Source organism: Stenella coeruleoalba (genome assembly GCF_951394435.1).
Source record: "Stenella coeruleoalba genome assembly, chromosome: 18".
In the NCBI taxonomy this organism is placed as follows: Eukaryota; Metazoa; Chordata; class Mammalia; order Artiodactyla; family Delphinidae; genus Stenella; species Stenella coeruleoalba.
In genome coordinates this window covers 53,202,075-53,490,432 of record NC_137164.1, presented here as the reverse complement: position 1 = coordinate 53,490,432, position 288,358 = coordinate 53,202,075, and the positions used below count along the sequence as shown (strand labels likewise).

General features: G+C 34.7%; 1 long non-coding RNA gene across 1 annotated transcript; it reads left to right on the top strand.

Annotated features, from left to right (window-relative positions):
• The first annotated feature begins 46,676 nt into the window (after window positions 1-46,676).
• On the top strand, window positions 46,677-276,427 carry LOC307176828. Its single transcript, XR_013824917.1, has 3 exons — window positions 46,677-47,418; window positions 114,255-114,298; window positions 275,427-276,427. It is a non-coding gene; the product is annotated as an uncharacterized lncRNA (long non-coding RNA).
• The last annotated feature ends 11,931 nt before the right edge of the window (window positions 276,428-288,358 follow it).

The following is a 288,358-nucleotide window of genomic DNA, read 5'->3' as shown; positions in this document are numbered from 1 at the left end:
GAACTTTACTTCACAAAAGATAATCAGTGCCCCAGGGAATTAGCAGCATTCAATTTGCCTATTAATTCTCCTAATATCTTTGTGCTCTGATTGTTTTAGTAGCTTTCATTTGGTCTCATTTTTAAATGTCTTTTTTGTATAACCTTATTTTATGAGAAAGAAAAGCAGTAGCCAGTTAGTTTTTTTTAAACCCATCTGTAATTAGTTTGATCTGTGATAGTTAAAAGCTGCTAAAATACCCCCCAATATTCAAATCTTTTATAAATTAATCTACCACGGTCATCACAGATTCATAAATTATATTATTTTTCTTCTTTAATTTTTAAAATTAATTTGTAAAGATTTTTGAAATGTTACAAAAATGATATAATTCATTATATTTTTACCTACCTTATTCTTGCTCTAGAAAGTATGAAAATGATTTAACTCATTATTAATATCACATTAAATGAATTAGCTCTTAAAATTGTATTATATTTTAGCAAGATGTTTGCAGTCTGTTATATGATTTAAGCAAACACTCTTCTCTGTAAGCTTTTCATGCTTTCTCATCCAAAATTCATGGGATTTTACTGGACTCTAGGAATATTACTATTGTTCTATATAAAGAGATTGGAACCTAACTGGTAAACAACAGTATTACACGTGACTCTTTCAAGTTCACACTAAATGGCAGATTTTTCTGAATGACTAAAATGCCTCATGTTTTAAAAAGGGCAACACTGGATACTGTATTTATGTTTTTAGGATTCATGGGCAGTAACCCATGCTCATGGATTCCAAAAGGGCATAAATTATACCTTATGACTACTCAGGCTGCTCAAAATTTTATTCATCCTTTACAAAAGATACTTATAGTTTTCTTGATGTGTTCAAGCTCTGTATATATTTTAAGAGGATTTTCTTAAAATATATATACATAGTTGTTTTTAATTCTAAGAAATGATAATACAGATGCTAAAGTCACATAAGTATACATGACATACACTTTTGGAAATGAGGCTTTTTCATTTTACATTTTATATTATCAAAAAAATGAAAAACCATTTTCTCATTATCTGTTACATGAATCAGAAACAAAAGGAGTTATCAAAGTATAACAGAGTGTACTAATTAGCTGGGCCTAGAAATGTCTATTGTAAATAAGTCTATGTTTTCTATATAACATACAATAGTCCAACTTGTAGAGTAAGCCAGAAATAAAAGCCTGAGTGATATATATTGACAAACAAAAGCAGAGAAGGCTATCTCAAGTCCTAGCAATGTTTCTAGTAGCATTTTGCATGTTTTTCATGTACAATTGTGGATGATTCGTGAACTCAACTCAGAATCTTTGCACTTGTCTTCTTGGAGCATCCTTCCTCCAGTTATCTGAATGGCTCTATCACTCCCTTCACTCATTTGGGTTCTGGTCAAATGACACCAGACATATTTATTGATTCTCTTTCTAAAATAATATTCTCTTCCATATTACAGTCTATTGTAATCATCCTGCTTTATCTTTTTTTTTAATAAATATTTTATTTTGAATTAATTTTAGACCTACAGAAAAGTTGCAAAGGTAGTACAGCAAGTTCCTGTATAAACATCACCCAGTTTCAGCTTCCACTGATGTTATTGCCTTGTATTACAATGGTACATTTGTCAAACTAAAACAAAAACAAAACAAAACGAAACCCTGACGTTAGTATGTTACTATTATCAAAATGTAAAACTGTTCAAATTTCACCAGTTTTTCCATGAGTATTCTTCTTGTCCTCTAGGAACCAGTCCAGGGCACCACACTGCATTTAGTTGTCACGTCTCCATTGCTTCCTCTGGTCTGTGAAAAGATTTCAGTCTTTCCTTATTTTTCATGACCTTAACAGTTTTGAGGATTGCTAGTCAGGTACTTAGTCCCTCAGTTTGGGTTTTTGTAGTTTTCTCATGATTAGACTGGAGTTATTATTACTATTATTTTGAAAAAAAACAAACTTTTAAAATTTCTGAAAAGGCTATCATAATATATACTTATTTTATATCTATATATCATGGAATTTCTTCTTCTAGGAAGAAACTTCTAATTTCTCTCTCTCTCTCTCTCTCTCTCTCCTTTCTCTCTCTCTCAATCTTTCTCGATTTCTACCTCTTTCTCCTTATATCCCTTTGCCCCTCTTTCCTTCTTCATCTGTTTTTCTTTCATTTATTTCCATATATTTTAATTGCTTATATGTACATAATCTGCTTTCCCACTCATGTTATTATAAATGCATTATAATTATATTTTTAAGCACCTTATTTGGAAGGCTGTTTGTATCCTGCTATACATACAACAGTGAATAAATAGTATATCTGGCTACATGAGGGTTAAATCCATGAAAGAGGACATAAATATCAAATAATTAGGTAAACAGAGAATGTTGGATGGTAAGGGTGTTAGAGAAAACATAAAAACAAGGGTGGGTGAAATGCTAATTTAAATAGGATGGTCAGTGAAGATTTATAAAATGATTTTGGGGGGGAGGGAACAGAATGAATAGAGGGAATATTGCATGCGAATCCATGAGGAAGTCCAAGTAGAAGGAAGAGTACTTTAGCTGCCCTTGAATGGAGAAATGCTTTGTGTGTTTAAAGACCATCGAAGAGGATAATGTGGCTAGACAGGAACGACTGGGTGAGTAATCAAAGTTGAGATCAGAGAGGTGATTCAAGTGCAAATCGTGTAAGTTCTTGTAGGCTAGTTTATGGACTTTTACTGTGAGTGAGATGGGATGCTGTTAGAAGATTTTGTTATTATGTGACTTAGATTTTTTTAATTGCCACTTGGAAAATCCTAGACTTTGCTTGAGTGAACAGCAAGAGAAAATCAAAAAGAGAAGCTAAGAGTTATTACAATAACCCAGCTGAGAAACACTTGTGGATTGTACAAGTGTATTAGTAATAGAAATTATTAGTGGTCAGATTCCGGATAAATTGTTAAGTTAGATCCAACAGCATGTATGATGGAATGGTGCTAGAGATGAATCAAAGATGCTCTCAAAACTTTGGGCCTAAAGTAATATAATAATTACCTTACCATTTATTGAGAAGGAAAAGAGTTCAGAAGAGGAGGAGTGCTTTAGAAGAGTGAAGATAAGCATCAAGATTTTGATTTGGGACATTTTCAATTTGTGGTACTTACTAGACATTAACTGAAAAAATCATTTAGGAAGCTGGTTATGAGTCTAGAGTTCAGATAAGATGTTCTTTCTGAGTGTATAAATTTGAGATTTATCAGAATATAAATAAAATTTAAAGAGTGCACTCTCAATAGGGGCGATATCTCCGTCAAGGAAGTGAAAATTGATTCTTAGAGGGTGGAAAAATCTTTGACGTTACAGTGTTCTGTGGCGCTCCATAGTTCAAACCTATATGACAAATTCATATTCTTAATATTTGATTTCTCTCATTAGAGATAATGTAAATTCAATTTAATTTTTCTCCTTAGGGAGATACTAATGGAAACAAATGTTTTAGAAACACTGATTTAAATTTATAAAATTTGATCTGCTTATCTAAAACATGAGTTCAGATAAAGAATAGAAAATTCTAAAGAATGATCCCTGGGGCACCATAAATTATAGAAGTTCAAGAAATAATAAAGAACCAGTAAATGAAATGAAGAAGGATTGGTCAGGGAAGTAGCAAGAAAACAAAGTTCTGTCCTATATATCAGGTGAAAATGTTTTTCAAGAAAGAAGGAATAATAGAGAAAATATGTTGAGGAAAACCTTATCAACAGTTCTTTTGAGTATTTTACTGGGAAGGAAAAGAAGAAAAGGCACATTAACTGGAGGCACATTAATTTGTTTGTTTTTTGGTAAATAATGAGATATTACTGTGTACTTGTATGCTTATGATAATAATGCAGTAGAGAGAATAAACTGATATGAACAAAAGAGAAGCCAATATCTGGATTAATATATTGGAGTAATTAAGTGAGCATTGATTCTCGTGAGTATGAAGGTTTGGCATTAGCTATAGGCACAATTACAATATCCTTAATTACAGGTGAGATAAAAACAGTGCAGCCACGGAGGAAGATATATTGATATGTGGCAGTGATAGCCTTTGGAACACTTTTCTCATTGCTTTTATATTCTCTACAAAATGAAAACAAAGTCATTAAGTGATAGTGAAGCGGACAGGGTGTGCTGGAGTTTTGAAGAGAGACAGAAAGGCATGCAATAAACTTCAAGGAGAATGGAAAACTTAACTAGGAAAATATAATATGATTTCAGGTAGTTTTGGTGTCCTATTTGAGATTGAGGATCATTAACTAAAGTGAGCTAACTTACTATGGTTTTATGTTTTCCTCTAGCCACAGTTATCTGCTTAAGCAGAGGCTGAGAATATGTATTTGTTTTTATTTTCAGAGGAAGAAGAAAGTGGGGTGAGGGTTATGCAAGGAAGTGATTGTAATGATGAACAATGGAATCTAGAATGCAAAAAGAAGAAATGAAAACATGAAGGAACAGGGCTGGAAAAAATTGGGAAGATCAATGGATGGCATTGATAACCACAGAAACTGAGACATTATTTGAAGTCAATTGTGGTGTTGACATGGAAAAATATAAGGTAATAGTTAGAAATTAGGATATTTGAAATTTAAATTTTGAGGAAGTATTAGGTATTGGTAATGTCAAATTCTAGAACATTATCATTTGTATCAGGGGCCCAGGTGAGGTGGAAGACATATTAATAGTAAGGGGAAGTTCAGGGTTCTAAGAACAATCGATATCAAAAGACTATGTGCTTAGTTATTAAAACACCAAGAACCATGACAGAGTAGTGTTGTTAATAGTAAAACCTTAAAAAAATGAGAGTAATAGTGTAAAAGTCTGTAAACTGCAGAAAGGAGTGGTAGTGTGTAACATCATATGATGTGATAACATGAATCTTAACATTGGGACTTTTAAGGAGAAGGGTTTATAATGGCCTATAGACAGTAATGTGTTTCATATCATTCTCTGCTAAATTTCTTGCGTCTAGCATAGTTACTGAAATTTAGTAAGATCTCATCAAACATTTGTTAAATTAATGAAACTGTTAATGCATCTGTAAAATGAAAGGAATTGATAGTAATTCTTAAAAGTAATTCCCAATTCTAAAATTTTAACATTTACACATATGTTATTCAATATGTGCTGTACTTAGGGATAGTTATAATGAAAACGATACTTAACAATTTGTACCACATCTAGCTTTACCTCACCCAGTCCAATTATTCCTTTAATTAAGTCCTATGCCATTATCTCTATTTCAGTAAGTACTGGGCTCAGCAGTAAGTCATTTTTAGTGCTGTTTTTGGATTGCTCTAAAGCTACAATGTATAGATTTTTAAGTCTTTGAACACCAATCTTGAAGGTAGGGTTCCTAATATCTCTTACAGATCTTACATGCTTTCTTATTCTAATTTTCACCAAATTCAAATTCTACTAATAGCCTACCACATGTTTCCCCAATGGACACTCAGAATCTCAGAGTTAGCTTCAAAAAGTTTAAAATGTATGTCCCTATATTCTGCTTATTTTTGATTTCAACTAATTTTGATCTACATCTGTTGAATTCTTTTTTTTGTTTTTGTAATCATATCTCTTCTTGCTGATCTCCTGATTCAAAAGCTTAGCTTGCATTTATAATTCTATGTGAAACCCTGACTTTATCTACATTCCAACCTGACTTCCTTATTCCTCTGTGTACTCTGACTGCTTAGACCCTGATCATGAAAAATGTAAAGATTTGTTCAGAGAAATTTTTTTTTGTGGGACACAGAAAGAAAATGTGTTTTGTGTTTCAGCAAATGACCAAGTAAATGTACAGTCTTTTAACACTCCAGATACCAACAGTATGTGGTGGCATGTATAAATGACACAAAGAAGTCATCTAGGTTTCAGAATTGACAAAAGTATTCCATGAGGAAAAACATAAATCTAGCTCTGTTTAACAATATATAGGTATCAGAGGAAGACCTCCATGACACCAAAGTTTCAAGCTGCAAAAAAAAAAGTTAGTATGTAGTTTAGTCATCTGGTTTACCCGGCAAGGAAACTGAAGCTCGAGGTAGCATGTATTAGAGGTAAAAGACTCATCCCCCACTCCTGAGTGTAGGAGGGATGTACATTAGCTTTGAAGTCCTGTTCTCTTTTCATATTCTCACTAATTTTTCTCCTGGATGAATCAAAAATCAGCTGGGCATGATCATTTCAATCTCTTCCTCTCTTTTCCCTTAGAATCTGACTCTCCACTGGAAACATATTTTCTGGTCTGTGTGTATGTGGGAGTTTTACAGTGTATTTAATTGCTAAACCCAAAAGTCCCTTCTAGTACATTTTTAAATGATTTTCTGGCATACTCATAACTTTCTTCTAGCTGCTTTCTTAAATTTGGTTTCTCCTCTTCTTCTTTTCTCTTTAGCATCATTTACATAATTTGGGTCTATATTCACCCTGTTTCCCCTGAAATGTCCATGTTCCCTAAAAAGTCATTATATGTAGTGGTTAGAAATATAATCTCTGTATTTATGAGCTGTGAGAAATTGAGCCAGTGACTTATTTTTGTTGTTGTTGTATTTCCACATGTGTAAAATGAGCCTAGAAAATGCAAACGTACTTCAGTGACATTTATTGGTCATCATTCTGCCTCAGGGAGAGCATAGTTCCTCCACAGCTTCTAAAACACTGGCAAATGGACAATCTCAGGACCTTTCTAATATTTTCTTTATCCTACCCCAAGGATGTAGATATACTATTTACACTATCCTAGGAAACTGAACCATATGAATAACCTTATTTTTGCAATGGAGTACCTATTCCACAAAAGGTTCTAATGTTATGACCAAAGGAGAAAATGAATCTGCTTTTCCACACTTCATGGAAAACACACTGGTTTTGTTTTGTTTTGTTTTGTTTTTTGCGGTACGCGGGCCTCTCACTGTTGTGGCCTCTCCTGTTGTGGGCTCCAGACGCGCAGGCTCAGCGGCCATAGCTCACGGGCCCAGCCGCTCCACAACATATGGGATCTTTCCCAGACCAGGGCACGAACCCGTGTCCCCTGCATCGGCAGGCGGACTCCCAACCACTGCGCCACACACTGGTATAGTTTTTAAAATTACTGTGCAGAAATATTTTTAGTGTTAATGAGGTACAAAAATTGCAAATTAAAAAATTGCTTTGTTCGCTGATAAGAGGAATTATTCATGTGTATGTCACAATGGCAAAATTTTTTTCTAATTTGTTCACTTACTTTGTCACATACAGTACATCTGAGGAAGCATTAAACTCTAGGAAATGATGTGACTCCATGGTACATATGAGGCTTTTAGAATGAGAAAACAAGAGCTTTGACATGGACATAGTGTATGTTTGTAGAACACCTATTCCCTCACCTTTCCATATGGAAATAGTAATATTTAAGCATTGAGTTTCCCCAGAGAGTATCTCTTTCTGGGACCAAGAGGAAAAATAAAGATTACCCTTTCTTTGTTAAGAATAATGTTGATATGAGAGAACTCCATGAGTGGAAAATAGGCATTTTTACATAAAAACGGCAGAATTATTTGTTGTTTGTTTTAAACTATAGTCTTTTTTATTCTTTAACTAGAGTTATGATTTTCTCATTTTGAAACCAGTCCAATCAATTTTACTGTTCTTTTTATTAATAAAATTAAATGTCAGTTTTGAGAGGAACATTATTTTCTTTCTTTAGAGATAAACTTCAGGATACTTTTTGGAAATTTATTTATGTAAAACATGAATTTTTGGCACTTACTTTAAATACTTGCTAATCACACTAGTATGAACATAATATTAGTGGCTTAAAATACAATTTAGAGATAACTCCTTTCTAGCATTTGCTTTTTGAACATAAAAATCTCAATACCTACCCAAAATAATTAGAGCCATCTAATGGTGTCTGGAAGTAATACATCAAACTAATGAGCGGCTAAGAGACATGAAAATAACTCTTTAGATCTAGACTTTCAATGGCTGTCTGAAATACTTCAAAGACTAGGAGCATTAATTTTTTGAATAAGTCCTTGAAATAAGTGTCTTGAATATTTTTTTCTTTACGGCTGAAAATCAAATCAAAGCAATTTCAATTGAAATATTTATTGTAAAAACAAATCATCATGAATGATTTCACAAAGTGAGCACCATTGTACTCCCTTTCCTTGGTGACTTGCTGGATGAATATACTGTAGGTGGAACAGAGACTTGGCGACTTCCCTAACCTTGATTTTTGGCACAATTTATACTTAAATGTAAATGAATGAGAAAAATAGTTCATAATATTTATAACTTTCAAACATATTTTAATGTTTCAAATTTCTATGCACAAGCACTTGTCTAATATGCATGGTGTTCCATAAATCTAATTGGTAACATTTGCTCTTCTTTTCCATTTTTTCCTTAGGAATAATGTTATATTCAGGACTTAGGTTGATAGTTTGTACCAGAGAAGCCCTTGGCTTCAATGGCTGTCTGAAATACTTCAGTGGAGTTCCCATTATGGAGAATAATGGGAATTATTGTCATTCTTATTTAACATATATCAATACAATAACTATAGAAGAAAAATAAAAAGAAAACAATTATGGCTAACAGTTTTAAAGGAATTGCTATCTTCCAGGAAGTATTTTACATGCATTCAAACAAAACAATCCTATTACATAGCTTCTGTTAGTATTTCCAATTTTCAGTGAGAAAACTGAGATATAGTATGATAAAGTAACTTGGCAAACACATTCAGTCAGTAAATAGTGAAAGTCTGGTTTGTTCCTAAGTAATCTAGATCTGTGCTGACACTTTACGTAATTATGCAGTGCTATCTTGTATTTGGTGTGCTTTAAGAGAAATTTAGAGTTCTCATTTGGGAAACCTAAAGACAATATTTCTTGTCATTCCTAGAATCTACTTCTGTTATTTCCACTTTAAAAATCATGGGGTATAGATCTACATTGTCCCGTAGAACATTCTGCAATGATGCAAATGTTCTACCATCTGTACTCTCCAGTATGGTGGTTACTAGCCACATGTGGCTGTTGATCAGTGAAAATGTAACTAGTGCATCTGAGAAACTAAATTTAAAATTTTGTTGAACTTTAAGCTTAATTTTAAATAGCCACATGTTGCCAGAGGCTATCGAGTTGGAGAGTGGCTTTGTGGCATAGACAGATTTATCCAAGAGGTTACTCATAGCATAAACAGTGTCTAGGCTAATTTGCCTTGGTATTCATGCTCCTGGTCCTACTGACAAATTGGTTCTTGTTCCAGGAATTCTAACTCGATTACAGTTCTGATCTTTCCTTAATTCCTTTATTCACAATCCCAAGAATGATGACATTAATGTATTGAATAAGGTGAAAATCAAGGACAGTAATTATGGACTAAAGACAGGGGTGGGTCAAAAAAGGGACAGTAAGATGGCCTCTTCTAAAATTTGAGGATTGGGGAATATAAGTGCTAGGTTCTTCTGCCAATGTAACTGCACAGATGGTTCTTTTCTTCCATCTCCCCAATGAAGCTTTTAACCACTTTCCTTTTCAGTGCTTGTGGATACTGCTTTAAATCAGGTTCTCTATAGAACAGAATTAGTCTCATTAACTTGAACCAATTCTTCCTTTGGTTGGAGTTGACATATCTTTCTGAAGTGTCTTAATGCAGTTGCTATTAAGGAAAGGGAAACTAATTGAAGGAAAAAGAATGCTTTCTTGTATATCACCTTGTACTGTTTTTATTTTCACATAGGAAGTACCACCTTTGTTTATGTATACTAATTACTACTTTTTGGATACACACAATCTGAGGAAATCTGTATTTCATGGGAAAACCAACTTCAAGTTATAGCAGAGGCTAAAGCAGAGGGCATGTGAGGATGATTAGAAATATATATATATAACACACTTGAAAAGGATGCCAGTGATAATAGCAGTGAATGAAAGGAAAGAAAAGAGGTAAAATAAGTATTATCCTGACCTTAACTACTCTGCTCCTCATAGTTTAAGGTGAGAAGCAGGCATCTACTTTGCAGGAAGGGACCAGATTTTAAGGCAACAGATATTTATTAGAAGAGAAGTAAATAGGAGAATATGATGCAATGAATTAGAGGTGTTTCAGCAATTACCTGCCATCTTGAGATGGCTCTCACTCAGAGATTTTTAACCATAGTATTTATATCAGAAAGTTCGTTTAGTAACATCTGAAATCTTTGGCTCCTAAATGAAGGTCAGCAGAGTAAGGATTTCCAAACGTTCTTTAGTGTGCATGGCATAGCACACTTACTACAAGTGAATACTGAAACATGTATATAGAGGGAGAGTATTAAAGCTTTGACAGAACATAAACTACATTATTAAACATGTCTAGGGCTCAGAATTACAAATATAGAAATACCCTGAATTTGAAAGGACGAAAGACAGGCTTGGGTTCTAAATCTGGGTTTGTGATGTTTCTCTTTTGCTACCTGCTTTCAACTGCTTAAGCTTAGAAATTTACTCTGATTTCACTCCTGTACCAGACGCAGCACTCCCATGAGAGAAATTGTGTTGTAGGCTCTTATGAATAAGGACCTCCCTATCAATAAGACTTGGGCACCTTGGGGTGAAATTTCATAGCCTTGGGCTTGAACTTGTACATTCTGTCTGAATACAAGGACATTTTCAGCTGATAAATTGCGCTGCATTTGCGTAAACAGTGAACATACCTTTGAAGGCGGGAAGGGTTCTACTTACTGTTCAGTGCTGAGTAAACAAAGATTTAATGTTACGTTCTCAGTTACAGTTGCTTTCCTAAACTTAGTATCACAGTGTTTTCAAAGTGAAGAAGGAAATACAAAATTAAAGAAATGAGAATTTAAAATAGGAATTGGATGTACAATAAGATAAAAAATAAACATTAGGGAGAGAAATAAGGAACACCAGCATTTTGGGAACTTAAAATTCCTTGTTTCTGTATCTTCAATATTCTCTTTTTTTCTTGATTTCTCAGTTTTTTCTCACAATATTTTTTCTTTCTTTAGAAATAGAGATTAAATCCACAACTGGAAATCCCTGTGGTGATTATTAAAATTATCAACTGAAAGACAATACAAATTTTCCATACAAAAATAAATTGAACTGTTTAATAACCAAGGCTCACACACTTGTGTAAATTATGTTTTTGCTGGACTTCCTGTTGTATTCTGTAAGTGGAATAGAAGAAGTTCTTGGAAACTTGATGATATGTGTAAATTCCAGTAGCATCCCTGTACATTGTTCCTATTTAAAAGAATAATGAAGTAATCAAATGGGAAAATACAACTACTTTACATAAAAAGTAAATAGGATGGTTGTCTCAACATAGTAGAAAATTTTGAGTGGTTGCTGGTTGTACTGAAAAATGTCTAATTTATAGGAAGTATGCCATGACATAAGTAAAACAAGGATCTGATTATTGATAATGGGAAAATGCAATTTAAAAAATAAAACTAAGAGAAAAAATATCTTGAACTATATTCAAAATAAATACATAATAAAACAGATTTAATATACTTACTGTAACTCACAAAGTGATATTTATTTTTGTTGTTATTGAATTTTGATTTATTAGTGGTTTGTGATAACATCCTCTCAGTGTATTTTTCATTTCCAAATATTTGATTTTATACTTTGTATATCTTCAAACATGTTTATGTTTTCATCCACCTTTCTTGCATGCTAATTCTATAATCTATGTTATTTTGGAGACTGTTTATGTTGATTCATTTTTTCTTGGTTATGCACATTATTTTTATTGCTTTGTTGCATGCCTAGTAATTTTTTTATTGGATGCTAGACATTGACCCTTTATGTTACTGATGGGGAAATTTTGTTTCCTTCCTTTAAATAGAGTTGGGATTTCCTCTAGGTTACTGGTAAGTTATTTGGACTCGGGCTTGCTTTTAAACTTTTTAGGGTATTTCAGAGCAGTTTTTAACCTAGGGAAATTTGTTCCCACCATGGAGGCAAAACTCTTCTGAGGAATCTGTTAGCAATACTTTCTATTCTGGCTTGTCAGAGCACAAATGATTTTTGGCCTGATGTCTCTTGGAGATTTTTCTCCCAACTTGTTTCTAGATGTTCTTTCTTGGTCTTGGGTAGTTTGTCCCTAATCATGTACAAGATAGTACTCAATAAAATACTCAAAGAACCTCTTTGAAGATTTCTGTGATGGTTTTCCTCTCTCTCCCACTGTAGCTTTCTTCTATAAAGTGTTTTGCTATGCAAATTCCAGCTGCTTTGGCCACCCCAAACTCTTAAATCTGTTTCTTCTGCTCAGTGAGGCCCTGCAGTGAAACACTGTTACTGAACCAAACTTGGGTCTGCTGGCCCAGATGCATTAAAGTTAATCACTGACACTATGTTGTGGTGAAAGAAAGTGCAGCATTTATTTTAAGGCACCATACAAGGAGTTGGGGGTCTTTTAGTGCTCCAAAAGCCCAAACTCCCCAGTAGGTTTCAAAAAAGCATTTCTAAAGGCAAGGCAAGAGAGAGGAGTCCCAGGGTATGTGATTGGCTTGTGTACAGTTCTCTGATTGGTTGATTGTGAGGTAAAATAAAAAAGTGATAAGTTTTTGCAAATATTTCCTGGTTCTGGCCATACTCCAGAGGGGATGTGTTAATTTCTTCCATTTGGTGGGGGTTTTAGCATCTGCAAAACAACTCTGGAAATGTGCATCAGATACTGTTATTTAAGTACTTCAGAACGGAGCTAAAGCAGAGGATATGGGGAAAGGGTCTGTCCTGGGAAGGCCCCATAGGTTTCTGCTCAGTTACAACCTGCATATTCTTTCCAGGCAAGAAACTGATACAATCATAAAATTCACATGTTTTGCTTTATTCAGTAGTCCCTAACCCATGGTATTTTGTTTCCCCTTTTCTCAAACCATTGTTTCATCTATTTTTTTCTGGTTTTCTAGTTGTTTTGGGCAAAAGGTTAAATACAGTACCATTTCCTGCATCATATCTAAATGTGAAAATCTTAAATTAATAATTTAACAAATTTAATCTAAATAGTAGTTCAATATAAGCAAACTGATTCTTGCAGGTACCAATTACACATTTATTTATTGCAACCAAAAATGGAAGTAATATAAAGGTTAATTTTTAAAGTATAGAATAAGAAATTATTATATAATACATCTCATAGGGAATCAGATAAGCCCTCAGGTATTTGTGTATTACCTGTATACCTCCAAATATAGAATTTTCACTATGTTTAAATTATCTTTTTAATATCTGTATACTCCAACTAATATTCATCATGTCTATGATTGTATCCCTATCCCTTAGTATTGGGCTTTACAGTAGTATGCAACAAGTGAATAAATAAATAAGGAGCAATTAATAGGGTAATTATAGTTACACTACATTGTAAATAATAAATTAATGGCAAAAGACACACCCATAAGCAAAGGGAAAAGAAAATTGATAAATGGTGAAAATATATATCCAGCTTATCTCACAAACTAAAGTTAATATTTAATTTATAAGAAGTTTTTAAAGATTTAGAAAATAAAGACCAAAAAGCATAGTGAATGGGTAATATATGAACATACTAGTCAGAGAAAAATAAATACAAATTGCTCTATAAAATATAAAAAGACACATACTGCATATAATGAGAAAGTCAAAATAAATCCCTATTAAAATTGCCAATGGCACTTTTCACAGAACTAGAACAAAAATAATCTTAAAATTTGTATGGACACAAAAGACCCTGAATAGCCAAAGCAATCTTGAGGAAGAAAAATGGAGCTGGAGGAGTCAGGCTCCCTGACTTCAGACTATACTACAAAGCTATAGTCATCAAAACAGTATGGTAGGGCTTCCCTGGTGACGCAGTGGTTGAGAGTCTGCCTGCCGTTGCAGGGGACACGGGTTCGTGCCCCAGTCCAGGAAGATCCCACATGCCACAGAGCGGCTGGACCCGTGAGCCATGGCTGCTAAGCCTGTGCGTCCGGAGCCTGTGCTCCACAACGAGAGAGGCCATGACAGTGAGAGGCCCACGTACCGCAAAAAAAAACAAAACAAAAAAACCAGTATGGTACTGGCACAAAAATAGAAATATAGATCAATAGAACAGGATAGAAATCCCAGAAATAAACCCACACACCTATGGTCAATTAATCTACTACAAAGGAGGCAAGTCTATACAGTGGAGGAAAGACAGTCCCTTCAATAAATAGTGCTGGGAAAACAGGGCAGCTACATGTAAAAAAATGAAATTAGAACATTCGTTAACACCATACACAAAAATAAACTCAAAATGAATTAAAGACCTAAATGTGAGACCAGACACTATGGGCAGAACACTCTCTGACATAAATCACAGCAATATCTTTTTCCATCCATCTCCTAGAGTAATGGAAATAAAAGCAGAAATAAACAAATGGGACCTATTTAAACTCAAAAGCTTTTGCACAGCAAAGGAGACCATAAGCAAAATGGAAAGACAACCCACAGAATGGAAGAAAATATTTGCAAATGATGTGACCAACAAGGGATTAGTCTCCAAATTTTACAAACAGCTCATGCAGCTCAATATCAAAAAAACAAATGACCTAATCAAAAATGGGCAGAAGACTTAAATAGATGTTTCTCCAAAGACATACAGATGGCCAAGAGGCACAGGAATAGATGTTCAACATCATTTATTATTAAAGAAAAGCAAATCAAAACTACAGTGAGATATCACCTCTCACTAGTCAGAATGGCTATCATCAGAAAATCAACAAAAAATAAATGCTGGAGAGGGTGTGGAGAAAACTGAACCTTCCTAGACTGTTGGTGGGAATGTAAATTGGTACAGCCACTGTGGAGAACAGTAAGGGGTTTCCTTAAAAATCTAAAAATAGAGCTACCATATGATCCTGCAATCCCACTCCTGGGCATATATCCAGAGAAAAACATGGTCGGAAAGGATACATGCACCCCAGTGTTCATTGCAACAATGTCTACAATAGCCAAGGCATAGAAGCAACCTAAATGTCCATTGACAGAGGAATGGATAAAGAAGATGTGGTACATATATACAATGGAATATTACTCAGCCATTGAAAAGAATGAAATAATGCCATTTGCAGCAACATGGATAGACCTAGAGATTGACATACTGAGTGAAGAAAGTCAGACAGAGAAAGACAAATAGTGTATGATATCGTTTATATGAGGAATCTTTAAAAAAAAGATACAAATGAACTTATTTACAAAACAGAAACAGACTCGCAGACTTAGAGAACAAACTTATGGTTGCCAGAGGGAAAGGAGGGGAGGGATATTTAGGGAGTTTGGTATTGACATGTACACACTGCTGTCAAGCTCATTTCCTGGTACAACAATGAATTTGGCTACAGCAACAGTGTAGTGGACCTAATGGTCCACATAGCCTCCAAGGCGTAAGAGTCCCTGTACCACCAGCCCCAGCAAGAGCAGGAAAGGAAGAGAGAGGTCCTCAGCTTCTGGGGAGTCCTTGCCCCAACTCCATCCTCCAACACACTGAGAATCTCCCGACCTCCACAGGGTTTCCATCCCAGACAATAGAAGAAGGGGAGGGGCTTATGGAGCCCTACCTTGTCATGTACCATCAATAAAGTGCACTGTACCCCCCTCAAAAAAAATAAAATAAAATGGATAACCAACAAGGACCTACTGTATAGCACAGGGAACTCTGCTCAATATTACGTAACAACCTAAATGGGAAAATAATTTGAAAAAGAATAGATACATGTATATGTATAACTGAGATACATGTATATGTATAACTGAATCACTTTGCTGTACAACTGAAACTAACACAACATTGTTAACTATACTCCAATATAGAATAAAAAGTTTTAAAATGTTAATCATTATTAGTACTAATATCTTGATACAACCATGTGAGAGAGTTATAATTATTCTCATATTACATATGAGCAAATAGAGAATCAGAAAATTAAAATTTTTGTGGTGAAGAAAAATACAAAATAAAAAAATAAAAGTATGATCTCTCCTGTATCAGAGTGGCAAAATATCTCATTTGACAATGTGTCTAATACATCACTAATGAAAATGCAAAATGCCACAATTCTTATGGAGAGGAACTTGATGATATATAGGGAAATTACATATGCATTTCTATTTTACTACAGCAATCCCACTTCTAAAAATCTATCCTAAAGATACACTTGCAAAATGGCTTCTGAACACAGTTGTTTGCTCTAGTATTATTTGTAATAGCAATGTTAGAAACAATCAAAATGGTCATCCATAAAGGACTGTGTGAAAAAATGAAAAAATAATTATACAGTCACAAAATAGAGTACTAGGCTCTTGTAAAACCATATGAGCAACCTCTACACACTGGTATGGAGTGATCTCCACAATACGTTGTTAAATGAAAAAGCAAGACACAGAATATATGTTATGCAGACTTCTGAATAAGAAAGTGGAACAAATGAACACACACACTATGTTTATATTTGCAAAAAAACTAATGAACACCAAACAGAAACTACTAAAAATAGTTATTGCTTATAAGGAGAGGGAGGAACAAAATGGAAGGAACAGGGATGAAAGGAATTCATGTGAATGTACCTATAATATAATTTTGATATGTGAATCATGTATATGTTTCCTATGATCAAAAAGCAAAATGAAGTCATAAAGAAAAATCTCTTAATTAAAATTAATTGAAACAAAGCTAATTATATACAATTTTGGTGATATAACCTTAAAGAGGGGGATAAAACTCAGTCCAAGTGTTTATACGTTCTCAAAGGAATATAAGGACAGAAATAAGTGCAAAGGAATCTCAAACTTTATTCTATTGTGTTATTGTTATCTTGTGCAACTTCATGTATAATTTTTGATATTATGAGATAAATAAATTAAATAATTATTGTAATATTGTGTAGAAAAATAACCTTTCAGCATAAAAGATAAAATGGTATAAAGTTTCTATTTGAATTGAATAAAACAATACACATTGTTTTTATATTTTTATTTTTGAATGCATGTTCTAATACTGTCCACTGAGAATATTTAAGGGCAAGAGAAACCCAGTGACAATAAACCACCTCTAGCAGCCAGATTTTGTTCATTAAATGACTCTCAACAATAGAAGTAATGAGGATGCTCAGTAAAAAGTTATTTTAGGTGCTGGGCAATGTACAAAAGTTTGGGGCATAATGTTAAATATAAAGAATGGAAGGTACAAAAGGATTATGTAATCTGTACAGAAGACACAGAAGCCATCTTAAAAGAACTCTCACTGCTTTAGGTTAGAATCATTTGTGATTTGAAAAGAATGATTACTAAAATATATTGAAAACATCAAGTATATAAAAAATCCCAGAATAGATAGATAGATAGATAGATAGGCAGATAGATATAGACGTATATGTAATCAGAGAGAAATAAAACAATACTCCCTAGAGAACACTGGAGTTTGCCAGGGTACTAACTCATTATGATGAACATTGATAGTTAAATGAGAAAAATTAAGAATTTTTTTTTGTACCTTCTGGATAGACTACATTTCAGTGTTGTTAAAATACTGCTAGATGTGGGGGGAAGGGAGGTTTAAAACACAGGATAATTGCAACAAATAAATGCAGAATGACTGAAAGAACTAGAAAGTCACAATTTTGCAATTCCTAATAGGATAACTGATTTAGGCAATGGGTTATTTATATTACTATTGCTCCAAATGAGGAAGCACCAAGGTCAAGAAACTTAGGCAAGTTTACAAACTAGGGGCAAGCAGTAATTTACAATGAGGGAATCTCACTGTATAGGAGTAAGATAAAATAGTAAAGATAGAAAGCAAAAAGAGTTAATTGCATTCTGTTAAGAGGGTCTTAATAATTTCAAATCTAAAATTAAATTCCTTTGCTTGTGAAAAGTTCTGTGCTCAGCTAGGAGGCTGCTATGAAACATTAAACACTGTCGATTCTTACTGGAATGCTGCATTAATACTGCATAACATCAATTTTTTATATTAAGAATGTTAATTATTCCTGAGATTCTGAAATGCCTAACGGTGCTAAAGTACTAGTGCACTAATTTTATTTTTAATTTATTTTCTTTTTTGTATTGGCTGTTCTCCCTAGATCTGATTCTTCTCCCTGCAGTGAGAAATGAGTTAAATCAGCTCTCACTGTCAACCGGAACAGCCTTGAACCTGAGTTAATTCATCACCTACTGACAAAAGGTTAAAAATATTGAATATCAATATCCAGAATGTTTTCCAGCTCAGCAATTGTTTGTCAGCGCTGATGTCTGAGCTCTGGGAATAAAGTGCAAGGTTTTGGTATTTTCTGTGTCCCTGGAGTTACCTTCTTAATGTGCTTTATATATGAATATAAATATAAGTTTTCCCTTCACTTTTCTTTTAATATAGTTGATACTAGATATATAAAAATTTGAAACAAAAGCTAATACAATAATAAAATGTGTATATCTACTTTCACGATAAAAGCAAACTTTCACAACTGATTTGCAGAATTATCAGCTGGATCTGTACTGTACAGACTCATGCTTATTCATGCTTATCTGATTATACATTCAGACTCTAGTCACCTACAAAGACTGAACAATAGGATCATTATTTTTTGAATGAATTTAACTCAATTAATATGTGCGAAGAACTCTGTTAGACATTAGGAAAACTATTGCAAACAATTCTGCCCATGAACACATGGACCCAGTATTCTAGCAGTTCAAGATAAGATATATTTGTGTATGCGTGTGTGTCTGTGTGCACACAAGTGCATTATAGAGAATGTATATTAGAGAAATACAGTAGCTTAGAAAAAACAATTTTAACCATTGACTATGGTTACAGGTTTGAATTGGTGTCATCGACGTAAAAAAACCAATAAAAAGACTAAAGATTATTTTTACTTGTTTAAAATTGAAATCTCATCTTAAACAAAGTAGGAATACATTTTAATATATTCATTTTATAGATTTTTTCCCAAGACTTCATCAAAATTTGGATAGAAAATATTTTTATTGGCTTTATTTTTTTTCTTGTTGTTTACAAACATCAACCATTTTGTTTTATTATGTGGTTGGATAAACTTTTGATTTTGTGACCAGAAGGTTTCTGATACCAGAGGTTCTTATAACATATGAGAACTTCTAGACATCTTCAGTTATCAGATCCTTAAGACAACCACAAAAGTGAATTTGGTATTTTTTCATTTACATATTATCCTGCAAATTACTTTTGGCATTATATAGGATGTGTAATAATATCTGTATAGGGCTTTAAGACTGTATAGGGCTTTAATCTGTGTAAAGCCAAAATAAATATATGTATCTTTTCTGGTGAGATGGAAGATTTATGTTGTTTCAAATTTTTTGCTATTACAATATACTTTGTGGTATAATGCTTCTTTGTACACACATGCCAGAGTTTCTAGGTCATATTCTGTGGGTATAATTCATACGTTATGGATATCATCAACTTTATTTTAAAATGTTAAGTTGCTCCTGATGTTGTAAGACAGGGATATGATATATTCTTGCTTCATATTGTTCCATACTTTTCCAATTGACTTTTTTCTATCATGCATTCGAAGAATGCATGGCAGTAGTGACTACTGACTACTGCAGGTCTGTATATTAAATATATCTTAAATACTGTTATTCAGCAGTACAAAAATTAAAATGCAATACTTCTGTTTGTTCATTTACTTTTTTTTTTTACATCTTTATTGGAGTATAATTGCTTTACAATGGTGTGTTAGTTTCCACTTTATAACAAAGTGAATCAGCTATATATATACATATATCCCCATATCTCTTGTGTCTCCCTCCCTCCCACCCTCCCTATCCCACCCCTCCAGGTGGTCACAAAGCACCGATCTGATATCCCTGTGCTATGCAGCTGCTTCCCACTAGCTATCTACCTTACGTTTGGTAGTGTATATATGTCCATGCCTCTCTCTCGCTTTGTCACAGCTTACCCTTCCCCCTCCCCATATCCTCAAGTCCATTCTTTAGTAGGTCTGTGTCTTTATTCCTGTCTTACCCCTAGGTTCTTCATGACATTTTTTTTCTTAAATTCCATATATATGTGTTAGCGTACGGTATTTGTCTTTCTCTTTCTGACTTACTTCACTCTGTATGACAGACTCTAGGTCTATCCACCTCATTAAAAATAGCTCAATTTCATTTCTTTCTATGGCTGAGTAATATTCCTTTTTTATCTCAAAGCTGTGCATTATCTCAACAACTCTCTCTTTTTTTCTAATGAAGAAAGAAAAATTGTGACAAATGAAGAAAAGTAATTTAGAAAACGAGACATTTGATAGCAATGTTACTTTGGGGCAAAACAAATGTCAGAACTGTCAATATTTAGGACTCAATAATGTTCTATCCACCAAGGTCTGGAAATAAAAGAAAAGATTGCCTCTGAGATTAAGATACAAACACAACACCTAATTCATCATCACAGAGACACACAAAATGATCTTAGTCAGACTTCTAAGCTGGTAATATTTGACCGACTGTATCTTTAGTAAATGGCATGTAACAAGTCAAAAGAAATAATTCCTCAATAAAGGACAGTATTATTACCACTAAAGCATGGGATATCTAAATTCTTTCATGTTATATAGAAGCCCTGTCAAGGAAAGAAAGTCTTAGAATTCTTTTTCCAAAACAGTAGCAACTAACCATACATGGCAAATAAATTTTAATTTTAACTTTTTTAAAATTAAATTAAATTAAAACTCAGTTAAAACGTCACATTCCAAGCACACAACAGCCACAAATGACTAGTGGTTACAATGGTGGACAGCATACAGAACAGTTCCATGGTCACAGAGAATTCTACTGGACAATGCTGGTTTAGACAATAGATTTCAAATATTTAGATATCATTGTGGAAATGACATACTAGCTGTAGTTCAACAACTTTCAATATTCTAATTATATTTCTAGAATGATTCTCACTGTGAGATAAATTCATAAAGCTAACCTAGCATGACACTATTACCTGCTGAGCCACTTAACTGCTCTTGCTGTAAACGATGTCACTAAAGAATCCTTACATTGTCGTTTGTCTTCCCATGTTCAAGTTTTGTCTATTAGTATAGAATGGGCCATCCATGAATACTCAATTATGCTAACTTTTATTAATATATTTCTTATTTAAAATGAATAAATTGAGTATCTGATTTGATTTGACATTGCAAGTCACTTTATAGAGAAATGATCTGTTGATAATGCCAATACATGTATCCCACCCCAAGCATCAGTTCTGTTGTTTCTTGCAAGCTAATTCATTGCCCTTCTGGCTTTACACATCATTCACATGTGCTTGGTTATTGCTAAATGCTCCCAAGATACTGTGACAAATCTTAACATTTATACTATCTGTTCATTAAAAATTAGATGGCTACAGCAGGTGATTAGGTGCTGGATTATATATAATTATAGAATTATATAAGGTCAACAAGACATACACATGTACACACACATAGCCAGGTCCCCAGAAAGTGGCCCAGATCTGTAGTTCCTACTTAGTTACCTTCCATAAATAACTAACCACTTTCAAGATTAAGAATACTAACTGAATTAGTTATTCAAATTATTGAACTACAAATACCACAGTGCAGCACAATGGTAAAAACAGAAAACGAAAACATAAACTTAAGTGTCCATGAAACAATTTTGTTCTTTCATTTATTCCTTGATGACTCATAACAAGTTTCTGAATCTCTTTCTATAGTTCTGTATTTTTTAATTCATAAAATGGAAATAATTATATTCTACCTCATAGCTTCAGAATTATTCGAAGTAACACTTTTAAAAGATCCACAAAATATTACCAGGATCACAGTAAACATTCAATCAATACTGGTTGTTATTAGAGTATATTAAAACATTCATCATAAGCTGTCATTTTTAAAATGTTATTTTAGGAGACTAGACAGATGAATGTTGAAGTTTGAAAAAAAAATTTTAATTAATTAACAGTCAGTAAACAGGAAGAATTCACCACAGTACTGGATTAATCATCAGAAAAAAAATAATTCTCAACAGCTGCCAAATTGTGAAGTATATAAAATACTTGAATGACAAAGATATTTAAATAATTTCCTTGTAAAAATCTATCAACAACATTTATTTCAGATCATAATGAGGGAGTCATGTAAATTAAAAAGTAATACTCTCCTAAGATTTTTTCTAGGAGATAGTTAAATTAGTCCAGTGAAACATTAGACTGCATATTTTTAAAAGATCCAAATGTAGCAAAAATCTCAAAAGGAGTGGTTGAAATAATTCTTCTCAGAAGAGATATTCAGATTTTCATTATCTCACTTCTGCTGATTTTGCCTGCCTCGCTTCTGGGATTTCCTCATTTTTCCCCAACCTCTAGCCACTCTAATGGTGCTGTGGTTGTTCAGTCATTTCAACTCAATGACTTGAATGTGCTGCTTTCTTCTCCTAAGTTATTCTTCTGTTCTACTCATATTCACCCTTTGGAGACTGATTAAGCATAACTCCCTCAGGAGCCACCCTTGATAATCTTCTCTTCCCCACTTTGGGTAAGTTTTCTCTACTTTTTGCATTCCCTGGTACATTTCCTTCACAACATTTACTTGCATTTGTTCAGTTTTGAACAATATTTTGTTGAACAATATTTTGAACAATATTTATTTGAACAAATAAAACCTAATTTAAAGTTTCCATTGTTTACCTATTTTTCATTATTATAGTAGATATGCATACTTAACTATATTGTCACCTCACTGAGGTCAGTGCTTTTACCTCAAGAATTACCCACCTCTGACTTAACACTTGGCAGTTTCATAATAAGTACTTGTTAAATGCATTAAGAAGGCAGAAAAGAACTAAAATCTCTGAGGAGTAGTGACACTATTTGTAAACTATGAAGTAACAAAACTTCTTAGATAATTTGAAGTTTTCTATTACTTTATTTTAGATAACTGAAATGCTTTCTTGGATTTTATACCCTGAAGTTATGTTGCTTTAAAATTGAGAGATCTCTCTATGTACTGTTGAGCTTGATAGCTATAATATTTTCTTTTCAGTTTTGACCACATTAATTCTAATTCTGTTTTCGTTAAATGGCTATGCAGTCATGTGCCTGCTTTCCAATAAAGAAAGATGTTTTTATATCAATTGTAAATTTGTCAATTGAGAGGTGTATTCCAAATCCTTGTAAGATGGTTCAACATCTCACAAACTTTGAGAGTCAACATTAGTCAGACCTAGAGGATTAAAATATTTCCTACTGCTGAGGAAAACACTATTTAGTTTCTGTCCTTAAGACCAAAGCTGGATGACAGACTGCAGTTAAAAGGCATGACAAGTCCCTGCATACAATCCATGATACCTGGCACTACAGAAAACACTTTAGTTTTCTATTACAGGAACTAAATGTACTAATACAGGCAAAAGATCATCATTTGGTTGTTTTTTAATTAAACTGTGTGTGACAACAAAAAAAAATTTTATTGAGTATAACTGACATACAAAAAGCTGTACATATTTAATATATAAACTTGATGAGTTTGGAGATAAGTATATATCTGTGAAACGGCACAATCAATGCCATAAACATATCCATCACCTCTAAAATTTTCCCCATCCTCTTTATTTTTGTGATAAGAGCACTTAACGTTAATTCTACTCTATTAGAAAATTTTAAAATAGATAATACAATATTGCTAACTATAGGTACTATGCTGTACATTAGATCGCTAGGACTTATTCATTTTACATAACTGAAACTTTATACCCTTTAACGAACACCTCCTTGCTTTACCCTCCCCTTAGCCCTTGGTGACCACCATTCTATTATCTGCTTCTGTGAGTTTGGCTATTTTAGATTCCTCATATAACTGAGATCACATAATATTTGTTCTCTGTGTCTAGCTTATTTCACTTAGCATAATGTCCTCCAGGCTAATCCATGTTGTCACAAATGGCAGGATTTCTTTCTTTATTAAGGCTGAATAATATTACATTCCGTGTAAACTGGTACAGCCACTGTGGAAAAGGGTATGGAAGTTACTTCAAAAATTTAAAATATAACTATCATATGATTTAGCAATCTCACTTCTGGGTATATATCTAAAGGAATTGAAATCAGGATTTTGAAGAGAAATCTGCATTACCGTATTTATTTCAAATTAGTATTCAGAATCATCATTTAGTTTATATGGCAAACTTTTCAAATTGAAAGTGGAACGAAATTTTAAGCATGGAAATACAGTAAAATGTCAGCCTTTATAGAAAAAGCCCTGCTTTTGTATCATCTTTAATACATTTTCTAAGGAATATCATTTATTTCTCTTTGTGTTAATTATAAAGCATTTCTTAAATAAAAGTAGAAATCCTAAATGACATTTTTCAAATACATACCTTTGACCTAATTTTTATTACTATAGAATCTCTTCCAAGGTCATAATTATTCTTATTCCTTATTTTACAGTATTATTTTACAGTATTGTAAATACTGTTAGTTTACAGTATTGTAAGATAACAATGTGACTGCAGTGAGTGTTAAACAGGAAGAATCTTACATTAAACAAAGGGTCTCTTACAAAATGTATGGTACTTAGAAAGTTTTGTGAATGTGTATATGTGTATGTGATTGGTCAAGTCTCAGTGGCATATATGGCATATTTGACACAAGAGTAGATCATTTTTTAATATCCATTCTTGTACATGACAAAATTATTTTGAGTAATAATTATGTAATGAAACAAATAATACGTATGGCCAAAAAACTGAGGAAGAGAGAATATTCATGTATTGACCACTGTATATGTATAATGAAGGCAGTAAATAAATAAACAAATAAATAAATAAAATTTAGTAGTACAGTTAAAAATGGCTTCATTAATATATGTTAATTACCTCAATGTATTTTTTAAAAGAAAGGGACAAATCTTAGACATATATTATTAATAAATAATAATTTCTTCCACATAGAAGAAATGGCAGTATTAAGGAATGCCAAAGACTCCTGTGAGCTTTATGGGGAACAACTACCTGGTCCAGCCAGAGGAACTAAAGGTAATGATTCTTCATGGTATCTTCTGAAATGCAAATTTTTAATGTTGATTTCTTTCCCCTGTGAAGATTGCCATTGCTTCTGGTTTTTCCTTTGCTGTTTCTTTGTTTAGTAACTTACCCAGGTTAGATCTATGAAATCAGTTTCCCCTGGAATGTTTGGCATTTGATGCTGCTCCTTAATTTTTTATTTGTGTGCTTTGTTGATATTATATTGAAGCCTGTTCTTCCAGGGTTTACCCCTGTGTTTGTGCAAGAGGTCAGCCAGTGATGAAACAGAGATGTTCTCAAATGCCTTGATCCAGTAAGGCACTCATTTTCTGATGGGCCTCTGGGTGGGTAGGGAAGGGAATTCAGTGCTTTTAGGTTGCTCTAGCTTATACTTTTCACAGGGTCCAAGCACAACTTCAGGGTTGGCTGTGAGTGTTGGGTTAGCTTAAGCCCTCTCTGAGCCTCCCCTATGCAGGCGTAGTATCTCAGCCAGGTGTATGTTTGTCCCAATCAAGACAGAAACCTCAGGTAGAGGGGCTGGCCTTCCCGACTGATCCACCTCTGAAATTATCACTTCCACAGACAACACTGCTGCATTGTCCAATACTCGAAAATGAGTGATATTCCTTAGACCATGGCAGAGAGAAGCCAGTCCTCAGATTGACTCCTTACCCTGTAGAAACTTCCTGCCTACTAATGGGGAGGTAGGGTGGGAAGGCAGAGGGGAAGGGGCTGATGGGAGCAAGCCTAGGGATAAAAGGCCACATATTCTGTGTTCTCACCCCAGGTTTGGCATTTTTATCAAGAATAAAGGCTTCTGTGATTATTATACACTCTTGAGCCATTTCCAGAGCACTGAAATGTTTGTTTCTGTCAGTTTTATTGAGCTTTATAGTTACTTTTTGCAGAGAAGATTTTCTGATTGCCTCACTTGACTATAGCCACAATAATTCTTGTTATTCCTGAAATAGATTGAGCCGCTCTTTCCTGGGTCTTAGCAGGTACTCCTCACTCTGCCTGGATGCTCATTAGACATACAGCTACTTGACCTACTCCTTCAATTAATTCAGGCTTCCCCTTCAGTACCATCCTTTTGGGAAAGCCATCCTTCCCTGTACAATTCGATTCCACGTTATATCAGTTTCCCCTTGTTTTATTTTGTTTTATCCCACTTACCACCTCTTACAGCTCTTCCTTGACTTAAAATGGGTTTACGTCCTGATAAAACCATCATAAGTTGAAAATATCGTAAGTTGAAAATGCATTTAATACACCTAACCTACTGAACCTCATAGCTTAGCCTAGCCTACCTTAAAAGTGCTCAGGGGCTTCCCTGGTGGCGCAGTGGTTGGGGTACGCCTGCCGATGCAGGGGACGCGGGTTCGTGCCCCGGTCCGGGAAGATCCCACATGCCGCGGAGCGGCTTGGCCCGTGAGCCATGGCCGCTGAGCCTGCGCGTCCAGAGCCTGTGCTCTGCAGCGGATGGGGTCGTAGCAGTGAGGGGCCCGCGTGCCGCCAAAAAAAAAAAAAAAAAAAAAAAAAGTGCTCAGAACACTGCATTAGCCTACAGTTTGGCAAAATCATCTAACACAAAGCCTATTTTATAATAAGGTATTGAACATGTCATGCAATTTATTGAATACTCTACTAAAATTGAAAAACAGAATGGTTGTCTAGATACAGAATGGCTGTAAATGCACTGGTTGTTTACCTTGTAATCATGGGCCTGACTAGGAGCTGTGGCTTGCTGCTTCCCAGTATCACAAGGGAATAGAGAGAGGGTTGGGTTTTAACATATTGGTAGTCTGGGAAAAAAATAAAAATTCAAAATTGGAAGCATGGTTTCCACTGAATGCATATTGCTTTCACACCATTGTAAAGTTGGAAAATTCTAAGTCAAACCATCATAAGTCAGAGACCACCTGTACTAGATACTTATTATATGCCCCCTCTCCAGACATGATAGCCAAACACCTTTTTTTAATCCCTTGCTATATTCTCAAAACATACAAATAATTTCTGGACAGAGGAGGTGCTCAATAGGTGTTGAATGAATGAATGAGTTAGTGATTGAATAAACAAAGTAAAAAGATAAATAATAAAGTACCCTTTGTCAGAGGATTTTTTTCCTCTTTTGAATTACCACTAAAGGTCACTAAAAGGAAGAAATAACGGTCTTTAAGATTGAGTCGCCATTGTATTTTCCATTCAGTTTCCTAGGATTGTTTTAATACCGTATAAATAGTCTTAGAAAAAGCCTCTCTTCCTTTCTATGACTTAATATGGCATGAAGACAGTTCTTCAAGGAATTTCTATTTCTTGGATGTGGCTGAGGATCCCAAAGTCAGAGTCACTTCATTGAGCTAGCATTAAAAAATCATTATCTTTCACGCTTAAAGAACTATACAGTGCGTACTTGCTCTACTAGTCTGAAGGTACTATGGGAAATAGTTTCTGTAACATAATCACAAGGCAAAGTTGCTATCTGCATTAACTGCTGAAAACCAAGTGATGCTGTTGCATAAATAATAAGTTTCTGGGACTTCCCTGGTGGCGCAGTGGTTAAGAATATGCTTGCCAATGCAGGGGACACAGGTTCGAGCCCTGGTCAGGGAAGATCCCACATGCCTCAGAGCAACTAAGCCTGTGCACCACAGCTACTGAGCCCGCGTGCTGCGACTACTGAAGCCCACGCACCTAGAGCCCGTGCTATGCAACAAGAGAAGCCAGCGCAATGAGAAGCCCACGCATGGCAACAAAGTGTAGCCCATGCTGACTACAACTAGAGAGGAAGCCTGCATGCAGCAACAAACACCCAACGCAGCCAAAAATAATAATAATAAGTTTCCAAGGGTCTTATTAAATAGGGAAATATCAGGGATACAAGAGTAACTAATGGTTTCTGGCAGAAAACAGAAGAAGACCAAACAAGTGAAAAATTGTATGAAACAAATTGTGGACATGCTATATCAGATGTCAGGGATTGGAAGGGAAGATGAGGCAAAACTAGTCTGGACTTTGGAAAGCTTCAAAAAGAGTGCCTTCTCTTTTCTGTGTCTTTACATAGCATAAAGTAAATTCTTATCAGTACACTAAACTGAATATTTAGTAATAAAATGACCAACAGATATCCAATGGACAAGTCAGTGGAACAAATGAGTAGGGATGAGATTGTTATTTTTTTTTCAGTAAAAATATGTTAATTCTAATGAGTATGTAATAGCGTACATCACACATTTAGTTTTAAAATTAATTCTTTGTATTAAAAAATAGATTTTGTGTATTCTGAAGCAGCATGTTTCTATAACGTGTACACAACTAAGCCGTTGACTCATTTTATTTAAGTGGCCCTGTTGGGATTTTTAGTGCTGCTTTGGAGCCGTCATTTTTTCTTCCTGCAGGATGTTCCTGAATTTACCGAATCAGTTTGAAGCCCTAGAATCTTTTTTCTAGATGACAGAAAAGAATGTTTCAAATGCATGAAAGGTACTTTAAAACAAGCCCCAGTGCATCAAATTTTGCAATTGGTTGCTGCACTCGAAAGCAGTCATTTAGAGAAATATGTAACAATTCCATCCAATTACCTCAGATGTGATGTATGCCATTTTAGAAAAAGAAAATGGCCCAAAATGTGCTCTTTAAATCGATCCAAACGCGAAGAGAAAAATATAGTTGGTTGTTTGATGCTGCATGTTAATAATACGGAAAATCCATTTATTTAGAAATATTTGTTTCATTGAATAAGATAGATTAAAACTCTACAAATAAGAAAATTTTAAGCTATATAGAAATATTTTGCATATTTATTTTAAATCCTATGTTACAGTAGATATTTGTTTACCATACTAATGGTTTTTCACCATCAAATATACACTTAAAAATGATTTAGAAGGCCTACTTTCACTCTGAGTAGAAAGTAAAGCAAGGATAAGAGGTGTCCCTTGCCAAGAAATACGGCTCTTTGGAAAGGTAAGGTATTTATAAAGCACTATACCAAGCAGTACAACCTTACATATTTCGCAGGCTAGTCATTCAAACCACAATCCAGGTGAAAGATATAACTCTGTGTCTCCCAGTGTACTATTTTTGTACATTTCATCTTCCTAATTTTATCACTTTAAACATGCTAAACTCAAAGCAAAATATTTTTGTATATTTTCTCTTTTCCCTTGATACAAAATAACGCCATTTGTAGTTTATTGGGATCCACTGTAGTTTATTATGCTACAGTCTCATTTAACCAATATAACATTTCAGAATTCCGTCCTCAATTCCCCTAACCATTTATCATAAAACAATACATTCAGATCCTATTTTTTCTATGAGAGAGCATTTTGCCTAGAAACAAATTTCCATTTTACTCAGGCATTCTATTTAGTTTAACAATGTGTGTGTGTGTGTGTGTGTGTGTGTGTGTGTGTGTGTATGTATGTCATGGGATTACTTTGATCTGGATTTTGAATTGATTTAAAAATAAATTTTGTTGTTGTCAAACTAAAGTGTAAAACATAAAAATTAATGTTACTTTTAGTATACCAGGTTGGAAGGGACTTTCTGTTTCTTCCAACCAAGTTTCTTTTGATATTTTTTGCTTTTATTAAATAAGACTAAAACTAAGCAGGAATTAATTGCTATCATCAGCAGGTTGTCAGGTTTATGCAAATGAAGAATTAGAATCCTGTAATGCCATTTAAAAAGTTTTTCAATCCATCCTTCTCTTTGTGAACAGGGAGATTTGAAGTCTGAAAAAATCTCTCAATATTTGTTTCCTTTGCTTCCATGTAGGATCAGACAGCTGAATGGAACAGTATCAGTGTAACTGTGGAAACCTCTGTTTTGTTTCTCCTAGTATCTCCCAGGGGAAGAGCCTATGATCCCATGAAGACAAGTGGGGGCCATCCCCATTTATGTAGAAGGCTGCTGTGAAATTGACAGATTAAACAAACAAACTTCAGTCAGTTTCCTGCAGTTACACTTCTTCATGTCCCTAGCTATATGGAACTCCATAGTCTGGTTATTCACACTGACACTGTTTGAGCTATACTTCAAACCAAGGCATTGTTTTGCCCAACACATTGAATACTGCCAACTAATATGTGATTCTGATTAAAGGAGCTTTCAACAATCACATTTTAACATTCTTATTGACCATCAGGACACCCCCCCCACACCTGCCCCACTTGATAATATACACATAAGAATTTTGGCTTGTCATATAATTGACCACAATGTTGCAATATCTTGAGATAAGAGCTCAGATACTATTTCAAATGATAATGGAAAACCTAGAGTTTGCAATTATGTGAGATATCCACACGTTATTTTATGGTCTAGTATTATGGAAGCCTTAGCAAAATGACTTATGCATCACTAAAATGCCACAGAAAATGGTATTGGTGGGACTATCTTGGAGGCCAGTGGTTCTCACCAAAGTATGTACAATCAGTAAAATAATTCTACTTTATATGTCTTTTCATATAGTTCTGAATTATACAATATTGGTATTGTAAGGTTTTATAATTCTTCTCTTTATCATTTTGAAACATTCTTAAAGCATTCATTTGTGGGCATTATTTATCTGAATGTTAGGAAAAGAGTTTGGGGGTATAAAAGCCAGGTAGAATATAAATTTAGATATTGAAAAAGTGGTTTCTCATTTCTCTTATGAAAATGTTCTGCATTCAACCACAGACCTAAACAAACATTACAACAAGAAAACAGAAAAACAGGTCATGTGATAAAATATGAAACAGAGTAAGAAAAAGATACCATTTTCCAGTCATTATTGAATGAGCTGTTTTAAAGATAACCATTTTAATCTCATTAGATTTTTGCGGACATCCACTATCCTCTTCACTGGGGCTAACAATTTCTGAGTATTTATTCTGAGTAAGGCACAATACAGAGACCTTCACATGCAACATTTCATTTAATCACCTAACAACTCAAGTTAGATACCAAGAGTATCATAATTTTATGGATTAGAAAACTGGGGCTTAGAAAAATTATATAAATTGTGCAAAGTCACACAGATGATAAATAGTTAAATCAGTTTTCAACTACAAATGTGTTTGGTACCAGAGCCTAGATCTTCTCCTCCCTCATGTAATGTCCCTGAGAATTATACATACATCACAATTAACATATATATACTTACTGTTTTAGATTCTTATTATTACCACTCCAACAATTAAAAAACATAACATATAATAGCTATTAACTGCCTATGTATTTGTTTGAAAAAATTGTCATATAGCCATTCAAGATAAAAACTCTCAGCAAACTAGGAATAGAGGTAAACTTCCTCAGCTTGGTCAAGAATATCTCAAAAAAAACATGCAGATAACATCATACTTAATGGTGAGAAACTCAAACCCTTCCCATTAAGATCAGGTACAAGCAAGAATGTCCACTCTTACCACTCCCTTTGAACATCCTACTAAAGTACTAGCCAGTGCAATAATACAAGAAAAGAAAAGAAAAGATATACAGACTGGGGGAAAAGTTAAGCTCTTTATTTGATCATCTATGTAGAAAATTCTAAAGAATCTGAAACAACAACAACAACAGCAACAAAATCCTGGAACTAATAAGTGACTAAAACAAGGTCACAGGATTAATGTAAAAATTCAATTGCTTTTCTATACTAGCAATGGATAAATAGAGTTTGAAATTAAAACTACATACCATTTATATTAGCTCCACCCAAAATGAAATACATAGGTATAAATCTAACAAAATATGTTCAAGATTTATTTGAAGATAACCACAAAACTCTGATGAATGAAATCATAGAGTAACTAAATAAAGGAGAGATATTCCATGTTCATTGGTAGAAACACTCAATATTGTCAAGATGTCAGTTCTTCCCAACTTTATCTTTGGATACAATGCAATCCCAATCAAAATCCCAGCAAGTTATTTTGCAGATATTGACAGACTATTAATAAAGTTTATATGGAGAGGCAAACGATTCAGAATAGCCAACACAGTATGAAGGAGAATGAAATTGGAGGACAGACACCACCCTACTTTATGACTCACTGTAAATCTACTCTAATCAAGACAGTGTGGTACTGGTGAAAAAATAGACAAATAGAACAATGGAACAGAATAGAGAGCCCAGAAATAGACCCACATAGATATAGTCAACTCATAGTTGAAAAAGGAGCAAAAGCAATACAATGATGCAAAGGAAAGTCTTTTTCAACAAATGGTGCTGGGACAACTTGGACATCCACATACAAAAAAAAAAAAAAAAAAAAGCAAGAGCCTTAAGAAGTCCAGGGATCTATAGAAACTAATAAAACCAATTTTAATGAGAATCTGTGAGTAGGCCTCTGTCCTTCCAATCTGTCAACAGCTGAGAGCAATAGAGGGTATTTTGAAGTCATTCATCTTTGCTTCTCTCTTCTATTTCTTTTTAGTACTGACAAAACAGAAGTGGTTAAGACCATGGGCTCTGGATCAGACATATAAATAGAAATTTCTGCTCTGCTATTTACAAGCAACATGGCCTGGAGCAAGTTATGAACACCAGTAACCTACAGTGTTGTAAGCTCATATATGGTCATATACCCACCTGGTTACATTGTTGTGTAGGTCATATTAGGTTATGGAGATAAAATAATTTAACACAGCATCTTACTTAATAAGCACTCTACAAATGCTAGCTATTTATTATTTTTCTAATCACCCCCACATTAGGGGAAATGCCATATTCAGTGTGTGTGTGTGTGTGTGTGTGTGTGTGTGTACATATTCAATACATAAATTCATGTTGGTAAATATTTACTGTGTACGTCCTACACCAACAGTGAAAGTAAGCTGTATATAGCAGATATACCTAATATTGTTGACAGTTGCATTTGCATTTTATTTCTATGAAACCTTGAGATGACTGAAATATCTGAGCAAGGGACAGAAGGAGAAAATATAGTGCTTTGCTCTAATAGTGAAATGGATCCTGGTAAATAGAGAGCTTGCTTTCTTGCTGAATATCTTGGTAGTAGCAAGATACTTGGTTGTTCAACAGTTTTGTTACAGGATATTGTTATATTCTGGTTTGAGACCAGAAGAATCTAATTTATCCTAAAAGTATATTTTATTAGGCAGGATTAGTTTAAAGTCGACTTTGGCTTTCAAGCAGAAATTTTATGTAATTCTTAGGTTTAATACATGTTTTTAAATTTTCATTTTTCAGTTAGGGTTGTTGTTCCTTTTAGATGTAAAACTGGAAGATGAAATCCTCTGCACTTGTCGTAAAAATCATTTTATCTTTTTCAAGGGCTTCTTGATTCCTTTGAAAGGAAACTAAACTCCTATTTTTTTTCCTTCAATTGATGTAAGTAGAAATTTGAAACTAGATTCACTTTCCAAAATGTTCACCTACAGTCATACTCCCCACAGCTAAACATGTAACTGAGTGTAATATAAATTATTCATTCAGATGAAACATTTTGACCTAGCAAGCTTTATTGCTGTTAAGAGAGTTGCAGTTGAAAACCTGCTTTGAATACAAATTGTAATAGCTGTAAATCAACGTATCCTACTAAGGCTGAGAGTAAGTCTACCCTATGGTAAAATTCCCTGCAACTAAAAGCACAAATTTGAGAGATCATCTAATGCAGCCTCTGACATGAGTGCTGAACTACAACGTATTCATTCTAAATGCATGGATATAGTGGTCCTCACAGCTCCTTTATTTTCTTCTCACAGTTCATGATCTCCTCACTGCCCTCTCCAAGATTTTCTGTCACCTTATTCTTTTACTCTACCCTCCAACACCTTGCCATGTTCTATATTTTCATCTCCTGCCTTCCTTCATAGTCATTTACACCCTTCTCTAAAACAAAACAAAATAAAGGCATAACAAATCTAAATGAAAAAGAATCTTCTAGAAATCTTTTCAAATTAACCTATAGTAATACCTTTTCAAGATAAAATATTCAGTAACACTTCTGCATTGACTCAACTGTGACGTATCAGGCATATTTATGTGAAGGATGTGTTCTTATATAGAGTAAGGATGCTGTCCATTACTTAAAGGTCAATTTCTTCATGGCAGAATATTTTAAAACTATTTCCTTTTCAAGTCATCATATTAACAAAATTTCCTCTACAGGATAATTTTCCAAATTGAGCATTTTCTGGACATCAAGGAGTTTCTTAACATTTTCTATTTCCACTGTCCATTGTATCAGTAAAAATAACTTTACACAAGGGTTTTAAAGGAAATAGTGTTCAAAAAATAATTTTAACTGTGGCCATGAAGCCTTACAGAGGGCTTATGGGTGAAATATATAAACACTGGACACGGTAGTTGAATGTACACTTCTCTTACTAGCTAGGGCTTTACTCCTGAATATTTTATGTAGCTGCCCCTAGTTATGTCTGTAGTTTTATATATACAGATAATGAGAACTGCTGTGAAGGAAACAAAAGCAGTAATATAACAGCCAGTGAAAGTGAAGGGATAAGAGCGTGAATGGGGAGGTGAGGTTATTTTATATTGAGTTGCTGTGGAACTGAAGAGGTAACTTTTAACTGAAGACCTAAAAGAAGCATGACATCATCAAGATGCAAGGACTTGGAGGCAGGTGAGTTGCACACTCAGAGTTCTAAGACAAGTGCTTGGTGGATTAATGGAAATGATATGATGCAAGTATAGCTAAATAATAAATGAGAGGTATGATGTGAAGGCAAAGAGGTTGTATATTAAAGGTAAAGAGATTAGGTGTGATCTTTAGTGTAATAGACAGTCATTATGTGTTTTAGACAGAGGAATGACCCTATCCAAATTTGAAAATATTACTCTTGATACTGTGTGGAAAGTAATTTGTAGATGAGTAAAAGTAGATGCTTGGGGGTCAGACAGAGGTTAATGCAGTTATTGGATTAAAGAATGAATGTGGCCTGGCTTAGATGGATGACAGGGATGATAGAGAAATGTGGATGGGTATTAGATATATTTTGGAGGCAGAAACAAATAGACTTAATGATGCATTGACTCTGAGAGATGAGAGAATTTGCTTTAGGTTCATTTTCTAATATAGTGAAGAGCGTCGGAAGAGCAAGTTTGGGTGGAACAATAAAAGGTTCTGTTTTATGTTTATTAGGATTGAGGTGAGGGATATTAGAATAAGAGACCTTTGGTTTGTGTTTGGAATTCCTCACACCGTTCTCATTCAAAAGTCTATGCTTTTGCACATGTTTCCATCAACCCTCCCAATTCTACTCCTTCCCTCCCTTGGTGCACTCCAAATGATCCCGCAAATCTTAACTCAGATGCCATCATCTTTGGAAAGCCTTCTTGGTTTTAGCCTAGATGTCTGGTTGATGCTCTCCATTCTTTCATGTTTATTACTTGCCTTTCTTTTCACAATAAAGCAGATTTAACAAGGGGAGATCCTGCCTCTTTCATCTTTTTTTTTTTTTATCCCCCAGATACTAGACCAGATATCCAATAAACCTTTGTTTTTTTCCAAAGACTTTCCTATTTTTTATTCTTAACGGAGGACTGTGGAGGGAGTGCTCCAGCGAGTTCTGGAACCCACTCACTGAGTAAAACAGGTCAATCCACCAATAAACAATACACAGGGATTGTGATCTTTTACACAAACAAAACCATGGATTGTGGTGGTACATGCAGCTGTGTTGATGTCTGTGTATTTTTTTGTTGTTGTTGTTGTTGTTTTTTGCGGTACGCGGGCCTCTCACAGTTGTGGCCTCTCCCGTTGCGGAGCACAGGCTCCAGACACGCAGGCTCAGCAGCCGTGGCTCATGGGCCCAGACGCTCCGCGGCACGTGGGATCCTCCCGGACCGGGGCACGAACCTGCGTCCCCTGCATTGGCAGGAGGACTCTCAACCACTGCGCCACCAGGGAAGCCCTGTCTGTGTATTTTTATATCTCTCAAGGCAGGAGGAATAAATAAGTATTTTGGTTATATAAACATGTCTGGAAACCATGACAGACAATGCATTTTTGGAAAAACTTTAATACAATACAGGTAAATCTTTTGACTTCAATACACCAGGAGTAAGTAATGGAATTCTAAGAAATTCAAAGTGCCAGGATATGATGACGATCGCTGGCTCACTGAGAAGTGTCTATGGGACACTTCTATCTCCACACCTAGGTAGCTGGACACAAATGTTTCAGAATGGGTCTTTTTCTTTCAAAGGAAATTTTCACTTTGTATTTACATTGCAAAGGACTTACTGAGGGACTACTAAGAATAGGATGATGTTGTAAGTGGAAAAAGCAAATAATTTACTCCATCAGAATGCTAATGACTAGGAAAACACGTTCCATATTTAACCTGTGAAATCAGATTTTCATTTTGTTTTAAATGTATCGTTCCATTCAAAATGCAAGTAATTTATTATGAAGGGAATTTTTAAAAACTAAAGTCAAAAGCAGTGGTTTACTGTTTGCCTATGCCATCACATTAATTAGATTAGATAAGGATGGCTTTTTAATTGACCAGTTTAATTCATGTGAGAAAGAAGCAATCCCAGGAGTCGAATACATCTGCCAATACAAGATAAGATAAACTGTGATGGATTCACTTTTGGAGAGTTTCTGTGATTAGAATGTGCAACCTAAAAATAAACGTAATCCTAAATATGAGGTATTCCCACCAGTTTATTGCATCTGTTTTTTCTTTTAAAAATTTCAAAGTTGAATGATTGCCTTCTGGAACTCCTAGGTTTTGTTCTTATTCTTTTCTCTTCTCCCCCTGTAGTTCTCATAACTTGGGTTTGTCTTTTCTAGTGTCTACAAAAATTCTACAAATTTAAAGGAAGAATTTCCTTTTGATTTTAATTTTTCCTCTTGAAAAATAATATAGCACTCTAAGTTTGCTGTGTTTACAAAACAATGTGTCAGTGGCAGATGAAATTAGGATTCTTGAATCCTAGCAGCTTGACCTAAGGCTTTAATAAAGTACGAAAAAAATGGTAAAAATATCATGTTTGCTAACCTTGGGAAATCACTTGGTACAGTACTTTAAATATATATGTATATATATTTATAAATATACCTTAATATATGTGTTTGAGATGCAGATGAATCATCTAATAAGTATTTATCAAATAGAAAATGTCATACATAATTAATAAGATTATCATTTTCTGAAAACTATTTCCATCCATTTGCATTTACTTTCTAATCATGGAACGTTTTCAAAGATGAATTTGTTACAGTTTATCTTCATGAATCTCAGCAGCAGTATTTCACTTCTTGCATTTTTTGTTTTTGTTTCTTGTTTTTTGGGTTTTTTTGCGGTACGCGAGCCTGTCACTGTTGTGGCCCCTCCGGTTGCGGAGCACAGGCTCCGGACGCACAGGCTCAGCGGCCATGGCTCACAGGCCCAGCCGCTCCGTGGCATGTGGGGTCTTCCCGGACCAGGACACAAACCCGTGTCCCCTGCATCGGCAGGCAGACTCTCAACCACTGCGCCACCAGGGAAGCCCCACTTCTTGCATTTTTTAATTGTAACATCCATATATATTTTCTTCATGCAGACGTTTAATTACAATGGATCTTGCTCTGTGTATTGTGTGTGTATGTATGTGTATGTATTTAACTGATACCTTAAAAATAAATATAATGAACTCTATTATTAAAACATTGAAAATGTGGCTTTTTGATTGAAAGACAATTCTGTTTATAAAGTAAACCTATATATTAATTACATTTTTAAATAGTAAGATTAAACATAAACTTAAATTCACCATATAAAAACATACCAGATATAACTTATCATCTTTTTGAATGTGTGTGTATAGTTATATTAGTTATATTATGGTTATGTATAACCATTATTATAACTTGTTTCCCCCAGTAATAAAGCAAAATCCTGTTTATCTAATTCTTTTCCTCCTTTTTCTTTTATTTTTGGCAAGCTCCTCAGACAAGTTATCTTAATTTGTTTTGCATTTTCATTGTTTTAAAATTCCTCTTCACACCCTAACTTGAATTCCACACAAATACAATTAACAGCTTTCATGAATTTTCTTGACACTTCTGTTCTTGTCAACATAGTTGTTCCTTTTTCTATTAATTTTATGTTCTCTCTACTCTTGAATTCCATAACCACACTCAACTGATTCTCAATTTTTTCATGGATTTGTCTTCTAAACACCCTGAAATGTTATTTTTATACTACATTCTGCTGCATTCTGTTTTTATAACTCTTATCATTTTATACACTCCCTCAGATTTTATCCCAGCTTAAGACTTGCACTATACACTGATGAGTCATAGATTTATGTAACTCCACCAAGGTCTGTATCCAGAATTCCACATTCATTTTTTTTTTTCGTGTTACTGTGTATCTTCACTTGGAATGTCCACAGGCACCTGAAAATCAGTATGTTCAAAATGAAACTATCCACAACCCCAGTATTTCAATCCTGATATCTATCCTCTGTGTACCTTGAATAAAAGCAACCCATTGATCCAGGCTCCAGTGTCAGAAATGCATAGGCATCTCAATCCTTCTTCATTTCCTGTAAAAAGATGAACTCTAACTCATCCCCCTCTTCTACTTGCTCTTTGTCTCTTATAATTCAGCTTTCATTATTAATCTACTCTATTATAACTGTTCAGAGATCTCTCTGCCTCCAGGTTTGAAAACTTCCAATCCACTATACACTATACTATACTGTTACAGGATCTTTGTAAATTAAAAATCTGATCATGTTCCTTTAGCACTCAAACTCTTTCACTGACTCTCCTTTGAGTTCTGGGAAAACAAATCCAAAATCTGAGTCATGGTTAACAAGGTCCATAGTGATCTTGCCTCTGCATTTAATACATTCTCAGCTACATTTTCTCTGCTCTTTATAAAAAAAAAAAAAAAAAAAAAAAAAAAAAAACTTGTGCTCTAACCCAACCACAGTGCTTGAATGTTATTCCCTACATACATTAACTTTCTCCCTTTGTTATGCCTTTGTAGATGTTTGTTCATTTGACTGAAATCTTCCTCCATGTAGCCCCATCTCATGCCTCTCTTCTACCAGTACAACACCTTTAAGATTTTGTTTTCAGACTCAGCTCTTATTAAGCAGTTGTCCATGTGTTTATTTATTGTGCTAATTCTGAGCCCCTACTAGGTGCCTGGATTTGTGTAGGATCCTGCAGTTCAGCAGTAAATCACAGATATTGCCTCTGCTCTTAGCCTTTCTCCAAATCTGTAACAAAACAAACATCCCCTCTGCTGCAATAATATTTATTCCACCCCTCAGTTATATATTATAGCCATTTTAACTTGCAATGCAATCCTTGGTTTGATTTTTTCATGGTCCCCATTGCACTGAGTCCCTTGATGGCAGGGATTTTTCTTCCTTTTTTTAAAATAGTCAATCCCGGTTTTATCACAATGGCTGACATAGAATAGGCACTTGCCAATGCTTATGAAACAACTGAATAGCAATTAGTAATTTCCAATTGATTTAATATTATGCAAACTAGCTTCTAGTTGATATTGTTTTGATTTCCAAACAGATAATGGAAAACTATCTACATAATCAGTTAAGGTGCAGGGAGTAAAATTCTATAATTCTAACCACCCTATCTGGGCTGTTCTTCCAGATTGCTTGATCTAAGTGATGCTCTTTTAATGTCTACTTCAAAATAGTCATATTTCAGGAAGCCCATGCCTGATGCAGTAGTTATTGCTAGTTTCTCTTTCTTCTGAACTCAGAGGAAGGTTTGCAGATACCACTCATTTAGCAGTTAATCTCTGATGCTTTCTGATACTTAAAATTATTGCTATCAATTAGTAATTCTGGCTCCAGAAACAGACAGCTGTCAACTCTTAAGATCTGCTCATTTCGTTCTTTAAGTTAACATTTTTCTGCCAAATTAAGAGCAAGTTCTTTTTTTTTTTCTTTTATGTGAAGTGTTCTCTCATGGAAGGATGTGTTCACAGCCTCTATCTCCAGTTGCTCTGTATTGTTATCTCTCCCACCTCACTGGGGCCAGAGGTATATGGCTCTTAACACAGAGTTCAGCATCCAGTGAACTGTCTGTAATACCAAGCAATCTAGCACACAGTGAGGGTATCTCTTTGAATTATTCTTTCAGTTTCAGTTAAGCTTTGTCCCTTTGAGGAGCCATCAGAACACTGAATATGTCTTTGGGATAGTTCTGGTATTTGTCCACTAGAAAATTATTCAACAAACCACATGGAGAAAAAAAAAAAAAAACTTTAGACATTAGTACATAAATTTTATCTTCTTTTTATTTTTATACTTACATTGCACCTTTTCCTCTCTGTCTTTTATTTTTGTCCTTCTCTTCCTCTTTAGAACTGCCTATTTATATGTCATTCAAATATAAGCCAACATAGAAATTCACACTTCTGAATTTTTATCACTATTTCTTTCCTAAAATTTTATTTTCCCTTCTAATCTTCAGGGGTTTCTTGTTAGGTTGTTTCTTTGCTTTCTTTTTTTTCCCCCAACAGTATTAACTATAGTCATTATCCTGTACACTACATCCCCAGCACCTATTTGTCTTAAAACTGGGAATTTTTACCTTTTGACCACCTTTGTCCAATTCCCCCATCCAGCAACCTCTGCCTCTGGTAATCACAAATCTGATCTCTTTATCTATGAGGTTTTCGTTCGTTTTTAGATTTCACGTATAAGTGATACAATAGAGTATTTGTCTTTCTTGGTCTGGCTTATTTCACTTAGCCTAAGGACCTCAAGGTCCAGCCATGTTGTCACAAATGGTGAGATTTCATTTTCTTTTTGGCTGATAATGTTCCATTTTATGTAAGTATAAATACCACTGTTTCTTTATCCATTCTTCCATCAGTGGACACTTAGGTTGTTTCCAGGCCTTGGCTATTATAGATGTGCTGCTATGAACATGAGGGTGCAGATATTTCTTTGACATAGTGTTTTTACTTTCTTTGGCTATATTCCCAGAAGTGGAATTGCTATATCATATGGTTATCCTATTTTTAATTTTCTGAGGAACATCCATACGGTTTTCCATAGTGTCTGCATCAATTCACATTCCCACTAACAGTGCACAAGTGTTCTCTTTCCTCCACACCCTCTCCAACATTTTCTATCTCTTGTTTTTTTGATGATGGCCATTCTAACATGCATGAGGTGATATCTCATTGTGGTTTTAACATACATTTCCCTAATTATTGGTAGTGTTGAGCACTTTTTCGTGTACCTGTTGGCTATTCATGTATCTTTGGAAAAAAGTCTATTTAGATCCTTTGCCCATTTTAAAGTTGGATTATTTGTGTTTTTTGCTATGGAGTTGTATGAGTTCTTTATATATTTGGATATTAACTCCTTATCAGATATATGGTTTGCAAATATTTTTCCCGTTCTCTAGGTTGTTTTTCATTTTGTTGATCATTTCTTTTTCTGTGCAGAATCTTTTTAGTTTGATATAGTACAATGTTTATTATTTTTTTATTTTGTTTCTTATGCTTTAGGTGTTATATCCAAAAAAATCATTTGCCAAGACCCATCTAGGAGCTTTTTCCTATGTTTTCTTCTAGGAAATTTATGGTTTTCAGTCTTACATTTAAGTCTCTAATCCATTTTGAGTTAATTTTTGTGAGTGCTTTAAGATGCGGGTCTAGTTTCATTCTTTTACATGTGAATTTCCAGTTTTTCTAGCAACACTTATTGAAGGAACTGTCTTTTCCCCATTTAGTATTCTTGGCTCCTTCTTAAATATTAGCTGATTTTATTTGCATGGGTTTGTTTCTGGACTCTGGATTCGGTTCAGTTTTGTCTGTTTTTACATAGTTATTTCTTTTCTTTCTGGTAGCCATGACTGGACACAAAAATACAAAAGTAATGAAAAATCTAGATTCTAATTAACTCTGTTTCAAAATGTGTGTTTACTGTGGTTTTCATGGAAATGATTGAGAACTTCAAGAAAAAACTAATAAATATTATGAAGTATTTAAAGACCATACATTATACAAGTGCACAAATATTTAGTTTGATGTTGTCTTTCTGCTTTAAAAAGAAATGTATAGGGAAGACAAGGAGAAATAAAAGCAAAGATACAGCGTGAGCTTTTGTTTGTGGCATATTAAAACTGACTGCAAATTCATTAGTTCTCCTCCCATTGAGAAGTGGGATCTCTGTCCCTTCCCTTTGAAGTCTGCTGTCCTTTGACTCTCATTATTAAAGTACCATGAAAATGAAACAAAGCCAATTACTGGCCTAGCCTTTAAGAGAATTGGCATCTTCTGCTTCCTTCCTTTTGGAGCTCTGAGACTTGATGTAAGGAGGCTGACTATCTTCCTGAAGAGAGCACTTGGAGAAGCCTTGAGGTAACTTGAAGAGGGAGAGAGACTCAGCTAAGCACAGTCTTGCAGATTCCCCTTTCAAAAAAGCAAGTATACAAGAGGAACCTTCTTGAACACTCCACACCAGCTTCATTACAACTGAATACAACCAAAATATTCCCTTTGCCAACACTAGTGGAGCAGAACTGCCCACTCAAAACCTGCCTAACTTCCTGACCTACACATTTGTGAAAATAATAAAATGATTGTTGTTTTAAGCCACTGTGTTTTGGAGTAATCCAGTATGCAGCAGCAGGTAAAGGAAATGATGGCCATTGAGTTTTACATGATATTACATCAATATATATTGTAGTTGTTGCATATTTTTACTCATTTAACTTTTTGTTAGTGTGGAATTGTTCTCTTTAATGCAGTTCTGTGAGATTATATAATGTGTCTTTCTCAAAAATATTATGGGTATTAAAATATTGTTCAGTAAAATTTAAGACTTCAGGCCTCTTCTTTAGGATGTGATTAATATATTTATTGCCATTGTTAAACTAAAGTTTAGAATGATAGTCAACATTCAAATATGTTATTAGCATGTTATATAGTTTTTACTCTGAAAGACCAATTAATCTGCTCTTTTCCAAACAATTTAATCATAGGACCCCTTCTTCTTCCCAGTTTTCAGTATTTTGTATTCAAACTGAATTTAGATATTTTCTTGAGTCAATATAGTTAAAACAGAGAGGATAAACAGGTAAGTAGGAAATTGTAGTGTGGGTACTAGGTTGAAATCATTACACGAAACTAGTTATCAGACAATAGAAAAAAATGGTTCCAGTAGCCTGTGTTTTAAAAAGGGAACAGATGCACGAACAATTCTATGCAAAAGAAAAATAGAGTAACAAAGGAAAATGTGCCAAATGCAAAAAATACATTAATTAAAATATAAAATATTTAGTTTTATGAAGCAGTTTTGTAAAATTACATATTTTAGCCCTTACATTTTGGTAAAATATGTTTCTGTCTCGGTTGCAGCAGAGCAAAACCAGCTTAATATCCTTAATCTGCCTCTTCATTTAGTTACAAAAGCTGAAAACAGACGTATTTACAAATACTCATTAAGGCTTGGCTACTTCACTAGATTTTCATTTTTCTGAGCTCCTTTCTGTGTGTGAAATAATGAAATGGGGATTTTTTTTTTTTTTTTTACCTTATTTAAAATGACAGGCACATTTTCCCCTGTAGGGAAAAAAAAATGGCCAATGTCACTTGTGGGGTAAAGAAAGATTAAAAAAAGAATGAAAGAAAATGAAAGGAATGCATTTCCACATTTTTAAAGAATACCTGTTGTTTAAATATTGCATATGCTTCATGCCAAAGGCGTAAACATCCACAAAAGCAAGTCATATCAGCAATAGATGTCAGATACTTATTTTCCCCAATGAGAGATTTTCTGAGTTTTTTATTTATGATAATTGATGATTAATGTTTAGACAATTTCTTGTTATTATTATTATGACTTATTTGATTATAACACGACAAAGCAGTCAATGCTTATAGCAAGTTTGTTTAGGTTCTTTAGGACACCATATCAAAGCAGAATACATTAGTAAGATGACTACATGCATGCTGTTTCTTAGGCATGTCACTTTTCTGGCAGAAGTAATGAAAGTGTATTTTGCTGGCAGTCTTTCTAATTTACCATCATTTTCTCCTTTATTAATCAGAATATTTTGATATAATTTTACATTTTGTTGATAAGCCTTGATCATCCAGAGAAGTTACATGAGCGCTGCTTTCTGTGGAGTCTCAAAATACTGTAACTGTCAGAACTGATGAATCATCTGTTATTATGTAATTATTTTTGGTCAACCTTCATGTTTTAATGTGTTGATTCACGTCACCATTTTAAATCAGCAATGATCATTTTTGAATAAAATCAGAAAGAATGCATTTGAATAATGTTATTTTACAAAGTGTTTTATGGAACACTAAATATTTCCAGAGAAAAATAGAAGTTCTGGTAAGATCTTTAGTCTCTCTGATATAAGTAACTCAAGATACATTTACAGTACAGGGAGCAAATATTGGGAAGAGACACCTGAAAACTCATGAGAAATACCTCTGCATTTAGTAATTCACAGTGACACATACGATTTCACTAGAGAAGGTACAAGCCTGGACAAGAACAATGAGCTGAATATCAAATCATTGAATAAGTCAGCATGAAAGAACAAATGGCTATTCATTCCTCAGCTGCTCCAAATATTTATTTACTTCCAATATTATGCAAATGCCACAGTATGATTTTCCATGCCTTGTAGCCCTGGGAGTTTTATGAAATTAGAATAAGGCATTATCGTTAGCCTCAAGGAACTCATTGTTCTCTCAAACAAGTAACATTAAATGCAATAAAGACCGGTGGGATGTAAAATACCCAACGTGGGCAAAGGAAGGGGTTTTGGAACCTCGTTGGGATAGTTTTTGAAAAACTTCAGAAAGGAATATTTTAATCTGTGTTATGCAGTTTGGGTAGAAGTTAATCATGGTAACAAACTGAAGAACAAGAAACAGAGGTTGAGGTTGCTCTGACCCATAAACTCAACTCTAATCTACCAGGCAGCTAAGTCCCAGTAACAGAAAAGGAAGTATTCAGTTGTAATTAGCTAATGATACTGGCTAACAAAATCATCATAATAACTTCTACTGGATTGCAGGCTTACTAACAACCATCTTATTAAACATTCCCTTTACTTGTAAAAGAAGCAAATGTGCTCATTCCTTAATAAGCATTCCCAGCCGTCTTTACATTCTGAATGATCTTTTAAAAAAGAAGACAGATTGTGTAACTCTTCTGCTGAAAACACCATCATCATGCCCCCTAGCATTCAGAGTAAAAGCCAAAGTTCTTACAATGGCCCACAAGTTCCTCTACCATCTCTTTTCTCTTTGCATTTCCTCCCTAGCCACTTGCTTACCACTCATTGTCTTTTCTGTTCTCGTTACACTGGCCTCTGACATATGCCTGCTTTAGGCATTTCTCCAGGCTGTTCCCTCTTCCGGAAAAACTCCTCCATCTTTACTTTCATCCTGGTGTGACTATAGATTTTGTTATAATATTTCACCACTTTGTGCTATTTTAATATCTGGCTCTATCATTGTTTTAATTACTAAGAGAGCATTTAGGATGGGTATTGGGTAAGGGTGCCTCCCATCACTGCTGGCTGTTTTGCTAAGCCCCTTTTGTTTATTATCAGCCTGGCTGTGCCCTGTGGGCTGCTACAGAATATATGTGTGCCTGAACAAGGCCAGAGAAAGACTTGCTATGTGGTTAGGGCCGGGTAAGTGAGGCTGAAAGAGTGTGTTAGACTCAAGGTTACAGTAAACAGAAATTAATCCAAGAATTTATGTGAATATGACAATTAGGGAAGCAACTTGGGCTGAAGGATTCTCTTGGATCACAGCAATACAGAGGGATCTGTGGTACTGGTTGTAGGGCCAGTATCATTGGCATCACTTGGAAACTTGAGGCAAATGGAAATCATCAGGCCCCACTTGAAACCTACTCAATCAGAAGCTCTGGGAGCACAGCTCAGCAACCTCTGTTTAACAAGCCCACACGTGCTAATATTTCAGAACAACTTAGGAGGTTAAAGATATAACTGCACAGTGGTCCGTTTAATATAGGATAACTCTCAATTTCTGGAGGATATTAGTACCATTAACCAACGTAGAAAATTGCAAATGGGGGATCAGTTTTCAAAGTAAGAAAATTTGGCTCATACTGGTTTCAAGTTTCCTATGAGAATCTCAGATGGAGCTGTTATAAGAACCAGTTTGGTGGATTTCTTTCTAACCTATCACCATTCATACACACACACACACACACACACACACACACACACACACACACACATATGACATGAAAGGTGATAGGTTAGAAATAAATCACATATATATATATACACGACCAAACATATGGTTTTAAAACATGACTATGAAAACGTGGGTAATCATTAGCTAAATCCGCCTCACCCATAACCTGCCTTTACTAATCAAGGTTGTTTTAATTGTTGCCACAAAAGACTCGCCAGTCCACCAAGCAGCACGTAGCCTAAACAATGAGGTGTTTTCCGAGGACTTAGAGTCAGCTGTGCCTAGTTGCATCTGAGCAGGTTAATTGGATGCACCCACTGACCCTTCAACAGCGCATGCGTTGGCGTCCGCTCTTGACCTTGTGAACCCGCAGAGGCTTGTAGCTTAGTTACTACGCCTGCGCAGAACGGCCATTAGCCCGCGTTTTTCCAGTCGCTTTTTTCAACGCTCCGCAAGCTTAAGAGTATCCTGCTTCTTTGTTCTTTTTCCCGCTGATGCTGTGAACCGCTTACCGTGCAGAGTGAGGGCGATATATTTGAGGTTTGTTCTCCTGTTTCATGGCTTGGCTGCCTTGCGAATAAACCGTCTCTTTGCTGCAAACCTCGGCATCTCATTTTGGCTTGCTGCGGATCCGGCAAGAGGAACCTTGTTCGGTAACAACTACCTTAACAAATTACTGTTCAAGTTAAACATGGATAAATGACTTAAACTATGGGGTGGTAGGCAGCTTCATATATTCATCTGGAGCCAGGCAGGTGAAGAATGAAAGCAAAAGTGAAAAGATATTTTAGATATAATTAATGTTCCAACTCAGATGATTTGAATTTAATCAGAAAAAGGAGATGACTCTGCATGAGCCTGACTTAATATTAGGTAAAAGCCTTTAAAGAAAGGCCTGAGCTCCAGCTGACCACAGACCACAGAGGACCTGCTTGCTGGCTCATTCAGTGACTGACACCACCATGTTGGAAAGGCCCACTGGGCTTGGAACCCTGGGTCGGCTCTAGAAACTGAGACTGGCCTCTAGGATATGAGGGCAGCATTTTGCCAACATCTAGCAAAAAGCCGAGGCCTTCAGTCAAGAATGAAGTTTGTCAACCACCTAAATAAGCTCGAGCGAGGATTCTTCCAGTCTCCCGATGAGAATGCAGTCCAGCTGACATCGGCAGAGGAACCAGGTAGGTTGTGTCCAGACCTGACCCGTAGACGATGTGAGATAATAAATATTATTTTAAGCTGTACTTACATGGCAGTTTATTATGCAGCAGTATAGAAGTAATACATGAGCCCCTCACTTCATGTAAGCATACACATATATTTTTAAGTGCAATCTATATGTATGTATTTGGAAGTAGGAAAAAAATGTTGATATTGTCTATAGTTTTCTTTTTATTCTCCCTCCCTCCTTCCCTTCCTTCCTTCCTTCCCCTTTGTCCCTATGGGGGCAGGGAAACCTGACAAAATAACTCTGGCGTTATTTTAAAGTTTGTTATGATACTATTTGGCTGAAGGAACCAATAAAAAAAACCAAACAAAAACACAAACTCACATTTGCAGGAAAACCTGTTTTCTTAAGCCTTCATAACACCTAGAAAACCCTTAGGCCAAAACAAATACTTTTTGTTGCCACATAGAGACCGTTATGAAAGGTGAATACAAAACTATGAGGCTGGAATTCACACCTAATCAGTTCTGTATTAGAAGAATAAAAATCTCACACCAAAGAAAAATGGGTGTGCAAGCAGATTGTGGAAAAAAAACATATTCATTTTATACTTTGTGATCCTTATTTCATCCAAGAGTCTAAAGGAGCAAAAACAGAGAAACTACCTTTGCAAATATTAAAAAAATTTTTTTTTTATCCTCTCAGATTTTTCTCACCTCAAAAAATGTCTTTGGAGAAGAAAAACTCCTTAAATATGCCTCCGTTCCCTTTCTAATAGAGCAGTAAGTCTGCCTGCAGTTATTTAAGAGTTTTACTAATAATTATGAAAGAAAATTGACAGTCCATGAAAAAAATTACATGTGAAAAAGTAAAAAAATTTCCACAATCTTAAAAATGCCTTATACATCCCTGTCACTGATCTATAGTTTACTCTATGTGTTCTTTTAAAGATTGATATCTGAGTCTGCTTACCTTCTGCGCATAAACCTCGGTCTGTGCCATCTATTATTCTTTTTCCCTTATGCTGATTTTGTTTGTTTCTCTTTATCACCTGAACTCTGTCACTCTGCCAGAATCCCATGGTGTAGATATGTCCATACTCCACATTTGGAGACAGTTGAAGTTGAACCAGCATCCCTTCTCTAGCTCCTGAGCACATAAATCGGGGTAATTGTTTGTCCTTAAATATTCTGTGATAAAGAGCCTTTGTCTGGTTTGGAGACTCAAAGCGGTATCAGTTTTTGGTCTAGTCAGAATATCCTGTAACTTACATGTTGGTTACTCTTAAAATTACATTTTTCTTCCAGAGCTTCAAACAATTCAGTTTTACAGGTGCCAAGATTTATATGTTTCCATTTATATACTCAGTATCAACAAAGCATTCAAGATCTCTAAAACTGAACTCATCATTCTAATCTATTTGTACCAACAATCCAGTTACCCAACCCAGAAGCCTGTTGCTCATTCTGGGAGTCCTGTACATCCCAGGCTCCTCGGTCTTCCTTAATTTCATATTCAATCCATCACTGGCCCCGTCCCTTTGCCAATTAAAAAGCTCGCACCTTTGCCCTTCTGTCTCTCCCTTACTCCCTGCTCTTACTGGGTTCAACTTTGGGAAAGGCATATTTGGCACCTCTCTGTAAGAGAACCCACAATAACAGACTGGCAAAGGGGCAGAATCAAGTCACAACTATATGTACGATTTTTGTCAAGTGACATTTATAATGTTAATGTCAAGTATTTTATCTTAGAAATATTGTAAGTCTGGAGCCAGTTTTTCAATGGGCACATCATTAAAACAAAAATGATGTGTTAGTAATAATTTAGAATTCAAATTGTCAGTAAAAATGTACAAGCTAAAATTCACTGAGCAATTACTATATGCAATTTAGATGCATTTTTTATTTAATTCTCCCAGTAATCACACCACATCTTATGATAAGGCAGTATGGCTGTGGTTTAGAGCCTGGATTTTGAAGTCAAACTGGCTGAGGTTGAGTTGCAGCTTTGCTATTTAAAACTTGTGTGATCTTAGACAAATTTTTAAATTCTTTGGTGTCTCAGCTTTCTCATGTATAAAATGGGGAAGATGATAATTGTACGTACTTCAAAGGGTCTTTCCTGGGACGTAGTATACACTCAAGAATATTAGATATTTTTATTACCTTTATCATATAATTCTTGGAGATTCAGATTTTAAGTAACATATCCAAACTTATACAGTTAGTAAAGTGGTATAAACTAGATTAAAATATAAGTGTTTACTCAGAATACATAATTTTAATCTCACTGCTTTACTGCCTTTCTACTAGTATAAAGGCTTGACAGCACAATTATCAAACTATATTTTTTCCATTGTCAGTAAAATATATTTTTTTCATGTTGGCTTTTTGTCAGATTATTTTTGTCATAAAATTTATGACAGATTCTTAAGCATTACATTAACATTTTAGAAAATGAAAATGTTGACTGACATTTCCCTTTATTGCTGCCACCTGGAAGAAACATGTGAAAGTAGTATTTAGCCCTTATCCTGTCCATTAATTGAGTCCAAAGTTAATCATCCGCGGGGAAACTATTTACAGTGCTTTTTAGACATTTACATTTTATAGAGAAATGGTGACGTCAGAGTATTAAGAATATAATACGTAGTCTTCTTTCAATTAAGTATTGTGCTCCTATGACTAAAGGATGAATTTAAGCTTTAATAGATTATTTTCTAGCATTTACATTACAAATAAACAAATGATATCTTGAATTTCCATCTTCGTTGATTATTTTACTTTGTGTCTTTATCAATTCCTGCCATTTGAAGTCATAATGCAAAAGAAGACTTGTTTCCTGTAATGTTGGTAATCCTCATGTTGGTATGAAATAACCTGTGAGCTGGGTCAGGAGGCTGGGGTAACATTGCTAATGACACATGGTGCAGGTGTAAGGATGGTTTATTGGGGAAACCTAGAGGCAGGGGGTAGAGGAATGCATGTAGCTCCTTAAACCTTCATCATCTCACAGTGCTGTGCACTTAAATCAGGTGCACGGGTAGCTCTGGGTGTGGGGGGAGGGATACCCTCTGCTTCCCTGCCGCTCTGCCTTTTGTATATTTATAAGGAATTCGTAGGGGACGAGGGAGTGGCCAAGCCATTCTGTAATAGGGGAAGGATGTTCATTCCTGGAGAGTGGCTGGTTTCAGAAATTAACATCTATATATATATATAGATAGATAGGTAGGTTTTTTTTCTTGTCTAGAAAAATTTCTCATGTAGTTTAAGAAAAAAATAAATGAAAGGTCTGTTTAATGGATCCCTTTTCTTCGTTGAAAACAGCAACATTCATAACAGTTAAAGCAGACTTATAACCACTTATTCAAGGCAGATGCAAAAAGTCACACAGCCAGAACCATTACCAGATCATCCTGCAGGGTATGATCCATCAAAAAAACTCTAGGAAAGCCAGGTTGGGGAGAGAATCTTTGGCGGAGGGATACTCAGTGCCTTAAGTCAAAAAGTGGCTCACTTTATATATGCTCCCATTCCATTGACAAGCGCTTATCCTCACATGACCTCAAGAAAGGCTGGGAAATAGATTTAAGCAGGGAAGTGGTGTGCAGTTACTATGGGGAAAAGAGAGTAGGTTTGGTGGATAGATAGTATTCTCCACTATAATCTTTAAGTTCCTTAAACTGCTTTTCCCCTTGGTAATTAACTTTATATTTTTAAATAGTACATTTACATTTATATGCTTGATTGTCTGGTTTACATAGTATATAGTGCATTCCTCTAATAATGAAAATATTATAAACATCCAAAATCCTCTTTATGATCTTTCTCCAATACTGTTATATCATTATATTTAATTTTATAAATAGGTGTTTACATCATTTTGACTGTGTAAACACTGTAATACAGGGCCAATAAATTTTTTATTGTAGAGCTGTTTTGAATTTTCCAGTTTTCATTTCATCATTATTATTGGCTATATACATAACTGTTTCTATCCAGAAACTTCTTACCATTAACTATCATATTTTTCCACTATATCAGGTCTACCATATACCCAGATGGTTCCAATCTATTTGTTGAGATAAATACACTCAGAACATGGCACATTTAATTTTGCTCAGTTACTTGGGTTTCATGGATCCTATTCCAAGTCTAAGAATGGAATGCTGATTGAATATTGATTAGCAGTCATAGAAATTCCATTCTCTTTGCCAGTGATTGTTTTAGATTTGTCCATGGTAAGCACTCTTGGCTAATACGGAGACAGAGATGGACATGGTGTTAGGGAAAAATTTCCCAAGTAGGTATAAAATGGCAACTCATCCCCTTTTGGCTTTGGATAATGTTCTTTGAGGATAAGATACTTGGATCTCCTGTAACTCCTTTGCTAATATAACACATAGATAACTGTAGAGAAGCTTTTCTGGATTCCTGAATTTGTGATCAGCTGAAATAATATTCCTGAGGCTATTCTGCCTGCAGGCTCTGGTTATGAAACATAAGAAAGAGCCTCATATCTATTCCTATTTTGTGTGTGTGTGTGTGTGTGTGTGTGTGTGTGTGTGTGTGTGTGTGTGTGTGTGTGTGTGTGTGTAGTTTTAATGGTATCTGTATCTTTTCCTTGAAAGGTGAAGGGATTTGCTTGACCTCATCAGCCTCTCATTTTCGTAATTTCTTGCCATTTTGCTGTTACTTTGTATATATATTTTATATTGCATTTTGTTCTTGACAGTTTATTAGGGCAGCTATGAAATTTACTGTTATTTACCTAAACATGAGTCATGCTTAGTTTTTGTGAATTCATTCCTCATATTGATGAATACTTCTCTGAAAGTGTTTCCTGAGTTCTTCTCTGATATACTACCTGTGGTTGCCTGAGAATATGTTTATTTTCTTGGCATTTAAATGAAATTTTAGCAGCTATTAAAATTATATGCTCTAGGTTGTTTTTATTCAACACCATTACACTATTACTCCATTATCTTTGAACATCTTGGTTTGCTCCTCAGAAACGTGATACTTATATTGTTCTCATTTCTTTCCAAGTGCTTGCAGTTTTTTCAGTTTTTGAAAGACTTGAATTTTAAGTCTGTTATCACCATTGGTATTCTTAAATTGCAGTTGATTGGTATAGGGGATTTTTCTATGGAGGATTTTTGTGTTTGTGTGTGGTTATTGTGATTGTTGCTCCATGAAATGTTTTAAAATAGAGTATTTTCTATTGGAAAAATTATCAACCATTAATTCAAATATAACTCTAACTTACGTTTTTCTTTTGATAAACCTCTAAAGATGATCTGACTTCCAGTTTCTGGTCTGGTCCAACATAGAAGAAGCTTGAAGTCCTTACACCCTATCTACACAACAAGAAAAAAAAGCTAAACAAGCTGAAAATCAACAGTGGTTCTTAGATTCCTCAGAGAATTGAGGTCATGGGAAAAACTGCTGCCTGAAAAATTGGAGCGATAGACAGCTGGGTAGGAAAAAAAGTAGTAATTGACATACTGCTGGTGGCTTAGTGCAGACAAGCTTGAGAGTTAAAAATTCTAGAGGTGGGGCAGGTCTTAGAGGGCCTCCTGCACTTTCATGAGTTTTACATCTAGGAGAGCTACCAGGTTACAAGAGTGAAGATTGGGGAAAATCCCCTACTCCTTCTGGCAGGGAGAGGGAAAAAGTAGTCGTTTAAAGTGCATACATAGCATTCTGTTCTTTTTCAAAGACCATCCTCAAGGGAACTGTTTTACCAGACCCTAACCTGTCGGAGATTGAGTCGTCTAACTGATCTGGGAGCAGGGAAACAGCTAACTCTAGTCCCCTTTAGCTTTCTACATGTGTAGGAGAAAATACTCCCCCTTATCCCCTACTTGCTTTCCTACTATACCTAAGGGAGGAAAAACCAAACAAACTGGGAAACATTCATGAAGGTCACAGTCCAGGGCTTAGGCTCACTAAAAAGACTAATTATAGGACTATAAAAATTATCAGTAGGGGTCCTATATAATAACAGAGGAATACAATAGAAAGAACTACCTGTCTCAAACCGTAAGGAGAAATTTCTAGGGTAACCCGAAGACAACAGGACAGCCAAAACAAGGATATCAGAGGACAATTTAGTCTCTGACATCTACAATTATAGCAAACAGTAAATACAGCCTAACTCCTAACCAGATAAACACAAAACCGTACAGTAAAGGCCCATTTACCTAAGTTTTGTTCACCCAGGACATGTCCAGCCTTCAGCAAAAATTACAAGGCATACTAAGACGAAAAGCACAGTTTGAAGACATAGGGCATGCATCAGAACTAGACTCAGATATAGCAGAAATTTGAGTTATCAGACTGAGAATCTATAATCTGAGGTTAAAAACTATAATCAGCTCGCTAAGGGCTCTAGTGGAAGAAGTGTACAAGATGCAAGAACAGATGTGCAATGTAAGCAGAGAGATGGACACTCTAAGAATCAAAAGGTAATGCTAGAAATAAAAAATGCAGTAGCAGTGTTAAACTAGCCTTGCATACTTGAAATAAATTCCACATAGTCATGGTGTATAATGTTTCTACTATTTCAATGAGGATTTTTTCATCTGTGTTCATGAGAGCTGTTGGTCTGTAATTTTCTTGTAATATATTTGTCTGTCTTGTTTTGGTATTAGCATAATGCTGACCTCATAGAATAAATTAGGCTAGCAGTCGAACTGTGTTTACTGTTATCTCTAGATGTAGGTATCAGAGGCTGAGGTCTCTATAGAGTTCTCATTTTTGTATACCCTGTTGTCTTGTGTTTCTTTAGAGACTACTTCTTAAATAGTGTCTGAGCCCTTCAGTTCTTTCACCTGTAATCCCTGCGATTATATAGAACCATGATTGATGTGGTGGCAAGGGGGGGGAGGGGAGAGGAAGTGTCTATATAAGTCCATGATTAGGTTTTAGTATATGAGTGAATCTGTGCCCCTGGGCTCTCACCTCCATGAGTGCTTCTCTGCTTCCCCCTGCCACACACTTCTGTGTGAGAGAGGAAGGCAGTAAAAGGTGGAGTTGGAGTTAGATATTTCCCTCCCCCTAGGTGGGTCATGCTCTGGTAAAATCCAAGCTGGTTAGGTGCTAGTAAAACAGTTTCCTCTGGGAACACGATTTTGTTAAGGAGAGAACAGCCTGCTGTATGACTGTTTTAAAATGATTACTCTTCTTCTCCCTGTGCCAGAAGCAGGAGGGGGTTTTTCTCAAATATTTACCCTGAGAACCTGGTGGGATTCCTGGAAGTAAAACTCAAAGGTTTGGTGGGGGTGGGCTCCCTAAGACTGGACCCCAAGGAGGTTTTAATCTCTCTGTCTCAGCCCTCATCAGTTAGTTAATTATCCATTAATGATTTCTATCTGTTGCTGGCTCCAGGGGCAGTAGCTTTGGTTCCCAGATACCTTTGATTCTCTGTGTTTACCTACCTTCTGTATTTTTGATGTGGTAGCTTGACCCGTGACCTCAGTTCTTGGATAGATATAAAAATTTGTCAGTTTTCAGTTCAGCTTTTTTCTTGTTGTGAGGGTGAAGATGACAACTTCCAGCTCTTTAAGTGTTGTACTGGAAACCAGAAGTCTGTTATTGCTTTTAATTATGGTTAAATTTCTCATGTCTCCTGTTCCCTCATGGCTGCAGTATTCCCCTGGGGTTATTAAGTAGCATGGATGGTGAATTCTATTTAGGAGAGACACTTAGATTTCACTATGCATGACATCTGATGTGTTTAGGTGGTGGTGAAGAGAGCTTTCTGAGAACAAAGAATTTGATATTAAAATCTTATAGTTGATGAGGAATATTTGATCCAGAACATGCTGTTTAAGAACTCTCTATTTCAACTGTAATAATCTAGTTCTCTGGATAAAGAGTAGCAATAGGGAAAAGGACAAACGGACTAATCAATATCCCTTATATGGTCAACTTTTCCCCTTCCTTGCGAGACGCTGGAGACATCTTAATGTAACTCAGCTAAATTCGATACCAAATTTTTGTTGTTATTTCTAAATAATGATGTAGAGGGTCATTATCCAATAAAAGAGGACGCCTAAGGATATCTTCTCCACCCTAATTCCTACTCCTGTAACCAAAACATAGACTGGCTAACAATTTTCTTCTGCTCTAGGTCTTTTCTTTGGGATTTGGACTTGCAAGTCAGATATGTTAATTTACTGCTTGGTTTTCTGACATCACATGGATTAGGATTTGGAAGGGGAATTAGAAATGCATGATAATTTGCTGCTCTTCAAGTTTTAGAAGTGTCATCATGAGATTTTTTTTTCCCTTATTGAGTTAGAGATATTTTTATTTTAAGGTCTATTTCCTTATGTTCCGGAGAATATCTTGCAGAAATTTCCTTAGAAATTTTGAAAGAGAGACATGTTTTCTGAATCATTTTAAGTTTGGAAGTGTATTTTTTGTCCTCCACCTTATTTTTTTATGAGTTTTATCACAGAATTTTGAAGTCATAGAAACATTTATTCTCTGATATCCAGTGATACTTTTGAAAAACACGTAAAAATGGAGGCTAGTGACCAAGTAAACTATGTTTGTTTAAATGTTTTTTTCTACCTGTACACTTTAAATATTGTACCTTTATTTCTACTCTTCTGGAATTTGATGAACATATTTTGTGGGTCTTTTTATGTTTACTATAGTTAGCATTATGTAAGCACTTTTAATCTGGAGACAAAGTGTTCAGTTCTAGGAACTTCTCTTGCATTTTTTTTTGTTCATCATCTTTTTTTTTTTTTTTTTTTTTTTTTGCGGTACGCGGGCCTCTCACTGCTGTGGCCTCTCCCGCTGCTGAGCACAGGCTCCAGATGCGCAGGATCAGCGGCCATGGCTCACGGGCCCAGCCGCTCCGCGGCATGTAGGATCTTCCCGGACCGGGGCACGAACCCGTGTCCCCTGCATCTGCAGGCAGACTCTCAACCACTGTGCCACCAGGGAAGCCCTGTTCATCTCTTTAAACATTTTTAGAGCTTCCTCCTCAGTGGACACTTAAGGTCTTTTATTTTTAATTTGCTCTATTTATGCCATTTTTTAAGTTCAGTTTACTTTCATAAAGATTTTTCTTTACTTTAAATAATATCTATTAAATTATTTTTATTAACTCCAAATATCTATGTCCTTTTATTAATCTTGCCCTTATGCAGTGGTTGTAATGTGTCTCATATCTCAGTCTATTAACTTTAAAACTTGTAATTCTCTTTTGTATGGACATTTATAAGAATGATTATAGGAACAACTGATAGTCCCTCTTCACCATCTGCTCTCAAAGTCACAACTGATTTTCATGTTCTTTCTGTCATACGTTCTAGACTCTTCTGATGGAATAGGTAGCTTACTTGGTGGGGTGGCCCAGATCGTCATCCCTGAGTGATCTTAACTCTGTATACCATGCCCCATTTGAGCCCTGATACTGTGCTTGTCATTTTACCATCAGAATTAGAATGGAGAGTTAAAGACACACCAAGTGACCTCCTGGGTGCTATTCCCTGATCCCACTGTCACAGCAAGCATGCCTCATTCCAGTGATCGGAATTAATTCTCCCTGAATGGTTAATGACTTCCCTCCTGACTGCTGCTATCTTGAAACAAGAAGATTGAAATGAATGGACAGGGAATAGTTTTAATTTGAGGATTAATGGAACCCCTGCTAAAGCCCCTGGTAAAAGAATGTCTCTTCTAGGAACTAGAATCTCTAAGCCTATAGAGCCCAGAAATAGGGTCTTTTAAAGTATAAATTAGCCAGGTAGATTACTGAGTATTGTTATGAATGCAAAGCACGGGTTGAGTTTCACAGAAATTAGCCTGAGAGTTGTTGAGATTTGCATGCGTGAACTTTATTGGAAAGTGTTCTTGTTGTCAGACTGTGGGAAACTTAAAAGAAATAGAATTCACCTGAGGGATGATGAGGTCATGATACAGTCACAGCAGATTTTAATTAATCCCATGAGACTTCTAAAATGGTTGAAATAAAGTTGGAGGGCAGTAGACTATGTCATGTGTTGTCCAGATTTGTCCTGCAGAACTCAGGCTTTAGTTTCCCAGCTAACGGGGGTGTTAGCAGCCAGCAGTCTCAGCTAAGTCCGTCTCTTTTCTCCGATAAAGTCACATCTCAAAAATCACCTACCTCTTCCTGGGACAGCCCCCAACTAAATACTGGTTAATGGTGAGGTATGAAGATCTGTGATCCAGAATCAGTAGAGAATGAGCTCAGGCCTTTGTAGGTGAACTGCAGTTCACCATTTCCCTCTGCTCAATTCTGCTTTCTTCCTGTCCCTCAGGGATGGATCCTGAGAGCACCCACTCCCCATTAAACTTCATTCATGTCTAGGTGCATGTCAGGTTCATCTTTACGGGGAATCTCTTGTGTCACTAAGATTTCCTTGACACAAATCTCCACACTTACTTCATGAAGCAAGTGGATCAGAATGTGAAATCAACCTTTGACAATGATTTTTTTGGATGGCTTTCAGTTTTTTCATGGATGAAATTACAAGGCCCCCTAAATTTCTGGTAGTAAAGTAGCTTTCTTTTCAGTCTACACATGAGATGGGAAAACAAGATCAGTACTCTATCATGTGTAGGTTTTTTGCTTCATTCTCTTATTTTTGACTTTACTTCTTATTCTGCCCTCTCATTTCCAGATTCCATTGTCTCCTGAAGAGAAAACGTTTACAGAGAGTAAATCTCTGATCTCCTAGTAGATGTTCTGCTTTCTAGCATCTTCTACTTTAAAATAGGGAAAGGTACCACCTGTTCCTATAGATAGATTTCAAAGCACTTTTACCCACATCTTACTTTGTATATAGCGCTCCCAACTTCTTAATCTCTTTGTAATGATAGTTCAACAAGCTAAATGGTCCTCTTCTTGTTTTCTCTCTAAAGCTTAAAATACTCCACTATTCAGATAAAATTGTAATATAAATTCTAAACAAAAATAAATTCTTTAAATGCTATAAATTCTAATCTAAAAATAATTCTTATCAATTTTTCTCTCCAGAAAATAATCCTGATAATATATGTATATGAGAATTTGAATACAGGAAGTAGATCTCAACAAGGCTTTTGGAAATAGTAAGGAATGGGTAGGAGCTGAAAGCAGCAAAAAATGCTTTACAGACAAGTGTTGTTATAATTATTTACTAAACATCAAAACAAAGAAAAGCATGTAATAATTAAAATTGAGGAAATTAAATTCTAAACAATTTGATGCCTTGGAGCCTTTGCTGTTACTTATGTCAGCTGTCTCGATGGTTTAAAAATATAACTTTCAAAATCTACACCGACTCTTTTCAGGTATTTTAAAATTCATTTTAGAGAAGCTCACGTAGAGTTTCTCCGAACAGTAACTACAGGAATTTTCTTTTTTGCCAAATTTTAAATGTTTAATGGGTTGTTTGTATCTGGCCTTAGAAACTTAGTTTCAATTTTACAAAGGCAGTTTCTCATGTGAAGTTTAAAGGCAACACTAAGGATGGTACTACTTTTGGTACTCTGGTCTTGATTCCTGCTTAGAAGATATGCTTATATTTATAATCCCAAATTTATGTACCTTTATAATCCCAAATTTTAATTTGGTACTAACAATTTTTCTAGCATAGGTTTCTTGTATCCAGAAAGCATTTACTTTTAAAGCTTTTAAAGCATTTACTTTTGTGTGTCTACTTATTTCAGACCTTCATGATTGTAACTCTTTCTGAGAGCTTATTTCTTAATTCTGTGTGTTTGTGAGTTCAGGGTGAGGGTGGGGAGTAGACTATTTAGAATAACGTTTGAATGTGAGAAAATACGACAAATAGTCATAAAATCTGATTTTCCTTAGAGATTCAAAATGATGTACAGAGTACAGGTATGACACCATTTAATAGGCAGAAAAATGAGCAAATTGATTATTTTTAGGTTCTGTGTTGGCTGGTCATTTGCAAATTACATTAATTATCAAGAGAAAACAAAGTACATTAATTATCAAGAGAAAAAACAGTAAGATTTTTCTTAGAAACCGATACTACCTTTGAATACATAGTGTAGAGGATATACTGAATGCTGTGAGTTTCAGTAGATACAAAATTTTATTTCTTATTTTGTTATTTGAATTCCTTTCTTTATCATAAATTCTGCCTATACAATATTTGAAGAGAATAAAGAGAAACTATCACACTTCCCTAAAGTCTTTGAACTTTTAAAGTTGAGTAATATGCCTTTTCGTTGAAGTAAAATTTCAAATGTTCCAAAGATTTAAAGTTATAAAGCAAGAAAACTATGCTAAAGGTGTTTCTTTAAAATGTTTCATTCTTTAGCCATATCTGAATGTCGTAGATTTTGAGTTTTTTTCTCTAGCATTTGTTTTGAAGTACTACTTCCTAACAATTTATCTCGAATGTCCTATTCCACTGAAGTCAAAGAAGACTTTAGTCTACATTTTACAGTTTCATCAGTTGCATGAGTGACTTTTCAAAAGTAAGGTTTTGTTTACTCTCAGCTTGATCCTTCTTCAATAATAAAATATTGCATTCTGATTCTTCATTCTGTCTTTAAGGAAAATCAGTCCCACATAATTTACTTTCTAGGAAATAACTAATGCTGGAAGTCCTTTGGAAACCTAGAAACTTTTGTTTGTTATTTACAATTTATATAATATCAAAATTTGCAAATGTCTATTTAATATATTTTATTTATCTATTATAACAACAGAGTGGCAAAAGTAAAGTGGAGAAATCAGACCCATGATGTAGATTTTACAAGACACTTCTTTCCTTGCCCAATATTGAAAGGTCTGTGTGTCTCTGTTCAGATATTAAAATTGATAATTACTCAGGAAATACGCAAAACACATATGTGAAAAGATCTTCCACACTTAGATAATATCACATTATTCACAGAACAGAGTTAGCACCATATCCCACGTACCCCATCAACATCCTGGAGCAAGGAACCACCCTGGAAAATTCTTTACCCAGATAAATTAGGATAATTGAAAAAAAACTTAAGAATTACTGAAAAAATGGACAAGTGTTTTTAAGTGAGAAAATTTATTACAAATTAAGCAGCTACAGCATTATCAAGAGGCCAATTCGTTTTTATTTCAGCTGTCTAGTCTGAAACTCAGTTGGTATCTTGTCTTCCTTCATTTCTGTCAGCTGAGGACAGAACGTGAAAACCCAGAATTAATCTGCACATTAAAATGATTAACTGTAAGGCTGTGTAATTTAGAAGGAAGCAATGGGGATGAAAGGTCTGAGTAGGAAAAAGACAATGAGACAAGACATGGAGGTGGAAGAGAAGAATAGGGATAGAGACTCTCCACAAATGAAGGTGGAGTTGATTAAAACAAAACAAAACAAAAAAAAACTATAGGATTGTTTTCTTTGCTTTCTTATCAAAGCTTTTTAGTTCGATATAGTCCCATTTGCCTATTTTTGCTTTTGTTGCCGGTGCTTTTGGTATCAGGTCCATGAAACCACTGCCAAGACCAGTGTCATGAAGCTTTTCCCCTGTTTTTTAAGAATTTTTACAGTTTTGTGTCTTATGTTTGAGTCTTTAATTTGTTTTGAGTTTATTTTTGTATACAGTGTAAGATATGCATCCTATTTCATCCTTTTGCATTGGAAAATCCAGTTTTCCCAGTACCATTTCTTGAAGAGATTATTCTTTCCCCATTGTGTATTCTTGGCTCCCTGATCAAAGATCAATTGCCTGTATAGCTATGAGTTTATTTCTGGGCTTTCTATTCTGTTTTCTTTGGTTTATATATATATGTCTTTGTGTTTAGATTACTATAGCTTTGTAATATATTTTGAAATCAGAAGTGTAAATATTCAGCTTTGTTCTTCACTCAAGATTATTTGGCTATGCTTAGTCTTTTGTTGTTCCATTTGAATTTTTAGGATTTTCTTTTTAGTGATATAAATTTTTTCCTTGAAATTTTGATGGGAATAAGATGGAATCTGTAGATCACTTTGGTAGTATGGTTATTTTAACAATATTAAGTCTTCTAATCCATGAACATCAGTTGTCATTCCACTTATTTGTGTCCTTAATTTCTTTCATCAATGTTTTTAGTCTACAAATCTTTAATCTCCATGGTTAACTTTATTCCTAAATATTGTAATCATGTTGATGTTATTGTAAATGGGATTGTTTTCATTTCCTTTTTAGACAGTTTGTTTTTAGTGCATAGAAATAGAACTGATTTTTGTATGTTGATTTTTTTTTTTTTAGTTGTAGTATAGTTGATATACAATGTTGTGTTAGTTCAAGATGTACAGCAAAGTGATTCAATTAGACTCACATACACACATATTTGTAGCGTGTTAACTTTTTTTGTATCCTGCAATATATTAGTTCTAAGAGATGGCTTTTTTTGTTTGTTTGTTTTTACTTTTGGAGTCTCTTGGGTCTTCTATATAGAAGATCATGTCATCTGCAAACAGAGACTTTAATTTTTTTCTGATTTGGATGCCTTTCATTTCTTGCCTACTTGCTTTAGCTAGAACTTCTAGTACTATGTTGAATAGTGATAGTGAGAGTGGGCATCCTTGTCTTGCTTCTGATATTAAAGGAAAAGCTTCCAACTTTTTGCCATTAAATATGATGTTAGCTGTGGGCCTGTCATATATGGCCTATATTGAACTATCCTTGCATCCTAGGGGTAAATCTCACGTGATCATGATGTATGTTCCTTCTAACATGCTGTTGAATTTGGTGTTCTAGAATTTTTGTTGAATTTTTTGTTCTATGTTTATCAAAAATATTAGCCTGTAATTTTCTTATCTTGGGGTGTCCTTATCTTTGATGATCAGGGAAATGCTGACCTCCTAAAATGAGTCTGGGAATGATCTTCTCCAATTTTTTGGAAGAGTTTGAGAAAGATTGACATGAATTCTACTATTTAAGTAAGAGTTAACCAGTGAAGCCATCTGATCCGAGCTTTCTTTTGGCATATTTTTGATTACTGATTCAGTCTCCTTACTTGTTATTGGTCTGTTCATATTTCCTGTTTCTTTAAGATTCAGTCTTAATAGGTGGCTGTAGGTTTATAGAAATTTATCTAATTCTTCTGGGTTGTCTAATTTGTCATATAATTATTCATGGTAGTCTCTAAGATGCTTTTATTTCTTTTTTATCAATTAAATCAATTGCAATAACTTATTTATAATTTCAGTCCTCTTTTTCTCTTGGTTAGTCTAGCTAAAGGCTTGACAATTTTATCTTTTCAAAGAACCAACTCTTAGTTTTATTGATCTTTTCTGTTCTTCTAGTCTCTACTTCATTTATTTCTACTGTAGTATTTATAATTTCCTTTCTTCTGTTAACTTTGGGCTCATTTTGTTCTTTTTCTAGGTCCTTGAGGTATAAGTTCGGTTATCTGAGATCTTAATTCTTTCTCAATGTAGGCATTTATCACTGTAAACTTCCCTCTTAGAACCGTTTTTACTGTATCCCATAAGTTTTGGTACAGTATGTTGTGTTTTCATTTCATTTGTCTCTATTTTTTGACTTCCCCTTTGATTTCTTATTTCTTCCCTGGCCGATTGATCAGAAATGTGAATTTAATTTCACAACAGAGGAAACAGTAGAATGCAAAGACAATGCAGGAATGAAAGAAAATCTTCGTAAAACATATATTGGGTAAGAAACTCCTATAAGTCAATATATAAAGAACTCCTACAACTCAGCAGCACCAAAACAAAAACAAATAACCCCAATAAATGCAAAGGATTTGAACATTTAACCAAAGAATATATATATATATATATATATATAAAATGGCCAACAGATATATGAAGAGGTGCTTAACATCACTAATCATCAGAAAAGTGCAAGTAAAAATCACAGTGAGATATCACCTTGTAACAGAATGGCTATTAAAAAATGACAAGTGCTGGTGAGGTTGTTAAGAAATTTGCACCCTTGTATATGGTTTAAGAGAATGTAAAATGGCACAGCCTCTATGGAAAATAGTACAGAGTTTCTTCAAAAAATCATACAACTGCCATGTAATCCAGAAGTCCCTGTGGGTATATATCCAGAAGAATTTAAATCAGAACTTTGGAGGGACATCTGCACTCTCATGTTTATTGCAGCATTATTCACAAGAGCTAAGATAAAAAAACAAGCCATATGTCCATCAACAGATGAATGGCTAAAGAAAATGTGGTATATGCATATAATGGAATATTACCCAGTTTTTAAAAAGAAAGAAATCCTACCATTTAGGACAGCATAGACAGACCTGAAAGAATTATGCTAAATGAATTAAGTCTGTCATAGAATGACAGATACTGAATGATTCTATTTATTTGAATTATCTAAATAGTCAAACTTATAGAAGCAGAATAAAATGGTGATTGCTGGGGGATAAAGGGAGGGGTTATGGAGAGTTGTTTCTCAATAGTTATAAATTGGTGGTTATAAAGATGAATAAGTTCTGGAGATCTGTACAACATAGAGTTTAAACTTAATATGGTATTGTGCTCTTAAAAACATCTCAGGAGTATAGATCTCATGCCAAGTGTCCTTAATACGCGCACACACACACACACACGCACACACACACACACACACAAATACAGGAAACACTTTGAAGGTGATGGATACCTTTATTACCCTGTTGGTGGTGATGGTATCATGGATGTATGCAATGGCCAAACTTATCAAAATGTATATATTAAATATGTGCAACTTTTTGTATATTAAGTATACCTCAAAGTTTAAAACAAAGACTTTATGGGAAAAGGAAAGGATCAGTTTACACTATTTCCTGGGTTTTTAAATGTATGGTGAATATCTAAAAATAAGATGCTGTATATAGTAATGAGTGATCCTTTACTAATCTTACAAAGATTCCAAGTATAGCTACATTAGACACATAAATATTTAATATGTCCTTTCTCTAATTTGAACACTTCAATAATATATTTTCCAATAATTTTCTAATGGAATTTTAAAAGTTACTGAGAAAGTACAAAAATCTTACTTTTAAAGTGCTGTATCTAAACTTTCCATAGGTTGTTCTAAAGTCTAAATGATTTAGCTAATGGCTGAAAGTCAGATGTAGGATTTCTATTGCTGTGTCATTTGGGGGCTGTGCTGGACTGATGCTCTTCCTCTACGGCTAAATTGTGTTCCAAGTAGATGACTTCTTCAATTGTTACCTTTGCTCTGATGGAGTGGGCATGTAAATCAAGTCTGTCTGTTTCCCTTTCACATTGTGCTTTTGATTCACTGTGATAGATTTTGTCATTCAAGTCATGCCAGATCTACTGGGATTGATGTGCTTTTCGTCTGTCACTCTCTTTACACTGTTTGGTTAAATTGCTTCTACTGCTTTCAGACAGACAGGCCAAAAAGCCTAAGTGGCCATTTCTAACTCAGTTGTGTAATTCAGCTTTTTTACTATCCAAATTCTAGTCATTAGCCTGAGTTTTCATACAAAGGAATTACTGTAATTTGTAAATTTGTCCTCTAACATCCTTTGAATACAAGAATTCAAAATAAAATACCCTAGTTCATATTCACAGTAGTTTTACAGAGATTATAAAATGCATTTTGAGAATAGATTCTGAATTTCATTATCTACTTTTTGAACAAGACTAGATACCATATTAAAAATGAAATATAAACATGCTTTAACAAGAGAAGTTGTCATTATATTAAATTTTTTTCCTGATATGTAACTGAAAAGCATATTGACTTGATAGAGTATTATATTAATGTCATAAGTTTTATAAGTTAAGCTTAAAAAAATGCTCTAAGAGCCAGAGTTTCTGGTTCTGCTAATTAGAGCTAAGGCCAAACTTCCTTTTTGTGCTTTACTTTTTAATCTATAAGGTGAAAGCTGAATTTAAAAACCTCCAAGGTTATTTTTAGCTCTTCAAAAATCTATGTTCAGGTTATCATGTGTCCCTGTGTGTGAATATGTGTGTCTTCATAACCTCCTGTCTGGATAGGAAATTTGATGGAGATGGAGTTGAGTTACTTTCATAAAATATTCTACTTCAAAGATTTACACTGTGGTTTCCTTTTTAAATGTTTACATGTGTGTTAAATTTTAAGCTCTAATCCTTACTTAGGTATCTTGAAATTTTGACAAAACTGTTTCCCAATTCTTCCTTACTATGTAATCTTGAAACATTGTGTGTGTGTCTGTGTGTGTGTGTTTGTGTATTTGTTTAAACATATTCCTGTATATCTACATATGGAAATAATTATTCTTACAGAGTTGGTGTAAGGTGCTTAGTGTAGTATGTGGGACACAGTAAATGTCCAGTAGATTGTAGTTACATTAAAAATCATAAAGTTTGATATGTAATCTATAAATGACTTTTTATAACTAGTTTTCTAGAAGTAATACCATGCTATTCTTTCTTTATATACAACACCTGGTTCATGTAGTTTAATTTTTCCTTAATGATAAAACAATATATCACTAGTTAATGACACTGGGGAGATTGTGACAGAAAATACTATAATACCTCATTATTGTTTAGGTTGAATTACTTGGAATATATGTAATACGTTTTATAATGGTCTCAAGTTTAGTGAGAAGGACTTCTCTATGGATTATTTGGTATATTTAATATGTGATTCATTTTCTATTGGGGAGAGGAAAGGCTAGTTTCTGATTTCTACCTTTAAAATTTAAGCTAAAGAGACATGCAGTTTAACCTTTCAAATGACAATAATAAAGGTGAAGTTGCTGAAGTGTTAGTATCCACCTGCATTCCCAGAATTTTCTGGTGCAAAGGACCCATGTATATTTCCAGTCAACTACATAATTGATCACATTCACAGAAACCTGGTATTTGTTACGTCCTTAAGTCCATAGGGCCGAGTAGTGAGAAACTGGATTCTTAGGGTTTTGGAAGGAATAAGTCATCAGGAAGAACATGTATAGACATATATGTCCTGTGATGTGCTAGTAAGGTTTAACCACCGCTTCTCTGGAAAAAAGTTAGCATGTATATATGCACATAGACTTATTATAAATTCTACTTATCAATGGGATATGGAGTACCAATTTGACAAATAATATACAATATTGCTTATTATAAATTCCATGTAGTCCATTGATTCTCATAAAATGCTTTTATGGATTTTTGCCTAACTTGCATCTGTAGCCTAAAGATGGTTGTAATTGATAAAATAATGTAGCTCCAATGTAAATGTTGGTTGATATTTTCATTTACATTAATAAGATGAAAGTGAAACAATGAATATTTCAGAACTTTATTTTTTCCACATGGCATATTTTCTACATCTTAGAATATTTTATGAATACTAGAAAAAATTTTCTCAATTTTTGAGCTATTCAGAAAGTAATATCTGTAATATCTATACATGACACACCTTAGTTTTATGTGCATTAATATTTTATTCATTACTGTATTAAATCTAGATAATTAAAAAATAAAGCCCTGATTGATAGTGTTTTCTCATCTCTGTGGTATAAATACTCCCACCCTTTAGAACTTAAGCTACCAAATTGACATCATTGAATGCTGCCTCTTGAAGAGGTGTGCTATAGCACACCACTATGTAATGTTTTCATCAAACAGGGACAAGAGCCATGAATAACTTCAAGAGCATGTAAAATAGTAAAATATAATAAAATAAGTAGGAAGTATTGCATACTTGATATGTTTATTTTTAAAATAATTTTAATATTTCCATATTTTAATTTTTTAAAAAATTATTGAAGTATAGTTGATTTACAGTGTTGTGTTAATTTCTGCTGTACAGCAAAGTGACTCAGTTGTACATATATATATATTCTTTTTCATATTCTTTTCCATTATGGCTTATCATTATGGCTTTTCATTATGGCTATTGAATATATATCCTTGTGCTATACAGTAGGACTTTGTTTATCCATCCTATATGTAATAGTTTGCACCAGCTAATCCCAAACCATCCCTCCCCCACTCCTCCATCCCCTTTGGCAACCATAAGTCTGCTCTCTGTGTCCTTGAGTATGCTTCTGTTTCATTGATATGTTCATTTGTGTCATATTTTAGATACCACATATAAGTGATACCATATAGTACTTGTCTTTCTCTTTCTGACTTACTTAGTATGATAATCTCTAGATCCATCCAGTTGCTGCAAATGGCATTATTTTAGTCTTTTTAATGGTTAATATTCTATTGTATATATATACCACATCTTCTTTATCCATTCATCTGTTGATGGACATTTAGGTTGTTTCCATGTTTTGGCTATTGTAAATAGTGCTGCTATGAAGATAAGGGTGCATGCATCTTTTCAAATTAGAGTTTTGTGTGGGTGTATGCCCAGGAGTAGGATTGTTGGATCATATGGCAACTCTATTCTTAGTTTTTTGAGGAGACTCCATACTGTTTTCCACAATGGCTGCACCAATTTACTTTCCCACCAGCAGTGTAAGAGGGTTCCCTTTTCTCCACACCCTCTCCAGCATTTATTATTTGTAGACTTTTTAATGACAATTCTGACCGGTGGAGGGTGGTACCTCATTGTAGGTTTGATTTGCATTTCTCTAATAATTAGTGATGTTGAGCAGCTTTTCATGTGCCTCTTGGCCATCTGTATGTCTTCTTTGGAGAAATGTCTATTTAGGTCTTCTGCCCATTTTTCACTTGGGTTGTTTTTCTGTTATTGAATTGTATGAGCTGTTTGTATATTTTGGAAATGAAGCCTTTATCGGTTGCATCATTTGCATATATTTTCTCCCAATCTGTAGGTTGTGTTTTCATTTTGTTTATTATTTCCTTTGCTGTGCAAAAGCTTATAAGCTTGATTAGGTCCCATTTGTTTATATTAGCTTTTATTTCTATTGCCCTGGGAGACTGACCTAAGAAAACATTTGTACGACTTACGTCAGAGAATGTTTTGCCTATGTTCTTTTCTAGGAGTTTTATGGTGTCCTGTCTTATAAGCCATTTTGAGTTTATTTTTGTGTATTGTGTGAGGGTGTGTTTTAACTTAATTGATTTACATGTAGTTGTCCAACTTTCCCAACACCATTTGCTGAAGAGACTGTTTTCTTCATTGTATGTTCTTGCCTCCTTTGTCAAAAATTAATTGCTAATTAGAGCTAAGGCCAAACTCTTATTTTGGGGGGCTTTACTTATTAATCTGTAAGATGAGAGAGCTGCATTAGGTGTGTGGGTTTATTTTTGGGCCCTGTATTCTGTTCCATTGATCTGTTTGTCTGTTTCTGTGCTGATACCACACTGTTTTGATTACTGTAGCTTTTTAGGATTGTCCAAAATCTGGGATGGTTATGCCTCCTGCTTTGTTCTTTTTCCTCAGGTTTGCTTTGGCAATTATGGGTCTTTTATTGTTGCATATGAATTTTAGATTATTGGTTCTAGTTCTGTGTATTAAAAAAAAGTCATTAGTAATTTGATAGGGATTGCATTAAATCTGTAGATTGCTTTGGGTAGTATGGCAATTTTAACAATATTAACTCACCAGTCCAAGAGCTTGGGATATCTTTCCATTTCTTTGAATCATCTTCAGTTTCCTTTATTAATGTTTTGCAGTTCTCAGCATGTAAGTCTTTCATCTCCTTGGTAAGACTTATTCCTAAGTATTTTAATTTATTATTTTGATGTACTTTTAGAAGGGATTGTTTACATTTTTTTCCTGATATTTCATTGTAGGTGTAAAGAAATGCAACCAATTTCTGTATGTTAATCTTGTGTCCTGTTATCTTGTGGAATTTGTTTATCAGTTCTAGTAGTTTTTGTGTGGAGTCTGTAAGGTTTTGTATATATAGCATCATAACATATGCATGTAATGACAGTTTTACCTCTTCCCTACCAATTTGAATACCTTTTATTTCTTTTTCTTGTCTGATTGCTGTGGCTAGGACTTCCAATACTATGTTGAAGACACGTGCTGACAGTGGGCATCCTTGTCTTGTTCCAGATTTTAGCGGAAAGGCTTTCAGCTTTTCACCCTTGAGTATTATATTGGCTGTGCGTTTGTCATAGATAGCTTTTATTATGTTGAGAGATGTTCCCTCTGTACCCACTTTCATAAGGGTTTTTATCATGAATGGATGTTGAATTTTCTCAAATGGTCCTTCTGCGTCTATTGAGATGATCGTGTGTTTTTTGTCTTTTGTTGATGTGTATCACACTGATTGATTTGTGTATGTTGAACCATCCTTGTGGCCCTGGGATGAATGCAACTTGGTCGTAGTGTATGACCTTTTTAATGTGTTATTGGATTCTGTTTGCTAATATTTTGTTGAGAATTTTTGCATCTATATTTGTCAAAGACATTGGCCTTCAGGGAAGAGATATGGGAACATATGTATATGTATAACTGATTCACTTTGTTATAAAGCAGAAACTAACACACCATTGTAAAGCAATTATACTCCAATAAAGATGTAAAAAAAAAAAGATATTGGCCCTTAATTTTCTTTGTCTGGTTTTGGTATCAGGATGATGGTGGCTTCATAGAATGTCTTCATAGAATGTGTTCCTTCCTTGTCAATATTTTGGAAGAGTTTGAGAAGGATCAATATAAGTTCTTCTTTGTATGTTTGGTGGAATTTGCCTGTGAAGCCATCTGGTCCTGGAATTTTGTTTAGGGAGTTTTTTTTTTTTTTTTTTTTACAGATTCTATTTCACTTCTAGTGATTGGTCTGTTCAAATTATCTATTTCTTCTTGATTCAGTTTTGGTGGCTGTGTGTTTCTAGAAAGTTGTCCATTTCTTCTAGGTTGTCAAATTTGTTGGCATATAATTGTTCAAAGTATTCTTTTTTGTGTGTGTTTCTGTGGTATCAGTTGTGATTTCTCCTCTTTCATTTCTTATTTTGTTTATTTGTGTCTTCTCTCTTTTCTACTTGGTGAGCCTGGCCAGAGGTTTGTCAATTTTGTATACCCTTTCAAAGAATGAGCTCTTGGTTTTATTGCTATTTTTGTATTTTTTTAAGCCCTATTTTATTTTCTCTATGATCTTTATTATCTCCTTCTATTTTTTAGTTTTTAATAATGGCATTGTTTAGTAAACTGCTCACAAAATTCACAAAAATCTAACAGCTGTCCCTCATGGGCTGGCAAATGCTAGCCCCTGAACACCACTGGCTACAGTTGACCATTTTAAGGTAACTATAAGTGAGAACATTCTAATGATGTGTATGCATGAGAAGAGATCTACATAGCTACTAAAATCCAGGCAAAAAAAGAAATCAGCTTTAAACACAATCAGATCCTGAAAGCAGACATGTCTCAACAAAACCAGGCAAGTAAGAGCTCTCTGACCCCCTTAACTCTTTTCCCCCTCCAACCATTCATACCTTCTGAGCAACCCCAGACCAGAAGGAGGAAGAGTAGAAACTCACTGGGCTGTGGAAGGACAGAGGAGCCCATCACAGTACTTTTCACTTAATACAGCTCCCACTAACACTCCCTGTGGCTGGGCTAAGGAAGAGTATTACCATTAAATCAAGTTCAACATTTTGATTATTAACATGGGACAGGCATACAAATTTCTGTTGTTAGAAAGTATTTGCCCACTTAAAGTGAGGTTAGTAATTAATATTTTGTAAGAGATCTGAGGAGAGATGGTCTTATTACCCTTGAATTTTAAAAGGGTAGGCTTAAAACAGAGAAGGAAATCAGTAAATATGTTGTGATTAGATCCCACGAGACATAAGTAATCTATAAAGTTATATACTTTTTTATTGCCCTAGATGTTTTATTTAAGTCAACAAATATATTTTAAAAATTGGATATCAAGCGTATTTCACGTTAAAAGAGATTTCTGTGGTAATTACATACAGAATAACTTATAAGAAAGTAACCTAATTTGTTTGTTTCAAGTGGAAAATGTTTGAAATGTTTTGAAAATTTTTCTAAACTGTTATGATTAATTGATTTAAAATAATAAATTCAGGTGACTCATTATTTATATTTATGCCCATCAAGAAATAAGGCATAAAGTAGAAAAAGATAAGATAGATCATCTGGATTCAAATACGAATCAAGAAGCAGTTGTCACAAGGAAAAATAACCCCTTTACTATGTAAAGTTATTAGCTCTATTTAATTTAAATGTGTGTTTATTCTTAGTTTTCCTCCGAACATTCTAATTGAGTTTAAAGGTTTATACTCACTGGGTAGATGATCATTAAAGTCTCTGTATGTCTTAGAAAAAAAATTTAAAGAAAATAAAGCTAAATGAATGAAAATAATAATCCACTTACAGCCACCACCCAACTACGTGAATGTATAACTTCCACGTGTAGCTCACCAACTCAAGGAAAAGTACTTCTCTAACATTCTGGTATTTAGCACAACCTGACCATCAGTCAGAATTTGTTAATTGTGGTTACATATCTTAACAAAAGAACTTTAGGACCAATTATTCTGCCTAGGGAACTCTCAATAAAAAAAAAAATCACAAAGAGTTACTAATATGCATATTTAGAAATTAAATCTTAATGCATGAGGATCAATTTGAGAAATATTGTTACTATTTTACTGATAATTTTCTTGATTTTTGTTTAAGATCTTCTTCAAGCCTCAAAGTACATTTTTTGATCCATCTGGTAAAAAAAAAAAGGATATTTAAAAATGAATTTTTGTATGAATAAGTATATATTGTGTATATTGTGTGAGAAATTGTGATTATGGTGGGTCTATGTATATAAAACTATGAATTATAATAAACATGATTTAGATAAAACTATTTGTACTGATTTATAGTTATATGTAGCAATGATAGTGTTTTAGATGTATTTTTTGTCATGTTAAAATATTTTGTATCTCAAATATAAATTTTCTTTATCACTATGTGTTGAAGTTATGTCAGTTAAAAAAAAAGAACATTTTAGTATAACGAACTGGTATTATAACTTTGGGGCATTGTAAACATTTGTTACATAATTAGTATAGTGTGGAAAACAATAAGAAACAGGAATTATCAGTTATATAAACAATATTTAATAGTTTGTGAGCTTCTAAAACCTTGAAATTGATGTGAAGACTAAGGTCTATAGCTTGAAATAAGGGGTCTGGAATAAAAATTTTAAACTGATTAGAATTTAACATTTACCAGTTGATATAAATGCATTGCTGTAGGTTTTTTTTTTTTTTTTGCTGAGGTTTTTGAAATATTAATATAAGAGATTATGAGTGGAATTCCATAAAAAAGGGCATGCAAACAAACCATAATGTCAACATTATGGTTTCCTACAGTTTATTAATATTCTTCTTATTAATAATAAAACTCATTGTCAACTCTAATTATTTAGAGATTATATTACATATAAAGTGAGAAGCTTTGAGGCATTGGGCAAGGCAATGGCATAGGCCAGGTGGTCCTCATCTGTGTTATTATTTATATAGGTTAATGGAGAGACTAAGTAAATTCTTATATACAAAGTTGTTTTCAGAGTGTATACCAATCAGAGCTCCATGAATACAAGTCATTATAATGTTGTTATAATTATTTTAAGGATTAAAATTAATCATGCATTTAAATAATCTATCATATCTGCCTCATGACTCTCCTTAAATGTACTTTCTTTTTCTCTTCATCCGCCTCTTGGATTGCAGATACATTCACATAGATAAAATCGTAAAATAAGAAATAATATGTTCATATCTTTCGTCTTAAAATAATTTGATAATACTAAAATAATTATAAAGCTAGGCCAATTAGCTAGAGCTAAAATCTTGGTTCCTCCACCTCTCAAGTGTGTGGCATTGAATAATTCCTTTAAAGATTTTGTATCTTAATTTTTTCATCTTTAAAATTAGTATAAAAGTTCCTTCCTCAGTTACTACATGTAAATTATTTACAACATTAACTGGTAAATTCTAGGCTCTCAGTAAGTAAATGTTTGCTGTTGTTATCAGGTAGGCTACTTTTGCAGAGATGGGAAAATAATTTCACATTCTATATTGTAGACAGGATTTCCTTGAGGGAGATAAATGAGAATCTTTTGCCTTAAGCCTTCAAGGACATTCTTGAATTACCTATATAAATAAAATAGGTAATATGGCTTGAAGATTTTCCTTGGGTATATATCTTTGAAGAAAAGCTTGTCTCTATAGAGAGGGAGGAGTTCTGTATCAAAACAAGTTCTTGACTGTAGTACAAAACATGAAGGAAATAATCCAATTTTAAAGTGTCAGCATATACCATGCACCTATACTTGTCTATTCTATTCTCCCTAAACATGGATGCAAGTGATATGGTCTTAGATTAGACTAAAGGGCATATAGTGATAACTTAGTGAACCATTAAGTATTTCATGAAGGGTAGAATGAGTTTTTTATTGTTTGTGATTTTAGATTGCTTGGTTAAAAAATAAGCATGATTGAGAATAGATTAAAAATACGGAAGACATTTGAAAGAGGAACACTTTGTGGGAAATTTTTTTGTAGAAAGAAAAATCCAAGATACTGAAAAAGGCTAGAGAAGTGTCAATGGGAAATGTTACAGTAGATAGTATCCTATAAAATGGCAAATTTAAGGACCAAGTCTGAATAGTAAATCCCCTAGAATTAAGTATAGAGTCCACTAGATACTAGGTAGTTACTTCCCTGATTAAAATAAATATAGATTTACATGTTGCCATGTGGTAAGAATATTAATGGAAGGCACAAAGAGTATTATACAAAATATGGAAGATCGCTTCATGCTGTATGTTCTTTGTATTTATTCATTGTTAGTTTCAAGGATCTTTAATACATGTAATCAAATGTTATATTTAATTCAGTGGCACATACATGGAAATTTAATGTTCTGTCAGAAAGCTCTGTCTTCTCCATTTTGTGACCTTATGTTAAAATGGATAATAGTGTGTGGTTCTGGCACAGGGATAAACATAGATCAATAGAATAGAATATCGAGTCCAGAAATAAACTGCACGTATATTGTCAAGTGATTTTTCTACAAAGGTGCCAAAACCACTCAATGTGGCAAGAATAGTCTTTTCAACAAATGGTGCTGGGACAACTGGGATAGCCACATGCAAAGAATGGAGGTGGAACCTTGCCTACTGCCATATACAAAATTTAATTCCGAATGCTTCAAAGACCTAAATGTAAGAGTTAAAATTATAAAGCTCTTAGAAGAAAACAGAGGTCAGTCTTCATGAATTTGGCAAAGGATTATCAGCTATGACACCAAAAGTATGAGCAACAACAACAAAAAATGGACTTCACCAGTACAACTTCTGTGCTTCAAAGGGCACTGTAAAGAAAGTGTAGCCCAGAGAATGGGAAAGTATATTTTTAAATCATATATCCAATAAAGGACTTATATCTGGAATATATAAGGAACTCTTACAGCTCAACAATAAAAAGCTTAAAAAAATGAGCAAAGAATGTGAATAGACATTTTTCCAAGAAAGATATACACCTGGCCAATAAAAACATGAAAGTGTGTTCAACATCATTAACCATCAGGGCAGTGTAACTAAACACAATGAGATATCACCTCACACCCTTAGGATGTTAGAAGTGAAATTGAATTGATAAGTCAAATAATAAGTGTTAGCAAGGATGCAGAAAAATGAGAACTGTCATACCTTAAAATCATAATGAAAGAAGCCATTCAAGTAAAGTCCGTGTATTATGATTCCATTTACATGAAAGTCCAGAGTAGGAAGATCTATAGAGACAAAACAGATTGATGGTTGCTTAGGGCTGGAAGTGAGGAAGATGAGAAAATAAGAGGCTGATCGCTTAATTGTACAGTGTTTCTTTTTTTTTTTTAATTAATTAATTTACTTTTGGCTGTGTTGGGTCTTTGTTTCTGTCGAGGGCTTTCTCTAGTTGCGGTGAGTGGGGGCCACTCTTCATCGCGGTGCATGGACCTCTCACTGTCGCGGTCTCTCTTGTTGCGGAGCACAGGCTCCAGACGCGCAGGCTCAGTAATTGTGGTGCACGGGCTTAGTTGCTCCACGGCATGTGGCATTTTCCCAGACCAGGGCTCGAACCCGTGTCACCTGCATTGGCAGGCAGATTCTCAACCACTGTGCCACCAGGGAAGCCCCCAGAGTTTCTTTTTGAGGTGATGAAATGTTGCAAAATTTATTGCGATGTATCTGTGTCATACCAAAAAATCATTGAAATGAGTGACTGAAATGAGTACACTTGAAATGAGTGACTTCTGTGGTATGTGAATTTTATTTCAATAGAAATTATTGAATTTCTATTTCAATAAAGAAAAGAAAGGTATAGTATGGATATAAAGAATGTAAATATGTTTGTTTATGCCACATAGCATACTTCTAGGTCTTAAATCTTCTTGCATTGTATTGCAGGTTGATTTCTAGGAACATAGTATATTTTTGGAGTGTCATCTTTAGAAATCTCTATGATGTGTGAGAGTACTCTCCAGTGGTATATTTTGATCAAAAAAACTATAATGTGAATTTTTAATCCAATATAAATGGTTTAAAAATATGAAATTTTGAGAACTACAAAAGGCAGGATAGTGAGGATGTTAGAAGTATTAATTCTGGAGCCAGACTTCAGCCAGTTGTTATCTGTGTGACTTTGAGCAAGCTTTTAAACCTAGAGAGGGCGTGAGTTTCCACATACTTAAGTTGGATAATACTTCCAACTCATATATTAGGTAGGAAACTAATACTACATGTAAAACACTTAGAATAGGGTCTGGCAAATAGCAAAGATTCAGTAAGTAGGAAAATCAAAGTTATCTTTGGTCTTACATGTACACATAAATGCCACTTTCTTATGGAAAGAAATGAAAGACTCAGTTATTTTCCTAGACGTTGTCTTCCCATTGAATGCAAAGAAAGAAAAAAACATAACCTAATTCTGTGACCTTTTCTCATTTCTCAGAAATTGGTTCCTAGTTTTGTTATTACTTTTATTGTGGTAAAAGAAGCATAACAAGATCTACTCTCTTAACAGTACTTAAGTATTAAATCTAGCAAAACATGTACAAGATCTACATGAGGATAACTGTAAAGCTCTGATGAATGAAATCAAAGAATAAAAGAATGCAGAGAGATTCCATGTTCATAGATGGGAAGACTCAATATTGTCAAGACACCAGTTCTTCCCAACTTGATGTACAGTTTCAGTGTGGTTCCACTCAAAATATCAGCAAATTATTTTGTGGATATTGACAAAGTGATTCTAAAACTTAAGTGGAGAAATAAAAGACAGAATAGACAGTATAGACAACCAATATTAAAGGAGAAAGACTAAATTGGAGAACTAGCGCTACCCAACTTCAAGACACACTATAAAGAAATGAACTATCAGGCCATGAAAAGACGTGGAGGAACCTTAAATGCATATGACTAAGTGAATGAAGCTAATCTGAAAAGGTTCTGTACTGTATGATTGCAAACACATGACATTCTGGATAAGGCCAAAACTATGGAAGCCAAAAGTTCAGTGGTTCCTAGGGGTTGGGGATTCGGAGAGGGATAAATAGGTGGAAGACAGAGGATTTTTAAGGCAATGAAAATATTCTGAATGATAATATTATGATGGTTACATGTTATACATTTGTCAAAGCACATAGAATGTATAACACCAAAAGTGAGTTATTGTGTAAACTATGGACTTTGGGTGAATGAGATGACAGTGTAGGTTCATCAGTTGTAGCAAATGTACCATTCTGGTGGGGAGTATTGACAATGGGGGAAAGTATGCTTGTGTGGGAGCTGAGTGAGTATGCAGCATCTCTGTACTTTCCTGCCTATTTTGCTATGATCTTAAAACTGCTCTAAAAACAGAAAATCATCTCTCTCTAGAAGTTTGAAGCCCTATTTGGGAATTTTGAAAGTTGACATTACTAAATACAAGTCAAATTTAATGTGTAAAAAATAAATAAATAAAAGGAAATTTCCAGGTGGGTCCAATTAAGAGTGTATAATTAGTGAGTGAGATGGTTGTTTCCTGAAAGCATCATGAAAAATGTAGCATTTAGGCTGACTCTTGAGTGGTGGGTAATATTCCAACAGCTGTGGAAGAGCTGAATGTTTTAGTTCAGTTGATAAGAACAGTCCACAGCCAAGGACTCTTCTATTAACAAACGCCTACCTCCCAGACTAAAGAACTTGTCAGAAAACGTATCCCAGCTAGGGAAAGGGAGCTCCTTCCCACTTGAGTCCCCTCCTGCCTTTCTGTTTCACTGAAGGGGGTGTAGGTACAGTCAACAGGGCAATGAGATTCAAAGAAATAGACTATAGCCAGGGACTGAAATTCATTCAGAAGATTATAGAACATTCTTCCTCTACATCTATTTCCACACCAAGAAAGCTGCAACATAGTAACAGTGGATGCAGGTGAAAAACAAGACACAGGATTTCTCTAAAGAGCAGCGCATAGGCAACCTCAGACAGAAAATAAAAATAAGTACAATAGAGGAATTGGAAGCTTCTGGCACCCATACCTACAGCAAACATTAAAACAGCCCAACTTCTATCCAACTTGACATAAATTCTCACACTAAAGTCCTGTATATATCAATTTCTATTATGTAATAAATGTCTAGCAGTCAGCAAAAAATTTAAAGCCATGCCATAGGGCAAGAAAAAAGTCTACTCTTCTTGAATATTTATTTAAAATATTCTATAATTGCATTCTGCTGGCTCTAATTCCTCAAATTCTAGCCTGAATTTCCTGTTTGTTGTGTGCTGTCACCAACTTTTGGTGTATATTTACATGACACTGCTGTGTCATCATCAGGAAATCATTGCAGTCATCAGAGGATAAACTGGTGAGCAGTATAGGCATCATCTGGCCTTGTCATGGGACCTAAAGACTAGTGAGACTGATATTAATGAAGTAGTTTCAAGGATTAGGAAGGATATGAGAAAGAAATTATAAGGTTCTTTGAGAGAACATCAGATTAAAGAGGTCTTCTTTAAGAAATGGTACATTATAATTTGTTCCATTATGTCACTGTAATATGTAAGTATTCAGTACATTTATTTGAATCATTGTTATAATGTATTTTGGCGTATTCTGGATTACTAGTTCAGTTGATCACCTTACTGGTCTAAGAAGCATGGACACATGGAGCTGGATGGTTCAAATTAAAAAAAAAAAAAAGACTCCTGTCTCTGTCTCTCTGTCTGTCTCCTTCCCTCCCTCCCTCTCTTCCAGATATAGATATGGATAGATAAGAATAAATATACTTGCCAAGCCACCATTGTAATCAATAACCTATTTTATTCACCAATTTTTCTGGAAAAAGTGATTTTAAAATATTTTATTAATTTAAATATATGCTTTTTTAAAAATATCAAAAACCTTTATTTGGGTCTTTAAATGTACTTTGCACTTTGTTACAGTCTACAAAGATGAATTAGGCATGATACCTTTCATGAAGAAACTTTACCATCTTATTTTTAGTACATTGTTATGTATAAAAATATTTTACATTTTAAACACATCATATAATGGGTCTTCATTTGCAGTAATATGATTTGCTGCTATATCTGTTTTACTCACATTATTGCATCCAAAATTTGAGTCACAAAATTTGCACATAAAGCTTAACAGATGGAGTCCTTAAATTTTATCCAGCAAACAATAATCTACCACACGTGCTTAAGAGTTCTATTCTAACAAATTGAACAGATGTAATTCCAGTTCAGTACATCTATTCCTAAATGAAAGAGCCCTTTTGAATTAGATGTTTTGTTCATTTTTGAAATTAAGAATATGATAGTTTGAAAATGGTTGTCAGTCCTTTTAAAGTAAAAAAAAAAGAAAATTAAACTTTTGTGTTATGCTTTTCCAAATTTTATAGGATACATATTTACTGTTATATATAGAAATTTTAAATGATAAAGAAGTTACTTAAAAGCCTGCTGCAAAATTTTAGAACAAATGGTTTAGTGCTTTACATTAGTGCTTTTCCAAATGAAAAATAATTTAGCCTGACTTGGCAAAATTAATCATCTTTGTGTTAAATGTTTATGTCTAAAACTAAAAAGTATAATTTGCATTACCATTCAGTGCCTCTGGATATTATAATTGTATTTGTATACCTACTTCAAATTTTATGAATATATTTTCTGCCTAATAACATCATTATACCAGCTGGCTTATTTTAATGTAACATAATTATTGGAAAAAAAAAAAAAAGAACCTAATACTGCCAGTAGTCATTTTGAATCACTACAACTGTGGGTAAATTAATATATTGTTTCCTTACACATACAACGTATTGAGTAAACCTGGGATTTTAATTCATTAATGTTCAATAAACCATATGTGGCCTACACAGACCTGGTTTTCTCATAATCAATTTTTAGTCTTCTAGGACAGATTATCCTTAGGTATGGAAAATAAAATGCATATGTCTTTCAATCTTTATTCAGAACAGGAATTTGACTCATTAGGTAAGAATAAAAGAGTATAGTGGAACTAGAAAGTACAAATTAGGTTAAAATTACATATTTAATGTTAGAATAAAATAGTACTAATTGATATACAATTATTTACTATAAAAATAATTATAAAAATATTATTTTTTATTACTTAAAAATAATTTTATTATTGTGTAAATAATAAAATTCAGACCAGGGCAGAAAAATTCCTTTGAAGGTTGAGAATGAATTATTCTGATTATTCTTCTTTATCAGTGATTCCTTAGTCGGTCCTAGTTATTTTCCTATGTAACACCTCTCTTGCTTTCCCGTTTCTTGCCAAATGCAAGCAGAGTGACAGAATGATGAAAATAGCCACTAAACATGTTTTTTTTGCCCAGCTTGTTTGACAGCGGTTACCAAAATTCATCATTGGTCAATTTTAAGATAAACAGCCTATCTCTGTAGCTTAAAGGAAGGGAGAAAGAGTCAGCAATATGAAATGAGTAGGAGAAAAGGCAGCTTGTGTACAAGAGCAAGAAAAGAAGGAATGAGTACATATTTTCTCCTGTCACTTTTTTTCACTGTTAAATGCTAATTTTTGTTCGTGTACTCCTAGAGAAGAAAAAATATAACATTGTACTTTGGTAGGGAAAAAAAACCCTGTATATTTAGTTTCGAAGACAAATTGTGTGTGTGTGTGTGTGATGTATATATACAAAGTATGTGTGTGTATACTTGTTAATTCTTAAGCTGCTCCATCATCGTTTTTCCTGCCTTTTGCTATGAATGGATTGATATTTTAAAGGTTACAAGGAATCCACAATTACTGGCATGTTTGCTGATTCAAAGCAGAAAAAAAAAAACCAACTAAGATTGATAATTCTGTGGTGGCTGAAGACATTTATTTTATTGACTCCTCTCTAATAGGCTTGTAGGAAAGAATATGTTATTGGGTCTGCTTGAAACGAACTCCTCTTATTTATTTGATAACTAGCTTCCAAATGATCAGTGAAACGTGACATACCGATTATTTTGTGTTTTCTTTAATATAGTGAAATGTTATAGGTAAATACAAAAAGCAATCTTTGGATGTATAAAATATACCAGCAATAATTGTCTATGGCAATGGATATTTGTGCAGGTGCTATGTTAAAAAATTCATTGCAACTCTTCGTTTTCCTTAATCTAAATTTTTCTTTATCTACCTGCATTCCTAGGGAATGCAGGGATTCTGTGATCCGGCACCTAATTTGGATTACAGAAAATATGAAGATAAGTACAGATCTCCTCCCTCCCAAAATATGCATGGGCATATACACTGATAAAAGGTGCATGTAATTTCAAAAGACTTTACAAAACCTCTGAAAATCATATATGGATCCAGGAGGTCCTCCAGCTAGAAATAGAGGCTGTTTTTAAAAACTACCATCAGATCTAGCCCTGAAACAGATCTGTTCTTTTCTATCCTTTATAAGTCAGTTTATCTACAGACTTACCAGAAGTGTGGCCTTTTGAATGGCATTTGTATAACTTTGTTTAAAGTTGTATTTCAGTTCCTATTTATTGTCTCCATTGGGAAATGTAAATATCTTCCTACTGACATGTAGTTCAGTTTTACCTTTGGAACAAATTGTTAGTGGAATTGGAATGATTTAGACACATTTAGGAACAAAGGAAAGAGACACAACCTTTACCATTGAATTTTAACTTCTGTGGTGACTTGGAAACAGTTGAACAGTGTTCTCCCAATCAGGCTTAAATGCAATTTGCTTTATGATGTAATAAGTTACATATACTCCATAATATCTCCTTAATTTTTTTCGCCTCACATTTGTGTTAGCTAGCTTCATCCACCCTATAACAGCTCCGTTTATAATATGTCCTATCCTGTGTTAAGAAGGAACAAACATAAAACAGTCAAATGTATACAACATTACAAAAACAGCAAGAAAAACAGAGGTTTTGGATTTTAAAAGAGGCATGAGTTCAGAGTATGTTGACGTGATTGGCAGATATCAAAATGCTCCTTCCTACATACGATTGAAAAGTAATAAAAGAAATAATTCAGCTGTCTGTGGGTTTGTCTCACAACTGTAATCACAATGTTGCTGTACAAAGCTCAAAATGACAGCTTCCTAATTTTTATTGCTTATTTAATTTATTAAAGTTGCCAAACCCCCAAGGGCTAAATTTCACTGATTTATTCATTGTTAGAGAAGCTGAAATAGAATAATGAGGCGTTGGGTGAGAAATAACATTAAAAAGTAAGGAAATGAACAATAGTAAAAATGCATGGGTGCATTTCATATAACATTATTTGAATTAAAATACAACAATGACAAAATTTCCAGTTACTTTTGTGTAACTTTGAACTCACAAACCTTGAAACTTTATTATTCAATCTTGCATTTAATTATATGCTTTACTGAGCACTTGGCTTTATGTTAGGCAGTGATTCTATATAAATCACAGTAAAGCCTAGATAGATATTTTTATTTCTACTATTGCCATTTATATATTGTTAACAATTAATATATTTAAAATGTGAACATCTATGACTTTATCTTAGCCCAATTCCATGCATTAGTTTGAGAGAGAATATAATGCTTTTCAGTTTTTTAATGTTCACAAGAATTTTTATATGCATCACCAAATATACACTCCCTTAGCTTTTCTTTCTTTCTCTGATCAGACATCCCACAGTATTATTCATTGACTTATACTTTTTAAAGGTTTTTTGGGTAATTGCCATTTTTTTCTTTCATTACTTTAATATTTCACTTTGTTTCACTCTACTTTTAATTTACTTTTGCTCACTTTTTGAAATGAAGATTTAATTCATTTTTCAGTATTGTGTTTTTTAATATATACTTTAAGGTTATACATAGCCCCCTAAATTAATACTTAGTTTGCATCTCAGGGGGGTTAAAATTTGTTATTGTCAATAGGTACAAATATTTTATAAATTCCTTTAACTCATCAGTTACTTGAAAGGCATGATTTTTTCCATACATTCTTTTAAATGTACAATTTAATACTGCTGTGAAGCAGGAGAAATGAATAAACTATAAGTACATGCATAGAAATGGATGAATCACACAATGTAATATAGAGTCAAAAGGCAAATAATAGAAGAGTCCATTAAAGTACCACTAATATCAGTTAGCTAATTATTAGTTATCCTCCTGTTAAAAAAAAAAAAAGACTCAAAATTACCATGGCTTAAACTAAATGTATGTAAATTTATTTCTCGCTCACTATTAGTGCAGAAAGAAAAGTTTCACCTTAAGGTATACTTCTAGATTATTATGCAACCATAACCTATACTCTCTTGTCTTTCTTCATTCAGAAAAAAGCAAAAGAGGGTGAATAGAGAACAAGCCATTTTCTCTTAAGCAGTGTTGTAAGTCACACACAACAATTCAGTCACACTTCACTGGTTAGAAACTAGTTTCCCTGGTCACTAGTAGCTGGCAGGGAGAGTCACAAATGTGGTGTCTCTGATCTAGATCTGTTTGTACTCAGTAAGGTGTAGTGTGTGTGCCTGTGGTGGTAGGGGGTTATTTCTTAAAGAAAGAAGAAATAGAAGTTTCTGTCACATCACTTAAAGAACATTAAAATTCAGAACAGATTAATATATTATTTAAGGTTTCATATGTATATGATAAAACCACGATGAGTAGCAATAGAATAACAAAAAAATTAGACCTGTTAGAGTTTTTTAGTTATGATTTATAGCTGATATCTATCTACATGGTTTGAATAGAAAAAATATAAATGGTATACTTAAAATCTCTACCTCCTAAATCTTTCCCATCTACCCAGTCATCTTACAGAGATAAGTTAGCTTTTATATGCAGATATGTACGTGGATATGTAGTCTGTCTTAAGCCACTTTCTTATTTTACTTGATATATTTTAGATATTATTTATAAAAGAATATGAAGTTTCTTCTTGTTTATTTTCACAGCTCTTTGATATTTATTGTTTAGATTGATACAACTTTGTATGTTTTTTTTTCTCTAAGCATCAGTTATGGCATATGTTTAATGGGGGAAAAATACTATCCACTTAATAAATCTATACAGGTATGCTAGTTTCTTACAGTGAAATCATTGTCTAGTTGTTAGTAAAATATGCCATATGTATTAGTTACATGTATTAGTTATTAGTAGTAGTAGTATTGCTATATCAAGGTTGTTAGCATTTTTTAGCAATAAAGTATTTTTAAATGAAGTTATATACATTGTTTTTTAAGATATAATTCTGTTGCACACTAATAGACTGTGGTATAGTATGAACATAACTTTATATGCACAGAGAAACCAAAAAATTTGTGGATTGCTTTATTGTGACACTGGCTTTATTGAGGTGATCTGGAACCAAACCCTTAATATCTCTGAGGTATGCCTGTATTATGTTGTTGCAAATGGCAAGATTTCCTTATTTTTATGCCTAAATAATATTTGTGTGCATATGTGTATACATGTATATACACACATACATATATACATACACATACATAATAATTTCTTTATCCCTTCATCCATTGATAGACATTTAGGTTTTTTCCATATCTTGGCTATGATGAGTAATGCTGTGATGAACATGGGGGTGCATATATTTCTTTGAGTTAATGTTTTTGTTTTCTTTGGACAAATACCCAAAAGTGGAATTGCTGGATCTTGTAGTAGTTCTATTTTTAATTTTTGAGGGAAGTCCATATTGTTTTCCATAGTGGCTGCACCAATAGACATCTCAACCAATAGTGCACAACAGTTCCCTTTTCTCTATGTCCTCATCAGCAGTTGTTATTTCCTGTCTTTGGTGGTAACCGTTCTAACAGCTGTGAGGTGATATCTTGTGTTTTTACTTTGTATTTCCCTGGTAATTAGTTATGTTGAGCACCTTTGCATGGATGTTAGCCATCTGTATATCTTCTTTGGAAAAATATTTATTCAGATCCTCTGCCCTTTTTTTAATCAGACTGTGTATATTTTTGCTATTGAGTTGTATGATTTCTTTATATATTTTGAATATTAACTCTTTATCAGATATATAATTTCCCTTTCAGTAAGTCGCCATTCCATTTTATTGGTGATTTTTTTTCTTTTTTTTTTTCCTGTGAAGAAGCTTTTTAGTTTGATGGAGCTCTATTTGTTTACTTTTACATTTGTTGCCTTTGCTTTTAATTTCAAATCCAAAAAATCATCACCAAGAACAATGTCAAAGAGCTTACCATTTATGGGGTTTTTTCTAGGAGTTTTATAGTTTAAGTTCTTTCAAGTCTTTGGTTCACCTTGAGTTAGTTTTTGTGTATGGTGTTCGATAGTGATCCAGTTTCATTCTTTTGTGTGTGCCTGTCCAGTTTCTTAAAAACCATTTATTGGAGAGACTCTCCTTTTCTTACTCTGCATTCTTGGCTTTGTTGTCATAAATTAACTAACCGTATATGCATGAGTTTATTTCTAGGCTCTTTATTTTGTTACATTGATTGATATGTCTGTTTTTAGTCCAATACGATACTGCATTGATCATTATAGCTTTGTAATATAGTTTGAAATTATGGTGAGTGATGCCTCTGGCTCTATTCTTTTTTTCTCAGGATTGCCTTGCTTATTTGAAACCTTTTGTGATTCCATACAAATTTAAGCTCATTTGTGCTATTTCTTGGAAAAGTGCCAAAGGAATTTTGATAGGGATTACATTTGAATTTGTAGATTTCTTGGGGCAGTATAGACTTTTTAGCAATATTAATTCTTCCAATCCATGAAGAGAGAGTAACTTTGCATTTATTTTATGTCCTCTTCCAATTCTTAATATCTTCTGGTTTTGAGGATACAGGTCTTTTGCCTCCTTGTTTAAATTTATTCCTAGATATTTTATTGTTTTTCATATATTTGTAAATTATATTATTTTCTTAATTTTTGACAGTTTGTTATTAGTGTATAGAAATGACCAGGTTTTTGATCATTGAGTTTGTATCCTGAAACTTTACAGAACTCGTTAATTCAAATAGTGTTTTGGTGGAGTCTTTATGGTTTCTATATATAATATCCTGTCATCTATAGTGATAGTTTCACTTCTTCCTTTCCAGTTTGAATGCCTTTTCTTTTTCTTGCCTAATTGCTCTGGCCAGGGCTTCCAATACTATGTTGAATAAGAGTGGTGAGAGTGGGCATCCTTGTCTTTGTTCCTGACTGGAGAAGAAAAATTTTCAGCTTTTCAATGTTGAGTATGATGTTAGCCGTGGGCTTGTTATAATGGCCTTTATTATGTTGAGGCACATTCCCCCATACCCACTTCTTTGAGAATTTTTATGAGGAGTGGATGTTGAATTTTGTCAAATGATTTTTCTGCATCTATTGAAATGATCATATGGTTTTTAGTCTTCATTTTGTTAACGTGCTCTATCACACTGATTGATTTGCAGATGTTGAACAATTCTTGTATCCCAGGAATAAATCCCACTTGATCATGATGTATGATCCTTTTAAAGTATTGTCGAATTCAGATTGCTAGCATTTTGTTGAGAATTTTTGCATCTATTTTTATCAGGGATATTGGCATGTAATTTTCTTTTCTGGTTTTGGTGTCAAGGTAGTGCTGGCCTCGTAAAATGAATTTGGAAGTATTACATTGTCTTCTGTTTTTTGAAACAGTTTAACAAGGATTGGTTTTCTTTGAATGTTTGGTAGAATTCACCAGTAAAGGCATCTGGTCTTGTAGTTTTGTTTGTTTTTGATTACTGATTCAATCTCTAGTAATGATTCAATTAGTAATTCTAGTACTGATTCATTACTAGTAATCAGTCTGTTCATATTTTCCATTTCTTCATGACTCAGTCTTGGCAGATTGTATGCTTCTAGGGATGTATTCATTTCTTTTAGGTTGTCCAATTTGTTGCCAAGTAATTGTTCATTGTACTCTCTTATGATTCATTGCATTTATTTGATATCAGTGGTAATATCTCCTCTTTTGTTTTTTACTTTATTTATTGGAGTCTCTGTCTTTGTTTCTTGGTGAGTCTAGCTAAAAATTTGTCAGTTTTGTTTATCTCTTCAAAGAAAAAAGCTCTTAGTTTCATTTATCTTTTCTCTTTTTAGTCTGTATTTTATTTATCTCCGTTCTGTTTATTTCCTTCTTTCTACTAACTTTGGTCTTTGTTTTTTCTTCTGTTTTTAGTTACTTGAGATGTAAACTTAGGTTGTTTACTTGAGATCTTTCTTGTTTCTTAATGTAGGCATTTATTGCTATATAAACTCCCTTCATAGAACTGCTTTCTCTACATCCCATAAAATCTAGTATGTTATATTTACATTTTTTTATCTTAAGGTATTTTTTAACTTCTCTTTTCATCTATCTGTACCTCCTGGTTATTCAGAAACATGTTGTTTAATCTTCATAGATTTGTGAATTTTCCAGTTTTTTTTGTTGTAATTGATTCTAGTTTCATATTATTGTGGTCAGAAAAGATGCTTGACATGATTCCAATCTTCTTAGATTTAAGACTTGTTTTGTGGCCTAACACATCAGTTCTAGAGAATGTTCCATATGCCCTTGAGAAGAAAGTGCATTCTGTTGCTTTTGGATGGAATGTTCTGTATGTCTTTTAAGTCCATCTTGTCCAATGTGTCATTTAAAGCCAGTGTTTCCTTATTGATTTTCTGTCTGGATGATCTATCCATTCATGAAAGTGCAGTATTAAAGTCCCCTACTATTATTGTATTACTGTCTATTTTTCCCCTTTAGGTCTGTTAATTTTTTTTTTTTGTGGTACGTGGGCCTCTCACTGTTGTGGCCTCTCCCATTGCAGAGCACAGGCTCCGGACGCGCAGGCTTAGCGGCCACGGCTCATGGGCCTAGCCGCTCCGCGGCATGTGGGATCTTCCCAGACCGGGGCATGAACCCATGTCCCCTGCATCGGCAGGTGGACTGTCAACCACTGTGCCACCAGGGAAGCCCCGGTCTGTTAATATTTGATTTATATATTTAAATTCTCCTATCTTAGATACATAAATAAATATCCTCTTTTGGAGTAAAAATATTTCTTATCTTTTTCTAATTGCTGTAAATAATTTAATGGCTTGACAATATGCTCATGTTAGGTAAAAATATATGTCATTTATCAAAATCATATTTAGAAGGTTTACTTAATGTATCATTGTAATGTAGCAGATAGGGAAGTTAAAGAATCCAGTTTATGAGTTCAACTGAGAGTTTGAGTCTCTTAAGTGTAACCCTCACACGTGAAGAAAGTCTAAGCACATTGGTGTTTAACGCTACAAAGTTTTGTATTTTCATGTGACTGTGAGCTCCATATATTTGGAATATAACTGACCAAACATGTGGTCAGTTGTGGTGGTTGTTTTGGGAGCTGTTCTTATTTTTCTTTTCTTTTGAAATGGTAATAAAGAATAATATTTGAGAGCTCAGTTATTTGCATTACATAATTGAGCTTTATCACTTACTGTAACACCAGTTGAGGATATACATTTCTCCATTATTTGCTGTTTGGTCCAAGTATTAAAAATCAAATGATGACAGGATATAGGATGTCTACTTTCCAAGTATATTCATAGAAAGTTTTGATACTTTTCTCTTTAAATTTTTTTCCCCTAAGTTATAAGAGTGTGCTCTCAGCAACATTTCTCAGGAGCCTGAGGAGCTTAAAAAAGTTGGAGGGACTCTGCTCTGGTCCCTACTGTCAAGAAAGTGCATGGTGAGATTTGTTTTGGTGGTATTGTTTGCTGTCCTTCTGATCTTTGTCAGTACCTCTGTGTGTCAGTGGCTCCAAATTGTGAAAGACAGCCAGGATATAAGGAAGCCACTGACTCTGTTCTCTTCAGTGCCTTCTTTAGATATCTGATTTCTTTTTGCAAAAGTTTTTCTGGTTCTGTGATGGCTTATCCCATGAGAACAGATCCTTAGAGTCTACACTTCATCAGCCTCCTGCACTTCATAATCTGATTTTCCTAAAATTTCCAAAATACCTGGGAAATTTAGCATTATGCTTTCAAAATAATTCTGAAAATGTACCTGTAAATTTTCTTTCTTTCTTTTTTTTTCTCTTCTTTCCTTTTTTCCTTCCTTCACTGCTAATTTATAGGACTTTGGGTCCTTATTTCTGTATCTTATTAGTTATATCTTATTTTCCTTTTTTCACTCTGCCATCTCTCTGCCTTCTTTTGATGGCAAAAGAAGAAATGTTATTTGTTTCCATGAGAGAAGAATTTTTTAAAAAATAATATATATTTAGAAAAGTTAACTATTTGCAGTAGAATTCTTAAATTAGTGGTTTCCCTACTTAGAAGGAGTAATACTATTACTATACTATACTAATACTAATAACACTATTACTCAGTGTTTATAAGATTCTCATATTGATATGACGTTATTCAGGGAATATATATATATATATATATATGCAAAAATCATAGTATTATTTATAATGATTACACCTATATTCTGGATTGACAATCATAAAGAGTTTACTGTGTAGATAATATTACAGTAGGTTTAAATTAAAAGAAATGCATGTAAATTTAGTTTGGTATAATTTTCTGTTTGGGATATGAGGGGTAACTAGTCATGTTAACACTATATTCTTAATTGATTGTGTGGATATCTAGAAGAATACAACTTCTATGCTGACCTGTCCTAAAATATTAGAGTGGTATGTGATGGTACAGCTTGCAGCATTTTTGTCTTCCTATTTTCCCCTTTAAATAGTATATTAATCTAATAGTATATTAGTTTAAAAGCTATATATTTAATCCTCATATTAAAAGTAAAGAATTTTCAAGTTTTTAGTGAATTGAAATAATTTTTAAAAGGAGAGGACTGTTTCTCGTACCACCACCACCACCACCACCACCACCACCACCACCACCACCCCCCCCCGCAATAGTGGAATGGAACAGGCCAACATGAACATTTCTCTAATCAATAATGGAGCAAAGAGTGAGGAAGAATAATATCTTTTTGGCTTAAATACAAGGAGACAAGAAATTATTTGCTATTTTTAGAAGTATAATTAGTTAATAGTATATTCACACATAAAAACTTTAAAAATTTCTTGTAACTCAAATATAATCTTAAATCTCTATTTAATCTAGAACAGCAACTTATTATATCACTAAATTGGAATTTATACCAATGAAGAGATTTTCTTAGGCTGAATTAAAAAGTTAGAATATTAATCTAGTGCTTTGCCACTTATGAATAAATATCATTTTTTCAGGATTTTCCTCATCATTTTTATCTCATTTTATTCTGTGGTCTGCTGACATCTTGTTGAGCTGTTCTATCCATCCTATTCCTTGGCATTGAGGTCTATCTTTATTGCCATGGGATGGTTGGAGTCATCCATTTGGACAATATACTCACGTTCTAATAGCCTACGACTATAGTTACCTTTTTCTTATACTTCCCCTCAAAGATTTTCTTAACTCAGAATTCCAGTTTTCACAGAATTAGGAGCCTAACAACACTGAGGCCCCTAGAATTTTGTATAGTTTTTTCTTCTTAATCTTGATTGGAGATTCATGAGCCTCAGGCTATATGCTGGCCAGTTAATCCAAGCACTTGATTAACATTGCTTCCATACTACTCACTTGCCACATGTAGTCACACTGGTTAGTGCATGAAGAGTCCCAAATAGGAAGATGCATGTACCCACCATTCCCCTATATTTGGACTCCCTGCGAGTAAACCATGTTTTCTAGTGTCTCATGACTCTACCCAAGCCTTAGTCAAAAGAACTGAGGCAGTGTATCCTCCATACGCTTCCCCTTTGACACCTCTTTATGATATTTCCCACTTAAAAGATTTATATAGTCATTTTTTACTTAATGTGGTATGCAGTGTGATAATATTTTGATAACATATCAACTTAGAAACTTTTTATTTAAAAAAAGACAATATAAGCACAAATTGTGGATCAAATCACTCTTAAGACAAAATTTTATAAATAGATATTTTGAAGTCTATTGTGTTGTACAGGTATGCCCTTTTAGGTTCTGAATGAATTGCTAGATCCTGACTTTAAACCGTAACTCTGTTTTTGGTCATGCCAAAACCCTTTCACGTATTTTCAAATAGAATTTGCAATAAAAAGAAAATTATTAAAAATACATGAATGTGGTAAGAAGAAACTTGGGATAAGTACACTAGTGTCTGTTCAGTTCCTTAGGAAAGAAGACGAAAGATAACAAACATATCAAGATTTATCAAACATATCAAGATTTATCATGTTTACTCTAAAAATATGGAGATAGCTTTTCATGTGAAATATATTCCATTTAATTAATTTTAGGTGGTCTTGAGAAACAAAATGATTCAACATAATTGCTATATGAATTTTCATGAATAAGAGTCTAACTGGAGTTTATTATCATACCTTTGTTAAATGATTAGTTCCACAAGATAAAATCAAAATGATTGCTCATGAAGTACAGTCCTACTTTGCACAGAAAATGACTAAATCAAGAAGATGTAAATCAAGAAGGTGATTCAAGAATGGAAAGTGTATGGACAAGTATATATGTATGTTATTTTACTTAAACATTAAAATGCTTCTAAACTTAATTTTCTGATTTTATTATTCATGAAATTTTCTAAAAGTTCATGTATTTGAAATTTAAATAATGTAATATTATCAAGAGGAGCTGAAGTATATGAAACATTTAAAAGCAGGATAAGAATTAAATTTGTGTTCATTAAAATCAATTGCTTTTTGAGGCATCTAAATAAAATTTAAATGTTGCACTTAAGGAGCATTAATTGCGAGATTATTATTCACTATGGTAGTTTAAAAAAAATTTTATTGGAGTATAGTTGCTTTACAATGTTGTGTTAGTTTCTGCTGTACAGCAAAATGAATCAGATATATATATATATATATATATATATATTTCCCCTCTTTTTTGGATTTCCTTCCCATTCAGGTCACCACAGAGCATTGAGTAGTTCCCTGTGCTATACAGTAGGTCCTCATTAGTTATTTTATACATAGTGGTGTGTATATGTCAATCCCAATCTCCCAGTTCATCCCACCTCCCCTTGCCCCTTGGAATCCATATGTTTATTCTCTACGTCTGTGTCTCTATTTCTGCTTTGCAGATAAGTTCATCTGTATCATTTTTCTAGATTCCACATATAAGCAGTCTTATACAATATTTGTTTTCCTCTTTCTGAGTTAGTTCACCCTGTATGACAGTTGCTAGGTCCATCCACATCTCTGTAAATGGTACAATTTCATTCCTTTTTATGGCTGAGTAATATTCCATTGTATATATGTACCACATCTTATTTAAATTTCTTCTATAGTAATTTTAAAGAAATCAAAATAAGAAAAATCATTTAAGAATATCAGTTTGAGAATCCTTCCCTATTCATTTGTGTTCCATGCTTATATGGCATTCCCAAAATCTATTAATTGTACATGTCTTATTAGCCTTTGACTTGCTGTTAACTGTAGACTTAATATATTTGTAATTTACTATATACATTATAAAATGCTAAAATACTGTCCCTATGATAAGTTAAATTTGAGCGTCAAATAATTATAATAACACAAATCAAAAGTCATTTTTAGAATTTTAGAGTAGAATAAATTGGCAATGTTAAAAAGCATTAATAACAGATTTTCTAATAACAGAGTTTAGGTACAGTGTAATAGAGCAGAATTAACAGAAGTTTCTTGTTTTCCCTGTTAGAGTAGGGAAAGGGTTGGGCTAGGTATTAATACATGTAAATATGATAGTCTTTGAGCTACCATACCACTGATAATGGGAACCTCATTTTTCAATTGACTTTTGCCTTAACATTCTTAGGTTGGACGATCAAGCCATAATTTATTCTTTCTAGTACAAAAGGTCAAGAAATACTAAATATAAAGGCTGTTATGTGACAGATATATTAAAACACTGGGTGAGGTATTTTGTCCTTTTTTTCTTGGTAGCAAATAACATGGAAAGCATCTTCCATTGTTTAAAAAACCCAAGTATACCTAATGCAAACAAAGAACAGGAGATAAAACAGCAGTTCTGCAGGAAATACAAGAAATTTAAAATATTAGGGTGCATAGAACTTGCTGAGTTCAATTAGAACCAGTTTGTAAAGGGTACTGGCTGGGCTGTTACTGACTTCGGATATTTACTATGGTGAGTAAAATTCAAAAGTAGAGTTCTAGGCAGAGGATTAACATGGATAGATTTGATGTTTTTCTAAAAATTACAGAGGATGGATAGAAGTGGAGAATAGACTGCTGGAAGAGAAACAACTTAGAAGCCTGGTGTAATGAGTTAATGAGGGTCTGAGTAAAAAGACAAATGCAGTTGGGAAAACAACCAGATTCTGGAGACAGTTCTGCTTAAGATTAAAATCTTACCCAAGTAGGGTAAAGATTTTGTTTACAGTATCTTTTGAAAGCCTCAGACATTGAATAATTCTCTGCATTTGGCTATTTCTAAGTCTGCAGTAAAATATGCTTGAGCTAAAATGATTTCATTGGTCAGTGTCACAGTGGTATCTAGTATGGTACCCTGTTCGTTTACACAGGGAGAATTCCTCCTATAACAGGAAAAAGGAAAAAAGAAAAAACAAGAATGGATAGAAAATAAAATTTTCTGATTTCTGTTTTACAAACCAGTGTAACCAGTTTGCATATAAATTTTTAAAAGAATAACCCCACTGCCTTTTTTTACCTCCTTTTAAATGAGTAATAAATAGTGTTGAGTAATAGTATTGTTCCCTGTAAGTATGGAAACCACTAATTTAAGAATTCTACTGCAAATAGTTAACTTGAGTTTTCTAAATATATTAATCTAGTTCTATAATATTTCCATCACCTGAAAAAGACCCCACTCCCATCCCTTCCCTAGGCAAACACTAATCTTCTGTCTCTAAAATTTGCCTTTTCTGGAAGCTTCATATAATAGAATTATACAATATGTGATTTTTGTGTTTGACTTTTTTACTTAGCATAATGTTTTTGCAATCATCCACTTTGTAGCATGTATCAGTACTTTATTATTTTAAATTGTTGAACAGTATTTTATTGCATGGATATAACACATTTTATTTATCTATACACTAATAGATGGACATTTGGGTTGTTCATGTTTTTTGAATTGATGACTAGTTCTCCCGCACACTGCATATCTGTGCCTTTCTGTGGATGTATGCTTCCATTTCTCTTGGCTAGATACCTACGAGAGAAATTGGTGTGTTATGTTTTAAGTTTATGTTTAACATTTTAAGAAACCGTTTGACTGTTTTTCAAAGAGGCTTCATCGTTTCCACAAGCAAAGTATGAGGGCTTCAGTTTTTCCATACCCTCATAAACACATTTTATGATCTCTTTTTGATTATAGACATCCTAGTGATTATCTAGTGGCATCTTGATTTTTATTTAGAGCTGGCGATGGTGTGGTTGTTTTGTTATTCATGAGTTTGTGTTGAATTTTGTATAATGCTTTTTCTACATCTGTTGTATGTTTTTCTCTTCTGATCTGTGAATGTTCTGAAATGTATTTCCTAATGTTAATATATCGTACATTTCTGGGCTAAACAATGTTGCCAGAAATGTCTGAGCACTGTAGAATTTGGTTGATATATATTTTTCTTAGTAATTTTCCATTACTATTTTTTATAATTTTGGGCTATAATTTTCTTTTGTATACTAACAATCATTTTTAATCAAGGTTATACCACAGTATAAACAGTAATGAGTCAGTTTACTTTCCTGTGTCGTCTTGAAACAATTTCAGATAAAGGTTTTTTTAATTAGGATGTTGTCCAAATTATCAGCATTCTCAAATGCATTTATATAAATTGTTTTTAATAGTCTATTATCATTATTACTAAGTCTTGTTGCTGCTCTCATTCTAATCCCTTATAGTAACAACGTTCTTAGAAAAATGTGTTTCCTAATATCCCCTCATATTACATATGTTAATATTGTCCAGTGTTTTAATTCCAACTTGTTTTATTTTCCACCAAAATTGTCCATTACTTTTACTTTTGTTTATGCTGTCAGTCAGTGATAAAGTTTTGATTACCCATTTCTTTGTTCAAGTTTCTTTCTTGAAGCCCTGATCTTGGGTTCGTTTTCTTTCTTTCTAAAGAATTTTCTTTAGACTTTTTTTGTTGTTGGGAGCTTACCATCTGTCAGTGGAAAATTTTATGGGTTTATTATTTGTTTATTGGCATATAATTTCATTGTGAATTGTCGGTTATTTGCTTCTTTTCTTCTTGGTTATATGACTAGTCAAGTTCCCTGGAGCATAATATGACACCAAGATTTTTAGTGCAAGCGATTTTTAGGGAACGCGGGGGAAGGGAAGGAAGCTGCATCAGGCAAAGGTGTATGTTAGGATGAGCTACAGTTTCAAATAGGGCCACCATTGAACCCATGGACCTCTGAAGCTAGGATGACCCTTCAGAGTTATTCTGAGTCGAGTGAGAAAGCTGAGCCTTCCTTCTCTTAAAGGATCAGTCTTTGGACCCCAGCTGCCCTAAGGAAGGGGTGCTGATTTGGGTGGAGGCAGCTCTCCTCTGTAGGGGCGATTCCTGAGGAAGGCTGATAACTGCAAGTTGTCAAGTGACAGCATTTACAGCGAGTGGAGTAAAAGACCATTCATTCTTAAAGTGGGATCTGGATAGAATATCACAGTGTTTCCCTATAGGTTCAAAAAATTGAGAATATTGGGAAATCCTTGGAAGTCCAGTGGTTAGGACTCCGCACTTCCACTGCAGGGGACGTGGGTTTGATCCCTGGTGGGGGAATTAAGATCCTGCATGCCGCGGGGCCGAAAAAGCAACCAAAAAATGGGAGTATTTTCTCATTGTCTTCTGGGCTTTCAATATTTTTCTGGTGTGAACCATTTACCTGTCGTAATTTAAAGTGGCCTTTCTTTTCTGTTAATTTTTTTTTTTTTGCTTGTTTTCCAGTTATATATGGTTCCTTCCTTTTCTCCGCATCTTTATAATTCTATTTGCTATTAGTTTTACTTCCTGAATCAGAGTAGAAATGCTTTTAGTTATCTTTAAAAAAGATTCTTAAACATTACCTCTTATTCCGGCATTTACTGTCATCTTCTGGTAACTCTATTAGATACATGTTGAGATAAAATTTACTGATTTTATCCCTGGACATCTGAAACTGCCTTTGACACTTTCCTTGTTTTTTCTCCATGTACTGATTGTTGATTAATTCATACATCTTCCAGTTATCTAGCATTTCCTTCAGCAAAATTTAAATTCTCATTTAATCCATGCAACTAAACTTTTGTTCCAATCTTTATATATTTATTATTTCCCAAAATTCAGGGTTTTTTTAATTTTAATTTTTTTTTTTTTGTGGTATGCGGGCCTCTCCTGTTGCGGAGCACAGGCTCCGGACGCGCAGGCTCAGCGGCCATGGCTCATGGGCCCAGCCGCTCCGCGGCATGTGGGATCTTCCCGGACCGGGGCACGAACCCATGTCCCCTGCATTGGCAGAGGGACTCTCAACCACTGCGCCACCAGGGAAGCCCCCAAAATTCAGTTTTTATATAAATCTTTCCAGTATTTTTAGTAGAAATTTTAGTTTAAAATTTATTTAATCATGTTATGGTTATATCTTAATGTACTTTATCTGGATTTCGGGGGTCCTAATCCACAGATTATTTTCCTGGTGCTTCTCACTCAGGTTGGTGTATTTCTTTATATAATTTATAAATTTGGTGAGGTCAGTATCATGTTATCTGTGGAAATGCAGTTTGTCTTGGGCGTAAGGTGGTTCACGCCAAGGAATTTTGTTTCTTGTTTGAGCCACTTCGGAGCTACTAATACCCAGAAAATAATGTTAATTTCCATGGCTTGTGTTTTTCTGGGTCATTCAGGAATCATAAACTCAAGTTCTTTTGACAATGGGCTGATGCTTGTAAATTTCAATGTAGAATCTTATACTTCTAGAGCTCAAGCCAAACCACAGAAACATCCTTATTCCTTCCTCTGTCAGTGGGGGAGATTTGTTTCTGGTCCACTCAGCCCCTGAGTTGTGGCACTGTATGTTCTGGTTTGATGTATGCAATGGGGATGGAAGTGGCATCTGGGCCTCAATTCTCCATGTGAAGACCTGCGCAAGGTCTTGTTTCCTATCCTACTGACCCAATAAAATAGAAGTTCCTTGGTTCTGAGGACAGGTAAGATCCCTTCAAGACAGCTTCAGTGGTCACTGCCTTCTTGATGTTCTGGTTTTCAGCTTCTCTTTAGTGTGATTTCCTGAGGATATTTTCATAAGTTCAGGTACATATTTTAGTCAGTTATTTTAGTTGTTTTGTTGCAGGAGGTTTTTTTTTTTTGATATCTAGTTTGTTATTTATAGTTCTAGAAATAGAAGTCCAGATATTTCATAAATGACAATACTTAATGCTCCTGAGGTCATGGGATGACAGGCACTTTCATTTTCCAATAAGGAATCATTTAATATTTTTCCTGGAAATCCATTTCCAGCAAGAATCTTAATGTTTCATTAATTTTTCCAAATAACTTTTCAGAAAATATATCCTGAGCAATTAATCAAAAGGTAATATATTTAACCACTAAGAATAATACTTTTGCAGTTTTATTAAAGGAATGGTTGCATGCTACCAATAATTTAAGTTAAAAAATGCATACTATTTTAATTAGTTGAGTATATGAATTTTATTTTCTTATTGTTATTTTGTTAGCTTTCTGGAATGGCCACGTTCTAAAATTGGTGATTCCAGACCATGGCTATCACAGTAAGGCACTACATCACCATAACCACTGGTGTAGGAGCTCTAGGTTTCCTTACTCTCTGGAGATAATCTTGGAAGCTACGGTTGTGAAGGGGGGGGGGAGTGTGTGTGTGTGTGTGTGTGTGTGTGTGTGTGTGTGTGTGTGTTTCATGAGCCTGGAAAGAAGCTTTGAGACATTTTGTATCCTAAGAAACATAGAAACTGTTTAAATTGATACCAGGAGGAGAAAAAGAGAAAAGGTAAATGAAAAGAGGATTGGAATAATTTGTGTACTGTCAAAGAGAAATTGTACTGGATAGGTTAAATAGGCAAAGAAGATTTTTATCAAGATTATTGCAATAGAAGGAGATAGATTGAATCGACTTTGTTGAAACATAGGGCAGGAAGGCTTTTAAGCACTAGATGGGCTAGTGAAAGAGTACTGGAGGACATTAGGGAGGAGGTTAGTGGTTGGGATTAAGCCATCTGTTTGCTAATTGTTGCTTATTGAAGTTAGTGCCCCTCCCAGTCTCTGAAGAAGAGTGGGAGTCTACCTTTTTCTTTTTTTTTTTTATTGTAGTACAGTTGATTTACAATGTTGTGTTAGTTTCAGGTGTACAACAACGTGAATCAGTTTATATATATTTATATATATATATATATACACACACACACACACACACGCACATTCTTTTTCAGATTTTTTCCCATATAGGTTATTACAGAAAATTGAGTAAGGTTCCCTGTGCTATACAGTAGGTCCTTATTAGTTATCTATCTTATATATAGTAGTGTGTATATGTTAATCCCAATCTCCTAATTTGTCACTTCCCCCCAGAGTTCCCCGTTTGGTAACCATAAGTTTGATTTCAAGATCTGTGAGTCTGTTTCTGTTTTAGAAATAAGTTCATTTGTATCATTTTTTTATTAGATTCCACTTGATAATTACATTTCCAAAGGACAGCTCAAGTCCTTGAGAAAGACAGCTCTGGGCTGAAAAGCTGGCAAGAGGCTGGGAAAAAAACTTCCATTTCAAAGGGAAAAGGAAAGAATTTACAATTTTAAGTTTCCTAAAGTAAGTGCTCTAAGAAAAGGCAGGACAGGGGCCCAGAGTCAGGAAGATAAAGTTTAGTTGAGGGGAACATTAAGGCCTATTTGGTCAGTTGCTGATGCCTTGTTGGATGCTGTGCACAGTCCTAGAAGTGAGGAGTAAGAGGGTTGTCCTGGGCATCCAATTCCCACTGCCGCACTGAGAATTGAGTGTGGCTGCTCAACTTCTTGCTGAAAGTCTGCATTCTACTCGGGAAAGCACACCCTAGCACGTGCCAGGCCAGTCGACTTTGTGGGACCACTCCTTCGCAGCAGTAATAGGAGCAGCAGCAAGAGACCCCTGGATTGTGTCATTTGTACTCACTCACTGCTTAACAACACTTTAAGTACCCAACAACTTTGAATCGTTGAAGGAGAAAATACAGAATTCCGAGAGAAATATTTGGCTCCTTCTTTGTCAGGAAGTGATTAAAAACTGTTTACTTTGGGAGGGAAAAAGAAATGAGATGTGATAATATTTATACCTAATCACAGTGCCCATGATTTTGCTGTTTGTGTTGGTATTCATTTTGCCAAATTATTCCCACAAACTGTCAGTGTTTAAGTTCTTTATGTGTCTGGATAAGGCTGACTTAATTTGACATATCTTAATATTGAAAGGGATATAGTTATTTTTATGTTACATGTATGAAATTTATTGTCCATTTTTAAAGGAAAAACCTTACTTTTATTAATAATTCACAGTAGATGATATGGAAAGTGTTTTAGTTCCATAGGTTGATTAAGAAAGTGAGACTGATGTCACATCATGAGAAAAAATATTGTTCTGTAATAGACTTAAGCTTTGGAGAATGCACCATTGATTATTCATTTCTATATTATGCCAAGAGTCACTCTAGGATGGAAGGTTTCGTAGAATTTGAAAGTATATGAGTTATCGTACCTCACAGTAGTGTAAACTGTAAAACTCAAGAGTCAGTGTCCCAGGTATACATTTATTCTTTTTACTTATATTTTTTATTGTTTAAAAACGTGTTTTTCATGACTTTATTTTTAGAGTAATAATACATTAGTCATGCTATAACAATAATGAATTATGATTAAAATTCAGTATTATATGGAAAACTGACAGGGATAAAAATACAGTTTTAAAACAAATTTATCAAATTGAGTAGAAATAAAGTATAACATTTGCAAATAATTTATGCATAATTTTTTGTGGTTCTACATGAACTAGACCTGAAGAAACTAGCAATGTCAATTAAATATAGTCTTGAATTACTATCAGAAGTTTTTTTTAGAACCAGTTAACTGGATAAATATTTTTAAAATTCACTCAAGTACATAAAAATGTTAAAATCACAACTGGCAGAAACATTTTCAGCTTTACTAGTTGCAACTATGGAAAAAAACATACACTTCCTCAAAAGACTAAATCGAAATATCTGCAAAAATAATTCTCAGAAGGATGTGAGGAAGAAAGAATAAAGTAAACTTGTATTATAGTTAATTTGCTTGATATAACAAATATCATGAATTATAAGAAATTATACCATAAAACACACCAACACTGAGAGAGGTGATTACTTCCTTCCTCATGGCTTCTGGGATAACTTGCCCTGCTTCACCTCTTCCCTCAGTGGGCACTCCTTTTCAGTTTATTTTGCTGATAGTTTTAAATTCAGGGCCTCAGAGTTTGATTAGCTATCAGGACTTCTCTGTTCAGTGTGTTCTCTTGGGGTTCCATGTTCTAAACACTCTCAATTTACTAATGGCTCTCACATTTACACTTCGAGCCCCTAGGTCTCGCCAGATCTTCTATTGATCCACTGTTCATACAAAATCAACTATCTAATAGGAGAAACATCAAAATCAAACTCTTGATCATCCTTCACAAACCCTCTCCTCCCCTGTCATTGCTGATCTCAGTAAGAAATCTAATCGACAGTTCATTCCAAAGCTCCAAAATGCTTAGAGTAATACTTAACTGATCTCTCCTTCCTCTCTCTCTTCACTCACTCACACACATTCATCATTTGTTGACAAAACTAAAAAAATAATCTCTGATGCTCCTATAGGACTGGCCTCTAGCTGCCTATCTCTTGTCATTTTTCTACCCTATTTTCTTCACTCATTCTCTTTCAGTCTAATCAACATCTTTATTGTTCTTCTAAGTTACCAGAAAACACCCAGTTTAGAGATGTTCTACTTGCTGTTTTCTAAGGCTGGAATATAATTCTTTCACATATTTTATGATACAGCTTTTCACGTTATTCAAGTGTCTGATCTGTAAGGCAACTCCTTAGAGATGCCTTCTCTGCCTGTTCTATCCAAAATAACCCGCCTGTTGTGAGTTTTATTTTATTTAATGTTTCCAGTGTAAGTGCTATGAAATACTGATAACTCTCTGGCATTTTATTGTATTTGGGGGTTTTTTTTGTCTGTTGGTTTTGTTTCTACTTCTCCTTTTAGAATGTAAGCTCTGAGAGCAGGAACTTTTTGTTTACTGCAGTTGTTCTCAATTGCCAGACCAGTGTCTAGTGCACTTAGGTGTGCCATTAATGTTTGTTGAATGAATAAATGAGTGAATAGTAGCAGAGGGAATGGTATAATATGAAAAAGGAATTTACTTATGAATACATAAAACTTAATACTGTGTCTACTGTAATTGGTTGTAGGTGAAGATATATCATCATAAAAAAGGAATTTTTATTTATTCTCTATAAATAAATTGGAACTCTTTCCAGTTTGCATTTAATCAGACCTATAGCCGATTATTCATTGTTCTCCTACATCTCTCTTTTGCATGCTGATTTGTAAAACTTCTTTATATATGAAGGAAATAGCTTTTCACTAGTCACATATATTATAAATACATTTATCATTGTCTTTTGCATTTTTATTTTTATATGAATTTTCTTTTATATGTAAAAATGTAATATAGTCAGAATGCATTATTTTTTCCTTTAATGGCTTATGCTTTTTATGACTAGCTTAGAAAACCTCTCACAACCCAAAGATTATTGTTTTTTTAACCTCCATATTTTTTCTTCTTGTAAGTTTTTGGTTACTTATATTAAAGCTTTGATACATTTTATTTTATTTTTAATATAAGGAAGTAGGGCTCCTTATTTTTCTGTCTGCCCTCTTTACCCCATACAGTTTCTCCCTAATTCTTTATCTTAATTTATTTTTTGTTTCTGGATTCTGGACCCTGGAACCACTTCTATTAATATCTGCCTGTTGTACTAGAAATAAGAATAGTAACATTAAATTAAATTGAAGCTTTTAAAAAAGGTAGAGGGCTTCCCAGGTGGCACAGTGGTTAAGAATCCTCCTGCCAATGCAGGGGACATGGGTTCGAGCCCTGGCTCAGGAAGATCCAACATGCTGCCTGTGTACCACAACTACTGAGCCTGTTCTCTAGAGCCCACGAGCCACAACTACTGAGCCCTCATGCTACAACTACTGAAACCTGCGTTGCCTAGAGCCCGTGCTCCACAACAAGAGAAGCCACCACAATGAGAAACCCACGCACCACAACGAAGAGTAGCCCCCACTCGCCGCAACTTAAGAAAGCGCGCACAGCAACTAAGACCCAATGCAGCTAGAAAGAAAGACAGAAACAAAGAATAACAAAAGGTAGAATTTGAAGTGGGTTACCAGAATTCATTTTAGAATGTAAAGAAAAATGGGGAAAACTGTAAAATATTGTACTTATAGCCTTCACCCTAAAAAATGAATCTAGCATTCAATATTTGCAGGTAGAATGGTAGAAGACATATTGTAATACCTTTACCAGCAGAATTTATTGCTTTGTGTTGTCTTCTGAACTGTCCAAGCATGGAGTAAAAGTATTTACATATTACTATACAAAAAAATTTCATTTATGGTTCCATGTGGATTCCAAATCTACAACCAAATTGGTGAATAATTGATTTCCTTATTTCCTAAATTTCGCCCTTCCTTGTCTTTCCATAGGTACTCACTGACGATTGTTTAGTTGATTTGAGCCTTATGTCAGTTGTAAAAGTATGAGGAATGCTATTAAAACAGTGATCCCCAGCCTTGTTGGCACCGGGGACCGGTTTCTTGGAAGACAGTTTTTCCACGGACAGGGCAGGGGGTGGGGGGATGGTTCAGGCGGTAATGCGAGCGATGAGGGACGATGGGCAGCGGCAGATGAAGCTTCGCCGGCTCTCCCACCGCTCACCTCCTGCTGTGCGGCACGGTTCCTAACAGGCTGAGGACCACTACCGGTCCGCAGCTCGGGGGTTGGGGACCCCTGTATTAAAGGATAGGAGAGAATCCACTCAGCTCTGCAAACTGGATTGCAAATAAGATCACTGAAAACATCCCTAGTGACTTTATTTTGGGTGATTTGCCTTGTTTTATATTAGAATGTACTTGAAAGAAAAGGAAGCCAGAATCTCAGTAGATAATTGAATGAAGAACTGTGAAAGGAGTTGCTTATTATGGAAAAAGAATGTGATGTTCTGTCAGGGCTATAGAAGAAGATGGTAGAACGTTGATTGGAGAAACTCAACCAGGATTATATTGATACATTTTATACTGAAATGTATTCCTTTCTTTTTGATAGGAATAGAAATTTCTTCAGGTCTTCTTCATAAAATATAAAAAGATACATTAAAACATTACATTTCGTCAACCTCAGTGTGTAATTTGTATTTAGAAAGGTGTATTTGCTCATGCATTATTTCATTGTGGAGCAGTGCCTTCATGTGCCTTTGGGATGTTGCCTTGAAAATATCCTTATCCTTACTAGTTTATTTTATTAAAAAATGATAAATCAATTGTTAATGCTTAGACATTTCCCCATGTCTGTTTCCTTGCCGATGCCTTAATTTCACCCACAGTGTTAGTTTCATTAATTTTGCTTTTATTATTCTCCCTCCCCTCCCCCCCTTTTTTGTTTGATGTGGGTCAACGATGTCTATGCGAGGTTTCTATTTTTAAGAGGGTTTTCAATGTGGCTGTATCCAGTCTCTACTACAACTATCAGATCCAGTCAGAAAGACAAGTTGGGTTTGAAATATTAGAAAATGCAAATACTGCTTGCTTTAGGAATAACGTCAGAGCCAGGGGGGACCTCAAAGACCAGGGAGCCAAGCCTTCTCCATTTGCAAATAAGGAAACTGAGGCCCAGAGGACCTCAGTCACAGAGCTAGTTCATATCAGAACCCAGACAAGAACCCAGGTCCCCTGACTCCAGCCCAGGGTCCTTACCCCTGATGATATGCTTAAAAGGAAAGGACATCCAAGTTCTCTTCTAGCCCAAATACTCTGGTCTGTAACACAACTTCTCCTTTCCTTCTCCTGCTAGAACAGACCTCAATCAATCATAGAACTCACCAGTGACTTCCTGCCCCTTGGCCAAACATGTGAGGTCTCCCTTCTGGATGGGTCACCTGCACCTACACAGCTGCTAACCTTTTCTTTAGCAGTATGAGCCCCTCCTCGGTATTTCCCTCACTGCTCATTCTGTCTCCCTTATAAAAGAAAAAAAAAAGAAAAACGTTTATATGTTATATATGTATTTGTAATAAATTATGTGCACATAGATGGCTGAAATTGTTTAAAACTTTATAATTACTTAGGAATTATTAATCATAAACACTGATAGTATTTCGAGATGCAGGGAAGCAGAGAAAGGGCGATTGCAAGTAATGTAATAAGAGAAACTACACAAAATACTACACCTGGTTTTACATCTTGGTTTCAATAATCCTTTTCCAATATTTTCACAGGAACTACCATTTTTAAAATGTCAACAAGAAAAGTAAATGTCCATCTGCTTGCTTAGTGTCACAAAACTCACCATTAATCTAATAAACAGCAGTTCTCTAGGCTGGAAAACGTATTTAAAATCTTTCGGAGGCAAATATCTTTTCATGATCATAAATCACTTTCTTTTGAACTCTATCTGAACTCAAATTAGCATAAAAGTATTGAGATGAGCACTGTTTTATAACTCCCATGCGTGAAGCACCTTATCTAGATATTTTAATTTGTCATTTTATAAATAAAACACTTGTTAATAGCATTTAACATAATTTTAATCAACAGTAAAAATAGGAGTGCTTCTCTCACCTGATTTTTGGGTTGTGATTGGCTTGTCGTGTTACTTTTCCTGAAAGACGCGTAAGAAGATTGAACTTTCTTTAGATCTTCAGACTTTTGTTCTCAATATTATGATAGTTCTTAAGTTTCTCAACGTTACTTTTTGTAAAATAGAATAACTGTTTGCTTAATTGTTACTATTTTGATTCAACACTTTATAATAGATTATCACATACACAGAAAATAATTAAAATTGCAACGTTTGGGTTTCTGATACATTACCATAAATTAGATAGAAGCTGAAATTAGGAAAATATGTTTATTTCCACTTTATAAAGCACCAATTTATATAAAATACTAACACTGTAAAAATGTTATTCTTTGGGTTTTCAAAATTATATTAATTTATAATATATTGAGATAAATGGATTCACACCATACTGCACACATGTGCACACATGCACACATACACACAGCCACATATATATGTAACGACTGAACCGAAGTGACTATGTTCAGTGTTGTAACAATGTATTTCCTATAAAAGCAGCTTATTTGTCAACATATATACATATATATATAATTTAAAATGTATGTGCATGGGTATGTATTAATGCACGATGTGCATAGTATGTAGTATATAAAAATAGATCATCATTTTGAACCACAGCTGCATTTAATGCAGTTCTTTTGTGACTTTCAGGTGAATAAAACATATTCACAAAAGTGGTATCAGGACTGGCTTAGTTGCAGAAACTTGTATTACATCACATTTTCTCTGAAACTGGAGTGAACACTAATGACAGTCATGGTGCTTCATTCCTGAGGTTCATCTATAATTTTCTCCAGTATTAACATGTAAAGACACCTGGCTCAGCTGTTAACCTTTATCTGTTTAAGTGGGCATTACATCATCAATTTTCAAATCAAAAAAAGTCAAGCATAGCTGTTGGTGAAAATCCATGTATGTCTTTTCAGTCTCAGCTGTCAGAGTTAGACATTTTGCATGAAATTTTAAACGAATCCATGTACAAAAAACTTGTGTGGTTACCTCAGTACAAATGAGTTTGTTTTTTAAAGTAATGGTGACTATGGCTTATAGATACTTCATTAAGGAAAGCAGCTGATGTAGTCACAGTCTTTGTATTATGTTATATATGTTGACAAACTATAAGATTTATAGAATTTCTTTTGATATTTAGTACTAATACTGACAGTTGTATAATATATTATGGCCATTAGAACACAAATCTAACAGTCTAAGGGCAAATGTACAGTGTTTTTTTTTTAATGCATTGGTGACATTTTTAAATTTTTTTAGATTTTGTGTTTCTCTGTGTTTGATTTTTTTTAACATATTTATTGGAGTATAATTGCTTTACAATGGTGTGTTAGTTTCTGATTTATAAAAAAGTGAATCAGCTATACATATACATATATCCCCCTATCTGCTCCCTCTTGCGTCTCCCTCCCACCCTCCCTATCCCACCCCTCTAGGTGGTCACAAAGCAACAAGCTGATCTCCCTGTGCTATGCAGCTGCTTCCCACTAGCTAGCTATTTTACATTTGGTAGTGTATATATGTCCATGCCACTCTCTCACTTCGCCCCAGCTTACCCTTCCCCCTCCCCGTATCCTGAAGTCCATTCTCTAGTAGGTCTGTGTCTTTATTACTGTCCTGCACCTAGGTTGTTCAGAATTTTTTTTTTTTAGATTCCATATATATGTGTTAGCATACGGTATTTGTTTTTCTCCTTTTTTTTTTTTTTTTTTGCGGTACGCAGGCCTCTCACTGTTGTGGCCTCTCCCGTTGCAGCGCACAGGCTCTGGACGCGCAGGCTCAGTGGCCATGGCTCACGGGCCCAGCCGCTCCGCGGCATGTGGGATCTTCCCGGACCGGGGCACAAACCCGTGTCCCCTGCATCGGCAGGCGGACTCTCAACCACTGCGCCACCAGGGAAGCCCTGTTTTTCTCCTTCTGACTTAACTTCACTCTGTATGACACTCTCTAGGTCCATCCACCTGACTACAAATAATTCAATTTCATTTCTTTTTATGGCTGAGTAATATTCCATTGTATATATGTGCCATATCTTCTTTATCCATTCATCTGTTGATGGACACTTAGGTTGCTTCCATGTCCTGGCTATTGTAAATAGAGCTGCAATGAACACTGTGATACATGACTCTTTTCGAATTATGGTTTTCTCAGGGTATATGCCCAGTAGTGGGATTGCTGGGTTATATGGTAGTTCTATTTTTAGTTTTTTAAGGAACCTCCATATTATTCTCCATAGTGGTTGTATCAATTTACATGACCACCAATAGTTCAAGAGGGTTCCCTTTTCTCCACACCCTCTCCAGCATTTACTGTTTGTAGCTTTCTTGATGATGGCCATTCTGACTGGTGTGAGGTGATACTTCATTGTAATTTTGATTTGCATTTCTCTAATGATTAGTGATGGTGAGCATCTTTTCATGTGTTTGTTGGCAATCTGTATGTCTTATTTGGAGAAATGTCTGTTTAGGTTGTCTGCTCGTTTTTGGATTGGGTTGTTTGTTTTTTTTGTTATTGAGCTGAATGAGCTGCTTGTAAAATTTGGAGATTAATCCTTTCTCAGTTGCTTCATTTGCAAATATTTTCTCCCATTCTGAGAGTTGTCTTTGCATCTTGTTTATGTTTTCCTTTGCTGTGCAAAAGCTTTTAAGTTTCATTAGGTCCCATTTGTTTTTGTTTTTGTTTCCATTTCTCTTATCAGGTGGATCAAAAAGGATCTTGCTGTGATTTATGTCATAGAATGTGCTGCCTGTGTTTTCCTCTAAGAGGTTTATAGTGTCTGGCCTTACATTTAGGTCTTAAATCCATTTTGAGTTTATTTTTGTGTATGGTGTTAGGGAGTGTTCTAATTTCATTCTTTCACATGTAGCTGTCCAGTTTTCCCAGCACCATTTATTGAAGAGACTCTCTTTTCTTCATTGTATATTCTTGCCTCCTTTATCAAAAATAAGGTGACCATATGTGTGTGAGTTTACCTCTGGTCTTTTTATCGTGTTCCATTGATCTATATTTCTGTTTTTGTGCCAGTACCATACTGTCTTGATTACTGTAGCTGTGTAGTAGAGTCTGAAGTCTAGGAGCCTGATTCCTTCAGCTACGTTTTTCTTTCTCAAGATTGCTTAGGCTGTTCAGGGTCTTTTGTGTTTCCATACAAATTGTGAAACTTTTTGTTCTAGTTCCGTGAAAAATGCTATTGGTAGTTTGATAGGGATTGCATTGAATCTGTAGATTGCTTTGGGTAGTATGGTCATTTTCACAATGTTGATTCTTCCAATCCAAGAACATGGTATCTCTCTCCATCTGTTTGTATCATCTTTAATTTCTATTATCAGTGTCTTATAGTTTTGTGCATACAAGTCTTTTGTCTCCTTAGGTAGGTTTATTCCTAGGTATTTTATTCTTTTTGTTGCAGTGGCAAATGGAAGTGTTTCCTTAATTTCTCTTTCAGATTTTCCATCATTAGTGTATAGGAATGCAGGAGATTTCTGTGCATTAACTTTGTTTCCTGCTACATTACCAAATTCATTGATTAGCTCTAGTAGTTTTTGGGTAGCATGTTTAGGATTCTCTATGTATAGTATCATGTCATCTGTAAACAGTGACAGCTTTACTTCTTCTTTTCTGATTTGGATTCCTTTTATTTCTTTTTCTTCTCTGATTGCTGTGGGTAAAACTTCCAAAACTATGTTGAATAATAGTGGTGAGAGTGGACACCTTGTCTGGTTCCTGATCGTAGAGGAAATGTTTTCAGTTTTTCCCCATTGAGAACGATGTTGACTGTGGGTTTGTCATATATGGCCTTTATTATGTTGAGGTAAGTTCCCTGTATGCCTACTTTCTGGAGGGTTTTTATCATAAATGGGTGTTGAAATTTGTCAAAAGCTTTTTCTGCATCTATTGAGATTATCATGTGGTTTTTCTCCTTCAGTTTCTTAATATGGTATATCACATTGATTGATTTGCTTATGTGAAGAATCCTTGCATTCCTGGAATAAACCCCACTTGATCATGGTGTATGATCCTTTTAATCTGCTGCTGGATTCTGTTTGCTAGTATTTTGTTGAGGATTTTTGCATCTGTGTTCATTAGTGATATTGGCATGTAGTTTTCTTTCTTTGTGACGTCTTTGTCTGGTTTTGGTATCAGGGTGATGGTGGCCTCGTACAATGATTTTGGGAGTGTTCCTCCCTCTGCTATATTTTGGAGGAGTTTGAGAAGGATAGGTGTTAGCTTTTCTCTAAATGTTTGATAGAATTTGCCTGTGAAGCCATCTGGTCCTGGGGTTTTGTTTGTTGGAAGATTTTTTTTTTTTTTTTTTTTTTGCGGTACGCGGGCTTCTCATTGTTGTGGGCTCTCCCATTGCGGAGCGCAGGCTCCGGACGCGCAGGCTCAGCGGCCATGGCTCATGGGCCCAGCCACTCTGTGGCATGTGGGATCTTCCCGGACCGGGGCACGAACCCGCGTCCCCTGCATCGGCAGGCGGACGCTCAACCACTGCACACCAGGGAAGCCCTGTTGGAAGATTTTTAATCACAGTCTCAATTTCAGTGCTTGTGATTGGTCTGTATATTTTCTGTTTTTTCCTTGTTCAGTCTTGGAAGGTTGTGCTTTTCTAAGAATTTGTCCATTTCTTCCAGGTTGTCCATTTTATTGTCATAGAGTTGCTGGTAATAGTCTCTCATGATCCTTTGTATTTCTACAGTGTCAGTTGTTATTTCTCCTCTTTCATTTCTAGTTCTGTTGATTTGAGTCTTAACCCCTTTTTTTCTTGATTAGTCTGGCTAGTGGTTTATCAATTTTGTTTATCTTCTCAAAGAACCAGCTGTTACTTTTATTGATCTTTGCTGTTGTTTCCTTCATTTCTTTTTCATTAATTTCTGATCTGATCTTTATGATTTCTTTCCTTCTGGTAACTTTGGGGTGTTTTTTGTTCTTCTTTCTCTAATTGCTTTAGGTGTAAGGTTAGGTTGTTTATTTGAGATGTTTCTTGTTTTTTGAGGTAAGATTATATTCCTGTAAACTTCCTGCTTAGAACTGCTTTTACTGCATCCCATAATTTTTGGCTCGTCGTGTTTTCATTGTCATTTATTTCTAGGTATTTTTTTTATATCCTCTTTGATTTCTTCAGTGATCTCTTTGTTATTTACTAGTGTACTATTCAGCCTCCATGGGTTTGTATATTTTACAGATTTTTTCCTGTAATTGATATCTAATCTCATAGCGTTGTGGTCGGAAAAGATACTTGGTATGATTTCAATTTTCTTAAATTTACCAAGGCTTGATTTGTGACCCAAGATATGATCTGTTCTGGTGAATGTTCCATGAGTGCTTGAGAAGAAAGTGTATTCTGTTGTTTTTTGATGGAATGTGCTAAAAATATCAATTTAGTCCATTTTGTTTAATGTATCATTTAAAGCTTGTGTTTTCATATTTATTTTCATTTTGGATGATTTGTCCATTGGTGAAAGTGGGGTGTTGAAGTGCCCTACTATGATTTTGTTACTGCCGATTTCCCCTTTTATGGCTGTTAGCGTTTGCCTTGTGTATTGAGTGCATAAATATTTACAATTGCTATATATTCTTCTTGGGTTGATCCCTTGATCATTATGTAATGTCCTGTTTTGTCTCTTGTAATAGTCTTTATTTTAAAGTCTATTTTTTTTGATATGACAGTTGCTGCTCCAGCTTTCTTTTGATCTCCATTTGCATGGAATATCTTTTTCCATCCCCTCACTTTCAGTCTGTATGTGTCCCTAGGTCTGAAGTGGGTCTCTTGTAGACAGCGTATATATAGGTGTTGTTTTTGTATCCATTCAGCCAGTCTGTGTCTTTTGGTTGGGGCATTTAATTCATTTACATTTAAGATAGTTATCAATATGTATATTCCTGTTACCATTTTCTTAATTGATTTGGGCTTGTTATTTTAGATGTTTTTCTTCTGGTGTTTCCTGCCTAGAGAAGTTCCTTTAGCATTTGTTGTAAAGCTGGTTTGGTGGTGCTGAATTCTCTTAGCTTTTGCTTGTCTGTAAAGGTTTTAATTTCTCCATCAAATCTGAATGAGATCCTTGCTGGGTAGAGCAATCTTGGTTGTAGCCTTTTCCCTTTCATCACTTTCAATATGTCCTGGTACTCCCTTCTGGTTTCAGAGTTTCTGCTGAAAGATTAGTTGTTAATCTTATTGGGATTCCCTTATATGTTATTTGTTGTTTTTCCCTTGCTGGTTTTAATATTTTTTCTTTGTATTTAATTTTTGATTGTTTGATTAATATGCATCTTGGTGTGTTTCTCCTTGGGTATATTCTTTATGGGACTCTCTGCACTTCCTGGACTTGATTGTTTCCTTTCACGTATTAGGGAAATTTTCAACTATAATCTCTTCAAATATTTTCTCAGTCCCTTTCTTTTTCTCTTCGTCTTCTGGGACCTCTATAATTCGAATGTTGGTGCATTTAATGTTGTCCCAGAGGTCTCTGAGACTGTCCTCAATTCCTTTCATTCATTTCTCTTTATTCTGCTCTGTGGTAGTTATTTCCACTATTTTATCTTCTAGGTCACTTAACTGTTCTTCTGCCTCATTTATTCTGCTATTGATTCCTTCTGGAGAATTTTTAATTTCATTTATTGTGTTGTTCATCATTGTTTGTTTGCTCTTTAGTTCTTCTAGGTCCTTGTTAAACATTTCTTTTTTTTTTTTTTTTTCTCCATTCTATTTCCAAGATTTTGGATCATCTTTACTGTCATTACTCTGAATTCTTTTTCAGGTAGACTGCCTATTTGCTCTTCATTTGTTTGGTCTGGTGGGTTTTTGCCTTGCTCCTTAATCTGCTATGTGTGTCTCTGTCTTCTCATTTTGCTTAATTTACTGTGTTTGGGGTCTCCTTTTCTCAGGATGCAGGTTCGTAGTTCCTATTTTTTTTGTGTGTGTGTGTGGTACGCGGGCCTCTCACTGTCGTGGCCTCCCCCGTTGTGGAGCACAGGCTCCGGATGTGCAGGATCAGCGGCCATGGCTCACGGGCCCAGCCGCTCCACGGCACGTGGGATCCTCCCGGACCAGGGCACGAACCCGTGTCCGCTGCATCGGCAGGTGGACTCCCAACCACTTTGTCACCAGGGAAGCCCGTTCCTATTGTTTTTGGTGTCTGCCCCCAGTGGCTAAGGTTTGTTCAGTGGGTTGTGTAGGTTTCCTGGTGGAGGGGACTGGTGCCTGTGTTCTGGTGGAAGAGGCTGGATCTTGTCTTTCTGGTGGGCAGGACCACATCCAGTTGTGTGTTTTGGGGTGTCTGTGACCTTATTATGATTTTAAGCAGCCTCTCTGTTAATGGATGAGGTTGTGTTCCTGTCTTGCTAGTTGTTTGGCCTAGGGTGTCCCGCACTGTAGCTTGCTGGCTGTTGAGTGGAGCTGGGTCTTAGCGTTGAGACGGAGATCTCTGGGGGAGCTTTCACCATTTGATAGTACATGGAGCTGGGCGGTCTCTTGTGGACCAGTATTCTGAACTCAGCTCTCTCACCTCAGAGTCACAGACCTGACACCCTGCCGGAGCACCAAAACCCTGTCAGCCCCACAGCTTTCCACTTTCCAGGTACACATCTGAGCAAGGCTGAATAGCTTCATTTTAAGTTACAGTCCAGAAGTTAAAGGAGGGTAGCCAGGCGGAGGAGGGGAGCCATGCTAACTGAACCTGTCAAGTGCGGGAGCCGCAACAGCAGTGGCCAGTTCCGCGAGTGGCTGCACCACGGCAGCTTCTCTGGCTACACCTGGACCTCATAGCTGCACCCATAATTTTTATTACTGATATATTTACAAGATTTATACCTTACTATATCTTCTTTTCTCTGGTATACACACACACACACACACACACACACACACACACACACACACACACACATACACATGCATACACACACACACAAACATAGCCATAACACATTAACACACACATTTTATTTTTCAAAGTATGGTGGTCTCTTTTTTGCAAAATAGAATCATGCTGTAGGCGTTAATCTGAAATTCATTTGCTTTGCCTGACAATATATACTTGATATACTTGAAATTCAGTCTAATTCTATTGATTAAAAAGTAAATATATTAAGAAATTTATTAAACACTTGTATGTCTAAATACACACATTCTATGTATATTGTGTGTTTGTGTCTATATATATGTGTATAAATGATTTTAGGTAAAAAAGATTATACTATGTAAAGACATATGGGATTTTCTTGTAGCAAATATTTTCCTCTTTACATTAACCCTTCTCCCATTTCTTCCTATTTTCTTGACTCCTCCCTTAATCACCATTCCCCCTACCCCAATCCAGATGATTATCTTTCTGTGCTATTTCTATGCACTTACAATTGCTGATTCTAGGGGAGAAGCTAAGATCTGCATTTATCATATGGATTCTGGATAAGAGACTACCAGTGAGAGGCTCTTGCATGCTATTTGGAAGATTGAAGAGTAACAGAGGCCATTATTCTTTAGCTACAGGTGTAGAAAGACTTGTAGAAAGATATAAAATGTACAGCTGCTTTCTCCTGAGTGTTTGTGGACTGCTGGCTAGGGGATTCAGGCTCATAAAGTTACTAGCAGCTTCTCTGATTGTGTAAGCCCTTTACTGCGTTTATTGTAACACTTTGTACGTGGAATCCATAGAGTGTCTTACGTTTTCAACATGCACACATACATACAGGAATTTCACCATTGTTAGTTTTCAAAAAATATTACCAACAAGGGTTAGATTATAGATACTTCTCTTTATCTTATTTTTCTTATTCAGCCATTCCTCATAAAAATCCTTCAAGTTACTTGTTTGAGTTTTAATATAAGAACTACAGTGTACAGTATGGTTGTAACATAGTTACTCATGCCTGTATTGTATTAATGGGCATTTATTTTCATTTACTTCGTTAAATGATTATTTGAAATCGCATGGTAATGATCATTTTACATATATTCTTGCATCTTTGTCTTTTGACTTCTATGAATATATCCCCAATAATGGATACATGGTATGTAGGTGTATGTGTGAGGGTTTTTTTGTATTTTAATATATGTTGCAAGATACTTTTTGTAAAATATAACCTTTTAAGTGTCCACCAGCAATAAATAAAAGTGCCCATGTTACTTTATTCCCACACTCACTAATAATATTTTTCTGTTTTAACTTTTCCCAGTGTAATGGATGTGATTGATATTTCACCCTCATTTTATTTCTATGACTAATTGTGACTTTGAATACATTTTAATGTTAGTTAGCAACTTGAATTGGCTATTCAGTGAATTTTCTCTATTTTATCTTATTTTTCCTTTGGCATCTTTTCTTTTTGGTGAATATTTAAGCATTTTTGGTATAGTTTTAGATCTAGTCATTCATCTGCAGCTAGCATTGCAGTTTTTAAACTGAAGTATTTGTTTTTGATTTTTGTCATGTTCTGCTCTAGAAAGCCATATATTATATATAAACATATAAATATATATGTGTATATATATGAATATATATATGTGTGTCTGTATATGTATATATATACACACACACACACGTATATAACTGTTTTTTTCTCTTCCAGCTTCGTGATTCTCATGTTGAAGATCTTCACTACCCTAGGGTTGGGTAAGTAGTCCCTTAAAGCTTTTTAGTGTTTAATTTTATGTTGACTTGCAGCTTGTAAATAGGTCTTTTGGAAAGTAGAAATATGATATTAGCACAGCAATAAAGTTGAAATAAGGTATGGTCTAAGGACAAGATACGCTGTTCCTGGAGTGACTTTATAGAAACCCACAGGTCTCAGCTATTCATATACAGAATTATGTTGTACATGGCTGCTTGTTATTGTGAAAATATAAAAATTGCTAGTGACTGCAGAGGAACACACAATTCTCCTGGATGAAACATATACCAAAATAACCTAGTACAAATGGAGTATGTGAGAGTTTCATGGGTAAAGTCAGTGAAGAGGAGAGAAATGGATACATTTCTGATTGGGGAGATTAGGGTAAGTTTTATTTCAGATTTTATTTGAAATGATATTATTTGTGTGTGTGTTACACACCCAGAGGAACAACAGTGTGGGTTTAGATGATAACTCAATTGCAGTTGTTGACTACAAAAATAAGTTCAACTTCAGATGGAGGTTTCCTAATAGAATATCTGTTATGCAAAATAAATTTCTCTTGCCTCCTTCTTTTCCCTGAAAACAGTATTTCACACTAAAACTACTTGTTTTTCTAGGTTTAAAATTGATGTCACCAATTACTCTGAATTAAAGATGATTTAGAAAATATTTGCTTTTAGGTATAATTCTAAACATAATCGTTTTTAAAATATTACTTAAATTTTGAAGAGTATTAGTTATTGATACAACAAACGTAGATAGCTCTTTATATTTGTTTTAAAAATATATTATCATTTCAAATACAACGTAAAAATAAATTTTATTAATATATGCATTGTAAATTTGAGTGAGAAAACTATTTCATTGCATATTGGCAGCTTAGGAAATAATACAGTACTTTTTAAAATATAACCATGTAATCATTATTTTAAATAGATTATACATTTTAAATGTGATTTGGTTTTATTAATGTTAAAGACAAATATGCACAGATTTACCATGCACATATTTACATGCAGAATTAAGTTTATGATATTACTTTTGTTATTTAATCCATTTTTCAATAAGATTGAATGTTAGCTTAGAATTTAGGCTCATGTTTGGAGAAAAGTTACTGGTGAAAATAGTCCTCTTCTTAGCTGTGTCTACTTCAGTATTTTTTTTAAGGTAAAGGAAGAAGTGAAGTATTTTGATGATCTGTCACTGAAATCGAAAGTGAAAAGGAAAGTTCTGTGAATGAGTTCTAACTTAAGATTTCAAGAACTTAATTAAATGATTCCAAAGATTTCAAAGAAGAGATCAGATTCTAGGAATTCTGTTAAATTTGTGCACACTGAAAATGTGCACAGAATAATTAAAACACTATGTTTTGTTTTTATAGAAGATAATAGAGTGAAATATGCACATTAATTTGGAAGGTTGATTAGTCAGGTATATTTCATTATTAATTATTTGAACACTAAGTAGAAAAACAGACCCTGGACACAAAACTAAGGTTAACCTGAGTTTTCTGTTAATTATAACAGGTTAAAAACTTAAAAAGAAAATAGCTTTTTGTCAGTGCTATGAGAAAAGATATAAATTTCATATATTTATAATAAAACATTTCACTTGACTATGTCACCTTACGGGTTTGCTGCTACTTTTCCATCTTAACATACAGAAAATTATGTATTACTCTTTATTTTTATGTATTTACCATTGGTTTCTAAATTTATATAACTACATTAATGATAGGATTAGAATTTGACTAATTAATGTACTTTAAAATATTTTATTTAACAGAAATTTGTATAGTTAATGAAGACCTACTGAAGAAAATGAGATTTTTCCTCTAGTGATAATTCCTTTCAGTTATAGCCCTATTTTTTACTTATTATGTAAAAAAAAGAAACAAAAAACTATAAAAATCTTTACCAGTGTAACAAAGTTCATACTTAACAGCAACAGAAATTATTGTAGCCTAGTTAAGCAGAAGATAAATGTATTAAAGGATATGAGATAAAGTGGGGAACCCTTTGGAAGTGCAGGAAATTAGGTTTATAGAATGCATAGCCAGAAACTGTGTGCAAATAATTCCATGGCTGCCTTCTGTTAAGATCATACAGAACCAGCTTCATCATGGCTGTGCATGGGGCATGTCTCCCTCTTCTTCCTCTGCAAGTGAATGTCTCTAACTCCCCCTCCCTCAGTTGATGCTATAGATAACAGCTCTTTCTTCATGCCACTCCCCTTCAGACTGAAATCTCTAGTGTAGGCTTCTGATTGGCTGACACAGGTCACATGCCTGTGCCATAAGTGCACAGCATTCTGCGAAAGCAAGTGTGTAGCTTCTGTCTTAAAGTGAGACTCACAAGTTGGAAAATGTAAATACGTAAAGGATGTTCAGATGGTGAAAGAATGAAAAACATCCACTAACAATGCAAAAGTAAAATCCCAGCCTTAAGAAGGTAACCTGTAATATTTTATTCTATGTATTATATGTGAACTAGCAGACTAGACATTTAGCCAGGTTCTTTATTTTTCTGGAAATATTACTTGAGCTTATAAAGTCATGAAAATAGAATACTCATGGCAAATGCAGACTGACACAACCATTCAAAACATAGTAAAAACATACTGAACTCCTTTTTGTCGTTCATGTTATTTAGTATAAAAATATTGTTATAAAAAGGCACTAAAATATTTTTCTTATTTATTTGGCATAATTGTAGTTTACCATAATACGTATGTGGGTGAAACCTGGATTAAATTGGCCTGTACTCCCAATCTGGTTGTGCCATTTACTAGCCCTGTGACTTTGGACAAGTTAGTAAACTAATCTGAGGCTCAGTTCTTGAGGTGAGAATTGAAGGAGGAGATGGGGGCAGCAGTGTTAACAGGAGGAAGAGACTTTCAGGAAGCCATGAGCATAAGGGCAAACGTGCTGAGTTAGGAAAGAACCTATTGTGTTTGAACAGCATAAGAAGGATGGCAGGGCACACTGATTAAGAAAGACGAAATTTTGGAAAAGTAACTTGTAGTTGAGACTTCATTCCAGGTGCAAAGAGAAGATGCTGGGGGATTAACACACAGGAGTGACATGACTGGACTTATATTTTTTAAAATATCCTCAGGGGCTTCCCTGGTGGCACAGTGGTTGAGAGTCTACCTGCCGATGCAGGGGACACAGGTTCGTGTCCCGGTGCGGGAGGATCCCACGTCCGCAGAGCGGCTGGGCCCGTGAGCCATGGCCTCTGAGCCTGTGCGTCCGGAGCCTGTGCTCCGCAGCGGGAGAGGCCACAGCAGTGAGAGGCCCGCGTACTGCAAAAAGAAAAATATATATATATCCTCAGGCTACAGTACAGAGATGGGTTATAGGATATGCAGAAATGAATGAAGACCGTTCAGAGAGGCACTGTTACCGTCTTATATGAAGGACGGCTTGGATTAGCATGGTAGGGAATATGGATTTGAGATAAATCTACTTTTGAAATCTTATAAGAGTTTGTTGAACATCTAGTCTGTGTCAGTCTTGTGACTAAAACAATGGTTGCTTTTGGAGATTGTGACGGACATAGTGATGGGCCCCACAGACTCTGTCCGCCTTCCTTAAAGAAAGACGTGTTGCACCAGCTGTGGAGGATGCTGTCAGCAGATGGCCTTCAGCTTTATCCTCTTCATGGGTTGTTTCAAGTGCAAAGAGCCACCTCCTCCAAGGTCACACTCTTAGGGATGGTCCATATTCAGTGACGGATCAAGTCAGAGTTATAAAGTCTTGTATTCCCGTGGTTTGGGTTGAGAATGTCAGGCCTGCATTATAGCTGCACTTCTCTCTTTGCTCAGTCCTCCACAGATGACGGATGATCTCAGTGGCACCCCCTGATAAACATCCTGGATGCTAAATCCTGTCTCACAGTCTGTTCTAGAAAACCCAAACTGTGACAAATAGTATGGAAGTCAGAGATAATGAAAGAAAGAAGGAATGGTGGGGGATGATTTATAGGTGTTTTACTTACTCTATTTTATAGGTTCCTATGACATTTCTGAAATGAGGAATATTGGGGGGAAATAGAGGTTAGATTTTAACTCAAATACTGTTTTACAGATGTTGAACTTGAGTTTGCCTGTGTGACACATTAGTATGAAAACTATTTGGTAGCAGACTCTATGAGTTTACATCTCAGGAGATATATTACAATGGGTTATGCATGTGGGAAGGTCCAGAATTTGGATAGTATTTATAATGATGGAATAGATGGGATAACCCAGGAAGTGTGTGCAGGTAAAGATGAGAAGGACAAAGAATAAACCTTATATCAAACTGAAGTTTAAATGTTGAGAAGTACTTCTGGTATCAGCTTAGATATGAAAAGAGCTTTAGAAATTGTTATTTCTATCCCTACATCAAGAAAAGACTGGACAAACAGGAAAAAGCAACTTTTAGGGGGTTTATAAGAGAACTTAGGTTGCAGGGAACACCTTCACTCTAAAATCCAGGAGAAAAGTACATTTAGAGAGAGACATACAGCAACTGCTTACATGAATGAATTGCTGGAGGCTGACTGTGGATTAGAGTGGTAGTGAGAAACTCCTAGGGGCCCTCACATATTCTCATGGACTTTTCCTCCAGGGACCCACCAGATTCTTGTGGTGTTTACCCCCAAGAAAGATCCCCTCATTACTCTGGACCTGGGAGGGAAAGACTAACTATTGTGAAACATACCTAGAAATTTCTCTGTAGCAAGGTGCTGCTCTACAGAGAGAAAAGATTTTGCCAGAGCACAATTCTGAAGTTTTATATCAGCCAGGAGTACAGGAATTCCATCCCACTCAAACCCCCTGCAGCCTTCCTCTCTAACCTAAAAGAAAAAGAAGAAGAAAAAAAAAACCTAGTCAAAAGGGGGCATGGACTTAAGGAAATGGACTGGGAAAGAGGTAGACAGGAAAGGAAGTGTGAGGCAGAAGGAAGTAAAACCTGTGTAAGCAAGGGAAGGGTCAGACCCTTGTTAAGGCCACAGGTCAAGACATAGAACCAGCAAGGTCTGGGCAAGTCTGGAGGATTCTAATTGGAAGAGTATAGACCCCCACCCTACCCACCACATTATATAACCATGTCAAGGTAGCTCCAGTATAACTGCATTTCAGCTAAAAAACCTGCAAGGCACAACTCCCCCTGACCATCAGTTTATAGGGAAGTCCATCAACTTACAAAAAAAAAAAAAGCAGTGTGAAGAGACACAGCTATCATGAGAACAAGACTTAGATATGATAATGGTGTTGGAATTATCAGTCAAGAATACCATGATTAATATGTTGTGAGCTCTAATGTAAAAAGAAGACGACATTCAAGAACTGACAGATAATGTAAGCAGAGTTAGAAAACTCTAAGAAATAAGCAAAAAAAGGGTTAGAAATTAAACAAAATGTAACAGAAATGAAGATTGGCTTCAGTGGACTAAGTGGTAAACTCAACACAGCCAAGAAAAATATCACCAAACTAGAATACAAATCAGTAAAAAGTCACAGACTAGAATGGAAAGAGAATGAATAATGAAAAAAACAAAATCAAACAGAAGATGAAAGGCTGTGGGACAATATCAAAAAGTGTAACATATGTGTAACTGAAGTACCACAAGGATAAGGAAAAGAGAATGAAGAAGAAATATTTAAAGAAGTAGTATCAGATGACTTTGCAAAATTACTACAAGACACCAAACTAAGTATACAGCAAGCTTTGGGAGCACCAAATATAAATAAATCAATACCAGTAAATCTGTACCTAGGCCTATCATATTCAAGCTGTAGAAAACTGCAAAGAGAAACTCTTGAAGGAAGCTAGAGAATTTAAAAATGCCTTATAGAGGAACCGAGGATGAAGACGACAGCAGACTTCTCATCAGAGACATGCAAGTAAAAAGAGAAGAATGAAGTAGTTAAGATGGTGGCAGGAGTTGGGGGGAGACACCAATCTAGAATTCTGTATCAAGAGATAGTATCCTTTAAAACAAAACTGAGAGAATTTATTACCAGAAAATTTATCATTAAAGAAATGTTAAGTTATTCAGGCAGGATGCAATTGAAGCAGGTCAGAATCTTGGATCTATATAATGAAAGGAAGAGCATCAGAATACTGGAAGGAATATTGAAGGTCAAATAACATCTTTTATGTTTTGTATTCTTAACTGATCTAATAAAATAACTGTTTTTAAGCAATAGTGTGACAACGTATTACATGATTTAAGAAACAAATGAGAGCAGTGTCTCAAGGAATGGAGGGGAGAAATTGGGAGGACTCTGGAGGTACCTGGACTACACATGAAACGAAATAGTGTTAATTTGAGGATGAATTTAGATTAAAGTGTGCATTGTAAACTCGTGGGAAACCACAAACTTTTTTTAAAAGAAGTGTAATTGACTTTCTAAGAGAAACGATACACTGGAATAACATAAAATGCTCAATTAAAACAGGAGAAGGCAGAAGAAGAAATAAAAGAAAGTAATCAATACAAAAGAGTTATAAAGATGATAGATAATTATCCAAATATATCAATAATCACTTTACTAAATATGAAAAGTTTAAAAACACTAATTTGAAAATTTTATCCTGTGGTTATCATTTCTGGGGAAGTAGAAATAATATAAGAATAAATTGTGATGTATTCTAGGCTAGGGAACTTACACATATTTCCTGTGTCATAAAAGGGATAACAAATATCAAAGGCAATGCTCATGTCCAAGGAATAAATCGTCAACCACTAAACTATAGAGCTTATATCTCGAACTAGGTTTCTTGGAAGAGCCTAAACTTTAAAAGTTGGAAGTTTGTTAATATGTTGAGGTCTGGACACCAGAGCTTCCTATCTACCCATGCTTTTGACTTAACCAGAGGTAGAACTTCTTTCTTCCTAATTATATCTTATTATTATCTTGATTATATCTTTCTTAGTAAAAAAGTATACTCATGCAATTTTAAACCATGACCCATTAAATTTTCCTTTATTAAATATACTTGGATTTAATATATGCTCACACATAGAGAATCTACAGTGTTGGTGAGGCTGAGTACTGATTATCACTAATGAATATCAAATTTCATGAGTGACTGGCAAACCATGCTTAGTATATATACTGTGGCTGGAAACTTTTAAGTGAAGATTAAGTAGAGACAGTGTTCACAATGACCTCAAATGAAATAGCAAAACATGATTAAACATGTTTAGTAAGAAGAGGCAAAAATCTTAACATGGGTTAAAATTACCAAAATATGTTAATAATTGAGATCCATGCTATATTCGTATTATTCACACACATATGTATCTAAGACTTATGCAGGCATTTCTATGGCTTAATGCTAAATACTTCTGTGAAAATTTAAGAATACTCAGCATACAAAGTGGAAGTCATAATTAATATTTTATAAAGCTTAAACAGTCTCTTAATCTCTACAGTTATAAAAATTAAAATTAACATTCCTACCTAGACTAAGTTAGAAAATAGCTCTTTAGTCGATGGTCAAATTACTTTTTTTTTATTAACAGAGCATAATCTTTTCTTCTCTGAAATGTATCATTAAGATTCATTTAAAATGAAATATTCATTCAGATATAATTTGCTTCAAGAGACAGACAAGGAGCCTCATTAGTTTTTCATACATAATGTCAATTTGAACTAAGCCACTGTCTTTCAAGAGTCATAATAGGGGAAGGTGTTTAAGACTGGGGAGTGTTTCTTATAACAATTCTGAGACTAACCACTTCCTTTATACTAGACGCTGTTATCTGTGTTTTTTAATTCCTTTAATTTTCACAAAAACTTTATGACATAATTATTCATTTGTAGACTTAGGCACCTAGTGTAATGGTGGAACTTGGATTTCACCTTTGGCTGAGTGCAGAGTCTGTGCTGTTTTAACCAACCTTCAGTCCAGTAATGCCCCCCTCCCTCCCAGTTCTTATTTATTTATACTACCTCTAACTGTATGTAACTAAAATTCACTTAGGATTTTAATATTATTATTTAACATATATATTAGGGAAGACTTATTTTCCAAGAATAAGGAATCCATATTTCTTCTTCTGAATAACAAAAATAGTATGTGGACTTTAAAATTTGTGTTAATGCATTTTCAATCAGCATGTTTGCTTACTATTTCATTTGGTATACATTTCATACCATTTTAAAATTATAGAATGTGTCATATTTGGTAGAATACCTTGATTCAGTATCATGAAAGGTCATATTCATAAATTTCTTAATGTTAGTAAAAGCTAAAGTTCAAAAAATGATCTTAGCCAAACCTCTATAGAGGAAATTTGAAATGAATTTCCAGTTAATACTTGTAAGGTCGGAAACTCAGATGACTTTTTGCTGTCAGGTTAAACGTGACAGAAAAATAAAAGGAAAGAATCTTTGAAAATAGCTTAAATATATTATTTCAATTAAAGTACTTTATTTCTCATAACAGACTAAAGTTGTGTCCTGAAAATGTTAATAAATTTTATTTTAAGAACCTGCATTTTTACTTGTTATCAAGTGAAATAAATAGATGGAAAGGTGGTGTTTTTAAAACAAATCAGTAAAGAGTCACAAACTAGTTTCCTATGTGATTCTGTTGCACAGGAAATCTTAGGAAGTAATGAATATGCTAGTCAGGTAAATTTGGGATTTGGGATGGCAGAGAATTAATGTGACTGATACAAATCATCAGGGCACACTGGAGATATCTTCTAATCATGAGGCTAATTACTCTCCTGGCTGTTTCTAATCCCCTGATTTGTTTGATGAGAGGCACTGGTTGTGTAGCAGTGTTTGGGGACAGAGACTTGACTGCTGTAAAAGGCAGTTGATTGGAGCAGGAAAGGTCCCTAGGAGATGCTCAACCAAAATGGTTGGGAAAAATGTTGAGTATCTATCACATGTAAATGTATGGATATGAATTGAATGAGAAAAAGGAAACTCTGGATTCTGAAATGGGTTTATCTAAACTATAAAGACTAATGCTTATTTAAAATGGATCAGGGTTTATCCAGGAAATTTCAAGGAAAAATAAGGAAGATCTGTAAGAACAAATAAGGAATGGAGGTTAGGTGGCTACTTACAGAAAGTAGGCAAACGTGAAAAATCAGTGAATTTCCAAGTCAAAGTAAAGCAGTCACGTGGTTGAAAAATAAGTGAATGAAAACATGGCAAGGTCAAGGCCTTCCTAGGCATTTTTAAGACCAAGAGCTGAGTTCATTGAGAGATTTATAAATTGCATTGCCTTAACAGTGAAATGCCTCAAGATTTTACCAATAGCTGTTATGTATAAATCCCTCCTAGGTGTAAAGAAGCAATGACTTTAAGAAAAATACCACTTGGAGTAATGTGAGGTATCAAAGGGAAGACCAGAAATACAGCTTATTTCATACAAAGGCAAACCATGTTTATTTTTAGTTTTTGTACCAATATCTGTCTGTGAAAGAAAAGGATTACATATTTCTATTGTTACCATTATGCTTTCTTAAAATTTTTTATTTTTAGAAATTTAATACGTTAAGTATTAATCAATGGATTAAATAATACATTAAGTAATACTTAATAGATAATACATTAAATGACTCTTGATATGGTAGGAAATACATTTTTCATTGATTTCTTACAAGCAGCCAAAAAGGAAAGATTTTCATAAGTTGGTGGATTCAGCAAATAGTAGAAAATTTGTTATCCTTTCCTCAGTCTCCTCCTGAAGTGAATTCAAGGACTTAGAGCCAATATCTATATATGTAGAATCAAGCATTTTCTTGTGTGTGATAAATAGGCACGTTTTGAATTTCTACGGATTATCTACATTTTCTTAAAATGCAGAGAGTTTACAATAATAATTTATATACACAGTGGAAAACATAATTTTTTTAACAAATTTCTGATGGACTAAGCATAACAGGGATGTTAGTACTTTTAAAGACCTGACACCTCTTTATCTTTTTTTCCATTGCTGATATAAGGGCAAGATGTATCTTGCTTTCTGATGCAGTTCCCATACCCGCCACGTGTCATGGTAATTGGCCAGGAAGACTCACCTTTGTATTTCTGCAGTGTCAGTTGTTACTTCTCCTTTTTCATTTCTAATTCTATTGATTTGAGTCTTCTCCCTTTTTTTCTTGATGAGTCTGGCTAATGGTTTATCTATTCTGTTTATCTTCTCAAAGAACCAGCTTTTAGTTTTATTGATCTTTGCTATTGTTTCCTTCATTTCTTTTTCATTTATTTCTGATCTGATTTTTATGATTTCTTTCCTTCTGCTAGCTTTGGGTTTTTTTTTATTCTTCTTTCTCTAATTGCTTGAGGTGCAAGGTTAGGTTGTTTATTCGAGATGTTTCCTGCTTCTTAAGGTGGGCTTGTATTGCTATAAACTTCCCCCTTAGAAGTGCTTTTGCTGCATCCCATAGGTTTTGGGTTGTTGTGTCTCCATTGTCATTTGTTGCTAGGTATTTTTTTATTTCCTCTTTGATGTCTTCAGTGATCACTTCGTTATTAAGAAGTGTATTGTTTAGCTTCCGTGTGTTTGTATTTTTTACAGATCTTTTCCTGTAATTGATATCTAGTCTCATAGCGTTGTGGTCAGAAAAGATACTTGATAGAATTTCAGTTTTCTTAAATTTACCAAGGCTTGATATGTGACCCAAGATATGATCTATCCTGGAGAATGTTCCATGAGCACTTGAGAAGAATGTGTATTCTGTTGTTTTTGGATGGAGTGTCCTATAAATATCAATTAAGTCCATCTTGTTTAATGTATCATTTAAACCTCATTTTCTTGATTACAGTAGCACAATGATAAGTCTTTAAGTTAGTATAAGGTACTTAACTTTGATCATCTTCAAAATTATTTTTTCTATTTAAGGCTGCTTACAGTTCCATATAAATTTGTGAATAAGGTGCTGAAATTTTGACTAGAATTGTTTTGAATATATATATATCCTTTTGGGGGAAATTGATGTCTTAACCAAAGTTTAGTCTTTCACTTATAGTTTGTTATTTTCAATGTAGAGGTCTTGTATATATTTTGTTAAGTTTATTCCGAAGTGTTTCATATTTTTTATGCTATTGTGAATGGTATTTCTAAATTTCAATTTCCAATTGTTTTTTGTATACAGAGATACAATAGACTTTTGTATATTGGGTTTGTATCTGTCAACTATTCTAAACTTCTCTGTTCTAGTAATGTTTCTGTGGACTCCTTGTGGATATTCTACAGAGAAGATCATGCTATCCGAGGCAAAAACAAACATAGTTTTGCTTATTTCTTTTCATTCTCTATGTAGTTTGTTTCTTTCTCTTGTCACATTGCAGTGGCTGTGACCTCTAGAACAATGTTGAAATACAGTGGATACCAATGGACATCTTTGACTTGTTTCTGATCTTAGAAGGAAAGCATTCAGTCTTTATGATGCAAGTGCTAAGATTTTCACAGATGCTCTTTATAAGGATGCAAACATTTTCTCTGTTCCTAGGGTTGTTTTTAATAGTATTTTTATTATGAACAAGTAGTGGATTTTATTAAATGCTTTTTCTGTGGTTGTATATAATTTTATTTTTTAATTTGTTTATATGATAAATTTTATTGATGAATTTTTAAATATTTGGCCAATCATGCAACCCTGTATCACCCTACTTTTCACAGGATCATATCCTTCATTCATTACCTTTAAGTGGATTTTTTTGCTTATTATTTATTAACTTTTACACTTCATTTTTTAAAGATGTTCTTATTGGTGTAGTCTGATACAAGGTACTCTGCTGTAGTCGGAAGCAGTAGTCCTCCAATTTGCAGTACTTCCAGTTTGAGAAAGCTCTGGTTCCCCCACCATCCAAGTAACTCTTCCAATGATGTGTTCAGGATACTTCTAACCCACTAATTAGCCACAGCTTTATACTTTACTCTTTGTTCTTATTGCCAGAATGACTGCATTATTAAACATTCTGATTTATGTCTTTTTGCCTCTTTAAAAGATTTTGGATTTCTGGAAAAATCTACTATTTGTATTAGTGTCATTTAATACCTTCTGGAGATTTTTAGAATCCCAGTGAATCTTTCACCTGTCTGTGTACTATTATCAACCTCCCTTACAGAATGACCTAGCATAATTTTGAATTCTTACTTTAAAATTATAAATCGGTTTCAGGGGCTGCCACATACAATACTGGGTATCTAGAGCTAGCCTTAACTTTCTTAAGAATTTTACTTTCAAAAAAACCTGTCTTGGACTTCCCTGGTGGCACAGTGGTTGAGAATCCGCCTGCTGATGCAGGGGACACGGGTTCGTGCCCCGGTCCGGGAAGATCCCACATGCCGTGGAGTGGCCGGGCCCGTGAGCCATGGCCGCTGAGCCTGCGCGTCCAGAGCCTGTGCTCCGCAATGTGAGAGACCACAGCAGTGAGAGGCCGGCATACCGCAAACAAAAACAAAAACAAAAACAAAAACCCTATCTTGAGTACTTGCGGTCCTTTGGATTTATTTCGGGAGTCGAAGAATTGCTTCATGATAATGCTTTCTAGTACCTTATCTGATAGCCCTCAATTTTACTCTTTAGGGCTACTCTTTGTCCCAAAGTTTTCTAGGATTTCTAACCATATTTCTACTATTTTAAGGTGTCTATCACCATTGTATCTATTTTTCCTATACTACAGGTACTAGACTGTATATCTATATCATAGTGTACTATGCTCTACTGTTCTATGCTGTACTACAGATCTCCTTGGTGCCGTAGGAGTTAATTTCCCATGCTACTGTAGTTCCAAGGGGGTTAGAGGCTTCTAGGAATATCCATTTAATTTTAGCTTATTTATTTAAAATGTCTTTGTTTATATTTTTTCTCTTTTTCTATTGCTGAAGCTGTGGTAATAGGTAGGAGCAAACACTTCGCCTGTGCTACAGAGTCTACCTCAAGGGGGACAAAGAGAGGAGGCAAGGCTTTCCTTCTGTAGTGAAGTCAGTGCCTCATTTTAGTGCATTTCAATTATTCTAGAAAAAACCTTTAATATTTTCCTTATTTTTTAAAATGAATAATTCTGCCCGTTAAATATAAACCCTGAGAATGGAAGCCAAATCTTGTTTCCTTTCTTTTGCACAGATTATTTCTTTTAGTTTTAAATTCTAGCCTGTGAGCCTTTTCTTCCTCACTTTTAAGTTGTATTTCGTATTTTGAATTTTTGTTCTTGAGAATTTTCAGTTTTCTCGGGGGCCAGCTCTATGTAGTAGAATAAATACTGGCTGGCAGCTCCCCGGCAGTGGATCAGCCCTCACGCTATTAAAGAAGCATCATCCTTGAGCATCTTATGGTACAGACTTTTAAAAATGGTTAGATTATTTATTTATTGTATTTTTTAAAAAATATTTATTTATTTGGTTGTACCGGGTCTTAGTTGCAGCAGGCAGGCTCCTTAGTTGCGGTTCACCAGCTCCTTATTGCAGCACTCAGCCTTCCCAGTTGTGGCATGCAAACTCCCAGCCTCGGCATGCATGTGGGATCTAGTTCCCTGACCAGGGATCGAACCCGGGCCCCCTGCACTGGGAGCCCGGAGTCCTATTCACTGAGCCACCAGGGAAGTCCCTATTTATTGTATTTTTAACTGCCCTATATATTTGAAAAGAATGTAGGATTAATCCTGGCCATACTCTTTTGATTATAATGTTTAATATTTTTTAATCCAAACTAATAAAATGTCAACAAATCAGTCCCCCTTCCTTATTCAGTCAGCTTTTACTTCCCTAATGTTTTAACTTTGCTTCCAGAGAGTACCTTGGATCTTTTTAAAAGCATCCTTAGGTTCTCCGTCACTCCTCCTTTCCCCCCCTTTACAAAGCAGTTTAAACAGGGACATGGTAACATGCTTCTAGCAGATCATCACAGGACAGAATAAAGATTTGTTCTCTGCTTTAGATTTATTATAATTTAAGTAATTAAATTATTTGATATAATTTATGTAAATATTATCATGAAAATTGTTGTAAGATATTTCAAAGTGTTCTAATGCAATTTACTTAGTCAACAATTGGAAGGTTGTTTTTTTTTCTTCCCCTGGGAACTATATATTTTCTTTGTCACAGCAGTTGGTTCAGCCACATTCAAAGCCATTGAGTTATTAGATGTTTGCTGGGAATGTTAGAAGAGAGGAAGGACTTGAAACTGAGAGGGTTTAATGTACACAAGCAGGGAAGAGCACAGATCATTGAGTCCACCACTAAGTGGTGGTGCATTAGAATACAGCAAACACTTTGGAGGGTAGGGCCAGAAAATCTCAATCCTTGTGATCAATTTTATCTTTGATATCCAGGAGTTACTTATTTTATATCTGTATTTTCTCAGATTTGGGAGCCAACACATTTATTTCCTCTTAGCTTTCTGGACCATCTTTTTTTTTTTTTTTTTTTTTTGTTACTTGCCACAGACATAGTCTTCATTGGTCCAAATGAGATCCTTATAACTTAGCATCTATACTTCCCATTTCCTGAAGTATGCAAAATAATCACAAGACATTTAATCCATTTATAGATATGACTTCTTACATTCGTTCAGCTGCTGTTTCATTCCAGTGTTCTACTTGGCTCTTTCTAAATAAACCACATCCAAACATCATTTAAATAAAAAATAAAAACAATCAAAAACAGATAAAACTTTTACAGCTTCCCGTCTTTTAAACTTTTGCTACACTCTTACGAACCTTCCTTTGTCTAATATTGTATACAATTGTTAAAGTTCCTGATTTTTCATGAAATATGCCAGTGAATAAAAATACTGTTCTCTTTACTGCAAAGTAAATATTTTCACCTAGAGACCAATCCTTAACCAGCAGACAACTTGTGCATCAGTTGTTACTTATGATGCAGACAAATTCACATATCTTGAATCAGACATTTGGCTTGTAGATTTTTAAAGATAAATACGTATGTTAACACTTATTTGTTTTGATATAGCCTTATCAGTGAAGATTGTATCTCTTATAAGTAAAGATCAAAAGAATTACCGATAAGCAATAACTGAATCAAAAGGCTGAAAATCAACAGAGGTAAAATTTTCCTTTGTTTAATTTACATAAGATTGAATTGCATAAGTATAGACGAAAAAAAGTCTAGCTTACATGCAAAACAAACACATTGAATTTCAAGTTCGATTTTTGTCAAACGATAGTGGTTTTTTTTTTTGCTTGTTTTAATATTGCAAGGCTAGCATTTAAAAAGGTTATGCTTCACAAGGGAAAATAAAACTTTGATTCATATACAAAGGTTATTGAAAACCAGATGTTTTGTCTCAATATATATGGGAATTTCTAAAGATTCTTGCAGAACTGCAAGTATCTAATGTAGAATGTGGTTGGATATTAGCCAGAGGAGACATAACAATTATTTTTTCCATTTGGTAGAAAATTCACCTAGTTTAAGGTCCCTTTCATCTTTCAGTTTATATTATACCCCAAGGTGTGAGTTGAGTTCTGATTGCAATTAATTTATGTAATCACCAGGAGCAGCACACTGAAATTCCATACTGATAGGTTACGATGGGATTCCCTAGAATTAATAGACTTGATTCTGTGGACTTGCCCATGCACAATTTTAAATTGTCATTCTGTTAGTAATAATTTAAATAAATATATTAGTCATATAGATTTAGTAAATATAGTGGTATTAAAGTTAATGAAGCAATAACTAATTTCCTGAGAAATTGTTACTATTATAATTGAAAATATTGAAAATGGAATTGGAGTTTCAACATGTGAGTATGAATAGATATGTTTGCAAACATAAATTGTCAGAATTGAATACTGACAGTGAAAACTTAACCAAAACAGAATTATAATGTTAAGAAGACAGGGAATATCAAAATACCCTGAGATAAAGACTCTTAATTGAAATAATGTGTAGGGGGGGTCAATATCTGACGTGTCAGGTAAAAATGAAGCATGTTGGACCACAAATTTTTTATAGAAGCAGATTTTAACAAAGTCTGTTATCAACTAGTGAGGTGCTTGACTCTGGTTGGGGAACAATAAATTTTTTTTTTACCGTATGAATGAGCTCATGTTTCCCTTCTGAATTCCACTTAAAATATATAAAAGTGCATTTTTGAACAATTATCCATCAAACTAGAATTGAGCTTAATACAAGTCAATTACATTAAGTAAACTATTTACATTAACCCATAGAACCAGATGTGAGTGCGGATGCACACGTGGAGTTCTAGATTAATGCATATGTATTTCTGACCCTCAATGTCGATTCATATTTTAAACTTTTTTGATTATAACTTCTTATTAATAAAGTACCTCTTATTCCTTTTGTGCTACTTTAGTTTTATGTTCCTTGATTTGCACAGTATATGTTGAGTTCTCCCAACAGAGATGCATGTATACTCTCATATAATAATGCTGTTACTTTGTGGGATTGTTTTCAAAAAGCCCATTTCTTTGTACTTGAGAAAAATTTGACAATGCTCAGGACATTATATTTTCCTTCCTTATAGCACAAGATATTATTGCCGCTCTGAGAAGAGTCATTAAAGGTGTCACCAAATTGTGGTGTCCTTTCCTATAAAATGTCAGTATTAGTTTTTATTATGTATTTATACCAACCATCAAAAAAAGCCTTAGAAGGGATAATTTTCAGCTGTTATAAAAATAACAAAACAATTATCTTGGATATAATCTTATTAAACTTTTTCTTTCTGGTAAAGAACAGCATGATATTGTTTATATGTGGAATCAAAAAAATGATAAAAATGAACTTATTTGCCAAACAGACTCACAGACTTAGAGAATGAACTTACGGTTACGAGGGGAAAGGGTGGGGGGGAAGGGATAGATTGGGAGTTCGGGATTGACATGTACACACTGCTATATTTAAAATAGGTAACCAACAAGGTCCTCCTGTATAGCACAGGGAACTCTGCTCAATACTCTGTAATGGCCTATATGAGACAATAACCTAAAAAAGAGTGGATATATGTATCACTGACTCACTTTTCTGTATACCTGAAACTGACACAACATTGTTAATCAACTATACTCCAATATAAAAAAAATTAAAAAACAGAAAAGAACAACATACCTTCTGCGGGTTGAACTATAGCAGTTTCGGAGCTGCATTAATGAACTTGAGTTTCAGAAAGTGCCGTAGAATGTATTTCAGTAATTAATCCCAAATAAGGAAAATTTCAGTGGCAGACAATCTTTTAAGAGATGAAAATATCTCAAGTATCAAAGAATTTTACGAAAGGACCTTCACACAGTCTTACGAGGATGCTCTGGTGTTCATTCAAAATGGTGTCTGTCACCTGAGGAATTCATGGCCGTATCTCTGTCACCTAGATGAGAAATTTCCAATAGTTTAAAGATCCCCCTTTAATTTATAAATTAGAGAAATAAAGTAAAGCAAATATCCTTGTCCCTAGATAGAATATTCATTTAAATATGGAACTGAATTAAATCTGACAATTGAGAGGAAAAAAATGATCTTGAAACTGAAACAGAAAAACATTCAGTTTTATTTATGCAGCAGTAATAAGACATGAGGACACAGAACTAGAGGATCTTAAGCTTTCCCACTGTTAATTCTTTTCTTTGTCAAAAATATTTAAAATTGTTGTAGAAAAACTGGAAGCATAAATTATGAGGATATTCTAGTCTTCATGTCTAAAGTGACTTCATCAGAAATCTGAACGTGTTAAAAACAAATAGGGTGAGTAGAGCCATGAAAGAAATATTATTTTATGTTATTTCGTATTATATGTATGAATTATTATCTGTGATTAAAATTATTTACTAAAATCTTACCAGATAATATTGTCACCAAATTGACTAGACAGGTTTTATTAACTCCAGCGTAATACATAAATGATATTATATATTTAATTTCACTTTGCTTATTATTATTTTAAAAACTGGAAGAAAAAGAGGAAAGGAAAGTTAAGAGAATCAACAGCATCTCAGAATTAGACCATGTGTTTATTTCTAGTCACTGCTCCCAAAGATAACTGCCATTTTGAATTCTATTATCATATATTTGTTTTGTATTTAAACAAAGTGATATAATACAGTATATACTATTTTACACCTAGTTTATGTTACTTGACATTATATTTGTGAGATTCTTCCATATTTTTGCTTGTAGTGGTGGTTTTGTTCCTTGTCATTGTTGACTAGTATTCCATTGTGTGAATATACCATAATTTATTTATCTGTTCTATTGTGGATAAATGGATTAATTTTTAGTTTTTGGCTATTACAAATAACATTGGTATACACATGTGTGCATTTCTTTTAGGGAATACAAGTTTGCCTTTCTGGTAGGAATATATTTAGAAGTGGAATTACTGGGCTAATGGATATTAATATATCCACCACCAGTTGATATAACAAAAAAAGGTGTTCACCAGTCATAAGTCCCAGCAGCAGTAATGAGAATTCTACTTGCTACCCATCCTCACTAACATTTGATATTATTTGTCGTTTAGGCCTATCCTAAATTGTGAAAATGGTCTGTGTTTTCTTTTAAAAGACTTTTTTAACCTTATTGGAACAATTTTTGCCACATCTTGAACACTTTGTAAATTTTTTTTACAAAGTGTATTTGTATTTTTTATGAATAATATTTTAGTAAAAAAATAGGAAAAATTAGTTCTAACAACATAGAATTAATGGTGCTTTGGGGGTTTATCTCCTACGTAGGTAAGTAAAGAGATTATAAGCAGAGAATCAAATTTGTAATTGTCTTAAGAAATACAGGAGTCCTGGTGACATGCTGGCCGCAAACCCCACGGAAGCTGGGGCCTGACACTTGCGCTGGGTGAGGTAACAAGACCTTGGAACCAGATTTGCTGGGTTTGTACCCCATCCCCAACATTTAAGCACTCTATGGCTTTGGGCAGCCCAGCTAGCATGAATCTCATCAGCACAGAGAGAAAGCTTCACTGAAAACTCATTGCAGAGTGGCAGGGGAAGCCTGATTCCACAACGGCAGCAGCAGGGTTTGTGGCAAGAATCACGGCTTGGAGGCTGCCCTGGGTGGTCTTGTCTTCCTGCAGCTTGTGGACCCTCAGGCTTAGGAGCTGTTTCAAGCATACAGCCTTGAGAGAGTAAGGTGTTCAGAGACCATCTGTACCGAATCCGTGACTGAACCCAGTGAAGACCTCTATATAAACGTTTAAGGTTCTGGCAGCACATGTGGAGACCTACTCTTTTAGCCACTGGCTGCGGGAGACAGCCTCCTAGACAAAGTGCTCCCAAGTCAGCCTGTTCTAGCTGAACAGCTGTTGCAGACCCTCACAAACTGACTTCATAATGGAGACCACCACATTCACTGCTGTGCGGCTGACAGGATCTTGGTGCTCTGGCTGGGTGTCAGGCTTGTGACTCTGATGTGGGAGAGCCAAGATCAGGACATTGGACCACCACTGGCCCCACATATCAATCAGCGATAGCTCTCCCAAAGATCTCCATCTCAACGCTAAGACCTAGCTCCACTCAATGACCAGCAAGCTTCAGTGCTGGACCCCCATGCCAAACAAATAGCAAGACAGGAACACAACCCCACCCATTAGCAGAAAGGCTGCCTAAAATCATACTAAGTTCACAGACACCCCAAAACACACCACTGGATGCAGTCCTGCCCACCAGAAAGACAAGATCCAGCCTCATCCACCAGAACACAGGCACCAGTCCCCTCCACCAGGAAGCCTACACAACCCACTGAACCAACCTTAGCCACTGGGGGCAGACACCAAAAACAATGGGAATTACGAACTTGCAGCCTGAGAAAAGGAGACCCCAAACACAGTAACTTAAGCAAAATGAGACAACAGAGAAACACACAGCAGATGAAAGAGCAAGGCAAAAACCCACCAGACCTAAAAAATGAAGAGCAAATAGGCAGTCTACCTGAAAAAGAATTGAGAGTAATTATAGTAAAGATGATCCAAAATCTTGGAAATAGAATGGAGGAAAAAAAAGAAATGTTTAACAAGGACCTAGAAGAACTAAAGAGCAAACAAACAATGATGAACAACACAATAAATGAACTTAAAAATTCTCTAGAAGGAATCAATAGCAGAATAACTGAGGCAGAAGAACCGATAAGTCACCTGGAAGATAAAATAGTGGAAATAACTACTGCAGAGCAGACTAAAGAAAAAAGAATGAAAGGAATTGGGGACAGTTTCAGAGACCTCTGGGACAACGTTAAGTGCACCAATATTTGAATGATATGGGTTCCAGAAGAAAAAGAGAAAAAGAAAGGGACTGAGAAAATATTTGAAGAGATTATCGTTGAAAACTTCCCTAGTATGGGAAAGGAAATAGTCAATTCCAGGAAGCACAGAGAGTCCCATACATGATAAATCCAAGGAGAAACACACCAAGACACATATTAATCAAACTATCAAAAATACAAAGAAAAAATATTAAAAGCAGCAAGGGAAAAGCAACAGTAACATACAAGGGAATTCCCGTAAGGTTAACAGCTGATATTTCAGCAGAAACTCTGCAAGCCAGAAGGGAGTGGCAGGACATATTTAAAGTGCTGAAAGGGAAAAACCTACAACCAAGATTACTCTACCCAGCAAGGATCTCATTCAGATTTGACAGAGAAATTAAAAAATTTACAGAGAAGCAAAAGCTAAGAGAATTCAGCACCACCAAACCAGCTTTACAACAAATGCTAAAGGAACTTCTCTAGGCAGGAAACACAAGAGAAGGAAAAGACCTACAATAACAAACCCAAAACAATTAAGAAATGGTAATAGGAACATACATATCAATAATTACCTTAAATGTAAATGGATTAAATGCTCCAACCAAAAGACATAGACTGGGTGAATGGATACAAAAACAAGACCTGTATATATGCTGTCTACAAGAGACCTACTTCAGACCTAGGGACACATATAGACAGAGTGATGGGATGGAAAAAGATATTCCATGCAAATGGAAATCAAAAAAAACTGAAGTAGCAATTCTCATTTCAGACAAAATAGGCTTTAAAATAAAGACTATTACCAGAGACAAAGAAGGACACTACATAATGATCAAGGGATTGATCGAAGAAGAAGATATAACAATTGTAAATATTTACGCACCGAACGTAGGAGACCTCAGTACATAAGGCAAGTGCTAACAGCCATAAAAGAGGATATCGGCAGTAACACAATCATAGTAGGGGACTTTAACATCCCGCTTTCACCAATGGACAGATCATCCAAAATGAAAATAAATAAGGAAACACTGCTTTAAATGATACATTAAACAAGATGGACTAAATTGATATTTATAGGATATTCCATCCAAAAACAACAGAATACACTTTCTTCTCAAGTTCTCATCGAACATTCTCCAGGATAGATCATATCTTGGGTCACAAATCAAGCCTTGGTAAATTAAAGAAAATTGAAATCATACAAAGTATTTTTTCCGACTACAACACTATGAGACTAGATATCAATTACAGGAAAAAAATCTGTAAAAAATGCAAACACATGGAGGCCAAACAATACACTACTAAATAACCAAGAGATCACTGAAGAAATCAAAGAGGAAATCAAAAAATACTTAGAAACACATGTCAATGAAAACACGACGACCCAAAACCTATGGGATGCAGCAAAAGCAGTTCTAAGAGGGACATTTAGAACAATACAATCCTACATCAGGAAACAAGAAACATCTCAAATAAACAACCTAACCTTACACCTAAAGCAATTAGAGAAAGAAGAACAAAAACAACCCCAGTTAGCAGAAGGAAAGAAATCTTAAAGATCAGATCAGAAATAAATGAAAAAGAAATGCAGGAAGCAATAGCAAAGATCAGTAAAATTAAAAGCTGATACTTTGAGAAGGTAAACAAAATTGACAAGCCATAGCCAGACTCATCAAGAAGAAAATGGAGAAGACTCAGATCAGCAGAATTAGAAATGAAAAAGGAGAAGTAACAACTGATACTGCAGAAATACAAAGGATCATGAGGGATTACTAGAAGCAACTGTATGCCAATAAAATGGACAAACTGGGGGAAATGGACAAATTCTTAGAGAAGCACAACCTTCTGAGACTGAATCAGGAAGAAATAGAAAATATAAACAGACCAATCAAAAGCACTGAAATTGAAACTGTGTTTAAAAATCTTCCAGCAAACAAAAGCCCAGGACCAGATGGCTTCACAGCCAAATTCTATCAAACATTTAGAGAAGAGCTAACACCTATCCTTCTCAAACTCTTCCAAAATATAGCAGAGGGAGGAACACTCCCAAACTCATTCTATGAGGCCACCATCACCCTGATACCAAAACCAGACAAAGATGTTACAAAAAAAGAAAACTACAGGCCAATATCACTGGTGAACATAGAGGCAAAAATCCTCAACAAAATACTAGCAAACAGAATCCAACAGCACAGTAAAAGGGTCATAGGGCTTCCCTAGTGGTGCAGTGGTTGAGAGTCCACCTGCCGATGCAGGGGACACAGGTTCGTGCCCCGGTCCAGGAAGATCCCACATGCCGTGGAGCGGCTGCGCCCGTGAACCATGGCTGCTGAGCCTGCGTGTCCGGAGCCTGTGCTCCGCAACTGGAGAGGCCACAACAGTGAGAGGCCCATGTACCGCAAATAATAAAAAAAATAAAATGGTCATATACCATGATCAAGTGGGGTTTATCCCAGGAATGCAAGGATTCTTTAGTATACCCAAATCAGTCAATGTGATACACCTTATTAACAGACTGAAGGATAAAAACCATATGAAAATCTCAGTAGGTGCAGAAAAAGGTTTTGACAAAATTCAACACCCATTTATGATAAAAAAAAACCCTCCAGAAAGTAGGCATAGAGAGAACTTAACATAATAAAGGCCATATATGACAGACCCACAGCCAACATCATTCTCAAGGGTGAAAAACTGAAACCATCTCCACTAAGATCAGGAACAAGACAAGGTTGCCCACTCTCACCACTGTTATTCAACATGGTTCTGGAAGTTTTACCCACAGCAATCAAAGATGAAAAAGAAATAAAAGGAATCCAAATCAGAAAAGAAGAAGTAAAACTGTCACTGTTTGCAGATGACATGATACTATACATAGAGAATCCTAAAGATGCTCTCAGAAAACTAGTAGAGCTAATCAATGAATTTGGTAAAGTAGCAGGACACAAAATTAATGCACAGAAATCTCTTGCATTCCAATACACTAATGATGAAAAATGTGAAAGAGAAATTAAGGAAACACTCCCATTTACCGTTGCAACAAAAAGAATAAAATACCTAGGAATAAACCTACCTAATGAGTCAGAAGACTCGTATGCACAAAACTATATGCTAATGAAAGAAATTAAAGAGGACACAAACAGATGGATAGGTATACCATGTTCTTGGATTGGAAAAATCAATATTGTGAAAATGACTGTACTACCCAAAGCAATCTACAGATTCGATGCAATCCCTATCAAACTAGCAATGGAAATTTTTACAGAACTAGAAGAAAAAGTTGCGCAATTTGTATGGAAACATAAAAGACCCCGAAAGGCCAAAGCAATCTTGAGAAAGAAAAATGGAGCTGGAGGAATCAGGGTCTCTGACTTCAGACTATGCTACAAAGCTAATCAGGATAGTATGGTACTGGCAGAAAAACAGAAATACAGACCAATGGAACAGGATAGAAAGCCCAGAGATAAACCCATATATATATGGTTATCTTATCTTTGATAAAGGAGGCAAGAATATACAGCAGAGAAAAGACAGCTTCTTTAATAAGTGGTGCCAGAAAAACTGGACAGCTACATGTAAAAGAATGAAATTAGATCACTCCCTAACACTATACACAAAAATAAACTCAAAATGGATTTAAGACCTAAATGTAAGGCCAGATACTCTAAAACTCTTAGAGGAAAACGTAGGCATAACACTCTTTGACATAAATCACAGCAAGATTGTTTTTGACGCACCTGCTAGAGAAATGGAAATAAAAACAAAAATAAACAAATGGGACCTAATGAAAATTAAAAGCTTTTGCATGGCAAAGGAGACCATAAACAAGACGAAAAGACAACCGTCAGAATGGGAGAATATATTTGCAAATGAAGAAACTGACAGAGGATTAATTTCCAAAATATACAAGTTGCTTATGCAGCTCAATATCTAAAAAACAAACAACCCAATCCCAAAATGGGCAGAAGACTTAAATAGACATTTCTCTGAAGAAGATGTAAAGATTGCCAACAAACATATGAAAGGATGCTCAACATCACTAATCATTAGAGAAATGAAAATCAAAACTACAATTAGGTATCACCTCACACCAGTCAGAATGGCCATCATGAAAAAAATCTGCAAAGAATAAATGCTGGGGAGGGTGTGGAGAAAAGGGAACCCTCTTGCACTGTTGGTGGGAATGTAAATTGATATAGCCACTATGGAGAACAGTATGGAGGTTCCTTAAAAAACTAAAAATAGAACTATATGACCCAGCAATCCCACTGCTGGCCATGTACCTTGAGAAAACCATTATTCAAGAGGAGTCATATACCACATTGTTCATTGCAGTACTATTTACAGTAGCCAGGACATGGAAGCTACCTAAGTGTCCTTTTTTTCTCTTTTTTTTTTGTTCCCATATCTCTTCCCTCTTGTGTCTCCCTCCCTCCCATCCTCCGTATTCCACCCCTCTAGGTGGTCACAAACCACCTAGCTGATCTCCCTGTGCCATGTGGCTGCTTCCCATTAGCTATCTATTTTACGTTTGGTAGTGTATATATGTCCATGCCACTCTCTCACTTTGTCATAGCTTACCCTTCCCCCTCCCCATATCCTCAAGTCCATGCTCTAGTAGGTCTGTGTCTTTATTCCTGTCTTACCCCTAGGTAAGATGAATGGATAAAGAAGATGCGGCACATATATACAATGGAATATTACTCAACCATAAAAAGAAATGAAATTGAGTTATTTGTAGTGAGGTGGATGGAGCTAGAGACTGTCATACAGAGTGAAGTAAGTCAGAAAGAGAAAAACAAATACTGTATGCTAACACATATATGTGGAATTTTAAAAAAAAGTGATTCTGAAGAACCTAGGGGCAGTACAGGAGTACAGACGTAGATGTAGGGAACGGTCTTGAGGACACCGAGGGGGTGATGGGTAAGCTGGGACAAAGTGAGGGTGTGGCATTGACATATACACTGCCAAATGTCAAGTAGATAGCTGGTGGGAAGCAGTGGCATAGCACAGGGAGATCAGCTCAGTGGTTTGTGACCATCTAGAGGGGTGGGATAGGGAGGGTGGGAGGGAGACGCAAGAGGGAGGAGATATGGGGATGTATGTATACGTATAGCTGATTCACTTTGTTACACAGCAGCAACTAACACAACTCTGCAAAGCAATTATACTCCAATAAAGACGTTAAAAAAATTAAAATAAGAATTTTAAAAAATATATAGGAGGTCTGGTTTAAAAATGTTCGTAATTTCTATTTGAGAGTATTGTCAAGGAAGATACCTTGTCGTGTTCCCACCTCTTACTGACTTTAGGATTTTGATGTTTTTTATGTGCGTTGCAGATAAATTAAGAATATTTTCAAAACCTTTATAGTTATTTTATATTCTTTAATCATGATATTATTCATTCCATATTTATTTTGTAAGAATAGTTACATTTTAAAATGCCATATTCATTTTCAAAAAATAAATTTATTTGTTTTTGTCTGCATTGGGTCTTTGTCGCTGCGTGAAGGCTTTCTCTAGTTGAGGCAAGCGGGGGCTACTCTTCGTTGCGGTGTGCAGGCTTCTCATTGCGGTGGCTTGTCCTTGTTGCAGAGCAGAGGCTCTAGGTTTGTGGGCTTCAGTAGTTGTGTCACAAGGGTTCGGTAGCTGTGGCTCGTGGGCTCTAGAGCGCAGGCTCAGTAGTTATGGCTCATGGGCTCATGTGGCTCCACAGCATGTAGGATCTTCCAGGAGCCAGGCTCGAACCCATGTCCCCTGCATCGGCAGGCGGACTCTCAACCACTGCACCACCAGGGAAGCCCTAGCGATTATATTTTTAACCCAGTGCTCTGCATTTTCAATAATTGGTGTATGTTTTATAAGCGAATGCATGATACTTCAGTAGGAAAAAAAAAGAAAGGATAAAAATCATGCATCAAAAACTTCTTTATGTTCCAGGAAGTTGAGAGACTAAAAATATTGCAGTTGTTTGGCTTACCAGAAATGCTGGTCAATATTGAGATTGAATTCCCTGGGAAAATAGTTGCAATCAATTTTCATTTGAAACATTCAGCTACTCAGTGAGATTAAATGTTAGGATTTATAGTCTGGCTTGTGCAAATTATAGATTTCTTGCAGGGGTGAGGACATGGAAGGAGTAAGCAGTATATTTCTCATACTTGGTGTTCAGCTTTTGACTGAATACATAAACTAGTAGTGATCTGATAAGGAAAATAGGATAACATTTCAATTTGAAAGGAAGTTGTAATGATCTGAAATATTGTTCTTGTAGTTCACTTGGATTCTGCTCAAGCTATAGAAGTGAAAAATCTAAAAAAAGGAAACACTTTAGAGGCAGTGAACTCCTCCATTGGAAACTGAAGCCCATTTCTATTATATGACTACAGGGACCCTGCATGTGTCTTGTTTATGAGAGTACTGGTGGTGTGGCTTAGAACAACTTTGACATTTCTTTAAAATGGTAACTGGTAAAGGAAAGAGGTAAAAATGATCATTAATTACATATATGTGTGTGTGTTAAAAAGGGAAATAAAATATTAATTTAAAATAAAAACATTAAAAGGTTGAGTATAAAATTTAATTCTAGCACTTCTTTCTATTAGTCTCCATTACTAAAATTAAACTCTGGAAATTCTAAACCCAAACCACTGCTTATCTGTAATATTCTACATGATTAACAGTCATTCAGTATAATCTTGATGTCAGAATAATAGGTCAAAAATAAATTGTTGTTTCTGCTCATATTAAAATAGAATCCCTGTCTGTCTTCTAACCTCCATCCTTTCCCATATATTATGAGTATTATAAATCCAGTTTCCAAAATAATTTAATTTTTTAACTGTTAAGGTCACAGTTGATTCAATTGAACCTACAAAATTATATATGTTTACTCAAAGCTCCAACTAAAGGTCAATGGGAAAATTAAGCAAGACTTTTTAGTAATATAAATATTAATATTGTATTATAATTTTAAAAAGCTGTGATATTCCCTGAATTTCTCATTCTGCCTTTTAGCATTTATTTAAGACTATTCACTAAGTTGAGAAGCCTTGACAGAGAAAAAGAAAAAAATGCCCATTTTTCAGTCAAAAATATGCTTAATTTTCATGCCAATATTATATAATATTATTATAATTGTTATTTTTTCATGAGCAGCAGCATCTAATTACATGGTATTATCTGTTTCAAACTCTTCTAAAGCCCTCAAACTGCATTAACTAGTTTAAGCCTTCCAATGACAGTTTGAGATCAATACTATTATTTTCCCCACATTTTAGAAAAGTAAGTAAAACTGAGATTTAGGTACTTACCAAATGTTCCACAAAGGTGATGAGCCATGTTCTGAGAAAAGCACTAGATGAGAATTCAGGAATCCTGTGTGCTTTTTTTTTTCCTGCTCTTTTCTAAAATCAGATAGGATGGTATGTGATTTGGGTATTCTGTTTCCAATGAGTCAAGAAAGATTGAGTTCTTACTGTTCAGGCATTGTTTTGCAGTGGATACTCACTTTAATAATTCAACTTTGCATTGTTAGTATTTTACCTTTTTATAGATAAGCGAACTGAGGTTTGAGGGGTTGAACAGTTTCCCCCAAGATATATACATTAATTGTGGATATAGGAATTACATCTAGTCCTTTTCAGACCTAAAAGGTTAAGCCTATTTCATTATCCTAATTCTTATCCCCACAATTTTATATCATAACATGATTATATTGCTGTACGTACTTAAAATGGCTCTCCAGCGTCAACATTTCTCCACAGACACTGAGTAGCTTTAATGGTTCTATTAAATGACTTCTGTTCCAAATAAACAAATCTAATGCAGTTTGTGGTTTATTGCCCTACTTCTCATGAGTAGTTGATGCTATAGGTCAGCCTTCTCCTAGAAATGCTCTGCTTTCCTACTTCCAGTAAAGCACGCTGCTGGTTTGTTTTCAACTTCCTGGCTTCCTCAAGTGTCTTCATTAACTCTTTAAAGAGTGGTTTTAGCCACAGCTTCAGTCATTAGAGATGATTAAATTTGCCACGTAAGCAGAGACATGGAATCTATTTTTATGAAAAATTTCAAAGTGTTTATGAATGTCTATTTATGTTAATATTTTCATTAAGAATGAAATCACTCTATTATTTATTAAAAACCTCCTCAAGTGCCTGGCTCACATATCAGGCTTTTATGTTCATCTTCAAATGAGATGGGCATAATATTTTGATATGCAGACATACTACTTATATTGAAAGATAATGTAAGACTCAGGGAATTGAGAAATATTCAGTTGTGTGTTATTCTTTATGGAAATGTCACTTATGAGGGACTGTGATACATAGGACTCCAGTAATGATAATGAAGTATTCTAGAGAGTAAATCTAGGATCACATGCCTGTGAGTATTGTGCATAAACTGAAAGCAATTTGAGGTTGGTAAAAATACTTAAACTGCTAATGTATTTCTTGTTTAGGAACTTGGTGGTTCTTTATGTTTCAGCATCCTATGGATAGATTCTGAGTCTAGTGAACAAAAATGCTCACATTAAACTGAATTGCATTGTATATTTACAAAAATACTACTAGAGGAAGACATTTGGGAAGATTTTTCCTTTAAGTCAGCTAATTTTCTATCAGTAATACACACAAAAGAGAATGTAGATATGATCATAGGAGAAGAAATCAGAAACAACAGTTATAAGTTTGAACTATGGGGACTTTCCTGGTGGTCCAGTGCTTAAGACTCCACACTTTCATGGGTTGGATCCCTGGTCTGGGAACTAAGATCCCACATGCTGCGCAGTGTGGCCAAAAAAATAAATAAATAAAAATATGGGGGCATAATTCTTGCGTTAGTATCTAGGATTCACCATTTAACAGAAGTATGACCTTGGACAGGTTACTTAATGTTTCCATATCATATTTGTTCATCTACAAACTGGAAATAATAATATCTATTTTATAGACTTAGTGTTAAGATTAAATTTTATAAAAACGTTAATTTCTTGGGACAGTGTTTGCCGCATCTTGAGTACTTTGCAAATGTTAGCTATTATCATAATTAAAAAGGCAGGATTTGGTATGAAAACAGGTCTGAACTAGAGGCTAAAGACCTAAGCTTAAATTCTGTAGCCTCAAAAATAGTGGGCAAGTAGTGTTGTTGACTGTAACCTGTAAAGATCTGTGCATACCCTACCTATATTAAAAAGTTGTTCTCTCAGTTTGAATATCTTATATAAGGCTGTATTGTAAATTAAATTGTTAATGAATGCTCTTAATTTGCCTTCAGCCCTGTTTCTAGAGTGATATAGCTACAGTAATCCTTATTAGACTGTCTGGTACAGGATGAAATATGTGTCTTCACGTATGGGAAAACACATTTTGGGGTTTTCTCTTCAAATGTAGCCTCTGTTTACCTGACTGGTATCATCTCCCATTGTGTCCCTTATACACAACACTTAAGTTATATACAATTATTTACTACTTCCTGAAATAGATATTCAGACTCAGATAATGTTCTTTCTGGAATACATACCTTTACAAAGAATCTTCTCTCTACCAGAAGTGCACACTGCCTCCCCTGATTCACGAACACTTTAAGAGTGTACAGGTCATCTTTGAAAGCATTTATCATCCAAATGTGCCTCAATTCTTTCATCACTTGTGTTTCATTGTCTGCTAGTCAATAAATAGATCAGTATCAGTCAAGAGAAAGGCAAACATCATATAATTAAAAGTTAGATTAACTGAAGTGGAGTGAATGGCTCCAAACATTCCGGCCCGAGAAACACCCATAAAGAGTAAGGAGCTTAGCGCTGGGGTAAATAAGCATGGGGGAAGGATTTGTTAAACAAACACATATAACAGTGCTTTCCTGGGACAGGCACCAGACTGTAAACTGACCAAACTATCATTGTATCTTCTCTCTGTACACAGCCCTGAAGAACCTTACAAAATATCAGCTCTTCCCCAAGGGATAGACCCTCAAGGATACAATGACCCACGGCAACCAAGAATGGGGGGTTGCTATAGTTGGTGTCTTCTGGCTACCCTAGAACCCCATACTTAATTTTTCCTGGGCAATTTCATTTGGGGCATTCAGTTGCCCATAAGTGATTCATGGAAACATCACATTCATTGTTTCTCTCTTAGAGACAAAAAGGCTTATAGGGGTCCTTCATAAAGGGCAGGCCTGTCTATGTAAACAAAATATAAGAGAAAAAAATGGAAGTGCCAAATAAATCTTTAGTAAATGATATTTGACTTATCGATTATGAATAATAAGACATTTTAATTTAGCTCACACAGTTTAGAAAAGAAATGACTGTAGCATCAGGTATCTGCCACTTACTCTTCTTTTCATCGTCTTCTAACTTAATTTTATACGTTGACAAAAAAAGCGGAGCATAGGGTAATGAAAAAGCTAAATTAGAAAATTTTAAATTAAGCACATTAATCTAACAGTGAATTAATATGAATTAACTATACATGAATGCAAATGTTTATATCTGGTATTTTCAAATGTATATGCACTTGAGAGATAAGTAAAACTTACTGCATAGATACTGTGCTAAACTAGTAGTATGAACAAAGGTGAGTTTCCCATAGCAAATTTCCACTTACAGGATTTTTCTAACTCTATGTAACTGACCATAAGCATGTTTATCTGCATCTTCCACTATAATTATCTTGTCAAGTTTCAAAATCCATAGCTGATACATTTGTAAGAAACAATTTCCAGGTATGTCATGCTTTAGCTAACACCATTGAGAGTCAAGTCAGTCAAATCAGAAAAGGAAGTGACATTTCTAAGTTGTTGATGTATTGATATGTTTGGTCTTCTTTCCCGGTTCTCAACATGCAATGCTTAGTGAAATGTGGGGATTAGAAGCATAGAGTGTTATAGAGTGGAGGTGGCACTTGTATAAGGGAAACCTTGACTCTTAGGTTTTGAGATGAGTAGGATATGTACATAGATTGAGATTCAAGAGTGTCTTGATAGAATTTCATGGGTTGGTATGGGACATTGGCTGAAAGAGAGCAGTATAAGGACTCATGTGAGTATACACTCTCGTGTGTGTGGCAAGGGGCAAGGGTTAAGGATTGTTAGGAGAGAGCATGGGGTGTTTTCTGGGAATAGGTGCATGCACTATTCAGTAAACTTGAAGATAATGAGATGCCTGATTTTTCTAAATTAGAGGCTAGAAGCATTTGGTCTAGACCTCTAAGAGACTAGAATATAGAAAGAGTACTATGGGAAAAGATCTGAGATAGGGCTAGAAAACAGGGTTTATTCTACAAGTGTGGAACTGAGGGCTCTATGAGGTGTTACAGTAGGCCATAGGCCCTTATGAAAACATAGTAATATTATATATTAATATTACAGAACAAATAGAGGATGATCTTCATTTTTTATACACAGGGTTGGAGTCAGGACATGCATAAATGATAATTAGAAACCCAATAGTAAAAAATTCTTTTCAAGTATCAAAAAAAATAACAAAAATATAAAGTACTGTTAATGACCTAACTACCAACTAGAATAAAATATTGTAATACTGTGGAATTAAAGCTTAAGAAAAGAATATATATATTTACATATAAATATATTTATAAATATACATGTATATAAAATATATTTATATATAAATATATTTATATATAAATATATATATAATATACTTATATATAAGATATATTTGTATAATATATATTTTATTATACTTTTATTTTATATATTTTATTATATCCAATATAATGATTCTGATATTTGTACTATGTTAAATTCTGATATAATGGTAATGACATTGCAAATAAATTTGTTTCCTTTATAAAACCATTTAATCTGTCATAACTCAGTCAGGGACAAATAATCAGATTTTAACTTTAGAAACGTATACAAATTCATCTTAATACAAAAACAAAGTTTTCGTGATTATTAACATCTTCTGACAAAGATATTCCAGATATTACTGCCTGCAATATATGAGCCAAAAACAACCCTCATTCATAAACATATATAAACTGAAGAGTCACTGTTCGTTCAGTTCAGGATTTACTGTTAAAAGTTGATTTGGCTCACAATTATGTTGCTTCGTTTAAAATACATGGGCAACGTCACTGAATTTTGTTGCAGCTTAGATTGCCATATGTGGCATACTTCAGTGTTGCCCAAGCATCAGGGGAAGTTTAGAAATTTGAACTAGGTATTTTGAGGCGGAATTGTTCTGTGTTTGTACAAGTATGAGGTGTGATCCCGCAATCATATGCTGAATGTAGAATAAGGGGGGGAAGAAACTATCCAGACATTCTCTTTAGGATCATTCCTATTTTTTTTCCTGAAGCTTCTGTTGTAGGGCCTCAAAACACTGTTGCTGTCAGGTATGGGAAATGCTGTATCTTTTTGTTTGCTTTGTATTTTTCTGTCTTATCCCCATCTCCATCCCATGCTCTTAATCAGAGATGCTTATTTTTAGAAAGAGTGTATGACTTCTTTTCTCTCTATGTATTTCTTACTCCAAAATCTAAACGTGAAATTCATTGTACTCCATTTTCTAACTGTAAGCTGAAGCTTATGCTTACACGGTTAGAAAATATGCTCTACTTTGCCTCATTGCTGTATGATTTAGTCTCCCATCCACAGAATGGGGATAATAATGGTGATTATGATGATAAGTTAGTATTTTCATAGTGCTTCCCATATGCTGCCCCTCATTCAAGGCATTTTTCACATGCTAATTTACTTCTTCCTCATAATAACTTACTGGGAGACAAAGAGGAGGAAACTGAGACGTGAATGTTTCGGTAACTTACGCAAGTTTGTGCAGCCAGTAAATGTCAAATCTAAGTAGTTTGTCTTAACTCTTTCCTTGGTCTTAACCAAAATAACACCCACCTCATAAAATTTTTATAAGCATTAAATGAATAAATATATACATTTGTTTAGAATGGCTCCTGGCACATGGTACAACCTCAAAAACTGCTAGCTACTATAATCATCATTATTCAGGTATTTCTTATATAAAGGAAATGTATGAGGCCTACTTTTGCTTGTTTCCTGAAGCAAAGTTTACAAGAAAAATTCCTGATTCTTCACATCCATTGCACTTATTTTTTCCTCATTGTTTATCTATGTTACTCTGTATAAAGTTTTGTTTGTTTGTTTTTGGTATTCATTTCAGGAAGCTGTTCTTATATCTTTCATTGATATTTTTACTTTATTCACTTCTCTAGTTGCTGTAATACATATATAATTTGCATCCTCAATTAATCTTAAATTTCTGTAATATTTTTTCAGGGTTATACAGCTTTGCATTTTTCTTCTCAATTCTGTAGTATTCTTGACTTTTTTTCCAATTTAACTGCTTCAGATTTTCGATATTTAACTTACTTGTTCCATGGTTCTAGAATTTCAGTGATTATGTTTTGAAACAGTAAAAAGTTCTGATCTCAGATTTTTTCCTGTTATTGATTTCTGCATTTCTTGTTGTAAATACAGTTTTCGTATCTCTCTCTCTGGGAATATTGAGTTAAGTGATTATGTAATGCTTTTTTTTCTCTCCCCCCTCCCACTCCCAGTAACTAAATACCTGAGTTTCACCCTCTTCTTTTGAATAAAACGTTGTGATCTATGTGTGTCCTGAATTTGAGATGAAAGGAGTTCTGACATAGATTGCATGGGGTTCTTGTCAACATGTTTTAGGCCTGTATAAAGAATGAAGGGTAGAGGCAAGAATTATTTTATTTTTGAGCTGTCAAATTTATGGGACATAGAATGGGAAGCAAAGGGCAATTCTGGCGGAAAGACTGTTGAAGTTTGCTGCAGAATCTCTCCTCCTTATATGGTGCACATGCCTCCATGAGAAACCAGCCTTTTAATATGACTTTGTGGGCAAATGGAAAACAGATATTTCATAGTATTGTAAATATGCATTTCCTGGGGGAGAAGAATGGTTATGAAGATTGATACTTGGGTACATAAATTGACTCACAGTCAAACCTTATAATACCCTGTCACTGCAAACAGTGGAATGTTTAGCAGTATTTTTTTTTCCCCCTGGGGAATCTTTGTATCCCTCTGAAAGCTATAAACTTCTGGTTAGTCTGGACTCTTTTTAAGCTGGTCACATAAAAGCAAACTATCTTACGTCAGTTAAGTCTCTAATGTAGATATTCGTGTATAGTTTCAACGTTTATGTATGAATATATATACATGTGTGTTGTATTCATGTATATGTACACAGGGTCATATGTATATATATAAAACTTTTCTTCATTGTAATGGAAATTTAGAAATCTAGTAGAAGTAGGTTTCATTGAACTGTTTATGTTAGAAGCTCAAAAGGAAATTGAACATTTTGGGAAAGCAAACAATATAATTTTAAAATATAAATAAGCATGCCTATTAAATGTTCTTTTGAAACAAAATATTTGGGAAATTTATCATTAAACATTATTCAATTGAATGCTAAAGCATCAGTAAGTTCACAATAGGGAAAGACAATTTTAGGACTTACTATAGAGGGTTCAAATCAGTCATAGTTGGTGCAAATCAGTCATAACAAAGAACTTCTTAATAAGGTCTCCTATTTTTTAAGGGTATAGTGAAGATCTTTTTTTAAATGAATAATTTGGAGATGTATATGACTTCCCTATCACTCTTCACTATCTACATTTATTTAAGATTTGCCTGAATTTTTTATGGATGCCTGGAAATTGTGTAAAAGTTAATTGTGTTCAGGAGTTACTGATTTAAATAATAAACATGAACTTTTTTAATGATTTTCTTCAACAGTCACACTTGCAAATATAATTTTATTTTAAAGTACATATACAAAATACTTTCTCACTTTTTTCTTCTATTTAGAACATATTTTGTAGAAAAGCAGCACTTCAATTTAATATTAGGTATACATGATGCAACATCAATTACTGTTTGCAAACTGTGACATTTACAGGGAATACTAATGATGCATAATAACTCAAATCAGAAAACATTAGAAAGCAGAAACATGTTTATGAAATGAGTGATTTCTACATGCATTTGTGATAAATATTATATAGTTATTATATAGTTAATCTGATATAGCTAGCCAACTAAATTAAGAATTTTACCACAGTTATAAGAGCAGAAGTAAGAAACATTTCTGTGAAAACTTGTGTTTGTTTTGTGAACAGCTATATTTCAATAATGTACAGTTTTTTTCATTTTAATTGTTGATAATGACATTTAAATTTGGTATTTATTTTAGTGTGAATTTACTAGAAAGATGAACAAATTTATGAAACTGAAATTTACCTAAAGTAATATCTGTCATCACTTCAATCAGTTGGGTTTTTTTAAACTTGATTTTTTTTTTACTTTAATACTAATATTTTTATTTTGATGAGTAGCATCCATTAAGTCTAGCACATCAAAGTCATCACCTCATGACTATTACAGTTTAACATAATGCTTAGTGAAACACAAGTTGAGTTTAATAATACTTAGCAAATACAGGCCATGTGTGAGAATGACTGAAGATGAGGAAATACCTCAGATACTATTCCTGTTTTCAATAGTGGGCATTTTCAGTAGTGTTCCTGGCGTGCAGGTAAAGCCCAGCAGTAGGCTGAGGAAATTAACGAAGGGTAACAAAACACTCTTATGGATCATTTAATTTACTAGTGAAGAAAGCATACTATTTTGCGTATTCTTAAGCTCATTTTTCTGAGCTCATCTTCCATACAGACACAGGTTTAATATACATGTGATCCTTGAAAAAGCTGGGGTTAGGGGCATAGACCCCACACAAAATCCCCCTATAACTACAGTCCACCCTCCTTATGCATGGTTCCTCTGCACTTTTTCGGTTTAGCAGCTGCTGATTCAGCCAACTGCAGATCATGTCACACTGAAGTAGCATTTTTTGGGAAAAAATGTGTGTAGAGGTGGAGCCATGGCCATTCAAACCCCTGTTGTTCAAGGGTCGACCATAATTGTATCTTTTGTTACGGGTTAAATGTCTAGATTTGGAATGAATTAGTACTTCAGCTAAGTTATCCTGAGATCAAGTCTGCGGTCTTTCTATTGAGCTAAGTGCACATAATTTTAAGACTCTTGGTATAAAGTTTTAGAAACAGAAGGAAACTTAGAAATGTTTGTGCTATAAATTCGTTACATAAGATCATGTTTATAAAGGTGAATGATGAATGCCTCATGGTAGTGGTGGCATCATTGCTTCTACAAGCCAATTATTCTAATTGTACTAGACGTTTAAAAAAATACTTATAATTCTCATTCCTGCCTTTAAATATGTATCAGAACATTTTATGAGTAAATATCAGAGTCTAAATGTCAGTGACTATGGTTGTTGACTAAATTCCCAAGGATTAAATAAGTATTTGTAATTGTATATCCCTAGGGTACACTTGTATTAGAAAAAAAGTTTTGTTCTTTAATGTGAAGGTATATTAACAAGAAATGTAAAAAAAGGGACAAAATTAATGGCTAAACTGCCTTTCACATTTTTTCTTCTATTTGATTCCTCTCTTCCTGTTTCATCTCATTGTAAAATTGTAGTGTCTGCCTAATTTAAATTGGAGTAACTTTAGAAATATAAGTACACAATACGTGAATCCTTTCCTAGCTGATAACTAGCATAATAGCACTTTTTTAGTTCTTTTGCAAAAGAAGGAAAGAAGGGAAAATTAATTAACTTATTAAGGTGTTATATGTATCAGTCACTTTGATTTTATTTTTTTAATTACTATATTTATGTAAAATTTCCCCCAGTTTTAACACATAAAATTTTGAATTCTCCTACTAGCCAATGTCACATATTTGGAAAACTGTAGATCCAAATGTCCTAAGAAGATAGAGTGGATGTTTCTGTTACGTACTTAAAAAGATTAAAAAAATTCACTTAACAACAGTTATGGCAACAAATAATATTTGGTCTTTACTGAGCATGTATAGTAAGAGTAAACATATAGGAATACTAGAAATCAATAATTCATTCAGTCAAAATGTAAATATTTATTGAGCACATAATTTTTAAAATAATAAAGTCCAAAGATGTTTTATTCTGATTTAAAAATAAGACTATTGTTATATCACCATGGAAACTAAATAAGTGAAAATATTTTATGTTGTGGGCTTTTTCTTTCTTCCCCAGAATGAGAAATTTAAAAATCTTCAGATGAGTCCCAAACAGAGACTTGGGGGTAAGAAAAAGAATCAGCTACTAGATAACATGGACCCTGGTCTTTAAGATTTGTATACTCAGCATCAAGAAGCTTTGGAGCTTGAGACTGGGGTGATTTATCATTCTGGAGCAAATACATCTTTTAATCATGTGGCTACATATTTTAGCAGAAGCACGTGTTTAAATTTTTTTTTTTTTTTTTTTGCGGTACGCGGGCCTCTTACTGCTGTGGCCTCTCCCCTTGCGGAGCCCAGGCTTCGGGCGCGCAGGCTCAGCGGCCATGGCTCACGGGCCCAGCCGCTCCGCGGCATGTGGGATCGTCCCGCACTGGGGCACGAACCCGTGTCCCCTGCACCGGCAGGCAGACCCCCAACCACTGCGCCACCAGGGAAGCCCATGAGTTTAAATTTTGAATCCTAACTCTGTTCTACTAATTTAGAAAACTATCCTAAAAATGATAATCATTACTTTTTATAACTGTAGGGATATTGATATTGATTCCATAAAGTTGTTTTTAGGTTAAATAAGAAAATAAATATAACAAAAACATAGTCCTGACTCAGTAAAGATTTATTTACTTTAACCATTAATAAATTTTATTGTGTGGAAATCAAAAAAGTTTTAGATTTAGTGTTGGTTTTCCTGAAGTTTATCATACACATTTTTTGAGAAATATGACTTTTTAAATCTATTGACTAAAGGTATAATATTGTTTGTGATATACTCAAAGTTAGTGATAAGGTTAGTGAATGTTGTAGGCATATTTATGTAGCTGAGCTACTCAAACAAGGCTTAATAGATGGTGTTCTTTCTGCACTTACAGTAGTATAAGGGAAGTTAATGCATAAATCTTAGAACTTAAAAGATACTTTTTTTTTTGTCTGTGCCATGTGGCTTGCAGGATCTTAGTTTCTTGACCAGGGATTGAACCCCGCGGCCCTCGGCAGTGAAAGTGCAGAGTCCTAACCGCTGGACCGCCAGGGAATTCCCAGAAGATACTTTCAAAAAGAGTTCATAAAAAGTTTTCAGCAGGTGCATAGGGATCATGACAGGGAGAGGTGAAGTAAACATAGTTAGGTAATGCTAGAATGTAGTGTGTTTTGAAATGCTGTGTTCAGTAATTGAACTTTTCATTTTGGCTACTTTCTCAGCTTTTGTGTATGCCTGCTTTACATACTACACTAAAACAGGAATTCTATTATGGTTGAAACAAAAAAGCTTTTTATCGTCTAAGAACAGTTATGTTTTCAAGCAGTCTATAATTCTGTTTACATTTAGATTCATTTTAAAGGCATACAGTATGCATTATTAATGTCAGGAGTACATTTTATTGCTTTGGCATTCTAATGCATTGAAGTGAAAATAATTCCTTTTGTAGATAAAAATAATAACTGTATATTTTACTGCAAAAATAGCTATAAAGGCAAAGATAACGTATACAATTTTTTAAAGATAAATTGTTTACATTAACACGCAACAAAGATAATTTTGGTTAGTAGAAATAACCTGTTGTTTTCCACTGTATAGAACACAAAGGTAAAATATTCAATTTAATAATAGTGAGATGACACGTCACACCTTTTAATGAACCATGTGATTGACAGAAAGCAAAATCTTGTTTTTCATGTCTATCCAAATTACCCTTTTGTTTTGCTACCAGAATATGTTGAACCCATTGAGATACACTGCAATGACTATATAACATGTTTATTCATATTTTCATTAATTCATTCATTTGGACTAGTGAAATTTATTCAAGAATAAGAGTGACATACGGAAGTGGTTATTTAGAAAGATTATTTTCATGTAAAATGTTGTGACATGATTGAATGCCAAAAAATCAATGAGGAGACTATTGCCAGAGTGAGTTAGAGGAAGATACAAAAGAAGAAGTGATGCAGATGTATTAAAAAGAAGTAGTAATGTACTTGGGTAATCCAACTGAATATAGGGCATATGGGAACGTGAGGAGAAAATTGTTTATAGTTTCAAATATGTTCGTATAAAAATGTTTATAGTTTCAAATATGTTCGTATAAAAATACCAAATCATCGCTCAGTTATTTGTAATCATCCCCTGTCCTACCTAAACTTGTTTTACTTCCCTGGTTTTCCTCAATTCCTCTTCTTTTCATCCTCTTCTGATTTGCAGTTTGAGCTAGTCAGTCTGTAGAAGAGAAAACCCACTTTAACAGTTTTAAGTAGAAAAAAAATTATAGAAAGGAAACTCAGAGACTTGGACATCACACTTCAAAGAACAATGCTGAAAATACACACTGAAAGCCCCTGGAAGCTCCCCTCTGCCTCAACCACCTGACATAGGTGCAGCTGTTAGCTGTCTCCAAACGTTTTCCACTACTGCTCTTAAAAATCAGAGCTACCATTGCCATATACCCAGATCCATAGCTGTTTCCATGCCTTCACGTTTGATATAAATGATTACTATCTGGGATTATGAGTTTCTGACTTCTGTTTTAGGAAGGTGGACCCAGTGTGGGAAATACCTTTCTTTAATAGCGGGTGCTCAAAATTCTGCCGGCAGACAGAAAGTGTAGAAATAATCCATTTTTATACTTAACTTTGTTCATTTTTCAACAATCACTACTTAGCCTGGCATTTTCAAAATGTTTTCTATATTCTTACCCCAAACTGTGAAACACTGATATTGACAGTCAACTAAGAAAACCAATTGATGTGAATAGATATGATGATAAAAATATATGAATTAACCTGTACTTATTACTATGACAGTTTCATGTACATTCAAAATTAAATTACTGGGTATGAATACAGATGAAATTTTGAAATTGACTCTGTACTTATTGAACATGAACTATGTGTATTAATTTTCAACTTTTGACAAGGTTGGTCTTCTGTTGGTGTGTGTGTCTTTGGGAAGAAGTAGATGGCTGATCTTAAATATTGAAGCTAGGGAAGTTGGTTTCTATTTATTTTACATTTTCCCATAGTACTTGTATAAGTTTACTAGAGTTGCCGTAACACATTACCACAAAGTTGGTGGCTTAAATCAACAGCAGTTTATTTTCCCACAGTTCTCATTGCCAGAGTTTAACATCAAGATGTCAGCAAGGCAGCACTCTGCATGGAGGCTCCAGTGGAGAATCCTTCCTTTCCTTTACCAGTTTCAGGTGGCTGTCAGCATTTATTGATTTCCCTGGCTTGTGGCCACATCATTCCAACTTTTGCCTCACCTTAACATCACCTTTTTCCCTGGGTGTTTCATCTCCTCCTCTGTCTCTTGTTAGAGCATTTGTCATTGAATTTAAAGCCTATCGGGTCTCTAGGGTAGTCTCATTTCAAGATCTTTAATTATATCCGCAAATATCCATTTTCCAAATAAAGGTTTGCAGGTTCACGGATGCCAGGGATTTGGACATGGATGTATCTTGTTGGTGTCCACCATTTAAGCCATTAGAGTTCTGTATGGGATAATTTAAATAACAAATTTTACTTTCATTCACTTGTTTATTACTGATTCCATCAGTCTCTTAGGAAGCATGACAGAGCATCCACCATGTGTGTTTTAACCTTCAGAGAAGGCACTGGTGAAACAAAAATGAACAAGTGAACATCCCCGTCTCTAAAAAACTCAATATGCTCGTCTAAAAAATATGTATATATATTTTAAAAACAGAGTATTTATCTAATAGAAATGTATAAAGGTGCATCAATGGATATGGGAAGTAGCATCAATTTTAGATCTTAAAAATTGGAGGGAGGTTATAGGAAAAAATGTGGGAGAAAATGACACTGATTTGAGATTGAAAAGTGATTGGGAAGCTATCTGGGATACAAACAGAAAAGCAGCTACTCAGCTAAAGTTCATATGTGAATGTTTATAAACAGTTTTGTCTGTTTTCATCATATTGAAATCTAGTACATTCGCACATAGCAATAATTATGCTAAGTGTAATAAATAACTTGTAGATTGATTGTTTACTACCAATATATCCAATTTATTTTTAATTAAGCAGAAGCCACTAAATCCATGAGTGCAGAAATATATCAGAACGATTTGCAAAAGAGTAATTGGAAAAATTGGCCCGACTATATTTAAATGTCAGTATTAATTTAAAACTTTATGATAGTATTAGAAAGATATGTATCTTAGACCACATGATATTGGCACTATCACTTAACAGATATTATATTGGAAATAATTCTTATGAGGTAGCCAAGATATTCAATTAGTTTAGGCCATACTCTCAAAATTGTATGTAGCATTATTTCTCTGAGAAGATTTTCTAGATCTCTAGTATATTATCTTTTCCTTAATGACACTATGTCCTCCTAAATGTTCAGAATTAAAATGCAAGTGGGAAAAATGACTCTGTAACAGTTAACTTATAGAAAAATCATTCTTTTACTAATGTGTGTGTATATATATACATTTATCACATAATGTGTGCTGTTTTTGGCATTAGACTGTTGCCATTGCTGGGAGGGGACCACAACTTAAGAAATTTGTGCAGCCTCCAGAATGTAGGAAAGGCAAAGAAGAAATTCTTTCCTAGAAGGAAAGGAATGCAGCTCTGCAGACACCTTGATCTTAGCTCTGTTACACCAATTTTGGACTTCTGATCTCCAGTACTGTACAATAATAAATTCGTATGGTTTTGAGGAATAAAATTTGTGGTAATTTGTTAATACAACAATAGGAAACTAATACAGATTTTGGTTATGATATGCTAGGTCCTCTTCTCAAAGATTGTTTTCCTATGACAGTAGAAGACTGAGTTAATTATTAGCAACTATCACATAATTATTATACATTCAGTGTTTAGTTTAGGGGTAGACAACCCTTATATTGCTAATGGAAAAACACTTGGGGGATCACCAACAATGGATCAGTGATTTTTTTATCCAAATATTTATAACCATATATTATTCCTCTTTACTGAGTTCTTCTCCATGATAAACAAGTACACGTTTGAGTAGAGCTCTACAGTGAATTGTTTTGCTAAAGCTAGTCACCAACATCAATTTTAAAATGTTTGCTCCTCTTTTTTTCCATCTTAGCATGGCATGACAGAAGTAATTCAGTTATGCTATTTTCAAATTTAAAATGATGAAAACTAAAGATTATATTATTCTCTTGAGAGCATATTCATATTTTTGACTTGCAGTTCCTACTCTTGTCAGCAAAAGCGTAACAATGACTATTTTGAGAAAATGGCCTGTGTGCTTTTTGCCCATTATGTATTAGTTCAGAGTGTACTTGTCTGTTTCAAGTGGTCACAATGTCATAATAATTAAATGTTAATTTAATAGTAGAATTCTTAATTGGAATGAGTAGAACATGGCAAGCCATGAAAAGCATTTGGACTAGAGCAATAGTGAATGTTTTAAAATGTTCTCCCTTATCCCCGTTGAAATAATCATTTAGTTTTACACTCTTGTCGCTAGGGGCTTGATGCTGTAAGAGCTCTGCCTAATATAAATTGCAATGGAAAAATATGATGAGAATCGTACTGTTCTGCATTTTTCGAAAATAAATTGAACCCTAGCCATTTAATCAAAGAACATAGCCAACAATCCCTTGCTGTCACTCTTATCACATGTATTCTAGCTGATGCTGTTGTTGGAAAATTACCACTTGCGATAACATTTTAAAATTTTTATTTGACCTTGATGAGAGAAAGATGTTTTCTGTTGAAAGTAACATGCTGCTCACAGCTGCACCTTTTATCTTGCATTAAAAAGTACTTGACAACACATGGTTGTACTTTGAACAAACCCATGTTTTTAAATAGCCTGTGTCCTGTGTGTTGATCTTGGGCAATGATTAAGTGGAGACTGAACACCCATTTGTTAGGACAATTTTCCATTCAAGAGTTTCTTGTAAAAAATAATTTGTTCCTTATGTGTTCTTTCTCTCCAAATTTTTATTTTCAAGGGTTCATTTTTCACCCTAATTTACTCAATTCTTCCTCTTCTTTAAAAGGAAGTGGAACTGCTGCTGCTACATAAATTTTCTTTGCTGGGCCCAACATCTAATTAATTCCAGAAGAAAACCTCTTTCCATTAAGTAATGGCCTGTACGTGGCCAGCATATTTCTAGGCCTCCTTGCAGGAAGAAGGAAATGGTAGGAAGAAGTTCCAAAGAGTCACATCACTGAATTCACAGCCCTCCTAGGAAGCACCTGAGGTGAAAGACAGACAATGTCCCTTCTGTGGCTCCCACCTCAGATCAATATTTGTAGAGAATCTTCAGTGTAGGAGAACACATCTCATTCTAATTTATTAAGAAATGTGGAATCAAGGTATTATTTAGTGAGTCGCACAGTAAAAATGTTTTTCTAAGGTAATGCCATGAGGCGTTAATAATAATAATAATAATAGGCCTGAGGACCCAGATAATGCCTGTGTTCAACAGGAATTCTGAAAGCGAGAAACAATAAATGGAACATGAAAAATAGAAAGGTATAAATGGTATATTTAATGTCTTCTATCTTTAATTCTGTTCACTCTTACCCTCTGTACACATTGAGATTATTTTCCACATTTACTCAATTTCCGTAACTTAAAGTAAAAACAATATTTTTAGGTAACAGTTTTCAAAGCACTTTCACACATTTTGTTTTGTGACTACCTTTGGAGTATGATAGAAGAAATAAGGAATAAGGAAACTTTTAGTAGATAAAAATGAATGCTTAAAAGTTAATTTATTATTTATAGATATAGTAGATTATAATTTGTGGGATTTTTTGAAAATAGACTTTTTTTGAGCAGTTTAGGTTCATACCAAGATCAAGTAGAAAGTACAGAGGAAGGGAACTATATTTAATATCTTATAATAACCTATGATGGAAAAGAATCTGAAAAAGAATATATATATATGAATCATTTTGTTGTACACCTGAAACTAACACAATATTGTAATAAACGATACTTCAATAAAAAAATGAATACACACACACACACAAAAACAAGTAAAGGGGGTTCCCATATCTCTCCTGTCCCCCATTCCACAGCTTCCCCTACTATGGACATCCCTGGCTGAAGCGGTCCATTTGCTACAATTGATGAACTTAAATTGACACATCATTATAACCCAAAGTCCATAGTATACACCAGGGTTCACTCTTTTTTTTTTTTTTTTTTTTTGTGGTACGCGGGCCTCTCACTGTTGTGGCCTCTCCCGTTGCGGAGCACAGGCTCCGGACGCGCAGGCTCAGCGACCATGGCTCACGGGCCCAGCCGCTCCACAGCATGTGGGATCTTCCCGGACCGGGGCACGAACCCACGTCCCCTGCATCGACAGGCGGACTCTCAACCACTGCGCCACCAGGGAAGCCCCAGGGTTCACTCTTGACGTACATTCTGTGGATTTTGACAAATGTATAATGACATTCTTCCCAATAATTCACTTTTTGCTAAGTAACAAGGGTTCCCTTTTCTTTCCTTGCATTCAAAGAACCTAAATAGAGCTAATCAAATAATGAGAGTATTAGAGAAATGACTAGAATTCAGATCTTTTGACACTCCTTCCTCTTTGCTGAGACAACTTATGCACATGCTTAGCACAAATCCTGGAATTTGTTGGATGCTCAATAAACTGTAATTCTTTAATACACATACACACATCAGTATTGCAAAACAGTAAGATAAAATGGAATCTAGATTTTTTAAATTCGGCTTTCTTCTTTTAGAATATCTACAAACTCCTGGAGAAAGCGATTAGACATCTCAAAGGAGGTTGTGAATGATACTGGTATGAAAAGCAGTCTATCAGACAGTATATGTGTATGCCATATGGCCCTGAACAGCCCCAGGGTTTCGTCCCTGTTTCATGTGATTTGGGGCGTGCTATGTAATACACTTAAGCCTCAATCAACTTCTTTTACAATGAAATTAATGGTTATACATATTTTGTATGGCTGGTTTAGTAGTAAGTATCTGACCTAAAGTCTAACCCTGTGTTATCCTATTCAATGCTCACAACATTCTACGAACATCATAGGCCCACAGGATAAGTGATGTAATGATTGTAAAGTACTTGCATAATCCTGGAAATTAGGAGTTGTCCAAAAAATATTACTACCAATATTATGGAGGTCGTCATGTTCTTGAGGAAAATATCCATCAAGTTATAGACAAAAGTAAATTATATAATGACCTGTAAAATGAATGGATAATCCCAGCAGGCATATTGTAGGCACACTCGCTGATTTAATAAAAAGTGATATTTACATTTATGTTTTCATTTCAGTGTTTTATCCTTAAGCAAATTTCATTTAAGAAAGAAAACCATTTTAGCTTGTATAAATATCAACTTACCTCTTCAGATTTTTATCTTAATGGCAATAGAACATGGAAACATTTGAAAATGTGCCCAAAGAAACGGTCAGTAGCAGACAATACAGTTCATTACTGATGATTTCACTGGCAGTTCAGGCAGTAATTTGTGGATAGGAAAATAATTCACATAAGTGAGCATGTGTTTCAAAGCAAGGCCCCTAAAGATAGCTCTCCTGGTTTCAAAATTCCAGCTCCATCGTAGGTACTCAGTTCATTAACTCTGTCAGCTTGAGAAAATTGCTTATCCTTTCTTGACCCTCATTACTACAGCACCGTTTTTTTTTTCCTGATATAAATTCTCCAAGTTACCACCTACATCTCTTGCCATTTATTCTCAGTATTCTCTCCTTACTAATTGTTTCCTTCTGAACATGAAATAGAGGAAATCCACATACCTGGCTTTAGGTCTTTTTCGATCAGTATTTTTCCTTAATTAACCAAATCCATAAACATGTACTCAGTTGTCATAATATGTTCATAAATCTCAAATGTATATTTCCTGCCCAGAACTTACCTCTAAAGTTCACACTCCACTATCTAATTAAAAAAATAGACATACTCATTTTTTTGTTGAACTGGCAATTCAAATCAACATGTCCAAGAGTTTATTTATTATTTTCCCAAATAAGAATTTTCCTAAACATTTATTTATTCTCTGCGTCTCTGCCAGTGTAAATTTTTAAAATTTAAATCTGACTTATTATCTCCCTGAGAAAATAATTCCACATCTTCCATTGGTGGACGATTGACCATATATAACTGAAGTGTAATCTACTGGTGTGCCCTGGAAAAAGAATAAGTGAGTAATCAATGTCTGCCACGTTATTACTAGCATACATTGTTAGCCATCAGCCTGGTACTTGTTGTATGCCTGCTAAATACTAGACACTTTGCTATGAGATTTGCCAAGTACAGATTTTTTGTTTTGTTTTTGGTGGGAGAATCATCTGAATAGATACCTTGGTGGTTTTAGGAACTCCAGTGATAGTGAACTTTAGGAATGGTGATGTTTAAAATTTCATGATGATAGCTAAAGAGCTCATTTATCCAGTAAGATGAAAGCAATCAGAAATTTTCTGTTGAAACATTTTTAGAGAATATGTTTCTCAGCCTTTGGGATATGGAAGCCATAGAGGCAGGAGGTGAGTGGGTTGAGTACATGAGGGAACAAACACAGCTGATTGAGAGAACAGCACGAATGACTATTTTGCAGTTATCAAGTTTGTACCATATGACCTCATTAATCATTCAGATTTTGATAGTTAAAATAGTGTTTCCTTCTAGGAGAAAATTACCCAGTTTTTCCTAAATTTATTCTGACTTCATAGTTCTTCTGCAGACAGATCTGAATAACAGAACATTATGAATCCGTTAAAATACATTTCTATATAAGAACTTTGATGACAAAGGGAAAGCCCTTCAAATATCTGGATATCCCAAAGCTGTAAAAGTTATCTAGTGAATTAGAAGGTAAAATGTGAATTCAAGTCCAAAGTTCATTTAGTTATTCGCTCTGTATTTATTCAGCGCAATAAGAAGAGTTTTAAGCCCAGTAATAAACATTTCCTCTTGTAAGCTACTTCTGCCTCAACTGTATTTATAGTATGGGGAGAGACAATTTTACAAAAGCTAAATGTAAAGCCAATGAGGAAATTTGATTACAGCTAATTAATAAAAGTTTAATATTTCAAGGGAAATGATAATCTGTTTTTTAATTCTAAGTTTATATCATTTGGGTTTATTCACTTTATTATTTAAAACCTATCTGTAATGGACACACGCTGTTAGTTTTCTAACTCAGGACCTACTTTCCTTACTCTAAGAGTAAATAATTCAACTGTGCTTGGTTAACCAACTTTCTTACTTGCATCCTATTACACATGAAAGCTTGTACCAACACCAGCTCCAGGAGTGGTTCTGATTCCTCATTATGTGCAAGATAAAAGATGGGATCAAAGGCCCTTCATAAATTGAACCTACATCTCCCATCTCAAATCTGGTTGGCTCATAACACACTGTGCTACAGTTACATTGGATTAATTACCGTGCTCATAATGTTTAAGACAATTCACATATAATTCTCACCTAGAATTCTGCCTTTCCTCTCATCATCTGCTTGTCAAGGGTCTATTAATCCTGTAAGATCGAGGGTAGGCCATCAACTTCACTTGAGACATTTCCTAAATTCTTGAGTCTGCAACATTCTGCATAACTCCATCAAAGCACTAAATACCTTGGGCTGTAATTATTGTCTGTGAACCTATCTTCCTTACTAGACTATAGAATTTATAAGCTACTTAGAGGTAAGCACTATGCTTTATTTCTTTTTCTATGTTTAGTACCTGAAATAGGCAATTAGATTCTCAAAAATTATTTTCAAATGAGTGAATGAATAAATAAAATTACTGAGCTAATAATAATAAACTTTCTTAGCCACTACAATTATCTTTTACATTAGGTAAAAAATATAACTATTTAAATTAACCAATATGAAGTGGAGAAATCTCTTAGGCCATCTCTGGCAAAGGCCTTACAAATAATGAAAAAGAAAAGGTAGATCCACTAACAAGAAAAGCCGTAAAAAGTAAAATCCTGATGTGACAATGATTTTAACAATTGACCTGCTGTTAAGCCCTCTCACCAACTTGATTAGTCTTTCTAAATATGTTCCAGTTTTTGCCTATCATCTTTAAAGAATGATGGTGGGCAGAGGACTATTCCATTTTAAAGTAGTAGATGCCACAGGTAAAGCTCTATTTTGTCAGGGTTTGGAGAACCTGGGGAAGTCTGGAAGTCACTGTGTCTGGAAAATTGATCCCCAATGAGGAGATAAGGCGCTAAGGAACAAGTATTTTCTGCTTAGTTGTTTTCCACAGCTTTATAGATCATCATCTAATTTAAACTAGCTCATAAATACTGCTCAGACATCACTTACTCATCTATTCACTCCAGATCATGAGGCTGCTACATGGATGTAGAAATAGGCCTTGTAAGAAAATACTTAGACCCCATAAGACTTCAAATCTCAGATAATATTCTCGGATTTTAATGTGGTTTAAACATATTATTACAAATAAAGCAATAGCATATTCTGATCACTAAAGTGAATTTTAGAATTTTAGTAAATAAGCAGATCTCCAAAGATTAAGTAAAGATGCTAAAACTTGGAAGATGAATAATGATAGTGAGGATTCTGTATTATACTTGAATTTCACAAGATACCGTAATGCCTGTCATTTTGTGTTTTTCGGCATTCATACTTATTGTTTTAGACTTCTGTGCTCTCTATTCAAAATCCCATTTCTTTACAATATATTTTCTGTTGTTGCCACTGAAAAATGATGCAGACTTCTTGCTTTCTTGTTTAAAGAAATAATAACTATTTGAGACTGAAGACCGTTGTTTCAAATTTCAGCTACCAGGATCTAAATCCTTCAAAAATAATGTTTGTAATGGAAATTCTTGTGGAACTTTACGTGGCACTGAAGGTTTAAAAAAAATATTTTATAAAAGCCTCTTTTTCCTTCTTCTATTACTAGCCTTTAAAAGCAAAACTTGAAAAAAAATAAATAAAAAAATAAAAGCAAAACTTGTTTGAAAACTCAGGATTTATTTTACTTCAGAGTCTTCAGACAATCAGGATTCGTCGACAGAGATTCTGACTGAGGCATTAAACCCACTTCAAATGCAAATTATGACAAAGAATCCTCCATCTAATACACAGGACTTTAAAGTAGCCCTGGTAATTGGAAAAGGGTATGGTCCAATGATACTTCTACTTGTTGTTTTTCTCTATTATAAAGAATTCCAATGTTGTCAGAATATTCCTATTTCTAAGCTACGTTACCTGACAGCTAACCTAATTTTAGGCTACATTTAATCCTGTACTAATCTGGAACTTTGAAGACAGGTGACACCCAAGCAATTATTGAATTATAGGGTGAAATAGAGTAAGCATAGGATAAAGTAGATGCTTAATGAGTGTGCTGTAATTGCATGCTACATCAATGAAATGCATTTCTAATTAATTATTCAGCATGAGAAACTTAGTACAATTAATTTCAAACTAAAATCATAGCAATAATGTAAATTTACTCATGAGCAAAAGTAAATTTTCTGAGTCAAGGAATTAGGTTAATTGTGGCAAAATTAATGTACTTTATAAATAAGGTGTGTATATGTATGATTTAAGATGTTGAAAAGGAAGAAATCTGTAAGAAAATATAAACTGTAGTCGAAAGCTAAAATACAAATGAGAGGACGTTTGATTTTAGACATAAAAATGTTTAAACATTATATATATAATATATATATATAAACATGCATACACAGGCATAACAATAGAAATTATAGGAAGTATAAATGCTACAGTCACTTCAAGTTTTATGGCAGTGAACTAGTCCAGTTTCTTTATCCATGTAGTATATTTGAGTAAGAAAAGTACTTGAGATTATGAGACCATATGCAAAGCAGTTTAAGTCCAGAAGCAGAAAATGTCATTACATAAGTTTTGTTGATGTTACTTGATCATTAATAATAATAATACAAATTTAAAATTATTGAAATCCAGTGAGGTAAATTATGTATTAGTCCAGTTCTTCTGAGCATGTATGGTGAGAAGTACCTCTGAAAAGGAGACACTGCTAATATGTTCCCCAGCGGTGCACCCTGCTATTCATTTATTCATTCACATATTCATCCATTTACTCACTTATTTGCTTATTCTAACTAGGCCATTCTATGTACAGCAGACACAAATTAAAATATCGCTTAGTTCAGGGATTATTCTTGGGCAAAATTTTAAATGATTATAATGGAGTCCTAAACTTTTTGGTCAGTGAAGTAAAATTTAATATATTACAACACTCTAACAAACCACACGGATATGCTTATTTTTCTAAACAAAGAATGTCTCCCCTGAGTTCTACGTAGCTTAGTCAGGAACGCAAATGAATACACACAGGTATAATCACTAGGTGTAGTATATCCAAAGCTACATTTATTTACATGGCATCATAAACTATAACTTTCTTTTACCCCTCCCACACCACTGAATTAGGCATTGGGATAAACAAAATTATATCTGATAATAACATCTGATAATAACAATAGAATGAATTTTTTCACAACACTGTTTCTACTCAATAGTAAAAATTTCAGAAAATTGATAATAAAATTAATTTTTAGTAGAAGTAATCGATAACTTTAAATTTTAAATTCATTTTCTCTATATATAATAAAATTCTAGACTTCTCTACATTTTAAAATACTCGTTAGGGCTTCCCTGGTGGTGCAGTGGTTAAGAATCTGCCTGCCAGTGCTGGGGACACGGGTTCGAGCCCTGGTCCGGGAAGATCCCACATGCCACGGAGCAACTAAGCCCATGAGCCACAGCTACTGAGCCTGCGCTCTAGAGCCCGCGAGCCACAACTACTGAGCCCACGTGCCACAACTACTGAAGCTCACGCACCTAGAGCCTGTGCTCCGCAACAAGAGAAGCCACCACAATGAGAAGCCTGCACATCGCAATGAAGAGTAGACCCCACTCACCACAACTAGAGAAAACCTGCATGCAGCAACGAAGACCCAATGCAGCCAAAAATATAAGTAAAATAAATAAATTTTTAAAAATAAATAAAATAAAATATTCGTTAAAATACCATTAAATGCAGCGATGTGTCATTCAAGTTTTATGAACATTTCTTATATCTTTTTCCTCTATCATTGTGTGTGTATGTATTCTGCTAGCTCCTGTCAAAATGTCTTGTGAAGAATTGGTTCTGCATAACTTTGTTGAAGACAGTATTTTACCTTTAATTCCTTAAACATTATTCACAAAATTTTTGAATCTTATTTAATTTTGACAAATATTGGGAAATAGTTATGGCAAAATAGCTTATTCGAGAAAAACTATATGTTTTATAACATCCTTTTTTTTTAAAAAAAGAGGTAAAGTAAATAATTCATGATTTATGTATGTGTTTGAAAACAATAGTGACATAAGGGAAAATGGAAATGATTCGTTTTGTATTGGCGCTTAGGCTTATGTGACAGCATATGGATCCTATATATCTGTAGCAACAAAATGCTCTCAATTTCTGAAAGTTGAAATATTCAGGAAATGAGCTGAATTATGCTAAGAATTGTTTGATTGCCTCTTATGATAGTGAATTATTTTGCGCAGTTCTTTCCCATTGGTCTTTATTCTATAGTCTGAGCTGCGGCATGACTAGTCACTGAATCAGCTTAGAAAACATAATGAACACTGCAGGAGCACTGCTTTACCAAGGAAACTGACATCATGGAAGAACTGCTCTTAATCTTATGCACAATTTAGCACAGCAGCCAACCACTAAGTACCGTGGGATAGGACCTTCATGGCTCACAATTTATTTAAAGTCCAGGAAACTAGTCTTGGTAATCAGTTGTCTTAAAATATATAGGCATATATTTATATATATTGCTGCTTTAGTCATGGATAATAAAACACACCTTTAAATATATTAAATTGGTGCTTGATTAAGTTAGGTTGATATTTTTAAACTGTATTTACTTTTGAGAAACATCTGAAGGACACATTCCTATCAAATGCTGTGCTTAGTTGGGGATGAAATTCAGATGGGAAACATAAGATCATAGGCTTTTCCATGAAAGTGGTATATGTAATTTTACCATTAAATTGCCTGTAGAAATAATATACTAGATAACAAAACAGAAAATGGAAAAAAACACCTAAGTTTTGCTGTCAAGTTTCAGAAAAAATAATAGTGTTGGGAAGAAAATTTTAGCATAGTTAAAACAACAACAACATTAAATTATTTAATGTTCCTGATGTCTTTTACATCTGTGCTCATCTTGAAAACTGATGTAAAAATATATGTTAGTGACTGTATTCAGAAAGCCGGCAGACTGAGAAGATGGTGGACCAGTGTCCCAAAGAACCATCTTGCCTGGGTTTGGATGCTAGTTTCTTTTATAGAACAAAGAGGGGGAGGTGAAGACATAAAGTGAAAAAGGTGATAAATTGTTGCAAATATTTCCTGGTTCAGGCCAGACTCTGGAGGGGATGTATTAATTTCTTCTTTCCTCTAGCCATTCTCAAGTGGGCCTGGCCAGGATATTTCCTGTGAGCTAAACAAAGGTATTTTAACTTAACACACAGGCATGGAAGGCAGGGTTTCTAGAGATAGGCCACTATGTATACTTTAAACTATAGGCAGAATCCCTTTAGTGATTAACTTGTAGCAAAAGCAATAGAATACAAAGGTTAAAGTCAAAGAAATGGATCTACTAAGGAGTCAGATTTGTTCTTCCCTATTACAAATACATCACTGAAATTAATACTTCATTTATTGGACCTTGTACCGTATTGCCTTAAGTTTTATAAACCTGTGGTTGAGCTCAGAGTCTCTTCACTGTGACCCTCAAATAACTCTACGAAGTACATCATTGACATTAAACTCAATCTCTAAACTTAAAAAATTATCAGTCTTGTTTATAGTTTCCTTTGCTGTGCAAAAGCTTTTATGTTTCATTAGGTCCCATTTGTTTATTTTTGTTTTTATGTCCATTTCTCTAGGAGGTCGGTCAAAAAGGATTTTGCTGTGATTTATGTCATAGAATGCTCTGCCTATGTTTTCCTATAAGAGTTTTATAGTGTCTGGCCTTACATTTAGGTCTTTAATCCATTTTGAGTTTATTTTTACTTATGGTGTTAGGGAGTGTTCTAATTTCATTCTTTTACATGTAGCTGTCCAGATTTCCCAGCACCACTTATTGAAGAGGCTGTCTTTTCTACATTGTATATTCTTGCCTCAAAAAGAGTCATGTACCACAATGTTCACTGCAGCTCTGTTTACAGTAGCCAGGACATGGAAGCAACCTAAGTTTCCATCAACACATGAATGGATATATGTAGCACATATACACAATGGAATAATCCTCAGCCATAAAAAGAAACGAAATTGAGTTATTTGTAGTGAGATGGATGGATCTAGAGTCTGTCACACAGAGTGAAGTAAGTCAGAAAGAGAAAAACAAGTACCGTATGCTGACTCATATATATGGAATCTAAAAAAGAAAAAAATGGTCATGAAGAACCTAGGGGCAGGACAGGAATAAAGACGCAGACCTACTAGAGAATGGACTTGAGAACACGGGGAGGGGGAAGGGTAAGCTGTGACAAAGTGAGAGAGTGGCATGAACATATATACACTACCAAATGTAAAATAGATAGCTAGTGGGACGCAGCCGCATAGCACAGGGAGATCAGCTCTTGGTGCTTTGTGACCACCTAGAGGGGTGGGATAGGGAGGGTGGGAGGGAGGGAGACACAAGAGAGAAGAGATATGGGGATATATGTATATATATAGCTGATTCACTTTGTTATAAAGCAGAAACTAACACACTATTTTAAAGCAATTATACTACAGTAAAGATGTTAAAAAAAAAAAGCTTATCAGTCATGCTTGAATAATTTCTCACTCCACACTTTAACCTAACATTAGACTTCTCTTCTACATGCACACTTTTAAGTGGTCTCATCCAATCACTTAGGTTAAAAGAATCTATATACTGATGACTCCAAGTTATATATTACTTTTTCCATGAATTCCATGCTAAAATAATCTGACAACATAATATTCCCACCAAAACACCTAGTTAGTATTTCAAACAATATATATTTTCCAAACCAGACTTCTGGTTTACCCTCCCAGACCTGCTACTACTCATCCTGACTTCCCTGTCTTGTTATTCACAGATCTATGCGCAGTCCTCTGATGTTTCCTTGAACAATGTTGACTTTCTCCTCGATACCCTGTAACTTAAAAGCTATGATATAAAAGTCACAGTACTTAAATACTGATATAAAATTAATAATTTTATATGATAAAGGAATAAGAGGAAATAAAACAATGCTACACACAAATATTCGTATCAAAATAAGGAGAAAATATTCATGACAATTACTGTCCTTGTTTCTGTGACTGGTCACGGGATTGTAGCTGGTATTTATGACTACCTTCTTGTACTACTGTCCATCCTGTATTCCCTTTGCCTTCAGTAAGTTCCTTAGCTGGTCATGCTTATTTAGCTTGAGGTACCTTGTTTATTTACCTTGACCAAACCTTCATTTCTGAAGGGTCTTGGCCACTACTAGTCCGGCTTGGGTTGAGTTGTTGTAGTTTTCCATTGACCTTAATTACACAATGTGGTAATACTAAAAGACTCCCTGAGGGATCTTCTGTATTCCAGACATACTCTTCCTTACCTCTGTTGTGGAGTAGTAGTCCAGCTTCCCCTTAGTAGTCAGGATTGATTACCCCAGCCAGTACTGTAACTCTTTTCTTTGTTCATTCAGAGATGAGGAACCCAAAGTGGCTTTGAGTCTGGTAGTTTTTACATATGAGCATCACTTGTGCCTAGCACACTTGCTTACAATGAATTGATCCTTGAAATGTGAGTTGTTATTGACAAGGTTTTTTACTTGGTGCTTGGAGATGTGCTGAAGTTTTAGAGATAGGCTCTTAGCAGTGAAATATGTTATAAATGAATATATTTTTAAAAGTGTGCAAGTGCAAATTAAAATGCGAGCTATGACAAGAGGCAGCATCATTTGATATAAGAAAAAACAAATCTACTTTGTCATATTCAAAGTCCTTGGAACTTGAATTCTGTCCAGGGAATTTGACCAAGCATGACTCATCAGGTAATATTTTAAGTGACCTTCATGCAACTGAGCCTCTTTTCTATTTGAACTGTGATTTTTTAAAAATAATCTGGTAATAATGCTCATTTCAGTAGACGTGATGAGCAAACTGAAAATACTAACCTCTATCCCTTTTACTGTCTCTAATCATGCAGAGAGTTTGCAGTTTAACTAAAGAAATTGACAGTGGAAACAATGTAGTTACACTGTATGACTTTTATAGTCTCAATCAAATAAGAGGACCTTATGAAGACAAGAAAATCTTCAACTTCTATTTGATACAGAATTGCTGACTGCTGACAGATGCTTGGTCTATCAAAATCATAATCAGTTCTGGATCATTACCAATATCCAAATAAAGCTTCATAATTACCACATTGAAAGAGGAGTTCACTTGCTGTGATGTGCATCTGTATTTGTGTGACAAAAAAATACCTAAATGCAGTGCGTGTGTGGCATTTAGAGCACCATAGGAAAGCTAACGAGATTCATATTCAAAACTGCTACAGTTTACACTCAAAGACACATACACACACACGCACACACATGCATTCCATTCACCAGATATAAATGGTGCTCCATAAAATTTTCTTTTTATTCATTTTCAGTGATATTTTCTAAAATTATTATTTCAAATATTTATTTTTTGTTCTTGTATATTAAGTAAAAGTGAAAAGATGGAAAGACACCTTCAACCATGCCTCTTGTATTTAATTTTCATAGATGATCATAAGTAGAATAGATAAATGTTTTATATGTCAGTATCTTTATTTAAATAATTCCTCCGTATATGCCTGTGTTACTCCAAAATATACAGTTAATATTTTCTCATTCACATTTCACTGGAGACGTGGAAAAAAAATCCCAGTGGTGAAACAGTGCAGTTACCACCTTTTTTTTTTTCTTCCGTAGCTAGTCAGAAGTCTCTTAACAGCTTAGCCTCGTGTTCTCATGTTCAAGAACATGCGTTTACCACCAGAGGTGATGAAACTGGAGTGCTAGTCTGTCATTGACTAGCCGCATGGCTCAGTAGAATTCCCTTCTGTCTAAGCGTCTTTCTTCAGCTGTAAAAGGGGATGGATACTAGGTGATTCTGGACATTAAATGGGATCATGCATATTGTTTTTAGCATAGACATGAATGCTAACTTTGTGTTAAGTATATAAAAATGTATGTTAACATTATAAGTCATTTTAGGAATTTGAGCTAGCTCTCTGTGCTTGAGACTTTCTGTAAAATAACCCCATTGTCAGAGGATGAACAGCTTCTGGGGGCTCTGACCACCTGGTTTTGTAAACACCCCCAGGTAAGCAGATCAGATCTCACTTTTTAAAATCTTCTTACAGATAACCTCACTACTTTCTAACTTCTTGCTGACTGTAATGAGAAAAGGAATTGGGAGTCCCCTGCTAGGAATGCCTTCATATCATCCAAATAGAAAAGTTTGATTTCAGCTCAAAACAAATTAGAAAAACTTTCATGTAGAGAAAGTGCTGGATGTGTGACTACAGAACCTCTCCTGGCTGCTTCCCTTAATTATCTGTTGGAGCGTATTACCACCAACTGTTTTCAACAAAGTGGCATTCATTTTGAGAGTTTCCTCCCTCATCAAAAACTCCCGCATACCTTCCTACAATTTTGGTAGGTTAGAAGTTACAGAAATCAAGCTCAAATTAGATTAAGCAAATATAGTAATTTTTGATCAGATTAATAAAAAGTATTTGAACATAACAAGAAACGAAAAGAATGAAGACTTTAATGCCACCAGTACCCTAACTTTAAAATCTTAACCTTCCTTTCTCCCTTTCTTCTTTCCTTCCTTCATTCCCTCTTTCCTTCCTTCTTTCCTTCCTCCTCTCCCACTTTTTCTCCTGCTCTCCCTCCCAGGAATATCCCTCCCTTCCTTTCTTTATTCCTTCTTTAGTTCACGTGTTCAAGCCATGGTTTCAAGAACAAAGTCCAATATAAATAATGTTTTATAACTCATGACAATATGTGAGGTAAGGTTAGTATTACTATCCTCATTTTTCAGATAAAGAAATTGAGGCACAGAGAGGTTCTACAGTTTGGCAAAGGTCCCGCAGTTAGTGTGTGGATTTATGTATGTATGTATGTATGTTTTGATTGTGTGCGGATTTAAATGCACATAGTCCAATTCCAAAGTGGTGTGTGTGAAATAAATAATATTTCAATGTATATTTCTTGAACAGGGAATAATAGGAATCTCAGGGGAGTGTCCATAGCTATCCCAAAATTTAATGATATTTCTAAGCTCACATGGCCTAAACAATATTTATTTTTACTTTTCTGCACACACATCCAGGTATTTAGCAGGCATTTTAGGGAGATGCATTTGGGTAAATTTTATAGTAATGAGATAACCTGAGATGCAGCTGAAGATTGCAGTTTAGTTTCCTTAGACAAATTACATCTCTGCCACCACATGTCATCTGGGGACCATCTTGTCATTCTTTTTTTTTTTTTTTTGCGGTACGCGGGCCTCTCACCGTTGTGGCCTCTGCCGTTGTGGAGCACAGGCTCCGGATACGCAGGCTCAGCAGCCATGGCTCACGGGCCCAGCCGCTCCGAGGCATGTGGGATCTTCCTGGACCGGGGCACGAACCCGTGTCCCCTGCATCGGCAGGTGGACTCTCAACCACTGCGCCACCAGGGAAGCCCCCATCTTGTCATTCTTAACCCATATATTTTATTTCTGTTTCATCCCATATTTATCCAAACATGAAACTCAGCACTTCTACCTGGTTCCGCAGGAATTATGCATGGACAACTGAAAGTCACAGGGAAACAAACCTATAAAGGGTCCCACCATTCATTGCACACCCTCTGCCATCTAACGAATCACTGTTAACCTCTCACGAACTCTTTTTCCCATTCCCCTTTACATCTGTCCTCTCCTCTGTTTACAATTTATCTTCTCTCTATTATGCCCAGTACTTTTCCACTTCCTCTTAAGCTTTGGGATCAGATTGTCTCTGATCTTGAGGTCAGAGCTTCCATAGCACATTTATTTGGATGCTTTTCCTATAAAGACATATCCCTTTTACATGAACTGTTTATACATCTGTACAGAGAAGAAAATGTCTTCAAATCTCATTATGGATGATTACATGTATGAAGAAATGAACAGCTTGCATGTTTGTGTGTATGTGCATTTGTGTATGTTGTATAAGAAGGCATGATATGCACACACAGGATAGTGATATAACCTTAATAAATATAGATGATGGTGACCAATTAATTTAGCAGACATTCCCTAGAAAGCATAGTCTGAGGCAAGGATTAAAAGTGCTGATACTTTATCAAGAATATGAAAACCCAAAGAGGCAAAGGTGAAAAAATAAGGAAGGGCAGCAAGGAAAGATGCAAAGCAATGACTGGCAATACACTGTAAGTAATGATCTACAAGGAGACATCCACAGAACTTCTCAGGACAAATTGATACAGAAATCATGGAGGAAAAGAGTTGAGAAAATTTATTCACGCCACTATGTCTTAAGTCTTAGCATAACCAGTTAACCTCCCTTAGTTTTCTCCTTGAGAGAGAGAGGAGGAGAGAGAGGGAGGGAAAGGAGGGAGACAGAGGGAAAAGCCAAAACCTTGCCTTCTAGTATGAATGGCTTTGAATAGTAGTTTTCTTGAACATAGAAGCAAACATTTTTGGAGAGCAAATTGCTCATCATGTGTGACTCTCCAGCCCATTCCTGGCATCCTTGGGCCTTGTTCATTGATGCAAGTTTCTCAGGGTGGAGTAAGTACCATTCTTGTTTGTGATCCATCTTTAATAATTCAAGTCATACTATATTTTAATCAGCAAACAATGCTGATGGAATCCTGACATTGCTTATAAATTCACCTCTAATATCTAATTGGTTGCATACCCTTTTCCAGGGACAGTTTTTATTGTTAATTGTTATTGTTGATATAATAATGTATTGTTAATATTGTAATTGACATTGTTAATATCCAGATATTACAAACTTATATCATCTGGTTAACTTGGGAACCAAAAGCTCTTTTTCACCCTTTGTCTAACCCCTAAGATGTTAATTTACCTCGAGATTCTACCTTCAGCTTTGGTCTTATTCTTGCTACTATATTAAAACGATGTAATCTACTTCAAAATTTAACTTCCATCTATATATGGAAGTCTCCTAGAAATAAATTTCCAGCTGAGAATTCTCCATGCCGCTTAAGAAACAAATGCCTAATGTGCTCTGGACACCGGTACTTGGATATATGAAAGGCACCTGAAACTCATTATCTCTAAAGGTGAACTCATATTGCTTGCTCCCAAACAGCTTATATTCCCATTATTTCTGTCTCATTTGGTAGAAAATACATTTACTCTCTTACATCAGAATCTAGTAAATTATCCTTGACATTTTTTTTCTTTTCTTCACCTCCCACATCACATCCTTCACCAAACATCTTGGGAATCTTAATTTGTACTGAAAAAGGCAGATACCACTTCATACTGGCCATTAGCCACTACTCAAAGGCTTAATTACTATAAAGTCAATGACTTTTAATTTACTGCTGGATATTCATGATATAAACAATATCCTCTTAACGGTCTCTAATTTAACATTATATCCGAAGTACATCTTGCTTTGTTCAGGTTTGTTTTACTGCCCCCAGGAGTACTTATATTGTAGGGTGACACTTTACAATTAAAATCAGCAAACACAACATAAACCAAGATGAGAAACATTATTAATTCCTTTGTTATTCTGGCATCAGTAGGTAAATCTGTGAGCCAGGCTTGGAATGGACAGCTTTATTTAGCATTAAGAATTTAAACTATCTACGATTTGCTTATGCTGATTTCAATACACTTTTCCTGGGCAATTAAGGTACAAATATTTTAACTTATTAAAACCTACTATCCTTCATGAGCAGCTAGACTATAATCAAAATTTATTTGATTTTATGTGGTTACTTAAGTCAGGCTTTCAATTTGTACTTGAAAGGCCCTCATGCTGGCTACAATAAAAACTTCATTGTGAAATCGACAAGCTGATTAATTGCATGTTTCCTCTCTCCTATTTTGATCCCTGTATCCAAACTCTCATGCTATTAGGAAAATGTGATTTTTTTTTGTTAATGCCTAGTATACTCTCTTTCTTCAAGTGAATTAGCAACCTTTATTTAGTGTTAAATCAGGCAAAACCTTCAGTATTGTGTTCCACAGCAATGATAACTTTCAAATATAGGAAAGAACATTAATATGGCCAGTTGTTGCTGAGTCAGTGCAGTTCCTGGGTAGAACTGGGTAGGCAGTCACAGAGATTATAGTTCTAGAGATTAAAGAGAAATTTAGATAGGAATAGCCTTTCTGCATGCCATTTTGCTGCACTAGTTATTATCAGGGTAACTCAGAAGTGGTTAGTGAATGTCAGTCACCTACAAAATCACAGGAGATAAAATTTAGAAGAGGTTGTTTTGCTTTTGCTTTTTTTTTTCTATCAAAGTGCTTTAGTAATGCTGCAGTTATATTGGATTCGATAATAGAGGGAGGCATTAAGGTATATGCAAGAGTGTTTCTTGTAAGCTGTCTTTTAGAATGCTTTTAGACAAGAAGCAATAGCATTAAAATTACGAGATTATTAGTTTATGACTGAGTTACTTTGAACCTTAATTTTTTAAAAATACCGACTTGGCTTTTGACTTTATTGTTTCAAGTTTGGCATTTGTAATGAGGAAAATTAATATCTAAAGATAACTTAGATGATTAAAATAAAATATTAACTAGATAAATTTTAGTTCACTGAAAGAAAAACAAACGGAAGAATAAGTTTTTAGGAGTTAAATTTGACTTGCATTTCAGTATTTTATTGACAACTATTCACTGATTTATAGTTAGAGTTTGTCCCCAAAGATTGGCTTACCTGCCATGAAAAGTCACATATTCCCTTCCTCAGGTCTCAGCTTCTCAAGACAGATGAATGTAGTTCTTGTCTTGCTGGAGCACCTCCTTGCTGTCTCAGCAGCAGTAATGTTGGGTAGAAGCATTTGGCATTCTCAAGGAGACTGAAAACATTCTTATGCCCAATTGACAAATGGAAGAAATTTATTGGCACTCTTTTTGTGTAAGGATATTTCAACATTGAGGTATATAAAGCTGGGCCTTCATGATTTTCCTGCTATTATGTATAGGTAGCCAGATCTCCACAAGGATCTGGTAACATTTGTGTCTCATAGTCTTTGATAGGGGACTCCAGAGGACTCTGGCAGAGTTTTAGGTTTCTATAAATTATAAACTTTCATGTCTTAAAGACTGTTCATAATTTTTTGAATATGATTATTAGCTCATAGCCTTTATAGTTTGATATGTTATATATATTTGTAAACTTATTTGCTTTTCACACTGGAATCCTTTAAGTAAACGAAATCTAGACAGTTTGTAAAGATGCAGTTAATGCTTATTTTTTTAACACCAAGTCATTTTAACATATCAGTGTTCGATTTCACATCCAGTAAAGCACAAAATTATTTTTAAAAATACATTTCTTAAATATATTTTTCCTAAGTAAAAAGCAGATGACATATTTAATATTTTATTTTACATGCTCTAGCAGATACTAAATTTAAACTATATTATCAATATCATTTGTTTTCTGAGAAAGTGAGTCTTGTGATCACAGGTGATTCTTATGGAAGTATTTAGATAGTATATATAGCCTTTTTAAAGAAAAGGACCTGGGGAATTCAGCACTCTAAAGATGGCTGGAGAGAGCTTTAAAGACAGTCAGATTGTTTGTTTTATTTCTAAGATAAATGCAGTTCGAGAAAAATCTTTTTGTAGCTTATCTTCTAGTCTATTTCATATATACCTGAAATAACTTCATTTTATAGAGGCTAATTAGAAATATAAATAAATTATACAACTTTAATTTTTTAATAAAGAGTGTTATTCTAATACGGTTACACAGACATATTAGTGTAAACTATTAAACTATTATAAAAAATTTAAGTGAAAATTGTGTTACATTTTTTAAGGGGTAGGTCTGGGGAAACCTTTTTTGTGTGTGCGAGCATTGTTACTAAGAAAACTTTAGAAGCTAAAATGGAATTAGTCTCTTAAATATGAATATACTTTATTAAAATATGTATCAATATATACATACATTATATGTATTATTCATAATACATAATATTATATGGATATTAAGGAATATCTATCATTTATCTACCCATGTATCCATCTGGGAGATATAGGTGATAATATCTTAAATTTAACTTTAGGAAGTTAAATGAAATCAGACTCCCTACGGCTAAAAAGGTCAAATGACTTCCCATATCACTCAGAACAAAAGTCAAAATGTATTCTGTATGATTTGCTTCTCTCCCCCTAACTTGCCATCGTCTTCTTCCTTTGCTTCCTTTGCCTTTCCACCCTGACCAATTTACTCTTCCTTGTATTCACCTGTTGCAGTCTTTCCTATGGGCTTTGCACCTGTTGCTTTTGTCTAGCATGCTCTTCTCCGATATATCTGCCAGGCTCACTCCCTTACCTTCTGTAGGCTCAAATAGCACATTTTCACTGAAGTCTTATTTCAGATTGCAGCCCTCTCCCTCGGCATTCTGTATTCTCTTCTATCTGCTTCACCTTTCCCTGAGCATTGATCACCACCTTAGATGCTGTATTTTACTTCTGCATATGATATAATGTTTATTGCTGTCTGTCTCCTTCCCAGTAGAATGTAAACTTTATAAAGGCTGTGGTGATTTAGTCTGTTTTTATTCACTACTGTGTCCCCTGACATAAATTAGTTATTCAAAGAATATTTATTGAATTGATGAATAAATAAATAAAAACACAAGGCTTAGGAAGAGGGATTATTTCATTGCTAATTCTCTTTATAGGTTTGTCCACATAGTATGACTAAGAAGAGCATTGAAGTCTTTTTAATATAGCATGCGAGTTTATTTTAAAAGAATTTTTAATTTGTCAATATTCTAAGTAGAGATAAATCAATTAGATTATAATTGTTTTCGGTGGTATGGCAATTTAATTACAGAATTAATTGCTTATGAATGATGATAATTTCAGATTGTGTTGATCAGATTTCATTTTTGTTCCTATTATATTTCCACTTGCTTTTTAAGTGACTCTAGACAAGAAGTATGGGGGAGTCTGATGTGTGGATAGTTACTTAGCTGTCCCTGAATGCCAGGAGCAATTGAAATGCAGTGAATATCTGGTCTTTCACCTTTTGTTCAGCTGTATTTTTTGTGAACTGAATATGTGAGGAGGCGAAGTCTCCTTTGAGAAAACAAATGACCATAAAAACCAGGAAGGGTTGAGTTTAGTTTGATTCATCTTTGGTTGTAGAAATAGTAAAAACAGGGAATGTCCAAGGAACTTAATGAGCACAAGTTCTGTTAGATACACATTAATAAAAATAACATCAGGGCTTCCCTGGTGGCGCAGTGGTTGGGAGTCCGCCTGCCGATGCAGGGGACACAGGTTCGTGCCCCGGTCCGGGAAGATCCCGCATGCCGCGGAGCGGCTGGGCGCGTGAGCCATGGCCGCTGAGCCTGCGCGTCCGGAACCTGTGCTCCGCAGCGGGAGAGGCCACAGAAGTGAAAGGCCCGTGTACCGCAAAAAAACCCCACAAAAAACAAAAAAAACAAAAATAACATCAAAAACAGGTATTTTGTGGTGATGTTATAACCTAATTTCTGTAAGTTTAATATTTAAACACTTTTCTGGGACTTTAAAATTTCCTTTAGATTTTTCAAAATGTCAGTGTGAAAGCTGACTGCTTACTGTCATAGATTTTAGTTCATTGGTTGATGAAGGCCTCCCAGCAATTGTAAGTGTGTCTGAATGAAGGAGCCAGGCTGCAAGCTAGATTTTCCATGGTATAGAACTTTCATTCATTTTAAATTTATAAAAGTTCTAAAGTTATTTCATCTTTTTTTAATTAGTTGATTCAACTGAATGTTGGCATTTTTAAAGGTAGAAAGCATCCTTTTATATTTTCTATTTTCTAAAATTTTGTATCCATTCTAACCATCACATGAATTTACAGAATTATTTCTTGGTGACCTAGGGATTTTTTTTGCTAGGTCTTCCAAAGGGCATCGGATGCCTCTAAATTACTTGAAAGCAACTTGACCAGAACATGACTAATGTCACTTCTAGCATGCTGGCACCCTGACCCTTGAGTCTACCTACCATCTCTGTTGACAGCTTGGGCTCATTCCTGGTGTCACTCATGGGAGACCTGACAACTCACAGATCCGTGGCAGTCTTCCCATGAGTTCATCACCTGACAGTTGTCTGACTGATATATTTGATCTCAAGCTTGAATTGCTTCTTGGCTTCTGGTTTGTTGACCTTCTGCAGTAATTTCCAAAAGGTGACTGCACATCAGTCACCGTGTTTAACTCAAGTCCGAGCCATTGTTGGCCTTGGTTGCCAGTTCTCTAACTTGAAAAACGAAAAAAGAAAACACGGGAAACCAGACCTGACAGTCCCTTGATGGATGACTGCCCAGCCATCTATCAAGTGACACTCTGGGATAAAGCTGTGTATTTCTGAGATCCCAAGTGGGGAAGCTGTGAAATGGCCATTCTTTTATTTCCAAGTGCACACTGGGAATATCAGAAATCAGAATGTCTCACTTCTAAAATATTTTTTCTATTGGATTCTTTCTTCATTTTTAAAAATTGAAGTATAGTTGAGTTGCAGTGTTGCTGTACATCTGAAAGTAACAGAAAGTGATTGTTATACATACATACATACACACACACACACACACACACACACATATTATTTTTCAGATTCTTTTCCATTACAGGTTTTTACAAGATAATGAATATAGTTCCTATACTGTATAGTAGGTCCTTGTTGTTTATCTATTTTATGTATAGTAGTGTGACAGTATCTTCATAATTGGCTGTTTGATGTGTTATTTTTTAAAGAATAGGTCTGTACTGTAATCATCGTCTTCTGATCATCCTTGACTCTCTGATAAATGTTTGCCATGAGTCATCTCTGTGATTCATTAAATGGATGAGTCTGGGTTTATATAACCTGAGGTTTGTTACTTTTTTGAATAATATCTGCACAAAGCTGCAAATGAATCATCTTCATAGAAATTACTGATCAACTCCTACAAAGAAGCCAAATTTTCAAATATTAATGTTACAACAAATCTTATTGCTTAAGCCACCCCCCTAAGTAAGGTATTTAATTTAGTCTGATTCACTGGTTGAAATTACTTATTAGAATTGATTATAAATATTTTGAGAAAATTATAAATTGTTCCTTGAAAATGTGGCATTTTAAAATGATTAAATTTCCTGAAGCTCTAGGTAAATATTTAAATCCAGTTCACATAAATTTGAGGTATCCAATTAAATACAGAGAAAATTGGATAAATGGCTAAGTGATGTTCATGAGGGAAGATATCCATCCCATAAGGCTTCAATAACAGAGCTCAAGTGTAGCATTTTTAAATAGTTGTTACTTAAAATATAACGGATGGACTATTTACATTATAAGTATACCTTGTAGAAAGTACTATGGGATACCCACCTTAGTAATTCATGATTCAGGTTAGGTTTTAATCTTTACATGCAGTCGGGAATGAAATATTCAAGTTTATATTAATAAGCTCAGAAAGATTTTTTATCTGATATGGGTTTTGTTTTTGTTTTTGTTTTTTGTGGTACACGGGCCTCTCACTGTTGTGGCCTCTCCCGTTGCGGAGCACAGGCTCTGGACGCTCAGGCTCAGCGGCCATGGCTCACCGGCCCAGCCGCTCCGCGGCATGTGGGATCTTCCCGGACCGGGGCACGAACCCGTGTCCCCTGCATTGGCAGGTGGACTCTCAACCACTGTGCCACCAGGGAAGCCCTGATATGTATTGTTTTATTAAGTTTTTACTCTAAATTCATAAGTATGAGCCTTTAGATCATTTTATTTTACTTCACTAGGCAATATATACATTAAATATATATTTAATGAATAATATTGCATTTAAAATTCTGAATGATTGATTTTAATATTTAGAAAATTAGAGGAATATTTTACTGCTGTATTTTGCATGTGTTTATGTTATGCTCCTTTGCTCTGTAAGTAGCATAAAAAGGGTAAGAGATTTCTCTGTACCTAAGATGGACATTATTTAACTAGGATAAAGCATAAACAATGGGGGATGCAAGAATCAGTGTCTGAGAAATTTTGTAGTAGCAGTAGTAACATCTGGGATAGATTTGGGAAGATTTGTCTCATTCAGAAGAAGAGGTCACTTTCTAAAACTTGATAACTATTCTCTGTACAGTAGCAAAATCCTGGTCCAAGATGGAATGTTCTGACCACCAGATAACTAAGAAGTTATGCAGAACCTTGCCTGCTGTTACACAAAATCAGATATCCTATGTGTAAGAAAGCAATTGTTTTTCCACCATATTAATTATGAAAATACCCAATTTCACGTATGTTCTGTTAAAATGATTATTTTAGCTGACTTTAGTTAAAAAGTCTTAAAATTTTTAAATAGTTGTATGGCATTTCTTTTTAAAAGTAAATATCTAAAGGTTGCATTTGTTTTCAGAAATAATGAAACATTTATTTTCTTCTTTTATAAGGAATTCTGTTATACAATTTTTTTCATGGAACTCTATAGAAAGGGAGCATTTTATTCAGATGAGAGAATGATATACAGGCACATTAGGTATACAAAACTTATGTTGTGAAATGAGTAAATTAAATAGGAAACATTAGCTATAACTTAAACCCACTACAATTTAGAATTCTCACGGTCCCCATGAAGCAGGCTGGGTGATCGATAATTGCATCTTAAATTAGACTTTTGAAGTGATTAACCTCTTTAGCCTTGCTTGTTTCATGAATATATTATTTTTATATAATCAAAACAGTCTTTTGAGAAATGTTAAAGACCTGTTATTACTTTTCTGTTTTATAGAAGTGCTTAAAGAGAATTTATAAATGCATTCAGGAAAGAACTAATAGAAATGTTCTTCAAGTTTTATCCAAAGGAGCACAGCTCACTACAGAGGCAGATGCTTTAACAACAAGGGTAGGGAACCTGTAGTTTAAATCTAAAGGATTATAACATGGCCCATTTACTGAAGGCATCCGCTTTGATCCTCTAAGGCAGAAAGGAAATGTGAGCATTAAAAGGGCAAAGAATAAAAGCTGAACTGTGAATTTAATGATTCCCCATGTTTACATCCGAAGAGCTAAGAAAGCGTAACTTAGAAATTAACTTTTACTCTAGACCACATTTGCTCTTGGATAAATGATAAAATTTTGAATGCTAAGTTGTAGCCTATTAAAGTGAGTGAATAACTTACAAAGGGAAGAAAGGGCAGTGATTCGCTTCATTATTATGATTATAAAGAAACATGGTTTTTCTTTAAGAAGATATCAAATCCTGTAATGTATGTGTTTTAATAAAAATTATTTTCTGTTTTCTTACTTACATTGAACCTCACCATATTAAGAGGCTCTCTCACTGTAGATGGAAAAAAAAAAAAAAAGCCAGTATTGATACAGATGGGGGGAAAAAATTCTTTCTCTAATATCCTTTCTCCAGCTACCAATACCTCTATTTGGTTCACAATTCTGTAGATGTGTTGGCAGTTAAATTGTTGTAAATACCAAGCATAAACTGAGTGAGATCAAAAAGAACTAACGCAATGGTTAAAAATTATATGTTGGCGCTTCCCTGGTGGCGCAGTGGTTGAGAGTCTGCCTGCCGATGCAGGGGTCGCGGGTTCGTGCCCCGGTCCGGGAAGATCCCACATGCCGCGGAGCGGCTGGGCCCGTGAGCCATGGCCTCTGAGCCTGCGCGTCCAGAGCCTGTTGCTCTGCAACGGGAGAGGCTACAACAGTGAGAGGCCTGCGTACCGCAAAAAAAAAAAAAAAAAAAAAAAAAATTATATGTTTATGAAAAGAAATAGAGTGGGTTCACATTCATTTAAAGTTCAACATAATAGAGGAAAATAGGCAAAACCAATGGTACTTGCAGGGGTAAAATAAAATAATAAAAATAATAAAAGCATTTGGAATAGTTATAAAAATAAAAATACTTTTATTTAATAAAAATAAAAAAATAATAAAAGCAAATGGAAGTAGCTTGGATGTAAGCAACATGAGGTGTGAGATGAATTGCTTAAGTTGGGTTTATCTTCCAAATAATTTATTCCTTTTCAAGATATTGAATGCAAATGAGAGAATCAGGAACTTTCTTTATTATCATTGCTTTTCCAGTCACATCCAGAAATTCACATTTGGGAGAAGAGGCTGTTTTTCAGAAACTACTGCAAATCAGAAAATGTTACTGTTTTTGTCTTAAAATAAATGAATATATGTGGGCAGTGCAAAAATACATGAATTTCTTAAAATAGATACAAATAGATAACTAACACTTTTAAAATATGATCATAATATTTATTTACTTGTAATATTTTATAGAAGCCCTAAAATAAATGTTTAATCAATCCAAAAATATTAGCATATACATTGACATTGAAGAGGAAATACATAAGAAAGGACTTAATTATTATCAATCACTTTGGAACTAATATCCTTTAATGCTATAATTTTCTTTTTTTGCTTGTTTTTTTTTTTTTTTTTTTGTATTGGTGTATAGTTGTTTTACAGCGTTGTGTTAGTTTCTACTGTACAGTGAAGTGAAGCAGAGTTCCCTGTGCTATACAGCCGGTTCTCATTATTTATCTGTTTTATACATATTAGTGTATATGTGTTAATACCAGTCTCCCAATTCATCCCACCTCCCCTTTCCCCCATTGGTGTCCATACATTTGTTCCCTACATCTGTGTCTCTATTTCTGCTTTGCAAACCAGTTCATCTGTACCATCTTTCTAGATTCCACAAATATGCGTTAATATTTGTTTTTCTCTTCCTGACTTACTTCACTCTGTATGAGTCTCTAGGTCCATCCACGTCTTGCAAATGACACAATTTTGTTCCTTTTTATGGCTGAGTAATATTCCATTGTATATATGTACCACATCTTCTTTATCCATTCCTCTGTTGTTGGACATTTAGGTTGCTTCCATGCCCTGGCTATTGTAAATAGTGCTGCAGTGAACATTGGGGTGCATGTATATTTTGAATTATGGTTTTCTCTGGGTATATGCCCAGGAGTGGGATTGCTGGGTCATATGGTAGTTCTATTTTTAGTTTTTTAGTTTTTTAAGGAACCTCCATACTGTCCTCCATAGTGGCTGCATCAATTTACATTCCCACCAACAGTGTAAGAGGGTTCTTCCCTTTTCTCCACACCCTCACCAGCATTTACTGTTTGTAGATTTTTTGATGATGGCCATTCTGACCGGTGTGAGATGTAGTTTTGATTTGCATTTTTCTAATAATTAGTGATGTTGAGCATCTTTTCATATGTTATTTGGCCATCTGTATGTCTTCTTTGGAGAAATGTCCAGTTAGGTCTTCTGCCCATTTTTTTTTGATTGGGTTGTTTGTTTTTTTGATATTGAGCCGCATGAGCTGTTTGTATATCTTGGAGATTAATGTTTTGTTAGTTGTTTCGTTTGCAAATATTTTTTCCCATTCTGAGGGTTGTCTTTTCATATTGTTTATTGTTTCCTTTGCTGTGCAAAAGCTTTTAAGTTTAATTAGGTCCTATTCGTTTATTTTTGTTTTTATTTTCATTACTCTAGGTCAGAAAAGATCTTGCTGCCATTTATGTCAAAGAGTGTTCTTCCTATGTTTTCCTATAAGAGTTTTATAGTGTCTGGTCTTACATTTAGGTCTTTAATCCATTTGAGTTTATTTTTGTGTATGGTGTTAGGGAGTGTTCTAATTTCATTCATTTACATGTAGCTGTCCAGTTGTCCCAGCACCACTTATTGAAGTGGCTGTCTTTTCTTCATTGTATATTCTTGCCTCCTTTGTCATAGATTAGGTGACCACAGGTGCGTGGGTTTATCTCTGGGCTCTTGTCCTGTTCTCTTGATCTGTATTTCTGTTTTTTGTGCCAGTACCATATTATTTATTTTATACATAGTTGCTTGTACCTCTTAATCTCCTACCACTAACTTGCCCCTACCCTCATCTCTCTTCCCACTGGTAACCACTAGTTTATTCACTACCTCTGTGAGTCTGCTAGTGTTTTGTTATATTTATTCATTTGTTTTATTTTTAGATTCCACATATAAGTGATAGCATACAGTATTTGTCATTCTCTGTCTTACATTTCACTAAGCATAAAACCCTTCAGTTCCATCCATGTTGTTGTAGATAGCAAGATTTCTTATTTTTATGGCTGAGTAATATTCCATTGTATGTATGTACCACATCTTCTTTATCCATTCATCTATTGATGGACACTTAGGTTGCTTCCCTATCATGGCTGTGGTAAATAAGGCAGCTATGAACATCAGGGTGCATATATCTTTTCAAACTAGAGTTTTTATTTTCTTTTGATATGTACTCAGGAGTGGAATTGCTGGGTCATATGGTATTTCTATTTTTCATTTTTTGTGGAACCTTCATACTGTTTTCCATAAGGCTGTACCTTTTCATTCCCACCAACAGTGTAGTAGGGGTTCCCTTTCCTCCACATCCTCACCAACGTCTGTTATTTGTTGTCTTTTTGACCATAGCCATTCTGACAGGTGTGAAGTGATATTTCATTGTGGGTTTTTTTTGGCAGTACACGGGCCTCTCACTGCTGTGGTCTCTCCCGTTGCGGAGCACAGGCTCCGGACGCGCAGGCTCAGCAGCCATGGCTCATGGGCCCAGCCGCTCCGCGGCATGTGGGATCTTCCCAGACCAGGACACGAACCCGCGTCCCCTGCATCAGCAGGCAGACTCTCAACCACTGCGCCACCAGGGAAGCCCCTTCATTGTGGTTTTGATTTGCATTTCCCTGATGGTTAGTGATGTTGAGCATCTTTCCACGTGCCTGTTGTCCATCTGTGTGCCTTCTTTGGAAAAATATCTCTTCAGGACTTCTGCCCATTTTTTTTAATCAGGTTTTTTTTGTTTGTTTTTGATACCGAATTGTATGAGCTGTTTATATCTATTGGATATTAGCCCCTTATCAGACATATCATTTTCAATTACTATCTCCTATTCAGGAGATTGGCCTTTCGTTTTGTTAATGGTTTCCCTTGCCATTCAAAAGCTTTTAAGTTTAATTAAGTTCTATTTGTTTATTTTGGATTTTGTTTCCTTTCCCTGAGAAGACTGAGACAAAAAAATATTGCTACAACTTATTGTCAAAGTGTGTTCTGACTGTGTTTTCTTTTAGATTTATGGTTTCCAGTCTTATGTTTAGTTCTTTAATCCATTTTTAGTTTATTATTGTATATGGTGTGAGAAAATCTTGTAATTTCATTCTTTTATGTGTAGCTGTCCAGTTTTCCCAGCACCATTTATTGAAGAGACAGCCTTTTCCCCATTGTATATTTTTGCCTCTTTTGTCATAGATTAACTGACTATATATACCTGGGTTTATTTCTGGACTCTCTATTCTGTTTCATTTATCTATGTGCCTGTTTTTGTGAAAGCATCATTCTTTTTTGATCACTAGCTTTGTAATATAATCTGAAGTCTGGGATTGTGATACCTCCCGCTTTGTTCTTTTTTCTCAAGATGGCTTTGGCTATTCAGGGTCTTTTGTTCTTCCATATAAATTTTAGGATTATATGTTCTAATTCTGTGAAAAAATGGCAAGGATATTTGGATGGGGATTGCATTAAATCTGTAGATTGCTTTGGGTAGTTTGGACACTTAATTCTTCCAGTCCATGGACACAGGATAATTTTCCATTTCTTTGTATCATTTTCAGATTGCTTCATCAAAGTTTTATAGTTTTCACAGTGTAGATTTTTCACTTCTTTGATTAAGTTTATTGCTAAGTATTTTATTATTTTGATATGATCATTAATGGGATTGTTTCCTTAATTTCTCTTTATGATAATATATTATTAGTGTATAGAAAAGCAACAGATTTGTATTATTAATCTTGTATCCTGCAGCTTTACTGAATTCATTTATTGGTCCTAATAGTTTGTTGGTGAAGATGTTAGGCTCTTCTAGATATAGTATCATGTCATTGGCAAATAGTGACAGTTTTACTTCTTCTCTTCCAATTTCTAATTTCTTTTTCTTGTCTGTGTGTAAGACTTCCAATACTATGTTAAATAGAAGTTGTGAGAGTGAGCATCCTTATCTTCCTCCTGATTTTAGAGGAAAAGTTTTCAGCTTTTCATCATTGTGTATTATGTTAGATGTGGGTTTGACATAAGTAGCCTTTATCATGTTAAGATATGTTCACTCTGTATCCACTTTAATGAGAGTTTTTATCATGAATCATTGTTGAATTTTATCAAAAGCTTTCTGTCCATCTGTTGAGATGATCATGTGATTTTTATCCTTCCTTTTCTTAATGTGTTATATCACATTGATTTATTTATGGATATTGAACCATCCTTGCATCCCTGGAATAAATCCCACTTGATCATGGAGTATGATCGTTTTTATGTATTTTTGAATTTGGTGTGCTAATATTATGTTTAAGATTTTTACATCTATATTCAACAGAGATATTGGCCTGTAATTTTCATTTTTTTGTAGTGTCTTTGCCTGTTTTTTTATTCAGAGTAATGGTGGCCTCATAGAATGACTTTGGGAGTGTTCCCTTGCTTTAATTTTCTGGAATATTTTGAGAAGGATTGGTGTTAGCTCTTCTTTATATGTTTAGTAGAATTCCCCTGTGAAGCTGTCCGGTTCAGGACTTTTGGTTACTGGGAGTCTTTTTGGTTTTTTGTTTTACAATTTCAATTTCACTACTAGTAATCTGTTCTGACTTTCTATTTCTTCCTGATTCAGTCTTGGAAGATTGTATGATTTAGAAATTTATCCATTTCTTCTAGATTATCTAATTTGCTGACATATAACTTCTAATATTCTCTTATGACATTTTGTATCTCTGTGATATCAATTGTTATTTCTCCTCTTTTATTTCTTATCTGGTGTATTTGGGTTCATCTCTCTTTTTTTTCTTGATGAGCCTCACTAAAGGCTTATCAGTTTTGTTTATCTTTTCAAAAACCTATCTCTTGGTTTCATTGGTCTTTTCTATTTTTTTGTCTCTATTTCACTTATTTTCTCTCTCATTTTTATTATCTCCTTCCTTCTGCTGACTTTAGGCTTGGTTTGTTCTACTTTTTCTAATTCCTTTAGATGGTAGGTTAAGTTGTTTATTTAAGATTTTTCTTGTTTCTTAAGGTACACCTATAAACCTCACTCTTAGAACTGCTTTTGTTGGGTCCCATAAATTTTGAAAAATTGTGTTTTTATTTTCATTTGTCTTAAGGTATTTTCTGAATCCTTCCTTGATTTCTTCATTGACCTTTTGGTTTTTCATTCATATGTTGTTTAGTTTCCATGTGTTTGTGAAAACCAAATTATTCTTATACAGTTAATTTTGATGCAATGTTTCTTTAGTTTAGTTCTTATTAGTATCTCAGATATACATGTTTCATGTACATAGCACTTGTAAGAAAAGATTTTAAAAAGTTTTATTCAGCATATGGAATTCAGGAAATATATTTTAACAACCCATTCATTATACATTTGCATGTGAAAAGATTTTTTAAAAAAATGACTAATGGAAGAAAATTGAGATGTGAAACCTTTTAAAGTAAAGTGGATTTTTGACAGAAATGATTATCAGAGACACTGGTCCTTATATATCTCAGAGTAGCAGGACAGGTGTGAGGGAAGGGGACAGAGGAAATGATGATAGTTCAACATGAACAAAAATACAAGACAAAATGAGCACTGATGAAAGTGTTACCACATTCATCACATCACATCAGTCTGCAAAATTGACTATAAAGCAGACCTCTGGCAAAGAAAGGGGGGAAGTTTTCTTGCTTGACCCTCAAGGATAGTGGCCAACTGAGAAAATTATTCAGCAAGCAAACTACATTATTTTTAGTAAGGTGAATGATAATGATACCTGAGAGACACACACACAGACACACACACAGACACACACACACACACACACACACACACACACACAATGAGCTTATACTGATTAGATTCTTTCAAGGTTTCTAAGTTTTATGTTTCAAAATCTCTATGCTTTTCATCATATTATTTCTTCAAATAGGGACAGAGGGTCATTGTATGGGCTCCAAAAGCATCCACTGTGCTTTGTTTGTGTAATGAAATGTGTCCCTGTGTCCTTGTCTTTTCCACAGGGCTTAAATGTAGAAACTAGTTTATTCATAATCCTTGTTGCAGCACCTTCATAGTTATAGGAAGTGAAAAAAGTCATAAGTGGTAATAAAATGTTTATTTCTAGTTTTTGTTATTAATGCGTTGTGGTATGTTCTGTCACAGTCTGAATTTAGCCAGTAATTCCGGAATTTCTTAAAGTTACCACTGTGTTATATTAGCTGATCTCTTTAAAATAAATATTTTATTATTGCTTTAGAAACAGCTCCGCACAATCTTTGATGAGTATTTATTATCACAGATGTATTATTATATTTATATTTGAGAACTGGACCCATCAAGTTATAAGAGAGTTGTGTTAAAATGTGCTCATTATCAATGAAATTCTAACAATTTCTTCTTAAACTTCTAAAAATCTGCATTTTATCTGCTATAGTACTATTTTATACTTGATTTTATCATTTTGTTTATACTCAAAGTGAAAATACAGCATCTTCTTTGGCTAAGTTAATATCTTGCTCTACCTTTCATTTAGTATCTGTTATGAAGCATCTTTTGGTTTGCATTTAACTGTTACAGTCATCCCAACCCCAACTCCATTACCACTTTTAAATATTCTGAACTGATTTGTTCTACATCTGTCTTCTATATACAGTCTGTATGTGGATATTAATTTTTGACTTGATGTGATGATATTAATTTGATGTATAAAGAGTGTATCGAGTTTAATGTAAAAGTCTCAGATTTATTGAAAATTGCATTCCTGCTCCAAGCCATAGCAGTTGCATTGTAGCAGTCACTTTATTGTAAATGAGTGATCATATATATATATATATATATTAGGTTTTCTCCGTTCTTTTACACATGCACATTTATTCCTACACTGAATATCATAGTGCTTTAATCACTGAAGCTTTACAAAAAGTCTTCGTATCTAGCATCTTAAGTCTTTAGCTTTCCCTCAAATTATTTTGGCTTTTCTTAACCATTTTCATTTTTATATAAATTCTAGACAATTTTGAAAAATATGCTATGATTTTGATAGGATTTTCTTCAGATCAATAGATCACTTGAGGAAGCTTTGTCAAATAGAGTTTTCAATCCAGGAACATAGTATATTCATCTTTTATTTCTATCTTTAAATTCTTTTAATGGTGTTTTATAGTTTTCCATGTAAATAACATCTTATTAGATCTGTGTAAAGATATTTACATCTCTTGTAAGATTAATTACGGTTCTGATGCCATGGTCAATAGTTTAATTCATTTTCTAGAAATTTGGTGCTAATTTATGGAAATACAATTAATTTTGCATATTAATTTTTATTCTAATGATTGGTAAATTTATTTTAAATTCTTATACATTATCTCTAATTTCCTTTGGAAATTTTCAATAAATATGGAAGCTTTAATTTATTCAATTTCAATACTTAAATTTTTCTTCATTTGCTGGCCTAACTGCACTAACTGTACTGTCACAGACTTTCAGACCATTGTTGAATAGAAACGGTGGTAGTGAACATGCTTGTCTCATTGTTCTCAGAGGGAAAGTTTGCTGTTTTAAATGATTGATGATATTTTGTTGAACTGTCTTATAATTTATCAGATTGAAAAAATTCCATTTTATTCCTAGTATTCTGGGAGATTTAATTGTAAATAAAACATGAGTTTTGCCAGATGTTACTTTCACATCTATTGATAGAATTGCAAAAAATTTCTCCATAATTCTGTAGGTGTGTTGAAATGTGTTGATTTTTAAGCATTAAGTTAAAAATGAATATCTGAAATAACCAAACTTAGTCTTGAGATATTATCCTTTTTATGTCTTAATTTAATTTAGTAATATTTTCTTTAGTCATTTGTGCATCTTTATTCAAGTGAAAGGCCAAGGTATAATTTTCCTTTTTTGTGATGTTTTTGTCAGGTTTTAGTTATGATTATGCTTACCTCATAAAGGAAGTGGTGAGATCCTTTCTATTTTACTTATTTGTTTTCTAGGGCATTTGCATAAGACTGGTGTTATTTTTTTCTTAAATGTTTGTCAGTGTAGCTGGTTAAACCATCTGTGTTTGGACTTTTTATGGAGACATTTCATATTACTGGCTAAAGTTCTGAAATATAGGACTATTCCTGTTTTCCATTTTTACTTCTGTCAGTTTTAGTATGTTGGCCTTATTCTGCAGTTCAGAGTTTTGCTGAACAAATCCTGGTGACCTTGGAACTGCAGAACACCAGCCCATGGCCCCTAGTCCCAACAAAATTTCATATGCCCATACTGCCATTTGCCTTTTATGAGTGAATTTAAAAGACGATTTACATGTTTTATGTGTGCGTTAAAAACAACAAAAGGCAATTTACCTAAAGGAAAAGTCAGAAAGGAAAATATAGAAAACTCACCATAGTAAATTTTACTTTTCTCTGTGCTATCACTAAAGTCAGCTTGCCTTGATTATATGGTGTTATATTTAAACAGTTGTTTTTGTGTTCTTTATCCAGCTTTGGTAGTTAATTTCAGTAGGAGATTAGGAAGGTAAAAGTTACTCAAACAAGGCTGGAATTTAAAGTTCCCAAATTGGTTTTAATGTATTGTTCTTCTGATGAAGGCTTCTATTCCTGTTATTTTCTATTCTTATAACTCATAAATATTTATGGCTATCAACATGATAGATCTTCTTTGCAATAGCAATTAAATGCATTGCTTATTTTTAAAACCTTTATCCAAGATCTCCTTTTTCAGAGTCCAAGAAGTAGAAACAATAAATTAAACACTTTCAGTCTGCTCTAAGTTTAGCATCCTGCCAACATCAACAAATGGCTTCAGAACTAGCTCTGTCAATATATGCACACCCCATTAAAATTCTCTCCTTCTCACCCATATTTTTCAACATGTCTGAGAACTCTACGCACTATGAATTTTTATGAACAGGGGAGACAGCACTAGTTACTGAGTTTAGTGTATAAAAGAATGGAACATAGAATACTATCAACAATTGACATCTCCCTGATGCCAAATCACTACTCACCTATTGTGGTTCCATGACCTGTGACTTATTCCTCAAAATGTACATGTCTAGTGATATCTGGGATATTAATGGATCTTTTGAATCAGGACTTTTCAGTGTTTGGGGGATATTTTTTGTTACTATTTGGATGATTCTTATTTTTTTCTTTTTTTGGCTGCACTGCACAGCATGTGGGAATCTTAGTTCCCTGACAAGGGATCAAACTGGTGCTGCTGCAGTGGAAGCACGAAGTCTTAACCACTGGACCACCAGGGAAGTCCCTGGATAGCACTTTTTTTTTAATGATGGATAATTTGAAGGTCAATTTGGACTGAAAGCATCATTAAAGCAGGCAAAGTAAAAACTGTAGCAACCTTCCCTCTCCACTTGACATTCATATCCTTATAATGTGCACTAGCCATTACTCTCCTAACTCCTGACTGCTAGAAGGCAATATGCTCATGACTGGGCAATCACCTCCAAGTCTTGTATATTCAATGCATGAAATTTTCTCTAATACATTGAAAGTTAATGTTATGGATAGAAACATTTCTCTGGACAGAGCTTTATGGCCACGTGCTAAGTTATGTCTGCTTTATGAAATAGTTGAAAACAAATGGTACATGTACTTATCCTTGAAATCTAAGTTTAAAATGCCATCATACCTCCTCACTGAGCATTTTCCTCACACTATCTCTAACAGAGACTACATTAATCTCTCTCATTTTCAATGCACCATAGCAGAACACATTTGTTGTAGACAGTTGTTAATATGTAGTTTCTTTTATTGGAAAAGTTGTTAATGCATAGTTTCTTCTATTGGAAGAGTAACCATTTTTATTCATCCTTATACTAATGTTAGAAAAAGTAGAGCCTCCGAGTTAGAACAGAGGGAATCAATGAATGCAAGTTCTAGTCATAAAATTATTAATTTACTCATGAAATATCTTTTCTACTGTTTTTAAAAAGGTATTTGTACTTTCTTCAAAATAACTGACCCAAACATTTGACTATAAAACTCTCTGAATACATAACTTCTAGCTAACAGTATAGTGAGGTAATTCTCTATGGTAAATGAGGTTTTTAATATAAAATTTAGATTGTCAACAGTAATCCATTCAGTATGGAATGTAAGTTTAGATATTTCCAAAAATGTTACTGGACAACTGAACTCAAATAGAATCAGCATAACTAGAAAATGCAAATCACATCAAAAGCATTAATCAGAACATTAAAAAAATTCATAGACAACATTTCAAAGAAACCTGAAATTACTTTGTTAGATTTATAGAAGGGGATAATTACAAGGAGATGATCATTGGCTGGTTAAAAATAGTTCAGAGATAACATATTTAAAAAGCAGATGAGTTTGTTTTGAAACGTGTAATTGAGCACAATTGAATAAGCAAGTAGACTCCCATTTGCTGAATCAGAATTTTTATTAGAATAGAAATCTTCGGTTATTTTTCCAATCTTCAGTTTTACTTTTACTAGTAGTCTAAGAAAAAAATAGCTGTTTGGAGTATTATAGAAAGGACAATATAATCAATATAAATGCATATAAAAATAAAATTAATATTTTTTCAGAGTCATTTGCAAATATTTATTTGGGATTCATACATATTATGGGCATTTAATGAAACCCATATTACAAATCTTTGGGATTTAAGCATTCTTACATCAATGGCAAGATTTGTATTAAAGAATACCGTGCTATCTCTCCTTCTATAGACTTTTATATTCGCTAATTATTTTGTTCAAATAATGAAATGATTTGGAGTCCACCAAGCCTCATTACAACATTTAAATTAACATATTTGCTTTCATTAGCAATATCATTTATATATTTTACTTGGCTGTTTCATTTGAAACTCAATTGATGAAAAGGCAGTCATTTGGTCAGTCAGCAAAGCATTTATTAATTACCTATCATATGCCAGGCATTGTTCCCAGAACTGAGACCACCAAGTAGAAAAATAAAGATCCTTGACCTCAAATAAATTACATTTGGTTGAGAAGGATAGGCATTATTTGATGTAGTAATTATCTTAATTCTTTATTTTTCTTCCTATGTCTAGAATACTGAGTATGCCTAAAATTTGCAATGATGAAGAAAATTAGCAGTTGAAATACTAAAATGTATATCACATTTGATTACTATGTGGCTATATCTCCTTTTGATTTTTAAACATGATTCATTTATTTATTAAGATAAATGTAAAAATAAACACTTAGGTAAAATAATAAACTCATAAAAATAGAGGTATCCATAATCTCTATAATAAATCTCTACTGTTTGGATGGATATATTTATATTCCAGTCTTTATTTATTAACTGCAATTTTATATGTTTCTGAGTTTTAGAGAATTTTTCCTTGAAGCTTTGCCAAAAAATTTATATGTGAACAGTAAAGTCATTGGAATGCTGAATAAATAATTCATTTTTCTCATCAGAGAATTATAAACTTGATAAAGCAATTTGTAATTATAGTTTTAAATCAGATAGCTCAATCATGTTCGAGACAAAACACATCCCTTTGCAAATATTATGAAGTGAAAGTAAGGTGTGTTATGTTGATTTTTAGCAAAGTGCATAAATACTGACTGAATTACAGGCTAATTTTTGCAAATTGGTTCTGTTCTCCTGTTTATAGGAATTACTTAGAATACACATTTTAGTCTTTGTGTTAAAATATATTTTAGCTTCATCAATCATTTTTATTTGCACACATTTCATATTTTTTGTGGAAATTCTACTTTATTAAAATGATATCTGCTTGAAATTCCCATGAATGACTGCAAATATCTAATAAAACTCACTCCTTTATATCTTCATGCTTGAACTCTTGAAATGCCTAAGTATATAAACTGATTCTCATTTTTAAAGGGAGAATTCAGTCCCTCAAAGCATCATTACAAAATGAGCTGCCCATGCGATGGGACATTTAAAGATTCTGGTAGATATTTCTGAAACAGAAATTCAAGTACTTTAACTCATCAAATGTTTTCCAAAAAACATAGGCATTTCTCCCCTCCCCTCCCTCATACATGAAATATATTTGTTCATCTAAAAAATTATCAAAAGCAAATGTATTTCCTAACTGTTCCTTGGGCAAACGTTGTTTATCCAACACTAGTTATCATTTAGCCAATCCACCCATTTACTCAGCAGCATGCAATGAGTAACTCAGTTCTGCCAGTAATTCTTTTGTCACCATAGCAGACACACACCTGATAAATGGTGTTGACCATTGTTAACGAAAGAAAGTGCTCTGCCTTCATGTAGCTCCCAATGTATTAAAGTGCCATTAAAAATTTACAACCATGAAATAAGTACTATAACAATGATTTGTAAAATACAGAGAAAGCAAATAGAAAAGGCAAATATCTTTTCCTAGAAAGGAGAGAAATGAAGACAAACAATAATAGTATAGTAATACATCAATTAGAGAGTGGAAGGAGATGACATCCAGACAAAGATAAGAACCTGTTCAACAACACTGACCTTTCAAAGAAACAGGCCATTCATGAAGTGAAAACTATTTGTGGGATGACGGTTCATATCCATACCAGTTGTAATGCAAAGTGAATGCTAACAATTTAGCACAAATTGGACAATTCTACTGTAAAATGAATGCATGTTGCATTTTAGTAATAGTATTGGATGAGTAGAAATCAGAAAGGTTTTACCTCTAAATGAAAGTCTGAGGTGTTTTGTTGGTTTATTGATCAGATATTTTCCAAAATTAACAATAAATTTCTGTTTAAAGCTATATACTTTGCAGCATATACATGATTGCCCCTTTTTGCATAAGATATTTTGATAAAATCTATTAGAACCTTTTAGCGTTTGTAAGATTCGTTTACTTACCTTTTAAAAGATACTGAATCTTTTACTCTTCCTCCTCCTTAAAAAGACAACACAAAGAGGAATGAAAGTGCAAAAGGTACAAAGTTAGGAATTGGGACATACTAGAACTGGGAACATAAGACATACCAGAAAGGAGCTTTATGTATTTGCAACTATTTCTAGCAGTTTTGGAAAGCTGATAAATTAAATGTTAATTTTAAAATATTTAAAACTATTTTACACATGGGAAACTACATACTACTAATGTTATCTTTTGTTTTTTAATATTACCATATATGGACTGTTTCTATGCCATTGGTGCTGTGGGCCACTCATGAATAAAATCAATACATTCAATTTATTTTAATTCTCTGCTCTTCTAGATATTCACCAAACTCAGCAGTAATTTAAGTGGTAACACAAGAATTTACATAAAGAATTGTAATCTCCCAGGATTCATCAAACGATGAATATATTGCTTCTGTTCTATCTATTTGAATAACAGGAAGTTTAATCATTTCCAAAAATTTCCATGCTCAAATACTGCTGAAAAAATCACCAAAAGTTGATTAAAGGGTTTGATTTATTCACTTACTTAAATATCTGTTTGTTTGAAGATCCCTTGTGGTGTGAAAGGATTTATTTATTTTTTTGGTGTATAATCGTAGCCACTTCCCAGAGGTGTGAAGTTCCCTTGTGATCTCTCTGTTCCATCACCAGTTCCATAAGACCCATATCATTTCTGCTTTATCCACTACTGTCCAGGGAGAGCCTAGTATTCTTTCTTATAGCATTTAGTTTCTTCAGAGAAAGTAGTCTTAGTAGAGTTCTTTGAGCCTATGGTAACACATTCCTATTCTTTTTACCACAGCTCTCTTGCCAGACAATGCTTTACTGTCTATGGCAGTACATTTTCCTGATTGTTATAGCTTTATGTTGTCTGAAAACCCAGTAGTGTTAATACTTCATCTTTGCTTTGCTTTGCTTTTTCAGGTTGTTTAGGCTATTTTAATTTCTTAGAATTTCCATGTGACCTTTAGAACCAGTGTGTCAGTTTACGCGCGCACACACACGCGCGATGTCTGCTGAGCTTTAGGATTGCATTGAATCTGTCGATTTATTTGAGGCCAACTGATAGCTCAATAGTAATGAGTTTTGACATTACTCATTAACGGGGCTTATCTCTCCATTCATTTGGGTTTTATTCATGTCTTTTAAGGTATGTTTTGTACTTTTCAATATGCAGGTCTTTCACCTTATATGTTGCATTTCCCCTGAAGTACTTAATTCTATACGATTGCATATGTTATTTTTTTCCATTTGTGCATTACTAGTGCCTAGAAATACAGATTATATTTATGTATTGATCTTTTGTCCTGTATCCTTGCTAAATTTACTCACTTCTAGTAGCTATTTTGTAGACTCTACTAAATTTTATACATGGATTATCATATTGTCTGCAAATAAAGAAAACTTTACACACGATAATTTTTATCTCTAGAAGTATGATTCGGGTCTTTTTCATATCTTTCATGTCACTACTTGACTTTTTGAACATACAGAATAATAATTACAATAACAGTTTTAATATCCTTATCCGCTAATTCTAACATTTATGTCAGTCCTGAGTCAGTTTACAGTGAGAGGGATTTTCTCTTTCTTATAGGTAATGTTTTCCTGCTTCTTTGCATGCCTAATAATTTTTTATAGTATAGCAGACATTGTGAATCTTGCCTTTTTGGGCCCTTGATATTTTTGTATTCCTGTAAATATTCTTCAGCTTTGCTCTGAGATGAAGTTAGGTGAAACAATTTGATCCTGTCAGGTATTTCTTCTAAGATATGTTAGGTGAGACTGGAGCACTCTCAGTCTGGAGATAATTATTCTTCGCTGCTTAAGCCAAACCCTTCTGGTACTCTACCCAATGCCCCATGAACTTGAGGTTTTCCAGTCTGGCTGATAGGAACAGGCTCTACTCCTGGCCCTAGGGGAGCACCATGTACTGCAACCTTTAATCCTTTCAGAAAGTTCTTTCCTTGGTCTCTCTTTATTCATAAGCATATGTTCTGATTATTACTCAGCTAAATAATTAAGGGAAACCCTCTCGTATCTCCAAAGTTTTTTCTCTGTGCAACTCTCCTCTTTGATACTCTGTCCTGTGAATTGTAATTGCCTTGGGTTCTCCATGCTCTCCATTCTGTGTGGTGTCCACTGCCTGGGTTGACCATCTCTGAGCCATGGCCTGCACATTCTCTCAACACAGTAAGCTTCAACAGACTTTGGCATCCCATTAGTTTCCCTTCTTTCAAGGATCACTGTCCAGGGCTTCCCTGGTGGCTCAGTGGTTGAGAGTCCGCCTGTCGATGCAGGGGACACGGGTTCATGCCCCGGTCCGGGAAGATCCCACATGCCGTGGAGCGGCTGGGCCTGTGAGCCATGGCCGCTGAGCCTGTGCTCCACAATGGGAGAGGCCACAACAGTGAGAGGCCTGCGTACTGCAAAAAAAAAAAAAAAAAAAAAGGATCACTGTCCTTTGTTGCCAGATAGCAAGTGTTCTAAAAGTTGTTATTTTATATTTTGTTAATTTTTTGTTTGTTTCAGGCAGAACAAACCCAGTTCCTTTTCTTAAAGTTTTTTTAAATTTTTATTATTTTTAATTGAAGTGTAGTTGACTTACAATATTAGTTTCATGTGTACAACATACTTATTTGGTATTTTTATAGATTATATTCCATATAAAGTTATCGTAAAACATTGGTTATATCTCCTGTGCTGCACATTACATACTTGCAACTTATTTATTTTATACCCAGTAGTTTGTATCTCTTAAACCCCTTCACCTGTCCTGCCCCTCCCCTCAGCCCTCTCCCCTCTGATAATCCAGTTCCTTTTACTTTATCAAGCTAGAAATGGAGCTAACCTTTTTAACTATTTTAAGACTACATGTCTTACAATTGATATTTACACTTAGTTTTTTCATTATATAATAAAACCCTTGTATTTATTACAAAGTCTTGGATCTAGAATTAAAGAAAAAGAAATAGATCATATCGGAGCCAAGTTTTCTATGCTAAAACTCTGTTTTGTTTATTTAAAAGAAAAAGATCTACATACAAATGCTAAAGTAATTGATTTTTCTCTAAATTTAGCAGCACAGCACATATCCTGACACAGATGGGCAAGTTTCATGTGGATATTGACCTCAGATACCCTAGGAAACAACCAAACGTCTCCTTTTAAAAGGGTAGATTTAAATCTATTTAATCACTTTAAAGTATACTATAATAATTGCCAGGATTGTCTTCCATAAATCATGAAAGAGACAATTGTAACTTAAACGAATGCAGTAATAATTTAACTTCTCCTGTAATTCAGCAGTGTTTTATTGAACTGTGCAGTAGTCTCCAATAAAGAATCTTATTTCATGCTTCTCCATGTCTTCCAATAACACAGAGATTTTGCTGCTATATACTATCTTTTGTGTCAGTATGGCTTTCCTATATTTATGCAAAGTTATCCAAAAGAGAAAATTAAACTATAGTGTTAGAAAATAGAAGAGAGGGAAGAGTGGGAATGTGGAATTGGAAGGGGAGTGCCTCCTGGGAAGCTTTTCATGCTCTAGCTCTCATTCTTGGCAGTGGTTACATTGATAGGTTGTATTTGTACTAATTTATTGAACCCACTTATGACTTAAATACAATTTAGTTAAATTGACTCAGTAGAAATGTGTTAATTTATTGAGGTCACAGTCTTGCTATTTTCTATATATTGTATTTTCTGTAAGTCTGTAGGTATATACTACATTTAAACCTATAGCTACATGTTCATTACGACTCTACATACCAGAAAGGAAATAATTGGCTCCTACTCTCGTAAGTTTCCATTGATTGGCAAATATTTTTAATTTGCAGTATCTTTAGAATGAGTGAGTTTAACATATGAAATTGTCTTCCTTAAAAGTGTACTTTTTTTTTTTTTTTTTTTTTTGCGGTATGCGGGCCTCTCACTGTTGTGGCCTCTCCCGTTGCGGAGCACAGGCGCAGGCTCAGCGGCCATGGCTCACGGGCCCAGCCGCTCCGCGGCATGTGGGATCTTCCCGGACCGGGGCACAAACCTGTGTCCCCTGCATCGGCAGGTGGACTCCCAACCACTGCGCCACCAGGGAAGCCCAAAAGTGTACTTAAATTTTACTTTTCCTAATAAGCCCATCAAATGATGTTTATGTTTTGTATTGATTTATAAATCCAATTTGCATATTAAAGGCATTAACACTTGTCAAGTATGAATCTAATATTTTTGCAGTTATTAGCATCTTGTATTTGTGATGTTTAAATATTCAGGTTTCATTTTTACATTCGAATATTAATTACTTTTTATTTACAAATTTTCCTTTCACTTTAAACTTTCAAATGATGTTACCATTCAAAAATGTTACAATATTTTAATCTATTTAATTTATTTTAATGGGTGATTATGTCTATGAAATTTGTTTCGAGATAATCAACTAATTGCCTCAGAATAATATATTGAATAATTTAAGAAATAAGGCAACTAAGAGTGATGCAGCACAGGAAATTTATCTTAGGGATTTGACCTCAGGTAGGTGTCTGAACTGGTTATTAAGTATATGTATGGCTCTTGCTTCTGCATTTGGTGCCAGGCCTAAAATCAGCAAAGCAGGCAGTTCAGAAGGGAAGAGAGATATAAAATAGGGGAGACTAAAGACAAACTGGAACTCACAATGATGAACTGGAGCCCACTTGAATGTCTCACTACTTCCAAACCTCCAACTTTGATGAGGTTTGAGATTTGCAGGAGAAGCTGGCATCTTGTGTCATAGAGTTAACATGTACCTAGCTATGAAATCAGGGCAACTAGAACAAAGCATCTGGCAGGAGCTAAATAAGCTATAGACCCATTTGCTGCTCCAGGAGCTGACGTTCTTGTCCAAGATTAAGAGAAGGTGAAAGAGAAGATCTGGCTGATGCTCAGTGAGCTGTGGGTCTGGATGCTGCCCCACTTCAAAACAGTGAGCACATCAGCACATGCATGCGCAGTGTATATGAACAGCAACAGCACCTGATGCCTTGCACCACTGTTCTGAATGTAAACGAAAATAGGTGCTTTTAAAATTTACCTTCTAAATCTCATTGCATGCACAATGACCCACTCTAACCCAGAACACTGCAGGGAAGGGAATTATGGGTAGTGTAGTTCTGTACTCTAAAATAAATGCTTGAGTGATATTCTTTTTTGCAACCCATAACTGGATGATCATCGTAACTTACTTTAAGGAAAGCAGTGTCGTTTGCATCAAATTTCCTAATATTTCTAGAAATTTAACCAATTCACATTATATCTTATTCCATCCTCTGTATATTGCTCAAATCTGTATTATTCTGATCATTTTTCTTCCTAGTATTTCTGTGTAGATCAGTAGTTACAGTGATACTTTGTTTTAGTAAAAGTTGATCTGAGAGCATGGGCTTGAAAATCCCCTTTATTTCAGTTATAGGCCACATAATGACTCTGAAAAACAGCTCCCCCAGACTTTGAAGGAGATATCTTTAAACCCTTCCAGCCTCTTACCTGTCATATTGAATTAATCTCCAATTTCCTTTATACATCCTTTGTTTTTTTTTTCTTTTACCTGTCACCATTCAATTTAAAATTCTTACAACAGCTGGTGTAACTTGTATACTATTTCCCCTCTTATGATCACCTTCAATCCATCTGTCTGATCGATATTTTTTACTTCTGTGTTCCAATCTTTCTTATATAGTCACAAACAATTTCCCTAAATCATGTCTCTGAACAAAATATTGAATAATTATTCATTCCTTTTTTGGAAATGTTTTAACTTCCTGAACTGATGTTCAAAATTTTCTGCAAATTAACTATATTTCATAATCCCTTACATTCCCGTGCCAATCTCCTCTTCAAAGAGCTTTTTTGGTCTCCAGGATTTATCACTTCAGTGGAGGAAAGATGTGTAGCCCAGTTATGGATCTGCCATAGAAATACAAATTTGGCCAAGCTAACCATGGGGGGAAATGTAGTACAATTAAATGTGTGTGTGTGTGTGTGTGTGTGTGTGTGTGTGTGTGTGTGTGTATGTATATATATATAATATATATTACATGTATATGCTTTAGAAAAAGTTGGAAAATATAAAAAATACTTTATAATAAATATATCAGCAAATATGCCTTTTATTATTCTCTTTTTGGTAGATTATGTCATCCCACAATGGAGATGGGACCCTTAGTTGTAAAACTGCTTATTAGACTGATAACCATTGTTCTCAGGGATACAATGTTCATTTGTAGCACTGGGAAATTCTGGACATTTTTGATAATATAATGAAATTACCAGCAATTAAAGATAAAAGGATTCAGGGAAAAAGATAGTCTCAGTAGTAATTACTGTAACTTTCTTTGTGTTTTAAATGTTTGGAAACCAAGATGCCAGAAAAGTTGCAAAAAGAAGAGGAATCTCAATTGTCCTGACCTGCATTTCCAGACTAATTCTTAAACACTTATCCAATCTAGGCCTAGACTCCTATCAAAGTTGACAGGTAACTACCTTGAGGATACTTTAAACTTTTATTCAGAGTAGGAAAACATACTGATATAATTGAAAAGCCAAATCAGAGGCTTGGCCTGCAACATAAAAAAAGGAAGGAGGAGGGCAGAAAAAGTATTGAAAAACATGGCCAAAAGTAAAATTTAAAAAGCTGCTCCTTGGGTAACTAGTAAAGAGAAATATATTATACTAGCAGATGGCACTAAACAGGCAGTAACTTTTAATTTTCTTTTTCCTTCCCTCATTACTCAAACTGTCAACTCATATCAGAAAACCCAAATAAGATATATAAGGATAAGAAAACAAAATTTCAGAGAAGAATGAGGAAAATGTGAGCAATGGATCACTCAGATTATTTGGATATGTTTAAATTCCTGGCTCCTATAATTTCAAGACTAGAATATATTCAACTACCTTAAGTTAATATGGACTTATCAGCAATCATTTCTTATAAGTCAAGGAAGTGTAGAGGAGGGCGCTAAGCCTGGAAATGCCAAAGTAGAGTTTTTGTGTTCGATGAGATAAAAATCATGTCTGTTTTCATAACTTCACTTCATATTTAACAGATATTCCTGAACATCTGTTCCAGGCTGTGACCTAAAAAATGGAGATAAAAAGAAGAATATGTGGGGCTGACCTAAGAAGACAGCAGATTTGTAGTGAATGTAGATTTGTGAGATTGAGAGTATAATGGAAAGAGTGTCCTCATGTAGAGATAAGTACAGTGTGCTGCACAGGAGAGAAAGTTATCAATTTTCACTGTAAGAGACATACAAATAAGACCTACACAAGAAATGGCATCATAACGCATAAGTAGATATCTGCAGGGCAGAGGGAATAGCATTAAATGAACCCTGCATACCTGTTGCTTATATAAAGAATAATGGGAGTGACTAGACTGTAGGACACATGTGAAATACAGAAGGAGAAAGTGGCAGGAGGTAAGGCTGTTAAGTTAATTTGGGATAAGATTCTATACACTACACCAAGGAGTTAGTTTTATCCTTAAAACCATTGACATACCTTTTTTAAAAAAAGAAAAACAAATAAAAAACAGAAGGGTTGAAATACCCTTTTTTTCTGGGTACAGTAACAATAAATAGAATTTATTTTGTATACCTGTTACCCATGTAAGCATGGCGACATGGGCTTCCAAAATGGGTGTTGGAGCCATATGGTTGGCCTTTGGCGTGGCACCTAAAAAGTGGGGACAGACATATACACACAAGGACATGGCCTCACAGCTGTGCCTGTGCCAGCCACGGAGGAGGGAGGGGACAGTTGGGTAAGAGGTGAGCACTGTGACTCTATGCCAGCTGAGACTCCTTAGTTTGAAATTCCGAGGAGCCTGGAATGGCAGAAGTTACACTGGGTGCCAGCTGAGGAGTAAGGTGGGAGCTTATGCCACGACAAGGAGTTTAAATTTTTATCCTTAGACAGCAATAAGTCACTGCATTTTTAAAAGTAGATCAGTAGTGAGTTTGTGGAAGATACTTTAGTAGTATGGGTGGAAAGGATTACTTGAGTCAAAGGGAGACAGAGTAGAGACATGGATTCAGATAACGTTAGCATTTAGGTAACAGTTGTATTAAAGCAGAGAGAATCAGCCCTGTGAAGAGAAGGTGCGATGCAAAGCAATGCCATTGGTCAGCGAGTTTCGTAGAGTTTAGTCAGAGTTGGAAGGAAGGCAGCCATGGAGAATGGGCAGAGGGGGAGGCAGAAAAGGCAATGCTAGGTGTGCATAATGCTTTTTAGATTACAAAGTGATTTTTGTATTGTATAACCCTTGTGATTATTACCACATTTTACATTTGCAGGAGGAACTGAGACTCAGAAAGTTTAAATTATTTAATCCAAATTTAATAAGTAAAAAAAACAGAATGTGAAATTCATTCTAATATTTTTGTTGAGCATTCTTTCACTACATGAAGAACAAAAGCAAACAAAAACAGTCAAAAACCTACAAGCAAACAAAATCAGAGAATATTTATGAAAAAATCTACAATATTCACAGTTGTAAGTCATTTTCTTGATTTTATCCTAGTTGCTAGTAACCAAGAAGAGCTGTGATTGATTTTGTATCAGTTTTTGATAAACTATGAGCCTAGAGTGGCCACTTATTTTTGTAAATAAAATTTCAATGGGACTTGGCCACATCTAATTCATTTACTTATTATCTGTGGCTTCTCTAGAGTTCTAATGACAGAGTTTAGTTGCAGCAGGAATTTATGCCTTGCCAAGCCTAAAATATTTGCTCTCTGGATCATTAAAGAAAAATATTGCTGACCTCTAATTTTGACCATTTACTATATACTACATAACAATTTGTACTTCATATAACCAGTTCTTAAATATATTGAAATATAATCACATATTACTGGTTGTATCCTAAGGGAGTAAAAGTTAAGAAGGGTGATAAAGAAGTAGGAAATTTCATGTTTATTTAGAGGGAGATGTAAAATATTTCCAGATTTGCAGATATTACTGCAATTATTATGATTTGTCCTCCTTAACTCCTCAATTCCAATGATTTGCTTTTCAATTTGGTGGAGTGCAACTTGTCATTTTGTCTTTTATTAATTCTGCTGTTGCTGTTACATTTGAAAATTCTTTACCGGAAATAACAAAGACTTTCTATTATCTTTCTTTTCTAGAAGTTTTATCATTTTCTTGTTTTAAATTTAGGTCTAGGACCCACACTGTGCTAATTTTTTTTTTTTTATATTGTGGCAAATATGAGTCAGTGAGTCTCTCTCCCTCTCTCTTTTTCATACGAATATCCTGCTGTACATATATCATCTTTTCAAAAGTCCATTCTTTCTCCATTTGTACCTATCATAGTTTGAATTGTGTTCCCCCAAAATTCATATGTTGAAGCCCTAATCTGCAGTGTGACTGTATTTGGAGATAGGCCCTTTAAGGCGGTAATGAGCTAAAATGAGGTTGTAAGACTGAGGCCCTAATCTGATAGGACTGGCATCCTTACAAGAAGAGAAAGAGACCCCAGAGACCTTTTTCTCTCCACAATTGCACCATGGGAAGGCCATGTGAGGACACACCGAGGCCAGAGAGGCCTCATCTAAAACCTACCCTATCCTGCTAGCTCCTTTCTGTTAGACTTCCAATCCCCAGAACTGTGAGGAAAATACACTTCTCGCTTTAAGTCACTGTGTCTGTGGTATTCTGTTAAGGTAGCCCAAACAGGCTACAACACCATCCTTGCCAAAAATCAACTGATTGGATATATGGGATGTATTTCTACTCTGAACCATTGATATATTTGTCAGTTCTTATTACAAAACCGCAGTCTGCTGATTAATGTGGCTTTATCGTAAGGCTTGAAATCAGGTAGTATGAGTCATCCAACTTTGTTCAGCTTTTTAAAATTATTTTTGTTTTTCCTGATCCTTTATCTTTCCATGTAAGCTCTAGATTCAACTTATGCATTTCATCAAAATCCCTTCTGGGATTTAATTATGATTGTGTTTAATCTGTAGATCAATTTGAGAAGGATTTACAGCTTAACAATATTGAGTCTTCCAATCTATGAACACAGTATGTGTCTCCATTTATTTTGGTCTTCTTTGAGTTTTTTCATCCATATTTTGTAGTAAGCATACATTATATTTTGCATACATTAGATTAGCATACATTAGATTCATACCTAATCATTTCATATTTTTCATGTGCTTTAAAAAAGTACAAATGGTATGCTTTAAATATGTAAATTTCCTATCATTCATTGAGAATACGTAGATTTTATTTTGTTCCTTTTATATTGTCCTATCCTGGCTGCTTTGATTATTAACAGTTAATTAAGCATTCTGCTTATGAGTTAGTGTTCTATTGATAGTGTTTTATCGTTTCACATTTTATTTTAAAAATTTTTTTCTAGTTTTATTGGGAAATAATTGACATACATCACTGCATATGTTTAAGACATACAGAATGATAGTTCAATTTGCATATATTTTGAAATAATTACCATAGTAGGTTCAGCTAACACCTATCATCTCACATAGACATAATAAAAAGAAAAAAGGAAAGAAAAAAGAAAAAAATGTCTCCTTCTGATAAGAACTCTTAGGATTTACTCTTAACAGCTTTCCTATGTATTACACAGTAATGTTAACTACAGTTACCATGTGGTAATTCACATCGCAAGTACTTATTTATTTTTTTTTAACATCTTTATTGGAGTATAATTGTTTTACAATGGTGTGTTAGTTTCTGCTTTATAACAAAGTGAATCAGCTATACATATACATATATCCCCATATCTTCTCCCTCTTGTGTCTCCCTCCCACCCTCCCTGTCCTACCCCTCTCGGTGGTCACAAAGCACTGAGCTGATCTCCCTATGCTATGCAGCTGCTTCCCACTAGCTATCTGTTTTACATTTGGTAGTGTATATATGTCCATGCCACCCTCTCACTTCGTCCCAGCTTACCCTTCTCCCTCTCCATGTCCTCAAGTCCATTCTCTATGTCTGCATCTTTATTCCTTCCCTGCCCATACGTTCTTCAGAACCTATTTTTTTTTTTTTAGATTCCATATATGTGTTAGCATACGGTATTTGTTGGACCATATAAAAATTCCAGTTATCCCACAATCTCAATTTTTATCTATACTGTACCTTTTAAAATTAAAATGGCTGGCAGAAAAGTTATTTTTGTTTACTTACTGTTTACATGAGTAAGGTCATAGAATGTCACTAGTATATAAAATAATGAATAATAATAATAATTGCACATACCTATATTATTAACATTGGTTTTTGCACATGATTTTTTTAAGTTCAGAATTTCTGAGTTCTTAAGATACATACTGCATTTTTAAAGTAGATTGAGTAGAATTTAGACATCCATCATGTAAAATTTGAACATCACATTCCCACCCCAACTCCAGGTAAATCCATAGGGTCAAAAAACCAAGAAGAGTCTAATTATTGCTAGTGTGCTCCAGTTAGAAATAGCCTTTAGTATTGATTGTTTTAGGGACAATGTATGATGTATTGAGTGTTTTTGTCTTGGATGTTCAAGGGATTAAATGCTTTTATTTTTTTTTAACACAGATTAAATAAATACAGGGAAAACAGCCTTGGGTATGACTTTATGCATGTTTACCTGTGTCAGGAGTTTTGTGTTGGTTTATCATTAGAGTAAAAAAAAAATTAATAAAGCATTTTAAGCTCCTTAGAGGAGTAGAGCAATAAAAATGCAGAATTATAAATATGGATGATTTTATAAGCCTGCTTTATAAAGATGAAATATTTTTGTCCTACTGTCGCTGGATAAGTGAAATATATCATGATGAAATAACAATATGTGCCATTTAATATATCTAAGTTCCTAAATATCCATGACAGACAAGTCTATATATTATGGGAGCTAATATGAACACATTTAATCTCTGAAGCTTCACTTAATCATAACCTTAAGGATAACGTTTAAAGAAAAATTTAAGTACCTTAAAGTAGAAAATATCTACTAGAGGAGAATTCTGAATTCTGATTTTCATATATGAATAAAGAAAACTACATGATTTGTAGCTCGTTCAGTCCATTCTTCTTTGAAAAAACATTACTAAATACCAACTTCATTCCAGGCATTTTGTGCATTACTAACATATAAAACTCATATTTATTGTTTAATTCTTATTTAAAAATGTATAGCTTATGATAGTGTTTTAAAACATGATAGTTATATTTCTGTGTTAAGACGATCCTTAAAATTTTAAGGTTGATAACGCATGACACAACTTTAAAGAAGATGTATTTGTGAATTGAATGTAATGAGAAGCTTCTGGGGCAAATAACTTGGTATCACAGGCCTGGCTACCAAAATAAGAGACAAGTCTGAGTGAAAGTAACATTGGTGCATTGAAACCAGAGAGGAGTATTGGGAGGGATTGCAAACCATCATGTACCACAAACATTATAATGATTGAATGTCTTTGCAAGGCCTTAGATAACAGGCCTACTGATCAAAATCAAGTAGAACAGAAAACAGTGGAGGCTGAACACTTTCAGAACTAAAACATTTGATAAAAATTAAAAAGAAAATTCTCAAGTGGAAATATATTGAAATACTACAAATGCACTTATACAGGATAGAGTGGGATGACACAGGCAAGATTGATTACAATAATATTATAGGCAAGCTAAGCAATGAGGACTATAAATTTTATGGATTCTTTTGTATTATTTGGAAATGTATTTGGTTAATTTATATTTAAACATGATTTTTTAAAGTAAATTCATGCAATTTATTAAATTTTTATTCTGGATTACATAATTTTAAATATTAAAATACAGAGTCTGATTATTTAATCAACAAAAAAAAAATCAAGATTTTATATTTAAAACCACCTATTTTTTTTTTTTTTTTTTGCGGTATGCGGGCCTCTCACTGTTGTGGCCTCTCCCTTTGCGGAGCACAGGCTCCGGACACGCAGGCTAAGCGGCCATGGCTCACGGGCCCAGCTGCTCCGTGGCACGTGGGATCCTCCCGGACTGGGGCACGAACCCGCATCCCCTGCATCGGCAGGTGGACTCTCAACTACTGCGCCACCAGGGAAGCCCACCACTTGTCTATTTTGCTACTCAAAGGAGAGCTGTTATTAATCACCGTGAGCTCTATGAGTACAGTTAAATCATTTTGGAGGGAAAACTAAATACCCGTCTCATTGTGGGCTATTATACATATGCACTTTTCTTAAAGGTGAGTAGAACAGTATAGTGACAGTCAATTAGATTTCACTTCACCTGAGGAATAAATAGAATCCATTTAAAAATAAGAGAAAATCAAATACGAGTCATCTTGAAGATCTCCTTTACCAGGATTACTGTCAGATGCTAGAAACTCTTACAGGCTTGGTTTTCTCACTTTACAAATTAAGTAGTTCTACAGCTAATGTCTAAAATTCCTCATGGGTGGGCTTCCCTGGTGGCGCACAATATATTCAAAGAGATGAAAGGAAAAAACCTACAACCAAGAGTATACTACCTGGCAAAACTACCATTCATATTTGAAGGAGAAATAGAGTTTTTCAGAAAAGCAAAAGCGAAAATAGTTCAGCACCACAAAACTGTCTTTACAAGACTTGTTAATGGGACTTCTCTAGGGAAAAAAGGCCACAACTAGAAATGTAAAAATTACAAAAGCTAATTTCTCATTGATAAAGGCAAACATACAGTGAAGGTAGGAGATCAACCACTTATAAAGCAGGACGGTTAAAAGAAGAAAGTAATGAAATTATCTATATCCACAGTAAGTAGTTAAGAGATACACAAAACAAAATGATATAAAATATGATGTCAAGGGCTTCTCTGTTGGCGCAGTGGTTGAGAGTCCGCCTGCCGATGCAGGGGACGTGGGTTCATGCCCCGGTCCGGGAGGATCCCACATGCCACAGAGCGGCTGGGCCCGTAAGCCATGGCCGCTGAGCCTGTGCGGCCATATATATGTTATATGGCCATATATATGTTATATATGATATATATATATCATATATAACATATATGTTATATATGATATATATAGTTATAAATGAACCTTATGATACCACAAACCAAAAATCTGTAATAGAGAGACAAAAAAAGAGAAAGGAATCCAAATGCAACACTAAAGATAGCTGACAAATCACAAGGGAAGACAGCAAAAGAAGAAATGACCAGAAAAGAACTACAAAAAACTTGAAAACAATGAAGAAAATGGCAGTAAATCATACCTATCACTAATTAATTTAGTGTTTATGGACTAAATGTTCTGATCAAAAGACATGGAGTGACTAATGGAATAAGATTAAAAGAAAAAAAGACCCATATATATGCTGCCTACAAGAGAATTACTTAAGATTTAAAGACACACAGACTAAAAGTGAAGACATGGAAATAGGTGTTCATGCAAATGGAAACCAAAGAAATTGGGGTAGCAATAGTTATAGCAGGCAAAATAGACTTTAAAATAAATTCTGTAACAAGAAACAAGGAAGGATAGTACATAATGATCAAGGGATCAATCCAACAAAAAGATATAACAATTATAAACATATATGCACCCAACATAGGAGCACATGAATACATAAGTAAATATCAACAAACAGAAATTGACAATAACACAATAATAGTAGGTTACTTTAACACCCCACTCACATCAGTGGTCAGGTCATCCAGACAGAAAATCAAGAAGGAAACACTGGCCTTAAACAACACATTAAATCAGACAGATTTAAATAGATAGAATATATATATATATATTTATATATATATAAAACACTCCATCCAAAAGCAGCAGACTACACATTCTTTAGAGGGCACAATAGAAACATCAATGAAACTAAGAGCTGGTTCATTAAAAGATAAACAAAATTGATAAATTTTAGCCAGGCTCATCAAGAAAAAGGAGAGAGGGCCCAAATAAATAATACCAGAGATGAAAGAGAAGTTAGAACCAATACCACAGAATACAGACGATTATAAAAGATTACTATGAGTAATAATACACAATAAAATTGTCACACTAAAAGAAATGAATAACTTCTTTGAAATGTACAGTCTTCCAAAATTGAATCAGGAAGAAATTGAAAATGTGAACAGACCAATTACTAGTAATAAAATTGAATTAGTAAAAGAAAAATAAAAATCCCAAGAAACAAAAATCCAGGACCAAACAGCTTCACAGGTGAATTCTACAAAACTTTTAAAGAGCTAACACCTATCTTTCTCAAACTTTTCCAAAAAATTGAAGAGAAAAGAATGCTTTCAAACTCATTCTATGAGGCCAGCATTACCCTGGTACCAAAACCAGACAAAGACATCACAAAAAAAGAATATATATGCATTTTCATGGATTGAAAGAATTAATATTGTTAAAATGACCATACTACCCAAGGCAATCTGCAGGTTCAGTGCAATCCCTATAGCAATACCAATGGTGTTTTTCACAGAAATAAACAAATGATCCTAAATTCGTATGGAAGCACAGAAGATCCTGAATTGCCAAAACAATGTTAAGAAAGAAGATAAAGCTGGAGTTAATTCACTCTCTGGTTTCAAACTGTATTATAAAGCTACAATAATCAAAACAGTATGGTACTGGCACAAAAACAGACACATGGATCAATGGAACAGAATAGAGTCCAGAAAAAAACCCACACGCGTATACGGACAATTAATCTACCACAAAGGAGGCAAGAATACACAATGGGAAAAAAACACCCTCTCTAATAAATGGTGTTAGGAAAACTGGACAGCTACATGCAAAAGAATCAAATTGGACTACTTTCTCACACCATGTACAAAAATAAAGTGAAGATAGATTAAAGACAATTATAAGACCTGAACCGTAAACTCCTAGAAGAAAACATAGGCAGTATGCTCTTTGACATTGGTCTTGGCAATATTTTTTTTGGATTTGTCTCCTTAGGCAAGAGAAACAAACAAACAAAAGTAAACAAATGGGACTATTTCAAACTAAAAAATGTTTTGCACAGTGAAAGAAACTATCAACAAAGTGAAAAGACTGCCTACTGATATTCACAAACCATGTATCTCATAGAGCTCATACAACTCAACATCAAAAAAAAACCCCAAAAACTCAATTAGAGGACCTGAATAGATGTTTCTTCAAAGAAGAGATGCAAATGGTCAACAGATGCATGAAACAATGTTCAACATCACTAATCATTAGGGAAATGCAAATCAAAATTACAGTGAGTTACCACCTTATACCTGTCAGAATGCCTATTATCAAAAAGACAACAGGTAACAAGTGCTGGTGAGGATGTGGAAAAAAGGGAACCTTCATGCATTGTTGGTGGGAATGTAAATTGGTGCAGTATCAAGTGCCTCAAAAAATTAAAAATAGAACTGCTGCTACACGATTCAGCAATTCCATTCCTGATTATTTATCCTAGGAAAATAGAAACATTAATTTGAAAAGATATATGCACCCCTGTGTTCATTGAGGCATTATTTACAATAGCAAAGATATGAAAGTAACCTAAGTGCCCATCAATGGATGAATGAATAAAGGTGTGTGTGTGTATATATATACACGCACACACAATGGAATATTACTCAGCCATAAAAGATTGAAATCTTGCCATTTGTGACAATGTGGATGGACTTGGAGGGTGTTATGCTAAGTGAAATAATTTAGAAAAAGACAATTATTGGATGATTTCACTTATATGTGGAATCCAAAAATTAAAACAAACCATAGATGCAGAGAATAAATGAGTGGTTACCAGAAGGTAGGGAGTGGGAATGTGGTAAAACAGATGAAGAGGATCAAGAGGTACAAGTCATGAGGATGTAGTGTATAGCATAAGGGATACGGTCAATAATATTATAACTTTGTATGGGGACACATGGTTACTGGTTACTAGACTTTCTGTGGTGATCATTTCATAATGTGTGCAAATGTCAAATCCTTATGTAGTACACCTGAAACTAACAATATTGTATGTCAACTATATTTCAATAAAAAAAATTGGGAACTTCTTTAAGAATAAAATAACATCTAATTTTAAAATTAAGTATATAAATTATATATAATGGGCTTATTGAGGGGCCCTATAGCTTAAGATGCATTAACTTCATGTTAAATCTACCTTTGAACCATAAGTGTTGCTATCTGAATCAACAGTTAAAAGCTACAGACTCACCAACTGCAATTTGGTATTTGCTTTTATTTAGCTTTCTTAAGGAATAATGGCAAACATGTCAGATAGACCATAAGATCCACAGGTGATTGTCCCTGAAAATGTAAAATAGGCAAAAATATAATTCTCTGAAATATATTGGTTAAATGAAGACTAATAATAAAAGAAATATTTATCTTGAATTTTAATGTGTGTCCAATCTAAGTAAAGTTACTTATAAATTTTCTGAATTGCTAAAAATAAACAGATAAATTTAAATTAAAATTAGCAATTTTATTCATCCATCTTATAATTCATGATAATAGGCAACATCTCATTTGCTAGCTTTTAAAAACAAGATTAAGAAAAAAAAAACTTGAGTTCTTGAGGGTGGGAGGAAGCAGGCATTTTAGTGAATCAGATTTAGAAATTCTCACACACTTTAACCGAATGGATTACTTAAGCTCTCAGGGCCTCAGTTTCATTGTATTTGAAATGGAGAAGCTAAGGAGTATATATGTATTATATGAAATTGAGTATGTGAAATAACTTTGGAAAAATTGCTATGTACCAAAGGAAGGTGTTAATTTTTACCTTCTTGAGGTTGTACAAATGGAAAGCTCAGAACAGAACACAGAATTCGTACTGAATCGCAATCATCTGAGCTAATGTGTGGACAACTCAAATCAATATTTCGGCGTCATCTGCTTGCAGAATAGCTTTAAAGGTGACTTGTAAAGGGAATTGTCAAAATTCCCTCAACTGGAGCAGTAAATGATGAATGCTGGTAATAGCTGTCTATCGGGAGAACATTCAGTATCCTATTTAATATAAAATTCACTTTTTTTGTGCTTTAAACTTAAGGTTTTAAGTATCCTTTTTAGCTCTGCTAATAGGATAATTCAGGACACATTCTGCTACATTTGAGGGATCTTTGACAATTCCCTCAGTCACTTACCTTTAAAGGTTATCAGGCAGTTGCATTATAAACTCAAGATTTTAAAGATTTTGACATTTCTTCTTATTTATCTCATCAAAAGGATCATTTATTTAAACAAATGAAATCACACAACTCCTTAGTCCCACACTGTGGTTAGTGCTTTTGGTATTTTAACAGATTTTTTTTGAACAGATGGGATATTTTGCCAAGGGAAAAGTTGCATTTGTTAGCTTTTTTTAAAACATATTTTCAAGATTGTCAAAACATTACAAAATCATTAGGAGACTCCCATGTTAAAGTCTTGTCAGACATTTCATTATAAACTTATATCAGGATTCCAGCTATTTTAAATCACCAACAGCTTCAGCCAAGCACAATCTGTTAGTGAAGTTGAAATTTGTTTAGGGAGTGTTGTAAATGAATTGCTATAGTTGTAGCTCAAAAGTGTCAAAATGAATTTGCTGATAGAACTCTGTGAAATTAGAATGGAACCATAAATCAAGGGGAGCTACTAATTCTCTAAGATTCAGTGACATATTGGGAAGAATGTAGTTTGTGGTCAATTCTTTCTTATAAGGTACCCCAACAAAGTAAAATAAGAGGAAGTTAAGTATAATCAAATTTGTCGTCAAATCTACAAATGTATTTCAGCTTTCAATTATTTGTGTGTGATAAGAGGAAGTTTAAGTATAATCAGTTTGTCATCAAATCTACAAATGTATTTCAGCTTTCAATTATTTGTATGTGTATTATCTAAAGAAAATGTATAAATCTTATCTTGCTTTCCATTTAAATAAATTAGGTTTTATTATGTCAGTAAACTGAGCCAACGGAATGAAAATAAATTCTGTCCAGTAAATATAAATTCAATATTTTATAAATTAGCTTAGGCTAAGTTATTCAACTCTAAAACTAAGAACAGCACATTTTTGTGGTTTTATAACAACAGAAGTTAATTCAGAAGTTAATTCAGTTAAATTAACAAAAGTTAATTTCTTAAATGTGTTTTTATTATTTATCATAAGCTTCATGTCCTATTCACTCCAGAACCTAAAGAAGCAACTACTATTTAGGACCTATCTAGGACCTTTGACATTTTGAAGTCAAAGGGAAAATAACAATGACAAACTATGTGATAGTGCTTAAAGTTTATATCCCACTTGGCAAAGCAAGCCACATGACAAGCCTGAAGTCAATGTGTGGAAGGATGGTTTTTTATTTCAAAGGTTTGCATGGACAGAGTTGGTAGGGAGGATCAATAAGTATTTTGAACAAAAAATGCCACTACCGCAAAATATAAGGAGTTATAAATTTACTGGGAAAATCATAATGTTTTATCTCATAGAGAAATAAAATACAGTTTGGATTATAGCTCGTAGATTAAGATTATGGTAAACTACTTTTGTCCCTACTGGATTAGTTTTTTAATTTATGTTGATTTGAGTTAGTTCATATACTCTCAGCTCTCTTTAATTTCTCTACAATTATGTAAAAATTCTTCAGAATAATGAATTTTTCTGGACTAAAAAAAAAAATTACAAAAATTTTTATAAAAGACATTTAAATAGTAAGACAATTATGAGAAAAGCACTTTAATTTCAAGCTGTATCTGTGTTCTAATTCTAATCTCAAATTCTTATAAAGGGACATATTAACTTAAGACATTACATTTGCACTATAAGTATATCAATTTCAATTAGTAATTTATAAAGTCATTTCTATGTCATAAAAATGTTTCTGGTCATGAATTATAAATTCAAATTAATTGTGCAGGTAGAGTCTATGGAGGCTGTGTTAATAAAATAAAAGAAAATAAAAACAGCATGGTCTGGAGAAATGAGACATTTCTGATCTAACAACTATATTTGAATTAATTTTAATTTCTGAGATGTTTAAGAAATGCCTTAACTTCTCTTTCAATTGTGTTATTTGTAAAAAGGACATGATAAGGTTTTTTCAAGATTGTCTTGCAAGATACAAGCTCAGTAAAAAATTTAGCTCACTGTCTCCTTCATCTTCATGTGTGCCCTAGCAGTAAAAGGCATTTTTTAATGAGGGTTATCTTGTGGGGAGTGTATTCCTGTGGAATCCATATGATTTCTGTAGAGAAGCATATCCCAAGGATAGTCATTTGAGGTCATGAATGAATTCATAGATGACACCTTTCAAGGAAAGTACAAAGGAGCATATTTTATACTTTTCCCAGGAGGTAATACTGTTCAATACGAGTGTGAAATAAAGAGCAGGTAATAATACATGAGCAGCTGTGACAGCTGGACAAATGTGCAGCTCTTGTTTTCCTCAAGTCAGGTTAGGGAGTTACGTGTATCATTTCTATGTACTATGTATTTTTCAAAATAGCACACAAGAAACAATGATCAAAATTGGAATTCAAAGCCAAATGTCACTGCATTATCCACAAATCTACCAACTTACATTAGCACCTGGACTGGACAATGCATTATATTAAGAATTGGAAGCCAAATGTCACTGCATTATCCACAAATCTACCAACTTACATTAGCACCTGGACTGGACAATGCATTATATTAAGAATTGGGATGCTAAGGTTCTGTTTGCCTTTGATTATAATGTACATTTAAAAAGATGATGTAATGCAGCTCTCTATAGAACCTGCCTCATTCTTAAGTCTACTCTTTTTCTTAAAAAAATTAATTTTTTTATACAGCAGGTTCTTACTAGTTATCTGTTTTATACATATTAGTGTATATATGTCAATTCCAATCTCCCAGGCAATCTTGAGGGAACAAAACAGAGCTGGAGGAATTAGACTCCCTGACTTCAGACTATACTACAAAGCTACAGTAATCAAGACAATACAGTACTGGCACAGAAACAGAAATATAGATCAGTGGAACAGGATAGAAAGCCCAGAGATAAACCCATGCACTTATGGTCAACTAATATATGACAAAGGAGGCAAGAATATACAATGGAGAAAAGACAGTCTCTTCAATAAGTGGTGCTGGGAAAACTGGACAGCTACATGTAAAAGAATGAAATTAGAACATTTCCTAACACCATACACAAAAATAAACTCAAAATGTATTAAAGACCTAAATGTAAGGCCAGACACTATAAAACTCTTAGAGGAAAACATAGGCAGAACACTCTTTGACATAAATCACAGCAAGATCTTTTTTTGACCCACCTCCTAGAGAATGGAAATAAAAATAAACAAATGGAACCTAATGAAACTTAAAAGCTTTTGCGCAGCAAAGGAAACCATAAACAAGACAAAAAGACAACCCTCAGAATGGGAGAAAATATTTGCAAATGAATCAACAGACAAAGGATTAATCTCCAGAATATATAAACAGCTCATGCAGCTCAGTATTAAAAAAACAAACAACCCAATCCAAAAATGGGCAGAAGACCTAAATAGACATTTCTCCAAAGAAGACATACAGATGGCTAAGAAGCACATGAAAAGCTGCTCAACATCACTAATTATTAGAGAAATGCAAATCAAATCTACAATGAGATATCACCTCACACCAGTTAGAATGGGCATCATCAGAAAATCTACAAACGAGAAATGCTGGCGAGGGTGTGGAGAAAAGGGAACCCTCTTGCACTGTTGGTGGGAATGTAAATTGATACAGCCACTATGGAGAACAGTATGGAGGTTCCTTAAAAAACTGAAAAGAGAATTACCATATGACCCAGCAATCCCACTACTGGGCATATATCCAGAGAAGACCATAATTCAAAAAGACACATACATCCCAATGTTCATTGCAGCTCTGTTTACAATAGCCAGGTCATGGAAGCAACCTAAATGCCCATCAACAGACGAACGGATAAAGAAGCTGTGGCACATATATACAATGGAATATTACTCAGCCATAAAAAGGAATGAAATTGGGTCATTTGTAGAGACGTGGATGGACTGGAGACTGTCATATAATGTGAAGTAAGTCAGAGAAAAACAAATATCGTATATTAACACATATATGTGGAATCTAGAAAAATGGTACCGATGAACTGGTTTGCAAGGCAGAAATAGAGACACAGATATAGAGAACAAACGTATGGACACTAAGGGGGCAATTAGAGTCTACTCTTAATCTCTTATGTGGTTTTTTTTTAATTGGAACTTTTCATAAATTATTAGTACTTCCACAATAGTATGACACTTCTGAAAGGAAGCACAATGAAAAAAATACAAATGACAGAATATTATGAATTATCAACAGTGGTTAAGTCCTGGTTTTAGAGAAGAGACATAAAAATCATAATATCATTTGGTTCATCTCTTCATTTAACTTTTACAAGTATAATAACTCAGTTATTCTGTTTTTTGACCCTCAGAGCAAATGCATTGTCGAAGGTTTTCAAAACCTTTCAAGCCCACATAGAGAGTTGAAGAAAAGAAAATAATAATTCCGATGAAGCAACAGAAATACATTAATGTTTCTTTCTACGAGCAAGTTTAAAGAGGCCACTTATCATATTATTAGTTCCCATCAGTGACTAATTTCACATTATTAATCATATTGCAGTAAAAGAAGTACGTATAAAGAGCTAACAATGGTTGTACAGTTGGGGATAGAATTCAAATCTCCTAAATCTCAGTGCAGCCCAGTCCAAGCTCAGCAAATGATTTCATTTTATTTGAAGTGTAAGCAGATATCTAACATATACTTCAGTGACCTTTCTCCCCCACATGCTTTCACTGTTAATTAGGTTGTCAAAGTCAAACAAAGTCCACTAACAATGTATTTTCTCTAAATATGAGAATTAAATATTGAATATTTTGAAGTTGAAAAGCTTAATTTTGTAAAACAGCAATACCTTTGCCTTTTCTTATGTGTTTCATTAATGCTCATTGAGTGTATTTGTGTTTTAAAAATTTCCATGGTAACTATTCTGTTTAGTGAATAGTAACATGTTACCTTTTGTAAAGAGACAGAAAGATATACAGCTCTTTCATTGCTCTTACTCAATACAGGCAGTATTCCTTTTGAAAATGACTATATATAGATGATAATATACATAAGGCAATATTTGTTTTCTTGATTTTCTTCAAGTTGGCAAGACAAAATTTAATAATAAAATTCAGAATTAAGCAGTAAAAATTGAGAAAATATTTTTTCTAAGAAATAAATTTGATTGGATCTTACCCTTAATCTTCTAATAGCAAAATATTGAGACATTTATAGATATTTCATAAAACATTTCATGAAAGCAAAGGACAAATATATGAGATGGACTGGGGAAAAAATGAAAAAATATATGACAAATAGTATTTAAAATGTGTTCTGACACTTCATTTTTATGATAATAATGTGTCTTTATACCTTTTACTTAATGTTATAATTGAAACTTAAACTGACATTCACCCATCTGCTGCTTTTAAAGGACAAAGTCATCTGTCATTAATTTAGAATTCTCAGGGTATTATTTAATTAGTTTTGCAATTAATACCAAGCAAGAAAAAATTCCTGATGTTTTCCTAATTTTCCTACTAGAATGGCACAATTATATATCCACATTCATTCTTAATTAGCTTCCTTTCTTAAGATTAGAAATTATGGAGTAAAAATGTCACTTAACTCTCAAATAAAAAATCATCATGCCATCAGAAGACATATATTCTGATTATTTTTAAAATAATAAGCATAACTTTTCTATTATTAAAATTTTCTTTTAGTTTGCACTTACGAATATGTTTTTGAAAATTCAGACAAAGAAATTAAGAACAGTATCATATGCAGATGCTTCATTTACGAATAATTCTATAGGGATTTCCCTTGTGGTGCAGAGTATAAGACTCCATGCTCCCAATGCAGGGGGCCCAGGTTTGATCCCTGGTCAGGGAACTAGATCTCACATGCATGCTGCAACTAGGAGTGCTAGAATGACTCTACATGACTATAAAAACCAGAGAGATCACTTCCTCATTTTCTCTCTTTTATACATTGGCACCTTTGGATCTAAGCATTTCCACTTGCGTACTCAGTGTTTATTTTTAGAAAAATAAGTTCATCAGCTCCTCAGTAGGTCTCAGCCAGCCTATCCACCTGATAAGATCGTAGGGTTTGTCGCTAGGCCTCTTTCTCCATCCTTCCTTCTTCTTTACTCCTGGCGATACAGAAAACTCTTCTCCTAAGACATCTCATCTGTTCATCAGACAAAACCAACCATATGTGGATTGTTAAACTCAGCTGACCCAAACAGCACAGCAATATAAAATAAAAAGCTAGTTGAAAAATAAACATTGAGACGTTTTTGAATGAAAAAATCTATCTGTGACTTCTGGTTTCAGTTCCAATCTAAAAACACCTTGGATGTTGTCACTCCTGGACTTAAAACAAGAAAAAACGTTGAATACGTTGAAATTCAATTACTGTTTTTTAACTCCACAGAAACTTGTGATTCCCATGGCAACTCACCACCCCCAAATTCTAGAAAGACAGGTGAATACAGAGGATCACTTCAGAGACATGCTTACTCACAGCAAAAGTTACTGGAGCCATAAACTGGTAGCCCTTCTTAAATAGTTACTTAGATAAATTGCTGGAGGTTAAGCATGAATTAGCATAAGATGGGCAAACTCCTGGGTGCTGCAGTATTAGGTGGGCCTTCATAATTTTGTGGTGTTTATCCCTAGGAACCCATTAGATTACAATACTGAAGAGACAAGAAAAATCCCCTCATCTTTCTGGCAGGGCAGGGGAAAAGTAACCATTTTGAAATACACCTAGATAACTGCAAAATAAAGACCTACTCTGCAGGGAAAAGGACTTTATCAGAGCCTTATCTCACTTTGGGGAAGGGCAAATTTGCAATCCAGGCTCACTAATCAAACTGTTTCAAATAAGGTGAGGGGAGGTGGGAAGCTAGGAAATACTTGTGAAGGTGGCGCCAGAAGCAAAGATCTACTACATCACAGAGATTTAATACTAAGATTACAAATTGCTACCCATCACTTACAATTTGCTATCACATCAAGAGGACCCCAGTATACTAATACTGGATTATAGCTGAAAGAGCTGCAAGGCATAGGCTATACTTAAGGAGGTGGTTTTAGGAAAACCCAAAGACAACAGAGGAGAAAAAAGAAGGACACTAGAGAGAGTTGAAGCTTCTGACATATATTGGTGTAGCAAATATTAAGCATAGCCCAACTCCTTGCCAGATTAATGTAAATCTCACACTGAAATCATATTTATTTTGGTTACTATTACCCAGTTCATTATGTCCAGTTTTCAGCAATTATTATAAGGCATGTTAAAAGGCAATAAAAATACAGTTTAAGGAGACAAAACAAGCATCAAACCAGACTCAGATGTGACACAGACTTTGGGATTATCAGACGGGGAAATTAAAATTACTATAACTGAATATGATAGGATTGTAACGGACAAAATATTGATAGACAACAAGCAGGACAGATGGGTAATACACAGAGAGAGATTAAAAACTCTAAAAAAGAATCAAAAGGAAACACTAGGAATCAAAAACATGTTCACAGAAATAAAAAATGTCTTTTATGGGCTCATCAGTAGATTTAAAATGGCCCTGGAAAGAATCTGTGAGCTTGAAGTTATGTCAGTAGAAACTTCCCAACTGAAATGCAAAGAGAAAAGAGGATGAGAAAAGCAGAAAAATATATTCAAGAACTATGGAACAATTTCTAAAAGGTGGAGCCTTCATAACTGGAATACCAGTAGGGGAAGAAAGAGATAAATGTTAAAATGATAACATCAGAGAATATTCCAAAGTTAATGGCAGACCCCCAAACCACAGATCCAAAAATCTCAGAGAACACTAAGCTGGATAAATGTCAAAAAAACATAGGTATATATCATATTCAATGATATATATATACATAGGTATATATCATATCCAAATATATACATAGGTATATATCATATTCAAATTACAGAAAACAAAAAATTTTGAAAGAAACCAGATAATAAAAATACCATTTCTGTAGAGGAAAATGGATAAGAATTGCAATAGAATTTTCATCAGAAACCATACAAGCAAGGAAAGAGTGGAGTGAAATGTTTAAACATGGAATGAAAAAATAATAATAAAGAAAAAAACCCTACCAGCCTAGAGTTCTTTATCTGCCAAAATTATCATTGAAAGTGAAGGAAAAATAAAGATATTTTCAGACAACCAAAATCCAAAGTAATTCATTACCACTAGACCTTTCCTGTAATAAATGTTAAAAGAAGGTCTTCAGGGAGAAGGAAAATTATATAGGTCAGAAACACAGATCCATATAAGAAAAGGAAAATTTTCCGAGAAGGGGTAAATAAAGGCAAAATAAAATATTTTATTTTTCTTATTTTAAATTTATCTAATAGATAACTTTTCAAACTAATAATGGTAAAAATGTATTAGGTGATTGTAGCATGTAATGAAATGAACCATATCAACGTTATAAGAGATGGGAGGGAGACATTGAGAATACTTAGTTATAAGGTACCTACATGATTCATAAAATGGTATAGTGTTATTTGAAAGTGAACATTGATTAGTTCATATATATTTAAAATTCCAGGGCAACCACTATAAAATTACATGAAGAAATATAGTTGATATGCCAAGATAAGAGATAAAATGGCAGTCAAATACTTCTGGTCATCTTTGTTCTTCTTTTGCAAAGTTGTTTTAACTAGTGTGGTTCCTTTGAATTTCCATATGAATTTTTGAATCAGCTTGTTAATTAAAAAACAGAAACTACAGTTTTGACTTGTAATACATTGAATCTTTAGATCATTTTAAGGAAACTTGAAATCTTAACAATATTAGAATTACAATTCTAGTGGAAACTTTTTGCAAGATTTTAACTGTAAGTTTTTTATAGATGCCCTTTTTGATGTTGGATTATTGAGGAAGTTTCCTTCTCTTCTTAGTTTGCTGACAGTTTTTATTTTGAACTGGTGTTGGATTTTCTCCAGCCCTTGTTCCTTATCTATCAAGATGATCATGTGGGGTTTTAATTTATTCTGTTAATGAAGTATGAAATAATGATCAGGGTCTGTCTAGGGTGAGTCAAGTGAGGCACTTGGGTTCAAACTTTAAGGAGATACTCCGTCTCAGGATCATGAGAGTTTGGGTACTTTTTAAATTAACATGCTAGACTCAGACTCAACTCACTCTAATCCCAGCCCTGATATCGATTGATTTTTAAATGTTACATAAACCTTTCATTGCTAGAGTAAATCCAAATCAGCTATGGATATACACTTTTTAAAAGTATTTTGTTGTATTTATTTTGTTAATATTTGATGAAGATTATGGGGTCTGTACTCCTAAGGGATGTGGGTCTATAGTTTGTCTTTGTTGTGATGTCTCAGTCTGGTTTAGGTATCAGGGTAATACTGGCCTCACAGAGTGAGCTGAGAAATGTTCATTCATCTGTATTCTGATAGAGTTTGTGAAGAATTGTTTTTGTTTCCTTTAAATGCTTGGTGGAATTAGCCAGTGTGGTCATTTGGGGTTGGGCTTCCCTTTATGGCAAATTTCTCATTTATTAATCATATTACCTTATGGTTTTAGGCCTATTAATGTTTTCTATCTCTTCTTGATGAAGTTTTAGTAATTCTTGTTTTTATAGGCATTTTTCCATTTTATGTAATTTGTATAGTTTGTTGCCAGAAAGTTGTTCAAGGGATTTCATTATAATTCTTTAATTTCTATACCATCAATAATGATGTCGTCTTTTCAGGCCTCATTTTGCAATTTGTGTTTTCTTTTTCATTTTTTGGCCAGACTAGTAAAAACTTTGTGAATATTGTTAATATCTTGGTTTTATTGATTTCCTCTATTGTTTTTCTCTATTCTACATCAATAATATCTACTCTAATTTGTATGTGTTTCCTCCTTATGCTTGGTTTGGGTATAGATTTATCTTCCTTTCCTAGTTTATAAAGCTGGAGGCCTAAGTAATTAATTTTAGATCATTTTTCTTTTTGAATATGTGTATATATATGTATGTATATATGTTTGAAGATATAAATTTCATTTAAGTACTTCCTTAGCTACATTCCATAAATTTGGATATGCTTATCTTTTATTTAGCTCAAAATACTTTCTAATTTATTTTTTGATTTCTTATTTGATCAACATATGTGTTGTTTAATTTCCCATTTTTATGAATTTTTCCTTATTTATTTTTCTTAATTTCTAAATTTATTTCATTTTGAAAACACATTTTATGTGATTTCAACTCTTTCAAGCATATTACAGCTTGTTTTAATATATGGTCTATTTTGCAGAATATTAGATGTGACATTGAAAATCATATGTATTGTGCTATATTGTTGGGTGAAGTGTTGCTGAGAGTTTGGTTAAATCAACTTGTTTGATGGAGTTCTTCGAGTTTTCCATATACTTGCTTTTCCAGTTTTTGTATAAACTGCTGGGATGTGTATTCAGATCTCCAATTATTAGTGTTGAGTGTTTGTATCTTGCTTAAATTTTGATTTTGCCTCATGTATTTTGTGGATCTGTTGTTAGATCTGTTAGATCTGTTGTTAGATGTGAATATGTTAATATTTGTTTTACCTTCTTGATTAGTTTACCTGTGCAGGGTGATTATAAAATGTCCTTTTTCTTCTCTAGTAACACTCCTTTTATTGATGCTTTTGTCTTTTTTCTTTAGTTGGTTACTTTTTATTAATCTATCTTCTAATTGACTAATTCTTAAAAAATTTTTTTTCGATATTTGGACATATTTCTGATAGCTTTATTAAAGGTTTTTCTGCTAAGACCTATGTTGTAGTCCCTTCAGAGGTGATTTCTATTGACTTCTTTTCCTGTATATGAGTTACACTTTCTTGTGTCTTTGTGTATTTTGTAATTATTGGTTGAACAACGGAACATTTTTTGATACATACTAGTAACTCTGGACACAGAGCTACCATCCTAAAGGGTGTCATCCTTGCAATTTGTTGTCTAGTGATTTGCCTGGCTTAATTCTGTGGTAGATATCTACACCAAAGTGTGTCACCACTGCTGTCTCTCTTTCTTTTTTTTTCACATTATATTTTTAAGGCTGGAATCCTCAGAGTTGCACCTGGATTATCATAGCTTTGATGTAACCCAGTGGCTGGTTAGAAGTTGTTCTTAAGCACCTCCAGCCAGTAAGCCTACCAACTTCTGTTGATAGACATGCATATATATGGGTTGGGGAATGAATTCAAATTCTGGCAAATTAAAACTGTGTCCCAGCTTTTGCTTTCCTACAGGCATTCTCATGTCACCTTTGTTCTTGTGTAAGACCTCACAACCAGCTAGAAATATGTAGATAACTATGTCTTGATTAGGAGGAAAGCAGTACTTGCTAACAGAATTAAGAAACAAGGTAACAAAAGTATGTGCTATGGAGTAGAAAATATGAAAAAGCAATGAATGATCTTGACAGGTCACAATATTTTACTGTTTGGTATAATATTTTATTTATTTGATGGCTCAATAACACTGACACAGATTTTCAGTTACTAAGAACATATATGCTCTCATAACACCACGTTCTTCTTCCTAGAACTTATGACAGTTGTAAAGGTGCACTTACTTAGGAAATTCTGTTTTTATCTTGACCACTAGACTGTAAGCTCGGTGAGGTCAGGAACCACATCTGCTCTTGCCCACTATTTCACTTCCAGAGCTTAGAAAATAAACTGAGGGACACATGGTAGATGTTCATTAAACAATTAATGAATAAATGATCCTCCTTGTATACAATGCCATGTCTCAGTTTCCAAACGAGAAAGGAGTGTGATGTAACAGCTACTATCCATGCCTCCCCAAGACTCCCGCATCACATAGTGTTTCTGAGCATTCCAATCCAAATCCCAACTCTCAGCATCCCCAGCTCTGCACGAGTGTTCCAAGCTGGCCCCTGGTGTCTCCTCCACAAAGGTGAAAGCTGAAGTGCTAGGGGAAGAATGTTTCTTCCCTGGAATGGCCCTCAATTGATATATGAGAGAGCTGGAGGGTAGATTTGTAAACTTATTTGCTGTTTGGTGGTCTAACTCTGAAAACTGTGTTCTCTACACTGATAGCCAAACTCACAGCAGGATTAAACTCCACTTCCCACAGAGGGCACTTGTTCGATCACAGCTTCTCTGTTGGCTTCTGTTCCTCCCTATCTCAATTTCCATATTTTCTACTGGCATTTTCTGGGATCACATCCCAAAGAAACTACCTGTATTGAAATCCTTTCTTGAGATTAATTCTGAGGGAACTCAAATCAGACCAATTCTTAGAATCGGCAAACAGAAAGACTTCATATTATCATCATAATCTTAGTCTTGCCCAGATGTTTTTGTTTGTGATAAAACTATTTTGTTAATTATACTAATGAAAGTTTTATGGGTTAGCATATATTCTTGATTATTTTTACACTAATAGTAGAAAGCACATATTCTTAGGAAAAAGTCTCTTCCAGATTCCTAGGCTTAAAAAACAAACTTTGGGTATTGGTTTCATTAGTTTTGGGGTTTTTTTCCCACATAAACCTAATAAGGTACTATGTCACTCATTTTTCTTTACACTAGTTCATCCATCCAGTGATCAATCCATCCAACGACCCACTTATCCACCTATCCTTCGAATAATGTTTTCTTGAGCAACCAAGGTGGGTGAATACATAGATTTTCCTGCTTGTCCACAATGGCTTACTGCTGGGAGGAAACTAGAAATTTGCTGATTATATGCTAGAGAAGCTACATGTACCAGTGTTATTCTAGCCCACAAATAAATAATTTGTATTTTTAATGTGAATTTGCTCAATAAAGTTACATTATGTGCATTGGCATATTTCACTAAAATATGTCCCTCTTTAAAACTACCATGGGGACTTTCCTGGTGGTCCAGTGGTTAAGACTCCATGCTTCCAATGCATGGGGTGCAGGTTCAAACCCTGGCCAGGGAACTAAGATCACACATGCTGCAAGGCGCAGCCAAAAAATTAAAAAAAAGAAAGAAAGAAAACTACTATGGATTGTAAAAAGGCATGCCGAAAAACCAGTCTCCCAAAAGCATGTCAGAGCTCATGTTTGCACACACAATTATAACTTTTCACAAATCAGAAGTGTCTTATTCATCTAATAACTTAAAAGAGGCCAGAAAGAACTCTAAAAGTCCCACTGTTACCCTGTGAATATCTGACACCTCTCCTAATAGATATGAATAAAGTAGTCTTACCTTTAATGGAAAGTGAGTATCCTCTTGACGGGGTGCTACTTTATGAATCATACCTTTATTCCACTGAATTCAGTGAAGCCAAGGCGTTTCCATCCTGGTATATCAAATTTACAAGTTTTACACATATAGTAGTCACATAACACACAAACTTTACTGTTAACAAATGGATGCATGAGTTAGGATAAATATTGTCTGTGATCAATCCACAGAGTTTGTAACGGCTAAAGTGAAATGTATGAACTACATTTGGAACTTCTGTTTGTCTCCATATCATTCATGTCACTGCATAGCAGATGATACTTTTCTAAATGTTTCTGGTTGGCTTTAGGAAGTAGGCAAAATCAAATGTACTTCATGCTTAGAAAATGCTAAGGAGGTATATAGAGCGTTTACAGTAGCAGTGAGGGCACCTTCCAGATACATATTTCCAAGACTATCAGATATTCTTTCTTGCTTCCTGGTTGTAAATTAGGAAAGTTAATTCATGAAGTGCTTTAAAATGTTGTAGCTCTGTATATGTGAATCACTACAGATCACTAATAATTATTAACATTATTATTCTTTAAATTTTTATAAAGAACTAAAATGCCAGAAGCCAGGTGTGAAAAAAAGTCAGAATTAGATTGAGCTGTCATTAAACCTTATGGCGACATTTTTGTTTTATTTTTAATAGAAGAATGTTAATTCAAACTCTCAGAAGAATTAAACACAAATGATCTAGCATATTTTAATTATGGGAAACATGTTTCTAAAGTAAAATTATGAGAGTAAGTTTCTTAGATGCAGGATTTAGTGAGGTGTCACCTACCCAAAGATAGATTTATCAAGTCCCTTTTCATGATTTTTGAATTAGTTTTTTCTTACATGTGTGAAGTTGTCCATAACTAAAATAAGGCCTGTCCACTAGAATGTCACACTATTTGTAAGGGATAGTATACATCTTACAAAAGATTATTTACCAAGTAAGAAAATAGGCAGGAACAGATGTGCAGAGATTTTCCATGGTCTGTGTGGAAGTTCTGATTTCTTCCTCAGAGAGGAAGAGATCAAATAAAAGTGGGGTGGTAGGGGAAATAATAAAGAAAGCATCTGTTACTTACAAGTAAATGGATCTGAACTTGTTTCAGAATGTGTGGAGGGAAATAAAAGAGTGACAGGTAATAGTTTTGGCTTCCCAAATGCCAGTATTTGATGTGAGGTAGAACGGGAAGTTATTTCTTAAGACGTGAAAGGGAAAACTAAAAATGAGAACAATTTTGGTTGTTTTCTAGTTGATTCGGAAGGGGAAGAGAGAGAGAGAGAGGGAGAGAAATCTTCCCGAGGAAAAAAAGCGCTACAGCATAAGATAATTGGCTAGCTGAGCACCCCTTCTGAAAGTTGTCACCTGAAATGTGTGTCACAATAATCAGAATAATCAACCCAGTGCTGAGCAGCCTAACCAGTGAAATCATCATGGAAATAATCTAGAGAATGTGGAAGAAAAAGTGGCTAAGCATGTTGGTCCCTCAAAATGATTCTTCTACTGTGCTTAATTTTTACGCGCATCAACCTCTTTAACAACTCTGTGAGGAATAATAATCCGGATTTATTGACGAGAAAACTAAAATTCAAATGGTTTAAATAATTGGTCCAAGGTGAATTGTATTTTAATGAGTTCCGTCTAACTCCTAAATTCCTCCCTCTGTACTACTCTTCTGTCCTTTAAGTATATAAATATTTAAAATTTCAAAATATCACAGAATAAAAATATGAGTGTCTTAGCCATGCAAAATTTTCACATGATTTAGTAAAATCTCTCATGCTAACGCCCTAGTTGAATTGCCTGCAGAGCAGAAGCCTGGGAAGGAATTTTTTGATGATCACATGATTCAAGAAGAAAGGTTATAGGATGAAAGGGCTCATGGACTAGGGACCTGGCATTGGCATGTGCTCATTAAACCATCTTGTCACGGGGTGTAAGGATGACTGCATCCTTCTGAGAGGCAAGCAGAGAGGACTGGCATGGGTGTCCACAGCTTCTGCATGGACAACTGAGCTCCCTTTTGAATGATACTTTGAAGAAGAGGCTAGGGTGACCTTCTCCGGGAGTACATCTGTAGCATGCCACTCCCCAGCCACACCATCTCAAGATGAATCTCGAGGGATAGCTGGTAGACAAGTGGATCTCAGTGGAATATCATTCAAGAGCGTAAGCCAGGGAGACTCTTACTCTTGGGAAAGCTAACAAAGAGTAAGAGTCTTAGTGAGAGAGTTTATGCTTCTCTCTGGGAGAAAGGAAGCCCAAAGACTTGGAGTCCAATTGGCAGCAGCAGAAGGTAGCACATGCAGCCTGCCTGAGCCTGGTGGCAAACTCCAGGGCAGATCCAGACCCAAGCACCAGGTTCTTATCCGTTATGGATGAAACTGAATTTTAATGTAAAAATTAAAAATTGTAATGTCAGAGTGGATTGGCTTTCAGAAATGCCTTAAAGCCTACTTCAAAGCCTCCTCTGTGTTGTTAAATTGCTTCACTTTTCCTACATGCACATAAAATAGGCATTTTATAAATAAGGGCTATTGCGGTCATGTTTGTAATGTAATTTGAGTGGCATCTCTCCCAAACCACATATCATAGCTTTGAATATCTACCATCAGAAGACAAGATTCTTTTTTGTAAACATATTATCTTAGTATCACTACATTTTGAAATACAAGTATTCTGGTTAGGTAACACCTATCAAAAAGTCAACACTGAGATGTTTTTGACCTTTTATCCTGACAGGAGACCAGAGATAGTTCTTATGATTATCTAGGAACGGAGAGGAGGGAAGTCTGAAAGCTTGTGTCTATTGTGGTCAGGAAGGCAGGCAGCTATCACATCATCAGTAGATATATGATGGTTGAAAACAAACTAGCAGGGCATTCCAAAGCCTGGTCTTGTTTGTTTAGGTTCACAAGGGGAAGCCCAGCTTCTTCGAAGGGCTTGTGCAGTACTTAGAGTGGGGAGAATATTCTCAACAGTTTAAATTTTAAATCTTTACCGAGTGACTTCTAGCTGCCCTGAATAATAATAATAGGCATGGTGAATAAAACAGTAAGTATGACATGCATGAAAGTCTCAGTTATTATTTCACAGTTTGTACTCTTTCGGAGAACGTTAGCAGCAATTTGTTTTTACTTGAAATGATTTTATTCTTCTGCTGTTTTGAAATTTTACAAATAATGGATCATTTTTCTTCTTCTTCCTTCAAATATGTTAGGAGTTCACTGCAACATGACAAATTAGGAACTCAAGTGTCATATGAAATCTTGAACATAAATGAACTTGCAGGTGGATAGGGGAGGAGAAAAGATGAGTAGTTGGACAATGTGTAGAGAACAAATCGTTTAGTGTTTACACCGAAGCCTTAAGGTAGCCTAAGGACAAGGTGCAGGATCTTCAAGGTTTCTTTCTCCATAAACCAAATGGTGATGTGCATGTGATAAAAATAACATGTTCCTTGAATAGGCAATATGAACATTACTGAAAATTTTTCCTGTCAATAAACATAAGTGATTATTTCATATTAAATCATCTTATCAATTTGATAATGTGTTAGTACTAAACAAAGTTATAGTATTTTAACTAAAAACAAACAAGCAAGCAAACAAACAAACTCCTTGTGGCAAAAATATTACATTCAGATCCCTCAAAGCCCCAACATTGTCAATATTTGTTGAAATTCTGTTCCACCAACATGCATAAATAAATGCAAGAGCATATGTTCTTGGCCCTCAGTGAAGATAGCCAAGCAAGTTTTAAGAGACTGTTCATGTCTCTGTAAATGCAGACAAATAAGGTGCTACCAAAGCATTAAAACTACATAATTCACCCTGGATCATTTGCACAGAAAGTTATAGAACTTGGAGATCCTGGGCACAGAGCAAGTACACATGAGCATTAGACAGGCACCAAACACTTTAGTCCAGAGATCATTTGGCTGCAGCATTATTGCCTAGATGCCAGCATATGCCATTATAACACGAGTATGATAATAATATAAAAATATATTTATTTGTCAGATTCTAAATGTATAAACATTCATTTTAAATAGCTGGCATCTGTGTAATGGTTCAGAAAAATGTATTTATTTAGCCAAATTTATGTTTAAATCACTTTTCATAATCAGACTCCAGTTGCAAATTTTCCACAGAATAGATAACTGTGTGACTGTAGGAATATCAGAAAAAACATGGCTTCATCTCATCATATGAAAGAAACAATTCTATAATAATTGTCTTACACAAAGAGTTGTGTTGAGATAATTGAATGGGATAAGTGAATGAGGTAATTGATGATTGGGAGACCATATGTTCATTGAGCATTCCTTTAGTAACTCATTCAACAAAGTTTGACAAAGCCTCTTATGTAAAATTGGTGATGCAAGTTGCTAAAACTGAAGATGTTCCTAAAACCCTTTATAGTCTCAAGGAGCTGTATTTCAGTGATTAATTAGTGAAGGGTAAACAATTTTCTAAAGGTGAAAAGAATGGATACAGGTTAAGGTATTCTGTTACAGAGTCTTTATGGGCACAATTATAGAATTCCACATACATGAAATGGCAGTAGTAGGTGTTTGTTTAATTTATCTTAACGACGATGGTAGATTAAAATAGAACAGTCCAAACATTGTATTTCAGAACACTCATAAATTTATAAAATTTACAACACTTATATTGCCATCACTAATACTTTCACAATGTCTGACCTCCCACAAAATGTCAAGAATTTGCGGTTAAGAAAGTGTTCTTTTTGAATGTTAAACAATTGCATACCATAAAAGAAATCTTTGCATCCTTCCTACTTTAAAATCTTATTATTTGTAGTTTTGCCTTATATCCATAACAACTGACCAAAGAAGAATTTCAACAGTTCTGTGGTAGGCATATCTAAGATGGTCTCCAATGGTTTCTGCCTCATTGTATTTACGTCGCTGTGTGATCCTTTCCCCTTGAGTATGGGCTGATTTATTAACTCACTTCTGATGATGGACTGTGACAGAAGTTTGGGATGTCCCTATTAAGATTAGGTTACACAAAGACTGTACATTGCATCTTAGTTCCCACTCTCTCTCACACACATACTTTCTCTAAGGGAAGCCAGTGGCTATATTCTGAGCTGCCCTATGGACAGGCCCATATGGCAAGGACTGTAGGAAACTTCTGTCCAATAGCCAATGAGGAAGTGAGGCCCTCAATCCAACAGCCCACAAGGACTAAGTACTTTGAACAACCATGTGAGTGAGTCCTAGAAGTAGACCCTCTGCCAATACAGCCTTCAGCTGAGGCTGTAGTCCTGGCTGCCATTTAGACCTCAGTCTTACATGAGAACTTGAGCAAGAGACACTCAACTAAGCTTTACCCAGAGTCCTGGTACACAGAAACTACGATTTATTGTGTTGGCCAAAACATTCATTCGGGTTTTTTGTAAGGTGTTATGGAAAAACCAGAATGAACTTTTTGGCCAGCCCAATGGCAAATGTTTGTTGCTTTAAGCTGCTAATTTTTAGGGTAATATATTCTGAAGAAATAGATAACTCATACAAGTTGCTTGTAGGACGCTAGTTTTCATTTTTCCCAATGATGACATTTGTAAAATTGGTTAGCTCCTGAAACTTGCCTTCAGTCTCACAGCCTGAGTCTTCAATAACATAAAAATATATTCAACATGGATGGATTCAGATGAACCAAACCCATAAAAAAAAAATCTCAAAATAATACTTCATAATTTTAGTAAGAATTGAAAGTGCCAAGAAGCGGAACTGTCAAGACTTTGGCATTACATTATTTCCATATAAACACTATAAACTTAAAAAACTGCATTGATTTGAAATATTCAAGTTCAAAAAAGCACTGTGTTTGTTTTCCTCAATTTCAAATTTTGAATATTAAATACTTGTGTAAATCCCAGAGATAATTATATATTCTGCCTTTAAAAAATTGCTTAATTCCAAACAATTAATTAAAATAAGAGGCACCCGCTAAAAATAGTTTGGTGTATTCTTTTGAAACAGACCTTGTAACTGATGGTATATAGAAAGTATTCGCTGTATCCACATTGGCCATATTTAGCCATATGGTTTCCATTCCGTATGCTAAAATAAGAGACTGGTAGAATTAAATGACCAATAAAGAGAAGTGATAAATTTTTAAAAATTTAATTTAAGAAAGCATGACTGCTTTTGGTTGATTTTTAAGTTGCCAGCAACAGGGGATGTGGAGGATGGAAAATGGTCCTAATAATCAAGGTTTGACTTAACAGCTGTAGAAAATAGACTTACATGACCTGGGTAGACACAAAGATAACAGAAAACGAAAGGGCAAAAGTAAATGTACATTTTAAGGGAGAAAGAAAAACCTGGTGCTTAAAGAGGCAGACTGAAAATATTCCACATTATTCAGAGCCTTGCAGCAAACAATAACTTAGTTGAAGCTGCTGAAAGGACTAGCCCATGGGGAAAGACAGAGGGAGCATGACTGTTGTGGGTGATACCTGTGATATATGATCAATTCAATTCATTACCTGTTTTGAGTCTTATGGGCATGAATCTTACTTGATAAGCTGGGGGATAAAATAAATGTCAAACCCTAATTTTTTATTTAATCTAGTAAACTTCTCTTTCAACTACAGGCTTGCATGCCTGTTGGAAAACTCATCGTTAGTAGTAGAGCTCCTTTGTCCTCCCTGGGGCCTGTGCAGTAATTCAGAAATTACTGCTTCAGTGGGACAATTAAGCACAAAATTTGATCCTATTATCCCTGAAGCTTAATGCTCAGTCTACCTGGATGCATTATGCAACCATTCCTCTCTGAGGCCTTGCTACCTCCTTAGGACATGAATATAAAACAGGGCATGAGTCAAGGATATCACAAGCCTATCTGATCTCAATAATCTTTTAAGAAAAAGAAGGTAAAGGAGAAATCTATCCTTTTTCTTGCTATCTTAAGGGTGTACTAAGTCTCTTATTTTGTGGATAATGCCCCATAGAATGAGAAATAAAGAGAAAAAATGTAGGAAGACAGATTGAACAAGTTTTTACAACTTGTTAAACATGAATACTCTCTGAGGTAAAAGAGCATCGGAGGCCTGACTACATATTCAAATGGAGAGAAAAGAGGGGGGTAGACTACACAGAGAAAAGAAAACAAATTAGCATTAAAATAAACATTTACACAACACTTTTACAAGACTATAATAGGTGTGATGAGTACTAGAAAGATGAAATAGATATAATCCTTAGCTTTAATAAACTTAAAATATAGATAGAAAGATTGGTTATTTATACAAAGTATGACATTTAAAAAATAGATTCTGAAAAAATATTTTGAAAGCATAATGCAAGAGATCAGAAAAGGAATTATTTAGGGTTTTGAAGAATAGATAGGACTTTGACAAATGAGATAGGGTTTAAGGTGCTCTAAGTAGCTTAAAAAGAGGGAATAGAGGCCAGAGTAAGGATATACAAAATTTTAAAAATATACTGTATGAGATGAATATTTACTCAAAAAGAGAACTGGTCCACTGATACGTGTTTGTCTCAGAATGGGTACCCTAGAAACTACAGTCTGCGGGAAATCTTATGAGTTAATAATTTATGAGGATGTTCAAACTCAAGAATGCAGTATTGATTGAAAAGGTAATGGGATTGGGAAAGTAGGGGAGCATTTCTGGAAGTGCATATTGAGCTGGCTACCACTTTTTATTTTGTGTAACGTTACTCAGCTTCTCAGAAGTTTTATCTAGCAAACTTTATTAATTTCTGGAAAGTCTTTCGAGGTGAAGAAAAGAGAAATAATTTATCTTCTGGCTCTCCAGTGTTACATCGATCACATTTTTTTCTCTATGAGATATTAACTTCCCTGCACTTCTGGTTGTAAATATATGAGCACAATGAAAGGCCCATGATATCTTATGACTCTGTGCCAAAGAGAAAACCTAATATTCCTACCCAAGGGTGTGCAGCATGGGCAAGAAACAAAGTTCTGATGGTTGTGCACACACGAGGTCATTCTCCATGGCAGCTAGGATGACACGATTTGCCAAGTGTCCTAGTTCTAAGAAGACCTGAAGCAGTTTATGACAGTTGCTTATATAGTCTCCACTGGCAACAGGAAACTACCCTCATTCCCTTCCAATATCCAGCACCCACTCCACAATATGGGTCTCTTTTTTGTGAAAACCACATATTTTCACTACTTTCCTGAGAGGCAAATACAAATCCATTTTGTCTCAGAGTCTCTTTCAACAAGCTACAGTTCCCACTGCTGTAGTCAGTCCCAAATCCATAACTGGTACTCCATCATTTTCTTCCTCAACCATCCATCCTAGATTTCCTTTTCCCTTGATCAGCACTTTTGCTGGTCTCAGTTGGTTGTCTGATGGGAGCACACCACACCCTTAATTGTCTTATCTTTGTTAGGTCACATTTCCTACAATTGCACCTTTACAGTTATTACTGGGTTTGAAAACCAAGACTCCACCCAGTGAACTGCACAGGTTTTAGGCATACTCCTCCCTAACCCCAGTGTGTATTTGCATCCCTAGCCCCACATGGTAATCAGTGTCAATTGTCCCAATTAGTTAACTCCTCTCCATGCCTGCTGATCCACAGAGATGAGAAATCAAGGTTGCTAGGTGATAGTCACATAGTCTGCTTCATAGGAATGCTTCTTGTTCCCTTAGCAGTGTGACTCCCAACTCCCAACTCAAGAATTAAAGCCTCTAATAAGACAAGGCCTAATATGCAGGGAAAAGAAGTTCAAACTTAGCAAGAGGGTCACTGGCAATGAGTGGAAGGGAGCCAATCCAACATCTATCTCTTTGTCTCCAGACTCAGATATTCTAGATTTTAGGGACACAGTAACCTATATTGGGTATTTGCTCAAAGCATATACTACATCCTGGAGGACAATATCTCAATCCCACATGGTGCCAACCCTCAGCTGGCAAGTTAGCCTGGCCTTTCATTGGCTGTCCCAACATTCTGTCTGTGTAGCTGTATCTGGGTGACAGAGCATAGAGTTCCAGCATGATGGTCTTCTTGTCAAGATGATCAAGGTTAACAGTGACCTGAAGGAGCATTGATATGGCCTAGGGACAAGAAATTGATACAGCACTGCTGTCCTTCCCACATAAAAGCACATTGATTTTGATCCTATTTACTAAGGCTCTTGAAAAGGGTGCATTCACTAGATGAATAGCTGCATAACAATTGCTAGAGGCTATGTGGATCTATTCCAATAAAGATGCCACATCTGTCGAAACAAATGGAATTGAGTCTGTGACTTGGTTAAATTTAAGATAATGTAGAATAATCTACCACACACCACATTTCTTTCCCCCAAGGGAACCATACAAATGAATGAAAGCAGATACAATAGGACAAGGATTCCTATCTCATTTAAGTATTTGAGGATGTCTCTTATCTCTTCCATATCACCAAGATTTTATAGCATAACTTCTGGCTTATTGCCTTGGCTGATGTCACAAGGTGGGGTTGGAGGGGAATTTTCAGAAGCTGCCACTTACTCCTTATTACCAAAAAAGCTCTTATACTGCAGATTAGGGAAACTGTGCAAGTATTCTGCCATCTGTTTGGAATAATCATCCTAATTTTATTCTCACATACTAGAAATAATCTAAAGGTTGGTAGAGTTGGTTCTGGTCACCAAATTCTGCTTTGGAAAGGGGATTGCTCTCCTACCAATAAGCAATGCTCTAGACACCAGCTGGCTGTCCCACGATTCACCTCAATGCTGACACTATCTACCTGGAGATGGCATCAGATCACACAGGTCAAGGGTTCATTTTCAGGAGACTGCCACCCACCCCATCTTCAGATCACAAATTGAGGTTGTTACCTGCGCTTCTGGCTGATGCCTAAAACTTGGCTTCTGTGCACTGGTGCCCACAGACAGAGTTTTGGGTGAAGTATAAAAGAATAGCTTTATTGCTTTGCCAGGCAAAGGGGAACACAGTGGACTTGTGCCCTCAAAAACTGTGTGTCCCAACCCAGTAGGATTTGGTGAGGAGTTTTATAGCAGTGGTTAAAGGGCAGGGTTGCTGATAAAGATCAGGGTGTTTGTGTGTAGGGCCTGCACTCCTTTAATCTGGCCTCAGGTGGCTTCTTCCTAATGAGCTTCTCTGGTTCCTTTAATCTGGCCTCAGGTGGTCTTTTGATGAGCTTCTGGAGGTTATCAAACTGTGATGTGATATATTCAAATGGAGAGAAAAGATCTTCTCTGATCTTCTCTGAAATGAAGAATGCTAACATCTTGCATTTGTTGGGGGTTTTAGTTCTATAAAGAGTGCAAATGTATTGTTATGTGTATCCCTTAAGGCAGGGTTATGTGTATTGTTATGTGTATCCCTTAAGGCAGAACCAGGACCCTGCCCCAAGGTTGCACTGTTGTTTCTTGGCTGTTCCTCCCTTGTGTCTGCATCCCCTCCCTTCCCTGATTAGCAGCTGTCCAAAAGGTGATGGCCTACAGATTAGAGGTTCTCACAATCCCCTCCTTGGGTTCTATTCATTTGCTACAGCAGTTCACAGAATTCAGAAAACCTGTGTATTCACTATATTACTGATTTATTAAAAAGGATATTAAAGGATATAAATCAACAGCCAGATGAAGAGATCCATAGGGCGAGATATGGGAGAAGGGCTCAGAGCTTCTATTCCCTCTCACAGCATACCACCCACCTGGAATCTCCTTGTGTTCATCAACCCAGAAGCTCTCTGAACCCTGTCCTTTTGGATTTTTATGGAGATTTCATTACCTAGGCATGATTGATTAAATCACTGCCCACTGAGGATTGATCTCAGTCTCCATCCCCTCTCCCCTTCCTGGAGGTCAGAAGGTGGGATTGAAAGTTTCAACCCTCTAATCACAGGGTTGGTTCCTCTGGTGATTCAATCCCAATCCTTAGGAGTGTTCCAAAAGCCACCTCATTAATATAACAAAGGACACCTTTATGGGTCTCATCACTTAGGAAATTCCAAGGGTTTTAGGAGCTCTGTGCCAAAAACAGGGATGAAGACTGGACCTTCCAGCCATCCCAGCAACCCAGCCAATATCACATGAACTAGAAGAACTATATTTACTCAATCTACATAATAAATAACAAATTGTTGTTTTAAGCCATGAAGTTTCAGAGTTGTTTGTTACACAGCAGTAAAGCAACTGACACTGAAATAAAACAGACAAAAACAGGGATGAAGACCAAATATGTATTTCTTATTATAAATCACACTATCACAGGTAGGCCTGTGAACTCACTGGAATGACTGTGAGATGAACTTGGGTTCAGATTTCATTTATCACCAGTTCTTATGCCTCCACTCTAACTGAAGGAACGTGATGGCATTTTATTTTACATCTCCTGTCACTCGTGGCAGATCACCCCCTGTATCCAACAGGATCTCATCTTTTTCTCCAGTGTAAATTTTTGTTGGTAAATGGATGCAGGTCTTTTTAGGAAAAGGACTGGAGGAGTATTTATTTTATATTTTTCAGTGACATTTCAGAATCTATTCTCAAGAGACCCAGCCTTCCCTTTAGTTGGTAGACTCAGGGTCTGAAACCATGCTAAGATTAGCCTATGGGTAAGAAACCATGTTTTTGGTTTTTTTTTTTTAAGTTGATTCTGTTTGCTTTCTGTATATATGTATTTTTATTTTTTAATTTTACAAAGAAGCAATAGGATTATCATATGTAAAGAATGTAAATGCTAGATCAATAAAAAGGAAATCTTAATAGAGTTTGAAGACTCTGCTGTCCCAGATAAAAGTGTTTTATGTAGAAAACTAAATCTTATCAAAGGAATTGTCAAATATATAGTAGAAATTCTATGAGTCATATGAATGTATCTTTGATGACTTTGAAATTTAAGACAGGAAAATAATACTTGGGATAGTATTTCAATTTTTTTGAATAGTTGAAGCATTTTGCCTGTGAGAAAAGATGGAAGATACGGGAATTGAACAGCTAAATATCAGAGAAGAGAATTTTATTGTTTCTTTACCAAAAAATTTCACCTTATGAGGAAACCACACTAAACCAAATCAAACATATTATTCAGTAAAATCACCAACTTAATCAAATTTATATTTAAGGAGGAAAGGGACCAATGCTCCATTACAAGTATGACACAGATAATTAGGAAGGCAAGTAAGTAAACATAAGCAAGAAAGTATTTCTCAGAAGTGATATCATGGGGATGTTGACAAAGATCAACACTTTTCTTTTTGTTTGTTTTTGTTTTGCCTAAGATGATTTACATAACACTTTCTAGTTGAGAAACAAAGTGTTCCAGAAATTCTAACATAGAGAAAAGATTATGATTAAATAGATATCATTGAAATGTTACAGATTGAGACTAGTGATTAGAAAAAAGACATTTTTCAAAATAATACATGTAGTTGAGAAGTGGTGATTTGGCAACAGTGCACGGCAATGAAAGAATGCCTTGTGATAATATATGAACTCCAGCAGGAAAGAAATGGTCACAGGTATTTTGTTTAGGAATGAAGGAGGGAGAGCATAAATAATGTCAGAACACACCTTACATTTTCTGGCTCAAAGAAATAGATTGTGTTTTCCCAATCTAATGAAAAATAATACATACAAAGAAAGTAATGACTGTTATTAAAATGTGTCATTTATTTCATCATTAACTCATAAAATATTTATGAACTCCTACATACTGGGCGTTTCTTCCACAATGAGGACTAGAGCACAGTGCTTGCTCTTCAAGTTCTCACTCTAATGGGGGAGGAAGACCCGTAAACATTTAAGCACTGCAGTATCATAGCAGGATTTTATAGAAATGCACAAGGGGAATTTTGTAGTACTGTGTTCAGTTCTATATATCAGCTATTCAGAGGAATATTAGCCAATTAGGTCTAAAATACATAAAGAGGAAACTAAAGGTTATAAAACCATGTCATAAGATAACCTGTTGGAGTAAGTCAGCTTCATGAGACTAAAATTTTAAAAAAATATATATTTTACTTGCAAAGTTCTTAAGGAGAAACTTTCAGTTAAGAAGTTATAGATACAGGTTATTTGGAGAATGCAAAATACAAAGTTAGATACCATCCTTCATTTAGAAAAGATGGAAGATGTTTTGAGAATATTTAAAGACCAGTTACCCCAAATGTCATACCTATTCTATAACCTGTTATCATAAAGTTTTGTTAAGTAGGCTTCCAAAGATATAAAGACCTTTCATGTAAATACTCAAAATTACTTTTAATAATTCTCTCTCAGATATTGTTACCTTGTAAACTAGAGACTGTCAAAGTTTTTAAGTGTTTATTTCTAAAATGTTTTCTCAAAGTAGTGTTCATTAACTTAAAAATATATTTCTTAGAAAGTGGAATTTACTCACCATTTTTTGATAAATTCACAAATTATTATAATGTTATTGTTATAAAATTAACTCAGCCAGACTATAAGAACTGCGTAAGCTCTTATTTGTTTAAAATATTTGAACACATTTCTTCTTGCAAGTTTATGCAAGTAAAAATAAATATGAATATGACTAACATTAGTAAGTTTCAAAACAAAATTTACTACTTCAACAGAATTTCAAAATTCATATTTATTTTAAATATATAAAATATATAGATAGAATATGCTTCATGCATGCATAAAAATGCATTTTGTTAATACATAAGTATTTAGTTTGAGTAAGTGTGTACAAATAATACTGTTTCATTATCTGCTTTTATATTTAATAATTTATCATAAAATATTCCTATATTTATGAATATAAAAGGGGTTAGCATAGCTGCTAAAAGCATGGATTCCAAATTAAACTGCCTGGGTTGAATCCTGGCTCAATTAATCACAAATTATTACCACAGTGTGCATTACATTGCCTTTCTTCATGTAATGGTCACATGCTTCCATATTTTGAATATAATTTAACTTATTTATTCAATATCTAATATATTAAGAGGTATAAGACTGGTTTCTATGTTTGGTATTACAGCTATAAATTTTCCAATAAATAACCTTGTGTACATATGTTTATGTGCATAATTGTCAGGTCAGTTCTCATAAATAATGCCAAGAAGCCTATTTATAGATACAATAATATGCATATACTACAGATAAATATGTTTTCTTCTGCAAGTAACAGAAAACCTGAGTGTACTGGATTTTAAATATAGTTTACTATTCTCAGATAAGAAAAGGTTCAAGACCTCAGGAATGCCAGAGCTGAAATATGTAATTCTTATAAACTTTCCATGATGGTCACATAGTAGCTCTTCTAACTCCTGTTTCATGCTATGTTTAAAGAAAGAATATACAAGAAAGCCGGTGTCAAATGAAGCAGGCAAAGCAAGAATATTCTGAGGAACCTCCCAAATTATTCTTCTTACTTCTTATTGACCAAGACCAGGTCACATGGCAGTACTTCTACGCAAGACAGTGCAGGAAAGGGAAGAGGCAGTCCCTGGAGAGGACAAAGAGCGTTACATACACAGCTCACAGTGCCTGCTGGTGCTTACTTGTTGTTTCTTAGTAAATATTGACAAAAATACTTACAGTTCTTCTAACCAATGTTCAATTCCAATCCCAGGGTATTCCTTTTTAAAAGAATTTGATTCAGTATTAGACTGAATTCTCGATGTGATACCTGTTTGATAGGTCAACTTGGCTAAACTGAACTACAGTCCTTAGACTACCCTTTCTCGTATGATTCCCATTAGGTTGGGCTACAGGGGATATTCTTTTAGGAGAGTCAAAGGACAAAAGGGAATAGCAGTCATTTTATAGTATCCACATCCGCCTCCCAATTATTCAACATATATCAATTTAGGTGCTGCCGTGAAGTGATTTTGCAGATGTGATTAGAGTCCCTAATCGGTGACTTTAAGTTAATGGAAAGGAGACTGCTGGAGGGGGCTGACGTAGCCAGTAAGAAGTGCAGTTTAAGAAGGGCAGGCCTTTGCTGAGGGAAAGACTCCACATGCCACTAGGTCTGCAATTCTCTTCCTCGCCTGAGAGTCTTTCTTTCTGACTGCTGCCTAACTACCTCAGGTTTCAGATCAGGCATGTAGGGGTCACGCCTGCTTGGGATCTTGCCTCCCTGACAATCATGAGGGCTTCGGAGTTTCTTCATCAACCCCCCACATTTATATAGGGTGATTCCTTATAATAAATTCAAATACAAATATAAATAAAATAAAAATATAAACATGTATCCCTAATGATTCTGCGATTCTGCTTCTCAGTGAACCCTGATTAAAACACTAGATGTAATAATTATGAAGCCATCAGAGAATGTGTGTAACATGGTTGAAGAAGAAAAAGAAGGGGGGGAGGGGGAGGGGGAATTTGGATACTCAGGGAAGCATTGTGCCATCCTTACTTCAGCCTGATGGGGAAATACTTTCATTTAAGTTTTGAAAAAAAAAAAAAAAACAAATGCAGCCAATATAAAAGTAATTCTGTGACTGACAGATAACTAGTGAGAACCCTCTGGATGCTGTATAAAAAGGAAGCAACCTCCAAATATCATTATGCAAGACTTTGTATATGAATTTTAAACATAAAATGTCCCTGACTTAACTTCCGCTGAGCAGAAATAAGCAGAATAAATTTGGAGCGTGTACTTCAGATTATAATACAATAAAATGACCTGAGGGAAAATGATACGTATGACATACAGAAAATTAAAAATTGGAGAAATCTAGACTAGGTAAGTACACAGATCAAGATGAGGACCCTCAAAGGCTTGTTTGTATAGAGAGAATGAAAACACTGTGCAGAGGTCCCACTGGATATCATTTGCCTCAATAAAGTAATTATCTTTATCATAGCTTGCATGTAATTCCCATTCCATAGGACATTATCATTCTAAAATAGTCCCCTTGTTTTCAGTCGTAAGTTTCTCTGTTAAAGATTCCGCAAATAAATTGTTCTAGGCAGACACATGAACAAGGCAGAACTTAGCCATTCTGGTACTCACAGGAAGCAAACCAGGGTAATATTAACTTTCTAGGAATTTTTCTTTAAAAGAATAATTTATTTCTCAGAATGAAACACATGAAATTTATACATATAGAACATAACATGAGAGTTTAAAAATACTAAGCATAACCAAGTAGTGCCACATAGAAATAGAGGTGGGTTTATTTTTATTTTTTAGCATGTATGTATATAAATCAATAGGTGGGTACTGGGGAGCAATAGAATATACTGGTTTTTAAAATCTAGATTTTAAAGTAGATAGGCTAAATCCAAATTCCAGCTGTGATTTGCTAGGTATGTAAACTTTGGTAAATTAACTGAACCCTCTAATTCCTCATGTCCTTATCTGAAAATGAAATAGGGATAAAAATATTAGTTCCAAATGGGTAGGGCTGCTTTGTACAGTGCCAACAGCATGGTGACAATGAACGTAATGTTAAGTACATACAGTTGTCTTAAAACTTTGAGTATGTGTTTTCTTTTGCTATCTTATTTTCTACTTCCTTTTACATTTTCTTTTAGTTACACTGACACATAATCAGGAAGATTGGCTTAAGTTGTGTGTGTGTGTGTGTGTGTGTGTGTGTGTGAGTGTACCAGTAGAGTGCATAGCATATTCCAAAATAAAGCACTGTGAAAAACCTGGGGATATTTTGTAATGGGATAAAGGCAAACAAATCTTGGGTAAAATCTGGGAAGAGAAGCTAGAGGCATCTGAGCAGTCAACTAACATCATTTCAGAAAAACATAGCAGCAAAGTACCGCAGATGTGGAGAGAGAGAGCTAGCTAAGTGAATTCCGAAATCAGTTTGGCTTCAGTTATCTTCCTTCCTGGCAGAAATCCCCCAGCCCGTTATTATTATTTCTTTATAAATACCCTCACTACCTTGTTTTTCTTTCCTTCCACTTTATTCATGAAAAACCAACTTTGATAAACTCAAACACAGTCTCCTTTCCTGAAATTTGTTGGAGGAATAAACATAAATGTGTCTGTTGGTTTCATTTACGAATTTATGATCTCAAATTGACATCAAGTACTTCACAGCAACTCTCAAAGTACATTTTTCAGTTATACTTGCTTTCACACTCTCCCAGATACTATCTCCTATTTTACCCTCCATTCTAAAAGGATTCCCATACTCTTGCCCTTTCTTCTCCCACGTCTGATGACAGTATTGCATAATTCACTTTGAAGGCAGGATATGGGGTGTCTCCTCCCTTGCCACCACCAAACTTAAAAACCTATACACCCTTTTACCCATTTTCTTCTACCCTCCCTTACATTGGAGAAAGTTCCACAACTCCTCTCCTATCAAAGGCTTATTCTTCTATTTGTACCATAAAATCTTAGTGCTTCCCAGACTAGGTGTGTGAGAACTCTTTATCAGTGTATATTCTTGGGTTATATCACTAGAGATTCTATATGTCTCCTTAACCATACCTTTTCCCATTCCAAGGTAGCATATGCGTGCACACACACACATACACACACACAAGCATAAACATACACATACCTACACATACACGCTTACACCTGTATATACACTCACATATATACAATACCTGTTCCCTCCTACATACTCACACAGCACAAATACATCCACATGTACACATACTGTACATAATGTAACATGCATACCTGTATATACTGTTTGGGCTGAATTGTGTTCCACCAAAACATTCATATGTTGAAGTCCTAACTCCCAGTACCTAGGAAGATGGGGCTTTTTCTGAGGATAGGGCCTTTAAATAGGTTATTAACATAAAATGAGGCCCTATGGGTGGGCCAATGCAGTATGACTGATGTCCGTATAAGAAGAGGAGATTAGGACACAGACATGAGCAGAGGGAAGATGATGTGAAGACACGGGGAGAAGATGGACATCTACAAGCCAAGGAGAGAGGCCTCAGAATAAAATTATCCCCGCTGACACCTTGATCTTGGATTTCTAGCTTCCAGAATTGTGAGAGAATGAAATTCTGTTGTTTAAGCCACCCAGTTAGTGGTATTTGTTATAGTACCCCTAGCAAACTTATATACATACATACGCCAACTTCCCTCCTTGATTCATACACACACAGATATACACACATACACCTCTGTAGACGCTCATTAAAGCTCCAGCAGTACTAGTTTTATTTCACATTTTAAAAAATTTCGAACATGTCAAGCTCATACCTATGGTAGGAGCTTTGGACATACTTGCCCTTGTGTATGGAATTCTTCTTTCCCACCCTTCTCTTGGATGATTTCTTTTCACCTTCCAAGTCTCATCTTAGCTGTCACCTCTTCCAAGAGCCTCAATAATGAAAGTAGTCACCCTCCTTCTACATTATTATTTATCTCTACCCATTGTGTGTTTTACTCAAAGAACTTGTTACAAATCGAAATCTTATTGTCTTTGTAATTTTGTTTTCCTGATTAGATCACGAAAGAAATCAGCTCCATGATGGTAGAATCAATTTGGTTCCATTAAAAGCTCATATTCCTAGTATTAGCATGATGACTGGCACATAGGAGGTATTCCGATTTGTTGAATATATGAATATAAAGCATCTCTAGCTGAGTTCTCTTTTGGGTAGTGAGTCTCCGTGTATGAGGGTGAATGTGTGTGTATGTGTGTGTTTGTGTGATGTGTGCCTCTGTGTGTTTTCTCGTTCAGGAGAAGGTGGGATGAAACTGGGGGTTAAATAAGTTGCCTGAATAACTGTCTTTTTTTCTGTTGATGTTTCCCAGAACCATTTTAATTCCAGGTGCATTAAGGAGTATTGACTCAGTTCTCTACACTTCCCAGCATCCTGTATAATTTGAAAGCAGTTGTTAATGTGTATTAAGATACTGTACTGAGGTAATAGATAGGACTTGCAACCAAGTGGCTCTAGAGAGCTTGGGAGAGGAAAGGCAGATATTACTCAGATGTTTCAAAATTGTATGACAGGAATAATAATGTTAACACCAGCAGGAAAGGGAATTCAGAAGCACTCTTGGGGAGAATAAATAATACAAGAAATTCAATCTTATATATGTCACTTTCAACATGGCGTTGAAATATCAAATTGAATGGTCCAGCTGGTTGTGCAAAATTTCGGTCTGGAACATGGGAAACGTTCAGTGCTGGATGTACAAGCGTGCTAATTTAATGCCTTCGTTCTATCATTCAAGCCATGGAAGGAAATGATATTATTTTTATCAGCTAGAGAAAGGTTGTGGCTAAAATATCAAAGCCTTATGCAGCCTTCCAATGAGCAGTTTAGTAATGGATCTAGGTTAACACATTCTTTCTGGAAATATATGCAGTTTTCTGGTTTCTATCATTAATTTCAGCTGTAATGAAATTTATTTTAGTCATTAATTGGTTTTAGTCTCTCACTGATTAACAGACATATTTACGCTTTAGTCACTGATGACTAGTTGATGTCATTGGTGTTATTATACAAGTATCCAATGCAGAGAGTCAAGGGAAGAGATTATCACTCTCTGGTCAAGCCTTCATTTCTTCATGAAGAAAATGAATTACACAGAAGTCAGATACAGTCTCTTTAATGGGATTGGTTTGATAAGAAATGAGGTGATCATATTCCAATTACCAAGTACCATTTGCAGTTGATAATGACTTGAGAGTAGAATCCAAATGATGAGTCCTATAAATTAGAGTATGTTAATTTTCCCTTCAGTGATTGATATAATAATTGTAACTAATTATGAGAATAATAAATTAGATCATTTATATATCCAGTATCAATGAGTGATCTGCCAAAAATTTCAAATATGCAGTGTGGTCTCTGATTCATTCTGTTTCTTAGCCTCACATAGGCACAAGTATTTAAAAATAGGGAATTATAGTAAGAAGAGTTATTATAAAGTATCCATTGCTGGTTGGACTGGGAATTTAAAGCCTAAAAGGACAAAGGTCAGAATTCAACATGCTGTGAATTCTCTGTTTCTAGCAACTGATTTGTTACAAGGTATCCTGCTGTGTCTGCAAAAACATCCTCTGATCTCCAATAGTGATACCCTAAGAAGCACTGACATCTGAGAATTATATACCAAGGTTGTCTGAGATATAACCACAGAATATTTGGAGGTCTTTAGGAAAGCACATAACTTTTCATACACCACACAAAACTTCTTCCAAATTAAAGTAATTTTTAAAATGACTTTTTATATTTAGTTTTAAAAAATGTCATTAATGGGGGCTTCCCTGGTGGCGCAGTGGTTGAGAGTCCGCCTGCCGATGCAGGGGACACGGGTTCGTGCCCCTGTCTGGGAAGATGCCACATGCCGTGGAGCGGCTGGGCCTGTGAGCCATGGCCGCTGAGCCTGCGCATCCGGAGCCTGTGCTCCGCAACAGGAGAGGCCACAGCAGTGAGAGGCCCGCATACCACAAAAAAAAAAAAAAAAAAAAAGTCATTATTTGGGCATTGTCTGTCTCTTAATCTAACATCAAAAATAGCATAGCAAGTCTGAAAATTTCTGATCTGTGTAAACAGAAAGTTATATTACCAAAGCATTCCCAAAGATATTTGAGTTTTTAAAAATAGATGATCAATTTTATAGTTTCTTCCTGTGATGAAATTTGTAGGTGCTCTCCCTAAAACAGTCATTTCATTTCATTGCTTCCAGCTTTTTGGCAGAAACAAAAAAGTGAATAGCTAACACCTGGTTACTAGCTACCAGGCAGGCTTGCAGTTTCTGCCTCTGTGGAAATGAAGTTTGAATCTTAGAAATCAAAATAAAATGAAAGTTTTAAAGCTTTAGTCTGTTTCCTCAAATACAAGGGCTGTATCCAGGGAAAGAGAATTAAGAAAAAAACAAAAAAAAAGATAAGAGCATCTACTGAAAAATTCAGCTTTAATATTTTAATCCTAAAAGTAGAAATATCACCGAATAGTTATAATTGCAGTTGATGTGATAGTACTCATTATCCATTGTCACTTTAGTTTATTGACATTTTAAGATAAAATTAATTAGGAGTCAACATCTTAACTGATGCATAATAAGCTTTTCATATTTAACATGGTCTTCTTGTAAGTATTTGAGAGTAGAGGGTGATCAATACTTCATTCCAAATCTTTATGGAAGGAACTGTTTTGGGGAAGGTAATTCTAAGATTTTAACTTTTTAAAATAAACTTTATTTTTTAGAGCAATTTTAGGTTCATAGCAAAACTGAACAGAAGTTACAGAGATTTCCTATAAACCCCCCACCGCTACACATGCATAGCTTCCCCTGTTATCAACATCCTCCTCCAGAGTGGTACATTTGCTAAAATTGATAAACCTACAATGATACATCATCATCACTCAAATTCCACAGTTTACATTAGGGTTCATTCTTGGTGTTGTATATTCTGAGGGTGTGGACAAATTTTAAGTTACATGTCTCCACCATACAGAGTAGTTTCACTGCTCTAAAAATCTTCTGTGCTCTGCCTGTTCAACCTCTTTCTTCTCTAACTCCTGAAAACCACTGATGTTTTTATTTTTCCAGAGTTGTACCATTTCCAACTTGTCATATGGTTGGAATCATACAGTATGTAACCGTTTCAGGAGGGCTTCTTTCACTTAGTAATATGCATTTAAGGTTCTTCTAGGTCTTTCATGACTTGATAGCTTATTTCTTTTTAGCACTGAATAATATTCCATTCTCTGGATTTTCCACAGATTATTTATCCATTCACTTACTTAAGGACATGTTAGTTGCCTCCAAGTTTTGCCAATTATGAATAAAGTTGTTCTAAGTATTGATCTACGGGTTTTTGTGTAGACAGAAATTTTCAACTGATTTGGGTAAATACCAAGGAATGCGATTACTGGATCTTATAGTAAGACTCTGCCAAAAGTCTTCCAAAGCAGCCACACCGTTCTGCACTCACAACGGCGATGGCGAGAGTTCTTATTGCTCCATATCCTTACCAGCATTTGGCGTTTTTGGTGTTCTGGCTTTTGATTAACAGGTTGTCGTTGTGATTTTAATTTGCATTTCCCTGAGGACATATGATGTGAAGCATCTTTCACATGCTTACTTGCCATTTGTGTATCTTCTCTGATAAGGTGTCTGTTAAGATCTTTAGTTCAGATGTACAATAATACTCTGAATTAACATGGATTCATAGATTCATAGAATGCATTCATTCATTCCGAATGCATAGATTTGTTGCATTTGGTATAAAACGGCAGGTATACATGAAGTAGGTTAATAATATGAGACCTTATAGGGTTTTATATTTTGTCATCAGTTGACTCGTAGGCTTTGCTTTTTCCAGAAACAGCAAAGAGGCTGTTTCTTTAATGCAGTGAGTGAGAGTAAAAGTAATAGAAAATGAGATGAGAGAGATAATGAGGGAAAACGGACATTTGGAGGATTTTGACTGAGTATCCTCATTTATATCTGAGTGAAATTAGTGGTGGATTTTGAGCAGAGAAGTAAGATAATCTTCCTAATAAAAATCAGTACACCCTCTCTAAACTTCTTCCAATTCACACAAGCCCTCAACACACCCATGTGAGAACAAATGCCAAGGTGGCATGTAGGTCACCCAAGGAATCTTCTTACAATTTGAGGGAGGGAAAGGGTAACATATATTAGTCTCACCCTAAATGTAGATGTAAATATTTTAATTTAGTATTCACAGGGTTAATAATTATGTTTCATGTTCCTTTATACCTCACTTGATCATTATTTAATCCATTCTATTCTGCAAATAATCTCTCTAACCTTCCAGGAAATCCAGTTTATTATTTTGGCTGATCTGCCTCTCAGTCCTCTTTAATGATCCCTTCCATTTATGTAATGCACCCACCACTGTAAGCTGCTTTTATGGGCTTCACTATGGATACTTTATGAAGCCTTTAATAGTAAGCTCTTCCCTACCATTCATTTACCCAACACACAGGCTCATCCTTTGCAGTGTTCTTGCAAGACGGGACATCTGATACGTACCACTTTGAGAAGCAGTCTGTTCCTCTGTTGAACAGTTTTCTCCCCAATATTTTATTATGGAAACTTACCTAAGTATAGCAAAGATTAAGGCATTTTTCAATGAAAACCCATATAACTACCATCAAGATTCTAACATTATTATTTCACTCTAAATGCTTTTTGGCATATCTGTCTATCCATCCCTCTATCGATAGATTAATCCATTTTATTTATTTGTCTGTTCTTCTGTGATTGACACTTGAGATGTTTCTAACTTTTTGACTCTTTAAAAGTTGCTTTGAGTGTTTTGTACAAAGTACTTTCATGAAGATATCTTTTAATTTCTATGGCTAAATACCTAGGAGTTTCTGGAATGTACAATATTTTTGTGATTAGTTTTAAAAGAAATTGATTGAAATTTCTCCCAAAAAGGTGTAACATTTTACAGTCTTACTAAATTCTTTGCCTTATTCCAGGAAGAGCAGAGAGTCCCATTTGCTCCATAATCTCCCCAGCATCTTGTGCTGTCAGTATTTTTAATTTTATTCTGTTGCGTATGTGCTGGAATTTCATTGTGGCTTTTATTTGCATTTCTCTGATAACTAAAGATACTCAAAACTTTTTTACATGCTTCTTGTTCCTTTGTGTATCTTCTTTCTGAAGTCTCTGTTTTAATCATTAGTTCTTTTTTATTGGTACCTGTCTTTTTATCAGTGAGTTGTAATCTTTTTATATATAGTGGATATTCAATTCTTTGTCAAATACATGTTTTACGAATATTTTCTTCCACTTTTTTGACCATGTTTTTTCTTTAATTGGGTATTATGAGCAAACATTTTCATTTTAATGAAGCCTAATTTCTCTGTTCTTTTCTTTCTTGATCATTACTTTCTGTAACGAATCTAAGAACTGTCTACCTACTGCCATGATGATAATATGTGCTCTGTTTTCCTTTGAAATTTGATGGTGTTAGCTTTTGCATTTGTGTCTATGCTTCATTTTGAATTAAATTTGATGTAAAACATGAGATATGGAGAGTTTCTCTCTCCATATGGATGTTGAGATATTCTAGCACCATTGGTTGAAAACCATCCTTTCCTCATTGGATTACTGTGGCTAATTTGTTAAGTATCATATGATTGTATACACGAGTCCGTTTCTGAGCTCTATATTTACTTCGTTCTATTTGTCAATTTTTATGCCAGTCTCTTCTACACTCTTGACTTTTGTAACTTCTAGTAAGGCTAAACATCAGGTAATATAATTCCTCCAACATTGTGAGTCTTTTTGTAAAAGTGATATTCTCCATTTGCCCCTCTTAAACATGATTGTGTTGGTATTTGTTCATTCACATTCTCACGGTCATTTACCTACTTATTAAATAGTGGAACATGTTAACTTTTTTTCCTAGCATCTTTTTTATCCCCAAATTGATAAATGTTCTTTGTTTATTGTACTTAGACTTGATTTCAATATTGAAGTGAATAAAGCATGGTGTCTACAGAGGACGCCTTTTGTACAATTATAGTACCTTTTGTTTGTAGAACCTGCAGTGATTTTATAATTTCCGTAGAAATAGGCAGAAGAGCCACTGTAATCATTGTAATAGCACTAGCAAATTTTAGATTCTTAGAAATCTATTACTTTTTTTTCCACCTGCTGAATCAGGTCCCTTTATGTTTTATTGAATGAAGTATTCTTTAAATTCTGTAGTGCTTTACAATTTTCAAAAGTTTCACACACATGATTTCATACAATCCCATAACAACCCTTTCCCCCCCACACCCCTATATTCCCCCTCCCCACTCCCTCTCCCTCCCCCGCTTGTCACCACTAGTTTGTTCTCTATTTTATATCTGTGAGTCTGCTTCTTCTTTGTTATACTCAGTAGTTTGTTTTAGTTTTTAGATTACACATATAAGCGATATCATACAGTATTTGTCTTTCTCTGTCTGACTTATTTCCCTTAGCATAATACCCTCCAAGTCCATCCATGTTGGTGCCAATGGCAAAATTTCCTTCTTTTTTATGGCTAGTAGTATTCAATTGTATTACATACCACATCTTCTTTATCCATTCATCTGTTGGTATACACTTAGGTTGCTTCCTTACCTTGGCAATTGTGAATAATGCTACTATGGACATTGGGGTGCATGTATCTTTTTGAATTAGTAGGGGTTTTATTTTTCAGATAGATACCCAGGAGTACAATTGCTGGATCATACGGCAGTTTTATTTTTCATTTTTTGAGAAACCTCCATACTATTTTCACACCAATTTAAATTGTTTGCACCAATTTACACTCCCACCAACAGTGTAAGAAGTTTCCCTTTTCTCCACATACTCACCAACATTTGTTATTTGTGTTCTTTTTGATGATAGCCATTCTAACAGGCATGAGATGATATCTCATTGGGGTTTTGATTTGCATTTCCCTGATGATTAGTGATGTTGAGCATGTTTTCATGTGTCTGTTGGCCATCTGCATTTCCTCTTTGGAAGAATTTCTATTCAGTTCTTCTGCCCATTTTTTAATTGGGTTGTTTGTTTTTTTGATGTTGAGTTGTATAGGCTGTTTATATATGTTGGATATTAACCCCTTATTGGCCATATCATTTGCAAATATGATAAGTAGGTTGTATTTTTGTTTTGTCCATGATTTCCTTTGCTGTGCAAAAGCTTTTGAGTTTAATTATGTTCCATTTGTTTATTTTTGCTTTTGTTTCCATTACTCTAGGAGACATATCCAAAAAAACTGTTGCTGCCATTTATGTCAAAGAGTGTTCTGCCTATATTTTCCTCTAGGAGTTTTAGAGTATCCAGTCTTACATGTAGGTCTTTAATCCATTTTGAGCTTATCTTTGTATATAGTGTTAAAGAATGTTCTAATTTCATTCTCTTACATGTAGCTGTCCAGTTTTCCCAGCACCACTTATTGAAGAGACTGTCTTTTCTCCATTGTATATTCTTGCCTCCTTTGTCATAGATTAGTTGACCATAAGGGTGTGGGTTTCTTTCTGGCTGTCTGTTCTCTTCCATTGATCTATGTGTCTGTTTTTGTGCCAGTACCATTTCGTTGTGATTACTTTTTAATGTGTGCTTATATTTTTCCTTTCTCATTTAATCCTCAAAATCATGTACAAAAAATTAAATACATTTTACAACTTAGATAAAGTTTGGGGGAGATTATGTAATTTACAGAATTATCCATATATACTATTTGATTCTCACAATACAGCTCTCGAGATATTACTGTCAACCCTAAAGCCTGGAGAGCCTTCAGGCTTCTTTACTCGCTATAATGCTGAAGAACACAAAGTGACTACAAGGAAATAAGCAGAGCTGCAGCTTTGAGCAACTCCATAAAATAGAGTTCATACTCTGTTTTGGGGTGCTATCCTGAATTGTGTAGTGCATACTATAGGCTAGGATGTTTCTGTTTGCAAGTAACTGAATTCCTTCTCAAAATTGCAATGCTATAAATGGGATTTATTGCCTGACAGGAAGAATAAGGAGAGGTCGGAATTGATTATCCTGGTTTATCATTTCATGGCTATCATTAAGATCCTGTTTTCTCTATTCTTGGACTTTCAGCACAGGTCCAATTAATTTCAGTGTATTATCGCTACAAAGAACTTCCAAGATTGTAACCACATATAGGGAGAAATAAGGCTGGTGTCCTATAAGGTATCCATTTTCTAGGACTGTCAAAACACATCACCACATACTGGGTGCCTTAAAATGGCAGGAATGCATTGCCTCACAATTCAGGTGGCCAGAGTCCAAATTAAGATGTCAGCAAGGCCATATTGCCTCTGATGGATGGGGAATTATTCTTTTTGTACCTCCTCCACTTTTTTTTTCTGGCATCGACTCTCCTTTTTATTTAAAAAGAATTAAAGTTCTACATGTTGACCACTAAATAGGCCCAGTATGCCTTTTCCTTCCATGTCCTACTTTTCTTTCTGTGGGCACTGCCTGCTTGCACGGCTGTCCAGGACTCAGCGGCGGGTGCGCGTGGACCAGGTGCAGGGAGGCTGACAGCCCGTGCTCGGCCCCCTCCCCTCAGGGGTCCTGACCTGAGCCCGGTCTGGGAGGGCCCCCTGGCTGAGGTCTTGGCAGTGAGCCCGAAGCCACTGATAGTGGTGGTGCACGTTCTCCTCCAGCCACTACACTGAGTCCTGTCCGGGGAGAAGGGGTGCTGCAGGGCGGCCTCCCAGCCGTGTAAGGTGGTTCCTGGCTTTCCTTAGCTTGTGGCAGCCTAACTCTGATCTCTGCCTGTCTTCACATGGCCTTTGACCATTACAGCCTTAAGGTTTCCCTCAGCCTGACTTAAATTTTAGACAGGCTTCTCCCTGCCATTAGGCCCCGGAGTTCCCTCTCACCCTGGCCATTACAGAATCCACATGGCCCAACTACAGAAGTCTCTTCCTTTTCTTAGACCATTTAATTTGGAAAACTTGTAATTGCAATTTGTTTCTCTGCCCCTTTGAGATGTGCATCTTTTTCACAGCTTCTTGACAGATTTAACAGCCTAGGACTATCCTTCTCAAGGACCTGGGAGCCATCCCTTTGAAATGTAATCGTCAAAGAAGATACAGCCCCCATCTCCCAGTCTCTTTGGGAGGGTAGAAGCCTAACTTAGGTGGGCATAGATATGAGACAGTTTGCTTTTCCTTTGGGTAAGGCCGATTAGCCAGGACTATCTGGATGTTCCTTACCCCACCCCACCTAGCTCTTCAAACTCTCTTGCCATTTGTTTCACTGGAGTTGAGCTCAGAGTTTTAGCCTCTCTCCCTTATCACAATACCCTTTAATGAAATCTTCCTTGACTCTTTAACTTTGACCAGTGCAACATTTGCTTTGACAACATCTGCCCTCTGTATGTATCTGTGTCCTCTTCTCTTCCTATAAGGACATGAGTCATTGGATTTAAGGTTCACCCCAAATCCAGTAGGATTCTTCTGGAGATCCTTAACTAAGTACATCTGCAAAAACTCTGTTTCCAAAACACATCCTAAGGTTCTGGGAGAATATTGATTTGGGGTTGACACTATTCAACTCCACTATATGAAGGCTATTTCCTATATACCTTTAGAAAACCTCCCCTCTTACCTCATTGTCTGAATTGGATCACATGCCTATTCTCAACTCAACCCAGTTGGCCAGGAGAGTGTCACTGAGTGATGATTAGATTAAAACCGGGTTATGGAAATAATCACCATGCCAAGTTGTCTCTGTTGAGTTAAAAGAGGCTGCCACTGCTGCTTCTCTCTTCTCCTTCTCCTTCTTCTTTTTCCTGAAGAGCCGTATGGTAAATATTTATGGTACTGAAGGCTATTCAGCTATGCCACAGTGGCAGTAAATCAACCATAGACAATTACCAACCCTGGATGAAATAATTAATTCTCACCTCCCTGAGCTGGGGAAACAGGGATACACTCCCTCTTTTTCAAAAATACAGAAAAGAAGAAACAGAAGCCAGTATTTGGCAACTCATCCCTGATGAACTGAACTTCATTTTCAGGATTTTACAATCAGAGAAGCCATTCAACCATCTCTGATTTACACAGACACCATTTGAGTAAAATTTACTATACTGATTTTAAGCAGCCATCCTGTACGTTTAGTACATCACAGAATAGCACAGTTTATCTTAAAAGTGTGGAGAATGTAAAAGGTATTTTTATTCATTCTGTGACCATGACTTTATCCTTCCTTTTTCTGATAACAGCACAGCAAAACACATTTTCTTCCAGGTACTAATACTTTTGTCTGTGTGTGTGCCCATGTGTGTTGCTCCCTCATTGTTACAACTTTAACAAATTCTCCTTTTATAAAGTGAAGGTTTAATACAGTGGCTGAAAAATGCAGGTTCAGAGAGCAGGCTGACAGAAATTTCAAACTTGGGTATTTTACTAACAGTGATATTGCATAATTTATTACATTATGTGCACCTCAGTTTCCTGATATATGAAATGGTGATTGCAATAGTACCTATCCCATTGGGTTATTTCAATGATTAAAGAGTGAATGCATATAAACTCTTATTACTGGCATGCTTGGTGTACTGTAAGCTTTCAAGAAATGCCAGTTACTATTATTATTATTATTTGTTATTAATGAGAAATTGTCAAATCTCCCGTGGCTTTTAAGTGTCATATCTAGGCTTTGAATCAAGTCTTATAATATGGATTTGTTTTTCTACTACAAAGGACTGCATTGCCAAAGCATTTTAGTTTAACATTTTAACATTTCAGCCATGAATAAGCTTATCTGAATAATCTGTAATTCAGTTTTCAACAATTTTCTCATGCATATATTTTCAAATTTTTTATAGTAATTAAAAATTATTACTTAAAAACTTAAGTTTTATAATCAACTTATACAAAGAAATGATTTTTTCAGGACAAATTTATATGTATTTTTTCTGAAGTAAGTCTGTGCTTGTTTGTAGAGTGACTGATTTATTTTAAACTTCAGGTGCAGAGAATTAATTATTTTACTCATTTGGTCTGTGAAAGAGTAAGTAAGTTTCTCTTCCCCCATAGGCAACCAATATAATGATTTTTTAAAAAACATTTATTTATTTATTTGTCTGCACCGGTCTTAGTTGCAGCACAAGGGATCTTTGTTGCAACGTGCGGGATCTTTAGTTGTGGCATGAGGGATCTAGTTCCCTGACCAGGGATCAAACTCGGGCCCCCTGCATTGGGAGCAGGGAGTCTTAACCACTGGACCACCAAGGAAGTCCCCAGTATAATGATTTAATATGCATGTTTTTGTTTACCATATGTTCTTATATTTATATACTGACTATTTTTGCTTTGTGTTCATGTCCTTTTAATTTATAAAAATTAGTAGCAGAGATTGCTAATTTTCCACCAAAATCCCCTTATTCAGTAGTAATAGAATTATATGCTACATCTCTGCAATTTAATGTGTCCATGTGTAATGTAAACAGAAATGCCTGGAGCCTTCCAGGTCTGAGCCTTTAAATATTAGGTGTTTTCTTTTCCTCACTTAATGCTCTGTGCTACCCAGACATGGGCATACTTCAGTTTCAACCAGGCAAGCAACAGCAAGGCCCCAAGGCATTGCTTCTCCAAGTGCTTTTCCCAGACACACAAAAGCAGCATCACTTTGGAAATTGTTAGTAACCGTGAGCGGTGCAAATTCTCAGGCCCAAACCAGACCTGCTAAGTCAGAAACTCTGAGGTAGGACTGACAGTCTCTGTTTTAACAAACCCTAAAGGGGCTTCTGATACCTATTGCAGTTTGAGGACCATAAAGCAGGAAGATAGAAAGGACGTGAGTCTCTGAATGGCTGTTTATAGCGAAGGCCAGCAAAACATTTTCCACAGTTTCAGTAGTAATTTAGGCTCTTCTTATTCTTCTTCTTCCCCTTTGCCCTCTTCCTCCCCCTCTTGCTGCTTCTCCTACTTCCTTTAACAATCATTTAAAATTTAAAAAACCATGCTTAGCTAGCGACAGCACAAAAATAGGCTGGTATAGAGTAGAACAGCTATGGTGACCTTGGGCATATTACACAAGAGAAAACTAAATGTCTGTGTTTTCTAAAGCACTGTATTTTGGGGTCTGTTGGTTACAACAGCTTAATCTAGACCCGGAGTGGGAGGGGAAGTGGAAGTATACATTTTATTTTGTTTTTTCACTTTTTTTCCTCAGCACTAAAATTCTAGGATTTGTTCACTTTTAATTTTGTAGATTTAGTCCATTTATATTTATGGTCTGTTTAGTCCATTGATTCTAGTTATGGCAAAGTACTCCAAGCTGTACCCTTACCATATTTTGCCTGTGTCCTCTCAAGAAGTGAACACAGATCACTTCCAACTCCCTAATGCCACATACCATACAATCTTCTCATGCCTCCTGTTGGAATGGTGTAGAAATTTCTTTGGTTAATATATCCAGGAGTTGAATGTTTGGATCATATATTCATTTGACAAGGTTTTGCTGTATTGATCTCCAGACTGATTGCTCTAGTCTACCCTCACTCCAGAAGTAAGGGAGTGTCCTGTATCTAGCATATTACCAACTCTTAGTATTACTCAGTGTTCTCAGGTATGCCATCCCAAAAGGTGTAAAGAGGTATTTCATTTCTTCATTTCCTAGGTGCCTACAAACCAAATCTAATCAGTGCCTTCCTTTCACTTTAAAACATTTAAGATATATTATTTGTAATTCATACTCTATGTGATAAAAATAGTTGATTATATTTGAAGCGTGTGTTTTAAATAGAAGTATTCAATGCATATACAGACGTGAAATGATAAATAGAAACAAAAGTAGAGACATATAATAGATTTTATATATGCCCCACTATATAAGTACATGCATGAAATGCTAAGAATTTAAAAGGGAATATCTTTGGGAGCAAAGTATACTGTAAGAACTTTGGGAGAATGTGGACATTGAACTTGACACCATTGATATGCAGCATTATTTTATTTATGTTAATAATGTCATAATAATTCAGTGTAAGGACATACCATTATTTGTATTAAAACTCCCTAATTGTCAAACTTTTTTTCTTTAGTTCTAATTTTTGCTGTTATAAGATATAGTACGGGGGTAAATCAACCTCATAACCAAATCTCTCTGCACATCCATAACTATATTTTTGGAGAAATTCCTAGAACTGGTATTGCTGGGGGCAAATGCTATAAACATTTTTTTTATGCATACTGAAATTTTAATGCATACTGAAAAATTGTTTTTGATGAGGTTATCCCAGCTTCTCCTTACATAAACATCAAATCAGTACTTTTATATATATATATATATATATTTTTTTTAAAGGGGTTTATACTGCTTTTACTTTCATTTTATTTTTGAGATATTTCTTACACTTTATACATCCAAAATATGTGTAATATATATGGCAACTAAAAATAATGCTACTAATAAAAATTTTCAATTTTGACAACACCCATAATTTGAGAATTGAATTTACCTTTGAAATCCACTGTGTATTCCTTGCTTTGCTCTCTAGAGGTCTTGAATTTTTTGCTTATCATTTCCTTCCATTTATTTCTGTTTTTACCATACGTATTATATATATGCATATATGTACATAAATACACATATATGTATATTAATATATACAATATTACAATATTAATGTATACAATATATACAATATTAATTTTAATAATATATACAAAATTAATTTTATTAATATTAATATATACAATATACATATTAATATATACATATATATATTGCAGTATATTTTTATTTGCTAGTTCTGATATGTATATTGAAGGTTTATGCTATATTTATTATTCTTTTACTTGTGCTGGGGGCTCAGTATTATGTTAGTTAACTTAATTCATGTAGCTGTGTTTCCTCATTTCAAATCATGCATAATATTCCATTCTGGTAATATTATACAATTTATTTATTCATGATTTTGTTAAGCAACATTTTTCCCAGTTGTATTATATTATCTACTGTGATACTTCGAACAATTTTATACATGTCTCCTGTTGCATAGGAGCAAGAATTTCTCTAGGGTATATACCTAGGAACAGAATCATTAAGTCATAGTCTAGGAGCATTAGCAAACTTCTTTCTGACAAGTAACTGATAACTCCTTAGTAGATTTCAAGCATTATTAGTACTCTTTCAGATTCAGTACTTTCAGAATTCTTTTAAATTTTATTTTATTATCATTTCTGAGAATTATGTATTCTTCATACATTGATTTATCCATTGGGACATGGCCATTTCCTCATACAGAACTTCCTCGCATAGTAGAGCTAATAATGAGTGTGAGATGCAGTATCCAGTATCTGAAATCTTACCAGTCACCATCAGGAATAGGCATGTGAATAAAATGTACTTGGTTTTCTTTAACTCAACTAACTTCATTCTACAACAGAGACAAAAATAAACAATGTTAGACACTTCACTTGAGGTTTTAATTTTATACGCACATATAGGGGTGATATGGGGGGATTATTTGTGCGTGTGTGTGTGTGTGGTGTAAGGTGGCATAGTGGTTAATTTGGGATTTGAGCAGGTCAGTGCCGAGAGGCCCCCTGTTCCCATCTCGCCTTCCCTTAAACTAAGTGCAAAAAAGACTAAGCAGTAGGAGAAAACAAAAGGAAGAAAGAGAGGAAACTCAAACCCATTAACATTTCAAAAAGTTATCCTGCTAGCTAAATTGAACTGCTTCAGAATTAGCAGTGTAAACCAAATAAAATAGCTATTCTAGCTACACTTAAGCACTATTTTGAGTATTTGCCAGAGATTAAAAGAAAAAACCAGAAATATGATGAGCCAGCAAGATCATGAATGAAGTAACATAAGGAAAAACGAAGGCAATAGAAGAAAGAGAGAAAGCATGAAAACTAAGGAGAGATAAGAAAATAGAGGAAACGGAAAAAATGTAGATTGTCAATAATGGGAATTAGAATTTCCTTGGATTTTTGTTTATCGAATTTCCTTGGATTTTTGTTTATCCTCCTTTCCAATTCAAGTGCTCCTTTTAGAGAAAAGTGTTTCCTTTTTTTCTTTTGTCCTCTTTTCTCACTGCCCTTTTCCCCATTTCTAGTCATTTTGTAATTTTCATTCATTTAGGATTATTAAGTTTTTAACCTAAAATCTACTATTTTAAGACATTTCTCTAAAAAAGTGTGTCTAAAAGAGTATGATTTTAAAAATAATGGCTGATACCAAGTATATATTTTCTCCCCTTGCTTTTTTTTTCAGTTATACAGAAAAAAATAAATATTATCAGGGTAAATATCAAAATGAATTTGTATTCGTATACAAAGTTCCAGACACTTAAAAAATAATATTTAGTAGGAACCCATATTGAGAAAAAAAGTATTGTTACTAACCATAAAATTTGACCAAAGAATAATTGTTGACTGCATAATTTTCACCAATACTAAAATTATCAGTATAACCTAATCCCAGCATATTAAAATAGACTTCTCAAATTCAAAAATTTCTTTAGTGTTAAATACAAGATTAATTTTATTTAAAATTAATAAAGTAGACAAATCATTTATCACAGAAGTGATTGTTTTATCCATGCATAACCCCAAATCACCCTGACCTCATTTCATTCAAGGAGTTAATTGTTTTTGATATATATGCATAAGTGAAACATAAGCAGTATTTGAAAAGAACTTTGGAAATTCACTGAATATGAATTGCAAGTACTCTAATAAGTGCAAAATACAGTCTGTCTTACTTCAAGACTCAGAGTAATGTCTACCCATTCCACCTTAAAAATGGTAATATATTGGCACTGTGAAATATTTTCAAATTCAAAATGGTACATTTTAGCCATTAATTATCATATTAAAACCATATTAAATAAGTTGCTCTTCTCATTTTAAGCATGTCACAGGGGTATAGAATGCTAAATTACCATTGAGTGCCAATATCAATTCAGTAGAAGAAAAACAAATCGAATCCAATGAACTCTATTTTGTTTACTGCTTAATAAGTACTTTACTAATGTAATATACATTTAGGAAATATACAAGTGTTTAATATCATTTTATGATAGCTTAGCAATAATTTATGGGATGATAATTGTCTGATTGTCTTATGCTTTGGAAATACTAAAATCAATAACTTAAATAGGAAAAGTGAACTAGCAAATTAAAAGAAATATCCCATCTTTAAGCATTCCCTTATCTCCTCTCAAAGAGTAATTTGAGAGGAGAAAGGAAATTTTGATATTAGCTTACCTTCATCTCATAAAATAGTTTGTTTTCATTTATGGAAATGTAGAAAAAGTCCTTCTTATAACAGTTGGCTATTTCACAACTTTTGCAGTGACCATGCTTGAGAAAGGATGCAAGATTATGACTAATGTTAAATGAACTCCTATTATATATCAGGCACTTTACATATATCATAGTCAATGCTTATCACAACCCGTTGAGGTGAGAACTAATCAATTCATTTTCCAGTCATGAAACGGAAGTTCGTGAGGATTTTACCATATTTCAGTGAATCTAAAACTAATACCATTCATTCTACTATACATATCATCTTACTGCCACAGGAAATAGAAAATGCTTCCAAATATAACTTAAGATCTGCAGGACACTGGTACTGATTCAAAAATGTTAACATGGGGCTTCCCTGGTGGCGCAGTGGTTGAGAGTCCACCTGCCGATGCAGGGGACACGGGTTCGTGCCCCGGTCCGGGAAGATCCCACATGCCGCGGAGCGGCTGGGCCCGTGAGCCATGACCGCTGAGCCTGCGCGTCCGGAGCCTGGGCTCCGCAACGGGAGAGGCCACAACAGGGAGAGGCCACAACAGGGAGAGGCCCGCGTACCGCAAAAAAAAAAAAAAAAAAAAAAAAAAATGTTAACATGGCAGGATGGGTGGGTGGGTAGAGTGTTTCCTAGGATGATGCCATATGCTAGGACACCCATCTAAGGCACCTAAGCAGGCCAGCTGAAGCTGATTTCCAGACCTCTCTGATTCCAAAGCCCCTGCTTCTTCTGTTAAGCCTCACAGCCTCAACTATCTTCCATGAAACAGAATGCATTTGGCATTTTCCTTTATGAGACCTCGTCTTTTCCTTGATGGTACCACCTAGTCTGTGTAAGCTTCATATGGAGGAAATCAAAGTGCATGGCAGTGTATTAATCAGAGAAAGTGAATTGGGCCTGTTTCATCCTGTCAGTCACTTGATAAGGGAAAACAAATAGCAAAGATTAAATCACAGGCTGCTCAAATGCTTTGTAGTTGGGATAAATGCATTCCAGCTTTCACCAAAGTCCATTGTGCACTGTTCGGCTTTGATTAGCAGGGGGCATTTCATAAAATATGAAAAAAAGCTACAGCTAGTGGAAGAAAGAAGAAATGTGTGAGCATTTTCTCACTGTTCAGTTAAACAGCTGATTCACCCCAAAGAAAACAGCAAAGGCTCTGACAATTATGAATGTCCTTGGCAAAAGGATGAATTTATCTGCCTGTAAAGGAGAATGTCTCTTGAAAAGGCAGTGTCTGCAGCAAACAGAACACCAGCAGAGCGTGACTGAAGAGCAATCCGTGTTTGCTCTTACACAGGAGAGATCCACAATTGCAGCTTGATTGTAATCCTCACCTCGGAAATCTGAAATCACCACCTGTTTTCTTTGGATGTTTGTGTGACACACTCCAGTTGCTTTCTACAGAATTTAGAACATTCATTTACTCCAGTGGATACACTTGGAGCTTTACTAAATTTAATTCACTTCCATTAAGCAACTGACTCACTAGATTTATTGGAGCTATGTGGATCACTATGTTTTTATATTCACGTTTATGATTCTCAGTACATACTCCATATATTGCTTCCAGTCTATGACATGTTTTCATAGAAATGCTATTCTTGTTTGTACTTCATTGAAATGGGCAAAACATTTAACATAAGAAGTTGGTTACTGTGAAGTCAGTTTTGTTTTAAGAATATTGGAGAAAACAGAGCAAGTGAAAAAAAAACAACCTACAACAATCACCACAAACTCAAATTCACTTCTTATAAGTTCTTATAAGCCCCTCTACATTCAGTTCTAAACATGTTATCATTTTTTGTATGTTTAATCATTCTAAAATGTAAGAACATTGATAGACAAAACCATATACTGGAAGACTTATGATGATCTATAATGCTTAGTATAAAGTCTTATAAAGTCTTTAGCATTTAACCTCTACTTAAGTATCCTACTTAGGAAGATAAACTATAGTATGAGCTGCAATGCAGTGCCAACAAAGATAAACAGATCTACCAGACTATGATTATTATTATCTGAGCAAAACAAGTTAGGCAAAAAATAAATAAATAAACCTGGTAACTTCCACAAAACAGGTAAAATGAGTCAGAGTCCCTGTGCTTTGTAAGGGTTTAGAATAACATTATGCGGTGTTTATAATTATATAAAACAGTCTGACTTTCTAAATTTGAGAGCACTATTTTAAGGATAATATTTTGATAATAATAACATTATCAAATTAAATGTTTAAGAACAGATTTTAAGGAGATTCTAGAAATATATATTTGTAAAATGGACACAAAGGCAACAATGAGCCAAAAGTATAAATGTTCAACAAATATAAAATTATGTGAAAAAAAAAGAAAAAGAAAATTATGTGTCACTTTTATCCTGAGCTTGATGCAGTCAAGTATATCTAACCATTTTAATCTACCAGTGAATAAAGATTGATTGTGGATAAGCAAGGTCTTTGTCAGCTCACACTATTGGGGACTTTTAAGGATAGTATGAGTTTTGTCCAAAAGGCCTAAAAAAAAATCAGCTTTAGTTTTCTCTAAGTGAGAGTGCCATCTACTGGTTTTATTTGTCACGGCAGTGTAATGGCTGAGAGCTGGAAGTGTTGGGTTTTACCTGCACAACTGGTGGGTGTGACCTCATGAAGGTATTCCTGAACATAGATTCTGTCATGTAAGCTAAGTAATAAACAAGAACCAACACTGTTGCGAATTAGTTGAAATTTCAGACTGTTAAACAATTTTATTTATTGTAAAGAATATAGAGAATAAAGGAGAGATGCTTTAACTATATCAAAATCATTTTAGGGCTTTTACATAATAAATTATGCTATATATCAATGGTCTGAATGTTTAATTAATCAACTCTGCACATTTGATGCACTGAATGCTCTTTGTGCTCAGAAATGTTGACAGATTCAACAAAATTCAGGGCATTTAAAATAGACAGTAGGAAAGATAGAAAATGGTTCCTGGCTTGGAGCTTGCAACTTGAACTACCATAAGATATAGACAAGAAGCAGCTAACTAGCAAAGTGGCTCAGAGTGGTTTAAATACATATTTAAGGTATGAATAAAGGTATGTCTGTGAAGTAGGTGGGAATTTGAAGGAGGGTTCAGATTTGAGAATGAAGAAGCCAAAAAAAATTTGTGGGAACAGCAGCTTGAGTATGGGTCAGAAAATGGAAAAGTATAGGACAAAGATGAGATTTTCTGTTTTGTCTTTTGCACAGCAAGCACAGATGTGTCCTTAATTCTGAGAAATAAATTCTTAACCATTCTAATACTATTATTGGAAGTTTCATAGTGAGCTATGGAGTCCATAGCAAGCATAGGAAACTTTGTGCTTATTCTTGACATAATACAATGTCTGGTTTTGTCAGTGGCAATATCAAAGGGCATCTCCCATCAACGCCGACCTGCTAAACTAACCCCAACACAACACATTCTATTAGAAAAAAAGGAAGCGAGATTGTTGACTATGCAATCACAGAGTTTTGGCAAGTTGATAAAACTCTGTTACCTTATAGTCCTTATTATATTGATGCTTGGGATGTAAATTATACTAGAATATCTATTAAAGAGTAAAGTACATTACTCCAATCTCTACAGATCTCTCAAGGTTTTAAAATATTTTTGAGCTGGACGCTAGTTTTCCTAGCAATTTCCCAGGATACCCCTCAGGGGAGTGAGCAGCAAGCAGCTGTGTAATCATAGTTTACCCACCCCCGCCCCTATCAGTCAGAGGGGAACTACTTTGATCCCATATGTGCGTGCCTGTGAGTGTTCATGTGTACACATACACACAGTCATGCATACATACATACACAAGAAAATTGGATATATGCATACGTATTTTCTTTGAGCAAGTGCTCTTGCTGCTAAAAATAAGTTTGAAAGCTTATCTTAAACATTAAGAATATGAGCTTGCTTTCTTAATTTCTTTTTCTGAGAGTTTGTTATTAGTGTATAGAAATGTCACAGATTTCTGTATATTGATTTTGCATCCTGTGATTTTACTGAATTCATTTATTAATTCGACAATTTTTTGATGGAGTCGTTAGGGTTTTCTATATATAAAATCATGTCCTCTGCAAATAGTGACACTTTTACTTCTTCCTTTCCAGTTTGAATTCCTTTTATTTATTTTTCTTGCCTAACGGCTCCAGCTAGGACTTCTAATAGTATGTTGAATAAAAGTGGTGAGAGTGGGCACACTTGCCTTGTTCCTGATCTTAGAGGAAAAGGTTTCAGCTTTTCCCTGCTGAGTATGATGTTTCACAAATATGTGGAGATTAAACAACATGCTACTTAACAACCAATGGGTCAGTCAACAAAGAATTCAGAAGAGAAATTTTTAAATATTTTGATACAAATGGAGGAGGTTACTTCTTGGGGGTGAGTCTATGAGTGACTTTCACTAATATTGATATTCAGTGTGTGTTATTTTAGTTTTTTAGTTTTTTAATTGTGGTAGAATATGCACAAAGGTTTACCACTTCAACCACTTTAAAGTATACTGTTTAGTTGTGAAATTTTCATCGTAATCTAATTCCAGAAGCATTTCATCACCTCAAAAAAACCCACACTCAAGCAATCAGTCTCTTCATTCCCCCCGACTCCCTAGTCTCTGGCAAACACTAATCTGCTGTCTATCCCTATGGTTTTGCCTACTATGGATTTTTCATGTAAAGGAATCATACAATCAATATGTGGTCTTTTGTGTCTGGCTTCTTTTACTTAGGATAATATTTTCAAGTTTCATCCATGTAGTAAAATGTACTAATACATAATTCTTTTTATGACTGAATAATATTCCATTGTATGGGTATACCACATTTTCTTTATCCATTTATCAGTTGATGGACATTTGAGCATTTTCCACATTTTGGCTATTGTGAAGAGTGCTACAATAAACATTTGTTTATGTGTTTTTGTTTGAACACCTATTTTCAATTATTTCATCCTTTTGAGTAAATTTTTATATATGGTGTGAGCTAATAGTCCAACTTCACTCTTTTGCCTGTGAATATCTAGTTGTTCCAGCATCATTTTTTAAGGAAACTACAGGCATATCTTGTTTTATTGTGCTTCACAGATATTGTGTTTCTTATAAATAGAAGATTTGTGGAAACCCTGCATTGTAAGATGATGGTTAGCATTTTTTAGCAATAAAGTATTTTTTAAATTAAGGTATGTACATTATTTTTTAGACATAATGCTACTGCAGACTTAATAGACTAAAGTATAGTATAAACATAACTTTTATGTGTACTGAGAAGCCTTAAAAATTGTGTGACACATTTTGTTGCAAGATTTGCTTTGTTGAGGTGGTCTGGAATCAAACCTACAACATCTCAGAGGTGTGCATGTATTATTTCTTCATTGAATAGTCATGGCACCTTATTGAGAGACAAGTGGCCATAGGTAGATATACAGATTTATTACTGGACTCTCAATTTTATTCCACTGATCTATACATCAGTCCTTATACCAGCACCACACTGTTTTGATTACCGTAGCTTTGTAGTAGATTTTGAAATCAGAAAGTGTGAGTCCTCCAACTTTATTCTTTTCTTTCAAGATTGTTTTGGCTATTCAGAGTCCCTCATAATTCATATAAACTTTAGAATCAGATTTTCCATTTCTGCAAAATGGCCATTGGGATTTTGATAGATTGCATTCAATCTGTAGATCACTTTAGGGATTATTGTCATCTTAACAATATTCAGTCTTCCAATACACAAACACAAGATGTCTTTTCATTTTTTTGGATGTTAGTTAATTACTTTTACCAGTGTTCTGTAGTTTTCAGTGTACAAATCTGGCAGCTTCTTAAATGTATTCCTAAGTATCTTATTATTTTTGATGCAATTGTAAATGAAATTATTTTCCTATTTTTTTCAGATTGTTCATTCTTGATGTATAGAAATATAATCGGTTTTTGTTGTTGAAATTGTATTTTGCAACTTTATCAGTTCCAATATATTTTAATTCTTTAGTATTTTTTATATATAAGATCATGTCATCTGTGAATATAGATTTATTCCTTCATTTCCAATTTGGATCCCTTTTATTTTTTGTTCTTGCCTAACTGCTCTGACCAGAGCTACCAGTGAAAATGGACATCCTTATCTTCTTCCTAATCTTAAGGGGAAAACTTTCAGTCCTTCATCATTTAGTAACATGCTAGCTGTGGGATTTAATGCATGTCCGTTATCACATTGAGGAACTTCCCATCTATTCCTAATTTGTTGAGTGTTTCTATCATGAATAGTATTATATTTTCAAATGTTTATTCTGCATCAATTGAGATGGTCATGTTTTTTTTCTTTATTCTATAAATGTGTTGTATTACATTGATTGATTTTTATATGTTAAACCTCTCTTGCTTTCTTGGGATGAATCCTACTTGTTCAAGATATGTTATCTTTTCATTATACTGCTGGATTTGGTTTACTAGTGTTTTTTTTGAGGATTTTTACATTTAAGCTAATAAGGGATATTGGGCTGCAGTTTTCTTTTATTGTATTTGTGTTTGGTTTTGGTATCAGGGTAATGCTGAACTCAGAATGAATTTAGAAGTGTTTGTTCCTTTTCTGTCCTTTGAAACAGTTTGAAAAGGATTGATATTAATTCTTCTTTAATTGTTTGGTAGAATTCACCAATGAAGATATATGGTTCTCGACCATATTTCTTGGTTATAAAAATAGAAGTAGAGGTTGGACGTTTAGCTTTGATGATGAAGGTAGAAGGCTACAAGCCAAGGAATATATCAGACTTCAGAAGCTGGAAAAGCCAAGGGTTCACCCCTGGGTCTCCAGAAGGAATGTAGTTCTGTAGATCTCTTTTAAACTTCTGACAACCAAAACTATAAGAGAATAAATTTGTGTTGTTGTAAGGTAATAAGTCTGTGGTGGATTGTTACAGCATCAGTAAGAAAATAATAATGTAGATATTCTACTCTACCTCAAAATAAGTAAACTCACCCTACAATTAGTGAGTAAGTTCTAGTATGTTACATTAGAAGTTGGGATCTAGTCACACCCCTATTATCTATGGACTATGAAACTGCTTCTGTCCTTTAATAAATTTTGTTTCTTTTGAGAGCTTATATCCCAATAATTGCTCATTTTATACTGTTACAAATATCTATGCAAAATATTAACAGATATGCATAGAAATATCATATTATGTTCTCTGAGAGGCTGTTTCTGTAGCAAGTTATTTGAGGAATATGAACTCTGATGTCAGATTGTCTGAGCTTGTATCTGGGTCCCAGTAATTGTTGTCTGACTTTAGCAAGTTTATTTAATCTCTTTGTGCTTCAGTTTTATAACCAGTCGCATGAGGATAAAAAAAAAATATACTAGCTGTAAAGATTGTTCTTAGGGTTATTGTTCTTAGGGTTAAGATAAGAAAATATAGATATTGACACATTGAATCTATTTTAGGAATGCTGACTTATTTTCTGTACCTATCAAGAAAAATTGAAGTAAAATGTATTGTAAATTCATTTATTCTATTTTCACATTGGAAAATTTAGTTTAAGGAAATGCTTCATTAGAATGTAAAGAATATGAAAGCAAGAGATTTTGTCTGATTTTTTTCACTGCTACATCCTTGGTGATTAAAGCACTCTCTGGAATGTAGAATGCTTCAGTGCTTCAAAGATGTTTGTTAAATGAACATTGCATTCATATACATGTCATATTACTCACAACATATAAACATTTCTGAGATTTTATAATTATATTCCCTTATAATATACAAAGAGAAAAAATATCATAAACAATTTAAACATCTTAAACTACATCATGATTTTTATCCAAAACATGTATAACTTATATGACTCTATTATAGTTATTACCCCCCAGTTACAATATTAGGTTAACACTTTCTTTAAAGATAAGTAGAATATTATTTTTAAGTAGTTTTAAGTAGCATAGCTGGGTCCATAGTTAGATGTTTGTATCTATATTTTAATAATTACTTCTAAAAATCAATAGAAATTTATAGGGTTAATATAATAACTATATGTTACACTTTTAAGGGAATCTTTCAATTGAGTAAACTATATAGAAGTCCACAATTTAATATATAATTTATTTTTCATATGTTTTCCAAAACTAAAATCACCAATAAAGCAATTTATTTATTGAATATGTTTAGAAAAAAGATTAATCAAAAGGACAACATGTTGTTTATACTTGATGAATATGAACTTAAAATATGACTTATTTAGGAAATTGATTGTATGATCATCAATCAAAATGATTCTATACATCTTATTCCTTGAATATGATTTTTTAGAATATGATAACTGAGAATAATATCAGGCAAATATTTGGGAGTATATGCACAGGAGTAATTGAAGTTTGCATATAAGAAATTTCAGGGATGGGGTTGGGAGTATTTGGTAAATAGAAGACCATATTTGATGGAAAATTTATAAAAGATTTTGCCTTCTGGCATTTTCTTACATTCTTAAGTAACAACAAAGGTGACCATGTAAAGAGGATCTAAGAAAATAACTGAAATAAATATTTGCAAAACAAGTTTATCCTAATTGCAGGCATTCCTTGTTTAATTGTGCTTCACCTTATTACACTTCACAGATATTGTGTTTATTACAAATTGAAGGATTGTAGCAACCCTGAATCAAAGCAGGTATATTGACCCCATTCTTCCAAAGCATTTGCTCACTTCATGTCTCCGTGTCACATTGGTAATTCTCACAATATTTCAAACGTTTTCATTATTGTTATATTTGTTATGGTGATCTGTGATCAGTGAGCTTTCATGTTACTATTGTAACTGTTTTGGGGCACCACAAATCGCAAATATATTAGACAGCAAACTTAATAAATGTGTGTGATCTGATCGCTCTACCGACTGGTTGTTCCCCTCTCTTCCTCGCCTTGGCCTCTCTATTCCAAGCGACAAATATTGAAATTAGGCCAATTAATAATCCTACAATGGATCTAAGTGTTCAAGTAAAAGGAATAGTTGCACATCTCTCACTTTTGTCAAAAGCTAGAAATGATTAAGCTTAGTGAGGAAGGCATGTCAAAAGCCAAGACAGGCTGAAAGCTAGGCCTCTTAGGCCAAACAGTTAGCCAAGTTATGAATGAAATTAAAAGTACTACTCCAGGGGGACTTCTCTGGTGGTGCAGTGGTTAAGAATCCACCTGCCAATGCAGGGGGCACAGAGTTGATCCCTGGTCCGGGAAGATCCCACATGCCGCGGAGCAACTAAGCCCGTGCGACACAACTACTGAGTCTGCACTCTAGAGCCTGCGAGCCACAACTACTGAGCCCATGTGCTGCAACTACTGAGCCCGCGTGCTGCAACTACTGAAGCCCATGCACCTAGAGCCCGTGCTCCGCAACAAGAGAAGCCCCCGCAATGAGAAGCCCGCGCACCACAACGGAGAGTAGTCCCCGCTCGCCTCAACTAGAGAAAGCCCACGCGCAGCAACGAAGACCCAACGCCATCAGAAAAAAAAAGTACTACTCCAGTGAACACAGGAATGATCAGAAAGCAAAACAGCCTTATTGCTGATATGGAGAAAGTTTTAGTTGTCTGGGTAAAAGATCAAACCAGCCACAACATTCCCTCAAATCAAAGCCAAATCCAAAGCAAAGCCCTAATTCTCTTCCATTCCATGAAGGCTGAGAGAGATGAGGAAGATGCAGAAGAAAAAGTTTGAAAGTAGAAGAGGTTAGTCATGAAGTTTAAGGAAAGAAGCCATCTCCGTAGCAAAAATAGTGCAACGTGAAGCTGCAAGTGTTGATGTAGAAGCTGCAGAAAGTTACTCAGAAGATCTAGCTAAGATAATTAATGAAGGTGGCTACACCAAGCAACAGATTTTCAAAGGTAGACATAACAGTCTTATAGTAGAAGATGCCATAAGATTTTCATAGCTAGAGAGGAGTCAATGCCTGGCTTCAAAGCTTCAAAGGACAGCCTCACACTCTTGTTAGGGGCTAATGCAGCTGGCGACTCTAAGTTAAAGCCAGTGGTCATTTACCATCCTGAAAATCCTAGGGCCCTTAAGAATTATGCTACAGCTACTTGCCTTGCTCTATAAATGGAACAGCAAAGCCTGGATGACAGCACATCTGTTTACAACATGGTTTCCTGAATATTAAGCCCACTGTTGAGACACACTGCTCAGGAAAAAAAAAGAGAAAAGATTCCTTTCAAAATATTACTGCTCATTGACAAGGCATCTCATCACCCACGAAACTCTGATGGAGATGTACAAGGAGATTCATGTTGTTCTCATGCCTGCTAACACAACATCCGTTCTGCAGCCCATGAGTCAAGGAGTAATTTTGACTTTCAAGTCTTATTATTTAAGAAATACATTTCATAAGGCTATAGTTGCCATGTATAGTGATTCATCCAACGGATCCGTGCGTAGTAAATTGAAAACCTTCTGGAGAGGATTTGCCATGTTAGATGACATTAAGAACATTCATGATTTGTGGAAATAGGTTAAAAATATCAGCATTAGCAGGAGTTTGGAAGAAATTTATTCCAATCCTCATGGATGACTTTGAGGGGTCCAAGACTTCAGTGGAGGAAGTAGCTGCAGATGTGGTGAAAATAGCAAGAGAACTAGAATTAAAAGTGGAGCCTCAAGATGTGACTGAATTGCTGCCACCTCATGATAAAACTTTCACAGATGAGGAGTTGCTTCTTATGTGTGAGCAAAGAAAGTGGTTTCTTGAGATGGAATCTACTCCTGGTGAAGATACTGTGAAGATTGTTGAAATGACAGCAGTGTTTAGAATATCACATAAGCTTAGTTGATAAAGCAATGACAGGATTTGAGAATTGACTCAATTTTGAAAGAAGTTCTGTGGGTAAAATGCTGTCAAACAGCATTGCATGCTACAAAGAAATTATTCATGAAAGAAGAGTCTATCAGTGAAGTTCCTTGTTGTCTTATTTTAAGAAATTGCCACAGTTATCCCATCTTCAGCAAGCACCCCTCTGATTAGTCAGCAGCCATCAACACCTAGGCAAGACCCACCAGCAAAAAGATTACAACTCACTGAAGGCTCAGATGATGGTTAGCATTTTTTAGCAATAAAGGATTTGTTAATTAAGGTATGAAATAACAGAAAAAAATTTTCTGCTTTTTAGAACTTACGATAATTACTCAATTTTTATTGTTTCATCACTTATCAAGATAATTCTTTCATGTAACCTGTAGTAACAACAACAGCAGTAATACCTTTTGAATTGTTCTTATAGAGGATGACTCCAGAAAAGAAACAGATAAAATATTAACTTACTTCCATAACTCTAAGGAGAGTGACGTCAAATATATATAACTGAACTGTGTGGTCTATTCAAGTAAACAGAGATACTTGAAAACTTATCTATTATTGCTTTTTTGCATATGGTTTCTATACTCTCTTGTCTTTTACTTTGTTTAAATTTTAAATTTCCTCATGTTCCTTTGGATAAATATGAGTATAGGGGGCTTCCCTGGTGGCGCAGTGGTTGAGAGTCCACCTGCCGATGCAGGGGACGCGGGTTCGTGCCCCGGTCTGGGAAGATCCCACGTGCCGCGGAGCGGCTGGGCCCGTGGGCCATGGCCGCTGAGCCTGCGCGTCCGGAGCCTGTGCTCCGCAACGGGAGAGGCCACAACAGTGAGAGGCCCGTCTACTGAAAAAAAAAAAAAAAAAGAATTAAAAAAAAAAAATGAGTATATGCTTACATTTACTTATGTACGTATATGTATACATATACAGAGTATGTGTCTATATACATACTATATATTTATGTGTATCTATGTTTGTATACATATATACATTTTATATGTTTTTATATATCTATGTGATCTAGTTTTATCTCTTTGCGGTAGGATAACTATTAATGTTCTGTCTGGATTTTACTTGTCTTAATATGTTATTTGCTATAAAAGCAGTGTAGGATGGTAAACCTTAGATAGCATTTGCAATGAAAATTTGATTGGCGCGTTTATTTTTTGTAAAGTGTATGGTAATCTCTACCAAAGATATCTGTATTTGACTTTATTTACTTTTTAAATGTTTTTAGTTCATTTTAATAAAGAGAATTTTTAAAAAACCATTGAAACCATAAAGTTACAATGTAAAAAGCAGTTCAAAATAGTAATAATATAAGAAACGCAATTCATCAGTTTGCAGGAGGTGAAAAATATTAACATGAATAATGTAATTTTAAATATTGTGACGGTAATTTAGAAATAAACAGATTAATTATGATCTTGGTCACAAAAAATACATTTTTATCATTGAAATATAATTGGCCAAGCATACTCTGGGGTTTTTCAGTACTTTAAAATAATTCTTAGGGAAATAAATAATTAGGAAGTTTGGTCAAATGAAACAAAGAAATCTAACTTTCAGGTGTTTCCTTGTCCCTAAGCTTATCTTTAAAAATAAGGATACATTTTTAACAATGTGTCACAGATTAATAAGATATTTGTTTGCACAAGTCCTAATCCTGAGAGAACCATGATGATAAAATATGGATTGAATATTATTTTGCCTTCTTAAATCCTATATTAATCACATTGTCTAAAATTAGAAAGGGAGAGATATTATTGGTAAGAAGTTTAAACATGCATAAAATTTATTTTATGCCTTTAAATTAGACAAGATTAAGTAACATGTTTATTTAAACATTGAATAAGCTGTAATAATTACAGAGTGCATGCTAAAAGCTTTGGATTGCTTTTCAAGTCAGGAATGACTTTGCCTGTTTATAGGATGACAATTGGCTTTCACTTCTTTTAAACAATCACTAAACCAAGTTAAAAGGTGAATTAACAAAGCGCAGATAATAGAAAGTATTATAAAGTCTACACATCATTTCTGTTAAAAAAAAGACCCCATTTATGTAAAAAGGAATTAAGGGAATTGGAAATGTTAGTATTAAAAAGTTCTAAACTAATAATAGAATACAGATAATCAGAGGTGACAGCATCTAGTTAAAAAGAGAACCATCCAAAATAGAAAGCATTGTTATGGCTACGTAGAATATTGGATTTTATTTTTTAAAAACCTCATTAACTTTGTACACATTGATTTAATTTTTCTTATTTTAATTATCCAGAGGGTAGAAAATTGGAACACTGACTCTCCCCAGCCACTTTGGGACACCTCATGCAGTCATCAGCTAATGTCTCAAAGACTCCTCAGCCCTGTGTAATAACAGACAAAAGATTCAGAATAGAATAGCACATTTCTTAATATTTTTACAGGGGAAGTTATGTTCTCTAATGATTTATATTTTAAGCTTGTTTCTTTTTTTGTTTTGTCTTGAAAAATGCGTAAAAACCAGTATTATCTTATTCTCTAGTTTACTTTATTCTCCCCTTTACCTTATTCTTCCCCTCAATTTGGTGAGACCGGTTTCTTTAATCCTTCTCCAATGATTATTGCTTCCCAAACTATTCATTTTGAAGTCATAGAGTAAGAAAATTTTGTTAGTCATAATATTTTGAGTTTTATCTGTGGTGTTCAGAGTTTTGATACTCTGTCATTTTCTTTCCAGGAAAAACTGATACCCTAATTCACCCTGGTTCTTAGCCACCCATCTGATCCCCAAGGAAGAATTTCAGCCCCAGCTCAAGGTAAGAAAAAGGATTAATATATCCACTTGGATTCTAGAATTGTGATTATTGGAAAACTTATCTAGACTCTTGATATGTTAATATAAACTTGATTGAGCATATGAATGTGATAAGATATAGTGTGTTTTCATGATGTTGTTTCATATTTGAAGCCAAAAGACCACTACAAAATACTGATGAGCTAGACAAAATCTTATTACCAGTTCTTATCAATCATGCTTAATATTTGTGTGAAAAAATATTTTAAGACTACTCTGCCATATCTTTGGTAAAGACTGAAATATTACATTTACAAACAAATTAAGGAGGTAAGTGTTAATCCTCTTCTAATACATGAACAAAGTTGATTTTGAAAAGTCATTAGGCACTATTTTAAAAGTCAAACTGGTATCATTGTGTGCTGAAGGAAATGGAATTGATATAGCGGCATGGCTGAAATGTTAATATTAGACTCAATGTCTCATACTTCTTTTGGCTAGTATGAATATAAAAATTCTTCAGGTAAGTCAAATTCTTCTGAGTTAATTCAGTGACTCCTTGGCTGTGTAAACTCTTTAACTGTCCTAAGTTTCCATTTATTTGGCCTATCAATCTTAATTATTATCTAAGGAGTTGTCTCATAACTGAGAATGTTTGTTTAATGATCATGTAATTTGGATAAGCACGTTGTTTTCTTTTGCTTCACGGTTGGGGAGATTTTCACTAATGAAATTTTTCGGATTCTCGTTTTCTGTTTTCTTATAGTAGTGGTTTATGGATTCTTTTCTATCTTTTCTTTATTTTGTAATGTGTTATTTTCATTGATCAGCAATAATATTTGTATGCAGACGGGGTAAGGGCTACTGAGTTTCATTCCTATCCCTAATATATCACCACTCATTATGTACCGACTGAAACCATTATAATAGAATGTATCATGAAACACTCCAACTCTCTTTCACGTAAATGATTTTTTATTGGTGGGAAGGTTGTACTTTATAAGCCATAATTAGCAAATAGCATTTTATGTAAATAAAATGTTCTCTCTATGTATGTTACTTAAATGTATATCTAGAAAATAAATAATACAGCACCATTTTTGTATATCTTAGAAGATAATATTTACTATAATAAGTATCTAGATAAAAAGCCTAAACACTACTCTATAATTATTTTTACTAGTGCATCTCTTATATTTGTATCTAAACAGGACAATTATAAATAATCCAATGAATAATATAAAGTATAGACTTCCTTAATTTTTTTCCAAATAACATTAGAATTTCAAGTTAGTCATAGCATTTTACCTCTCTAACATGTTCCTAATAACTTATTTAACAAAGAAAGAATTTGAGTCAGCATCAACTTATTCATTACTGTCTAAGCATTTATAGTTAACATACTGTATTCCAGACTTGGTGTGGGTAGTACAGGGATGACTAAATTGTAAAGCTTGCTAAATGAGTTTGTAATTTTCTTCTACAGGCTTCTAGACTCATCCAGTAATTTAAATGTAATCTGTATTTTTTATAAGATAATTAAAATACATTATAGCAATATAAGAAGGAACACAGGGTAAAGAAGATATGGGCTCTATTAAGCAGCTCGAAAGAACTTCAGTCACATTTTTTGGAGGTCGAGTCAAGGCTAACCATGACTCTCTGAAAACTCTCTATTGATGCCTAGATTAATGACAGGGTACTAGCAAGCTTCTAATGTTCATCCACTCTTTCAGCCATCCATGCATTTATTTAAGAAAAAAAATTATGTGGCAGGCAATGAAAAGGCATATCTCTGTCTCTCTGTCTCTCGTTGGCAATCTAATCTCATAATAACATAACAGTGTGGTGAAAGTTATGAGAGATAAATGCACAGGACAGTTGCTGACAAGGACTAACACATATCTGATCGAGGCTTAGCTAAGGCAAGTCTTGGGCTAAATCAGGACAGGAAAATAGGAACTAATCCAAGCAGATGGAGAGGTGGCAAGAAAAGGTATGACATTCCCACGGGAGGGAAGAAACTCAGAAGATAGAAGTGCAAAGAAACATGGCCAACTCAGGAAACTAAAATTATTTTGGCAAGCGTTAAGAGTAGGGAACATAAATTGAGCAGAACATAATGCCTCCTTCAGAGACGCTTTACTTTGCTTACTTTAAGGTCAGCCACCAGAGCTTTCTACTTCACCTTACCCAGCTTAATTTAACCTCAGGAGACTCATTGCCATCCCCTACAACTAGTTCCTATTGGAGCCACCTCGTGCCAATGTCCCAAAGTTTCCCTGACTTTGTCGCTCAAGATGCCTATTTAGGTTATCAGTTTGTTCCTTCTCAATGACAAAATGTGCGGAGATCTTAGAAAATGGTGACCTTAATTGGTCACAGTAGTTTTGTTAAATTATAATGCTAGAACAATAAATCCCCTCTTGAAATGTCTGTGCCTCTCTGAAGATAATGATACACTTACCTTTTCGGCCAAAACGAAAAAGGTCAACTTTTTTTTTTAAAGTACAAGGCAAATCAAAGTACTCAATTACGGTGTTTTCATGTTACCTCCATATATCAACTCTCTTTTTCTCCCTCTTTTTAAAATTATTTAACTCCTTTAAATGAATATTAGAGGTGAATCACAGGCTAGTCAAAATGATAATATGCTTATCATTATTATGTCTCATTTAATTTGCACAGAAAACTAGCGTATGGATAATAATATTTAATGAATAAAGAAACTGAGGCCCCAAAAGGACAGGTGACTTTAATGATGCCCAGCTATTAAATTAGAGGCAAAAATGAAACCCAGTCCTCTCTCACAACAAAAGCAATTTCTTTTTACTATTACATGTCTTTACTCCTTTTCCAAAAACTCTACTGCAAAACTTGTCTTGCAAATAGGAATTATGATTCCTTCTTTATTTGAATAAATAATTTATTCATTCTTACCCTAACAATATCTACTCATTTGTCTTCTAAATTTGATCTAAAAAATGAGAAAAACATTCTGGCAACTAATTATTTTAAACTCCTGGCAGAAAAGTTTTAGGAGCCACAATTCTGGCAAACTTGATAAGTTAAAAACAAAAGGCTTTTTTTTTTCTTTCTGCAATCACTTCAGCTGTGCTCTGTGGAACATTTGAGTCTCTTTAGTTAATAAGTATACCAGATAACGTCCTCCCTGCCTCTCCATCTTTGAACCCACACTGATAATCTTCTCAAAGGAGTTGACCCGCAAAGACTAGTAGTAAGTGGTGTCTCTTAACCTCTGGCTTCCAGTCTGTCTGGCTATTGGGAAGCTGAGTGGGAGTTCAGATGTAGAAGGAAGAGAATAAGCTCAATGCATTTGTTCTCCAGCTCACCCTTGACTGAAGGGTGCAGCTGCTCTTAAAGTGGCCTCTCCACAGGATTCTCCTGTGAGTAACCACTCCCTCCCTCTAGCCTTCAGGTTTGAGGTAGTAACAGTTTTGCTGTCATTAACCAGATTACTGCAATATCCCTGTGTCATTTTTTACAACCTGTGCACACTCTTGTTAATTGTCAGTTTATTAAATTCTCCAGAAATTATGCTAAATTGAGTGTGTCATCATTTTTCTCTTAGGGACGTGACTGATAAAAATGACATGGCAGAAAATCTCACAACTTTCTGACTAGTTTCATATGTTAAAAGTCATCTCTGTTGCTCCTTTGAACTCTGAAACTTTTATTCTTAGACATTTTAGGTGGGGAAGAGAGAAAAGGAAAAGGACAGATACGCTTCTCCAGTGGTGCCACAGTTTATTCTTGGTTGACTTTGTCTCCCGGTTTAATACCAACTGGCTGCTACAGATACCAGCTACATACTGGCCCTCTGATGGCACAAAGGTGTTAAAGCAATCTAACCTGAATGCACCTCTCACAGTCCATATCAAGTCAACAAACTGGTCCAGCAGACCTCGCTGCTGGGATCTTCCTGCCCAGCAGGTTTCTTTAGTTGACGCTCTCCCTATGCCCACCCTTGCTAGATATGTGGGGAGAAATGCTCAAATCCTGTTTCGATGGTTTATGAGCAATGATTCCTTCTCTTGCCTTAGGCTTTTGTATATGAAGCCTGGAAAAGCAGGTAAACTCATTAGTTAGGATGACTTTAATAAATATCGAAAAGGATGTTCTTCCCAGATAATTTTCAGGATAATTTCATTCTTTTGTTGTTGGGGGTAGGGGTTGGGGGATGTTTGAAGTCATTTTGTTTTCACATAGATCTTACTTTCTACTTTTGATGCAGTAGAAAAGGTCCCCCTTATCAAATCGTTATATCTACAAAAAACAGTCTCTCAGGAAGTATTTATTAGACAAAAGACACATAAACTTCTTTCCAACAATGAGGTGTGTAAACATGATATATGATAGCCTGTTGAGTGTGGTGATTAATCAATCAGATGGCTAAGAACAAACTTTTATAGCAACGTCGTCGGATCAATATGAGTTGCAGGTGTATGGGAGGCTATGCTTTTCTTTAAGATATATATGAAATGTGTAACTGAATTGTTTCATAAGTGTTATCTTTTTTTAAATGTATGTTTTCTCCCAAATTATGGAACTTAAAGCCACATTAGTGGTCCTCTTCTTACTGCAATTAGAGCAGAATTAAAACTTCTTAACTGATCTATCCCCTGCCTAACTTGCCACCGTCTCTCTATCATATAGCGCGTCAACTATACTAGTGATTCTTTCAGGTTAGTGAAAGAGCCAGGTTCTTTCTTCCTGAGATAATTTGCCCTACTTGGAATTCTTTGCGTATAAAACTGTGACCTGCAATGCTTACTTGGCTGGCCCTTAGTCACCTTTCAGATCTCACCTTATAAAGTACCTCTTCAAAGTGGCTTTCCAAGATTAAGGTGTCCAAAAAAACCTCCCACCAGTCACATGATTCTCTCTCAGAGTATTCTGTTTTCTCCCTTCATAATCCTTATCATTGCTTTTAATACTACATTGCCAGATCTTTCATAGCATTAGACTTCTCTATTTTATTCAACATTGCATCCCTAAAGCGCCTAGTATGTGAAGGGTGTTCAAAAAGTGCCGGATGTGTGATTAAATCTAGCTCTTTGTTTTCAAATAAACAATAGAATTGGACTGTGGTAGACAGAATTAGATTCCACTCTAAGATTCTTTTTTCTATCAAGTTCTAGTGAAATGCTGTTGTAAGCTCTGGCATTTTAATGTTGAGAAAGTTTTATGCAGACACCATCGTTGTGTCTAAAATATTTTGTATTTGATTAGACTCCAGTGTAGTTTTTAATAAAACTATCACAGCTGTTTCACAATGTCTTTATTAATCTCATTAATTATGAGTTAATTCACATCTTCAGGAAACAAACACAAATAAAAGAATTCCCAGCAGAATGTTCAGTTGCAGTGTTAGCAAATACCAAAGAAATCAATCAAGACAGCAGTTTACTTAAAGCTTCATTTATAAAGGTATAATCAACCGCATTTCTTAATCCCTCTGTCAGGAAGAATAAATGTTCAATTTGTTTGCTGACCACTTACTCAAGGAACCAAACACCTGTACTGTGTAGATACAGCATTAATCATTCTACCATCCATCTACATCTTCTCTCAGTGTCTTTGTTTATCTTGCCTTTATCATTCTCAGCTAAACTTCTCAAGACTTTTTCTGTGGTTTATAAGAAAGTTTGTAATTGATGCAAACTATATATATATATACACACACACTGAAACACACTAATGAGATCACATTTTTTTCCATTAAGGATATGTTCAAATTCAGTTTACTTATATTGGATACTTACACAATTATAGGTCATTTGGTTATTCTTCTATAAGTAAAAGAAGGCATTTAAATACTTGAAAATATATCACACACAAAATTCATTTTAATTTCTACTAGAGATAAAAAACGCAATTGAATAAAGAAAATTATGAGAAATGTAAATGAAGCCTCTGACCTTGAAATGGTGGAGGAAAAAAAGCAGCTATAAAAACAAGGAAACAAAAAAACAAGCTATAAAACAATGAGGAAAACAATGAAATGTAGCACATGAACAGAAAGAGAGAACTCCGGGAGTAAATAGTGAAAAACAAACATGTTGGTAGCCCAGAATGTGTGAGATAAGGGAAGAAAGAAAAAAAGGTAAGAATTAGGTAGATGGAAACTTAATGGAGAGGTTAAGGAAGAAAGGAAATGTGGCAAAAATAGATCTGATCAGAAGCAAGAAGTAAAAACTGGTGAAGAGAAGAAGTAGAGGAAAAAGGTAAAAGTGTAAGAGAGAAAGTAATACAAAGAAAAAAAAAACCTACAGGAAACCAGGAAACCTACAGGGGAACTAAATGTAAAGGGAAACTGGAAAAAATGAAGAAACTATTTACCCAAAGAACAATTACATATATTCATTCAATAGGACCATTCTACTTTATATGCTGTAGGATAAATAGTCAAGTCCCTGATTACCACTGCAGTACTGGAGCCATAATCACAAATTCCTAGAGGAGCCTCACAAGCAGTACAATTAATGAGACATCTAGTAGAGAGGATATGCTTCCAGCTATAGTCACTTGATGCCATTGTAGGAATGGAGCCCAGTGTTTCCTGCTTTCAATAGTAAATGGGTGTGTTTGACATTTTATGCCAAAAAAATGTCAAATCTATTCCAAATCTATACTTCTCTTTTTCCTCATAAATAGAAAAAATGATTTTGAGGGGACAGTAAGTAACCAACATTAGTAAGTATTTTCTCAGCTTTCTTCTCGGTTAGGATAGCTATGTGAATCAATTGTGAACAATGAGAGGAAATCAGCTGTAGTGGGTTCTGGGATTGTGACAAAGCTTTTGCTGGCCTCATAAAGGATGGTCGATGTGGCTGTGTACATCTTCTCTGTATTTCTCTTCCTTACTTAATTAGGATGTGCTATTTGGAGCTGCAGTGTAGCCATCTTGGGTCCATTAGAATTGATATTGTTGACAGGCTCATTCAACATCAACAATCTCTTAATTCTGGACCTTTTTGTGAGAAAAATGAACTCTTTTTTTGGATAAGCTACTACTAGTCAATTACTCCATCAATTGAAGCCAAACATACTCTAAATAATGTAGTAGAAATCTACAGTGTCATGTACAGACTATTAAGTGTTGCTCACAGTTTAGTACTATTTTTGACAAACTAAATATGTCTGCAAGATAGATCCTGACCATAGACAACAAGACTGTGACATATTTATTAATTTCGATGAATGAACCAAAATTTCCCGTTTTAAATGAATGTTTTACATTCAAAGAACTAAATTTATTCTAGAGAATGCTGTTTGGATATTTTTGTCCTTATTGAATATAGATTTCCTTGTATAACTAAGATTTTTCACATCTGTGTAAATGTATTTTTCAAGTTTACCCTTGGCTTCACATGTTGTCCATACTGTCTCTTTTACTCTGTTTTCTGTTAGTTTACCTGCTCTGTGTCCTCTATGAAATTGGGATTCAGTTCTTATTTTAATCAGAATGTGAGTTCCCTAAAGAAGGATTCCCAGATGTTCCCCAAGTCCAGAGACAGTAGAGCGCACAGAACCAGGAGGACAGCAGGGTTATATGGGGAAGAGGCAAGGTGTAGTCGTCATTAATAAAACCAGCACCCAGCATCTTGCAGACTACCCTACAGGAAACCAAGGCCTTTCAGGAAATGGCCATGAGCAAGTGCCAAAAAAAGCATCAAACACTTTTTTCAGATTAGCAATAAGGTCATAAAGAATACAAAGTACCATCACAATAAAGAAGGATATGATGAGATAAGAACTTTGGGCACATTGGGAAGAATTTGAAGACCTTGCATGATACACAAAAAGAGATGTAGTCTGGAATAGATGTAAATCTGATCTGTAATTCCACTGGCCTAGGAAAGCAATAAGAAATTAAAAATTGTGCCTCTAACTATGAGTATGTTATAATATATATACTTATCATTTGGTTAAGTATATAATAAAATATACACAACCTCATCCTCTACTAGAAATTAAGTACTTATCAATATAATATTATTATGTACCCTGTGTTGAAGAACCCATGCCCCAAATTTCAAATATAGATTCATGAGTTGACAAAACTTACCTTATGTTTATAACCAAGATTCTGGAACCTAAAGTAGAAAGATATAGGCAGATAGCATTCTTGACAAAATACTGCCTTCACACAACTTATTTCTTTTGAGTGTTCTACTAATAGAGTAATTGATTACATTAATTATGATATGTATGTATATTTATATATAATTTGATGATATATGATATATAAATATACATGTATATATACATGTAATTTCCATTGGTAATAAATAGACCTTTTTTTCTTTATTTCTATACACCATTCTAAAATGGTCTCTTAAATTGCATGTTACCTATTCTGATTTTTTGTTGTTGTTAGTGTTGCATTTAATTTACAATAAAATTCTTGGGTTTTATTTTGTAATTTTCCTGAGCAACATCTCACAGTGTGTAATTTTGTAGAACCTGTAAATTTGTGGATAGTTTCCTCAACATAGATAAATTCTTATTTCCTTACTGAATATCAGTTGAGTTGTTTCAGTTACACTTTGATGTCAGATAACATAATGAGTTAAGTGCTACTCTGCAGAACTTATTTTTGTATTTTCACGAGAATAATGACATATTTAATGGAAAAAAATCTCTTTCCTATGCTTGTTCTAAGTTGATAAATGCAGAAACTGTTCCCATGGTTTTGCAGTTGTCAATATGTTTCCCTGCTTGTCCACAAAGCAGCATTACAGCTAAAAGCCAGAATGCACGTTATCTGTTTTCTTATGCTTATCCAGCTACGAAGATAAACAAATCTAGTATTTGTCCTTCACAGTTTTTACTGTCTCTCGTGTAACTTATGCATACTCAGAAAATAATCTAGAGGTATGTTTTCTGTAGCTCTACATAAACTCCCATGTACATAAATCCAGAATTAAATGAAAATATTTGAAAGAACAATTCATTGTATTTAGTGTGCTTGTCCGGTATCTATTTTCTCTCAGTCCCAAGGCCTCTCTTCCGAAGTCTGCTCTGTGATCGGCAGGTTGAGTTTGCACTACATTGCCCGATGCCTTCTTCTATGATTCTGACAGTTGGACACACTTGTGGGGTGATTAGAATTTATGGGAAGAGAAGAAATCCTGTCTCCAGTCTCAGTCAGCATCACACCAGCTGTGAGAGCACAGCTTCCAGCTTCTTTTGTCACTGCTAGCAGCCGCTATGGTGTGGCTCTCAGAAGTACTTACATCACTCAGTCACATTTCTTGATTGTTCTTAGTATCAGATGTTAGGTCTAAGCACCAACAGTGCTGTGGTCTTTTCAGAAATCTGAGCACTAGCTATGTGATATGTTCCTGGGACATCACATGGCATGATGATCAGTTCCTGTGGTCCATTTCTGCAGTCTGTGGCCCTACTCTTTCTGTTCTGTTTTCTCAGCCTAGAAGTGGTAACAGCTTCCTGCAGTTAATAATATCGAGGTTATATCAAGATTGCCTTTTTCATCTTCTAACTGTGCTAAATGTATAACTAATTCCCTTTTTCAAATCCTTTCCGTTTATATAGCATGTTTTTTTCTCAGCTTTAAAATATAAATGACAAAATTGTAAGATATTTCAAGTGTAACGTGATGATTTGATATACATATACATTGTGAAAAAACTCCCCCCCCCCAAGTTTATTGACACAGTGTGGTTTAGATATTCTTGACTGAACCTTGAATTCTAAAGTATTTGGTGGAGGGAGTAGGCTTTATTCTTCACCCTTTAGCATACTAAGGGATCTAAGATAGCTGCTACTTCTGCTCATTAGATTCAACCATCCTGATGTCAGCAGTGTAGTTGACCAGCATGATCTATGGGATATCAAGGTGACTAGGATCTAGGCACACTACAGTATGGTAGAGAGTAGAAGGGCTGACATAGCCCTCAGGCAAGACTGAAAATACATAAGTTGGCTGCTGCAAGGTGAAACAAATGTTTTGCTAGCGCTTGCAAACTGGTCTACAATGGGAATCTGCAAAGCAGATCCACCTACCAAACCCAGACCACTGCTTTTTTTTTACGTTTTATTGGAATACTACCATACTTACTCATTAATGAATTGTCTATGGCTGATTTTGTGCTGCAATAGGAGAGCTGAGTGGTTGTGTTGGAGACCAAAAGGCCTGTAAGTCCTAGATATTTACTCTATGTCCCTTCACAGAAAAAATTGCTGACCCCCTTTTGTTAGTTTCCTAGGGCTTCCATAACAAAATAACACAAATTTGGTGGCTTAAACAACAGAAATTTATCATCTCATAGGTCTGGAGGTTAGAAGTCTAAGGTCAAGTTGTTGGCAGTGCTACGCCTCCCCAAAGGCACCAGGAAAAGATCTGTTCCCGCCCTCTCACCTAGTTTCTGGTAGTTCTTTGATTTGTGGTAGCATAACTCCAATTTCATATGTTGTTTTTCCCATGTGCATGCCTTTGTGGGAATTTCTCATTTTTACAGGAATCCCAAACATACTGGAATAGGAGTCCACTCCACTCTACTCCAGTATGACCTCATCTTAATGAATTGTATCTGCTACAACCCTATTTCCAAATAAAGTCACATTCTGAGGTACTCAGGGGTAGGACTTCATATGAGTTTGGGCGGGGGGGGGGACAGTTCATCCCATGACACACCTGGTCCAGAAAAATCATGTACTAAATCGATAAAGACATGCTGCGTTCCAGAAGCCATATTGAATTGTTTCTAAAATTTACCACAATTGGAAAAGCAGCTGCAATTTATGTCACTCCCTGTTTAAGTTTACACTAATCCACAATCATTCCTCAAGATCCATTCACCTACAGCAAAGTCAAAGGAGCAATTTAAATAAAGCTGTAATATGAACCCCTGTTCCTGCTTCTTCTTTGATGGCAGCACTAAGCCCTGCAATTCCCACTGAGATGTGGCATTGCTTTTTCTTTGCTATACTAGTAAGGAGAAACATTTCCTGAGGCTTCCGTGAACTATTTTCTACCAAAAGTTGCTACACAGGTAAGAGAACCAAATGTAGGTATTTTCCATCTCCTCATTCTCAGTTGGTGTGTGTCTTCAGATCTGAAGTGAGTCTCTCATAAACAGCATATATATGGGTCTTGTTTTCTTTTAATCCCTCAGCCACGCTATGTCTTTGATTAGAGCATTTAGCACATTAACATTTAAAGTAATTATTGATAAGTGTGTACTTATTGCCATTTTGTTAATTTTTTTTCAGATTGTTCTTGTAATTCTTTTTTGTTCTTTTCTTCTTCTTTTGCTCTCCTCCCTTGTGATTTGATGACTATCTTTAGTGTTATATTTGGATTCCTTTCCCTTTTTTGTTGGTTCATCTATTACAGAGTTTGTGTTTGTGGTTACATGAGGTTTATATATAGTAACCTATGTATATATGGGATTATTTTAAATTAATGATCTCTTAAATTCAAATGCATCCTAATAACCCTGAATTTTTACTCCCGCATCCCATGTTTAATTTTTTTGACATCATATTTTACATCTTTTTGTTTCCTATATCCCTTAACTACTTATTATAGCTATAGATTATTTTACTTTTGTCTTTTAACATTCCTACTAGATTTATTAGTAGTTCATTTACCACCTTTACCATACATTTACTTTTACCAATGAGATTTTTCCTTTCATAATTGTATATTTCTAGTCATGATCTTTTCTTTTCCATTTAGAGAAGACCTTTTAACATTTAGAGAAGACCTTTTAACATTTCCTATAAAGCTGGTTTAGTGGTGCTGAACTCTTCTAGCTTTTGCTTGTATGTAAAACTCTTTATCTCTCTTTCATATCTGAATGACAGCCTTGCTGAGTATTCTTTGTTGTTTTCTCCTTTCATCGCTTTAAATATATCACGCCATATAATTTATATTTTTGAAGAGACTGACATCCCCTTCAAATAAACTGAAAACTGGGTAAGAGGCTATATCTGCCCACTGTGATGATTCAAATAAAGTTACTGTCCACCAAATCCAGGGTTGGTTTGTGTTACATAGATCAAGTAATGCTTTAATAGGCTGCCAATCTACTTCAATCTTGGAATCCTGAGATTAATTAGCACCTGCTGAAGATCCATGAGATTCAAAACATTCTTAATTATATTCTTGTTTCTAATGCCCATTGTAGATTGTGTGCACCCCTTCTTCTTTAGCATGTAAATGTTTCCTCAAGCATGTTCCATCCTGGAACGTGTTCCATCCTTCCTCCTCACCGTAAAAAGAAAGCCCATCTCAGTGGTGTCATTTCTAGCATCTTCCCCAGCCTGCACAGGACTGCTGCCATCATGCCTTTCACCGATGCAGCCCTTCCCATTCAATCCCGTATTATCAGTGCCTTAGGGAAGGTGTCCTTTTGATCCTCGTTTGCTCTCTAATTAGGGAGCAGATGGCACATGATACATCCATCCCTACATTGCTGTTTTCCTAAGCTTTTGGATTTTTTTCCCTCTGTATTATGTTAGAGAATTTCTGATACTTCAGCCTCACTGAATGTTGGCAACAGTTAAGCCCAGATTTCAGTCAACAAAGCAAACAAATCATTAGAGCAGATTTAACATATTAAACTCAGAATCTCTGACAAGTATGCCAAATCAACAAATTTGGCCCCATCCAATTATACATTTTGTACTCTTTCAAAATACATCCTTAGAGTTTATTCCCACTCATGTTCTGCAGGCTGCCGTAATATACATGAACAAAATCTAAGCCCTTTTGTTCTAGTAATACCTTTTCTCCCTTTATTATTTCCTTAGTAGTTGTAATGGTAACTGCTTCCAGCAGTTATTAATCTTTGGGTTATTTCATCATTCCCCTTTTGCTT